At 43.9% G+C, this 286,768-nt stretch overlaps 1 protein-coding gene, 1 long non-coding RNA gene and 1 pseudogene across 11 annotated transcripts; 1 reads left to right on the top strand and 2 right to left on the bottom strand.

Moving 5' to 3' along the window:
- Positions 1-43,553: 43,553 nt before the first annotated feature.
- Positions 43,554-173,158, bottom strand: LOC135310824 (adenomatous polyposis coli protein-like). 10 transcript variants are annotated; one of them, XM_064439853.1, is made up of 16 exons: positions 173,054-173,158; positions 168,797-168,949; positions 151,374-151,458; positions 150,210-150,441; positions 138,926-139,034; positions 132,059-132,172; positions 109,545-109,628; positions 80,953-81,057; positions 75,256-75,354; positions 68,456-68,834; positions 67,079-67,174; positions 66,058-66,197; positions 63,666-63,743; positions 52,654-52,770; positions 51,453-51,667; positions 43,554-50,996 (listed from the first exon to the last, which is right to left on the bottom strand). In XM_064439853.1, exons 2-16 carry the CDS (start codon positions 168,929-168,931, stop codon positions 44,465-44,467), a joined length of 8,520 nt encoding a protein of 2,839 aa, XP_064295923.1. In that variant the 5' UTR covers positions 168,932-168,949; positions 173,054-173,158; the 3' UTR covers positions 43,554-44,464. The 10 variants fall into 10 exon arrangements, with proteins under 10 accessions (XP_064295923.1, XP_064295918.1, XP_064295924.1 ...); XM_064439848.1 differs by lacking the exon at positions 173,054-173,158 and adding an exon at positions 172,781-172,864; XM_064439854.1 differs by lacking the exon at positions 173,054-173,158 and adding an exon at positions 172,781-172,864 and having other exon boundaries at positions 150,210-150,411.
- Positions 173,159-235,718: 62,560 nt separating this feature from the next.
- LOC135310822 (uncharacterized) lies at positions 235,719-241,336 on the top strand. The gene is made up of 3 exons (XR_010370816.1): positions 235,719-236,093; positions 238,340-238,474; positions 241,202-241,336. It is a non-coding gene; the product is annotated as an uncharacterized LOC135310822 (long non-coding RNA).
- Positions 241,337-265,721: 24,385 nt separating this feature from the next.
- Positions 265,722-266,636, bottom strand: LOC135310823 (protein NYNRIN-like; annotated as a pseudogene).
- Positions 266,637-286,768: the final 20,132 nt, after the last annotated feature.

Raw genomic sequence — 286,768 nt, 5'->3', positions numbered from 1 at the left:
TTGCAGAGGTAAAGGCCATCCAGCTGTCCTTAGACATTGCTGAACGGGAAAACTGGCCAGTGCTCTACCTCTATACTGATTCCTGGATGGTGGCAAATGCCCTGTGGGGCTGGCTGCAGCAGTGGAATCAAAGCAACTGGCAGCGCAGAGGCAAACCCATCTGGGCTGCCACATTGTGGCAAGATATTGCTGCCCGGGTAGAGAAACTGGTTATAAAGGTACGTCGTGTGGATGCTCACGTTCCCAAGAGTCAGGCCACTGAAGAACATCGAAACAACCAGCAGGTAGATCAGGCTGCCAAGATTGAAGTGGCTGAGGTGGATCTGGACTGGCAACATAAGGGTGAACTATTTCTAGCTCGGTGGGCCCATGACACCTCAGGCCATCAAGGGAGAGATGCAACATACAGGTGGGCTCATGATCAAGGGGTGGACTTGACCATGGACGCTATTGCGCAGGCTATCCACGAATGTGAAACGTGCGCTGCAATCAAGCAAGCGAAGCGGGTGAAGCCTCTGTGTTATGGGGGACGATGGCTGAAATATAAATATGGGGAGGCCTGGCAAATTGACTCTATCACACTCCCACAGACCCACCAAGGCAAGCGCCATGTTCTCACCATGGTAGAAGCAACCACTGGCTGGCTGGAAACATATCCTGTCCCCCGCGCCACTGCCCGGAACACTATCCTGGGTCTCGAAAAACAAGTCCTGTGGTGACATGGCACCCCAGAGAGAATTGAGTCAGACAATGGGACTAATTTCTGAAATAACCTCATAGACACCTGGGCCAAAGAGCACGGCATTGAGTGGGTGTATCACATCCCCTATCACGCACCAGCCTCTGGGAAAATCGAAAGATACAATGGACTATTAAAGATGACACTGAGAGCAATGGGGGGTGGAACATTTAAACACTGGGATACACATTTAGCAAAGGCCACCTGGTTAGTCAACACGAGGGGATCTGCCAGGCGAGCTGGCCCTGCCCAGTCAGAACCCTTACGTACTGTGGAAGGGGATAGAGTCCCCGTAGTGCACATAAAAAATATGTTGGGTAAGACAGTCTGGGTTATTCCTGATTCAGGCAAAGGCAAACCCACTCGTGGGATTGCGTTTGCTCGAGGACCTGGGTGCACTTGGTGGGTGATGCGGGAGGATGGAGGAGTCCGGTGTGTACCTCAGGGGGATTTAATTTTGGGTGAAAACTGTCAGTGAACTGAATAATATGCTGTTAATTGCTATATGATGTTGTATGTCATCACTACTATGGTTGCATCAATGGAATGTTATCATGGTGGGAATCTCCCAATTAATAATAATAGCAAATGAACTTTCAATGGAACCGAGCAAAGTGCAGCGATGATGGAACAAGGACTGACATGAAACAATCTGACCCCACGCACACCACCTCTCTGAAAGACTCTTACAATAGATGGAACCCAAAGTCATGGACTAAATGAACTCAATGGACATTTCACAGGCATTCTACAGGGGTGTTCCATAAACTAGTGGAATGATAAATGAAAATCTGTATATATATATATATATATATTGTTAAAGGATGAGAAGATGGATAGGGATTATTGAATTTGTACTGAATAGTATGGGACCTGAGCATGATGTCAATGATATGGAATAAGGGGTGGATACTGTCATGGTTTCAGCTGGGATAGAGTTAATTTTCTTCACTCTAGCTGGTATAGTGCTGTGCTTTGAAATTAGCATGGAAAAAAAAACCTGTTGAGATAACACACAGATGTTTAGGCTGTTGCTGGGCAGCGCTGATACTAGTCAAGGACATGTCTAGCCTCCCATGCTCTGCTGGGTGCACAAGAAGCCGGGAGGGGAGGGGGCACAGCTAAGAGAGTGGGTTCAAACTGACCAAAGGGATATTCCATATCATGTAACGTCATGCCTAGTAGGGGCTGGGCGGGGGAGGGAGGGAGGGAGCAATCGCGGCTCGGGGACGGGCAGCGTCGGTCGGCGGGTGGTGAGCGGTTGTATCGTTCGTGTTTCTGCGTTTTTGTTCCCTGTTTTCCCTTTCCTTCCTTTTCCCTTTTATTATATTAACATTACTGTCATTATTATCATAATCATTTATCATCATCATTCTATTGTAGTTATTAAACTGTGCTTATCTCAACCCACAAGTTCTTTTGCTCATCCGTTTCTCTTCCCCATTCCACAGGGGTGGGGGGGGCGGTGAGCGAGCGGCTGCGTGGTGTTCAGTTGCCAGCTGAGGCTGAACCACGACAATAGGTTAGACGATCGCCCTCCTATGGGAGGAAGAATGAGGACCCCCTTTAGGCCTGGGGAGAGTAAACCTTTGAATAAGGATCAGTGCTTTTTTTTTTATTATTTTGTGGGGAAAAAAGGGGCAGTGGGAGAGGTACTGCCCTCAGAAGCGTTTTCAGATAAACTTTCCAAGAAAAAAGGAAAACCCCAAGGTAGAAGAGCTGCTTACTTTGGGTCAAGATTCAGATTGATGGGGACCAGGGCATGAATCAAAAGTCTCCCCAGCAGAACCCCTGGTTACCCTGAAGTTGGGGAATGATAAGATAGATTTATTTTTTTTTTAAATAGGTACAGGAGCGGCATGTTTAGTGTTAAATACCTGTACAGGTAAACCGAGTAAACAAAACATATCTATTATTGGGGCCACAGGGAAAAAGGAGGTAAGGCCTTTCTTCCAACCAATTAAGTGTGGAACTGGAAGTTGAGTTTTTACTGACAAATTTTTATATGTTCCTGAATGCCTAGTGCCCTTCAGGGGAAGAGATTCATTGAGCAAATTAGAAGCACAGGTAGCACTTAAGAATGGAGAAGTGCAATTATTAATACCTGAACCAAGAGCTGTGGAAGCAAGAATTTTTATGTTACAGAATGCACAGAGACCAGAGGAAGAAATTCCTGCAGAAGTAGAGGATGAAGTAACACCCTTGGTATGGGCTGATGGAATCCCAGGTCGGTCTAAATTGGTGGAACCAGTAAAAGTTGTCTTAAAATCTGGAACTAAGCCAGTAAGGCAAAACCAGTGCCCTATCAAGTGGGAGGCTAGGAAGGGGTTGGAAGGATTAGTAATGAAATTTTTGGATTATGGATTATTGATAGAGTATGAATCAGAATATAACACTCCGATATTGCCAATAAAAAACCAAAAATGGCAAGGAATATAGATTAGTTCAAGATTTAAGAGCCATGAATCAGATTGTTCAAGATATTTACCCAGTAGTGGCTTATCCGTATACCTTGCTGACAACCTTGAAGGAAAAGCATAAGTGGTTTACTGTGCTTGATCTCAAGGATGTCTTCTTCTGCATACCTCTAGACAAAGATAGCCAGGCGATATTCGCCTTTGAGTGGGAAAGCCCCACCACTGGGCACAAAGCTCAACTTACCTGGACGGTGCTACCTCAAGGGTTTATGAATAGTCCTACAGTATTTGTCAACCATCTGGCAAAGGAGCTGGAATTATGGAAGAAGGAAAACCCAGAGGGAACAATACTGCAATATGTAGATGACATTTTGTTGGCTGCAGACACTTGGAGAGAATGTCTGCAAATGACTATAAGCCCGTTGAATTTCTTAGGACAAGGAGGCTATCATGCATCAAAGAGCAAAGCTCAGGTGGGAAAAGAGACTGTGATTTCTTTAGGTTTTGAGATTTCACAAAGACAACAGAGACTGGGAGCCGACAGAAAAGAAGCGAAGTGCCAAACTCCAGAACCAAGAACTGTACGAGAGCTGAGGGCGTTTCTGGGTATGGCCGGATGGTGCAGACTGTGGATCCTCAATTATGGTCTATTGGTAAAACCCCTTTATGAAACCTTGAAGGGGTCAACAGAGAACCACCTACTATGGACCCCTGAATGCCAAGTAGCTTTTAAGGACTTAAAAAAGGCTTTGATGTCAGCACCTGCATTGGGACTGCCTGAGTTTTCTAAACCTTTTGAGTTATTTGTACATGAAAGACAACATCTTGCTTTGGGTGTGCTGACTCAAATACTGGGAACTTGGAGAAGAGCTGTGGGGCATTTCTCTAAACAATTGGATAATGGGAGTAAAGGATGGCCAGGATGTTTGCGTGCTGTAGCCACAACTGTTCTTCTAATCCAAGACGCTAGAAAATTAACACTAGGACAAAGAATCACAGTGTACGTTCCGCATATGGTGGTTTGTGTCTTAGAGAAAAAGGGGGGACATTGGTTGTCTCCAAGCCATATGCTCAAATATCAAGTTATCTTGTTGGAACAGGATGATGTGGAACTTAAAATCACCACAGCAATCAACCCAGCAATGTTTTTGAATTCAGAAATAAGGGACTCCAAACCCTTCCGCCATGATTGCCTCCAAACCATCAAACACGTATATTCCAGCAGGCAGGATTTGAGAGATGAACCATTAACTAATCCTGATTTGGAGCTGTTTACAGATGGTACCAGATTCCTGGGAGATGGGAAATGGATGGTCGGATATGCAGTGGTGTCATGGTTTCGCCCCAGTCAGCAACCAAGCACCACGCAGCTGCTCACTCACTTCCCCCTGGTGGGACGGGGGAGAGAATCGGAAGAGTATAAGTGAGGAAACTCATGGGTTGAGATAAAGACAGTTTAATAAGTACAGCAAAAGCCGCGTGCGGAAGCAAAGCAAAACAAGGAATTCATTCACTACTTCCCACCGGCAGGCAGGCGGTCAGCCATCTCCAGGAAAGCAGGGCTCCATCATGCATAACGGTTACTTTGGAAGAGAAACGCCATTACTCCAAATGTGTCCCCCCCCTTCTTCTTCCCCCAGCTTTATATACTGAGCATGACGTCATATGGTATGGGATATCCCACTGGTCAGCTTGGGTCAGCTGTCCTGGCTGGGTCCCCTCCCAGCTTCTTGTGCACCCGGCAGAGCATGGGGAGCTGAAAAAGTCCTTGACCAGTGTAAGTGCTACTTAGCAACAGCCAAAACGTCTCCACATTATCACCACTGTTTCCAGCACAAATCCAAAACATAGCCCCATACTAGCTACTACGAGGAAATTTAACTCTATCCCAGCTGAAACCAGGACAGTATCCACCCCTTATTCCATACTATTTGCATCATGCTCAGGTTCCACACTATCCAATACAACCTCATTAACCTCCACCCCCACCCTTCCCATCCTTTGATAAAATACACGGATAGCATCTAGTCCACGGCTTTGGTCTCCATCTGTTCTTGTGGTCACTCAGGACAGGAGAGGTGGGGTGTTGCGTGGAGTTACTGGGCACCAAAGCCAGCTCAGGTCGGGTCGCTGCTGCACTTGCACTGCTCCTTGAAAAGCTTGTCCTCCATTGGTTCGGGTGGTTCCTGCTGTAGTAATTCCTATAACATGCAACTCAAATCACAGGTTACGACTGTTTAAAGGTATTTCCATTACAATCTCCACCCCTGGCCCCTTTGGGCCAGGTTATAGGTTTTAACATTGCAATGAACTCCTCCCCTTGCTTCCAGCCTGGCTAGCAACAAGGGGTTTCTGCTATAGTAATCTCCATAATATGTAACTCAAATCCCGGGTTAGAACAATTTAAAGGTATTTCCATTACAATCTCTGCCCCTGGTCCGTTTGGACCAGACCATCAGGTTTAACATTGTAATGAACTCCTCCCCTTGCCCCTGCTCTGGCTTGGACTTATCCACAGACTGTAGTCCTTTAGGGTTGTACCTGCTCCAAGTGGAGCCTTACCCAGGAGCCACAGTCTCTCCAGGGGCACACCTGCTGTAGCATAGACTTATCCAGAGCCACAGTCGCTTTGAGATGCGCCTGTTGCAGCGTGGCCATATGCATGGGCCACAATGCTTTCAGAGATATACCTGCTCCAGTGTGGCCTTACCCACAGCTGCAGTCCCTCCGGAAGTAAACCTGCTCCAACATGGCCTTGCCCATGGCTGCAGTCCCTCCAGAAGTCAACCTGCTCCATTGTGGGCTTTTCCATGGCCGCGCACTTTGAGGTGCTCCGGCATGACCTCATGCACAGCCACTGATGCTTCAAGGTGTACCTGCTGCAGCACGGACTTATCTACAGCCACAGACACTTTGAGGTGTACCTTCGCCAAGATGGATATATCCTTGGGCCACAGTTGCCTCAGAGGTATACCTGCTGTGGCACGGACATAACCAAGGCCATAGATGCTTCGAGATATACCTGCTCTGGCATGGGCTTAAACACAGCCACCGACACTTTGGGGTATCCTGCTCCCACATGGACTCATCCACAGGTCACAGTCCCTTTGACTTGAGTTCACACTGGAGTTCCAGCCTGTCCAGTGCAGCAGCACAGAAACAGCAGCAGGGCCGTGGCCATCTGCCAGCCCAGGAACCTGTTCATTGTGTTATCAGAATGTTCCCAGGCCTGGCAGGGTAAGGTGATAAGCAGTACAGCAAGCAACAAAAGCAAAAAGCAGCCACTAATGAGCACTAGACTTTAAGGCATGCAGTATATATATACAGTAAGTCAGGCAAGCCCCATAGCAAGTACAGAAGCCTGCCGATTAATAGCTAAACTGCAATAAAAGCTATAAACTCAGTCTAGCGCATTCCAATCAAATCTGTCGTTATCTCAAACCTGTCGTGCCCCACGTTGGGTGCCAAAAAGGACTGTCGTGGTTCAGCCCCAGTTAGCAACCAAGCACCACGCAGCCGCTCGCTCACTCCCCCCTGGTGGGACAGGGGAGAGAATTGGAATGGTATAAGTGAGGAAACTCATGGGTTGAGATAAAGACAGTTTACTAAGTACAGCAAAAGCTACGTGTGGAAGCAAAGCAAAACAAGGAATTCAATCACTCCTTCCCATGGGCAAGCAGGCGTTCAGCCATCTCCAGGAAAGCAGGGGTCCATCACGCGTAACGGTTACTTGGGAAGACGAGCGCCATTACTACAAACATCCCCCCCTTCCTCCTTCTTCCCCCAGCTTTATATACTGAGCATGATGTCGTATGGTATGGAATATCCCATTGGTCAGCTTGGGTCAGCTGTCCTGGCTGTGTCCCCTCCCAGCTTCTTGTGCACCCGGCAGAGCATGGGGAGCTGAAAAAGTCCTTGACCAGTGTAAGTGCTACTTAGCAACAACTAAAACATCTCCACATTATCACCACTGTTTCCAGCACAAATCCAAAACATAGCCCCATACTAGCTACTACGAGGAAATTTAACTCTATCCCAGCTGAAACCAGGACAGGTGGTTACAACTACACAGATAATAGAGGCTGGGGCCCTACCTATCAATACATTGGCCCGGAAGGCAGAACTAGTGGCATTACGACAAGCCTTGAAAGTACCTGAAAGGGAAAAAGGTAAATATATGGACTGATTCAAAATATGCATTTGGGATAGTCCATGCACATGGGGCTATCTGGAAAGAAAGAGGATTGTTGTCAGCTCAAGGGTCACCTATTAAATACAAAGAAGAAATTCTCCAACTTCTACAGGATATTAAAAAACCTAAGGAAGTGGCGATAATGCATTGCAAAGCACATCAGTTCGGATAAACTACAAAGACCATGGGTAATCGATTGGCTGATAAAACTGCTAAAGAGGTGGCTGAACAAGGCATCCTTGCATTGGTACCAGTAAAACAGGTGAAGCTCCCAAGTTTGAAACCTAACTATAGTGAGACAGATCAACAATTAGCATCATTGTTGAAAGCAACTACAAACAGAGAGGGTTGGTTGATAACTCCCACAGGACAAGTTGTTGTTACACTGCAGGAAATGACTGAAATTGTAAAGAAGGGACATGAGGAAACAAGATGGGGTAGTGAGGCTATGATTTCTAGCCTTCAAAATTTGATTATTTGTGTGGGGATGACTGGGATAGTAAAGTCTGTAGTAGCAAAATGCCCCATTTGTTTAAAAAAAAAAAAAAATCTTATGAACAGGAAAAGACCCCCCCAAGGGACCACTAGGCAAGGAAATACCCCCGAAGATTATTGGCAAATTGATTTTTCTGAGTTACCAAAACAAAATGGTTATAGATATCTCCTGGTATTGATTGACACTTTCTCAGGATGGCCGGAAGCTTTTCCCTGTGGCACTAACAAAGCTAGGGAAATAACTAAGTTATTATTTAACTTCTTATTATAATAATCTTGGTAACTTGTATATTATTACAATGTATTCCTATGATTAGAAACCCGCGTGAATCAAAATACATAAGGTATTGAGATCTCTCTAATGAGACAGCGAAATCTCAAAATTGTTGTAAGGGGCCTCAGGCAAGAATGCACTCAAGGAAATAATCTTCGCAAGCCTGATGGGGAACATACTGGAGGAATGCAAACAACCTAGCAGCAGACTGCCAGTTGAGACCAAGATAAAGGGAACTAAGGATGTCTCCACCTAGATAAAAGTCAGAACACCAGTCGAAACAGACACCTCTTGCAGCACACTGTGAACATATAACAGAATAGTTATATGTATAACAGAATAGTTATATGTATAACTATTCTGGGAAATCTAATGCATATATATATAGCTGAGCAATATAAGCTTTGTCTGTTGCAACTTGCGGCATACACGCTAGGAGGAATTATCCCCCATGCATCCAGTGCCATAATAAAGAATGCCTACTTTTTAATACTACATTGGCGTTAAGGAGTTTTAGTCCCAATTTCTGTGACATGTTCCAGCATAGGGTCCTCCAGAAGCTGCAGTGTGGATATCTGCTCCACCCTAGTCCTCTCCATGGGCTGCAAGGGAATACTATGGTGATTTCCCCCCACACTTTCTTCTCCTCACTACCTGCACAGGGTTTTGCCCTGCCTTAAATATGTTTTCACAGACCTGCCACCCACTTTGCTCATTGGCTCAGCTTTGTCTTGCTGTGGGTCTGTAGCTGAGCCAGTGAGAGCCAGCTGTGTGCAGCACAGAGCAGGCACTTGCCTTTTCTCACAGAAACCATCCCTGCAGCCCCCCCAAACATTGCCATGTAAACCCAATACATAAATAAAACATAATTTTGAAATTTTTTTCCATTTATCATAAATAAGAGTTCAAAGATTTGCAAAATTTTATAACTGAACCTTTTGTAGCTGTATTTCATTACCGATACAGGCTTTGGTTCTCTGCTGGGACAAATGGGTTTAACTTCACTGGTGTCCTTGGAATCAATCACATCAGTTCCCCAGGTGGTGTAATCTAATCATTAATATCTTAGGTCCCAGAGTACATGAGGGTCTTGAAATGATGAATTTTCATATGATTGCTCTTGTGAACCTACCTAATGCAACAGTTCAGTTCAGCAATCTGCCTTACTGCATAAGATGAAACAAAATTTCCAAAATCTTTATTGAAAAAGAGCAAAATGGTAAGCATTTGACAAAACCTCTAAGAATTCAAGTTTAATTTGTCCTGGAAACTGGAATTCTAATCCCCATTCTCAAATTAAATAGTGAATTTCAGCAGGGGTTTCTCACCTGACAGGTAAGTTTCCTAATCACTGTAATAATACATAACATTTTGACTTGGGTATTCCATATTCCCTCCTGTGAGATGGTTTTAATTTGTATAAAACTCTAAAACAGTCCTTGAGACAGCAAAAGATAATAATGCTCCAAGCTAGTGCTGAGGCTCACTGACTCACTGAGTTTAATTTATTTATTAGACAAGATAAAACACATCAAAAGGAGAAGCCTTGAAATACTTACTTTATGGTAGCTAAGGTACTAGCTTTGGTTTAATGATTTAAATTCACATCTCCTGAAAAAAAAACAATTAGAACTTCCTCTTCTAGTATAGATTGATATCCCAAAGAAAACAGAAATTTTTTGTAAGTAATGACAATGAACCATGTTGTCACCAAAATCAGGAATAAGACTCCTTAATGATTCTATGATTATAATACTAAAAAACAGGCCCCTAGTCCAGAAAGCAACCCCCCTCAAATAAGCCCCTTAAGCTCTGAGCATGCATGGCAAATTTAAAGGGATCTGTACCTTTAAGATGAAGTGAGAAAGAAATTAACCAATTATTAGCTGGAGGGTGTGAATGTTGGCTGTGACTGGCACATTTAACTGTATAAATGCAGTGTGCTAGCTTTGTGGAATTATCACCTAGCACCCATCTTTGCTCAAAAATGAATTGAATAAAATACTTCCACTCTGTGTGTAGTTTAGCATTTTGCACACCGGGCGAATGTTGTGGTTTAGCCGGCAACTCAGCCCCACACAGCTGCTTGCTCGCCCCCCCACCGGCAGGATGGGGGAAGAGAATCAGAAGAGTAAAGCTCATGGGTTGACATAAGAACAGTTTAATAATTAAAATAAAACAATAATAACAACAGCAACAATAACTCAATGAAAAGGAAAACAATGAGAGGCGCAAAACCCGGGGTGGGGGGAAGGGGGAATGAACAACCAAAACCAACAGCATGTGATGCAGCTGCTCACTACCCAACACAAAAAATCCCCAACAAACAACCGTCTCTCCTGCATACCAACTCCCCCGTTAATGTACTGGTCATGGCGTCACATGGTATGGAAAGAACAGCCCATTGGCCAGTTTGGGTCAGCTGTCTTGGCTGTGGCCCTGCCCCTCCCGGCCTCTTGTCCACATGGCAGAGCATGGGAAGCTAGAAAGGTCCCCAACTACTATAGGCACTACTTAGTGACACTTAGCCGCTACTTAACAGCAACTAAAGCATCAATGTGCCATCGGCACTATACCAGCTACAGTGAAGAGAATTAACTCTATCCCAGCCAAAACCCAGCACAGTGAATGAACCTACTTTTCGGGATAACAGTTTTGGCAACCCAGATGGGACCGCGCTGACAGCCTTGCTCAGATCATCTTCCTGTACCCGACGAGGAGAAGTGGACCGATCTGTTGATCGGGGACTCCATCGGCTCCTCTCTCCTGCAGTCGGGCAGTGAGCAACACAATGGTGCAACGCTATTTAAAAGAGGTATTTTAAAGGGAAAAGAGGGGAAGAACAAGATCTTAAGGAAGCAGCTGGAATTGTTTTGGTATTTGCTCTGGTAAGATGCATTGCAGTGTTCTTTTGTTTCTACATGTTGTATTTGCATTTGGAATTCGTAATGCAGGGAGAAAACCCCTCGTTTTGTATGTCTAACTCCTAACGTAGGGAGAAGATCCCTCATTTTGCATGGGGAATTTTGGAATTTGTTGTGTATGAAACACTGGTTTGGTTTTCGGTACTCAAATGGGTTCCACTGCTTCCAGGAACACTCATCCTTGTTTTTCCATAGGACGCATCCTAACGAACTGGAGTAAATTTGGAGGGGACCCCCTGACTAAGGATAAATTAAAACAGTATTGCAATCAATTGTGGCCACAATATTAATTAGAAGAGACTGATAAATGGCCTGAAAATGGGTCTTTGAAATATAATACGATACTGCAATTAATGTTGTTTTGTCAGAAAAATGAGAAATAGGATGAAACACTATACAGTGTTGATTCACATGGGTTCCTAATCATAGGAATACATTGTATTAATATACAAGTTACCAAGTTTATTATAATAAGAAGTTGTGTTTCTGTTTTTTTTTTTCCTTTTCCATTTTATTATACTATCATTATTGTTCCTGTTGTTATTATCATAATCATTATAATAATAATTATTATTTTATAGTAATTATTAAACTGTTCTTATCTCAACCCACAAGATATTTTTGTTTTTCTTATGCTCTTCCTATGCTCTCCCCCATCCCACAGGGGTGGGGGGAGTGAGCGAGCGGCTGCATGGTGTTTAGCTGCTGACTGAGGCTGAACCACGACAGTCCATTTTGGCGCCCAACGTGGGGCACGAAGGGTTTGAGATAATAACACTTGCTGGTCACAGCATTGATTCATCTGCTTTTGAAATACACATTAAAAATGACTGTTGGTTTTTGTAGTTTGCTGTGCTCTGCAGTGATTAGAGATGATTTGCCTAGGAGATTTGTTATTAAAACACTGGCTTTGCCCGTTATCGGTTATTTGGGTCTTGCATGGAAGCTGTTACTGTACTTCAGCTACCACCTCATGGAGACAATTAGCAATTATACCTCCTCCTGAGAGAGGTTTTTTATGGAGGAAATACAGAATGGCACCTTAGCTACCATCTTCTATAATGTCTCCTCCTTCATTACAACAACTTTTCAGTATCTTGAACATCCTTGTGTAGTTAAGATACATCTGTTGATATTGCTTTGGCAGACCATTTCAGCTCTGTCTAAGGTTAATAAGCAATTTAAGAATATCATCCAGAGATCTGCCCCAAGGCTCAATAGCTATGCGTGGCAGGGTATGTGGGATAATATGGGCAAATGCCTAAGACGGTGGGCACCCCCTGTGGTGTGGGACTTCACCCCTGAACAAGTGCAGAATCCTGAAAAATGAGTAGAATATTTGGAGGAAGTATGTTGTCACCCTGGCAATTCCAGAGAGATACAAATCGCTGCAATGTGCTGAGGCCTGGCCCATGCCTATCGAGCCCTGTTTAACACTATTCAGTACCCCCAAGGGGAAGAGAAGGCCTCTGGATCTAAAAAGACAAAGACTAGGAAAGTGACAAGCGCTGTGGCCACTCAAACCCCCATGACAGGTACTGCAGCTACTCCAACCACAGTGACAAGCACTGGGGCCACTCAAACCCCGACAGACACTGCTGCTACTCCAACCCTGGTGACAAGCGTTGCAGCTGAATCAGAGGACCTTCCCGTGCCAGTATCAGTCACTCCGATACTCAAGAAGAAATCCTGGAAGAGAAAGTCAACTCGTTTAGAAAGAGATGATGAAGAAGAAGGGCCATCAAGAGAAGAGGAAGAGGAAGAGGAAGAACTCATACAAGAAACGGAAACTACCTGATCCCTATCCTTGAGTGAGTTGCAGGATATGCGAAAAGATTTCGGCCGTCGTTCAGGTGAGCACATTATCACCTGGCTGCTCCAATGCTGGGATAACGGGGCCAGCGGTCTGGAATTAGAGGGGAAGGAAGCCAAGCAACTGGGATCCCTTTGTAGGGAAGGGGCCACTGACAAAGCAATTGGAAAAGGGACACAAGCCCTCAGCCTCTGGAGGCGACTCCTGTCCGGTGTGAGAGAAAGGTACCCCTTGAAGGTAGGAAGGAAGATATTGTATTTTGCCTAGGAAAATGGATGACCATGGAGAAAGGTATCCAGTACTTGAGGGAACTAGCCGTGCTTGAGGTGATTTATGGTGACCTAGACGATCAACAGTCATCCAAAGATCCGGATGAAGCCCAGTGCACACGACCCATGTGGTGGACATTTGTACAGAGTGCACCATCGATGCATGGGAACTCATTGGCAGTAATGTCCTGGAATGATGACGAGGCACCAACGGTGGCAGAGGTGATTGATAAACTCCGGGAGTACGAAGCAAATCTCTCTTCCTCCCTCGTCTCAGCTGTTGAGAAACTGTCCTGGGAGTTCCAGCAACTGAAAGAAGATAGGTCCTACTCCCCACCAGTACCAGACCAGCGTCTCAGCCATTAGGACTAAGCGTCCCTTTGCTCAAGAGAGAGGATACACACGACGGGGCACCCTATGGTTTTACCTGTGGGACCACGGAGAGGACATGAAGAAGTGGGATGGAAAAACCTACCTCCACCCTAGAGGCACGAGTATGTGAGCTACAAGGAAAAACAGTCAGTCGGGGGGGTTTCTCCAGGAAAGCTGCTGCTCCAGTTTCCAGTAAGCAACTCCCCAGACAGAGGAGCAGAAGCGCTGATTTTCTTTCTGATATTAATAGAGACACTTGTGATTCGTATTTACAGGAAATGAGTGACGAATACTATGATCAGGAATGACGGGGCCCTGCCTCCAGCCAGGTGGAGGAAAGGGATAACTGGGTTTACTGGACTGTGCGGATCCGATAGCCTGGCACATCACACCCACAGGAGTATAAGGCTCTAGTGGACACTGGTGCACAGCGCGCCCTATAAACTAACTATATAGGGGCAGAACTGATCAGTATTGCTGGAATGACCGGGGAATCCCAAGAGCTGACTGTGTTGGAGGCCAAAGTGAGCCTAACCCGGAATGAGTGGCAAAAGCACCCCATTGTGACTGGCCCAGAGGCTCCATGCATCCTTGGCATAGACTACCTCAGGAGAGGGTATTTCAAGGACCCAAAAGGCTACAAGTGGGCTTTTGGTGTAGCTGCCTTGGAGATGGAGGAAACTAAACAGCTGTCTACCTTGCCTGGCCTCTTGAAGGACCCTTCTGTGGTGGGGTTGCTGAAGGTCAAAGAACAACAGGTGCTGATGGCCACCACAACAGTGCACCGGCGGCAATATCCCACCAACCAAGACTCCCTGATTCCCATCCATGAGCTCATTTGTCGACTGGAGAGCCAAGGAGTCATCAGTAAGACCCACTCACCCTTTAACAGTCCCATATGGTCAGTGCGGAAGTCTAATGGAGAGTGGAGACTAACAGTAGACTATCGTGGCCTGAACTAAGTCACTCTGCCACTGAGTGCTGCCATGCCGGACATCCTAGAACTTCAATTTGAAGTGGAGTCCAAGGCAGCCAAGTGGTATGCCTCAACTGATATTGCTAATGCATTCTTCTCAATCCCTCTGGCAGCAGAGTGCAGGTCACAGTGTGCTTTCACTTGGAGGGGCGTCCAGTACACCTGGAATCGACCGCCCCAGAAAGGGAAGAAAATAGTCCAAATCCTTCTGAAAGCTGGTTTTGCCATAAACCAAATTAAGTTCAAGGGACCCACACATGAGATCCAGTTCTTAGGAATAAAATGGCAAGATGGACGTTGTCAGATTACAATGGATGTGATCAACAAAACAGTAGCCATGTCTCCACCAACTAGCAAAAAGGAATCATAAGCTTTTGTAAAGCGTTACAGGTGTTTGGAGAATGCATATTCCAAGTTAAAGTATGATCATAATCCCTCTCTATCAAGTGACCCGGTAGAAGAATGATTTCAGATGGGCCCCTAGACCAACAACAGGCCTTTGAACAGATTAAACAGGAAATAGGTCATGCAGTAGCTCTTGGGCCAGTCCGGGCAGGACAAGAGGTAAAAAATGTGCTCTACACTGCAGCTGGGGAGATTGGCCCTACCTGGAGACTCTGGCAGAAAGCACATGGGGAGACTCGAGGTTGTCCCCTAGGGTTTTGGAGTCATGGATACAGAGGGTCTGAAGCCTGCTATACTCCAACTGAAAAAGAGATACTGGCAGCATATGAAGGGGTTCCAGCTGCTTCAGAAGTGGTTGGTACTGAAGCACAGTTGCTCCTGGCACCCTGACTGCCGGTGCTGAGCTGGATGTTCAAAGGGAAGGTCCCCTCTACACATCATGCAACTGATGCTATGTGGAGTAAATGGGTTGCACTGATCACCCAGTGGGCTCGAATAGGAAGAAAGCCCACTCACCCAGGAATTTTGGAAGTGATCATGGATGGGCCAGAAGGCAAAGATTTAGGAATATCTCCAGAGGAGGTGACACATGCTGAAGAAGCCCCACTCTATAACAAACTGCCAGAAGATGAAAAGCAGTATGCCCTGTTCACCGATGGGTCCTGTCGCCTTGTGGGAAAGCATCGGAGATGGAAGGCTGCTGTATGGAGTCCTATATGACGAGTCGCAGAAACTGCTGAAGGAGAAGGTGAATCGAGCCAGTTTGCAGAAGTAAAGGCCATCCAGCTGGCCTTAGACATTGCTGAACGGGAAAAGTGGCCAGTGCTCTATCACTATACTGACTCCTGGACAGTAGCAAATGCCCTGTGGGGGTGGATACAGCAGTGGAAGCAAAGCAACTTGCAGTGCAGAGGTAAACCCATCTGGGCTGCCGCATTGTGGCAAGATATTGCTGCCCGGGTAGAGGACCTGACTGTGAAAGTACCCCAAGAATTGGGCCACTGAAGAACAGCGGAACAGCCAGCAGGCAGATCAGTCTGCCAAGATTGAAGTGGCTGAGGTGGATCTGGACTGGCAACATAAGGATTAATAATTTCTAGCTCGGTGGGCCCATGACACTTCAGGCCATCAAGGAAGAGATGCAACATACAGATGGGTCATGATCAAGGTGTGGACTTGACCATGGACGCTATTGCACAGGTTATCCATGAATGTCAAACGTGCGCTGCAATCAAGTAAGCCAAGTGGGTAAAGCCTCTGTGGTGTGGGGGACGATGGCTGAAATACAAATACGGGCAGGCTTGTCAGACTGATCATAGCACGCTTCCACAAACTAGCCAAGGCAAGCGCCATGTGCTTACAATGACAGAAGCAACCACTGGATGGCTGGAAACATATCCCGTGCCCCATGCCACCACCCGGAACACTATCCTGGGCCTGGAAAATCAAGTCTTATGGCAACATGGCACCCCAGAGAGAATTGAGTCAGACAAGGGGAGTAATTTCTGAAATAACCTCATAGACACCTGGGCCAGAGAGCTCAGCATTGAGTGGGTGTATCACATCCCCTATCACGCACCAGCCTCTGGGAAAGTCGACCAACACAATGGACTGTTAAAGACTATGCTAAGAGCAATGGGGGGTGGTATATTTAAACACTGGAATACACATTTAGAAAAAGCCACCTGGTTAGTCAACACGAGGGGATCTGCCAATCGAGCTGGCCCTGCCCAGTCAGAACTATTACATACTGTAGTCCATGTTAAAAATATGCTGGGGAAAACACTCTGGGTTATTCCTATCTCAGGCAAAGGGAAACCCATTTGTGGATTTGATTTTGCTCAAGGGCCTGGGTGCACTTGGTGGGTGATGCAGAAGGATGGAGGAGTCCAGTGTGTACCTCAGGGGGATTTGCTTTTGGGTGAAAACAGCCCATGAACTGAATGGTATGATGTTAATTGCTATATAATATTGTATGTTATTTTTATGTTGGCTATATACCATATCAGTGGTATCATAGTAGGAATCTCCCAAATTAATGAAGGATGAAATTTGATTGAACGAAGCAAAATGCAACGGTGATGGAATAAGGGCTGACTTCAGCATGCAACAATCTGACACCAAACACACCATTTTCCCTGACTTGAAAGACTGTTACGATAGATGGAGCTCAAAGTCATGAACTAAATGAACTTCATGGACATTTTTGTGGTCATTTGTGGATATTTTAAAGACATTTTACAGGGGTGGACTATAGTCCAGGAAAATGATAAACGATATCTGTATATTCTACAAAAGGATGAGAAGGTGGGTAGTGGTTATTGAAGTTGTATTGGATATTATGGGACCTGAGGATGATGTAGTGTCGTGGCTTAGCCCCAGTCAGCAACCAAGCACCACGCAGCCACTTGCTCACTCCCCCCTGGTGGTATGGGGGAGAGAATCAGAAGAGTAGAAGTGACGCAACTCATGGTTTGAGATAAAGACAGTTTAATAGGTAAAGCAAAAGCTGCACGCGGAAGCAAAGCAAAACAAGGAATTCATTCACTACTTCCCATGGGCAGGCAGGTGTTCAGCCGTCTCCAGGAAAGCAGGGCTCCATCATGCATAACGGTTACTTTGGAAGACAAATGCCATTACTCCAAACGTACCCCCTTCCTCTTTCTTTCCCCAGCTTTATATACTGAGCATGACGTCATACAGTATGGAATATCCCATTGGTCAGTTTGGGTCAGCTGTCCCAGATGTGTCCCCTCCCAGCTTCTTGTGCACCTGGCAGAGCACGGGGAGCTGAAAAAGTCCTTGACCAGTGTAAGTGCTACTTAGCAACAGCCAAAAAAACTGCACATTATCACCACTGTTTCCAGCACAAATCCAAAACATAGCCCCATACTAGCTCCTATGAAGAAATTTAACTCTATCCCAGCTGAAACCAGGACAGTATCCACCCCTTATTCCATACCATTTGCATCATGCTCAGGTTCCACACTATCCAATACAACCTCATTAACCTCCACCCCCACCCTTCCCACCCTTTGATAAAATACACGGATATCATTTAGTCCACGGCTTTGGTCTCCATCTGTTCTTGTGGTCACTCAGGACAGGAGAGGTGGGGTGTTGCGTGGAGTTACTGGGCACCAAAGCCAGCTCAGGTCAGGTCGCTGCTGCACTTGCACTGCTCCTTGAAAGGCTTGTCCTCCATTGGTTCGGGTGGTTCCTGCTCTGGTAATCCCTATAACATGCAACTCAAATCACAGGTTAGAACAATTTAAAGGTATTTCCATTACAATCTCCACCCGTGGTCCGTTTGGATCAGACCATCAGGTTTAACACTCCTCCCCTTGCCCTGCTCTGGCTTGGACTTATCCACAGACTGTAGTCCTTTAGGGTTGTACCTGCTCCAAGTGGAGCCTTACCCAGGAGCTACAGTCTCTCCAGGGGTACACCTGCTGCAGCATAGACTTATCCAGAGCCACGGTCGCTTTGACATGCGCCTGTTCCAGCATGGCCCTCAATGCTTTCAGAGCTATACCTGCTCCAACACGGCCTTGCCCATGGCTGCAGTCCCTCCAGAAGTAAACCTGCTCCAACATGGCTTTGCCCCATGGCTGCTGTCCTTCCAGAAGTAAGCCTGCTCCGTTGTGGGCTTTTCCATGGCCACGCACTTTGAGGTGCTCTGGCATGACCTCATGCACAGCCACTGATGCTTCAAGGTGTACCTGCTGCAGCACGGACTTATCTACAGCCACAGACACTTTGAGGTGTACCTTCGCCAAGATGGATATATCCTTGGGCCACAGTTGCCTCAGAGGTATACCTGCTGTGGCACGGACATAACCAAGGCCATAGATGCTTCGAGATATACCTGCTCTGGCATGGGCTTAAACACAGCCACCGACACTTTGGGGTATCCTGCTCCCACATGGACTCATCCACAGGTCACAGTCCCTTTGACTTGAGTTCACACTGGAGTTCCAGCCTGTCCAGTACAGCAGCACAGAAACAGCAGCGAGGCCGTGGCCATCTGCCAGCCCAGGCACCTGGCCATGGCTTTTATCAGAATGTTCCCAGGCAATGCAGGGTAAGGTGATAAGCAGTACAGCAAGCAGCAAAAGCAAAAAGCACCACTAATGAGCACTAGATTTTAAGGCATACAGTAAGTCAGGCAAGCCCCATAGAAAGCACAGAAGCCTGCCAATTAATAGCTAAACAGCAATAACCGCTATAAATTCCATCTAGCACATTCCAATAAAATCTGTCATTATCTCAAACCTTTCATGCCCCACGTTATAATTACTTTTTTATTTCATTTTATTTATATTTATTTTAATTAAACTGTTCTTATCTCAACCCATGAGTTTTGCTTTCGCTCTTCTGATTCTCTCCCCTATCCCACAGGAGTGTGAGCGATAGGCTGCGTGGTGTTTAGTTGCCGACTGGGGCTAAACCACGACAGGCAGCCCTTCTTAGATTAGACTGGGACAGTCAATTCCAGGTATACTGAATGCCCCTCCAAGTGAAAGCACACTGTGACCTGCACTCTGCTGCCAAAGGGATAAAAAAACCCAAACCACTATCAATTGTGGCATGCCACTTGGCTGCCTTTGATTCCAGTTCGTATTGAAGTTCTAGCATGTCTGGCACAGCAGCACTCAGTGGCGGCGTGACTTCATTCAGGCCACAATAGTCTACTGTTAGTCTCCACTCTCCATTAGACTTCCGGACTGGCCATATGGGACTGTTAAAGGGTGAGTGGGTCTGACTGATGACTCCTTGGCTCTCCAGTCTATGAATGAGCTCATGGATGGGAATCAGGGAGTCTTGGTTGGTGCGATATTGCCGCTGGTGCACTGTTGTGGTGGCGATTGGCACCTGTTGTTCTTTGACCCTCGGCAACCCCACAACAGAAGGGTCCTTTAAGAGACTGGGCAAGGTAGACAGCTGTTTCACTCCCTCCGTCTCCAAGGTAAGGACCACTTTTAGGTCCTTGAAATACCCTCTCCTGAGGTAGTCTATGCCAAGGATGCACGGAGCCTCTGGGCCAGTCACAATGGGGTGCTTTTGCCACTCATTCCCGGTTAGGCTCACTTCAGCCTCCAACACAGTTAGCTCTTGGGATCCCCCTGTCACTCCAGCAATACTGATGGGCCCTTCCCCTATATAGCTTGATGGCATTAGGGTGCACTGTGCACCCATGTCCAATAAACCCTTATACTCCTGTGGGTCTGATGTGCCAGGCCATTGGATCCACACAGTCCACTAAACCTGGTTATCCCTTTCCTCCACCCGGCTGGATGCAGGGCCCCTCTAGTCCTGATCATGGCATTTGCTACTCACTTCCTGTGAATGCAAATCAAAAGTCCTTCTATTAAGAGCAGGTGTAAGATCTGCCCTTCTACTCTGTCTGGGGAACTGCTTACTGGAACCTGGAGCAGCCACTTTCTTGGAAGAACCCCTCTGAGTGACTGTTTTCACTTCCCACTCATGTATCCATGCCTCTACAGCTGAGGTAGGTTTTCCATCCCACTTCATGTTCTCTCCATAGTCACGCAGATAAAATCATAGGGTGGCCTGTGGTGTCTACCCACTATATACTCTCTCTTGAGAAGAGGAACACTTACTCCTAATGGCTGAGATACTGTTCTGTACAGGCAGGGAGTAAACCATACCCTCTTTGAATTGCTGAAACTCCTAGGAAAGTTTCTCCACAGCTGAGACGCATACCCATAGGGAGGAAAAGAGACTTTCTTCATATTGCCAGGGTTGGACAGCCAATTCATCCACTGTTGGTTCCTCTATGGCTTTCTAGGTCATTACTGCCAATGAGTTTACATGCAATGATGGTGCGCTCTGTATGAACTTCTGCCACATAGGTCATGTGCAATGGGCTTCATATGGATCTTTGGATAACTGCTTGTTGTCCAGGTCATCATAAAGCACCTCAAGCATGGCTAATTCTCTCAGGTACTGGATACCTCTCCATGGTGGTCCATTTGCCTGGACGATACATAACATCTTCCTTTAAGGGATACCTACCTTTCACACCAGACAGGAGTTGCCTCCAGAGGCTGAGGGCTTGTGCCCCTTTTACAATCGCATTGTTAATGCCCCCTTCCCTAGAAAGGGATGCCAGCTGATTTACTTCCTTCCTCTCTAATTCCAGGCTACTGGCCCTGTTACCCCAGCATCAGAGCAGCCAGGTGGCAATGTGCTTACCTAGACGATGGCCGAAATCTTTTTGCATATCTCACAACTCACTCAAGGACAGGGACCAGGTGGTTATTACCTCATTTATGAGTTCTGCATCTTCCTCCTCTTTTCATGATGGCCCTACTTCAGAGTAGCCTGCCTCATCCACTTGTTCCTCCTTCCCTTTCTTAATAGGAGTTTTTTCCCTTACTAAACGAGCTGACTTTCACTTCCAGGATTTTTTCTTGTGTATAGAGGTGACTGATACCAGCATGGATTGGTTCTCTGGTTCAGCTACAGTGCCTGTTGCCAGAGCTGCAGTAGCCACAGGGCCTGTCATTTTGTGGACAGATCCAGAGGCCTTCTTTTCCCCTTGGGGGTGAATACTGTTGAACAGGGCTCAGTAGGCATGGGCCATGATCTGCGTCTCTCTGGAGTTGCTGGGGTGACAACATACCAACATTCTACTAGTTTTTCAGGATTCTGCACTTGTTCAGGGGTGAAGTTCCAAAACAGTGGATGTGCCCACCATCCTAGGCATTTGCCCATAATATCCCACATACCCTGCTACTGAAATATCCAGCCTCAGGGCTGATCTCTGGATGGTATCCTTAAATATTTGTTTAACCCTAAACAAGACCTGAAACACATTCAGGAGACATAGTAATAGGAACATGCTGGTTTGAACATCCCAAGGATATTCACAATTCTGAAGAGCTGTTTTAACTAGCCTGAATGAGAAAGGGAAGGTGAAGGAGCAGGGAACAGTGTTGTCCCCTGTCTCCCCCATAAATTGGTTCTCTGAGGAGAAAAGGTAAAGTGTAATTATTAATAGTTCTGAGAGACGGTTCCCAAAGTATGGGGATGACTGCAACACTGAGTAGAAATACCAGATTAGTCTCATGACCAGTATTTTTGTCATATCATAAGCCACTGTTACCCAGTACAGCAAAGTGATAACCTTAATCCAGCCCTCAGCAGTGATAAACAGCATAACAGTGAACATATACTGCAAGTAAGGTGTCGCATAACACAACTCAGAGCAAATAAATCAACATTGCGACCAGCAACGTTAACTTAAAAATGAATGCTTATAACAAATTTGTTTTAACTTGCTATGGTCAGATCTGTTGTTATCTCAACCCTTCAAGACCCACATTGGGCACCAAAAGGGACTGTCATGGTTTAACCCAGCAGGCAGCTAAACACCACTGTCATGGTTTAGCTGGCAACTCAGCCCCACACAGTCGCTCGCTCACTCCCCCACCAGTAGATGGGGGAGAGAATCAGAAGGGTAACGCTCGTGGGTTGAGATAAGAACAGTTTAATAATTAAAATAATAATAATTAAAAAAACAACAAAAATGCAATGGAAAGGAAAAATGAGAGGTGCAAAACCCTGTGTGGAGGGGGGTGAACCACCGAAACAAACCACACGCAATGCAGCCACTCACCACCTGCCAACCCGACACCATGCCTCCCTGAGCCGCAACTGCCCCCCTTAATATACTGGTCATGGTGTCACATGGTATGGAATGAACCTGCCATTGGCCAGTCGGGGTCAGCCGCCCCCACCATGGCCCTGCCCCTCCCAGCCCCCCCCCCCGCCACGAGGCAGAGCGCGGGAAGCTGGAAAGGTCCCTGGCCACCACAAGCACCACAGTGAAGAGAATTAACCCTTTCTCAGCCAAAACCAGCACAAACACACAGCCGTTTGCTCACTCCCCCCCAGTGGGATGGGGGAGACAATTGGAAAAAAATGTAAAACTCATGGGTTGAGATAAAGACAATTTAACAGGACAGAAAAGGAAGGGAAAATAATAGTGATAAAAGTAAGTAATAGTAATAAAAGTAATAGTTCTGATACGCTCTATCATTGCCTAAGTACCTTAACAGCAACTTCCTTTTTAATTAAATTGTATTTTAATACAGCAAAACAACACATAACTTTTAGTAGTAGCCAAGAAAAGAATGACAAGGTGCAATCAAGGGGGAATTTTATATAACACTGTGTAGGGGAATAGACAGGGATCGGTGACCGGAAGATTACGGGATGTGACGGAAAGATAGACTCCTCCCCATAGGAGTGGCAGGAACAGGAAGCGCAAGAGCTATATAAGCGTGTGACGCAGCTAAATAAACGGACATTTTGTATCCATCATATTGATGTCTGTGCATCACTGTCCCCAGGGTGGGTAGAGCCCTGTGTCCCGGAGGTATGCGGCCCAAGATAAGCTCTCCCATAGAAGCGTACAGCTACACACTGCAAGTAATAAGTTATGCATAGCAAGACTAAATTCAGAATTAGTATACTGTGAAACAAAATACATTATAATAGTTGAAAGAAGAATTATTTACTGTAGGGGAATAGACAGGGATCGGCGACCGGAAGATTACGGGATGTGACGGAAAGATAGACTCCTCCCCATAGGAGTGGCAGGAACAGGTAGCGCAAGAGCTATATAAGCGTGTGACGCAGCTAAATAAACGGACATTTTGTATCCATCATGTTGATGTCTGTGCATCACTGTCCCCAGGGCGGGTAGAGCCCTGTGTCCCGGAGATATGCGGCCCAAGATAAGTTCTCCCACAGAAGCGTACAGCTACAAGTGGTGACCCCGACGTGATTAGCGGGGAGGCTTGGCAGGTTCGCCGGGGGGAAAGAGAGCTTGGGGCACGCAGGGGCGGGACGGGGAGCCGCAGGTCAGCGGGCGCGCCATGGATTCAGTCGTAAAGGTACTGAAGGGATTGGGGAAGGAATATGGTACTTCGATATCGAAGACGCCTACCTCAAAGGCCATCCAATGGATGATTACGCAGGGGCTCATACGAGGTCCCGCAGACATATTTGATACAGATAAGTGGGTGAGGATTAAAGAGGAGTGTAAAATGTGTTCGTCTGATTCGTGTCAATATGGAACAATGCTAGAGTCACACGGTGAAGTGTGACCCTCTAGCATTTGACCGTTCTGTTTGTGCTTGTGTAACGGAGAGGCCGTTCAGTGTTCAATTGAATTGTTAACTGTCTTAATGGTTGGGATGTTGATTGACAATTTGTGTAGTTAATTGTTAAGAAAGAATTTTAGTTAGGAGTAGAAACTAACATCTGAGAATTTTAACAAGATAATAAATAATGCTTAGGCCAGACAAGACAGCATTAGCAATGAATGCTTCACTGTCAAGAGGCCTCCTAAAAGGATACAACTCAGTAACTTCAAGGACTAACAGTGGAAACATCTTGCTACAAAGGAGAGAAAGAAGATAAGGGAAGGCCACAAATCAGCCAGCAGTGATAACAGGGAACTTCTTGGCTCAGGAGGCGCTGAAGCATGAAAACTGGGGGAAAGGTAATTCCGGCAGGGGGAGATTGCGACCACCGACCCAATTCAGGACCAAAAAGACTTGCCCCCCCACACCTGTAAAGAGCATGCGTGCTCATCTACATGGCAAGCGTGGCTAATTTAAATACGGCTGACCAACGGCAAGTGGAATGCTTATCACTGACCAAAGAGTGTAAACTTAGGCGTGTTTTTACTAATTGTTATTAATTAAGTAACTGAATATAAACCCTGTAGTATCGTATGACGGTATGCACGTTAGGCGGAAGGATCCCCCGTGCATCCAGCGCTGCTTGCTTGTCTCTATTCAATAAATTGTATACTTTGATTAAAATTCCTTTGAAGGCTAAATTAATCATAACAATTGGGGGCTCGTCCGGGATGGTCTTGGTTCCTGAATTCTGACTTGATCTAGGAGGGGCGCCCCACCATTTGGTGGCTCCTGGTCAGGTTGGGTCAGGGCTAACGCCATCCTGAACCCGAACAGGGACAAGCAAGGAATTTAATTTTTATAAGCTCCCTTGCCGGCTGCAGCAGTTTGTTTTGCCCGTAATTCTGCGCGCGAAGATCCAAACGAAGACGACGGAGTCGTAAGGATTTAGGTTGTATACCGTTTGGTTGGGTGGGATTCGGTTGCCTGTGTGTGTAAGAGTGTGACTGAGACAGAACCTAGTTCTGAAGTGATTGTGGAGGTCTTCTAACCGCGGTTCCAATCTCCCGCGAGGGACTTGGCCGGTGAAGGACCGAAGCGATTCCTATAGGATTCGTGGGTGGGTGATAGGTCCTAAACCCCCTGCAAGACACTCTTACCGGTAACCAAGGGCTGTAGGAATTGCCACAGTAAAATTCCTAGATGGGTCAGACAAATTCGAGGACCCAGGACCAGAAGAAAGGGAGCAAATTACCAGACATACCATCAGAAAGTCCATTGGGAATAATGATTAGAAATTGGAATGAAAGGGGCCCCAGAAAAGGAAAAAGTAAATTAAAATTGGTTCAATATTGTATGGTTGAATGGCCGAAGAAACCTTTAAGACCACTTGTCTTTTGGCCTGTTTTTGGATCTTTTGAAGACTGGATTTGCCAGGCCTTGAATATATATGTTAATTCAAAGGAACCTTTTAGTCAGGAGGAAAGTGAATATGCAGAATTATGGATCAGGACTTCACGTCCTTTTCCAGCCTCAATACTTACATTAAAGAAAAGAGATGAAAACTTTGAGGAAGAAGAAGGAGATAAAAATGAAAAAGGAAGGGAAAAAGATGATAAATGGGAACCACTGGATAACCTGCCGCCCCCATATCCTAATAATTCACCTCTGGCAGCGGCTTCCCCTCCAGTGGCCGTAGTATCTCCACCAGTCCCACCGTTATCCCTGCCTCCCCCACCAACAGCACCGGAATTAGATAAACCACCGGCTGCATGTACGAGAAGTAGGACTGCCGTATCTGAGGGGGCTTGTCTATATCCCTTACGAGAGGTACCCCTCGGAGGCAATCAGGGAGGCATCGGGTTTGTGGCAGTCCCATTAAATACCACAGATGTAAGAAACTTTAAGAAAGAAATGGGGACCCTATTAGATGATCCCCTCGGAGTATCTGAAAAACTAGATCAATTCCTAGGCCCCAATACTTACACCTGGGAAGAAATACAGTCCATTTTAGGAATCCTATTTACTGCTGAAGAAAGGGGAATGATTAGACAAGTTGGAATAAGGATTTGGGAAAGACAGAATCAGGCAGGGCTCCCGGGAGATCAGAAATGGCCAAATGTGGATCCCCACTGGGATCATCAACAACCTCAAGGAAGACAGAATATGAGGGATTTGAGAACGTTAATCATACAGGGAATAAGGGAAGCGGTTCCCCGAGGGCAAAACATTAATAAAGCATTTAATGAACAACAAGGAAAAGAAGAATTTCCAACAGAATGGTTGGAGAGGTTGAGGAAAAGCTTACAAATGTATTCTGGAATTGATCCGAATACAGTGGCTGGGACCGCAATCCTTAGAACACAATTCGTAGCTAAATCTTGGGGGGATATAAGAAGGAAATTAGAAAAGCTGGAAGACTGGCAAGAAAGAGGATTAGAGGAGTTACTTAGAGAAGCCCAAAAAGTTTATGTTAGAAGGGATGAAGAAAAACAGAAAGCAAAAGCAAAAATTTTTGTAGCAGCAGTAAGAGAAAGTCAGAAAAATAAGACTCCGTCTGGAGAGAAAAGGGAAAAAAAAATAGAGCAGACACCCCCGCGACAACCTTACCGAGAGAGATTTACAACTCCCGTCTGTTACTACTGTAACAAGAGAGGACACGTTCAGAAGAACTGCCGAAAACGGGAACAAGATGAGAGAATGTTTAAAGAAGAATAGGGGTGTCAGGGGCTATATCTTCTGGGGACTCCAACATCAACAGAGCCCTTGATAAAATTATTAATTGGTCCCCATAAAGAGGAAGTTTTATTTTTAGTAGATACAGGAGCTGAGAAATCAACCATTCAAAAACTTCCAAAAGGAATAGAAAAAGGGAAGAGCTATATGTCTGTAGTTGGGGCAAAAGGAGAACCTTTTAAAGTACCAATTTTGAAAGATGTAGAAATAGAGACAGAAAAGAAAATTTGCCTTAATGATTTACTTTTGCTCCCTGAAGCGGAGTACAATTTATTAGGAAGGGATTTGATTTTGAAGTTAAATTTGGGCATTCAGAGTAAAGGAGATAAATTGCAGATTAAATTATACACTTTAACACAAAAAGACGAAGAAGCTGTTAACCCCTCAGTGTGGTATAAAGAAGGGGAAATTGGAAAGATAGAAATGGACCCCATAAGTGTTCAAATTATAGATCCATATCGCCCAATTAGAATCAAGCAATATCCTATACCCAGGGAGGGCCGAAAAGGATTAAAACCTGTAGTTGACAGACTTCTGGAAAAAGGAACTTTGGAACCATGTATGTCACCCCATAATACACCCATCCTCCCTGTAAAGAAACCGGATGGCTCATACAGAATGGTACAGGATTTAAGAGCTGTAAATCAGCGAACGATCACTAAGTTCCCTGTGGTGGCAAATCCTTACACTTTACTGAGTCATATTTCTCCTAGATATACTTGGTATAGTGTAATAGATTTAAAGGATGCTTTTTGGGCCTGTCCTCTGGATGAGGAATCCAGAAATTATTTTGCCTTTGAGTGGGAGGACCCCGAAACAGGACGAAAACAACAATTAAGATGGACTGTGCTACCACAGGGGTTTACAGAGTCACCAAATCTATTTGGACAAACTTTAGAGAAAATCTTACAAGATTTTACATTACCCAAGGAGGTAAAATTATTACAATATGTGGATGATTTATTAGTAGCAGGAGAAACTGAAGAGGGGACCCGAGAGGCCACCATTAAATTGTTAAATTTTCTGGGGGAGAAAGGATTGAAGGTGTCCCGATCAAAGCTACAGTTTGTGGAACAGGAAGTAAAATACTTAGGACATTGGCTGAGTAAAGGAAGGAAGAAGCTAGATCCTGATAGGATATCTGGGATTCTATCCTTGAGACCCCCACAAACTAAAAAGGAAATTCGACAAATATTGGGATTATTAGGATACTGTAGACCGTGGCTTGAAAATTATAGTGAAAAGGTAAAATTCCTATATGAGAAATTAACTAATAACCAACTCAAGTGGTACATAGAAGATGACCAGAGATTCGAGGAAATAAAAAAGACATTAATACAAGCACCTGTATTGAGCCTCCCAGATTTAGAAAAACCTTTCTATCTTTTTGTAAATACATCAAACCAGACAGCATATGGAGTTCTTACTCAGGACTGGGCAGGAATCAAAAAACCTGTGGGGTATTGCTCTAAGTTGCTTGATCCAGTAAGCAGAGGATGGCCTGCTTGCCTCCAAGCTCTGGTTGCCACAGCCTTATTAATAGAGGAAGTTCGAAAAATTACTTTTAGTGCTCCTTTAAAGGTGTATACCCCACACAATGTCAGAAATATTTTACAGCAGAAGGCAGAAAAATGGTTAACAGACAGCCGGATCCTAAAGTATGAAGCAATACTAGTAGACTCCCCTGATTTAGAATTGAGGGTGACTTCTGCCCAGAATCCAGCACAATTTTTGTTTGGAGAGTCATCAGAGAAGGAATTACAACATAATTGTTTAGAGGTAATTGAGACCCAGACTAAGGTGAGGCCAGATTTAAGGGATACTGAGTTGGAAGATGGGGAGGTGCTATTTATAGATGGTTCCTCCCGAGTGGTGGAAGGGAAAAGAAAATCAGGATATGCAATAATTAATAAGGACCTAGAACTTGTGGAGTCAGGACCCCTGAGTCCATCATGGTCAGCTCAAGCTTGTGAGCTGTATGCCCTCTGTAAGGCCCTGGAATTATTAAAAGGCAAAAGCGGGACTATATTTACAGATTCTAAATACGCATATGGGGTAGTCCATACTTTTGGGAAAATTTGGGAAGAAAGAGGTTTAATTAATACTCACGGGAGAAATCTAATACATCAAGAATTAATAGTAAAAATTTTAAAAGCATTAAGAGAACCAAAGGAAATAGCAGTGGTACATGTGAGAGGACACCAAAAAGGATTAGATTACCGAACTCGAGGGAATAATTTAGCGGATAAAGAGGCCCAGGAAGCAGCCCTGAGAACTAGGGCCGCTAAAATTAATGTAGTACAAACACAGGAGGACATCAGCAAAAAAACACAGGAGGAGAAAGAGAAGAAGTTTACCCCTGAAGAAAAGATAAAAATGGAAAAAATAGGGGCTAAGTTAGAACAAGGAAAATGGATATTGCCTGACCGGAGAGAAATTCTGCCGAAAGCCTATGCCAGACAAATATTGGAACGTTTGCATGCGCAAACACATTGGGGTACAAAGGCGTTAAGTGATCATTTCCTTAAACAATTTGGCTGTATTGGGATTTTTGAAATAGCAAAGCAGATTACACAAGGATGCTTAACTTGTCAAAAGGTAAATAAGAAAGTGTTTCGACAAGTAGCAATAGGAGGGAGAAAAACAGCTTACAGACCTTTCGAGAAAGTACAAATAGATTTTACTGAACTACCTAAAGTAGGGAGAATAAAATATTTATTGGTAATAGTAGATCATTTGACACAATGGGTAGAGGCTTACCCTGTAGCACGGGCTACAGCACAGATGGTGGTAAAAATTTTATTGGAACATTTGATACCTAGATATGGGATAATCCAGTACATTGATTCTGACCAGGGCACACACTTTACTTCCAGAGTAATAAAACTATTATGTCAATCTTTAGGCATTCAGTGGGAATACCACACTCCATGGCACCCACAAAGTTCGGGGAAAGTAGAAAGAATGAATCAAACAATAAAACAACAATTGGCTAAATTAATGATTGAGACACAATTGCCTTGGACGAAATGCTTACCATTGGCACTGTTAAATATAAGAACTAAACCATACAGTGAGACTGGATTATCACCATATGAGATGTTATATGGCATGCCCTACTTTCAAGGGATGCCTTTGGGGAATAATATAATTGAAGACCATAGTATCCAAAAATATATAATTACCATTGGAAAAAGATTAAAAGAGTTAAGGGAGATTGGGATGGTGGCCCAGACACCACCTTTAGGATTTGCAATTCATCAGTTAGAACCAGGAGATAAGGTTCTAATAAAAACATGGAAAGAAAGAAACTTATCTCCCCTTTGGGAAGGACCTTTCCTTGTTTTATTAACTACAGAAACGGCTGTGAGAACTGCTGAAAAAGGGTGGACACATGTGTCGCGAGTGAAAGGTCCAGTGAAGGAGTGGACAGTCACATCTGAACCCGGAGAAACTAAGCTAACCATCAGAAGAACCTGATGAGGACATCGTCAAGGAACATAAGCTAAGTTGCTGTGGGAATTTTATTGTGACTACTCCTGTAGAATTGGTAAACGGAGAAGCTCCTAAATGAATACCCATCAGGGGAGACAATATGTCAATAACAAGGATCAGTTAAATATTGGTTCCTGGGAATAGCAATAGGCTATCCATGGTATACCCTGGATTTCTTTCAGACATAGCATACGAATCCTTAAATACATTGAGGTAACTCAGGAAAGGACACCCCTTAAGATTATGGAAGAGGGCAAGACCGGATAGGGAACTGGTGCTGTGGTTTGAAAAGGTCTGCCAAGGGCTGCAACCCCTTTGGGCCGTGACCGCCAATCACTATGGCCCTTACCGGACCTCTTCTAGTCCTGCTTGGGGTGAGTTCCTTAACCCTGGCTGTGACAAACAACTGCAGTCAATATGTGATAACCACTAGAAGGGGACGGATAAGTTCCCAAGCTTTGGTATATCATACTGTCTACGACTGTAAAGGCCAGGAAATAGGAAGCTGCATTCATAATCCGACCCAGTATGCTTTATGCAGAGAAGGTAACAGGACCGTATGCTATGATCCAAAAGAACTCCCTTACCAATATTGGGTAGAAATGAAAACAAATTCGGAAGTAGGAAGACTAATTGGAACAAGTAAGGTTATAGCATTTTATCATGAAATAGAAACAGGGGTAAAAATATGAAATTCCCACAGTTGCTAAAAATCTATTTGTAAATCTTGCTGAAAACATTGCGAAGTCACTGAATGTAACCAATTGTTATGTTTGTGGTGGGACAAACCAGGGTGAACGATGGCCATGGGAGGCTATGGAGAGCAATATAAGTAACCCCCAAGTCTGGAAAACAATGGGAAAGGGTAATAGGAAACAACAATGGGTGCTTCAGACGAGTATAATTGGAAGGAGTTGCTGGCAGAATCTAAAAGACAATGGAAGACCAGTAGGTAATCTAGAGTGTGAGGGAGGTTACCTATGGAATGAAACTCAGAACAATTGGGATAAGTGGGGAAACCCACTGGAGATGAATGATCAATCTAAGAATTGGACCAATGGAACAAATATACCAAAAGGTTGGCCAACTCCTGAAGGACAGTATTGGATTTGCGGCAAACTGGCTTATGCATATTTGCCAAAGAATTGGACAGGATCTTGTGTATTGGGAACTATAAGACCCAGTTTTTTCCTGTTACCCATAAGTCGGGGAGAGCGACTGGGAGTCCAAGTGTATGTTGAGGCTGATGAGTTAAGAAAAAAAGGTCATAAGCGGAGCTTACAAATTGGAAATTGGAAAGATAATGAATGGCCTCCGGAGAGGATTATTGCTTATTATGATCCAGCTACATGGGCAGAAGATGGATCTTGGGGCTACAGGACCCCAATATATATATGTTAAATAGAATAATTAGATTACAGGCTGTGGTAGAAATAGTTGTAAATAAGACTGGAGATGCACTTGGATTAATTGCAAAACAGAACACCAAAATGAGAACTGCTTTGTATCAAAACCGCTTAGCTTTGGATTATTTGCTAGCACAAGAAGGAGGAGTGTGCGGAGAATTTAACCTTAGTAACTGTTGTCTAGAAATAGATGATGAAGGAAAAGCTATAAATGAACTTGTAAAAGAAATTAAGAAAATCGCACACGTCCCAGTTCAAACTTGGAATGGAATCAATCTAGGAGAATTAGGGTGGAACTTTATGGATGGTAATTGGCTTACTAAAATTGGAATAGCTGTACTGGGGATATGTGGAGGACTGTTAGTAATTCCATGTTTAATACCCTGTTTTACTAGACTAATACACTCGGTTATACAAGGAATGCAGATAACTGCAATACCTGTTGATCCAGAAACAAGGAAAAAGAAAACTCATTCCTTGATGATAATAAAGACAAAAGAAGACCCAAAATTGATACCAATTCAGCAAGTATTGACTAGATTGGAAACAAAAACACGAATCAATGCCATAAAAAGAAAAGATGAGGGATTGTAAAATGTGTTCGTCTGATTCGTGTCAATATGGAACAATGCTAGAGTCACACGGTGAAGTGTGACCCTCTAGCATTTGACCGTTCTGTTTGTGCTTGTGTAACGGAGAGGCCGTTCAGTGTTCAATTGAATTGTTAACTGTCTTAATGGTTGGGATGTTGATTGACAATTTGTGTAGTTAATTGTTAAGAAAGAATTTTAGTTAGGAGTAGAAACTAACATCTGAGAATTTTAACAAGATAATAAATAATGCTTAGGCCAGACAAGACAGCATTAGCAATGAATGCTTCACTGTCAAGAGGCCTCCTAAAAGGATACAACTCAGTAACTTCAAGGACTAACAGTGGAAACATCTTGCTACAAAGGAGAGAAAGAAGATAAGGGAAGGCCACAAATCAGCCAGCAGTGATAACAGGGAACTTCTTGGCTCAGGAGGCGCTGAAGCATGAAAACTGGGGGAAAGGTAATTCCGGCAGGGGGAGATTGCGACCACCGACCCAATTCAGGACCAAAAAGACTTGCCCCCCCACACCTGTAAAGAGCATGCGTGCTCATCTACATGGCAAGCGTGGCTAATTTAAATACGGCTGACCAACGGCAAGTGGAATGCTTATCACTGACCAAAGAGTGTAAACTTAGGCGTGTTTTTACTAATTGTTATTAATTAAGTAACTGAATATAAACCCTGTAGTATCGTATGACGGTATGCACGTTAGGCGGAAGGATCCCCCGTGCATCCAGCGCTGCTTGCTTGTCTCTATTCAATAAATTGTATACTTTGATTAAAATTCCTTTGAAGGCTAAATTAATCATAACAATGAGTTAGCCGAAAGGGCTATGATGGGGAAACCCCACTACATACAGGTCTGGGGAAAAATACACAGATTACTATTGAAAGCTCGGGATGATCAGGAGACGTGGCGGCAGGCGCGGCGGTGCCTGCACGGTGTTACGGGCGACAGTAGCCCGGAAAGAGACCCAGGAGGGGCAGTGGGGACGCAGACAGGGGCAAGCATCGCGGGGGATGGGGAAGAAGGGGAGAGTTCGGACGGAGTAGCCTGGCCAGCGACTCAGTCTGAGGCTCCCAAAGAGGTGGATCGGGAAGCGGCGGTGTTCCCTGTTGGGCCAACAGGGCCTTTAGAGTCCCCCCCCGCATACCCCTGGGATGATTTGGTATGCGCGCGGGAGGCCGCGCGCGGGGAGGGTGACGTGGCAGTAGACGCAGCGGGAGTGACGGAGCGGAAGGAGGAAGATGACCGGCGCCGGAAGCAGCGCCGGCAGCGGCGCAGCCCTCTGCCCGACCCTCGAGACTGGCTCCCGGGGCAACCCTTGAGATGGGAGTCGGACGAGGAGGGGGATTGGGATGCCTGGAGGGGAGGGCAGGGGGAGTATAGAACAACTTCGAGTAGCAGCGAATCAGAAATTGGGGGAGAAACCGATGCCCATATGTGGGAAGAGAGAGCAGCTTGCCTGCGGCGCGCAAAAAAGACGCATAAAACAGCAGGGACTCGGAGGACCAATCAGAAGGAGGGAGGAGAGGGACCGTCAACAGGGGAGGTCCGGGACGCTGCAGCTCCGGAGGGGTCTCCGGAGGAAGTGCTGCGGCAGCTGCGGCAGGTTATGCGCGCACTAGGGGAAGTAGCTCGGCTGCAGCCAGGATTTTTAACGAGGGGTGCACCCCAGCGACAATCAGTTGAGTTACCTAACTGGCGGCTGATAGCTAGAGATTGTAGCCTCGATGGAGTAAGGATAGAGATGCCCGGGATCTTCCCTGTCCGATTAGCTCCAGGAGGAGGAGTGGAGTGGACGCCGATAGATGCCAAACTAGTGCGAACTTTATGGCAAGAAATTAAAGAAAAGGGGCTGAAAGATGAAGGAGTAAGATTGCTGCTGGACGCTGCGCATGCAGCGCCATTGACCCCCTCTGATGCTAAGCAGTTGGCAAAAGCAATATTAGCTCCCACAATGTACATACTTTGGAAGGAGGCAATGCACAGTGCTTGCCATGCCCTTGTACAGCAAGCGGTGGCAATTCCGAGCCACCCGCTGCGGGGGACCACCCTTGACCGGCTCACTGGCAGAAGTCGTGGGCTGGAAACCTCGCAGTTGCAAGCAGCAGAATTAAGGGGCAGGGAGCTACAAGCGGTAACGGAGAGTTCCCGCAAAGCGTATAGTGAAGTGGGCAGGTATGAGAAAAAGGCAGAACCTTGGCAAAAGATACAGCAAGGTCTAGCAGAGCCATTTACAACGTTTTGTGATAGGTTGCAAAAAGCTATTATGGAATCAGACTTGCCATCAGCAGCCAGGGAGGCAGTCCTTATGGATTGCCTCCGAAGTCAGGCAAATCCGCAAACACAAGATATCCTCCGCACCCTGGCGGTAGGGGCGCCATTGGGTGCAACCATCAGGCATGTCTTGCGCCAGGAAGCATTGAACCAGCATGGCGGTGCGAGAGCGCACATCTGCCAGAACCCTGACTGTGGAAGCGAAGAAAGGGCGATGGTGCAAGCAGCCGGGGTGGGGCCGATATGTCACTTGTGTGGACGGCAAGGGCACTTTAGAGCTGGGTGCCCGTTAGCGGAAAGGGGAGGACGTAATGGAGGAGGAGTACGCCCAGTAGGGAGGTGCTGGGTGTGTGGGAAGCCAGGACACCTGGCAAGAGATTGTCCAACTACGAGGCCGGGAAACGGCCAAGGGAGGGCGAAGCGAGGGGGATTCGCGCCTCCTATGAGTCAAATGACCCCCATCACGGTGCCAACGCCAGGAGCTTGGCCCACCGTAGCGAGCCAAGAGGGAGTGAACCGTCACGCAGGGGGGCAAGATTTGCAGGTTACAGCCCCCGCGTGGCCTTGGTCATAGGCTGTGACGAGAGACCCATGGCAGCAGTGATGATTACCCCGCAAGAACCGAGTTACCCGGCACGAATATGCCTGGGAATGTTAGTGGATACCGGGGCAGATGTCACCATAATGTCACTCAAACGGTGGCCATCAACTTGGCCCCTCGCCATGGGAAAACGTATAATAGGGGTAGGAGGAGAACAACAGACGAGAACAAGTACTTGCCCTGTGAAACTCGAAGTCATGGACGAGGACGCAGGGAAGCTCCTCACGGCCGTAGTGACCATACTAGTAGCAGATGGGGTAGCAAGCCCCTTGTTAGGGCGAGACGCCCTTGCCCAGATGGGGATCGGGTTGAAAAATTTATCATAAGGGCCACTGCCTCAGAGAGGCTTCATCAGCACAAGTTAGTGTGGAAAACCGAACAGCCCGTCTGGGTGGAGCAGTGGCCCCTGACAACAGAGAAAACAGAGGCTGTAAGAGCTATAGTAAAACGAGAGCACGAAGCAGGGCACTTAGAGCCCTCGATGAGCCCGTGGAACACCCCTATATTTGCTATAAGAAAGAAAGATAAACACCAATGGAGGATGCTGCATGATCTTAGAGCAGTAAATCAGCAAATGGAGGACATGGGGCCTCTCCAACCTGGCCTACCAGATCTGAGTGCTGTCCCAAGAGGATGGCAAGTCATTATTTTAGATATCAAAGACTGCTTCTTCAGCATTCCGCTACATCCAGATGATAGAAAGAGATTTGCCTTTACTCTGCCTGCGGTGAACCGCACAGAACCAGGTAGTAGATGGCAGTGGACAGTACTTCCGCAGGGGATGAAAAATTCTCCAGCGATCTGCCAGAGGTATGTGGCTTCTGCATTGCAGCAAGTAAGGCAGCAGTATCAGGAGCAAATCTACATGATCCACTACATGGATGACGTCCTCATAGCTGCGCCCACCGAGGCGCTGTGTGAACAAGTCTTTTCAGACACCCAAAGGGGCCTTGCGGAACAGGGCCTCAAGATAGCTGAGGCAAAAGTACAGCGAGGACCAGTGTGTGGATTTCTGGGTGCTAGAATAGAAGGGGATTCCATACGAGCTCAGCCTATTAAGCTTACACCTAAGGTTAAAAATTTACACGATGTCCAGAAGCTGGTAGGAGCACTGCAGTGGTTGCGGACATTCGTGTGCGTCACCGGTGAGGAGATGCAACCTTTCTATGCGTTGCTGAAAGGGACCAACCCATGGGAGCCCAGGAGTTTAGACGCTGAGGCAGTCCAGCAGTTGCAGGTGATAGAACGTCGAATGCAAAAGGAAGGAGTATGGCGGTGGGACCCCCAGGAGGAATTACTTGCGGGTTGGGTTCTGACCGCCTGTGGAGGGTTAGGATTGCTATATCAAATACGAGCAGGGGAAGAAAAACCACTGCGATGGGTATATCAGAAGGTTCCCAAGGATGCATTCTCCACAAAAGTTAAGGTAGCCGGGGGAATGATTTGGCGGCTGCGACGGGAAAGCAAGGTAATTTTTGGGAAAGAGCCAGATAAGCTGACAGTGCCGTGGAATGGGGAGAAATGGCAGAAGGTGGTAGAGAGTGAAGAAGATATCCAATTGGCAGTATACTCATACCCAGGGAAAATAGTCACAGGCACGGTACAGAGGTGGGCCGAAACAGCCAAAGTGGTGGATTTGAGTGTGGATAGTAGGGTTTTGGATACCCCTCACCCAGGACCAACATATTTCACAGATGCTTCCTCGAAGACAAACAGAGCGGCGGTAGTGTGGAAAGAAGAGAATAGTTGGATGCGACAGACGTATGAGGAGCAAGGTAAAAGTGTGCAGTGGCTGGAGGCGAAAGCGCTAGAGATGGCCCTGCGAAAGGATATAGATCGGCATATAAATGTGTGCACAGACTCCTTATATGTGTATAAGTTAGTCATGTCCGTGAAACGAGAGGGTGTACCACACACGGAAATTGCCTTGATGCTAGAGGTTGCTTTATCGCAGCGAGGAGCAACTGTGACAGTAATTCACATTCGCAGTCATCACACGGGGCCTGGACCACTGATTGAGGGGAATCGCATGGCTGATGAGGCAGCCGCGGGAGTCTGGACCTTGGCGGAGGCTAAGAAACTGCATGAACAACTGCACCTGGGTGCTAAAGCCTTGGCAAAGGAGTGTGGCATCTCAATAAGAGCAGCAAGAGAAGTAGTAGCCACCTGTCCTTACTGTCAGCACTCGCCATTGTGGGAGGCAGGAGTCAACCCTCGAGGACTGGAAGCAAATGCCATCTGGCAGACTGACTTTACTGAATGCCCACTGTTGGCCCCCGGAAAGCACCTGGCAGTTACAATTGATACTTATAGTGGAGTCATCATGGCTACTCAACATCGGAAGCAGACCGCAACGCAGTTGGCTGCGCATTGGACCACGGTGATGGCGTGACTTGGAAAGCCCACCGAAATAAAAACAGACAATGGACCATGCTTTCGGGCTCGAAGTACCGAGGAATGGTGCAAAGCTTGGAATATTGTATTAAAACACGGCATTGCTTACAATAGCACGGGGCAGGCAATAGTAGAACGCGCTCATCGCACCTTGAAAGCAAAGATAATACAGCTTGGGGAGGGGGAGGGGTATAAGGGAGCTATACCCGTAGCAGCTCAGCAAACTATTTTAATGCGTGCATTATATTCGCTTAATCATTTTATACGCGGGCAGGAGCAAGTTACAGCAGTGGAGAAGCACTTTGGCAAAGCTCAAGCAGGCGAGCGCTATCCACAGGTACGAGTAAGGTTCCCAGGCAGTGAGCAATGGGAGAGAGGATGGAAACTGAGATGCCTGGGGAGGGGCTACGCCGCGGTTGAGAATGAAGGGCGCATAGAATGGGTGCCTGCAAAGTGTGTGAAAGCAGAACTGTGCAAGGATGTACAATGAATAATCCCTCTCTGAGTTGTCTCTTTGCAGGGTCTGCTGACATGGATCCTCATGCTAGCCGTGCCATTGGGAAAAGAAATGAGCTCCTTGACAAGATCGCAAGCAATATTGCAACGAGAGCGACACTGGGAAAGGGCAGCAAAAGAGAGATATAAACTGGAACTGGATAGTAATAACTGGGGGGATCTTGTTGTGTGTAGTAACCATGGTTACTTGTGGGCTACCATTGTTATGCTGTGTTATAAGACAAATCAAAGAGCGCCTGCGAGAGTTACATGAATATAGACCTGACCGCAATATGTATCCGCTTACGCAAGTAGCTTTGTAGAATTTTAGTAGCATGGGGAGGGGGAGATGTAGGGGAATAGACAGGGATCGGCGACCGGAAGACTACGGGATGTGACGGAAAGATAGACTCCTCCCCATAGGAGTGGCAGGAACAGGTAGCGCAAGAGCTATATAAGCGTGTGACGCAGCTAAATAAACGGACATTTTGTATCCATCATGTTGATGTCTGTGCATCACTGTCCCCAGGGCGGGTAGAGCCCTGTGTCCCGGAGATATGCGGCCCAAGATAAGTTCTCCCGTAGAAGTGTACAGCTACAATTTACAGAGTTAGAATATAAACAGTAATGCATCTCAGGCAGAAGCAAACAACAAAACCAAAGGAAAGAATTGTGGGCCAAGTTGTTAAAGAGAAACAACATTTACAGATGGGAAAATGCATCCAAATTCAGAGGATGCTAATTTAAGTCTTTGCAGAGAACTAGCACAAGCTTTATGCATCTTAAATCCCATCAAAAAGTAGGGCATAAGAGAGATTCGGTTTGGACATAGGTCTTGTACTCTGGACAGAAGTGCATTTCACTGAGTGACCAAGATCCCTCTAAATCTTCATAATATCCTAATTGCAATTCCACAGCCACTCAGGTAAAGAATGCTTGCACAAACAGCAAAATTAGAAGAGTTTCTTAATATCTTGATGTGATAGAAATTAATAAATTATAAACCCAGAACTGTTTGGAAATTTCATGAGAAGTAATTCACTTGCAAAACTTTGCTAGGGGAGCATTACCCAGTCTTCCAATAAGTAAACAGCACATCTGGTAGACTGAAAGTTGACAACAGAAAACCTAGGTATTAAGAACACATCTTATATTCATCTGAACATTACCAATTCATTCAGACACCTACAGTACTGTTGTAAACTCTTAAGCTCTTCAACCCCATACCAAATTCCCTTGCACTTCCAATATGTAACCAAACACAACACATAACCAACCAACTTACCACTTTGACCAAAAACTCAACTACATTAACATTCTCTATAAACACATTTACAGATACAATCTATTATTCTGCATACAGGAAACTATGAAGCAGGAATTAAGTTTCTAATGTGATATGAAATGAAAAAAAAAAAGCATAAGCATTTTTTCTGGTTATACTTAAAAGTGCAAAGGAGATGGCTGTGGAAGCAAAAAGTGAACACATTTGGGTGATTTGGTATCAAGAAAGTCCTCAAAGTTGTAAGCATGTGGAGGAAGTCAGGCTGCTTATTGACTGACAATTCACTTCTAATTCACAGCTTTATCTAGATCACACATCTCATCAAGAACAAAGCTGTCAGGTGGATGAGACTGCAAGACATTACAGTAGGTATATGTTTAGGTGGAAGTCCTCATGGGATTTTAGAGATGCTCTTAGGGCTGTTCATATTATTTAATGAGAGCTAGGTGAGAAAAAAGTTTGGGAGGTATCTAGTAAAAAGAGAATACAAGAGCTTACCTAAACATTTTCCAAATCATGTTTTTCCCCCTTCAAGCCTTTTTGAGAAAACAACTAGTTGCAGTAAATCTTTTTATTTAATGCAATATTCCAAATTTAAAATTTGTCATCCAGAAGTTTATATATAGTAGAAAAATTGGCTCTTTGGAAAGTTTTGATGAAGAAAAATTATTTTCTATGAACACAAACTATAGACTAACATAATACTTCTGCAGAAACTTGTCAGAGTTTCCAGGATAAAGACTTTTCTGGAACATAATATGTTTAAATGCAAAGTGCTTGGGGATATTAGGCAGTTCAGAGTGAACAACAGAGAGAGTCCAAAACTTGAATTTGTTTTTGCTGTCTCAAAAAGGGTGAAGAACAGTTCTGAAACTTGGCATACCAGTTTAAAATTTCATGTAATGGTTTGATCCAATATAACACTTACCACCCATAAAGGAAGCTATCCCACCCTGGAGACTGAGGGGAGACCTCATCATGGTCTACAGCTTCCTCACAAGGGGAGGAGGAGGGGCAGGCGCTGATCTCTTCTCTCTGGTGACCAATGATAGGACCCAAGGGAATGGCAGGAAGATGTGCCAGGGCAGGTTTAGGTTGAATATTAGGAAAAGGTTCTTCACCCAGAGGGTGGTGGAGCACTGGACCAGGCTTCCCAGGGAGGTATTCACGGCACCAAGCCCGACACTATTCAAGAAGCACTTGGACGATCCCCTCAGAGATATGGTGTAAATTTGGGGTTGTCCTGTGCAGGGACAGGAGTTGGACTTGATGATCCTTGTGGGTGCCTTCCAACTCAGGGCATTCTATGATTCTACCCTCTCCTCCCACTGGTCCTAGCTGTTTGCAATTCTCTCTGCTGGCTCACACGGCACTTGCCTGACTCTGCACTGATCTGATTCAACACACTAAAGCAGCACTAATCTTATTCCCCTGCCAATCCTGCCAGGTAAGAGTTGAATTTGCCCACTGAAGGGTCAGATGAGCAGCCAGAAGCATGGGAAGGGAGAAGGAAACTTCTCCTTTCAACAGTGCAAGCTGTTACTTCAGTTCAGACTTAACATGCAGCCTTTACCCTTAAAAAAGAATGAAGACATCTATTAATAAACTGTTCACTATCTTCTGGGTAATCCCCATTTCTCTTGTCTCTGATGGGGTGGGGCAGATGGACAAGTAAGAAATATTCTGAAATGAAGATCAAAGAATTCAGCTGTCTGATTAACATAAGTTTTTCAGTTTCATGGCCTACTAGTATACTTTCAAAATAAAATCTCATTAATTTGCAGACAAATATTCTCCTTCCTATGCAGTTTACTGGGGAAGATATGAATGTATATCCCTGGGGAAGTATGGCTGACAGTCTCTGAAATTATCAGTTTCATTTTCTCCCCTTTGCCCAAGGCACAACAATTAACTTCCCCAAAGCCGTCAGAGATAGTCCACATTGAAGAATACAGTATAAACTATATTTGTATTCTGAAGCCAAGTCTTGCTTGAAACAATATACCAGTCATGTCAGGAAATCCTGGCATCTAAGATGGCATCTCTGACAAAGAGCTTTGAGAACTATATTTAAGCTTTCATAGGGGGAAATATTCTGATAGAGAACTGCACATGAAAAATATAAGTACAAGTTTGATATGTACTGGAAATGGTAAGGACAACTAAAGGTCTACATACAAATCACAAAAGTTCTACCAAAATCTAGAGAAATAAAGGCAGTGCATCTCAGAAGAACAGCAAAACAAGTCTTGGTTTCCTTAGTTCCTTGCTTTTCCTTCTTTTGCCTTGACATAAATAATGTCCTGTTACCTGCTGTGGTGACTTCAGAGAAATAAAACTGAGGAAGAAGAGTAAATCTTTAGCAGTATAAATGAAATATGGCTATCATTAATCTTAGGCATCATTAACAAAATCCAAGAACCAAATATATTTATTATAGCCATTTTCCATTTTTCTGATTTTGTATTTCCAGCATCCATTTTTATAGTTATGCTTAGAATATAACTTCGTATCCTAATCACTAACATAAATCAAATGTCATGGATGTCCTTAAATATTCAAAAAGGCTTTTAATAGGTACTAAGCATTTTAGATATAGAATCAGAGAAATGTAGGTCTGGAAGAGATTTCAAAAGGTCACCTAAGCCCATCTCTCTGCATACAGGCAATATGAAATATACTAAAGTCCATCCCTGAGAGATGTTTGCTAAACCTCTTCTTAAAATTTCTATAATGAAACTTTAACAACTCCCATGGGAAGCATATTTTAGTGTTTCACTACCCTTATAGTTGGAAAATTCATCTTACCTATCTTTGCTACAAATATAGGCTAGTTATGAGGATATTAAGAGAAACTTCCCAATTATAATGATCATGAAGTACCTCCAAGACTACCTAGAGAAGCCATTATAATTTTCAAAGACATTCTGGTGTCTGATACACATACAATTATTTAGTTATAAAACTGAAATCAGAATTTCTTTATATGGATTCAATTTGACTTTAAACTCTTAAATTAACAGGATGTAGATGTAAAGCTGATGTCAACCGAAAATCCTGGATTATGTGGTATACTTTCAAATTAATAGTTAAAAATCCAGTACAAAAAAAATCACATCATTTATAAGAAAGACTTTCTTGCATTTTAAACACAGGGATGGTGCTCTGTATTCTACTCCAATGCAAAGCTTTGACTTTGAACAAATCACATAATCTCTCTCTGTCTCTGTTTCATCTTTAAAAGGATGATAACATTCATATCAAAGGTTTTGTGAGGACTACTATATAGAAAATATTTTAAATGCTAACATGACGGGTGCTGTTTGTTTACAGATTCACCAGATGATACAGAAGTATGGCATGTCTACAAGCAAATTTGACAGGAGACAAAGCACAAAAGAGCAAATAAGATACCCCTTCTTCCAAAAAGATATTTTGGTATTAGCTTTTAAACCAATTTAAATTGATTTCTGTTTGTTGATAGCATCTCATTTCTGTTCATAAACAGTACATGACATGCTGAATTTAAGATAAAAATAGATTCATTTCAATATCAGGTGAAGTACAAAAGCCACAGATGTGGTACAGTCTGCAACTGTGTTAAAGATACCATAAAGTTAAATTGCTCTATTTCAGTGCTTCCTGAAATCACGGCATTTTGACTCCTGATTACCAATTATTTAGAATGCTAACTTTAGAATAGTCAAGTTCAGATACAACAAAACTGAGATACCATTTCATGGTTCATTTAATCATGCATGAAAAGGCAAATGTTATGTTCTCTCCTAAGTGTTTATACCTTCAACCAAATCTCATCTAAATTCAGGCTATATTTTTAAAGGTTTTAGCAGAAACCATATTCACATACTAAAGGCTTGAGGCAGCAAATGTCCTGGTTTCCATATAAAACTTTTTCTACTATGATAACACATTTTTTGTCATAGGATTTTTGCAATAATTTTCCCTGATCGTATTTTAAAAATAAATAAATGATGCAGTAAGATTTCAAATAGAATTAACCTGAGATGTGTGAAACTGTCTCAATTACAAATATAGTACAGAAGACCTAGGGCCTGATCCTGCAATGGTTATAAGCATCCTACAACAGCCATTTGTCAGTGATAAAGAAGAGTGAATACTGGTGGTGCAAGATTCTGCTGGATCAGGCCTTAAGTGTAAGTGCATTATACAGCACATTATAAGGTGACATCTCAAAATAAAATACTGTGTTTTTATGTAATGCAGAATTAACACATACAATTTACATAAAGAAATAATTTATTCTGAAATGCTCATTTTAGTCTCTGTTGAGACATCACCCATGTCTCATTAATAGAAGAGCAGCCACCTCACCTCAAGTACCAGAATATATAACAAGTTACAGCACAGCAAAAAAATTTCTACTTTAAGATAAAATCTAGTTCAGGTAAAATAATTTTGTTCAAGGTTTTACAGTTACACAGTTGTCTGTTTTTTGTGGAGCACAAAGAAAGTGTAAATTGTTACACCATAACTATCTATGCACATTATGTGACCACAGAAATGTTAATCATTACTTCAGAAAATGAACCATCAGTTCTATTCATGCAGAAAAGCAGGCTGGGAAAGCTTGTTCAGCAGAAACCATAGTACTGTGAATTTCACAGCCACATGATTAATTATTGTGTTAGAAGGACTAACAAATACTAAAACTGAATTACTTTTTTGCATAAATAATACCAATTCTTCCCTGATGTAGTTTAGTCAGTCTGTAATCCATAAACAATTCATAAAGCAATATGACTGTATCATCTCTATCTGTAATGCTCATGATTTCAAGACAAGCAATGTTTAAAGGGATGCTAATTAAATATGATAAACATACTGTACAAACATAATTGCAGTAGCAATTTTGTTCCAAGCTGTCAGTTAGGCATTCCTCCAAAATATTACTGGTGAAGACAAAGTATACTATCAAATATGGCTTCCAGAACAAGGACCTTCTAGCAAGAATCAAACCTATTTACAAAAGATAAAAACAACAAATAAAATCAACACCCAGTCTTTTAAAGTTTCATTTGAAACAAAATTTCTAAATAGCTGCTGTATATAATACATCAATTGCATTTATTTTTTAATGTACTTAAACAGAAGTCACCAGGTAAGAGCCAGAATGACGTTTAGGACTCTCAGTTCTGCTGGAGTCTGTATTTTCAGTCTTCGAGTCATGTTTCTTTGTGCTGTTATTTATTGGCGTTGGTATTTGTGATGGCCGAGAAGAACTGTTGTCTGCACTACTCTTCCTGGGACTTGGACTGTAGTTGAAAGGAGTCACTCTTGCTGCAACAGTACTGCTGGGGGAGTTATGTTTGCTTGAGCTACTGGAACTGAATGGTGTACGCTCGCTAACAGTACTTTCATTATTTTCTGGTGCAGGAACAGGATTATTCTTTACAGATTTTGTTTCCGTTCCTTTCTTGGCTGGACTGTCTATCTGAAAGAAAGAGTTTGGACAATTTTCTAAACCAATGGTATGAACAGGAACACTTCCATTCCCTGGATTTTGTTTATCATTAATCTCTTTAGAATCTTTATCATTCATACTCCCTTTCTCTGAAACACTGTCAATAACAGGGGGAATATTTCCAGTTGGGGATCTTCCAGATCGAGGATTATTAATAGGGCAGTCCTCTATCCTCACCCACACGTCCTCTGTCTTAGAGACAGCCGGTGCCATCTGATAAATTAGAGTTTTGGAATCAGAGTCATTTGTTGCACCTGAGGAAGAATACTGAGGATCATTCATTATTTGAGGAATTTCATTTTCTTTTATTTTTCTCCAAGTACCTTTTGCTGGTGCTTGACTTTCTTTACTTTGTTTGTGTCTAGAAACAGAACTTCCATGTTGCTTTTCATCTTTACTTTTTTCCTTTTCACTGGATTCTGAAGAAGCTGACAGAATTGAGGAAGAACTTCCAGTTCTTCGCCAAGTGCTTACATGAGGAAGTGATGAGGAATGCTTGCTATGTTCACACTTCCATGTTCCTGATCTACTGATTGGCAATCTAGATGGACTCTCAGAATGAGAACGAGCTATGTCATGACGTTTTGCTGGTCTCCCATCAAATTCTACAGAAGGACTCAGATTAGGGGGTAAATTTTGCCAACCACTAGTCTGGCCAGTTAAATGCGTGGATAAAGACATATCAGGAAGAGATGGACTTAAAACTGGAGTCTGTATTTGGGACCTAGTGGGAGATCCTGACCTGTAAGGAGACAGAGATTCAAATGAAGCAAACTCTTCTAATTTCTGTCTTAGAGTTGGACTCGAAGCTTCTTTAATAAAAGTTGACTGACGAACCAGAACAGGTCTTTCAGTTCTGTCAGATTCACTTCCGCTAGATTTTGTGGATGACATTCTGGATAGTTCAGCCTTTTTTTTTGATCCACCACTATTGAGAATTTGGTTTAATCCTTTTGATGCTTCAAACTCACTTCTGGGAATGCCACTGGTACTCTTAGGTAAGGCAGTTTGCTTTGTAAGGTTTTGCTGGCTTATCTGCCTGCCTGGTGCTGTATACAACATTCTTCCTGAACTTGAAGATTTAGTTGAAGCTGTACTAGGAGATGATGTCCTCGGCAACTGAGACAGTTTGTTGGGAGGACTTATACCATTTCTTCCTAGGGAAACTGAGTTTTGGCAGGGAGATTGCAGAGGCCTGCTTAATGGCTGCTGTTGAGGTCTAGGAGTGGAGTCTCTAGATCCTGATCTAGAAGGTCCTTTACTTGATCCACTCTGTTGAGATGGTTGCCTAGTTACAGGAGCTGACTCGGGTTTCACTGATGACTTGACTCCTCTTGGAGAAATAATGGAACTTCGGCCTTCACTGAGACTCTTGGAGTTTGTGTTTTTTAGTGGGGGACCTTTTTTGGAAACAGGACTAGTATTTGAGGAACTATTTCGAACTCCCGGAATATGAATCATTGTCCTACCACGTGAAACTGAAGTCATACTTGTTTGTTGTGGTTGCTTTAACTGGCTTGAAACTTCTGAATTGGAGCAAGCTTTTCCTGTAATTATACTTTTATATACTTTTTTCCCTCCTTTGATTCCCTTACTTTCAGATTCTACTTTTTTAGACTCCAATGTACTCTTCTCCCCTAGCTTAAGAATTCTTGGACCTTTATTACTAGTAAAAGGCTTTTCTTCTTGGTCTGGGGTAAGATGAAATGGTGACCCTAGAGAAATACCAGATTTTAATGAAAGAATAGAGTCAGAGTCTGATGAAGCTTGTCTAGCCAGTGATGCAGCAGCCGCAGCTTGATGCAAGCTACTAACTATAGAATTTGCACCTTCTTGTATAGCTTTCCAATCAAAGTTCTCTGAATCAGGTGAGAAACCATGTTCTGAATCCGGCCTCTGTATCTTTCTCAAATCCAGTGTCAAATCTTCTGCCAATATATCACCCATATTTCTGGAATTTTTTTCATTTTCACTCATTACTTTTGAGGGTTTTTTCTTTTTAGGCATAGCAGAACTAATGCACTCCTGCAACAGATCATCTTCTGAGTCAATACTAAGAGAACTCAGAGAACTATTTCTAGAGAAACATACAGGAGTATCTTCAACATGAAATGATTTAGGTGCATAACCAGAAGTCTGTGGTCTATTTGATTCTACCTGTGAATCAGGAGCCTCAGTTTGTTTTGCAGGTTCACTTTCTTTGTTTTTGTTTTCTTGATCAATATCACTGAGAGAACTAAGAGATGAATTGCGAGAAAAACATACAGGTGTGTTCTCAATAGCAAAATTCTGCATTTTCTCATCTGTAGCTGCTCCTCTTTCTGGAATATCTTTAGTTGACTGAGAGAAAGTTTTAGGTTGGCTTCTGCCTGTTGGGTATTTTTTACAAACTTGTGTCCTATTACTTGGTTGCTGATTTGAAGACTGTTCTGTATTAGTGCAGTCTTCAGTTTCTGTTTCCTTTGCTTTTCCTTTTTGCAATTCTGCCTTCTCCCTTGAAAGGTCAATGTCATCATCATCAAAATCTAAAGAACTTAGGGAATCATTCCGTGAAAAACAATAAGGAGTTCCCTCAATAGGTGTGTAATGATGAGGGGAATCAAATGAAAAGCTTCCTTTTACACGCTCTTCATTATTTGGAAGTTTGTCATTAAAATATCTTGAATTATTTTGAAGAGTCTGTTTCTTTGTGTCTCTGTTCTCTGAATAGCTTCTTTCATTATTAATATTGCTTTTAGGCTCTGTGTTTTTTCTTACACGTGCTCTATATTCATTATTTTGAGGAATGGGCTTTACTGGTGATGTTGGCTTCTTTTTATCACATTCTGACTGATTTTTGTTACTTACAGATAAAGATGATTGTTGAATTTGATCCATTAACTTCTTCACTCTAAAAGGTTTGTGACTTTTTCCTTTTGGCATAGCTGAGTTAATACATTCGGCCAGAATATCACCCTCTTCTGTTTTGTCATAATCCAGTCCTGGGACAGTCCTAGTTGAGCTTTTTGCTCTCCGAGCGTCATCTGTACTTATACCTTCTGTGCCTCTCTTTTCAAAGTCCCCTGACTCTGCCCTTGTACCCACATTCTCTACATTGGCGAACTCATTCGGTAGCAATTCTATTGTGAGGTCACTCAAAGATGTAGCTGTTGAGAAATTTATTGGTGTATCCTCAACAAAATATACCCATGGCATATCATCTCCAGGTGTAAAACTCACATGCTTTGGGGATTGCAATCCAGTTTGTGAAGGCAAAAGTTTGTAAACTGGCAGTTTTGGCTTCCTGGTTACAGGAGGAGGTATTTTTGAAGCAGATGCTTGAGAAGGCTTTTTGGCTTTACATGAAGATTTTGTTGGCATTGCAGAAATAATACATTCTTCCAATATTTCAATATCATCATCATCATCGGAATGATCCATAATGTCTTTTTCTGCTTCAGTAGGCTTCTCTGCTTTCTTCTCTCGGTTATCCTTTATATCATCTGGCTGTTCAGGTTCTGCTTCATTTCCATGTTCATTTTCATGTACAGGAGGCATTCTTAACTCTACATCTTTCTGTATAAATGGTTCATCAAGACTCAGACCACTTAGGCTAGAAGAGCAAGAAAATCCATCTGGTGTACTTTCTGTGGCAAAATGTAATAATGTATCAGCATCTGGCAGTACCTGAACTCTTTGAACAGCTTCATTTATAGCTACCTGTCTAGGACCAGATGCTCTCTTTTCTGTATTAGGTACTTTGCCTTTAGTAACTTCCCTCTTTACTTGAGCTCCTTGAGCAGGGGGTGGAGTTTTACTTCTGCTTGGAGGCATTGTTTGTCCAGGGCTATCTGGAAGATCACTGGGACTTATAATACCACTTACCATTCCACTGCAAGGCTCACTTTGAACTGAACTAGCAATTGAATGGCTTTCAAAACTATCCAGGGAACTTACAGAAGTACATCTGCTAAACATGAGTGGAGTCTCCTGCACATAATGTTCTGGTGGACTTTTAGGAGTGTGTGCACCGTTCTTTGAGGGAGATTTGGCACCTGAAGAAAAATCAACAGCTTTATGTCTAGAAGAGTCAGGAGATAAACTAGGAGTCTGAAGTCTACTAGATTTTGTTCTGATGTGCTGAGATGCTGATGCAACTTCACTTACTGCACCTTCTGTAGACAGAACCTCATTGTTTTCCTTTAATTCTGCTATCTGTAATGTGTTGTTAGCATCTGTCACATGTGTGGATTGATCACATCCTATTTCATCTTCAGCCGATGACAAAGATGACAAAGAGCTACACCTTGAAAAACATATTGGTGTATCTTCCACACAGTAAGTTTGTATAGTTTCCTGATTAATAGAGGGAGTCTTACAGGAGGCAGTCTTTTGAGCATGACTGCTTCTACTCTGTGCAGAACTTGGGTAAAGCTGATTCTGTCTCTCTGAATTACCTGAAGGGGTTGATATGTTCCCACAGCTTGAGGAAATATGGTCAGTTTTAGTGCTTTGCACTGATGAACTGTTTGAAAAAGTAAAAGATGGGTTCTGAGAAGAGGGAGGAACTTCTGTTGAATATTTTAGACTATAATCAATAGGCTGTTCAACATGATGTTCCTCTTCATTGTACTTTATGCTGTAATTGGTTGGTCTGTCTTCTTCCTCTTTGTGCTGTTCCTCCTCAGAGTAGTGGTCACTATAGTTGGTTAGCTTATCATTGTCATAATCATCAACCTGGCGCAAGGACTGGTTTACTTTCTGATTCATTCCAAGAGCTGAGCCTACTCTGCCCTGCTCTGAACCATTGGATCCTCTTGATCTAAAAGAAACACACTCTTGCTGTCCAAAAGGTGACTGATATTTCATGTGCTTATCATCTCCACTTTCAGTGTACATGGAATAAGTTGCATTTTGGCTCCTTAACTGCCTTTGCTCATTTTGTTTTATTTCATCATCTATTATATGCTTAGGCCTTGCCCATCTTTCATTTTGAGAGGGACTTTGGCTTCCAGAATTTAACTGTTCATCCGAATATTTAAGACTATAATTAATAGGAGTGTCTAGCTCTTCGTCATTGTCTTCCATATGATTTGCACTATGTATCTTGTGTGCCAAGTCAGCTGGGTATTGACCATAACTACGAAATTTACTTTCATCATCTTCCGAGTAAGATTCAATGGAAGGTTTCATTTGGCCTCTTCTACCATAGCCATCACTACTGCCGACACTATTTAAACTATCATTTGAAGCTCTCTTGTATTCCATTTTTGTATAAAGCATAGGACATGTCCTGTTTGAATTCTCAGATTTAGGAAAGTATGTATTTGAGTGAGTATGGGCAGCAGCTGTTCTTGGGACATTTCTGTCTTCCGTCAAACAGTGCATTTCAGAAGTGGAACAAGAATTTCTGTCGGCTTGTGGAATATGCATGCTTGTTACTTCTTCTATAACTTTGGCAATCTGAGCTGCAGCAGTAATCTGCATTCCTATTCTCTTAGAGGAGTTTCCAGTATTCTCTGTAGCTGGATGATAGCTATTTAAACCTACTGCTCCATCCCTATCGAGACTTCTGTCTTTCTCAGATCGAGAGTTTTCTATGTTTCCTCTACTAGAGGAAGAGGAGCCAGGCAATACTGTAGCATTTAAATATGGTGAAAGTACAGTCATATGACCAGCATTAAAACTCTCTGATCTGGAAATCTCATCATCATGCTGACTGGAATCCAAAACATACTCATTGTATATATTTTGCTTATGTCTCTGCTTATTATGGTGAGATGCTTTTGGGCTTAAATTATCTATGTTGTCAAAAGTCTCTGATAAATGCTGAGTATCTAATTCTGCTTCCAGTGCCTTTTGTTTTCTAACATGAAGAGATGGTAAGCTTGATCCCAGAGACATGATGTTGGCATCCTTATATTTTGCTGGCCTATTTGCCATCAGGTTTCTTAGAGCTGCAGCACTGCCCATTGCTATCATTTTGTGTTTTGAGTGAATGAGATTTCTGAGCATGCTCACTGCTCCCATGTCCCACAGCGCCTCCTGATCTTTTGCATTTCGTGCAGAAAGATTCCACAGGGTCCCACATGCATTACTGACTATTGTCAAACTGTGTGACTTCAAATGCTGTAACAAGGTCTGTAAGCAGCTGTTCTCTCGTAAGATTTGCCTGGTATTGAGTGATTGAAAACAAAAATGAGTAAGTGGCATTTCAAAAGGATAAGAGACAAAGCAAAACAAAAACCTGTTATGCTATAGGTAAGTTAAATCCATAGTAATGATAATTATGAATTCTTCAGTGCAAATTTATATTATTTTTTCTTCTGAATGTTAATCAAATCCTATACAAATACGAACAGTTTGCTCCCACACTATCCTTTCCATATAAACCGTTCCAGGTGGTTTCCTATGGCTGATAATAACTGCTTTAACAAGCAGCATATATTAATCCTTCTGCATATACCTGTTATCTAAATTAAATACTTGCCTTATCAAATCCATTAAAAAATGAATGCTTAATTACTATACTTAAAACATGCATTCATATTAAGACTTAGTCATACGAACTATTAAACATACTTTTGGTACCACTACTGATTCCCAGAAAAATAGAAAATATATTCACCTGTGGTCCTCATTAGTAGCAATTAAGCTAGAAACATTTCTTAATATTCCTCCTCCACTTTCTATGATGGCTAAAGTGTTTGTTTGGCTCCGGTATGTCAGTGTACCAACTAGAAATGCAAGAGCACCATCAACAGCACATATATCACCTTTGTTCTCAGTACAGTGTGCTGACAAATTCCATAAGGCACTCAAAATGCTTTTTAGGGTGGATTCCTAGAACAATAAAATGACAGAATTAGGGAGTTTTCAGATATTGATCATAAACCCTCAGAAGTATGTAAGTTAGCTTCAAGGAGGCAGTGTAAAACTTGTTTTTCTAGCTCTCATGGATGCAAAGATAGCTTTGAAAATGTGAACCAAGAATAACCTGAAGAAATAATTCCTGCTGAACCTGCACACAGTCTAAAAATAGAGCTCAGAGGCGCAAACTGCCTCACTTATTCTAATCCAGATTTGCAAATAACAGAATTCATCGACCGTGGAATTTAGCTTTTGTCCAGTTCACTGCAGAATTTGATTTCTGATTGGCATGAAATCTCTATTGTGTTGTATGTTGATGACCAATGTTTTGCTTTCTGTTTTACTGCATATGCCACTATTTCTCTAGCTTTTCTTCACAAATGAGAATTAAGTGTGTTTCGGGCTCTGCTTTCTGTGCTGATAAACCAGAGGCAAGCAGCAGTGCATACATAACTACTTTTGTTTGCTTCTCTCTCCTTCCCTCAGCTATGGATTTGCTATTGCTTGCCAGAAAGTTTCAGAAGTATGCACCACAATACTTGTCAGCTGCCATAACAGTAAAAAGTATGTAGATTAGCTGGCAGGGGACACTGGGATGGACTATAATCCTGTTGGGATATCAAGTAGACATCTCTAGAATAACAAATTCACAAAATCAGAAGATGGTTTTATTAAAACTCCAAAATTATATTGGAACAGCACAGCTCATAAAACTGAAGAGTGAAAGCTATCAACCCTTGTAAATAAAATTACAGAAACACTAGTAGTTCTCAGATGTCATTGCTGTGTTGTGATCTGCTGCCCAGTTAACTCAAAGCAATTCTCTTCCTCAAAGGAAAGTACCTGAAACACCGCAAATATTTGACTAACTGCTTATATCAAAAAAGGATAACAATATTGGTATTTTGAGTAACATTAATGCAATATCTCAAAAATTTCTCATAATCATTTATATATACCTTCTTAACTTCTAAAGCACATGCCATCAATGCTTTCACACTTCCAACTTCACGGAGAGTCTTTTTACTGTTTACATCTGCTCGCCAGGACAAATTCCTTAAAACACTTGCAATGACCTGCAAAGCATGAAAGAAAAATAACGTAACTCAAAACAGCTATTCCTTTAGTGGTGTGCTTGTTTTGGCTGAGAAGGGGTTAATTCTCACAACGGTGGGGTACCTTTCCACCTTCCTGCGCTCTGCCTCATCAGCAGGAGGCTCGGAGGGGCAGGGCCATGGCTGGGGCGGCTGACCCCGACTGGCCAATGGCATGTTCATTCCATACCATGTGACACCATGACCAGTATATTAAGGGGGGCAGTTTGCGGCTCGGGGAGGTGTGGCGTCAGGTCGGTGGGCAGTGAGTGGCTGTGTCGGGTGCGGTTTATTTTGGTGGGTCATCCCACTCCCTCCCTGCCACCCCCGGGTTTCGCGATTCTCGTTGTTTTCCTTTCCATTGCATTTTTGTTGTTGTTCCTTTTCTTATTTTAATTATTAAACTGTTCTTATCTCAACCCATGAGCATTACCCTTCTGATTCTCTCCGCCATCTACCGGTGGGGGAGTGAGCGAGCGGCTGTGTGGGGCTGAGCTGCCGCTAAACCACGACAGTCTTTTTGGCGCCCAATGTGGGGCTCAGAGGGCTGGAGATAATAACAGCTGCTGGTCACAGCACCATGTTCTTGTTTTTCCAGTTTGTGTTAAAGACTGGTGTTGGTTTGTTTAGTCTGCTGTGTTCTGCTGTGATTAGTAACGTTTTGCCTACAAGATTTGTTATATAAACACTGGTTTTCAGCTTTATCTGGTATTTGGGGTTTTTGCTGAAACCGTTACTGTACTTTGCATACCACCTTGTTGAGGCGATTAGCAATTATACCTCCTCCTCTGAGAGATTTTATATGGAGGAAATACAGAATAGTACCTTTGCAACTTTGTTCTATGATGTCTCTGCCTCTATTACAACCACCTTTTTGTATCTTGAACATCCTTGGGTGGTTAAGGTGCACTTATTGTTAGTTTTTGGGCATGTTGTTTTGGTTTTGACTAAGCAACTTAAGAATATCACCCAGAAATCTGCCTCGAGGCTTGATAGCTATGAGTGGCAGAGCATGTGGGATAGCATGGGCAACTACCTAGGGCAGTGGGCACCCCCAGTGTTTTGGAGTTTCACCCCCGAACAAGTGCAGAATCCTAAAAAACTAGTAGAATATTTGGAGAAAGTATGTTGTTGTGCTGGGAACTCCAGAGAGGCACAGACAACTGCAACATGCTGTGGCCTGGCCCACGCATACCGAGCTCTGCTCAAGAGTATTCAGTGCTCCCAAGGGGAAGAGAATGTCTCTGGGTTGAAAGGCAAAGTGACAGGCACTGCGGCCACTCCAACCGCCAGGACAAGCACTGTGGCTACTCAAACCCCCACGACAAGTAATGGAGCTGACTCAGAGAATCAACCCGTGCCAGTATGAGCTGTCCCCATACACAACAAAAAATATTGCAAGCGGACATCAACTCGTTTAGAACAGGATGATGAAAAAGCAGGGCCGTCACGAAGAGAGGAGGAAGAAGTCATAAATGAAGCAGAAACTACCCGATCCCTGTCCTTGAGCGAGTTGCGAGATATGCGAAAAGATTATAGCTGTCGTTCAGGTGAGCACATTGTCACCTGGCTGCTCCGATGCTGGGGTAACAGGGCCAGTAGCCTGGAACTAGAGGGAAAAGAAGCCAAAAAACTGGGATCCCTTTCTGGGGAAGGGGGCGCTGACAAAGCAAATGGGAAAAGGGACACAAGTCCTCAGCCTCTGGAGGCGACTCCTGTCCGGAGTGAGAGAAAGGTATCCCTTCAAAGAAGATGTTACCTATCGCCTAGGACAATGGACAACTATGGAGAAAGGTATCCAGTATCTAAGGGAATTAGCTGTGCTTGAGATGACTTATGGTGACCTGGATGATCAACGGTCATCCAAAGATCCGTATGAAGCCAAGTGCACACGACCCATGTGGCGGAATTTTGTACAGAGTGCACCATCCTCGTATGCAAACTCATTGACAGTAATGTCCTGGAGAGAGGATGAGGCACCAACAGTGGCGGTGGTGATTGATAGACTCCAGGATTACGAAACAAATATATCTTCCTCGCTCGTCTCTGCTGTGGAGAAACTATCCCGAGGTCCAGCAACTCAAAGAAGATAGGTCCTGCTCCCCACCTGTATGTAGTAGTGTCTCAGCTGTTGGGAATAGGTGTCCTTTTGCTCAAAGGAGAGGACACACACCACGGGCCACCCTATGTTTCTACCTGCGTGACCACAGAGAGGACATGATGAGGTGGGATGGGCAGCCTGCCTCGACCCTAGAGGCACGGGTATGTGAACTCCAAGGAAGAACAATCACTCAGGGAGGTTCTTCCAGGAAAGCTGCTGCCCAAGTTTCCAGTGAGCAGGTCCCCAGACAGAGGAGTAGAAGCACTGATTTTATTTCTGAGCTTAATAGAGAGACTCTTCAGTCACATTTACAGGAAGTGAGTTGTGACTGCCATGATCAGGACTAGAGGGGCCCTGCCTCCAGCCAGGTGGAGGAAAGCGATAACCGGGTTTACTGGACTGTGTGGATCCGATGGCCTGGCACATCCGACCCACAGGAGTATAAGGCTCTAATGGACACTGGCGCACAGTGCACCCTACTGCCATCAAAATATATAGGGGCAGAACCCATCAGCATTGCTGGAGTGACAGGGGGATCCCAAGAGCTAACTGTATTGGAGGCCGAAGTGAGCCTCACCGGGAATGAGTGGCAAAAGCACCACATTGTGACTGGCCCAGAGGCTCCGTGCATCCTTGGCATAGACTACCTCAGGAGAGGGTATTTCAAGGATCCAAAAGGGTACAAGTGGGCTTTTGGTGTAGCTGCCTTGGAGACGGAGGAAACTGAACAGCTGTCTACCTTGCCCGGTCTCTCGAAGAGCCCTTCTGTTGTGGGGTTGCTGAGTGTCAAAGAACAACAGGTGCCAATCGCCACCACAACAGTGCATTGGCAGCAATATCGTACCAATTGAGACTCCGTGATTCCCATCCATGAGCTCATTCACCAACGGAAGAGCCAAGGAGTCATCAGTAGGACCCACTCACCCTTTAACAGTCCCATATGGCCAGTGAGGAAATTTAATGGAGAATGGAGGCTAACAGTAGACTATCGTGGCCTGAATGAAGTCACTCCACCGTTGAGTGCTGCTGTGCCAGACATGCTAGACCTTCAATATGAACTGGAGTCAAAGGCAGCCAAGTGGTATGCCTCAATTGATATTGCTAATGCATTCTTCTCAGTCCCTCTGGCAGCAGAGTGCAGGCCACAGTTTGCTTCTTTCACTTGGAGGGGGGTCCAGTACACCTGGAATCGACTGTCCCAGGGGTGGAAACACAGTCCTACCATTTGTCATGCAGTGATCCAGACTGCACTGGAACAGGATGGTGCTCCAAAACACCTTCAATACATTGATGACATCATCGTGTGGGGCAACGGAGCAGAAAAAGTATTTGAGAAAGGAGAGAAAATAGTCCAAATCCTTCTGAAGGCCAGTTTTGCCATAAAAGAAAGTAAGGTGAAGGGACCTGCACGAGAAATCCAGTTCTTAGGAATAAAATGGCAAGATGGTCGTTGTCAGTTTCCAATGAACGTGATCAACAAAATAGCAGACATGTCTTCACCAACTAGCAAAAAGGAAACACAAGCTTTCTTGGGCGTTGTGGGTTTTTGGAGAATGCGTATTCCAAATTACAGCCTGATCGTAAGCCCTCTCTATCAAATGACCCGGAAGAAGAATGATTTCAAATAGGGCCCTGAGCAACAACAGGCCTTTGAACAGATTACATGGGAAATAGTTCATGCAGTAGCTCTTGGGCCAGTCCGGGCAGGACAAGAGGTAAAAAATGTGTCTACACTGCAGCTGGGGAGATTGGCCCTACCTGGAGCCTCTGGCAGAAAGCACCAGGGGAGACTTGAGGTTGACCCCTAGGGTTTTGGAGTCATGGATACAGAGGGTCCGAAGCCTGCTATACTCCAACTGAAAAAGAGATATTGGCAGCATATGAAGGGGTTCCAGCTGCTTCAGAAGCGGTTGGTACTGAACGAAGCACAGCTGCTCCTGGCACCCTGATTGCCAGTACTGGGCTTGATGTTCAAAGGAAACGTCCTCTCTACACACCATGCAACTGATGTTATGTGGAGTAAATGGGTTGCACTGATCACCCAGCGGGCTCGAGTAGGAAACCCCAGTCGCCCAGGAATCTTGGAAGTGATTATGGACTGGCCAGAAGGCAAAGACTTTGGATTATCAGCAGAGGAGGAGGCGACATGTGCTAAAGAAGCCCCACTGTATAACACACTGCCAGAAAAGGAGAAGCACTACACCCTGTTCACTGATGGGTCCTGTTGTCTTGTGGGAAAGCATCAGAGATGGAAGGCTGCTGTATGGAGTCCTACACGACAAGTAGCAGAAACTGCTGAAGGAGAAGGTGAATCAAGCCAGTTTGCAGAAGTAAAGGCCATCCAGCTGGCCTTAGACATTGCTGAATGGGAAAAGTGGCCAGTGCTCTATCTCTATACTGATTCCTGGATGGTGGCAAATGCCCTGTGGGGCTGGCTGCAGCAGTGGAATCAAAGCAACTGGCAGCGCAGAGGCAAACCCATCTGGGCTGCCACACTGCGGCAAGATATTGCTGCCTGAGTAGAGAACCTGGTTGTAAAGGTATGGCATGTGGATGCTCATGTCCCCAAGAGTCGGGCCACTGAAGGACATCGGAACAACCAGCAGGTAGATCAGGCTGCCAAGATTGAAGTGGCTGAGGTGGATCTGGACTGGCAACATAAGGGTGAACTATTTCTAGCTCGGTGGGCCCATGACACCTCAGGCCATCAAGGGAGAGATGCAACATACAGGTGGGCTCGTGATCGAGGGTGTGGACTTGGCCATGGATGTTATTGCACAGGCCATCCACGAATGTGAAACATGCGCTGCAATCAAGCAAGAGAAGCAGGTAAAGCCTCTGTGGTATGGGGGACGATGGCTGAAATATAAATATGGGGAGGCCTGGCAAATTGACTCTATCGCACTCCCACAGATATGTCAAGGCAAGTGCCATGTACTTACAATGGTAGAAACAACGACTGGCTGGCTGGAAACATATCCTGTCCCCCACAGCGCTGCCCGGAACACTATCCTGGGTCTTGAAAAACAAGTCCCGTGGCGACACGGCACCCCAGAGGTAATTGAGTCAGACAACGGGACTCATTTCCGAAATAACCTCATAGACACCTGGGCCAAAGAGCATGGCATTGAGTGGGTGTATCACATCCCCTATCATGCACCAGCCTCTGGGAAAACTGAACGGTACAATGGACTGTTAAAAACTATGATAAGAGCAATGTGGGGGTGGAATAGTCAAGCACCGGGATCCACACTTAGCAAAAGCCACGTGGTTAGTCAACACGAGGGGATCTGCCAGTCAAGCTGGCCCTGCCCAGTGAGAAGTATTACATACTGTGGAAGGGGATAGAGTCCCTGTAGTGCACACAAAAAGTATGCTGGACAAAACAGTCTGGGTTCTTCCTGCCTCAGGCAAAGGCAAACCCATTCGTGGGATTGCTTTTGCTCGAGGACCTGGGTGCACTTGGTGGGTGATGCGGGAGGATGGAGGAGTCCAGTGTGTACCTGAAGGGGATTTGATTTTGGGTGAAAACAGCCAAGGAACTGAATGGCATAATGTGAACTGCTATATAATATTGTGTGTCATCTCTGTGTTGTATCAATGATATCATAGTACAAGCCTCCAAATCCATGGAAGATAAACTGTGAAATAGAAGTGCAGCAGTGATGGAACAATGACTGACTTGGTATGCAGCAACCCAACACCAGACACACCATCTCTCCCACCCTGAAAGACTGATACGACAGATGGAGCCCAGAGTCATGGACTGGGTGAACTCAATGGACATTTTAATGGACATTTTACAGGGAAGGTCCATAGACTAAGGGAATGATGTCTGTGTATTATGTTAAAGGATGGGAAGGGGAGGGGTGGTGGTTGGTACGGTTGTATTGCATCGTATGGGACCTGGGCATGGTGTAAATGGTATGGAATAAGGGGTGGAGAATGTGCTGGTTTTGGCTGAGAAGGGGTTAATTCTCCTCACTGTGGGGGTCAGCTACCTTTCCAGCTTCCCGCGCTCTGCCGCTGTTAGTGTGAGGCTGGGAGGGGCCATGGTGGGGGCAGCTGACCTCGACTCGCCAATGGCATGTTCATTCCATACCATGTGACACCATGACCAGTATATTAAGGGGGGTAGTGTCCGGCTTGGGTTGGTGTGGTGTTGGTTCGGCGGGCGGTGAGCGGCTGCATTGTGTGCCATTTGTTTTTGTGGTTCATCCCCCTCCCCTTTCCCTTCCCCCCCCCGGGTTTCGCGCCTCCCGTTGTTTTCCTTTCCATTGCATTTTTGTTGTTTGGTTTTTTTTTAATTATTAACTATTCTTATCTCAACCCACAAGCATTACCCTTCTGATTCTCTCCCCCATCCCAACGGTGGGGGAGTGAGCGAGTGACTGCGTGGGGCTGAGTTGCCGGCTAAACCACGTCAGTAAGTTATCTGCATTTCCTCTTGGTTTTCTGGAACAATATAGAGTTCATTAACAGTGTCACTGTTCAGCCTCTGAACTAGCTTTTTTCCTGAAATTCACTTTTTGTTCTATTGCCAGCTAGATTGTCCTAAGATTTCAGTATGAAGTACTGGCCTTTGTGTATAAAATAAATGAAGATTTGAAAGCAGGTTCTTTGCTTTCCACACTGTCTGAAAAATTGGACCAAAACCTCAGATTTGTGCTCTACTCTGATGTCTGCTGTAGACATATTATGCAATCTCAGGAGAAAGATTTATATAATCTTTTTCCTCAGCTTTTCCACTTGTAAAATGGGACAATCATACTAACCTGCCCCTCAGAGGTATGGTATGATTATCTTTATTAATGTTAATCAAGCTTTTTTGAATACACTGTATCTTTTATAATCAGAATAGTTATCCGTCAAAGATGGGTAGGCATTCAGCCTAGGTTCTTGTCCTTGGCAGCAGCTAGACTGAGGTGCTTCAAAGTAAAGTGCAACTGTCAAGACAGCGGACAGTCATTAAATATTTAACTCCATCAATTTATGGGCAGCTGTAAGCATGTATATCCCTCATAAAAATATATTTGATAGAATACTGTTATCTATGGATGTTCTCATTGTCACAAAAGTGTATAACCTCATTAGGTTATGAGATAAAAGCTCATCTGCACACCCACAAAGGAGCTCAGAGAGGCAATGGCAGGTGGTGGACCCAAATAATACCCTGCCCCAGCTCCTCACAGGAGCCAGCAGCCCATCACAGGCCCATCTGCAGAAGCCCAGGGGAGCACAGGGATGTACAATGGCAGGCAGGAACCCAAATTAAGGACTCAGAGGAAGGGACCCCTGTCCAGGACACTCCCAAGGCTGTCCCAGGAGAGCCATCAGCCCCGTTATCCAGGTGTGAAACCCATCAAGGTGAGCACTCTCTGAAGCACCTTTCAGACTGAGAGGAGTGACTGCCCTGGGGTAAAGGACACATTATGGGATGCAAGGGAAGAGAGTTTCAGGATTGCACAGGACTTATGGGATGTTTAGAGGAGGAACCAAAGGAGAGGAAAAGGAGAGATCTAGGTGATTTGGGGAGAAACAAGTGTAGGATAATAGAGAAATAATGGGATAAGAGGGGCTGGTTGCATATAGTTTGTTGGTTTGTATGCTTGTCTGGCTACACCCTGCACTTGATCTATCTTATGCAGCATCTTCTTCTTCCTGCATCTGTCCTATCTTCTTATTAAATTCCTTTCTAACTCTAACTTTCTAACTCCCTGGGTGAGGGCAATAGAGGCCCATGTGTCTGTGATGACAGTAACAGGAGCGAGTACAGGCATGCAAGTCAGCATGTGAACACTAGCAAATATCAAGCTGGACTAACTGGTGAATAGGTGAAGTGGCTTGGGAGCAAGGGGGGAGTGAGTCTCTAAGGGCCAGCTCTGTGTGTGAGTGCCTGTGTGTCTCTAAGGGCAAGAGCACAGGGGCTTCAGCTATTGGGACCAGGTGAGTCCCGGCCAGCTCTGGGTGTGTGTGCGCGTGCGAGAGAGAGGGTCTGTACCAGCAACTGGAGTAGGGCTATGGTCTCAGGGGCTCCTATGCCAGCATTTGGGGAGACTGGGATCCAGGAGCCAGCTACTGGGCAGACTGAGTGTCTGAGCCCAGCTGCTGGAGGGTTTCACCTTGCACATATGCATAGATATATTCTCACTACTGCATCTCCATCCTGCTCAGCCAGAGAGGGGAGCAGGATAAGGCTGTTGCTGTGCTTGTGGGAGTGCTCTGCATGTCTGTCTGTGATCTTTGTGGCCAGCTGTGTACTTACGTATAGATGTGGTGTATACATATCCTCTGTGTGTGTGCGCCTACTGGGAATACATTTTCAGCCTCACTACTGGTTGGATCTGGGGGCAATGGAGCTGCAACAGCCTTGCCTCTGTTGGGATATCAAATTCAGACCTCCCTAACAAAGTTTTAAAAAATATTACTGAACTATTGGTCTTGACATTTAATGGTTAATTTAAATTTGTTATTTTTCATTTCAATTATAAAAATTAGTAATTGGCACAATTTACCTGTGTTACATCATTCCTTATGTTGTTTTACCTCTCTCATGTCCTCATTTGTTTATGACAAAAAGTCTGTCTTTCAATATTTATAATATAAAATTATATTTATATATAATTATATATTATATTATGCATAAATCTTTGCTTTTTAAACACTTGCTGCATATTGAGCAGATGTTTTTGTTGATTTGCCACTACAGTGATTTCAAGCTCTTGTTTTAAATGAACTGCAACCATTCAGAAAAGTAGCAATGCATTTACTTCTTCCAATATACAGTACTTTCCATTTAAATAATGAATTGCCTGTGCTGCTTATTTTAAAAAGTTTTATACACTTCTGGACTTCCTCACAGTCCTCTTTAATCTTGATAAAACTAAATAATTATACAACACTAGCACCCCGCATTTGACTTCCTTTTCAAGAGTACTAAATATATTTAATATCTGTCCTGATAACAAATCAGAGACTGTACCCAGTATCCTTTATTGTAATTTTAACTATTTTCTCAACCATAATTACTTATCTTCCCAACTAGTGGGAAAATGCTTTTTGTCAACAGTGTCTTAAGACAGAAAGTCAATTTTACTTAAAATTGTTCTTTTATCTATTTTCTGATGATTCACTCAAACTGCAAAGAAAACAGGGTTTTCCTTCCCAAAAGCTGTTTTGATTTCTTTACATCATCTATTTATTAAAGTAGAATATAATTTCATATTTAATAATTTTAATTTCCATACCACTGAAGAACAGTTCTGTGCTGTCAACTCCCAACATTACCCTAAGCACTTTATAAGATTTAAGAAAAGACTGTTTATTTACAGGATATTTTTCTTTACACAGCATGAGAAACTGGAAGAGACACGCTGGTTTAACACTGAACACTTTGCTGACACCTGAACAAAGTTCCTCTAGGAGGTACTGGTGTAAAAAGCAGGTATATATGTACTAAGAGAACAAACTTGTCATACAGATTCTCCTTTGAAGTAGAGCTTTCTCTGCTGTTATTAGTCCATTATTTATTTTCTGCTAGTGTAGGAGGAGCCTCAGATGCCACAATACTGCATTAACCCTCAGGGTAATCCTAGTCCATTAGCACTATCACTAGTAAACTAAATCAGCGAATCACAGATTGCTCAAACTTAACTTGAAAAATGGACATCCACTAACAGATCAGGGTCATAAAAGTGAGTTTTATAGCTGATATATATATACTTCGGTGAGAAAAAAGAATTTGTCCCAGAGTTAAGCATTTTTATAACCACAAAGTTGTACTTCATAATTTATAGAACAACTACAGATACAAACTTTGCATCAAAGTTAATGCTGACGACAACATAAGTGAGTATGAAAAAAAGAGAATCAGACTGGGAAGGATGGAACATTTCACAGAGAGAGCCTAATTAAAAAAAAGAGAAAGTGGTCTATGAACAGAGCACTACAAATCATAGAATCATAAAATTATTTAGGTTGGAAAAGACCCTTAAGATCAAGTCCAACCATAAACCAAACACTGCCAAGTCCACCATTAAACCATGGCCCTAAATGCCACATCTACACTTCTTTTAAACACCTCCAGGAATGGTGACTCAACCACCTCTTTGGGGAGCCTGTTCCAATGCCTGACCACTCTTTCAGTAAATAATTTTTTCCTAATATCCAATCTAAACCTCCCCTGGTGCAGCTTGAGGCCATTTCCTCTCGTCCTATCACTAGTGACTTGGGAGAAGAGACCAACACCCACCTCACTACAACCTCCTTTCAGGTAGTTGTAGAGAGCGATAAGGTCTCCCATCAGCCTCCTTTTCCCCAGACTAAACAACCCCAGCTCCCTCAGCCACTCCTCATAAGACTTGTTCTCTAGACCCTCCACCAACTTCGCTGCCCTTCTCTGGACACGCTCCAGCAGCTCAATGTCTTTCTTGTACTGAGGGCCCCAAAACTGAACACAGTATTCGAGGTGTGGCCTCACCAGTGCTGAGTACAGGGGCACGATCACTTCCCTACTCCTGCTGGCCACACTGTTCCTGATACAAGCCAGGATGCTGTTGGCCTTCTTGGCCACCTGGGGACACTGCTGGCTCATATTCAGCTGGTGTCATGAAAGAAGATACGAATTTAAGCATAAAATAACTCATGGAGAGGCCGAATGAGCAGAAAGAAAGGGGAGCAGAAATACAACATTTTAATACAACTCAATGAAATTGAAGGGATGCAAGATGATGGAAATGTGCAAGCCAAGGAAATATTTCATCTCAAAAGGAAGTACCTGCTGCAAGTCTTCACTTTCAGACTTCAGTTGGGCTACAAGTGCTCTCATGCAGTCCTTCATAGAACATAACGTAGCCTGTTAGGAATCAGGAGAAAAAAGAAAATAAAGAATATTAAATGACACATTAGGTGGCTTGTTTGTGCATAATTCTTTGGTATTTTAAGCTATTAATCTCTGAAGTTCAAAAAAGCTTAGTAAAATACTTCCAATAACAGACATTTGATCTACAATTATTAAAATGTTAAGCATAAATATCAGTTTCTATTCTGGGAAATACATAAGTGGTGAAATTGTGCTAAATTTTATACTTTTGACAAGTCTAGGACCAAATCTGGAACACTAATAGTTTAGAAGCCTTCTTCACTATGTCCCAGATATGAAACTGGACACTCACCTGTAAGCTGGCAATGTGTTGTTACCTGATGTCTACTGAGTCTCAAATCATACTTTTTCTTTCAAATTTACATAATATGAAAAGTAATGTGACAATTTAAAACTGACACAAAGACAACAACATTCCTGACTTCTGAAGACCAAATTACTTTTTAAGAATACACTAGCAATTGAAAAACTGTAAGGCTTACATTAGAAAATGTTTGTGACAAAGCACAATTAAAATTTCTGAAAAAAAACAAATGTATGTTAGAAATGCATTATTCATTAGCTGGATAACACGTACATTTACATCACAGAGTATTTTAGCTTGTGCTATAAACCCAATAACTGCAGCCTCACAGCAATTACTAATCAGATGGTTTTAAGAGTCAGTATTTTGTGAAGCACTTCATTTGTAGGAGGGATTTGTTACACTCTGTTTAAAACTGGGAGCAAAAAGTGAGTAGTATGAAATCTGGTTTTATTTTTGCAGAATCACAGAATGGTTGAGGTTGGAAGGGACCTCCAGAGGTCGTCTGGTCCAACCCCCCTGCTCAAGCAGGGCCACATAGAGCCAGTTGCCCAAGACCATGCCCAGATGGCTTCTGAATACCTCCAAGGAGAGAGACTCCACAACCTCTCTGGGCAACCCGTTCTAGTGCTCAGTCATCCTCACAGTGAAAAAGTTTTTCCTGATGTTCAGAGAGAACCTCCTGTGTTTCTGTTTGTGCCCATTGCCTCTTGTCCTGTCCCTGGGCACCACTGAAAAGAGCCTGGCTCTGTCTTCTTTGCACCCTCCCTTCAGGTATTTATATAAATTGATGAGATCCCCCCCGAGCCGTCTCTTCTCCAGGCTAAACAGTCCCAGTCCCCCGCCTGGTGTAGAACAGGAGTACATCACTAGTTACTGGCCTGCAACTAGACTTTGTGCCACTGATTAGCACCCTCTGGGCCTGGCTGTTCAGCCAGTTCTCAGTCCACCTCACTGCTCATCCAGCCCATACTTCATCATCTGTGTCACCAGGTCCCTGTCTCCTTCAGCAGCAGGCCCACATTTTCCCTAGTCTTTTTGTCACCTATGTACTTATAGAAGCCCTTCTTGTTGCCTTTGCTATCCCTCACCAGATTCAACTCCAGGTTTCCTAACCATGTCTCTACAAGCTCAGACAGTGTCTCTATATTCCTCTCAGGTTTACTGTCTCTGCTTCCACCATCTGTATATTTCCTTTTTATATCTGAGTTTTGTCAGGAGCTCTTTTGTTCATCCATGCAGGCCTCCTGGCATTTTTGCTTGACTTCCTGCTTGTTGGGATGGAATTTTCATTCACTCTTATAGTGTCTTCTATTAGAGCAGAAAGATAAAAATCTTGTCAGAATGCAGTTATTTGAAGATCTATGTCTTGGAAAACTCTGGGGCAAGAAATTCTTAAATATTAAAACTTTTTATCTTTTGAAAGCTAAGTCCTTGGTAGAAATTAGGGAATCTATTTTCTCCAGTCATATGAAATAGCACCCATTATGAGCCAGACATGCTCCAAACATTTAAGAAAGAGGATCCAGGCTGAAGAGATTTGCAAAAATTTATCATACAGTAATAATATTAGTAAATAAATGATAACTTTACAAAATTTTACTAAATTAACAGGCTTAGTTCAAAATCCTCAGAATAAATCTATTATCCATAATCATTGGTACATTATGGAAAGATCTAGTGTATTGTTTACACAAGAATAAAGCCAATAGATAAAATCTTTACTTTCAGTGACAAAACAGAAATAACTTTAATACAAAAGCTGATACTATACTTTTATGATATAACATTCAGTTTGTGCTCTGTGTTAGCAACAGGATGGAATGGCAAAGTTTTGGAGGAATTTCTGTGTCGAGTCAAAATGCAATATCTATCCCAGAAATGGAATATCCTTTCCCAGAGATTTTCATCACCTTTCTGAGACCTACAAGTCAAACACAACTATGAACTGAAATGATTGTATGTTTGAAATTCTATTTTTACCTTGTTTGCCACATCTCCAAAAGTCAAGTTTGTCAGAGCCATTCCAGCATACCTCCTTAATGTAACACTATAGTGGTCATTTGTAAGCCCAGACATTTCACAATCCACTTGCAAGAGTTCTGCAATGGCCTGCAAACCTCCTTTAAAAATAAATAAATAATAAAATGAATAATAATAATAAACAATACTACTAATAAATTTCAATTGTAATATCAAGAATACAGTATAAACACATCAAGGAGTAAATTGCATTCATATGCACAGAATAGCTCTCAAACATCTGAAAAACAAAAGGCTCAGAAAGGTAAATAATAATTTCTTAAATACACTGTTAAATATTGACTCTGGATCTTGAACTGTGTGCTTAGTACAAACTGAAAGGTATGGTAGCATGATGTTGAGATTTTGGGGGAAGATGAGAACAGAAGCATTTATGAAGAGGTAAGAAGCACACCCATCTTTTAATTCCACCCAGTCAAAATAACATTTCACTGATAAACTCACACCAATTACATAAAAGGTTATTCAGTAAATCTGATAATTGTTAATTTAATAATTATTATTGAATCTTATTATCTCAGAAAAAATACATATAATTTTTTCATTGATAATGAAAAGTGGCAAATTAAGGAAACTTGCACGCACAGAATTCACTGAAGATGGACTAAAGTATTCAGGCTGTTTGTTATACAGGAATCAATATGTTTAACTCATGATGCAAAAAACCCTCAGAAAGTAGTCTCCATTACAAGTCCAATACTTCTAAAATTGCAAATATTTCCAGGCTACAAATGCCCTTCCAAAAATCACAGCTAATGCCAGATATAAGAGTAACTTGCATAACAATCTGTCCACTAGGAAATAGTCTAGCTATAAGTTCATTCAAACTGCATCAATCAGAGTTTAACCTAGTGGTTAACAACAAACAAAAGCCACATATTCAGTGAGGTATACAAGAAAGGAATGTCCACATTTTCAGGAAGCATCTCAAAGGAAGTTAGAGAAGCACATTTAGTCTTACCAAGCTCATTCATGGCATGCCTGTGTTCTTCATCAAATGAAAGTTTCATCAAAACACATGCTGCAGGACAGATGTGATGATCAACTGGAGCTGGCACTGATCAAGAAATAGGTAACTATTAGTATTTCTTAGGTTCATAATTTTGTCTGGTTCATAAGCTTTCCAAAAAGAATCTAATCTTAAAATAAATAAAGTACAGGTTTTTTTCAGGGTTTGTATCTTTCCAGTAACTCAAGAACAGACAGTTAATTAAGAACCTTACTAATAAATGTGAGTACACAGAGGCACATACAACCACGATTACATATATGTACTAGAAATATACTTGAAGCTGAAAAGACTCTATCTTTTAGGATAATTCTGAATGTATGTATTAAGTAAAAAATATGACTTCAAGTACAAAAAAAATCTAATTAATTTGGAAAAATAATAATCTTAGTGAAACAAATCAGTAAGTTTAAATTTTCTGGCAGCATTAAATAATACAACACCTAAGGTGAAGCAGTTTCTTTGGGTGTTACGTCTTTATGAATGGTTAATTAAGCCCTTTGTTTCATAACAGAACTTTTAAAGTTCATAATTTTGTGAGCTAGACTTTCCCTAAAGCACAAATTGTATTGGTACATCTTATTCAGAGACCCACTTATACAAAGTGATTCTTGCAGTAAAATCCAACATCCAAAACAGAGCCCACTGACTTCAGTAGTACTTCTGATATAGATGTCTACAGCGTGTATTTACAAAATGGCAATTTTAATCCTCCCTTACTTCAGAAAAGCAGTTATTGAGTAATCCAGAAGGTTACATCTTTTTTTAAAAAAAAACCAACTGCTATGTGAGAAAACTCCAATTCACTTAAATTGTCACTTCTCTGTTATTTTAACACTGAACTATTTCTTAGACATCACATTCTAAATAATAGTTCACATTATACTGAATAGACTGGGATTATTTAATTTGTGCCCTCTATCCCTTTCCTAGATGAAATTGTTATCTTCTGAACACATCTGAATGAAAAGCAATTTGGGATTATTTATTTAGATATATTTCATTATCCATTCAAATGTAAAATAGCAATGAGTAGAAAGTTATGTTTAATTTGTAGATTATAAATATAAACCACTAGGATTATATCTGGAAAGCATACCAAAGCATATGATTTAAAGAACAAGTTTATAAATGAGATATCATATCTATAATAGATACTATTTCCTGATACTACCTTAACTTGAATATCCATAAATAAATGAATAAATATAAAAATAAAAGAAACTTTACATGCATTCAACAAGAAGTCAGATTAAAGCTGATTTTTTTTGTAAATTCACTGCTTTCAACAGATCTTTTAAACATCTTTATACAGTTTACAGAACCTACTTGGGGGTTTTTCTTGGTCCATGACTTCTTCATGTGCCTCCTGCCATTTCCAACACATTTCACAGTAAGCACGGATTTGCTCCAAGAGGTGAAGCACACGGCTTTCCTGTCTGCCCCGCTTATCGTCAGGCTGGGAGTGAATGATGTTATGCAGTGCTGCACTGGCTCTGGCACGGGCCTCTTTACTACCACGGGAATTTCCTAACAACACAGAGTCTTTATCATTGCCATGTAAAAGCTGGATGAGGAGAGGAAGACATCCAGACTGACGCATAGCTATGCAGCTGTCTTGGGAGCTAGACATCGCTAGCAATGTTCGTGACATGTCATCTTTATCATGGGTACCAAGCATCGACAGTAATGAATACACCATTTCCACCTGCAGGTCAAATGATTTTAAAAATACAATTACATTTAGAAATACATATCAAATTAAAACAAAGTTCTCAATAGCATGCATGAGCAAAAAAGAAAATTTATTTATAGAATGGTGCAAAAATTTCATAGAATCATAGAACCATAGAATGGTTTGGGTTGGAAGACACCATCTAGTTCCAACCCCCCTACCATGGGCAGGGACATCTTTCACTAGATCAGTCCTGTCCAACCTGACCTTGAACACTGCCAGGGAGGGGGCATTCACAACTTCTCCGGGCAACCTGTTCCAGTGTCTCACCCTCATTGTAAAAAAATTCTTCTTTATCCAATCTAAATCTACCCTCTTTCAGTTTAAAACCTTTGCCCCTTGTTCTGTCACTACAGGCCCTGGTAAAAAGCCTCTCTTTGTCTTTCTCATAAGCCCCCTTTATTTATTGAAAGTCTGCAATAAAGTCTCCCTGGAGCCTTCTCTTCTCCAGGCTGAACAACCCCAACTCTCTCAGCCATTACTCATAGGAGATGTGTTCCAGCCCTTTGATAATTTCTGTGGTCCTCCTCTGGACCCACTCCAACAGGTCCATGTCTTTTTTGTGCTGGGGGCCCCAGAACTGCATGCCATATGCCGGGTGGGGTCTCACGAGAGTAGAGTGGAGGGGGAGAATCACCTCCTTCAACCTGCTGGTCACACTTCTTCTGAGGCAGCACAGGATATGGCTGGCTTTCTGGGCTGCAAGTGCACATAGCTGGCTCTTATCCAATTTTTCATCTACCTCATATCCCCAAGTCCTTCTCTGCAGGGCTGCTAGCAACCCATCCATCACCCAGTTTTGTACTGCTTCAAAATACTTAAATAAGCACTATTAATTCTTCACCATTTATAATCTGAATAAATCTCACTTGGTGGTTAAATGGCTAGAATAACTGGGTGGTAATTATATCTAACTGTATTAATCTGCAAGACTAATGGCAAAGATTCCTAACTTTCCATTGCACACAAGGATTAAAGAAACATACTAATGAAAGTTCTTTAGCTTGGGAATGCAAGAATATATTTAAAATTAATTTTATCTAAGAAGAGTATGTTCTCTATGAATCATACTTTCATTAAAAGATGCTCTTCAGTGAAAAATTATTTGGTGTATGGCATTAAATACAGTTACTCCAGACAAGATAAGACTGATTACATTAATTTTTAACATACATTGTGCTAAAAAATCTTATATATATTTTAATGTTTTCCATTGAAACTATTTCAAATTAACCAATGAATTTTTGTTATAATGAATGATTTGCATATAGGCCAGACTATTTACAGCTAATGAAAAACTGAAGTGTTATTTTAACACCTGCAAGTTTACAGGGATAAAACCAATGGAGCAAACAAATGCTCATTTAATATATACGGTATAAATACTAAGCATTTGTCCAACTAAATCAAGCCATGAAACCCCAGCATTACACATTTAACTCAGAACAACCAAATTTCAAATTTAAAAATAGCATTTTTGAGGGGTTCCTTTGGTTACCATATAATATAGAGATCAATGCACTATTTGGTTTCTCTTTTGCATTCTGTTTTCTTCAGTAATAGCTTTAGATTGAGAAATGTGTTTGGTTCTTTTAGTGAACTTTTAGTAGAATATGATGTACAAGGTAATATTAGATACTATCTAGAAAACTCAAACTCCTAAAGTCAAGAATACAGCAAATTTCAAAATCATACCACAACATAAAGAAACTATCAAAGGGACTTTATGATAATGGGACATTCCTCAGCAACCATAGCTTGCTAGGGAGGGATGGAATACATCTGTCTAGAAGGGACAAGGGAATTTTTGGCAGCAGGCTGGCCAACTTGGTGAGGCGGGCTTTAAACTGAAGGACTCGGGTGGTGGTGGGGCCAAAGTAGCAATGCTAACGCCATCACACCCAACCAGGGAATAAGCCAGGCCAACCAGAGAAGCAACAAAGGTGCCTTAGCTGCTTCACGAGATGACAATCAGATCAACCACCTCAAGGGTCTGCATGGCTATAGTGGGTCATCATGCACCCCTCCAGGGAAACCTGCGTGCTCAATTACATCTCTGAAATACCTGTACATCAACGCATGCAGCACGGGGAATAAACAGGAGGAAATAGAGATCTGTGTGTGGTCACACGGTGAGGTGTGCACAATACAGGAGATTCCTGCAGAGCACTGAGGATAACTTTTGGATGCAGGTGGTGGAGGAGCCAATGAGGCGAGATATGCTGCTGGACCTTATCCTAACAAACAAGGAAGGGCTGCTTGAAGATGTAAGGGTTGGGGGTAGTCTTGGCTGCAGTGACCATGAGATGGTGGAGTTCAGGATCCTACATGGTAGAAGCAGGACAACAAGTAGGATTACAACCCTGGACTTCAAGAGAGCCAACTTTGGCCTCTTCAAAGACCTGCTAGGAGGAATTGCATGGCTCAGGGCTCTAGAAGGTAGGGGGGTCCAAGAGAGCTGAACAGTATTCAAGGACCACTTCCTCCGAACTCAAGATTGGTGCATCCTTAGGAGGAAGAAGTCAGGCAAAGGAGCCAGGAGATCTGCATGGGTGAGCAAAGAGCATCTAGAGAAACTCAAATGGAAGAAGGAGGTTCACAGTATGTGGAAAAAGGGACTGGCTACTTGGGAGGAATATAGGAATGTTGTCAGGGTATGCAGAGATGCAATGAGGAAGGCCAAGGCCCGTTTGGAAATAAATCTGGCAAGGAATGTCAAGGATAACAAGAAGGGCTTCTTCAAATACATCAGCAGTAAAAGGAAGACTGGGGATACAGTGGGCCTGCTGCTGAATGAGGTGGGGCCCTGGTGACACAGGATGCAGAGAAGGCAGAGTTACTGAATGCTGCCTTTGCTTCAGTCTTCACTGCTAAGGCTGGCCCTCAGGCATATCAGCCCCCAGAGGAGAGAGAACAAAAATCTGGAGAAAGGAGGACTTCCCCTTGGATGAGGAGGATTGGGTTAGAGATCACCTATGCAAACTGGATCCTCGCAAATCCATGGGCCCTGACGGAACTCACCCATGAGTGCTGAGGGAGCTGGTGGATGCTCTTGCCAAGCCACTCTCCATCATCTTTGAAAGGACATGGAGGACAGGAGAGGTGCCCGAGGACAGGAGGAAAGCCAATGTCACTCCAATCTTCAAAAAGGGCAAGAAGGAGGACCTGGGAAACTATAGGCCAGTCAGCCTCACCTCCATCCCTGGAAAGGTGATGGAACAGTTCATCCTGGAGGTCATCTCCAGGCATGTAGAGGACAAGAAGGTTATCAGAAGTAGTCAACATGGATTCACCAAGGGAAGATCATGCTTGACCAACCTGATAGCCTTCTACGATGGTGTGACTGGCTGGGTTGACGAAGGGAGAGCAGTGGATATTGTCCATCTCGACCTCAGTAAGGCATTCAACACTGTCTCCCATAACATCCTCACAGGCAAGCTAAGGAAGTGTGGGTTGGATGAGTGGACAGTGAGGTTGATTGAGAACTGGCTCAATAACAGAACTCAGAGGGTCATGCTCAATGGAGCAGAGTCTGGATGGAGGCCTGTCACTAGCGGTGGTCCCCAGGGGTCTGTGCTGGATCCAGTCCTGTTCAATATATTCATCAGTGACCTGGACGATGGGATAGAGTGTACCCTCAGCAAGTTCGCTGATGAGACCAAGCTGGGAGGAGTGGCTGATACACCAGAAGGCTGTGCTGCCATCCAGCGAGACCTGGACAGGCTGGAGAGCTGGGCCGAGGGGAACCCGATGAAATTCAATAAGAGCAAGTGCAAGGTCCTGCACCTGGGGAGGAACAACCCCATGCACCAGTACAGGTTGGGGGTTGACCTGCTGGAAAGCAGCTCTGCTGAGAAGGACCTGGGAGTGCTGGCGGACAGCAAGCTGACCATGAGCCAGAAATATGCCCTTGGGGCCAAGAAGGCCAATGGTATCCTGGGATGCATTAAAAGGAGTGTGGCCAGCAGATCGAGAGAGGTTATCCTCCCCCTCTACTCTGCCCTAGTGAGACCACATTTGGAGTACTGTATTCAGTTCTGGGCCCCCCAGTTCAAGGACAGGGAACTGCTTGAGCAAGTCCAGCAGAGAGCTATGAAGATGATCAGGGAGTGGAGCATCTCCCTTATGAGGAAAGGCTGAGAGACCTGGGTTTGTTCAGCCTGGAGAAGAGAAGACTGAGGGGGGATCTTATCAGTGCTTATAAAGATCTAAAGGGTGGGTGTCAGGATGATGGGGCTGGACTCTTTTCAGTGGTGCCCAATGACAGGACAAGGGGCAATGGGCACAAGTTGGAACACAGGAAGTTCCACCTCAATATGAGAAAAGAACTTCTTTACTGTGAGGGTGACAGAGCAGTGGGACAGGCTGCCCAGGGAGGTTGTGGAGTCTCTTTCCCTGGAGACATTCAAAACCCGCCTGGATGCGTCCCTGTGTCCCTGCTCAAGCAGGGGGGTTGGACAAGATGATCTCCAGAGGTCCCTTCCAACCCCTACCATTCTGTGATTCTATGAATTGCAAAGTATCCATGGGCGTGTTTCTTTAAAATATACCAACTAAGGAAGAAACAGGATTTGCAGACTGTTATACAAAGTTTTCTAATAATAACTACATTTTTGCACTGGTTACCAGACTAATGAATTATTTTATTTGGTTTCTTCAGAGACTGTTCTAATGTCTCTGAAGATGAGTACAAATACCAAGTTATAAAAAAATGAATAGCAGTGGGTAGACTAAGCAATGTCTGTTACCATGAATCTTTCTAAATACTAGAATTGCTGAAGCAATAGAAATCTTAAAATTTATAAAATTGTATGATCACATGCAAAATCCACTGAAATACTCTTGGAGCTAATTTTATGACAGCCTAGTATCCCAGTTTGTAGATCCTTACTTTCTGGTCGGGGGAAAAAAATCAAATACAGTTTAAGACAATCCACTCGGATTCTTAAATGAGAGTGAATTCAGTCTGTTTTATGCATGCCTCTTGACAGACATTTTAAGAGCAGCTTTAGTCCACAGTTATTTAGATTTGGTCCACAGTTATTTAGATTTAGATTTGGAAGTTTTTTGTTAGAGAATAAAGCTATAGAAGCCATCAAAATCTGGCCTCCAGATTTGTGGCACATATAGTATAGGATAAACTCTAAAATATATACATATATTCTTTATATGTACACCACACATGGAGGCATCTCTTTTTGCATCTGTAAATGCTTAAAATCTCTACTGCTTTCCCTTCTTCTCATGCATTAATGTCAAGCTTTTTTTACCCCACAGCACGCTAAGATGGACCTATATATTTGTCTTTTTCCTTCTACATTCAGTCCCTTCCTCTGCATTCAGGGCTCTCCCCTTGTCTGCACCTTTTGTGACTTTACACTTTATAATGGGAAGTAGCAAAGAGACACTCTAACTAATGTCACCTCCATTTGGTGTACACGTACAACGAAGGGCAGAAATTACAACATAACACTGATTTAAGACCCAGCATAATACTATATCAAGGTCCTGCTTCCCAGAAGACTGGGATCAGCACCACATTGATAATATCTATATTGCTGCTTATGTCAGAGATAGTATAAACTTCAGTGGTTCAGGGACACAATTGTGTGTTACAGAGTTGCCCTTTTTTCCTCTCTTCATGCTGCCATATATCTTGAGTACACTCTCTACTGTATATCAAGCTTCACCTCTATTTTTTCAGTAACTTTTTAGAATACACTGCAGATATATAAAAGGCTACTTCAAAAGATGGAAAGAGTACCTCCTATTTCCATTGAGGAAAAGGAAATTGCATCTAAGAAGATTTAGTTTAGATATTAAAAATTTTAATAGTAAAAACTGAAAAACTGATAGAGGTTGCTTCTCATTAAAGCTTTTACCAATAGGTTAGACAGCTTTCACGTGCTGTCAAGAATGCTCTTGATAAATTAATGCATTACTGGGAGATGTATTAGATGATCTCCTCAAAGTCCCTTCACATTTCCTATTTTCAATGATCATTCAATTAAAATATTTTAGTCACAATGAGCATTTTCCATTCTCCATTATTCTATGTCATATTATCTGAATTACTATAGAGACAATGAACAGACATTTATTACCATCAAGGGCTTACATAACTTTTTTAAAACTTTATTTAAATATCTTAGCAATGCCATCTGCCAGCTCAGACTCCAGTAAAGTATTCCAAGAACTGCTTTTAAAAGGGTTAGTTTTCATAATGGATTATGCATCAACATCACGAGTTTTTTAGGTACTCAAATAATTTCTTGCAATCAAATTTTCCTTATTGATCATTCAGCTAATATTGGCACTACTGGCAGAAACAATGAGGTTATTGTATTAGTAAAAATGTAGCATTAGCGACCTGTGGTTTGTAATCTTCAGTTACCTTGGTACCCAGATGATTTGTCAGTCTGCGAGGGACAGAATAGTTATTACTAGAGTTCATAACAGTGGCTGTCTCATGGTCCACTTGAGCAGCAGAACCCTAAAAATTTAAACAACAATTCAGTATAACACAAAGTCTAACTGCAATACCAACTATTGACTAAATCAGTTTCAGCCTTGGATGATGAAATCATATTTATAATAATGAACTGTCAGCATGTTTTTTGCTTAAGTTAGGTCTCCCCACCCCAACATAACTTAGATGTCACTGTTAAACTGGGTTTTATTATCCATTTTTCCCTAAATTCAACCTCAAAGAAATTACATTTTCAATGGAAGTCTGTGCTGGTTTTGGCTGAGAAGGGGTTAATTCTCCTCACCGTGGGGGGTCGGCTACCTTTCCAGCTTCCACGCTCTGCCTCGTGGCGGGGGGTTGGGAGGGGCAGGGCCATGGTGGGGGCGGCTGACCCTGACTGGCCAATGGCATGTTCATTCCATACCATGTGACACCATGACCAATATACTGGTCATATACCAATATACTGGTCATATACTGGGGGGGGGGGGGGGGGAAGGCGGCGGCAGGTTGTGTGTCGGGCACGGTGCGGCGTCGGGTCGGCGGGCGGTTCCGTCACGTGCGGTTTGTTTCGGCGGTTCATTCCCCTCCCTCCCCCGGGGTTTTGCGCCTCTTGTTGTTCTCCTTTACATTGCATTTCTGTTGTTGTTTCTTTTAATTTGAATTATTAAACTGTTCTTATCCCAACCCACGAGCGTTACCCTTGTGATTCTCTCCCCCATCTACCGGTGGGGGAGTGAGTGAGCGACTGTGTGGGGCTGAGCTGCCGGCTAAACCACGACAAAGTCTTTTATAATTATTTTCATCGAGAAAAAGGAGAACTGGACTTGGCAACTGGATTATGATTTTTACAGCAGGAGAAAAAAGTAGCCTCTACTTCTAGGTCAGATTATATAGTGAGTAGGAATAAGCCTATACTACCTTCAGAACACCGTCAGTTATGCAGGAATTGACAAGGAGAGATTCATCTTGACAAGGTGTAACCTACTTGAACTTGCCTTTATCAAAAGCAAATCACAGGTGGATGAATCTTCTATTTTTTAATGAAGAGCTATAAAAAATGCTGACATTATTTGCTGCAATTTCTCTAGAAACTACAGTAGATAGCATGTTTCTACCTATTGTAACAATACCCATTTATTAACACTTTTGCCCTTTATTAATCTATTTTGTGTACTTACATCCCCCCCTTTTATCTTCTCACACTCTTCTTTGGAGTGGTGTTTTTGTGTGGGGGTGTGTTTAGTTCTTTCTTTTTCTCTGCTTCCTGCCTGTGAAGCTTCCTTTACTATGTTCCTCTCTCACAAGAAGATTCCATTCAGTTTGGGGCACTTAAAAATACATTTGAATAGTATACACTTTAAGGGAAAATTGTTCTGTTTGTTTCATTGCTGACTGGGTGAGCTTTATTTTGTCTAGAAATTGAGCTGAGTGCCTTATTATATTGAAGTTTGCCCAACATTCTATTGTCCTGAGCCTATATCACTGTATTAAGTAACTTTTTCCTGTATCAGCTCTAATAGAAAAAAGACAATTTCATAAGAGTTCTTAATCCTTTTATATATACCTAGGTGAATATGTTACCCACTGTGATCAAAATAGGTGGTAATAAGATAAATATTTATCTGGAATAATATGTTTGTCCTCTTAACAGAACAGCCCAAATAAAAAATAAACTCTGGAAGTTGAAAAATTACTTCATATTCTAACTGTTAAACACTAACTGTGAAGGAATCACAGAAGCAAACTCCTACAAAAATCATAAATATTACTGGACCATATCAGTGACATTTAAAAGGTCATGTACAAAATAATGTATACTATTTTAGACACAGGTCTTTTAATCCACTGACTTTTAATTTCTAGTAGAAATTTTTAAAAAATAACAAAAGAATTTTAGTTATACTGGAATATTTAAACAGACCCATTTCATTCTCCATTTGAATCCAGAACATTTAATGCATATTCCAGAATAAGTATTAGCACAGGATACTAAATAAGTACAACTAGAATGATTTAAATTCACACATTATTTTATTCCAATATATATTTCCTATGTAAACAAGAACTTTTTGCTGTTATGGATGGGAAAATTTGGAAAACCTAAACTCCAGAATGAAAACTATATTAAAATTCCTAAATTATTTCACTTTAATAATCTTCAGTGCTATGAATACGGGAAAGAACCCTGAGATTTTCACACTGACTGATCCATTAATATCATCTTGACCTCAGACTACATTCAGAGGATTACAGGTTTTGTATATGTACATGCCAAAATTCTCCACTCTTAAATTCAATGTACTGATTTTATCCAAGAAGGAAAAAAAGATGCAAGTTTGAAGCACTACCTATTGAAGTCCAGCATAGTGTAGACACAAATAGCATACTTTTCCTATAGATCCTAAAAAACAGTATCGACTTTGATCCAAATGACTATTTCCTTCAAAGCCATCATTTTTGGCCTTACTATTTTGATGATGCCAGAAGAAGCAAATTAAATGCAATTACCTTTCTTACTGGCTCCTTGTCGTGGTTCAGCCTCAGTTGGCAACTAAACACCACGCAGCCGCTCGCTCACTCCCCCCACCCCTGTGGGATGGGGAAGAGAATCAGAAGGGCAAAAGAACTTGTGGGTTGAGATAAGCACAGTTTAATAATTACAATAAAATAATTATAATAATGATTATGATAATAATGATAATATAATAAAATTGAAAAGAAAAAAAGAAAAAACACAAACACAAGTGATACAGCCGCTCACCACCCACCGACTGACGTTGCCTGTCTCTGAGCCGCGATTGCTGCCTCCCTCCCCCAGCCAGCCCCTCCCAGGTAACATACTGGGCATGATGTTACATGATATGGAATATCCCTTTGTTCAGTTTGAATCCGCTCTCTTAGCTGTGCCACCTCCCCTCCCGGCTTCTTGTGCACCCGGCAGAGCATGGGAAGCTAGAAAAGTCCTTGACTAGTACAAGCGCTGCCCAGCAGCAGCCCAAACATCTGTGTGTTAGCTCAACATTGTTTTCATGCTAATTTCAAAGCACAGCACTATGCCAGCTAGAGTGAAGAATAACTCTATCCCAGCTAAAGCCATGACACTCCTAAAGACTGATCTGAAAAAAGTAGTATAAGAAGTGTGTAGCCATTCATCTGAGAAACTGGAAAATGACAGAGATATGTACATGGACCCTTCTTGTGTAGAACCTTCTCTTTCCAAATCTTTTCCTATCCTTCTATTTCATCTTGTTTTCTCTTTTTCTACTTTCCTGTCTTTCATTTCTTGTTTGTTGGACTATATTTGCTATTTACTCTGTCAATCAGGTTGTGTTCACTGTTTTGTGGCATATTTTATTAATAAAGTAGAATACCTTATTGAATTCCTCTACAACATTTCCAAAATAAGTGTTTGAATAAATCTCATTACAGTGGCAGAATAGTGAGCATTATGGAACAGAAGAGAAGATAGCTTTAAGATGGTACAGAAAAGGACATGGCTGAATCCTGAAAAATCATTTCGTCAGTTGGCAAATTCTCAGTTAGCATTGCTCATATGACTACAAAACCAATTAGCCCCAAATTATTAAGTTAAAACTTTTTGCACTCCACTTAATAGTGATTGTTTAAAGAAACAAGGTATATTGAGCTGGTTTATCAGAAGTAAATGCTATGCCCAATCTATTAAGCCTTCTGTCTCTGGACTTGCCCTAAAAGTAAATAATCCCCAGATGTCTCTTAGAACACAGATTCAGAGCCCTGGATCTATCAACCTACAGGAGGAAAGAATACAAATGTTTTAAATATTTTAATGAGGCAAAGTTCAAAATTGTTCAAATTCTAAACATAAAACCTCAAATGAAGCATGAATGCATTGTCTACTCGCATAATGTGTGCCAAGGCATATGAGAACCCCTTCTTCTTTCCTTGTAAAATATCTGTTGTCCAAAATAACTCCTGATTGATACAATCAAGAAAGAAAATACAGCCACAATGCATCAATTATTTAAATATATAAGCTTTCAGCCCCAAAGCAGTGTTGAATTTTTTTCCCAAGTGTCCTGGTTTTGGTTGGGATAGAGTTAATTTTCTTCCTAGTAGCTGGTATAGTGCTGTGTTTTGGATTTAGGATGAGAATAATGTTGATATCACACCAATGCTTTAGTTATTGCTGAGCAGTGCTTACATGGAGTCGAGGCCTTTTCCTGCTTCTCACACTGCCCCACCAGCGGGTAGGCTGGGGGTGCACAAGAAGCTGGGGGGACACACGGCTGGAACAGCTGACCCAAACTGGCCAAAGGGATATTCCATACCATATGACATCACGCTCAGTATATAAACTAGGGGAAAAGGTGGTCGGGGGTCTGCTGCTCGGGAACTGGCTGGACATTGGTCAGTGAGTGGTGAGCAAATGCATTGTGCATCACTTGTTTTGTATATTCTTTTAGTATTATTATTTTCCCTTCCTTTTCTGTCCTATTAAATTGTCTTTATCTCAACCCACGAGTTTTATCTTTTTTCTGATTCTCTCCCCCATTCCACTGGGGAGGGAGTAAGCGAACAGCTATGTGGTGTTTAGCTGCCTGCCAGGTTAAACCACAACACCAAGCAATAAAGCTGTCATAAGAATTAGAGTGCGAATCTCAAGCAACTGTTCGGATATAGCAGAGATAACTTAATTCAAAATGGTGATCAAATATGGGCCATGCTTAATGTTAAATCAAATTAAACATTCAAGCCAAACAATTTATATACTTTCTGATAAGTCTTCTTGTACAGGATACTTTCAGGAGGATTTAAATAATTCTATTTCACTGAAATAGCACAAATTTTACACATGAATTAAACGATAAAATTTTATAGTGTGGTTTTAAGAGTCCAAATTACTAATGTGAATGTCTCAGCTACAGTTGGAGATTACAAAGTGAATGAACATCAATTAGTGCATGATAAGTAATTAAAGTATTTTTAGCCAAAGAAAGAGGTCCCAAACTTGCAAAAATATTAATATAGAAAGATAAGCAAAGAAGAATTTAACATAGCCCTCTAAATACAGTGCTAATGTGTTTCACTAGTAAAAGGAATGACAGTGAAAGATTATTTAAAAGCATTTATATAATGCTTCAGCACACTTCCAGGAGATTATCTCATTGATAACACTGTTTCAAAGTTTTATCTAAAATAGTATTAACAAAATATTAATTATAAACTTGCCATTTCACTATTTTCATTTTTTAAATCATTGATATTTCAGTGACAATTTCTCAAGTGAAATTTAGAGCAATTTCCTGTAATTAAACCATACTTCTAATATTACAGTTCACCTAGAACAAAATAAATTTTCTATAGTCATTCTTTTTGTTTGTTTCTTAGGATTAGGCTCATTAATAATTTAAATAAAAGAAAATGTCTCCTTGCATTATGGAATGTTTACACTTAATCCTATTAAAACATTTCTTTCTAATAAATACAAGAAATTTTCTCACTTCCAGATGGAATGAAGAAAAGTGTAAATCTTTTAAAAATGAACAGGCATACAAACACAATAAGATATATACCAAAATATAAACATTGTACATTTCAAGTATTTAATTATACTATCAACATAGAAAATCAATTTACCTGACCGGTACCAGCAGTTGCTATGCTGATTTCTGCTGTTCCTTGACTTTCCTTGTGCCTCTCTGTATCATGGGAACCCACATCATGCTTGCTTTGAGGTGTCCTCTGTTAATACAAGTGTGTATGAAATTATATACAGAAATGAAGTACATTTTAACATTCAAAGCTCTCTAAACTATAAATGCATCAATGCTGAATCTTCACAAAGCCATTGAGTAGTGCTTTGTATTTCATAACTCTTAGCCTCAATAATTTCAATAATTAACAGCTGAGACAGTGTGTCTTAGAAAAACTGCAAGATTAAAGCAAAGCATGTCCTCTCAGGATTATAGTTCTGCAAGACAAAGGATTTACTGTGAGACACAGAAACATTATTCTCTATCAGCTGTGCTCACATCACTATCAGAAACATAACAGACGGAGCAAAAAACTGTCTTATTTGCAATGTCACATTATCTGTGCATTTACTTGGAGGCAAAGATAGCACAGTTAACGTTCTCATTCAAACACAAACACTTTCTGGGTGAACAGAAGGGTACATGTATAGTACGAATCTTTCTACATTTTAATGACAAACAGTGCAGGAGTAACCACTTTGATGCAAATAAAATTTAAATAATCTGCTATTGATCAACCTAATCATATTTTATCAAAATGAAAGCAAATGATACAGCAACCTAGTACAGACACATGTTCCAGTTTCACAAGGTGATCGAATTTTTGATACAACTACATGAAAATGAAACTGTTGTCATATCCACTCAGAGAGATCATGAGATCAACACCAAAAATAGGGCTTTATATATTTCCTTAATAAAGCAAATTGAATAACTGATTAGAATACTGTGTAAAGTGCCCAATATCATCCACTAATTTGTTTAAAATGTTCCAGTTTTTCAGAATGACACAAACTGCTTTGTCCTTGGAACTGGATTGAAGTCTGAAATTCAAAAGGTATTACCTTATCTCCAAAGCAGGATTATTCTTATAATATCAGTTTTGATACTAAGCCTCATTTTTTCTGTCTCAGAGGCTGCTACCATAACAGACAATACTCTCTTGTATCCCTCTCATTTCATTTGCATAACTATATCTGGTTTATCAAATTCCATTTCTATGGGGCTTTACAACTTTTATGAGCAGTCCAGCCTATGACAGCATAGTCTGCTTCATCTTGCTTTATGCAAATTTCTCTATAACATCTAGCAGAAACATACTTCTCTTCACTGTACATACACTAAAACTTCTTTCATTACTTGAAGAAATGGTGAATGATGCCCGATACCAGCTTCAGAAGAACATACAGCCCCCTCTACTTGGAGCAACATGATCTTCCTCACCATGTCCGCTGGTTGAACTCAGTCTCTGGGCATGCTCAGTTTGTTTTTGGCTTGGTTACACAATTCTTAATGATATTGAACTAGCTTATTCTAGCACATCTCCCTTATTTATTCTACTCAAGGATACAGTGCCTCCAGACTCCCTTCTATCTGATCACATATAGCAAGTTCCAAGACTATCTTATTCGTAAAGTATTCCAAGTATTTCAAATTTAGCTGTGTTGCTCCAATTAGAGGGGGGCATATCAGTTATCAATCCCTCCTTTTCTTTTGAGGGTTTTTAGCCAACAAGCTACAATCCTCACCATATTAGCTCTCTATTTTTACAGCAAGGGTTGGAGTGATAGTTATAACACAGTACTATTACAAAGGAAATTATACATACAGCTAAAATGAAAACAACAGAAATGATTCCTTTAACCAGGACTAATCAGGTAAACATGAGACTAATTAGCACCAAATTTCTTCAAACCCTAAAGACGTGTCATCCTTCTGCATTTGTTTAACTATGTTGACTTGCTGTTTTATAACCTCTAAGACCGCATTTATTCGCCCTGTTTCATTAATATATACACAACAACTAAAGTTGACAACTGCACATACTCCAAGTATGGAAGATGAATAGCCACAAGGCAAAACTCTCAAAATATTTTAGGAGATACAGTGTTGTTATTCTTTTAAACCTGATCTGTAGTTTTAAAACTTAACACCTCTATCAGTGCGTATGAAATTATATTGTTATTGCTGCTATTACAATGACTAAAGAACCCAGTCAAGATAACCCCTGTTGTACTACATGCTGAATAACATATAAGGACTATCACGGTCTCACAAGTAGAGTAGAGCAGAGCAAAGTGATGAGTTTGCAATAAAATCTAGATCTAAGCCACCGGTATAACACAGGACATAACATTCCAAACAGTTGTTAGATAACAAAAAGTTTTAATCCCACGAAGAAAGTAGCATTCAAAGTACTTAGAGGCAAAAAGCTGAACTGTTCATTAGCAAGGCTCTGAATTACTGTGTCACCCAGTTGATGTTATTTATATGTTATTCTTCCAAGAACAGTTCCGGGTTTGGGGCCTGAGGAGTGGGGGGGAGTAATTTATTAAATGGTTTTGATGCATCTACAGAACAAACAGGGATTCATTTAATGCCCTGACAACATATGCAGAACTCCCTCCTATATTCTCTGTCCCTCCCTTCCCAGTCACATAAGTTTTTTGTTTAATACATGCTATTTACGAAAGAGGTGGCTTCCCATTTCCAGAAAAAGCTCTCAAAAGTACGCCATGACAAAAAGTAGTCAACATAACACCCAAAGTAATTTATAATTATAAAGAAATTATTTACATTTACTAGCAGGGTTCACCTAAGCTTAAATGCATGTTTGCAGTCACAACATGCATAAACAAGCACGTACTTTACTGTCACTTGAGTCATCAGCAGGGCTTGAATGTGAAACCTTCAAGCTCACAGAAAACACTTTTTACAGCTTTCATTGCTGAAGTAATTTGAAGTGATAAGCTGTTCACTTTGTGCATACCAACCCAAAGGAGCTAAGAATGACACACAGCCAGCAGAAAATTGATATTTATTGAAAACTGATTCTTGTACTTCCGGTATTTGTCTTGGAAGCCTTCCAATTTCCAAGAAGGGTATAAGGGAAGACCCAGGAAAACTACAGACCTGTTAGCCTAACCTCAGTACCTGGAAAAACTATGGAGAAGATCATACTGGGTGCTATTGAAAAGCATTTAAAGGACAGTGCAATCATCAGGCACAGTCAACATGGGCTCACAAAGGGAGAGTCCCGCCTAACTAATTTGATATCCTTCTACAATAAGGTCACCCACCTAGTGGATGAAGGGAAGGCGGTGGTTGTAGTTTTTCTGGATTTTAGTAAGGCTTTTGCTACTTACTGTCCCTCACAGCATCCTTCTGGACAAGTTGTCCAACTGTGGGATGAGCAGGCACACGGTGCACTGGGTGAAGAACTGGCTGAAGGGCAGGGCTGAAAGGGTTGTAGAGAATGGGGCTACATCTGGCTGGTGACCGGTCACCAGCGGTGCTCCTCAGGGCTCAATTCTAGGGCCAGTTCTGTTCAATATTTTTATCAACGATCTGGAGGCAGGAGTTGAATGCACCATTAGCAAGTCTGCTGATGATACCAAACTGGGAGGTGCTGTTGACTCCCTCAAGGGGCAAGAGGCCTTGCAGAGGGATCTAGATAGATTGGAGCATTGGGCTGTGATTAATGGGATGAAATTTAACAAGATTCTGCACCTGGGACAGAGTAACACTGGACACAAGTATAGATTGGGAGAGGAGTGGCTGGAGAGCAGCCCTGCAGAAAGGGATCTGGGGATGGTGGTCAACAGTAGGCTCAACATGAGTCAGCAGTGTGCCCTGGCAGCTAGGAGGGCAAACTGCATTCTGGGGTGCATCAAACACAGCATAAGCAGCCGGTCCAAAGAGGTGATTATCCCACTGTATTCAGCATTGGTGCAGCCTCGCCTTGAGTATTGTGTGCCGTTCTGGGCCCCACAATTTAAGAAGGACGTGAAGGTCCTTGAATGTGTCCAGAGGAGGGCAACAAAGCTGGTGAAAGGGCTGGAAGGCATGTCCTATGAGGAGCGGCTAAGGACGATGGGTTTGTCTAGCTTGGAGAAAAGGAGGTTGAGGGGCGACCTCATTGCTCTCTACAGCTTCCTGAGGAGGGGAAGTGGAGAGGGAGGTGCCGATCTCTTCTCCCTGGTATCCAGTGACAAGACATGTGGGAATGGGTCAAACCTGCGCCAGACGAGGCTTAGACTGGACATTAGGAGGAAGCATTTCTTTACCGAGAGGGTGGTCAAACACTGGAACAGGCTTCCCAGAGAGGTGGTCGATGCCCCGTGCCTGTCAGTGTTTACGAGGCATTTGGACAGCGCCCTTAATAACATGCTTTAACTTTTGGTCAGCCCTGAAGTGATTGGGCAGTTGGACTAGATGATTGTTGTAGGTCCCTTCCAACTGAAATAGTCTTATCTAGTCTATTCTGTTCTGTTCTAAATTTGCATCCCAGTGTTTGAATGTCCCAGCACCCATTGCTCTCAGTATAGTCTTCAAGAGTCTGTCGTATCATTCAGTCTTTCCAGAGGCTTGTGGGAGAATAGGGGATGTGAATGCGATACGCCCAAGTCAATGCCATGTTTCTTGGCCCAGGTGTCTACGAAGTTGTTTTGGAAATGAGTCGCGTTGTCTGACTGAATTCTTTCTGGGGTGCTGTGGTGCCATAGAACTTGTTTTTCAAGACCCAGGATGGTGCTTCTGGCAGTGGTATGGGTCGCAGTGGTATGGGTCACAGGGTATGTTTCCAGCCACCCAGTAGTCACTTCCACCATGGTAAGCACATGGCACCTGTCCTGGTGATATAATCGATCTGCCAGGCCTCCCCATACTGGTATCTCAGCCACCATCCTCTGTGGCAGAGAGGCTTTACCTGCTTGACTTAATTATGGTGCATGTTTCACATTCATGGATAACCTGTGCGATAGTGGTGGTAGTCAGGTCCACCCCTCAGTCATGAGCCCATCTGTATGTTGCATCTCTCCTTAGATGTCCTAATGTTTCATGGGCCCACTGAGCTGTGAATAGCTCACCCTTACATTCCTATTCCAGATCTACCTCAGGCACTCCAATTCTGGCAGTCTGGTCTACCTGCTCATTCTTTTGATGTTCTTGGGTGGCGCAGCTCTTGGGCATGTGAGTATCTTCATGACGTACCTTTATAGCGATGTTTTCTTCCCACGCAGTGATGTCTTGCCACAATGCAGCAGCCCAGATGGGTTTATCTCTGTGCTGCCTGTTGGTCATCTTCCACTGCTGTAGCCACCCCCATAGGGCATTTGCCACCATCCATGAGTCAGTACAGAGATAGAGTGCTGGCCACTTTTCCCATTCGGGAAATATCTAGGGCCAGCTGGATGGCTTTCACTTCTGCAAACTGACTTGACTTGCCTTCTCCTTCGACAATTTCTGTGGCTCGTCGCGTGGAACTCCACACAGCAGCATTCCACCTCCGATAGTTTCCCGCAATACGACAGGACTTGTTGGTAAACAGAACATATTGCCTTTCATTTTCTGGTAATGCGTTACACGGTGGGGCCTCTTGGGCACAAGTCACCTCCTCAGGCGATGCCTCTGAAATCTCTGCCTTCTGGCCAGTTCATGAGCTCTTCCAGGATTCCTGGGCGGTTGGGATTACCCATTCGAGCCCATTGCATGATCAACGGCACCCACTTATTCCACGTCATTTCGGTCGTGTGATGTGTAGAGGGGACTCTTCCTTTGAACATCCAGCATAGCACAGGCAGTCACGGTGCCAAGAGGATCCGTACTTCTGTACTGACTACTAATTAAGTGGCCCGAACCAGTTCATATGCTGCTAGTATCCCCTTTTCAGTCCCAGTGTAGTGGGCCTCGGATTCTCGATACCCCCAGCTCCGACATCCTAGAGGTCTGACATCGAGTCTTTCTGGGTGCTTTCTGCCAGAGGTTCCAGGTGAGGCCATGCTCCCTGGCTGCAGTGTAGAGTGCGTTTCTCACATCTGGTCCTGTCCAGACTGTCCCAAGGGCTACTGCACAAGCCATCTCCTGTTTGATCTGTTTGAAGGCCTGTTGCTGCTTGGGGCCCCAGCTGAAACAGTTACTCAGAGAATCATAGAATGTCCTGAGTTGGAAGGGACCCACAAGGACCATTGAGTCCAACTCCTGTCCCTGCATAGGACAACCCTGAAATTCATACCACGTGTCTGAGGGTCCACTCTGAACCTCGTGACTCAACAGGAGGGTGTTCCTTACCCTTTGTGTCTCCGGTCTCTGTGTGAATCATTCTAACGCAATTTTCCTTTGTATGTTTCTTCCATGCAGTAATTAATAAGGTGAACCTTGCCATCAGACTTATTGAACCTTGGTAAACCACTATTAAACTTTGTTAAATTCCATCAAATTTATTGAACCCTGTCAAATTATTATTTTACCTCAGAAAAAAAAACATATTGCTGCTTCTCTCTTTTGAGTGAGGTGCATTCCACTCATCCACGACGGGAGGGGAAATTTTTTTTTTTTGGATACCTGATAGACCATAAGACCAGTAATTATCCCAGATATATCAATAGTCCATTTGTAAGGGGAACCAATCCTCCAATTGCTGCCATAAATAGCTCAGCTTAATATCATTAAAAGAACAGGACTGTGGCCATGCTTGGTACACATCACCAAAAGTGGTCACTTCTGGCCAAAGTTCCTGACACAGGGCTCGGGCTTTTGATGACCCAGCTATCCCATCAATAAATTTCCAGTGTTGCAACAATTAATCTAACAGTGACCTCTTCACTATACTTTGTCCGCCTCCCATTATTACAAAAAAAACCCCAAACAAAACAAAACCAACCCCCAAAAAACAAAAAACAAGCAAACAAAAATCACCTCTTTACCACCAAATAAGATCCACAGTTCACTGCCCCCATGCCTGAGTATCTCAAGGTGAAATCACCCACAAGCCAACAATGCAGATCGTCAGGGCTTGGGCAGTAGTGACATGTTGGATCAGGTGAGTCAGCTATGTCTCATCTGGGTCGCTAAAACCATCATGAAAATTTTGCAACTGGCCCATGACGAGTAAGGAGAGAGGCCAGGATGCAAAGTATAGAATTACAAGAGTAATTCTTTTATTCATACGCCTGAGGTGTCCCATTCAAATCGGAACACAACAAATGCAGTTTTACACAGGGTTCTTACACCTTTCAAGTGTTCAGATGCAACATGATTTGACCAATCACTACTTAACACACACACGCTCACGTACTACTGTTTTGCAAAGCAACTATAATTCTATGGTGTCATCATCCACCTGCTTCTTTATTGTTCTACATGTCCCTGGAGTCGGTCTTGCTGCAGTTACTTATCTATGATGCCAGATAATGGGAGGGTTTCACAGAGGTGTTAGAGGGGCTAGGATGCTGGCATTATCTCAGTACTTCAGGGGTAATCCTTTATTCTTCAGGGTGCAAGGAAGAGGACAACAGCCCCTAATGAGCTGGGGTCCTTTAGTCATGCTGACTTAACCACGACTATGCAGTAAACAATCTACCCTAAGAAACTTCATACAATTTCATACTGTAAAGACTAATTGATACAATAGTTAGGGAATTAGATTTTCCTGTCAACAGCTTCCCTTTTTTCCCCCTCCATGTGTGTCCATGCACTGGATCTGTCCAGATTATGGAATTAAATTTGCAAAAGTATAATTAATTCAATCCTTATAAAAAGTATTTTTATTTGTAAATGTTTTTACTAATGGTATGAGTCAGATTATTCTCATCTGTTGCTGATCATTGCTGGTCATGATTTTGAGGTTAGGAGAGAGTTTAAGGTGGAAGACTTGTTACTGATCAAAGAAAAATTTCAATGGAAATTATTCCATCTTTTTACACCCCAAGATTTTTTATATCACTACTTTCACACTATCAGAATATTCTGTATAATGCAGCAAAGCAAGTGAAGTTGTTTCTTTTTTAACATTATAATGCTTTTATGAGGAAAGAACGTTTTCAATTTGAACTGCTTTTCTACAGGATGAGGATTTCAAAAGACTTGTCTAATGTGGGGGGGTGGTGTTGTGGTTTAACCGGCAACTCAGCCCCACACAGCTGCTCACTCACTCCCCCACCGGTGGGATAGGGGAAAGAATCAGAAGGCTAAAGCTCGTGGGTTGACATAAGAACAGTTTAATAATTAAAATGAAAACAGCAGCAGCAGCAACAATAATGCAATGGAGAGGAAAACAATGAAAGAGGCGCGAAACCCGGGGGCAGGGGGAAGGGGGAATGAACCACCAAAACAAACCGCACGTGACACAGCCGCTCACGGCCCGCCAACCCGACACTGCCAGTCCCCGAGCTGCAACTGCCCCCCCTGCACAAGAGATCCAGTTCTTAGGAATAAGATTGCAAGATGGCCGTCGTCAGATCCCAATGGATGTGATCAACAAAATAGCAGCCATGTCTCCAACAACTAGCAAAAAGGAAACAAAAGCATTTTTGGGCGTTGTGAGTTTTTGGAGAATGCATATTCCAGATTACAGTCTGATCGTAAGGCCTCTCTATCCAGTGACCTGGAAGAAGAATGATTTCAAATGGGGTCCTGAGCAACGACAAGCCTTTGAACAATTTAAAGAGGAAATAGTTCATGCAGTAGCTCTTGGGCCAGTCTGGGCAGGACAAGATGTAAAAAACGTGCTCTACACCGCAGCTGGGGAGAATGGTCCTACCTGGAGCCTCTGGCAGAAAACACCAGGGGAGACCCGAGGTCGACCCCTAGGGTTTTGGAGTCGGGGATACAGAGGGTCCGAAGCCCGCTATACTCCAGCTGAAAAAGAGATATTGGCAGCATATGAAGGGGTCCGAGCTGCTTCAGAAGTGGTTGGTACTGAACGAAGCACAGCTGCTCCTGGCACCCCGACTGCCGGTGCTGGTCTGGATGTTCAAAGGAAAGGTCCCCTCTACACATCTTGCAACGTGGAGTAAATGGGTTGCACTGATCACCCAGCGGGCTCGAGTAGAAAACTCCAGTTGCCCAGGAATCTTGGAAGTGATCATGGACTGGCCAGAAAGCAAGGATTGTGGAATAGCACCAGAGGAGGAGGTGACACGTGCTGAAGAATCCCCACAAGCTGCCAGAAGATGAGAAGAAATATGCCCTGTTCACTGATGGGTCCTGTCGCCTTGTGGGAAAGCACCGGAGATGGAAGGCTGCTGTATGGAGTCCTACACGACAAGTCGCAGAAACTGCTGAAGGAGAAGGTGAATCGAGCCAGTTTGCAGAGGTAAAGGCTATCCAGCTGGCCTTCGACATCTCTGAACGGGAAAAGTGGCCAGTGCTCTATCTCTATACTGACTCCTGGATGGTGGCAAATGCCCTGTGGGGGTGGTTACCAGCAGTGGAAGCAGAACCGGAAGCGCAGAGGCAAACCCATCTGGGCTGCCACATTGTGGCAAGATATTGCTGCCTGGGTAGAGAACCTGGTTGTAAAGGTACGTCATGTGGATGCTCACGTCCCCAAGAGTCAGGCCACTGAAGAACATCCAAACAACCAGCAGGTGGATCAGGCTGCCAAGACTGAAGTGGGGAGAAATATGGGGAGGCTTGGCAGATTGATTACATCACACTCCCACAAACCTACCAAGGCAAGCGCCACGTACTTACAATGGTGGAAACAAGGACCGACTGGTTAGAAACATATCCCGTGCCCCATGCCACTGCCCGGAACACTATCCTGGGCCTGGAAAAACAAGTCCTGTGGCGACATGGCACCCCAGAGAGAATTGAGTCAGACAACAGGACTCACTTCTGAAATAGCTTCATAGACACCTGGGCCAACAACCACAGCGCTGAGTGGGTGTATCACATCCTCCATCATGCACCAGCCTCTGGAAAACTTGAACGGTACAATGGACTGTTAAAGACTACACTGAGAGCAATGGGGGGTGGAACATTTAAACACTGGGATACACATTTAGCAAAAGCCACCTGGTTAATCAACACTAGGGGAGCTGCCAATCGAGATGGCCGTGCCCAGTCAGAACCCTTATGTACTGTGGAAGGGGATAGACTCCCTGTAGTGCATGTGAAAAATATGTTGGGGAACAGTCTGGGTTCTTCCTGCGTCGGGCAAAGGCAAACCCATTCGTGGGACTGCTTTTGCGCGAGGACCTGGGTGCATTTGGTGGGTGATGCAGGAGGATGGAGGAGTCCGATGTGTACCCTAAGGGGATTTGATTTTGGGCGAAAACAGCCAATGAACTGACCAGCATAATGCAAACTGCCATGTAATATTGTATGTCATCTCTATGTTGTGTCAATGGTATCATAGTACAAACCTCCCAATCCATGGAAGATGAACTTTGATGAAACAGAAGTGCAGCAGTGATGGAACAAAGACTGACTTGGTATTAAGTGACCCAACACCACACATACCATTTCTCCTGCCCTGAAAGACTGATAGGACAGATGGAGCCCAGAGTCATGCACTGGGTGGACTCAATGGACATTTTTATGGACATTTTACAGGGGAGGTCCATAGGCTAAGGGGATGATGTCTGTGTATTATGTCAAAGGATGGGAAGGGGAGAGGTGCACCAACTGCCCCGGTTAATATACTGATCATGGTGTCACATGGTATGGAATGAACATCCCATTGGCCAGTTGGCGTCAGCTGTCTTGGCTGTGGCCCCGCACCTCCCGGTCTCTTGCCCACGTTGCAGAGCATGGGAAGCTGGAAAGGTTCCTTACTTCTACAGGTGCTACAGTGAAGAGAATTAACCCTTTCTCAGCCAAAACCAGCACATTCTCCACCCCTTATTCTATACCAGCTACACCATGCCCAGGTCCCACACCATCCAATACAACCTTACCAACCACCACCCCTCCCCTTCACATCCTTTGACATAATAAAATGTTTCTCTGCTCATTTATCTCCCAAAGCTATTTTTTATGCTACGGTATTACATTTTGTCATATACTACAATATATATTGCACTTAGATCTCACAATTAGTGGACAACTGAATCAGTAGACAAGCTATGATATTTATTATTAAAGAGCATATTCAAGTTGGGTATCACTATATCAGGCACAGTATAAAAATATCATAAAGGCTTCATGTTTATATTTTTCAGTTATATGGACACTGCAATTTCACTGCTACTACCTTTCTTCTCGCCACCAGGCAATTTCAGAACTAGAACCAGTTGCTACCCACAGGAGATGGCCATCCTTTGGCAAAATGATTACAAACACGCTATGTAGTATTAATAGGTGTGTAGTTACTCCCTCCTTAACCACCAGTATCCTGTTAAATCTGTCCTAAAACGTGTAAATGTACAACCAACCCTTCCAGAAGCTTTATTGAGGGGATACACCACATGAAAATTTTTATATATTAAAGAATATATATGACCTTAAAGAATATATGCCCTTATCGCTCTCTACAACTACCTGAAAGGAGGTTGTAGCGAGGTGTTTGTCTCTTCTCCCAAGTTACTAGTGATAGGACAAGAGGAAATGGTCTCAGGCTGCATTGGGGAGGTTTAGATGGGATATTAGGAAAAAATTCTTTACTGAAAGAGTGGTCAGGCATTGGAACAGGCTGCCCAGAGAGGTGGTGGAGTCACCATCCCTGGAGGTATTCAAAAAACATGTAGACGTGGCCCTTCAGGGCATGGTTTAGGAGGCGTGTTGTTGGGTTGATGGTTGGACTTGATGATACTAGAGGTCTTTTCCAACCTTAATGATTCTATGATTCTATAAATTTCCATGTATTCAAAGACCAAATAAGAGAAAGGACTGGAGTGAAGAACTGAGACAAAAACTGCTCTTTGAGTCCTTGAGGTGAGTCCAAAATACTGTGATATTTTTTCCAGAATGAGAGAGAAAAATTCTGTAATGAGAGAAAGCAATGGTAACACAGCAGTCAATTATTTAAGGCTATTCAGACTAAGTTCATACCACTTGTACTACAATGTCACACATATTTAACTAATTCTGAACATTAGTAAAATACTTCTCTTAAAATAGAGTACCATGTCTTATAGTACTTCTCTGCCAGTAAATTACCTTCTCCCTAAGGCTGTGTACCTCCTCAGTTTGCTGACCAACTCATTCTTCTCCTTTCAGCACTACCCTACAACCTCTTAAGTGCCTGTACACAGGTCCCCACCAAATTGCTCTTCAAAATGTATCCCCATCCCTTTTCTGAAACTCGTCATCAGACTAGCTTTATGTGGTATAATATTTACTCTTCTCTACCAAATTTTATTATTTCCAGAACTGTGTCCACACTACTGGACTGAAATCTGAGGTGTCAAGGGAGCAGATATGAATGAGGTATTTGTTGCACACTCAAATGCAGCTACAGGGAGGTTGTAAGGCAGTATGTGGTAAAGACATAGAGAAAGGGCTTTCAACTATTGAATTGCTTTGTTTCCCTACTAAGGAAGCTGACAGCTGTTTGATAATATGATAGTGAACTGCTTTCATGGTGGTGTGCACACACAGATGCCTCATTTTACAATTTTACCTCCAAAAGGTATCTGTGTCATTTTAGTCAACTGTGACCTCCTTATACATTGATTGAAACAGTTTGTTAGGTGGTAAAAAGGCAATTTTATCACCTGACGGTGACAACATAGTCATCACCATAGGTGATAGTTGATTTCCTTATCCCTAACTATGATCCCATCAGAATTAATTACAGATTTCAAGTCCAACTTCTCTCTAAACTTAGAGTAAATAAATAAACACAAATCAGACCACTAATAATAAATTGGACATTTTTGTTCAGAAGCATTTTGAAAGGTTTCATAACACATTTTTAAAAATATCCTCAAATTGCTTTGAAAGCTATACTAATTATATCTGCCCAATAACAAACCAGACATTCTGTGCAGAGAAAACCTGTACATTGGATTGGTCATTTCTGTGCTTCCCTCTCATCTTATTGAAAAGATGCATCAACTTTAATATTGAATGGCGGAACAAAAAAATGTAAATGAAATGTATTTTCATTCTGAAATAAAGATGGGCACCTCTGTCTAAATGTAACATGACAAGAGTACCACTGATTTTAGAGAAAATTAAAAAACATTACGCAAAGTCTTGTATAGTTGTCTGAAAATAAAAAATTATACTGTAATAATATTGCTCACTAAAAGTCCATGGCAGAACATGGACAAGACCCTGACCTTCCTGGACTATAGTCCAAGGCTTTAAAGACAGAAGAGTATCCTCTCTTTTCTTATCACTGTCCCATTTGCCTTCTATTCAGTGCCCTGAATTTAGCCAAGTCCTACATACTGTGTAGTAAAGACTAAGTGTATTTAACAAGTATATCATATTTACACTAAAGGAGGCTATGTTGTTTTACACTGCTAAATTTTCAGTACTAAGCGATTTTATTATTTTTAACATATTTTTGCTTTATGTAAAAATAAGTATGTCTTACACTGTCTGGGAAAACAGAAATACCATCATAGGTAACCTTATTAATCCCCACTGGTCACTGGCCAGGTCAGCAACAAATACCTTTAAAATCCAAAGCACTAATCAGCATGATTTGCCTTAAAATAATGTCTGCTAATAGGAAGAGGTTATTATCCAAGATATGGAGAAAACAGCTCAATAAAAAAGATGTGAAACCTTTTTGTAAACCATTGACAAATGACTGCTGGAGAATAAGAATCCTAGTTTCCTTTTCTGGTTGAAGAATAAAGGTGTCTGCAGACTACATACTTGACATTTAAATATATTAATTCAAAAAAGGTTTATAGCTAATAGAGGAGCTAATTACTTTAGAAACAAGCTTTAATAGATGCGATTTACTGTATCTGCTCAATTAAGGTTACTTGAGAAAGGGAGGAAAGATATGCAATTTTGCTAAAAATTACTTATGAAATGTACAGTTTAATTTCATAACAAAACTAGAGATTAAATCTTATAATTGCCTATTTCTGAGTTCTACCGGATTGCATCTTCACTGTGGTTGTTGTATACCTCTGCAACAATTTCTATCCATACAACATAAAAGTTTTATTAGGAAACTGGAAGCCTGATACGCTGCCTCCTGACACCCTGCCCCCTGACTGACATCAGCAGCAGAGGCGGGATGCTACCCACATTATTCACATAAGGTATGATTCTCTCAAATCACACTGCCATTGGTGGAGACAAAAGGCATTATGAATTTTCCCACAGTCAAAAGGCATTTCCATGATTGGCTGTTGCTGCCAGGTGACCCAGACGCCAAGTGTCCCTGGCAGTTCACTGGAGCCAGGGCATTGCTTATGATCCTGTGCTTGCTGTCAGTGATTGGGTGAGTCACCGTATGGGTGTGGTGTTGTTCATCTTTCCTACTGCCTCAATAAAGCTTTCCTTTATAATGTCTTGCCTGACTCCATTACTATTCAGACCACGCTATTCGGCATCATGAACAGGATGGAGTCTTCCCAACAACTGCTGGAGGCTTTAGGAAAGGAGCAAGTTTGGAGCTCCCCTCAATGGGAGGATTGGGTCTGAGATAATTGGACAGATCTCCAGACTATTGAGGATGAATTTGAACAGTGGCGTAAGGCCAGGCATTGCAAATGGGGAAAGGGCAAAGGTGACTTAATGGGGCTCCTGAGTTGTGCCCTCAACACTGCCTGGGCTGAAATTACTGAGCTGTGTGGCACCCTCAAATGGGAGGGAGAAGCTAAGAAAGGGGCCAAGAGGGACAAGCATAAGCTAGTCCCCTTGGCCCAGGAGGCTCGTGAGGCCCAGAGCGATCATCCCAGCACAACAGCCCAAGTTAGGGCTGCTGTCCACCAGGACGATGATAAGGATGATAATTGGGACGGGGACATTTTCGGTCCCGGACCAACCCTGACCCTGACCCTCTTCCTGACCCTACAGGGGAAGTCACCCCTGCTCCTCCCCTATCCACCTTGAGCACTCACTGTGTGCAAGCCTATACCTGGGATATACATGGGAATAATTCTGCTCCCTGAGCGACCAGCTTCATAAAAAAACAGGAGAAGGCTGGGTGGAGTGGTTCAGGAGGCTCTGGTACACTGAGGCAGCTCTAACATCAGTGAGAGGGACCATAGGGACAGGACACAGAGGATCTGCACACCCTGGCTGCAGAGGTAGGTGCCATGGCAATGGATTCTGTGCCTTGTGGGGTTTACTCCCCCAACAAATTGATAAATTGCTAAACAGCATTTTCTTACAGCTTTTGAACAAGCATTGGCAGGTCCCCATGTCCTGTCCCAGCCAGTCCTGTCTGTGTCCCATCCCCCTGCTTTCTGTGAGCCTTGCAGCACCTCCCGGCACTCTGGTGTTAAACCCTTCAGTCCCTCCTTCCTCTCTGAGGTGCTGCTGGAGAACTGGTGGGTGGGTTTCTGCCACTGGATAGAGATCCACCTCCTAGCTCTGTTTCCCAGCAGACCCTTTTGCTTACCCCATGTCCTATCCCCAATTAGAAGTTGTTGTGAATAGCCGGGCACCCATTCACCTTTGCTGTGGACACTGGGGCCCAAATCTCAATGTTAACAGTTTTGTATTTTAGCAAGTGATAATGTCCATGATGAGCCTTGAGCAGCCAACTCACCCTGACTACTGTACCACCCTGGATGGATGGACTGATGTGTGAAATGGTTTTGGCTGGGATAAAGTTAATTTTCTTCATGGTGGCTCCTACAGTGATATGTTTTGGGTTTGTGATAAAAGCAGTGTTGATAACATAGGGATGTTTTCGTTATTACTGATCAGTGCTTACACAGCCTCAAGGCCTATTCTGCTTCTCACACTGCCCTGCCAGTGACTAGGCTTGGGGGGGGGGGGAGCAGGGGAGAAGCTAGGGAAGCGGAGGGAAAGAGGGGGAGGGAGCATTTTGAGTTGTAGCATCTGTCTTCCCAAGCAACCGTTACGTGTGATGAAGCTCTGCTTTCCTGGAAATAGCTAAACACCTACCTGCTGATGGAAAGAAGTGAATGAATTCCTTATTTTGCCTTGCTGTCTGTGCAGCTTTTCCTTTCCCTATTAAACTGCCTTTATTACAACCAAAACAATTTGGAAAAAATCCTCCTGCTATACTGCTGTTTACTGTAGTCATTTTACTTGTACTACTGTTGGTTATTCTGTGCAAGCCCCAATTTTGAAAATGTTGTGGATATTATTCTGTCCTGGTTTCAGCTGCGATAGAGTTAAATTTCTTCATAGTAGCTAGTATGGGGCTATGTTTTGGATTTTTGATGGAAACAGCGGTGATAATGTGGAGATGTTTTAGTTGTTGCTAAGTAGCGCTTACACTGGTCAAGGACTTTTTCAGCTCCCCATGCTCTGCCGGGTGCACAAGAAGCTGGGAGGGGACACATCTGGGACAGCTGACCCAAACTGACCAGTGGGATATTCCATACCGTATGACGCCATGCTCAGTATATAAAGCTGGGGAAGAAGAAGGAAGGGGGGACATTTGGAGTAATGGCATTTGTCTTCCCAAGTAACCGTTACGCGTGATGGAGCCCTGCTTTCCTGGGGATGGCTGACCGCCTGCCTGCCGGTGGGAAGTAGTGAATGAATTCCTTGTTTTGCTTTGCTTCCGCGCGTAGCTTTTGCTTTACCTATTAAACTGTCTTTATCTCAAACCATGACTTACCTCACTTATACTCGTCCGATTATCTCCCCTGTCCCACCAGGGGGGAGTGAGCGAGCGGCTACGTGGTGCTTGGTTGCTAACTGGGGATAAACCACAACAGTCCATTTTGGCACCCAACGTGGGGCATGAAAGGTTTGAGATAACAACAGATTTGATTGGAATGTGCTAGATGGAATTTATAGAGGTTATTGCTGTTTAGCTATTAATTGGCAGGCTTCTGTGCTTGCTATGGGGCTTGCCTGACTTACTGTATGCCTTAAAATCTAGTACTCATTAGTGGTACTTTTTGCTTTTGCTGCTTGCTGTACTGCTTATCACCTTACCCTGCCAGGCCTGGGAACATTCTGATAACAGCCATGGCGATGCACCTGGGCTGGCAGATGGCCAGGGCCCAGCTGCTGTTTCTGTGCTGCTGTACTGGACAGGCTGGAACTCCAGTGTGAACTTGAGTCAAAGCGACTGTGGCTCTGGATAAGTCTGTGCTGAAGCAGGTGTACCCCTGGGAGAGACTGTGGCTCCTGGGTAAGGCTCCACTTGGAGCAGGTACAACCCTAAAGGACTACAGTCTGTGGATAAGTCCAAGCCAGAGCAGGGCAAGGGGAGGAGTGTTAAACCTGATGGTCTGATCCAAACGGACCACGGGTGGAGATTGTAATGGAAATACCTTTAAATTGTTGTAACCTGTGATTTGAGTTGCATGTTATAGGAATTACTACAGCAGGAACCACCCGAACCAATGGAGGACAAGCCTTTCAAGGAGCAGTGCAAGTGCAGCAGCGACCCGACCTGAGCTGGCTTTGGTGCCCAGTAACTCCACGCAACACCCCACCTCTCCTGTCCTGAGTGACCACAAGAACAGATGGAGCCCAAAGCCGTGGACTAAATGATATCCGTGTATTTTATCAAAGGATGGGAAGGGGGGGGTGGAAGTTAATGAGGTTGTATTGGATAGTGTGGAACCTGAGCATGATGCAAATGGTATGGAATAAGGGGTGGATACTGTCCTGGTTTCAGCTGCGATAGAGTTAAATTTCTTCATAGTAGCTAGTATGGGACTATGTTTTGGATTTTTGCTGGAAACAGTGGTGATAATGTGGAGACGTTTTGGCTGTTGCTAAGTAGCACTTACACTGGTCAAGGACTTTTTCAGCTCCCTGTGCTCTGCCGGGTGCACAAGAAGCTGGGAGGGGACCCAGCCAGGACAGCTGACCCAAGCTGACCAGTGGGATATCCCATACCATATGACGTCATGCTCAGTATATAAAGCTGGGGAAGAAGAAGGAAGGGGGGACATTTGGAGTAATGGCATTTGTCTTCCCAAGTAACCGTTACACGTGATGGAGCCCTGCTTTCCTGGGGATGGCTGACCGCCTGCCTGCCGGTGGGAAGTAGTGAATGAATTCCTTGTTTTGCTTTGCTTCCGCGTGCAGCTTTTGCCTTACCTATTAAACTGTCTGTATCTCAAACCATGAGTTGCGTCACTTTTACTCTTCTGATTCTTTCCCCCATTCCACCAGGGGGGAGTGAGCGAGCGGCTGCATGGTGCTTGGTTGATAACTGGGGCTAAACCACGACATATTCTTAGGGACAGTCCGCCAGGGCCTTGCTGGTTAGGATTCTAATTTGTTAATTCACACATCTCAGGCACTGGAAAATATTAGAAAGGGAACTAATTGTTGGATTTGTATACAAGATCCTTCATCTGGGCACCAAGGGGTTCCTGTGGTGGGAATTCTGGTATTGGTGGAATTGTGGGGCCATGCACCAAAAACTTTTGTGAGATATTACTCCATTCAGGCTAATCTCTCAACCATCAACTATCCACTGCCACCTTGGTAAAGAACGTATCAGAATTCTATGTCCTCCAGAACTTTATGGGTTATGATCCGTCCTGTCATCAACTACAAACCATGCGGCAGAGACCATCCTACACCATGCAAACCTACCGTGCCAATATCAACAATTCCCTGAAAGACACCACTCACTGCTGTGACCTTAGCACAATGGGTGCCCCCAGCCTATACTGGCTGTGTGGCAACAGTGCTATGAGAACCTTCCCACAGCGATGAGAGGGGACCTGCACACCCAGATGTATACTGCCTGGGATGCATGTTGAAGAACGACTCTTCACAATCCATGTCTGTAATTACCCTAACGTCCTGTTACATCGGTGTGGTATTAACCCTTTGGTAAAATGAGGATCTGGATTTCACCAGTTTGCATGGATTCTCCTTCCTTGGCTAAGGGTCTCTGAGCTGGGAAAAGCAACCGTCAATCTCTCTGCTACCCTGGATAATATAGAAAATGTAACAACCAATGCCATCCAAGCACTGCAGCAAGAAGTCACTCAAGTATCACAGACTACTGCTCAGAATTGTCTAGCCTTAGACTACTTACTGGCCACACAAGGTGGGATTTGCACGTTAGTAAATACTACCTGCTGTGTCTATGTGAAGCAAGATCAACACATTGAGACCAACCTTAAGAAAATCCAGGAACAACTAAAGCCTTGCATCAGGTGACAAGTGAAAATACCAAGTGGGGAACTGGCAAATTGTGGTCAGGGCTCACCTCTTGGTTCCGAGATCTCAGGGTTGCTTTCAAAAGATTTTAGCTGTATCTTTTGTAATTATCTTGCTTATTGTAATTGTTTATGTTTTGTTTTGTATCAGCGGATGGGGTTGTAGACTGTGCTGTAAAGCATTTTCCCAGTCGTTGTCAAGCCACTCCCCGACCCAGGTTGAGGGGCCACTAGATATAATTGGATGCTAACCCTGAAGTGTACTCTCTTTGCAGGCTCTCTCGTAGCAAGTAGGAAGATGATGTAGTAATCACCTCCCGGATGCCCACACAACTGATACTAGATAGAGGTGATTCTATAGAACCCATCTTGTGATGTAACAGCTTTCAACCTCTGACTATGTAACTTATACCCTGCAGGTGTCGGAACACCAAACTCACTGTTGTGGTTTAGTCCCAGTCAGCAACTAAGTACCACACAGCCACTCACTCACTGCCCCCACCCCAGTGGGATGGGGGAGAGAATCGGAAGAGTAAAAGTAAGAAAACTTGTGGGTTGAGATAAGAACAGTTTAATAATTCAAATAAAATAGTAATAGTAATAAATAATAAATATCATGTAATGAAAAGGAAAATAATGAGAGAGAGAGAGAGGCAAAATCCAGGGGAAAAAAAAAAGCAAGTGATAGAACCGCTCACCACCTGGCAACCAAAGCCACCACTCCCCGAGCTGCGATTGCTGCTTCCCCAGGCCAACTCCCACCAGTTAATATACTGAGCATGACGTCATATGATATGGAATATCCCTTTGGCCAGTTTGGATCACCTGTCTTGGCTGTGCCCCCTCTCCTCCCGGCTTCTTGTGCCCTTGGCAGAGCATGGGAAGCTGGAACAGTCCCCGACTAGTATAAGCACTACTTGGAACCAACTAAAACATCTCCACATTATCAGCACTGTTTTTAGCACAAATCCAAAACATAGCCCCCATACTAGCTACGATGAAGAAAACTAACTATCCCAGCCAAAACCATGACAGTATCCACCACTTATTCCATACTATTTACGTCATGCTCAGATCTCATGCTATCCAATACAACCTCATTAACCACCCACCTTCCCATCCTTAGATATAATACACAGATATCACTCCTTAGTCTATGAACCACCCCTGTAAAATGTCTGTAAAATATCCATAAAATGTCCATTGAGTTAATTTAGTCCATGACTTTAGGCTCCATCTATAACAACAGTCTTTCAGGGCAGGAGAGATGGTGTGTCTGTGGTGTTGCATTGTTGCAGAGTGAAGCCAGTCCTTGTTCCACCACTGCTGCACTTGGCTCGCTTTAATCATAGTTCATTCTCTATTAATATGGAAGATTCCTACAGTATTTATCATTGATATGGCATATAACAACCACAGAAGAGATGACATACAATATTATATAGCAAATAACATCATACCATTCAGTTAACTGGCTTTTTTCACCCAAAATCAAATCCCCTTAAGGTACACACCGGACTCCTCCATCCTCCCGCATCACCCAACAAGTGCACCCAGGTCCTCGAGCAAAAGCAATTCCACGAGTGGGTTTGCCTTTGTCCGAGACAGGAATAAATCAGGCTATTTTCCCTAACATATTTTTACATGCACTACAGGGACTTTATCCCTTTCCACAGTATGTAAGATTTCTGATTGGGCAGGGCCAGCTTGACAGGCAGATCCCCTAGTGTTAAATAGCCAGGTGGCTTTTGCTAAATGTGTATCCCAGTGTATAAATGTCCCACCACCCCTTGCTCTCAGTGTAGTCTTTAACAGTCCATTCTATTGTTTGATTTTCCCAGAGGCTGGTGCGTGAGAGGGGATGTGATACACCCATTCAATACCATGCTCTTTGGCCCAGGTGTCTATGAGGTTGTTTCAGAAACTAGTTCCATTGTCTGACTCAATTCTCTCTGGGGTGCCACGTTAACACAGGACTTGTTTTTCCAGGCCCAGGATAGTGTTCCGGGAGGTGGCATGGGGCATGGGATATGTTTCCAGCCATCTGGTGGTTGCTTCCACCATTGTAAGCACATGGCGTTTGCCTTGGTGGGTTTGTGGGAGTGTGATGTAATCAATCGGACGGGCCTCTCCATATTTATATTTCAGCAATCGTCCCCCATACCACAGAGGTATACCTGCTCGGCTTGCTTGATTGCAGCGCATGTTTCACATTCATGGATAAACTGTGCAATAGCGTCCATGGCCAAGTCCACCCCTCGAACACGAGCCCATCTGTATGTTGTATCTCTCCCTTGATGGCCTGAGGTGTCATGGTGGGCCCTTATCTTACCAGTCCAGCTCCACCTGAGCCACTTCAGTCTTGGCAGCCTGATCCACCAGCTGGTTGTTTCGATGTTCTTCAGTGGCCCAACTCTTGGGGACATGAGAATCCACATGACATACTTTCACAACCAGGTTCTCTACCTGGGCAGCAATATCTATGGGTTTGCCTCTGCACTGCCAGTTGCTCTGACTCCACTACTGTAACCACCCCCACAGGGCATTTGCCACCATACATGATTCGGTATAGACAGAGCATTGGCCACTTTTCCCATTCAGCAATGTCCACAGAAAGCTGAATGGCCTTTACCTCTGCAAACTGGCTTGATTCACCTTCTCCTTCAGCAGTTTCTGCGACTTGTCGTGTAGGACTCCATACAGCAGCCTTCCATCTCCAGTGCTTTCCCACAAGGCGACAGGACCCATCAGTGAACAGGGCATATTTCTTCTCATTTTCTGGCAGTTGGTTATACAGTGGGTCCTCTTCAGCACGTCACCTCCTCCTCTGGTGATAATCCAAAATCCTTCCCTTCTGGACAGTCCATGATCACTTCTAAGATTCCTGGGCAACTGGGGTTTTCTACTCGAGCCTGCTGGGTGATCAGTGCAACCCATTTACTCCACATTGCAAGATGTGTAGAGGGGACCTTTCCTTTGAACATCCAGACCAGCACCGGCAGTCGGGGTGCCAGGAGCAGCTGTGCTTCAGTACCAACCACTTCTGAAGCAGCTCAAACCCCTTCATATGCTGCCAATATCTCTTTTTCAGTTGGAGTATAGCATACTTCAGACCCTCTGTATCCCCGACTCCAAAACCCTAGGGGTCGACCTCTGGTCTCCCCTGGTGCTTTCTTCCAGAGGCTCCAGGTAAGGCCATTCTCCCCAGCTGCGGTGTAGAGCACATTTTTTACATCTTATTCTGCCCAGACTGGCCCAAGTGCTACTGCATGGACTATTTCCTCTTTAAATTGTTCAAAGGCATGTCATTGCTCAGGGCCCCATTTGAAATCAATCTTCTCCTGGGTCACTTGATAGAGAGGTCTTACGATCAGACTATAATCTGGAATATGCATTCTCCAAAAACCCACAACACATAATAAAGCTTGTGTTTCCTTTTTGCTAGTTGTTGGAGACATGGCTGCTATTTTGTTGATCACGTTCATTGGGATCTGACAACATCCATCTCGCCATTTTATTCCTAAGAACTGTATCTTCTGCGCAAGTCCCTTGAACTTACTTTGTTTTATGGCTAAACCAGCTTTCAGTAGGATTTGGACTATTTTCTTCCCTTTCTCAAAATCTTCTTCTGCTGTGTTGCCCCACACAATGATGTCATCAATGTATTGAAGTTTTTTCTGGAGCTCCACCCTCTTCCAGTGCATTCTAGATCAGTCCATGACAAATGGCAGGACTGTGTTTCCACCCCTGGGGCAGTCGTTTCCAGCAATCTGTGGCCTGCACTCTGCTGCCAGAGGGATTGAGAAGAATGCATTAGTGATATCAATTGTGGCGTACCACTTGGCTGCCTTTGACTCCAATTTGTATTAAAGCTCTAGCATATCTGGCACGGCAGCACTCAGTTGGATCTCCGGTCAATGAATGAGCTTATGGATGGGAATCAGGGAGTGTCAGTTGGTTGTGGCAGCAATCAGCACCTGTTGTTCTTTGTCCCTCAGCAACCCCACAACAGAAGGGTCCTTCGAGAGACCGGGCAAGGTAGACAGCTGTTTAATTTCCTCCATCTCCAAGGCAGCTACACCAAAACCCCACCTGTACCCTTTTGGGGTCCTTGAAATACCCTCTCCTGAGGTAGTCTATGCCAAGGATGCACGGAGCCTCTGGGCCAGTCACAATGGGGTGCTTTTGCCACTCATTCCCGGTGAGGCTCACTTCGGCCTCCAATACAGTTAGCTCTTGGGATCCCCCTGTCACTCCAGCAATGCTGATGGGTTCTGCCCCTATATAGTTTGATGGCATTAGGGTGCACTGTGCACCAGTGTCCACTAGAGCCTTATACTCCTGTGGGTCGGATGTGCCAGGCCATCGGATCCACACAGTCCAGTAAACCCGGTTATCCCTTTCCTCCACCTGGCTGGAGGCAGGGCCCCTCTAGTCCTGATCATGGCAGTCACAACTCACTTCCTGTAAATGTGAATCCAAGTTCCCTCTATTAAGCTCAGAAATAAAATCAGTGCTTCTACTCCTCTGTCTGGGGAACTGCTCACTGGAAACTGGAGCAGCATCCTTCCTTGAAGAACCCCCCCTGAGTGACTGTTTTCCCTTGCGGCTCGTGTACCCATGCCTGTGGGGTCGAGGTAGGTTTTCCATCCCACTTCCTCATGTCCTCTCCGTGGTCCCACAGGTAAAACCATAGGGTGGCCCTGTGGTGTGTATCCACTCTTGAACAGAGTGATGCTTATCCCTAAAAGCTGAGACTCTACTCCGTAGAGGTGGGGAGTAGGACATATCTTTTTCTAGTTGCTGAACCTTCTGAGACTATTTCCCCACAGCAGAGATGAGGGAGGAAAACATATTTGCTTTATAATCCTGGATTCTGTTCAAGCACATCCCCCACTGTTGGTGCCTCTTCATCTTTCCAGGTCAGTATTGCCAATGAGTTTGCATGCAACAATGGTGTGCTCCGTGCAGACATCTGCCACATAGGTCATGCGCACTGGGCTTTGTCTGGATGTTTGAGTGACTGTTCATTTTCCAGGTCACCATAAATCATCTCAAGCACAGCTAATACCCTCGGGTACTGGATACCTTTCTCCATGGTGGTCCATTTCCCTGGGCAATATATAACATCTTCCTTGAAGGGATACCTTTCTTTCACACCAGACAGGAACCATCTCCAGAGGCTGAGGGCTTGTGCCCCTTTTCCAATCGCTTTGTCAATGCCCCCTTCACTAGAAAGGGATCCCAGTTGTTTGGCTTCCTTACCCTCTAATTCCATGCTACTGGCCCCCTTATCCCAGCATCGGAGCAGCCAGGTGGCAATGTGCTCACCTAGACGAGGGATGAAATCTTTTTGCATATCTTGCAGCTAACTCAGAGATAGGGATTGGGTGGTTTCCATCTCATTTATGAGTTCTGCCTCTTCCTCCTCCTGTTCTTGTGATAGCCCTATTCTTTCATCATCTCTTTATAACTGAGTTGACTTTCTCTTCCAAGATTACTTCCTGTGTATAGGGGTGACTGATACCGGCACGGATTGGTTTGACTGGTTCAGCTGCAGTGCCTGTCACTGGGGTTTGAGCAGCTGCAATACCTGTCACCAGGGTTAGAGTGGCCGCACTGCCTGTCGCTTTTATTTTTCCTTTGTCTTTTTAGATCCAGAGACCATCTCTTCCCCTTGGGAGGACTGAATAGTGTTAAACAGGGCTCAATAGGCATGGGCCAGGCCCCAGTACATTGCAGTGATCTGTGTCTCTCTGGAGTTCCCAGCGTAACAACATCCTTTCTCCAAATATTCTACTAGGTTTTCAGGATTCTGCACTTGTTCAGGGGTGAAGTCCCAAATCACTGGGGGTGCCCACCGTCCTAGGTATTTGCCCATACTATCCCACATACCCTGCCACTCATAATTATCAAGCCTTGGGGCAGATCTCTGGATGATATTCTTAAATTGCTTATTAACCTTAGACAAAACTGAAACAATATTCCCAAGAAATACCAGTCGATGTATCTTAACTACCCAAGGATGTTCAAGATACTGAAAAGTTATTGTAATGAAGGAGGAGACATTATAGAAGATGGTAGCTAAGGTGCCATTCTGTATTTCCTCCATAAAAAACCTCTCACAGGAGGAGGTATAATTGCTAATTGTCTCCATGAGGTGGTAGCTGAAGTACAGTAATGGCTTCCATGCAAGACCCAAATAACCGATAACGGGCAAGGCCAGTGTTTTAATAACAAAACTCCTAGGCAAAACATCACTAATCACTGCAGAGCACAGCAAACTACAAAAACCAACACTAATCTTTAACACATACAGCAAAAAGAAGAGCATGGTGCAGATCTGAAAAACCAATATTGAGGACAGATGTGTCAATGTTGTGACCAGCAACTGTTATTATCTCAACCCTACATGCCCCACATTGGGCACCAAAAAGGACTGTTGTGTTTTAGCCCCAGTCAGCAACTAAACACCACGCAGCTGCTCGCTCACTCCCCCCACCCCTGTGGGATGGAGGGGAGGATCGGAAAAGCAAAAGTAAGAAAACTCGTGAGTTAAGAACAGTTTAATAATTAAAATAAAACAGTAATAGTAATAATGATGATGATGATGACAGTGATGACGATGATGACGATGATGATGATGATGAAGAAGAGGTAAAAAACAAGAGAGAGAGAGGTGAAACACAGGGGAAAAATAACCCAAGTGATGCAACTGCTCACCACCTGCCGACTGATGCCGCCAGCCCCTGAGACACGATCACTCCTTCCATGGCCAACTCCCCCCAGTTAATATACTGGGCACGACATCATATGATATGGAAAATTCCTTTGGTCAGTTTGGATCAGCTGTCCCAGCTGTGTCCCCTCCCCTCCCAGCTTCTTGTGCACCTGGCAGAGCATGGGAAGCTGGAAAAGTCCTTGACTACTGTAAGCACTACTTAGCAACAACTAATATATCTCCACATTATCAACACTGTTTTTAGCACAAATCCAAAACAGCCCCATACAAGCTACTATAAAGAAAATTAACTCTATCCCAGCTGAAACCATGACACTCACCTATCTTTTTATATATCTATCGACCCGCAAAAATAACACCCTAGCCTATAACTCCATGTCAAGTGATGATTTGAGAGAGTCAAGGGGTGGAAGTGACACACTGCCCTTGACCAGAATTGGCAGCATAGAGAGACTGCCAACATTGGCAGCAGAGGCAGGATGCCACCCACATCATTCACGTAAGGTACAATTCTCTCAAATCACACTGCCATTGGTGGAGACAAAAGGCATTATGAATTTTCCCACAGTCAAAAGGCATTTCCATGATTGGCTGTTGCTGCCAGGTGACCCAGACGCCAAGTGTCCCTGGCAGTTCACTGGAGCCAGGGCATTGCTTATGATCCTGTGCTTGCTGTCAGTGATTGGGTGAGTCACCGTATGGGTGTGGTGTTGTTCATCTTTCCTACTGCCTCAATAAAGCTTTCCTTTATAACGTCCAGACTCCATTACTTTTTGGACCACAAACCCAATGCTATTGTAATTTAATTCAGTTCCTTAATGCAACTGTGCAAGTCTGCTACTCCAATTTTAGGAGACTTATACAAACCAAACTAGGAAACATTTTACTATGAATGCAAAAGTCACTTCCTTCAAAAAATCAAATCCATATTTTAGCAAATATAAGTATGCTGACAGAATTAAATGAAAAGGTTAGGAAAAGAAACTGATAATTTAATTCTCCAAAATGTTTAGAGATTTTTAAAAGCAGCAATCAAGGGCATAAATCAAACAGAATTGCAGCTGGACTGGCTAACATGTCAAAAGACTGAACAACTTTAATTATACACACTACTGTCAGATTCACTTATAATACCAGATTTCCCCCCCAAAGAATGGAACTGTGAAATAATTTATTTTCTACAGTGAGAAAATCTCAATCTCCTGATAATACAGAAGCTGCCCTGAACTTTCACAGTAGTTATTTTGGGCAAAGAAAAACAGTAAAAGCAACCTGGACAGGCTGGAGAATTGGGCCGAGGGGAACCCGATGAAATTCAACAAAAGCAAGTGCAAGGTCCTGCACCTGGGGAGGAACAACCCCATGCACCAGTACAGGCTGGGGGCTGAACTACTGGAAAGCAGCTCTGCTGAGAAGGACCTGGGAGTGCTGGTGGACAGCAAGCTGACCATGAGCCAGAAATGTGCCCTTGTGGCCAAGAAGGCCAACAGTATCCTGGGATGCATTAAAAGGAGTGTGGCCAGCAGATCGAGAGAGGTTATCCTCCCCCTCTACTCTGCCCTAGTGAGACCACATTTGGAGTACTGTGTCCAGTTTTGGGTGTCCCCCCCCCAGTTTAAAAAGGACAGGGAACTACTTGAGCAAGTCCAGCTGATCCAGATGATCAGGGGACTGGAGCATCTCCCTTACGAGGAAAGGCTGAGAGATTTGGGTTTGTTCAGCCTGGACAAGGGAAGACTGAGGTGGGATTTCATCAATACCTATAAATATCTAAAGGGTGGGTGTCAGGATGACGGGACTAGGCTCTTTTCAATAGTGCCTGATGACAGGACAAGGGGCAATGGGCACAAGTTGGAACACAGGAAGTTCCACCTCAATATGAGAAAAGAACTTCTTTACTGTGAGGGTGACAGAGCAGTGGGACAGGCTGCCCAGGGAGGCTGTGGAGTCTCTTTCCCTGGAGACATTCAAAACCCGCCTGTATGTGTTCCTGTGCCCCTTGCTCTAGGTGTCACTGCTCGAGCAGGGGGGTTGGACAAAATGATCTCCAGAGGTCCCTTCCAATCCTTACCATTGTGTGATTCTGTGATTCAGGTCCAACATACAATTTATAGTTAATTTACAAGTATGAGAAAGATTTGAGCTTGTAAATGAATTTCCACTGTGAGTGCAGGTTTTGTTAATGACAACTATTATTATGGACTTTGCCATTTACAGGAAACATTATCCTGTACTTCTTAATATAGAACCCAATACTTAAACACTAAAAACATACAAGTCTTCTCTAATGAAGTCTGACAGAAACTGTATTCTCTATTTTTTTCTTATCTCAAAAGATAAGCAAACCATGAAGCTGCTTATCAGAGATTCATGTCTAGAAATACATGCAAAACTGTTATAATTATTTGCTAAACCCAACGCTCAGCCTTTATAATACATTGCACCTTGACCTTTTCATTGAAATTGCTAGTTAAACTTTTAACTGATATATAATTATTGATTAAAATTCAACAGTAGCATAAAGAGTATTCCAAGTTTTCCACCCTCAGTTCATTGCTAACAGAGCAAGTAACACGCTACCAAGTTTTATTCCCGGGGCAGCTACAGCTTATGAATATTGACTGATTTATGAACCATGACATCACTTGCTGATACAAATAATGCTGCCCACCAATATACTCATTTAAGTAGATTCTTTTTTTTTAAAAAAGATACATATTCTGATCAAAAGAAGGCAAGAAATTGCTCACTAACCTCTGCTTCAGCTGCTTGTGGTTGCAGGAACTGTCGTATACAAAGAATGTCCTTCTCTATTTGTTGAATCCTCATCACCCTTACCTGAAATGAATGTATTTTCATGTTTGATTTTTTTTTTTAAAATTCCTTATACTTATTGTACAGAATGACAGTGAGAAGAGTTCATTCCAAATATAGCTGAATGCAAAATAGAGCTACTTCGTTCATGTGGTAATTCCACAAATGTTCTTGACAATAAAAACCAGGCATGATTGCAAACACTGAAAATATAATGGGTAGTTGGGTTTTTAATAAAACTGACACTAATTTGGATATAATATTAGACTGTCACACAGTACAAGCCCAGGTATAGAAAAACATTTCAGTAAACTTGCACAATTTCCCTATTTCTGAAACTGACATTCTATGCAGGTTTGTAGCAAATTATTTCATCTTAAATGTTAGACTTCTACTTGCCTTACAGAGATTTGAAAGATTTATATTTGCAGAGTGTTTTGAAGGTATAAAATCCTGAATGTTTTCAATTATTTTCAGTTACTATGATGATTTGGGAAATTTGCCTATGCACAGCCTCTGAATATTTTCTGTTCCTACAGATTTCAAAGAATTTACAGGGTTAGTAAAAAGAAAATTACATACTGCTTCTTTGGTTTCTCTAGGATTTTCTAGACATTTCTGATGCAAGTCTTTTATAGCTATATCGACAGTTCCCACTGCAATCATTCTGTGGTTAGTAAATGGAAAGTTAAAAACCCAAACTTTACAGGATACATATATTCCATGTAAGTTGTACTGTGGAGCACAGGATGCATTATGAATCTGTGACACAAGTGAATTTGATAAGTGATATATCTAGCCCTCTACCAGCTTGCTAATAAATTGACATTATTTGACTTTAAAAGTGGGCAGAAAATAATTAACCCAATAATATCAAGACAGAAACAAAACACTGAACTGATTAAATAGGATTTATTTTTGTATGATGGATAGCTTAAAAAATTAATGCATGGTTTAAAAAAACAATTTTGATCATTTTACCTGAATAGTATTTACAGTGCTATACTAAAAGTGGAAAGGCTTTGTGAATCTAGTGGACACTGCAAGGATCAGCGTTACAACCAGCCTTATTTAACATTTTTATAATCTGAAAATGGAAATAACATAAACTTTTTAAAAAGCTGCAAATGCCAAAGAATACATTTGTAAATTGTAATAGAAACACAATAAAATCTAGACATTTTAGAAACAAAGAACAGAATGAATTTTTAAAACATGCAGGATAATAAGCTGTGGGAAAACCATCCTAAACACCAACACTTAGTGGAGTTACAAATAGTAAGATATAAATTAGATATTTATTTGTAAAGCAAATGTCCTGGTTTCAGCTGGGATAGAGTTAATTTTCTTCATAGTAGCTTGTATGGGGCTGTGTTTTGGATTTGTGCTAAAAACAGTGGTGATAATGCAGAGATGTTTTAGTTGTTGCTACGTAGCGTTTACTCTAGTCAAGCACTTTTTCAGCTTCCCATGCTCTGCTGGGTGCACAAGAAGCTGGGAGGGGACACAGCTGGGACAGCTGACTCCAACTGACCAAAGGGATATTCCATACCATATGACATCATGCTCAGCATATAAAGCTGGGGAAGAAGAAGGAAGGGGGGACATTTGGAGTAATGGCGTTTGTCTTCCCAAGTAACCATTACGCTTGATGGAGCCCTGCTTTCCTGGAGACGGCTGAACGCCTGCCTGCCAATGGGAAGTAGTGATTGAATTCCTTGTTTTGCTTTGCTTGCACACGCGGCTTTTGCTTTGCCTATTAAACTGTCTTTATCTCAACCCAGGAGTTTCCTCACTTTTACTCTTCCAGTTCTCTCCAGCATCACTGAATGAAGACAAATTATACTTTTTGCTATGTGAACACAAAGTAACAAAGCACAGCAGTAGGAGTAATGCTGAGCTTTACTTAGCTGAAGATGATAAGGGGAAGGCAAAAACATCAAGAAAATCTCCATATGACTGAGTATCTTACAAGATTTGCATGGCCAGGAGGTCGAGGAAGGTGATTCTGCCCCTCTACTCTGCTCTAGTGAGACCCCACCTGGATTATGGCATCCAGCTCTGGGGTCCTCAGTACAGGAAAGACCTGTTGGAGCAGGTCCATTTGAAGGCCACAAAAATGATCAACACCTCTCCTATTAGGAAAGGCTGAGGGAGTTGGGGTTGTTCAGCCTGGAGAAGAGAAGGCTACAGGGAGACCATATTGCGGCCTTTCAATACTTAAAGGGGGCTTATGAGAAAGATGGAGAGAGGCTTTTTACCAGGGCCTGTAGCAATAGGACAAGGGGTAATAGTTTTAAACTAAAAGAGGGTAGATTCAGACTAGATACAAGGAAGAAATTTTTTATGATGAGGGTGGTGAAACACTGGAACAGGTTGTCCAGAGAGGTTGGAGATGCCTGATCCCTGGAAACATTCAAGGTCAGGTTGAATGGGGCTCTGAGAAACCTGGTCTAGTTGAAGATGCTCGTTGCAGGGGGGGTTTGGACTAGATGACTTTTAAAGGTCCCTTTCAACCCAAGCTATTCTATGATTCTATGATTAAAAAGTGAAACAGTTTCATATTACAGAAGACAAATGGCTCTAAACTACATAGTAAGAAAAATATTAAATAAACAAGAATTGAATAATAATTTTAATTATAATATCTACAAATATTTTATTTAATAATTTATTATTAAATAAAATAAGAAAACATTACCTGTGCTCTGCATTATGTGAACACTGTCTATTTTTACATTAGTTAACAATGTCATTTGATTACTTGTGCTTTTGCATGACTAGGAATTAACTTTCAAGTATCTGAATGCATTTAGGAATGGTTTTAACTTTTTAAATCTATAAAAGAAACATTACTTTTTATTCCTATTTATTCATAGTACACTTATATTCATTTCATTAAATTAATCATCACCATAGATCTATGGATAAAGTATCTTAACATTTACAATTAGAAATTATTTGGATTTCACTGCCATAGTAAAAATTCTAACAAAAAAAATCCTCTCTTCACAGCGACAGAAAAATAATAACTTATTTTAAAATAAAAACAAGGAATAGAATTTTGCTTTAAAATACTTTGTTTTATAAACATGGATAATATTTTCTTCAAATAAAAACATAACATAAAAAGTGAGGAAATCATAAATGGGTTGGTCTGTATTACATTTACAGTCAAGACAAATGCAGAAATCTAACAGTGCTGAAATCTTGATCTGTGCAAGAGTCCGGGAGTACTGGATATGGCTGGGCTGGAGTTCATTTTGTTCATAGCAGCCCCTACGGTGCTGTGATTTAGATCTGTGACCAAAACAGTGTAGATAACACACCAATGTTTTAGCTATAGTGCTGACCAGTGCTTACACAGCATCAAGGGCTTTTCTGTTTCTCACTCTGCCCCCACAAAGCGAGTAGGCTAGAGATGGGCAAGAAGTTGGGAGGGGACACAGCTGGGACAGCTGATCCCAATGACCAAAGGGATATTCTATGCCATATAATGTCATGCTCAGCAATAAAATTGGGGGTGGGGGGGAGTCTTTCCAAAGTCACCGTTGCTCAGAGACTGACAACTGACTTTGCATCACTTGCTTCCCCCTCTTGACTTACTCTACTGCCTTTATTTCAACTTCTGAGCTTTTCTCACTTCTGCTCTTCTGATTTTCTCCCCCATCCTGCTGTGGTGGGAGGCTGATCCAGTTAGTAAGGGAGGAAGAGGCTCCTCCTGAGACGGAACATGAGGAAGAATCAGAAGAGGCAGCCTGTTCTGCAGCAGAGCAGTCACAAGAACAGGAGGGGGAAGAGATTGAAATCATAAAAGAGGTGGAAACCACCTGGTCCTTATCCCTGAGTGAGCTGCAAGATATGCAAAAAGATTACAACCACCAGCCAGGCGAGTGAATTATCAGCTGGTTGTTCCAATGCTGGGATACTGGGGCCCACAGTCAGGAATTAAGAGGGTAAGGAAGCACAGCACCTGGGATCCCTAACTAGGGACTGGGTAATCAGAAAAGGGATCATAAGAGGGGCAATAATCTGCAGCTTCTGAAAGTGGCTCCTGTCAAGCATGAAGGCAAGGTAACCCCTCAAAGGAAGATGTTGTAAACTACCAAGACGAGTAGACCACCACTGAGCAAGGTGCCCAGTATCTGAGGGAATTAGTGGTGGCAGAGATGATCTACAGAAACGTGGACAACAATCAGGCCTCCAAAAATCTGGATGAAATTTAGTGCACATGGGCCATGTGGTGGAAGTTTGTACCGGAACACACTGACATTGTACACCAGCACCCTGGTGATAATGGACTGGACAGACATTGAGGCACCAACTGTGGATAAACTGGCCTGCTAGCTCTGGCAATTCAAAGAGGAACTCTCATCCTCCCTGACACTATGGGCCTGCGTCACAGCTATGGAAAAACTGTCCCAACAGGTCCAACAATTCAAAGTGAATGTCTTCCTCCTTGTCCCTACAGGGTGGTGTCTCAGCTTTCAAGAATGCTGTATGGAATCAGCCTTTTTCTGCTCAAGGGAAAGGGAACTGTGGGTCACTCTGTGGTTCTATCTGCATGACCACAGGGAAGACATGAGGAATTGGGACGGTGCACCTACCTCAATCCTAGAAGCTTGTGCACATGAATTACAAGAGAAACGAAACAAAACAAAACAAAAACCCAGCATCCAAAAGGAGTCCATCCAGGAAGATGACTGCTCCGTTTGATGGTGAGCAATTTCCCAGACAGAGTAGAAGGGCTGATCCTGCTTCTGCTCCTAATGAATGGACTTCTGGTTTGCAATTACAGGAGTGAGGTAAGGAATGCTCTGACTGGGAATAGAGAGGCCCTGACTCTGGCCAGGAAGAGGAAAGGGAGAACTGTGTTTACTCCACTATGTGGATTCAATAGCCTAGAACATCAGACCCAAAGGAGTACAAGGTTATGGTGGACACTGGTGTACAGTGTACCTTTAAGACATCAGGGTATAAGGGCACGGAAGCCATCTGGATTTCTGGAGTTCCAGGGGGATCCCTACAGTTGTCTTGTATGGGGTTTGCTTGAGAAGGTTTTGGTAGTGGGTGGGGGGGCTACAGGGGTGGCTTCTGTGAGAAGATAAGCTGCCCCCATGTCGGACGGAACCAGTTCCAGCCAGCTCCAAGACGGACCTACCACTGGCCAAAGCTGAACCAGTCAGAGGAGCTGGTGGTGCCTCTGCGATAACATATTTAAGAAAGGGTAAAAATTGCTGCACAACAGTGGTCGGGCGAGAAGAGTGAGAATATGTGAGAGAGAAACAACTATGCAGACACAAAGGTCAGTGAAGAAGGAGGTGCTCCAGGCACCGGAGCAGAGATTCCCCTGCAACCCATGTAGAAGACCATGGTGAGGCAGGCATTCCCCCACTGCAGCACATGGAGGACCCCATGCCAGAGCAGGCGGATGTGCCCTGAGGGAAGCTATGACCCTGTGGAGAGCCTGTGCTGGAGCAGGCTCCTGGCAAGAACTGCAGCCCCCATGGAGAGGAGCCCAGAGTGGAGCAGGTTTCCTGGCAGGAACTGTGGCCTTGTCGGGGACCAATGCTGGAGCACTCAGTTCCTGAATGACTACACCCGTGGAAAGGGCCCATGATGGAGCAGTTCATGAAGGACTGTCTCCCATGGGTGGGACCCTCAGACTGGAGCAGGGGAAGAGTGTGAGGAGGAAGGAGCAACAGAGAGACGGTGTGATCAACTGACCGCAACTCCCGTTCCCCATCCCACTGTGCCTCTCGGGGGAAGGAGGTAGAGAAGTCAGGTGTAAAGTTGAGCATGGGAAGAAGGGAGGTGTGGAGGGAAGATGGTTTTAGATTTGGTTTTATTTCTCATTATCCAACTCTGATTTTGATTGGCAAGAATTTAAATTAATTACCCCAAGAGAAGCCTGTTTTGTCCATGAAAGGGGAGGTCCATAGACTAAGGGGATGATGTCTGTGTATTATGTCAAAGGATGTGAAGGGGAGGGGTGGTGGTTGGTAAGGTTGTATTGGATGGTGTGGGACCTGGGCATGGTGTAGCTGGTATAGAATAAGGGGTGGAGAATGTGCTGGTTTTGGCTGAGAAAGGGTTAATTCTCTTCACTGTAGCACCTGTAGAAGTAAGGAACCTTTCCAGCTTCCCATGCTCTGCAACGTGGGCAAGAGACCGGGAGGTGCGGGGCCACAGCCAAGACAGCTGACGCCAACTGGCCAATGGGATGTTCATTCCATACCATGTGACACCATGATCAGTATATTAACCGGGGCAGTTGGTGCACCTCTCCCCTTCCCATCCTTTGACATAATACACAGACATCATCCCCTTAGCCTATGGACCTCCCCTGTAAAATGTCCATAAAAATGTCCATTGAGTCCACCCAGTGCATGACTCTGGGCTCCATCTGTCCTATCAGTCTTTCAGGGCAGGAGAAATGGTATGTGTGGTGTTGGGTCACTTAATACCAAGTCAGTCTTTGTTCCATCACTGCTGCACTTCTGTTTCATCAAAGTTCATCTTCCATGGATTGGGAGGTTTGTACTATGATACCATTGACACAACATAGAGATGACATACAATATTACATGGCAGTTTGCATTATGCTGGTCAGTTCATTGGCTGTTTTCGCCCAAAATCAAATCCCCTTAGGGTACACATCGGACTCCTCCATCCTCCTGCATCACCCACCAAATGCACCCAGGTCCTCGCGCAAAAGCAGTCCCACGAATGGGTTTGCCTTTGCCCGACGCAGGAAGAACCCAGACTGTTCCCCAACATATTTTTCACATGCACTACAGGGAGTCTATCCCCTTCCACAGTACATAAGGGTTCTGACTGGGCACGGCCATCTCGATTGGCAGCTCCCCTAGTGTTGATTAACCAGGTGGCTTTTGCTAAATGTGTATCCCAGTGTTTAAATGTTCCACCCCCCATTGCTCTCAGTGTAGTCTTTAACAGTCCATTGTACCGTTCAAGTTTTCCAGAGGCTGGTGCATGATGGAGGATGTGATACACCCACTCAGCGCTGTGGTTGTTGGCCCAGGTGTCTATGAAGCTATTTCAGAAGTGAGTCCTGTTGTCTGACTCAATTCTCTCTGGGGTGCCATGTCGCCACAGGACTTGTTTTTCCAGGCCCAGGATAGTGTTCCGGGCAGTGGCATGGGGCACGGGATATGTTTCTAACCAGTCGGTCCTTGTTTCCACCATTGTAAGTACGTGGCGCTTGCCTTGGTAGGTTTGTGGGAGTGTGATGTAATCAATCTGCCAAGCCTCCCCATATTTCTCCCCACTTCAGTCTTGGCAGCCTGATCCACCTGCTGGTTGTTTGGATGTTCTTCAGTGGCCTGACTCTTGGGGACGTGAGCATCCACATGACGTACCTTTACAACCAGGTTCTCTACCCAGGCAGCAATATCTTGCCACAATGCGGCAGCCCAGATGGGTTTGCCTCTGCGCTTCCGGTTCTGCTTCCACTGCTGGTAACCACCCCCACAGGGCATTTGCCACCATCCAGGAGTCAGTATAGAGATAGAGCACTGGCCACTTTTCCCGTTCAGAGATGTCGAAGGCCAGCTGGATAGCCTTTACCTCTGCAAACTGGCTCGATTCACCTTCTCCTTCAGCAGTTTCTGCGACTTGTCGTGTAGGACTCCATACAGCAGCCTTCCATCTCCGGTGCTTTCCCACAAGGCGACAGGACCCATCAGTGAACAGGGCATATTTCTTCTCATCTTCTGGCAGCTTGTGGGGATTCTTCAGCACGTGTCACCTCCTCCTCTGGTGCTATTCCACAATCCTTGCTTTCTGGCCAGTCCATGATCACTTCCAAGATTCCTGGGCAACTGGAGTTTTCTACTCGAGCCCGCTGGGTGATCAGTGCAACCCATTTACTCCACGTTGCAAGATGTGTAGAGGGGACCTTTCCTTTGAACATCCAGACCAGCACCGGCAGTCGGGGTGCCAGGAGCAGCTGTGCTTCGTTCAGTACCAACCACTTCTGAAGCAGCTCGGACCCCTTCATATGCTGCCAATATCTCTTTTTCAGCTGGAGTATAGCGGGCTTCGGACCCTCTGTATCCCCGACTCCAAAACCCTAGGGGTCGACCTCGGGTCTCCCCTGGTGTTTTCTGCCAGAGGCTCCAGGTAGGACCATTCTCCCCAGCTGCGGTGTAGAGCACGTTTTTTACATCTTGTCCTGCCCAGACTGGCCCAAGAGCTACTGCATGAACTATTTCCTCTTTAAATTGTTCAAAGGCTTGTCGTTGCTCAGGACCCCATTTGAAATCATTCTTCTTCCAGGTCACTGGATAGAGAGGCCTTACGATCAGACTGTAATCTGGAATATGCATTCTCCAAAAACTCACAACGCCCAAAAATGCTTTTGTTTCCTTTTTGCTAGTTGTTGGAGACATGGCTGCTATTTTGTTGATCACATCCATTGGGATCTGACGACGGCCATCTTGCAATCTTATTCCTAAGAACTGGATCTCTTGTGCAGGGGGGGCAGTTGCAGCTCGGGGACTGGCAGTGTCGGGTTGGCGGGCCGTGAGCGGCTGTGTCACGTGCGGTTTGTTTTGGTGGTTCATTCCCCCTTCCCCCTGCCCCCGGGTTTCGCGCCTCTTTCATTGTTTTCCTCTCCATTGCATTATTGTTGCTGCTGCTGCTGTTTTCATTTTAATTATTAAACTGTTCTTATGTCAACCCACGAGCTTTAGCCTTCTGATTCTTTCCCCTATCCCACCGGTGGGGGAGTGAGTGAGCAGCTGTGTGGGGCTGAGTTGCCGGTTAAACCACAACACCACCCCCCCACATTAGACAAGTCTTTTGAAATCCTCATCCTGTAGAAAAGCAGTTCAAATTGAAAACGTTCTTTCCTCATAAAAGCATTATAATGTTAAAAAAGAAACAACTTCACTTGCTTTGCTGCATTATACAGAATATTCTGATAGTGTGAAAGTAGTGATATAAAAAATCTTGGGGTGTAAAAAGATGGAATAATTTCCATTGAAATTTTTCTTTGATCAGTAACAAGTCTTCCACCTTAAACTCTCTCCTAACCTCAAAATCATGACCAGCAATGATCAGCAACAGATGAGAATAATCTGACTCATACCATTAGTAAAAACATTTACAAATAAAAATACTTTTTATAAGGATTGAATTAATTATACTTTTGCAAATTTAATTCCATAATCTGGACAGATCCAGTGCATGGACACACATGGAGGGGGAAAAAAGGGAAGCTGTTGACAGGAAAATCTAATTCCCTAACTATTGTATCAATTAGTCTTTACAGTATGAAATTGTATGAAGTTTCTTAGGGTAGATTGTTTACTGCATAGTCGTGGTTAAGTCAGCATGACTAAAGGACCCCAGCTCATTAGGGGCTGTTGTCCTCTTCCTTGCACCCTGAAGAATAAAGGATTACCCCTGAAGTACTGAGATAATGCCAGCATCCTAGCCCCTCTAACACCTCTGTGAAACCCTCCCATTATCTGGCATCATAGATAAGTAACTGCAGCAAGACCGACTCCAGGGACATGTAGAACAATAAAGAAGCAGGTGGATGATGACACCATAGAATTATAGTTGCTTTGCAAAACAGTAGTACGTGAGCGTGTGTGTGTTAAGTAGTGATTGGTCAAATCATGTTGCATCTGAACACTTGAAAGGTGTAAGAACCCTGTGTAAAACTGCATTTGTTGTGTTCCGATTTGAATGGGACACCTCAGGCGTATGAATAAAAGAATTACTCTTGTAATTCTATACTTTGCATCCTGGCCTCTCTCCTTACTCGTCATGGGCCAGTTGCAAAATTTTCATGATGGTTTTAGCGACCCAGATGAGACATAGCTGACTCACCTGATCCAACATGTCACTACTGCCCAAGCCCTGACGATCTGCATTGTTGGCTTGTGGGTGATTTCACCTTGAGATACTCAGGCATGGGGGCAGTGAACTGTGGATCTTATTTGGTGGTAAAGAGGTGATTTTTGTTTGCTTGTTTTTTGTTTTTTGGGGGTTGGTTTTGTTTTGTTTGGGGTTTTTTTTGTAATAATGGGAGGCGGACAAAGTATAGTGAAGAGGTCACTGTTAGATTAATTGTTGCAACACTGGAAATTTATTGATGGGATAGCTGGGTCATCAAAAGCCCGAGCCCTGTGTCAGGAACTTTGGCCAGAAGTGACCACTTTTGGTGATGTGTACCAAGCATGGCCACAGTCCTGTTCTTTTAATGATATTAAGCTGAGCTATTTATGGCAGCAATTGGAGGATTGGTTCCCCTTACAAATGGACTATTGATATATCTGGGATAATTACTGGTCTTATGGTCTATCAGGTATCCAAAAAAAAAAAATTTCCCCTCCCGTCGTGGATGAGTGGAATGCACCTCACTCAAAAGAGAGAAGCAGCAATATGTTTTTTTTTCTGAGGTAAAATAATAATTTGACAGGGTTCAATAAATTTGATGGAATTTAACAAAGTTTAATAGTGGTTTACCAAGGTTCAATAAGTCTGATGGCAAGGTTCACCTTATTAATTACTGCATGGAAGAAACATACAAAGGAAAATTGCGTTAGAATGATTCACACAGAGACCGGAGACACAAAGGGTAAGGAACACCCTCCTGTTGAGTCACGAGGTTCAGAGTGGACCCTCAGACACGTGGTATGAATTTCAGGGTTGTCCTATGCAGGGACAGGAGTTGGACTCAATGGTCCTTGTGGGTCCCTTCCAACTCAGGACATTCTATGATTCTCTGAGTAACTGTTTCAGCTGGGGCCCCAAGCAGCAACAGGCCTTCAAACAGATCAAACAGGAGATGGCTTGTGCAGTAGCCCTTGGGACAGTCTGGACAGGACCAGATGTGAGAAACGCACTCTACACTGCAGCCAGGGAGCATGGCCTCACCTGGAACCTCTGGCAGAAAGCACCCAGAAAGACTCGATGTCAGACCTCTAGGATGTCGGAGCTGGGGGTATCGAGAATCCGAGGCCCACTACACTGGGACTGAAAAGGGGATACTAGCAGCATATGAACTGGTTCGGGCCACTTAATTAGTAGTCAGTACAGAAGTACGGATCCTCTTGGCACCGTGACTGCCTGTGCTATGCTGGATGTTCAAAGGAAGAGTCCCCTCTACACATCACACGACCGAAATGACGTGGAATAAGTGGGTGCCGTTGATCATGCAATGGGCTCGAATGGGTAATCCCAACCGCCCAGGAATCCTGGAAGAGCTCATGAACTGGCCAGAAGGCAGAGATTTCAGAGGCATCGCCTGAGGAGGTGACTTGTGCCCAAGAGGCCCCACCGTGTAACGCATTACCAGAAAATGAAAGGCAATATGTTCTGTTTACCAACAAGTCCTGTCGTATTGCGGGAAACTATCGGAGGTGGAATGCTGCTGTGTGGAGTTCCACGCGACGAGCCACAGAAATTGTCGAAGGAGAAGGCAAGTCAAGTCAGTTTGCAGAAGTGAAAGCCATCCAGCTGGCCCTAGATATTTCCCGAATGGGAAAAGTGGCCAGCACTCTATCTCTGTACTGACTCATGGATGGTGGCAAATGCCCTATGGGGGTGGCTACAGCAGTGGAAGATGACCAACAGGCAGCACAGAGATAAACCCATCTGGGCTGCTGCATTGTGGCAAGACATCACTGCGTGGGAAGAAAACATCGCTATAAAGGTACGTCATGAAGATACTCACATGCCCAAGAGCTGCGCCACCCAAGAACATCAAAAGAATGAGCAGGTAGACCAGACTGCCAGAATTGGAGTGCCTGAGGTAGATCTGGAATAGGAATGTAAGGGTGAGCTATTCACAGCTCAGTGGGCCCATGAAACATTAGGACATCTAAGGAGAGATGCAACATACAGATGGGCTCATGACTGAGGGGTGGACCTGACTACCACCACTATCGCACAGGTTATCCATGAATGTGAAACATGCACCATAATTAAGTCAAGCAGGTAAAGCCTCTCTGCCACAGAGGATGGTGGCTGAGATACCAGTATGGGGAGGCCTGGCAGATCGATTATATCACCAGGACAGGTGCCATGTGCTTACCATGGTGGAAGTGACTACTGGGTGGCTGGAAACATACCCTGTGACCCATACCACTGCGACCCATACCACTGCCAGAAGCACCATCCTGGGTCTTGAAAAACAAGTTCTATGGCACCACAGCACCCCAGAAAGAATTCAGTCAGACAACGCGACTCATTTCCAAAACAACTTCGTAGACACCTGGGCCAAGAAACATGGCATTGACTTGGGCGTATCGCATTCACATCCCCTATTCTCCCACAAGCCTCTGGAAAGACTGAATGATACGACAGACTCTTGAAGACTATACTGAGAGCAATGGGTGCTGGGACATTCAAACACTGGGATGCAAATTTAGAACAGAACAGAATAGACTAGATAAGACTATTTCAGTTGGAAGGGACCTACAACAATCATCTAGTCCAACTGCCCAATCACTTCAGGGCTGACCAAAAGTTAAAGCATGTTATTAAGGGCGCTGTCCAAATGCCTCGTAAACACTGACAGGCACGGGGCATCGACCACCTCTCTGGGAAGCCTGTTCCAGTGTTTGACCACCCTCTCGGTAAAGAAATGCTTCCTCCTAATGTCCAGTCTAAGCCTCGTCTGGCGCAGGTTTGACCCATTCCCACATGTCTTGTCACTGGATACCAGGGAGAAGAGATCGGCACCTCCCTCTCCACTTCCCCTCCTCAGGAAGCTGTAGAGAGCAATGAGGTCGCCCCTCAACCTCCTTTTCTCCAAGCTAGACAAACCCATCGTCCTTAGCCGCTCCTCATAGGACATGCCTTCCAGCCCTTTCACCAGCTTTGTTGCCCTCCTCTGGACACATTCAAGGACCTTCACGTCCTTCTTAAATTGTGGGGCCCAGAACGGCACACAATACTCAAGGCGAGGCTGCACCAATGCTGAATACAGTGGGATAATCACCTCTTTGGACCGGCTGCTTATGCTGTGTTTGATGCACCCCAGAATGCAGTTTGCCCTCCTAGCTGCCAGGGCACACTGCTGACTCATGTTGAGCCTACTGTTGACCACCATCCCCAGATCCCTTTCTGCAGGGCTGCTCTCCAGCCACTCCTCTCCCAATCTATACTTGTGTCCAGTGTTACTCTGTCCCAGGTGCAGAATCTTGTTAAATTTCATCCCATTAATCACAGCCCAATGCTCCAATCTATCTAGATCCCTCTGCAAGGCCTCTTGCCCCTTGAGGGAGTCAACAGCACCTCCCAGTTTGGTATCATCAGCAGACTTGCTAATGGTGCATTCAACTCCTGCCTCCAGATCGTTGATAAAAATATTGAACAGAACTGGCCCTAGAATTGAGCCCTGAGGAGCACCGCTGGTGACCGGTCACCAGCCAGATGTAGCCCCATTCTCTACAACCCTTTCAGCCCTGCCCTTCAGCCAGTTCTTCACCCAGTGCACCGTGTGCCTGCTCATCCCACAGTTGGACAACTTGTCCAGAAGGATGCTGTGAGGGACAGTAAGTAGCAAAAGCCTTACTAAAATCCAGAAAAACTACAACCACCGCCTTCCCTTCATCCACTAGGTGGGTGACCTTATTGTAGAAGGATATCAAATTAGTTAGGCGGGACTCTCCCTTTGTGAGCCCATGTTGACTGTGCCTGATGATTGCACTGTCCTTTAAATGCTTTTCAATAGCACCCAGTATGATCTTCTCCATAGTTTTTCCAGGTACTGAGGTTAGGCTAACAGGTCTGTAGTTTTCCTGGGTCTTCCCTCACGTCCTTCTGGTGGCTTGGAATAACATTGGCTAGCTTCCAGTCAGCAGGGACCTCCCCAGACTCCCAAGACCTTTGGTAGATGATTGAGATGGGTCCTGCTGTAACATCCGCCTGCTCCTTCCGTACTCTGGGATGAATCCCATCAGGCCCCATGGACTTGTGAACATTCAGCTGATACAGCTGCTCCCTTACAATTTCAGTGCATGCAAATGGAAAGTCACTGTTCCCACACTCGTAGTCCTCTGACTCAGGGGACCGGGCAGCCCGAGGTCTCAGTGTTATTAAAGACTGAGGCAATAAAAAAAGCGTTGAATGCCTCCGCTTTTTCTTCATCCCTATTTGTCAGGTGACCATCCTCAAGAAGTACTGGTCCAATGTTTTCCTTAGACCTCCTCTTGCTATTAATGTACTTTAAAAAGCCTTTCTTGTTGCCCGATGCACCACTGGCCAGTTTCAACTCTAGCTGAGCTTTGGCCTTCTGTGTCTTCTCCCTGCATATGCGAACCACAGCTCTGTAATCTTCCTGCAAAGCCTGACCTTGCTTCCAGAGATCGTACAATTTCTTTATCCTCCTGAGTTCCAAGAGGAATTCCCTGTTCAGCCAAGCTGGTCTTCTGCCCCACTTGCTTGACTTTTGACACAATGGGATTGCCTACTCGTGTGCTTTTAAAAGGTGGTTCTTAAAGACTGACCAGCACTCGTGGACTCCTAAGCCCTCAAAAGCAGATTGCCAGAATACTCTGCTAAGTATCTCCCTGAATACCTTCAAGTTTGCTCTCTTGACATCCAGGGTAGCAACTCTGCTGTCCTTCTTTCTCACTACACTGAAAATGTTGAACTCGACCATTTCATGGTCACTGTGGCCAAGACAGCCACCTACCATCACATCTCACAGAATCACAGAATGATAGGGGTTGGAAGAGATCTCTGGAGATCATCTTGTCCAACCCCCTTGCTCGAACAGGGACACCTAGAGCAAGGGGCACAGGGACGCATCCAGGTGGGTTTTGAATGTCTCCAGGGAAGGAGACTCCACAACCTCCCTGGGCAGCCTGTTCCACTGCTCTGTCACCCTCACAGTAAAGAAGTTCTTTTCTCATATTGAGGTGGAACTTCCTGTGTTCCAACTTGTGCCCATTGCCCCTTGTCCTGTCATCAGGCACTATTGAAAAGAGCCTAGTCCCGTCATCCTGACACCCACCCTTTAGATATTTATAGGTATTGATGAAATCCCACCTCAGTCTTCCCTTGTCCAGGCTGAACAAACCCAAATCTCTCAGCCTTTCCTCGTAAGGGAGATGCTCCAGTCCCCTGATCATCTGGATCAGCTGGACTTGCTCAAGTAGTTCCCTGTCCTTTTTAAACTGGGGGGGGGACACCCAAAACTGGACACAGTACTCCAAATGTGGTCTCACTAGGGCAGAGTAGAGGGGGAGGATAACCTCTCTCGATCTGCTGGACACACTCCTTTTAATGCATCCCAGGATACCATTGGCCTTCTTGGCCACAAGGGCACAGTGCTGGCTCATAATCTACCTGCTGTCCACCAGCACTCCCAGGTCCTTCTCAGCAGAGCTGCTTTCCAGCAGGTCAACCCCCAACCTGTACTGGTGCATGGGGTTGTTCCTCCCCAGGTGCAGACCTTACACTTGCTCTTCTTGAATTTCATCGGGTTCCCCTCGGCCCAGCTCTCCAGCCTGTCCAGGTCTCGCTGGATGGCAGCGCAGCCTTCTGGTGTATCAGCTACTCCTCCCAGCTTGGTATCATCAGCAAACTTGCTGAGGGTACACTCTATCCCATCGTCCAGGTCACTGATGAATATGTTGAACAGGGCTGGACCCAGCACAGATCCCTGGAGAACACTGCTAGTGACAGGCCTCCATCCAGACTCTGCTCCATTGATCACGACCCTCTGAGTTCTGTTATTGAGCCAGTTCTCAATCCACCTCACTGTCCACTCATCCAACCCACACTTCCTTAGCTTGCCTGTGAGGATGTTATGGGAGACAGTGTCGAATGCCTTACTGAAGTCGAGAGACAACATCCACTGCTCTCCCTTCATCGACCCAGCCAGTCACGCCATCATAGAAGGCTATCAGGTTGGTCAAGCATGATCTTCCCTTGGTGAATCCATGTTGACTACTTCTGATAACCTTCTTGTCCTCTACGTGCCTGGAGGTGGCCTCCAGGATGAACTGCTCCATCACCTTTCCGGGGATGGAGGTGAAGCTGACTGGCCTATAGTTCCTCATGTCCTCCTTCTTGCCCTTTTTGAAGATTGGAGTGACAAATCTCCCATGAGTCCTCTATTCACAGACAAGAAGTCTAGGACGGCATCTTTACTAGTTGGCTCACTGAGTACTTGTGACAAGAAATTATCTCCTACAAACTCCAAGACTTTCCAAGACCTGCTTGTCACAGCAGCATGGTATTCCCATTTCACATATGGGAAGTTGAAATCTCCCATAAGGATCAAGGTCTACTGATCCAGAGATTTCTCCTAATTGCCTATAGACTAACTCATCAGTGCTATCATCCTGGCTGGGTGATCAGTGGTAGACACCCACTGCAACATGTCCCTTGTTTTCCATCCCCCTCTCAACCCCATCATCCCTTTACTGTAAGGGCTGTGCAGTCAAACCTCTCCTTTACATACAGTGCAACTCCTCCACCTCGCCTGCCCTGCCTACCCCTGCTAAACAACCTGTAGCCCTCCATCCCAGCACTCCAGTTGTGGGACTTATTCCACCAAGTCTCACTAATACCAATGACAGCATAGCTCTGGGAACTGGCCAACACTTCCAGTTCATCCTTATTGTTTCTCATACTGCGTGCATTTCAGATACACTCCTGAGCCCTCCGTGCTCCCAGGAGCAGTGTAAGTGTTCCCGCTAGCATTGCCACCCTCAGACGATGCTATGCCAGCCCTTGGCTTACCTACTGCAATCCTGTTGGTACCCCCTTCCCTCATCAATTCTAGTTTAAAGCTCTCTCGGTCAGTCCCACTAGCTTATGCCCAAAGATGTGATTTCCCCTTCGGGACAGGTGAATCCTGTCAGGCCCCAGCATACCTTGTGCCTCGAAGACTCTTCCATGGTTATAAAACCGAAAGTTTTGGTGGAGGCACCAATCCTGGAGCCAGGTGTTGATATCTTAGGTTCATCTGTTTTTTCCAAGGTCTTTCTCTATTACTGAGAGGATTAAGGAAAACACTGCTTGTGCTCCTGAATTTTTTAGCATTCTTCCCAGGGCCCTGAAATCGCTTTTGATTGACCTTAGCCATTTTGTTGCGACATCATTAGCACCCACATGAAAGAGGAGTGGATAGCAGTCTGAAGGTTGTACTAAGCTTTTCAGTTGTCTGGTGACATCCCTAATTCGGGCCCCAGGGAGGCAGCAAACTTCCCTGAAACAAGGGCCCACTGTGCAAATGGGCACTTCTGTTCCACACAGGAGGGAGTTGCCGATGACCATAACTCGCTATTGTTTCTTCTCGGTGCTGGTCTTAATGCAGGTCTTGTCGCAATGCATTGGTCTATCTGACCTTGGCAAGACTGCTTGCCTAGGCGCCGTCTCAATCTCATTATGCGCTTCATACCTATTCTGTAAGGGTACTTTAGAGGGTAAGGAGGGGTTTCTCTTACAGGTCCATGCAGTAACCTTCTTCCACTCCTCCCTGTCCCTCGTAACTTTGCCTTCCTCCTGGCACCAAACACATCCTGGACCTGCCTCTGTAGTGGACAAGCTGAGTTGGCTTGTGTGTACCAGAGATGGCAGAGCACAGCTACATTGGTCAATTTCCTTTTCAGACTCTCAGATGCTCCTCAGTCTGCCCACCTCCTCCTGCAGCTCGGCCACCAGGCAGAGCAGTTCATCTACCTGGCCACACATCCCACAGACTTTCTTGCTGTCACTCTCCATCTCCAGGAATATCCCTGCACACACCCCACAGCCAGAAACCTGTGTGGTTGCATGCTTTGACTGGAGATCTGTCTGTGTGGCTGCATTGGTTCTACCAGGTGCTAGAAGCTCAGGAGAAGCAGAGGACACAGCTTTTTGTCATGCAGTCACCATACTGCCACATACCTGCCCACTGAGAAATATATATGCTCATCCATTGCAATCAGCTGGGCTGATTGTTTTAGCCTGTTTACATCTCCTGCACTGTGGGGTGCAGGCTCTGCCCCTTGCTGGCTTGTCCAATCAGTGGGTCTGGGCTCAGTTGCTTGGGGAATGCCTCCTGTTCAGTCGTAGTCTCTTCTTGTCCTTGTGTATCCCTTGTGCATCCCTTGCTGTTGCTGGTGCTCCTCACACTGCTCCGGCGTCCCTTGCAATCTGAGAAGTTTCCCCTTCAGGTCAGAAACTGAGTAAAACCTTTGGCTGAACGGGAAAATCAGGGATGTTACACATTTAGCTCTACCTGCCTATCCTACTGCTCTTTTTTTCTGCTTTTACTCTGATTTCTGCTCCAACTATCGCTACTGCTTCTGGTTTGTAAGCACCTTTCTGACAAAAATTATAGAGCCAGAACTGGAACCTAGAGAGTTTTCTGTGACAACAGTCCACATGTCATTTGCATCTGCTGATTTGGTTTTGGGGCAACAGCAAGTGCCCAGACCGTGGGATGATCTGCAGAAGGTGATGCAAAGTATATGTGGCATCTTTTGCATTTGCAACCCTACGTGGGCTGATATGCAGCAACTATTTGAGACACTTTTTACTCCTGATGAAAAAAATTAAAATCTGGGAAACAAATCACAGGTGGGCTGGGGAAGCACAGGGCAGAACCCCATGGCCAGCTAGTGACCCAGGTTGGTCCCCCAAAGTTACCAGCCAATAGAGATATGCTGCAAAGAGCAAGGGGGAATTGTTAAAATCCTCAGAACTGGCAGGAAGGAAGACTGTGAATTGGGCTAAGGTCCAAGAATGCCAGCAAGGAAATGCCAAACATCCTTCTGAATATTATGCCCAATTGGTTAAACAAGTGAGAATGTTTGGAGGGGTCAACCCTGAGAAGGAGGAAAATTGATCTGTAGCAGTACCTTTTTTTCCTAGCAGCCCATATGGTGCTGTGTTTTAGATTTGTGACCAAAACAGTGTTGATAACACACCAGTGTTTTAGCTATTCCCAAATAGTGCTTGCGCAAGGCCTTCTCTTTTTCACTTTACCCCTCTCTGGTGGGTAAGCTGGGGGGGTGGGCAAGAGATTGAGAAGGGACACAGCCAGAACAGCTGACCCCAATGACCAAAGGGATATTCCATGCCATATAACATCATGCTCAGCAATAAAACTCGGGGCCGGGGGGGATGGGGGGTGGGGGGTGGGGGCGTGTAGTCTTTCCAGAGTAGCTGTTGCTGGGAGACTGGCTGGGCATCAGTCTGCTTGTGGGAGGTGGTGAGTGATTGCCTTTGCATCATATGCCTTTTTTCCCTTTTTTCCTCCCCTTCACTTAAACTGACTTTATCTTGACCCACAAGTTTTTCTTGCTTCTGCTCTTCCAATTCTCTTCTCCATCCTGCTGTGCCAGGGGAGTCAGCAAGCGGCTGGTGGATGCTTAGTTACTGGCTGGCATCAAACTGCACCACAGTGCAAGTTTTCTGCAACCTTTAGTGGTCTGCTGGTTTAGCCAATTTTTAAAGCTCTTGGAATAAATTCCTACAAGAACGGTAATTTTTCTGAGACATTTTAAGAAACTCTAAACCTAGTGACATCATTTTTGTTCTGGCATGAAGGAAAAATACATTCTATGTGAACATGATTTCAAGTCTTTGAATTAGAATTTATTTTTTATTTTTTAAGATTTTACTGTATTGGGTCTGGCTGGGATGGCATTAACTTTCTTCATAGCAGCCCCTATGGTGCTGTGCTTTGTATTTGTGGCTAAAGCAGTGTTGATAACACACCAATGTTTTGGCTACTACTGAACAGTGCTTGCACAGCATCAAGACTTCCTCTCTCTTCCCTCCCCTGACAGCAAGTAGGCTGAGGGTAGACAAGAGACTGGAAGGGGACACAGCCAGGACAGCTGACTCCAACTGACCAAAGGGATATTCCATACCATGAGACCTTGTGCTCAGCAATAAAAGTTCAGGGAAAGGAGGAGAAAGGGGGAGACATTCATGCTTATGGAATTTGTCTTCCCAAGCAACCATTACATATGCTAAGGCCCTGCTTTTCAGGAAGTGGCTGGACATCTGCTTACTGATGGGAAGTAGTGAATGAATTCTTCTTTTTGCTTTGCTTGCACATGCAGCTTTTGCTTTCCCTATTAAATGTCATTATTTGGATCTTTTCAACTTCCTTCTACTTTGATCCCATCCTGTGGGAGAGGGGAGTGAATGAGAGGCTGGGTAGGTGTTTGGCTTCTGGCTGAGGTCAACTCATCACATTTACATAAATGAAATTTTACTTCTGCTTATAAGTATTGGACCACAATATATGAATAGTCAGAATAAAATGTGATTAACTACATCTTTTTCTTTTTTCAAACAAGGACTACCATGTGAAGTTTAAATGGATAAGCTAAAATAAATTGCTAACACTACTAATGCATCTTTTTTAATAACTGTTGGGTATGTGGTTGTATACAAACTTCATAAAGGATAATGCATAAATAATAAGTTGCTGTGAGCTAACTAATGTACACAGTGTTTCAGAAGAAGGAGGTTAAAGGAAGCAAGCCCCGATGATGACAGGTGAGAGAGGGAGAAGGCTATTTATTATTTTACTATTATTTTAAGGCCCAAAGGCCCAGGAGAAAGGGCAGCTAGTACATTAATTTCTCGGCCAGCGGCAGGTTATCAGCTCTCTCACAGAACAAGTATTTGAGGACTATTAATACAGAGTGGTCTGAAATGCCAGTCTTCACATAGATCAACTTTTCTTTTCCTCATTTGGCATTGCATTCTGTATCACAATCATGGGGGAACAAAAATACAGAGCAAAATGACAGTTGAAAAACTAGCAAGTTCACTATACCTGCCAAATATGAAAAGTTCAGTTTTCACATTTGAACATTACAGTGGAATAATCTGGAATTCACTTTTATGTATTTATACAACAATTAACTTCTACACAGTTTTGGCACCTGTCCCTAGTATAAAAAAACCAATGCAGATTAGTTATTTCCTATTTTATAATCTTTATATAATCCTAGTAGACATTAATTTCCATGAGTATATAGGTGTTATACATATGTATAGGGAATAAAATAGTTGTGATAAACCCATATGCAAACATTAATTCAGAAAACCATAAAAAAAGTCAACATCCTCTTGGTAGTGTGCCCACAAACCACCACCACCCCCAAAATAAAATAGAATGTGTAGGAAAGTACACATTTAGGGACAACTTAATTACTTTCATAGCGATATAACTACAGTCAAATCTTAGAAATACTTGATTTATTCTCTGAGCGCACTTAAAGTTTAGCCAGTTTGTTAGTAAGAAGATATCTTGCTCAGAAGCTCTAGTGACGATTCAGCATTACTTTCTTTTACAACAGGGCTAACCAGACATGCACAGACAATTCTGAGTCTGTTCTGCCTTCGTTTGGAACTGGTTGCACATAAGTAGCACAGCTGTATTAGTGCAGGGCAGCACCATAGCTGATAAACCTCTATAACATAGCCATACGGCTTCCAGACCAGAGCCAGTTATCCAAGCAGCTTAAAACAAGAGTGAACTTTGATCTGTCTGAGTACGTCAGTATAGATCCCTACACGGCCTTAACGTACATACCTCATAGAGTGAGCTCTACAATTAGAGGATGCATATTTTGCTAAAAACTATAACCATAAGAATTTTCTGAAAAGTGCTAATAAATTACTTGCTTTAGAAAAAGCCATTTTAAATTTTAATTACAAACAGAATTAATTAGAAATATTTCATATGTAGAATTTTGTGTTGAGGTAAAGTTGGTGAGGAAAATGAAGCCTAAAGAGACTATTTTTATTAAAAATTGGATATTAATAACAAAACTGGCTATTTAACATCGATGGAAATAGATGGCAATATATAATTCAAATTTTCACTCTACTACTGTGGGGGAATATTTTTTAAAGCCAGCATGCAATTGATAATTTCACTTACACACAATTACATTCTGAATTATACTTCCAAATGCGTGTAACATGATTTGCATACAGAATTATACGTATACTTTATACATAAAGAATTTACGGGTAAGGATGCAAATTACATTTTGCCGACATATCTCATTTTCAAAGATTATGCCTTGATTCCTTTCTGGTCAAGGAAACTTAACAACAGTAACTGGAATTTACTCTAAACTTAAAAGCACAAACTTCAACAACCACACGACAAACAAAATAAAGCAGTTGCGATTACATGTTTGTTCAAAGCTAAAATTGAAATAAATGACAACCAAATAATCAAAAATTACTTTCTTTTCAAAACATTGTCTACTACTCCCACCTACTCACAAGCATTCTTTTAAACAGGGAGAGAAAGGTCCTTTTTGCTGAGTAGACATTTTCTGTGTTTCGATTCTTATTCTTGTATTTAAAAGGCTAGATATATGTTCTAAGGTATTCACTGGGCTTACACACAGGTTAAAGATATAAACCACCAATAACTTAAAACACAGGAAAACCTTTCCTCATTCCTTCTACCAATGAAAGAAAAACTATACCTGTGCTCGCTTCTCCATATCCTGACAAGTACCTAGTTGTTCTTCCATTGCAGCTCTGATTTGCCTTGCCTCGTACTCTAACTGCCTTCTGATCATATCTGTTTGCAAGGAGAACTGAAATTGAAGTACAAAGAAGGCATTTTAAATAAGGTTGATAAAAAATATGTATTTCTCTGAACAAAAGCAAAAGAATTATATTTCCACACCAAACTTCATTAAAAAAATGTTAAAATAGACCCTTAAAATATTACTACATTGTTAAAAACATGAACACATAATACTAGTAAACCAACAGGCTACCTGCAAGTCTTGTCAAATAACTAAAAGCAATATATAACCATGGAGACAATATAATTCATTAACATTTTTTAACTAACCTGTTGAATTCATAACCTACAATGTTGCTTAAGGAAAGGTACTCCAACCAATATATTTTTCAAGGCATCAGGAAAGCTAGTTTATAATTTTAATGATTATTTTAAAAAGCAGGTCTTTGCAACTAAGGGAAAATACTAAAAATGAGCAAGAAAGTTGATTAAAGTTCAACTCCCTCAAGCTTTATTTTAAAAGACTGTAGAAACATAGAAAAGTCTAGGCTAACAGGGACTTCTGGAGATCACCTGGTCCCACCTTCTGCTGAAAGCAGGGCCTTCGATTACATTATCCAGGCCCAAGTCAAGACAAGTTTTGAATATTTCCAGCAAGGCAGATTCCACCATGCCATCATATGTACACAGGTTAGTTATTCAAGCATATGGAAAATAGTAACAGGTCCAGTAAACATATTTGCTCAAAAAGTGAATTGATACCATCGTTTGATACACATGATTAGCTTTCACTCTAAATGTTCTTGCTAGATGAATATGAATCTATTTAATTTCTTGTCAGGTCAGTGGTTTAAAATACAATAGCTATATGGGAGCGGCAAGTAAAATTAAATTAATGCCATGGAATATTAGGAGATGTATCATTTAAATATGAGCAAGAACTGTCTTTCTGGAAGAGGGCAACATGAGCTCTTTCAAAAAAAGGGGGGTGATAAGCAAATTATGGCAGCTGTACTTAATTTTATGAAGACTTTTCTCTAGTCTACTCTCCAGCAAAAAAGATACTAATAACTAAACGAACCTTCTAAAAACACCTTCCCCCCACCCCTCCCTTCTTCCCAGGCTCAACTTTACACCTGATTTCTCTACCTCCTCCCGCCAAGCAGCACAGGGGGATGGGGAATGGGGGTTGCGGTCAGTTCATAACACTTTCTCTCTCCTCACACTTCCTCCTCACACTCTTCCCCTGCTCCAGCGTGGGGTTCCACACACAGGATACAATCCTTCATGAACTTCTCAAACTTGGGTACTTCCTATGGGCTGCAGTTCTTCAGGAACTGCTCCAGTGTGGGTCCATTCACAGAGTACAGTCCATCAGGAATGGACTGCTCAAGCATGGTGTGCTGCTTTTGGCAAATAAGGGGTTAATTCCCTTCACTGTAGTGCCTGTAGTAGTCAGGCACCTTTCCAGATGCCCATACTCTGCCACGTGGGCAGGAGGCTGGGAGGGGCGGGACCACAGCCAAGGCAGCTAACACCGAATGGCCAATGGGATGTTCATCCCATACCATATGACACCAAGACTAGTATATTAATGGGGCAGTTGGTGCAGGGGTGTGGGGTTCTTGGGCAGTTGTGGGCTGGTGGCTGTGTCATGTACAGTTTGTTTCCATGGTTAATTCCCCCCTGCCCCAGGTTTCATGCCTCTCATTCTTTTCCTTTCCATTGCATTTTTGTTGTTGTTTTATTTTAATTATTAAACTGTTCTTATCTTAATGAACAAGCTTTACCCTTCTGATTCTCTCCCCCATCCCACTGGTGGGGGACTGAGTGAGTGAGCGAGAGGCTGTGTGGGGCTGAGTTGCTGGCTAAACCAAAACAGTCTTTCTTGGTACCAAATGTGGGGCTCAGAGGGTTTGAGATAATAACAGATGCTGGTCACAGCACCATGTTCTCCTTTTTGCAGTACCTGTTAAAGATGGGTGTTGGTTTGTTTAGTCTGCTGTGTTCTGCTGTGATTAGTGATGTTTTGCCTACAAGATTTGTTATACAAGCACTGGTTTTCAGCTTTATCTGGTATTTGGGGTTTTTGCTGGAACCGTTACTGTACTTTGGATACCACCTTGTTGAGGCAATTAGCAATTATACTTCCTCCTCTGAGAGATTTTATATGGAGGAAATACAGAATGGTATCTTTGCAACTTTCTTCTATGAGGTCTCCGCCTTCATTGCAACAACCTTTTTGTATCTTGAACATCCTTGGGTGGTTAAGGTGCACTTATTGTTAGTTTTTGGGCATGTTGTTTTGGTTTTGACTAAGCAACTTAAGAATATCACCCAGAAATCTGCCCCAAGGCTTGATAGTTACGAGTGACAGGGCATGTGGGATAGCATGGGCAAATACCTAGGGCAGTGGGCACCCCCAGTGTTTTGGAGTTTCACCCCTGAACAAGTGCAGAATCCTAAAAAACTAGTAGAATATTTGGTGAAAGAATGTTGTTACGCTGGGAACTCCAGAGAGACACAGATAACTGCAATGTGCTGGGGCCTGGCCCATACGTACCAATCCCTGCTCAACAGTATTCAGTGCCCCCAAGGGGAAGAGAAGGTCTCTGGATTGAAAGGCAAAGTGACAGGCACTGTGGTCACTCCAGCCCTGACAACAGGCAGTGCAGCCACTCACACCCCAGGACAAGCACTGTGGCTACTCAAACCCCCATGACAGATACTGGAGCTGAATCAGAGAATCAGCCCATGCCAGTATCAGTTGCCCCCGTATACAAGAAAAAATCTTGGAGGCAGAAGTCAGCTCGTTTAGAATGGGATGATGAAGAAGCAGGGCCATCACGAGGTGAAGAGGAGGAAGAGTAAGAACTCATACAAGAAACAGAAACTACCCGATCCCTGTCCTTGACTGAGTTGTGGGATATGTGAAAAGATTTCAGCCATCGTTCAGGTGAGCACATTTTCACCTGGCTGCTCCGATGCTGGGATAATGGGGCCAGTAGTCTGGAATTAGAGGGGAAGGAAGCCAAACAACTGGGATCCCTTTCTGGGGAAGGGAGCATTGACAAACCATTGGAACAAGATGTTCCCCATGCCACTGCCCGGAACACTATCCTGGGTCTCGAAAAACAAGTCCTGTGGCAACATGGCACCCCAGAGAGAAATGAGTGAGACAACGGGACTCGTTTCCAAAATAATTTCATAGACAGCTGGGCCAAAGAGCATGGTATTGAGTGGGTGTTTCACATCCCCTATCACACACCAGCCTCTGGAAAAACTTGAACGGTACAATGGACTGTTAAAGACTATGCTAAGAGCAATGCAGGGTGTAACATTTAACCACTGGGATATACATTTAGTAAAAACCACCTGGTTAATCAACACTAGGGGAGCTGCCAATCGAGATGGCCGTGCCCAGTCAGAAACCTTACATACCATGGAAGGGGATAGAGTTCCTCTAGTGCACGTAAAAGGTAAGCTGGGCAAAACAGTCTGGGTTCTTCCTGCCTCAGGCAAAGGCAAATCCATTCGTGGGATTGTTTTTGCTTGAGGACCTGGGTGCACTTGGTGGGTGATGCGGGAGGATGGAGGAGTCCAATGTGAGCCTCAAGGGGATTTGATTTTGGGTGAAAACAGCCAATGAACTGAAAGGTACAATGCGAACTGCTATATAATATTGTGTGTCATCTCTGCGTTGTATCAATGATATCATAGTACAAACCTCCCAATCCATGGAAGATGAACTTTGATGAAACAAGCAACGTGCAGCAGTGTTGGAACGATGACTTGACTTGGTATGCAGCAACCCAACGCCACACACACCATCTCTCCTGCCCTGAAAGACTGATACGACAGATTGAGCCCAGAGTCATAGACTGGGTGATCTCAATTCACAGAATCCCAGGTTGGAAGGGACCTCAGGGATCATCTAGTCCAACCTTTCTGGGAAGAGCACAGTCTAGACAAGATGGCCCAGCACCCTGTCCAGACGACTCTTAAATTGACACTTTTATGGAAATTTTACAGGGAAGGTCTATAATACATAGTCATCATTCCCTTAGTTTGTGTCAGAGGATGGGAAGGGGAGGGAGTGGTGGTTGGTAAGGATGTATTGGATGGTATGGGACCTGGGCATGGCATAAATGGTATGGAATATGGGGTGGAGAATGTGCTGGTTTTGGCTGAGAAGGGGTTAATTCTCTTCACTGTAGTGCTTGTAGTAGTCAGGGACCTTTCCAGCTTCCCGTGCTCTGCCATGTGGGCAGGAGGCTGGGATGGGCAGGGCCATGGGCCAGGGCAGCTGACCCCAACTGGCCAATGGGATGTTCGTTCCATACCATGTGACGCCATGACCAGTGTATTAATGGGTGCAGTTGCGGCTCAGGGACTGGTGACGTCGGGTTGGTGAGTGGTGAGCAGCTGTGTCACATGTGGTTTATTTTGGTGGTTCATTCCCCTTCCCCCCCTCCCCAGGTTTCGTGCCTCTCGTTGTTTTCCTTTCCATTGCATTTTTATTGTTGTTGTTTTATTTTAATTAAGCTGTTCTTATCTCAACCCACGAGCGTTACCCTTCTGATTCTCTCCCCCATCCCACCGGTGGGGGAGTGAGCGAGCAGCTGTGTGGGGCTGAGTTGCTGGCAAAACCACAACACATGGATCCCCCATGGACCACAGTTCCTGCCAGAATACCTGCTCCTGCAGGGGCACAACCTGCCTCACCATGGTCTTCTCCATGGGCTGCAGGGTTATCTCTGTTCCAGCACCTGGAACACCTCCTCCCCCTCCTTCTTCACTGACCTTTTTGTCTGCAGAGTTGTTTCGCTCACATTTTCTCACTCCTCTCTCTCACAGCTGCTGTTGCACAGCATTTTTTACCCTTTAAGTATGTTATCATAGAGGCACCACCAGCTTTGCTGACTGGTTCAGCTTTTGTCAGCAGAAGGTACATCTCTGAGCCGGCTGGAACTGGCTCTTTCTGACATGAGGGTAGCTTCTGGTCTTCTTACAGAAGCCACCCCTTCTGTGCCCACCTTCCAAAAAACCTTGCCATGTAAACCAAATTCACTACTATATTTCACTATCAATCTTAAAACAGTGCTATGTATTACGGGGACATGGCAGACCTTCTGGCGTTACCATAGTACCACATTATTGATGGTCACTGACAGAAGACAGAAATTACCTTTGCTTCTTTGTTTTAGAGGTTCTCCTGCTATGGAAAGAGGAAAAATCAAAGCCAGTATACATTAATCACTCTGTTCCACCAATAATATGCTGAGATCTTATGAAGGCAGAATTCATTACCCTTTTTTGTTCTGGAAAAGGGTCTTAAAAAGGTCAGAAGGAAGCCTTCAGCTACAGACATATGAAAAGAAAAATAAACCTTGAAGCACAACCCTAGTGCCCAACTGTATTCTGGCAGATGCACAGAAATGAGAAGGTTGTGCACTTCAAAGCATGAAACAAAAGCATGAGCTTAACTAAGAGGCAGAAATGTGAAACTTTGAGGAAACTATGAGAGAGTTTTAAAGTTTTATTTATCCTTAGAAAATTCAGTTTTGGCTGATGTATTTTTTCATTATTGCTAGAAGTCAACTCTTCACTGTTTTTTTACAATTATTCAGTTTGCAGATAAACAAGTCACCAACAGCAGGTCTCCCAGAAGACTTCACCAAGGTTGATTCAGAAAGCTAACAAGAGATATAACAGTCTACAAATATGTAAAACACTGCTAAAAAAGAATGGGATCTATCCTTCCACTGTGGATGGAATAAGTAGTGATGAACATAAATTTCCACAAAAGAGATTTAGTATAGATGTTAAGTAAAACATTCTAATAATACGAAGAGGTAAGTTAATTGATTACCTATGAAGTTGAAGAAACTTCACCTTAAAACCTATGACACATTTAGAGTGACACAGATACAGCTGACAATGCCTTTGGGAAATGGATTACATTTCCTCAAGGTCCTTTTTCCTTCTTTCTCCCCTTGTTCCTGGTTTTCTGATTAACTTGGCTGTGACTCAATATTAGATTTGCTCAAGTCCATCTGTTTCACCCCAGTCACTGAAGTGTTTCTATATTCTATTTCTACTTCCAGGAAGCTCACTAGTTCTGACAGTACTGCATAAATACAGCTAAACTGATTCCTGAACAGATATGGCTCTGTAAAGATGGGCAACTAAGTCTTCCCATAACTGTATGTACTAAAGAATGCACAGCAAATATATCCAAGCTGCTGAAGTCTGACAGCAGGAAAACCTGTATTATCTAGGATATCAGAGATCTTAATTATCCCAGAAAACAGTGACTTGACTATAGTTTGGAGATGCCAAGGTAAAATTTTGCAGGGGCATTAATATCTGTGTAGGCTATAGCACCACTTTACTCATTGTTCTGAATTAAGAGCTCCTGCGTAAATAGTTTCTTAGGCTAATATTGCTCTCAAAATTAAAGGAATCCATAAAATAACAGAACTGATAGAAAAAAAAGGCCTTGGGGGGGGGGATACAGTTAAAGAAGAAACCTACTGACATATAACTCATTTGTCATAACTTTTCAATGCTCCTCTCTCTAGCACTGACATTCATACTGATGGGTACAAACTTTAACAGTTAAAATAAGATCTAAAAACCAGGGAATTGCAAAGGAAACAATACATTATATAGTCTGAATTAAATTTGCATAGTGAACAAAAAAATGCTTTAAATGAAAACAATAGTAGAGAACGTCCCTAAATTCATAAAATATACACAGCATCTAAATGGAGATCGTAGCACCAGATACATAAATGAGCATGCTGTAGCTACTTACATTTTCAGTAAGGGGGATACCATCAATCCTTTTAGTAAGCTCCTGAAGCTGAGCATAATACCAGTCCTTTTCTTTCTCTTCCTTCTCAAGCTCCACAAGCAAGAGAGATCTATCAAAAACAAAAGCCAGAAATGTCTCACTAGTAAGTCTTCATTATCAAATACAAGTACAGCAATAGGCATTGATACCTATATAAAAGGTGAAATAAGAAATGAGGTTTGATGAAGACGGAACTAACAAGAAGTCAAGAAGGTGGGTTCTGTCCTCTGGCCCTAGCTAATCAAACTATCCAACTATGCTGTGCTAAGCAAGTCACTTTAACTTCTTGTATATCAAATCCACATCTGTACAAGAAAGAATACCTATAGCTCTTTATAAAACCAGTTTAAAGTCTATAGCTGAGAGGCATTTTGTGAAATCTAAGCAGTTATTAGTCACGTGCTAACTTGCATCCTGCTGCTTTATAAAAATATGCTTTATACAATGCAGTAAACTACAACTGCTATTTAAGAAAAGGCTTGGATATTACAGAAGCGTATACACCTCAGAATCCCATTACTAAATTCAGTTACCTTTTCTGCCTTTGTAGTACCTCCTCACTCTGTCATCCATGACAAAACAATGTTAAAGCACATAAACCCATGATTAAAGAACACTTTCAAAGAGTATTTTTCTATTGTATGTTATATACAGGATACATTTACAGCTGCTTAACACATTCTAAATGGGCATCATAAGCATAGTACAGAGCTGAGTAGTTATAACTACTATTATTCAATAATGCCCATACTCTGTCCTGTGCTGCTAATAGGTAGTCCAAGGTTAATCAATTCTGTATTAGCATTTGAGATAATGATTTAATCTCTTCCTGTAAGGCTACTAATACAGTTACATTAAGAGCTTTTTCTACTTTTGCTGATACATTTACAATAGCTCTTTCTAGTTCAATGATCCCTAACAGGTGGAACTTAGTTCCACATTCTATCAGAGGGTTGTAACACTTTTCCCCATATATATCAGTAGTTATGAGCTACAGAGGCAGAAGAGATACTAGTTCTAACCTGGACGGATGGTATTAATGCACTTAGAATATTCTTTTCAGCTCAGGTTGAGGGTAAACACTCAAATGCCCTTTCTCCACATACCCAATATTGCCCTGGTAGTTGTGTAAATAAGGTAGTATAATCTTCAAATAAATCTGAGTAATGTAAACTATTTCCTGCAAAAGGGTTAGCATGCGCCAGGTTTGGTTGTTTAGGTAAACCAGTAAAGCTTGGACCTGGATTAAAGGATTCAGAGCAATCAGGATCCTATAGGCTTGTAGCAGAGAACAAAATTTTATAATTATCTTTAGTTTGATTATGGCTTCCTACAGAATACCAAGTTAATCTATCTGCAAATATCCACATTGTCTCAGAGTCTGCAGGATCTGATAAACTCCATCCAGGAACAAATCTACAGCGTGATGCCTTATTATGATAGGTTTTATGTAAGGGCTTTTGGAGAATCTCCCTTCCCACTCAGTGGATGTAGTATATAGTAAGGTTTTGGAAGAATCTGTGGAGGAATACTAATTGCCTTCAGGCATAGGAACAGATCTATGGAACACTGCAGGCATAAGAGTCCCCCTTTCATCTATGTGGTCCCAAGATCTGAATTGTCCATTTCCATTAATTCTATTGATTTTAAAGATATATTTCCAATTCCCAGCCCCTACAAAGTGAGTATGCTTGTCAATAGGTTTGCTCTCCAAGCGTACCCAGGGGTCTCCTTTCAAACTAGTGACAAATCCTTCTTGGTGGAAGGGTGGTATCCTTCCTTTCTTTAGTGAAAATTCATAACATATATGCCCATCCTTGTACCACTGAGTGTTCAATGGGACAGAAACCCAGGAGAGTTGATTTCCGGTAGAGGATAGGCTTTGAATGCACATCCAACAGTTGGGCTTATTTGCCGCTGCTGCTATAGTTTGGACTGTTGCTATGGCCGAATTATGGAATGAATGCATATAATCAATATTCCACCACAGGCTTATTATAAAAGGCTATCATATTAAGATCTAGGCTTCCAAATCACTATTAACAGGAAAAACAAACAGACACAAATAGCAAAAATAATTATCCCTTGGTTGCACTCTAATTCTAAGTAAGGGCATGGTTCAGCCCATCTGCAATTCATAAGTATCAGATTACTTTCCACTTTCCTGTTGTCCAATTCTTATGCAAGATCAGTGGTTTCACAGCCAATCCGCTGGCTCTGCATAAATTCCCAGCTGTGGGTGAATCAGTCTCTGCAGTTGTGGATGTTCCCTTAGTGGCAGGAGGGTTTCCTGGTTCCGCTTCCAGACTGGCTGCAGCTTTTAGGTGGAAGTGATGAATTCAAGTCTATTGTTCTTCCACCTTTACTACTGAAAAGGTTAGCAATACCAAAAATGGTCCCTCCCACTGAGGAGATAAGTTATCCTTTCCTTTGTGTACTTTTACCCAAACATAATTCCCTAGATTGAAGGGGCGCAGAGCCCCTTCTAGAGGTACCGGTTGCATTAGCTGTGCATGGGCCTGATTGCATTTAATAATTAATGAACCTGTAAAATATACCGGGTCACATTTTCATAAAGTTACATGAGTGGGTACATCAGTTCCAGGGAGTTGTATCAGTCTTTCAAATAGTATTTCATAGGGAGACAGTTTTGTTGTTTGCTGAGGTCTTTGTTAAATGTTCATTAAGGCTAAAGGTAGTGTGTGCAAGACGGTTACATATTAGGCTGCAGCATAAATTCCTGTCACAAACCAATTCTTCAGCACTGTCTGGGCTAGTGCAGCAGTCCCAAAACACCCTAGATGGTGATGCATCAGGTATTGCTTAGGTAAAATGGGAAGATTTTCCATACCTGCTCTCCATATTCCCTGGGAGTCTTTGGTCACTTCATACCTTTTCCAGGAGTCAATTACTTCAGCAGGAACAGTCAAACATATCTTTTCAGGAGTGGGCAACACCAGGTCAGACCACTGGACTGTTTGTAAGCCCAGTGGTTCGTACAGCAGTCATGCTGTAGCTTCAGCAGCAATATCTGTTAGATGATTTCTTATCTCTTCTTTTGTCCTTCCGCCAGTACGAGCTGCCTGATGAATGACAGCAAGTTTCTCTGGAATTGTATAGCTTTTAACAGTTCCGTAATTTGAGTAGCATTTGATATTTTACTTCCACTAGAAGTCATAAACCCATGCAGCTTCCAGAACTGCCCAGTAGTGTGGCATACTCCAAATGCTTATCAAGAATCAGTATAAATATTTTCAGTCTTTTCTTTGTCCAGCTGACAGGCCTTTGTTAATGCAATTAATTCTGCTGCTTGTGCACTCAGCTTTGGACCGAGTAGTGAAGCCTCCACTACTTCATTCACAGTAGTTACTGAATAACCTGTAATACAGTTGCCATTCTGATAATACAAGGACCCCTCTACAAAGAGTTCCAGATCAGGATTTAGAAACAGCACATCTGTTAAATCTTCGAGTCTTTTTGGCTTCACGGGTTGTTATTACATAATCGCGATGTGGAGTTCCTTCCCCAGTGTCCTGGTTTCAGCTGCGATAGAGTTAAATTTCTTCGTAGTAGCTAGTATGGGGCTATGTTTTGGATTTTTGCTGGAAACAGCGGTGATAATGTGGAGATGTTTTAGTTGTTGCTAAGTAGCAGTTACACTGGTCAAGGACTTTTTCAGCTCCCCATGCTCTGCTGGGTGCACAAGAAGCTGGGAGGGGACACATCTGGGACAGCTGACCCAAACTGACCAATGGGATATTCCATACCGTATGACGTCATGCTCAGTATATAAAGCTGGGGAAGAAGAAGGAAGGGGGGACATTTGGAGTGATGGCGTTTGTCTTCCCTGCTTTCCTGGAGATGGCTGAACACCTGCCTGCTAGTGGGAAGTAGTGAATGAATTCCTTGTTTTGCTTTGCTTCCGCATGTAGCTTTTGCTTTACCTATTAAATTGTCTTTATCTCAAACCATGAGTTACCTCACTTTTACTCTTCCAATTCTCTCCCCCGTCCCACTGCAGGGGGAGTGAGCAAGCGGCTGCGTGGTGCTTGGTTGCTGACTGGGGCTAAACCACGACACCCAGGTAAAGGGAATAGAGAAGCAGGGTTCGGTGTATTACGCTGCTTAATCATTATGTCTTCTGTTAAGAGAACAGGCTCATAGTTAGTCGCTGTGGTGACATTGCCTGCGTAACGTGCTGTGACAGCAGCATTTCAACTTCGTGTGGGACTTGTACCATTGGAGGGTGTCCGAGCACTAGATTTTTACCCTGTTCAACTAAGAGTGCTGCAGCAGCTATCACACAGGTGCAGGCAATGGATCCTTGAGCTACCAGATCTCACCGAGCTTAATAATGTGCAGTTGGACATTGTCATCTCCCAAGGCTTTGAGTTAACATCCCTGAGGCTATTCCTTTCCCTTCATGTACAAACAAAGTAAATGGCTTACCATAGTCTGACAACCCCAGAGCAGGTGCAGCTTGCTTCAAAAGCTCAAATGGCTTTACCTTGCCTGCTGTCCAGTGAATGGGTTCTCCAGCATCTTGAGCAGTAATCTGTATCGGTGGTTTTGCCATTTCCTCGAAAACAGCTATCCAGGGTGGGGAGAATCCTACAGTTCCTAAAAAGGCTCACATTCGTTTTTAGCAACTGGTCAAAGAAGATTTTGAATGGTTTTAATATGGTTCTCAGATAAACGCCACTTCTCTTGCTGGAGAATGCAACCCAGATATCTTATTAAAAAAAAATTGTAACTTATGTGAAGAAATTCAATGTCCCTTCTCAGCTAAAGCAAAAAGTAAGGTATGGGTGTCAGCTATACAAAATTTCTTAGCTACTAATAAATCATCAACATACTGTATCAAACACAGATTAATCTTTTAAACACATCATCCTGCAAATCTTTTACTAACATTTTAGAAAAACAGCGGAGGACCCAGCGAAACCCTGAGGGAACCCTATGTTAGCTGTATCTTTCCCCAAGTAAATGCAAAAAGGTATTGAGAATCCAGATGAATAGGTATACTGATTTAAGGGAGAAAAAGTTGCGCCTGCATCTATTAGATAGGGGTCATTCATTAAAAGGTTTAAGGCCAGATTCTCATAAGAAGGGGAAAATATTTTGTATTCAGAGGCTCCTGTAGTGACTGCACAATAGGTCCCTCCTGTCAGTCCTGGGTGAAACCTAGTGGCCCCAATTGCACAGAACAGGAAAAGATTGCACCATAGGATTGAGAGGTTCTTTTGGGAAGCCCTTTGGTCATACTGGGCGTTCGCATTTCCACTGACCTTGTTATCCACAATAATTACAACAGCCTCCTGTTCCTTCAGCCCCCTCTGCTTCTGCCTTGAAGACCTCCACATCCCCATAGTCTAGAATTACCATTCAATGTTGCTGCCAATAGACTATCTTTCTGTTCATGTTCTTTTCGTTTTCCTTCATCCATCTTTCATTTCTTCCATTACACACGAACATCAAAATGCTGACTATTTAATATAATCCTTTGCCCTGCCATCCAGGTATAAGTTTAGAAAAATATATCTTAATATCTGGGTCTGACTGATATACAAATATATTCCCCAGCCAACCTGTGATTTCTTTCCCAGATTCATTTTCCTCACCAAATTTACAGTTCCTGAACAACTGCAGCCCATGGGAAGGAACGAGCTCATGTATGGGAATCAGGGAGTCTCGGCTGGTGCACTGTTGTGGTGGCCATAGGCACCTGTTGTTCTTTGACCTTCAGCAACCCCACAACAGAAGGGTCCTTCGAGAGACCGGGCAAGGTAGACAGCTGTTCAATTCTCTGCGTCTCCAAGGCAGCTACACCAAAAGCCCACCTGTACCCCTTTTGGGTCCTTGAAATACCCTCTCCTGAGGTAGTCTATGCCAAGGATGCACGGAGCCTCTGGGCCAGTCACAATGGGGTGCTTCTGCCACTCATTGCCAGTTAGGCTCACTTCGGCCTCCAACACAGTCAGCTCTTGGGATCCCCCTGTCACTCCAGCAATGCTGATGGGTTCTGCCCCTATATGGCTTGATGGCATTAAGGTGCACTGTGCACCAGTGTCCACTAAAGCTTTATACTCCTGTGGGTTGGATGTGCCAGGTCATCGGATCCACACAGTCCAGTAAACCCGGTTATCCCTTTCCTCCACCTGGCTGGAGGCAGGGCCCCTCTAGTCCTGATCATGGCAGTCACAACTCACTTCCTGTAAATGGGACTCAAGAGTCTCTCTATTAAGCTCAGAAATAAAATCAGTGCTTCTACTCCTCTGTCTGGGGACCTGCTCACTGGCAATTGGAACAGCAGCTTTCCTGGAAGAACCTCCCTGAGTGACTGTTCTTCCTTGCAGTTCGTGTACCCATGCCTCTAGGTTCAAGGTAGGCTTGCCATCCCACCTCATCATGTCCTCTCCGTGGTCACGCAGGTAGAACCATAGGGTAGCCCACGGTGTGTATCCTCTCCTTTGAGCCAAAGGACGCTTATTCCTAACAGCTGAGACACTACTCTGTAGAGGTGGGGAGCAGGACCTATCTTTGAGTTGCTGGACCTCTCGGGACAGTTTCTCCACAGCAGAGACTAGTGAGGAAGAGATATTTGTTTCATAATCCCGGAGTCTATCAATCACCTCCGCCACTGTTGGTGCCTCGTCCTCTCTCCAGGACATCACTGCCAGTGAGTTTGCATACAAGGATGGTGCGCTCCGTACAAACTTCCGCCACATGGGTCGTGTGCACTCGGCTTCATCTGGATCTTTGGATGACTGTTGATCATCCCGGTCACCAGAAATCACCTCAAGCACAGCTAGTTCCCTTAGATACTGGATGCCTTTCTCCATGGGTGTCCATTTTCCTAGGCAATACGTAACATCTTCTTTGAAAGGATACCTTTCCTTCACTCTGGACAGGAGTCACCTCCAGAGGCTGAGGGCTTGTGTCCCTTTTCCAATGGTTTGTCAATGCTCCCTTCCCCAGAAAGGGATCCCAGTTGTTTGGCTTCCTTCCCCTCTAATTCCAGACTACTGGCCCCATTATCCCAGCATCAGAGCAGCCAGGTGAAAATGTACTCACCTGAACGATGGCTGAAATCTTTTCACATATCCCACAACTCACTCAAGGACAGGGATCGGGTAGTTTCTGTTTCTTGTATGAGTTCTTACTCTTCCTCCTCTTCACCTCATGATGGCCCTGCTTCTTCATCATCCCATTCTAAACGAGCTGACTTCTGCCTCCAAGATTTTTTCTTGTATATGGGGGCAACTGATACTGGCATGGGCTGATTCTCTGATTCAGCTCCAGTATCTGTCATGGGGGTTTGAGTAGCCACAGTGCTTGTCCTGGGGTGTGAGTGGCTGCACTGCCTGTTGTCAGGGCTGGAGTGACCACAGTGCCTGTCACTTTGCCTTTCAATCCAGAGACCTTCTCTTCCCCTTGGGGGCACTGAATACTGTTGAGCAGGGATTGGTACGTATGGGCCAGGCCCCAGCACATTGCAGTTATCTGTGTCTCTCTGGAGTTCCCAGCGTAACAACATTCTTTCACCAAATATTCTACTAGTTTTTTAGGATTCTGCACTTGTTCAGGGGTGAAACTCCAAAACACTGGGGGTGCCCACTGCCCTAGGTATTTGCCCATGCTATCCCACATGCCCTGTCACTCGTAACTATCAAGCCTTGGGGCAGATTTCTGGGTGATATTCTTAAGTTGCTTAGTCAAAACCAAAACAACATGCCCAAAAACTAACAATAAGTGCACCTTAACCACCCAAGGATGTTCAAGATACAAAAAGGTTGTTGCAATGAAGGCGGAGACCTCATAGAAGAAAGTTGCAAAGATACCATTCTGTATTTCCTCCATATAAAATCTCTCAGAGGAGGAAGTATAATTGCTAATTGCCTCAACAAGGTGGTATCCAAAGTACAGTAACGGTTCCAGCAAAAACCCCAAATACCAGATAAAGCTGAAAACCAGTGCTTGTATAACAAATCTTGTAGGCAAAACATCACTAATCACAGCAGAACACAGCAGACTAAACAAACCAACACCCATCTTTAACAGGTACTGCAAAAAGGAGAACATGGTGCTGTGACCAGCATCTGTTATTATCTCAAACCCTCTGAGCCCCACATTTGGTACCAAGAAAGACTGTTTTGGTTTAGCCAGCAACTCAGCCCCACACAGCCTCTCGCTCACTCACTCAGTCCCCCACCAGTGGGATGGGGGAGAGAATCAGAAGGGTAACACTTGTGGGTTGAGGTACAAACAGTTGAATAATTGAAACAATAACAACAACAGCAGCAACAACAATAATGCAATAGGAAGGAAAACAATGAGAGGCACAAAACCCGGGGCGGGGGGAAGGGGGAATGAACCACCAAAACAAACTGCACATAATGCAGCCACCCACTGACCCAATACCACCAGTCCCCAAGCCACAACTGCCCCCCCTTAATATACTGGTCATGGCATCACATGGTATGGAATGAACATCCCATTGGCCAGTCAGGGTCAGCTGTCTTGGATGTGGCCCCACCCCTCCTGGCCTCCTGCCCACATGGCAGAGCATGGAAAGCAGGAATGGTCTCTGACTACTGCCGGTGCTACAGTGAAAAGAATTAATCCTTTCTCAGCCAAAACCAGCTGGTTTGGTGTTTGTGAGGTTTTTTTGGGGCTCACAACAATAAGTAAAGCTGAATGAATGCAGGATCATAGAAAAGTGGTTTCTTCTTTTGGAAATCTTTTTTGGATAAATATGTCAATATTATTCCCAGTAAGAAGGGTAACAAAAATATATGCTACTCTACTTACATTAGGTACGTGCTTCACTAATTCAGTAAAACCAAATACATTTGGAACTAGCTAGAGAGAAAGCAGGCTACATTTAATAGGAATTCTATTCTAAACTGTTAAACGAAACACATACACCCTCTTCCCTCCCTTTAAACACTTTGGAACTAGAGGGGAGATGAGCAAAGGAGAAATATGCAGACAATTTCTTCATTTATTCTGGTAACTTAATCCTTTTTTTTTTTTCTCTCTCTTCAGAAGACCATTTTGGCCAAGCTAAACATCTAGTGAATTTGCCAAATTCACACACAGTCAGTAAATGACTTGGTCCTCGTCCAAACACGTGGACGCAAGTGTTTGCCCACAAGCAGCATGTATTGTGACAATGTATTAGATTCCTCAGTGGATCTGTTCCCGTTTCAGGCCTCTGAAAAATGTTCGTTTTCTTTCCAAATTGTTTTAATATTCAGATTTGCAAATTCCATGAGTTCTCTGAAAGTCTCTTTCAATACAAACAACACAATCTACTAGAAAATAAATATCTGTTAAATATATGTTTAGAAACATGGAAACTTACTAAAATATGCCAAAAAATTTAACCACAGGGCACAGGAAAATAAGCGGTTACTTTTCCTTTCAGGAATCAGTGATTCCAGATGCACTGTCCTGTGTCCCCCACCCTCAAATTCTGATTCTTTTGGCTATTCAGGTTCCATGCTGATGCCCTAAGTGTTCTTACATGTCCCCTCAAACAGCGTAATGAATAGGGCAGTTTTGATTATTAATCATTTCACTAATAATGAAGCCAGATGTTACCTGACCATGTCTCTACAGATCATGTTCTCAGCAGCACAAATCTTCACCCCCTGAACTGTGACAGTAACGCCACTTGTGTAGTGTTTCATAACCAGACCAGTGAACTCATCTCAAATTAAAATATCCCTCTCCCTTTTTTTCCCCAGGTTATTTTAAACAAAGATCAGTTCACTGCTTAAGCTGTCATTATCATTGAGAAAAACATCCAAAAAACTGTCACCTTAGAATCCACAATAGTGGGAAAGGATCACAGGTCATAAAACAGATGTACTAACCACATTGAAAAACTCCAGTTGCTATAAATTAATACTCCTTGTTCTGAGTGACCTGGAGTTCATTTGAAGCTTAACTGAAAGCCCCAAGTACACCTAAAGATTTTACTATCATGTGGTAGAATACAGCACTGGAAAAAATACAAACAAGTACACTGTTTTGTTAAGATGGACAAAGACTACTGCAAGGTTCTTACTCTGAATAAGAACCAAGGTGCCCTGTCCCTATGAAATACCATACATGGAGAACTCTGTTCCATTAGTCTTGCTACTACTCTAGGCACTACGAAGAAAGACCATTTCAGTGGAAAACTGGAAGGGAAGATAGCCATTAGTTCAAAATGGCAGACACATTAGATTCTTAAAGACTGGAATGAACAAGTGGGAAGAGATTCCTAAATTAAGGGAAGATAGTCTCATACAACCCTTCATGAACCTAGATTTTATGAGAGGAAGCAAACATGATTAGTGACCCTGACTAGGAAAATGAAAAAAACTGAATGACTACTGGATGAGGATCAGAACAGACTCATTGGAAAGTGCTTCAATTTCATTGATAGGACTGAAAGAAAGGGGCCTAGACATAGTACCTTAGACGAAAAGTGTACCCCTTTCAGCTCTTGATTGCAAAAGTTTTACTAAACACCAGGAAAGGCCCTTTAGAGCAGGGGTTTCTAAAGTGCTACCCACCAAGTTTTTGTATTATGGTTCCAGCCAGCTCCGAGACAGACCTACCGCTAGCCAAAGCTGAGCCAATCAGCAACACTGGTAGTGCCTCTGTGATAACATATTTAAGAAAGGGTAAAAAAAATGCTGCACAGCAGCTGGGAGAGAGGAGTGAGAAAATGGGAGAGAAACAACCCTGCAGACACCAAGGTCAGTGAAGAAGGAGGGGGAGGAGGTGCTCCAGGTGCAGGAGCAGAGATCCCCCTACAGCCCACAGAGAAGACCATGGTGAGACAGGTTGTCCCCTGCAGCCCATGGAGGACCACATCAGAGCAGGTATCCAGCCTGCAGTCCGTGGAGGACCCCACACCACAGCAGGTAGATATGCCCTGAAGGAAGCTGCAGCCCATGGAGGGGCCACACTGGAGCAGGCTCCTGGCAGGAACTGTGGCCTGTGGAAAGGAACCCAGGCTGGAGCAGGTTTGCTGACAGGACTTGTGACCCCATGGGGGGACCCACACTGGAGCAGTCCATTCCTGAAAGACTGTATCCCTTGGAAAAGGACCCATGCTGGTTTCCTTGCCTGGTAGGATAACTATACCATTGATCAAAATCATATGCTAAATAGTAGGTGTATTAGTAAATTTTCATGTTAAAATTAGAAGTCAACCTGTACTGAATGAATAAATGAAGAAGTTTACCTCTCTCTCTCTAGCTCTTCTAAATAACCAGCGCTTTCTCTGCTTCCATTCATAAATCCTCTTCTTGGAAACGATCCTATGGGAACAGGACTGCACTCTCCTGAAGGGCTTGACACAGACCTTTCCCAGCTCCCATATGAACACACGGACACCTTTGGCCTTAACTTCACTCCAGGGAAGTTACTACTTTCCAAGTTCAGTTCTGGGTAATAAAGAGCAGACATTTTCAGAGCTGAAAACAAAGAGCAGCACAAAACTAAAAGATCATTTCTATCTTAATTTCATATTTCATTAACATATCCATGACTTTTTTGATGGAAACACTTAAAACGTTTTGCTTTGGGATACACAGAACATAATGTGACCAAAACCAGTCTTAATGGTACAGTTAGAGAATACTAATCCTCTAAATGAGGAGATGCCCAAACTACAATCCTGCCAACCAGAACAGTATCATGACACCAGTATGCCTGACTTTCTTAAAAAAATGGGCAGTGTGTGACATAAATATCATATGAATTGCTCTTGTGTCCCACTTCCTAATAGCCTCTTTCTCAGGGATCCCACAGATGCACTGCCATCATGTAAATGATAAGTGCTTCCACCATAGGGGCCTAAATGTAGACATCCTCTACAATATTTCTGGTTCTGTGATAGGGATAACAGATGTATGCAGGGAGTCATTGATCTGGGCTTGCTCTGCACATCCCATATAACAGGATGGGTACACATTCCACCACACGCTCTATGGAAGGGGGGGCATCAATTTTCAGCATGACAGATAGAGTTCTAGTAACGTGACAGGGAAAGGGCAGGGCATGTAAATGAATTCAGAAAATTGGTGGAACTAATCCACCACTAATTTAAACAATTAAAACTAGGGTGGTTTTTTTTCATGATGAAGTGAATAAAGTGTAAGATATATCAAATGCAATTCATATGAAGCCTTGGGGTAACAGTAGCAAAAGCACAAAAGCAACATAAGAACACATTCTTTTTTGAAAATATGTCTCAAAATAATTGACGAAAAATAACAGACACTGAGATTATGCCTAACTTCCAAAGTTAGCACTGGAAAGAAGATGCAGCTGAGTTGGAAAACTTTATCCTAAAGCAACAACTAAGAAACAAATGAACCTACTTAAAGCATAATTCTAAGTTTACCTTTAAGTCGTTCCATTAAGTCAATTTGTTCAGAAGATGCCGTTGTCTCATCTTCAATACTTCCTTGTAGCTGTTTCAGCACCTCCTATAAAAAATTAAGCATAATTAAGAAATCCTTACAGTAATAAACCAAGCTAAATACATCTTATCCTGCCCTCAAGTACACATTTATGCAACAGCTACTGTGACACTGATGTAAACTATTTAATGTGAGCAGTGATCAAGTGTCACAAATTTAATTTCCATCAAATATATTCTACAGTATTTCCCCAAACACTGTCACAATGTAAAGTCGATACTGAATGAATCATCTTCTCTGATAATACAATTTATCAGCTTATTTAAAAATTCCTCTCAAAGTGAGTATCATATCTCTAATTTACAGATGGAGAAATGGAAGCACAAACTACAGTCAAATTTCTTTGATCTGTGTTCTTAAAGTTAGTCTTGTAAATACAAAATTTGGATAAATAACTGAAAGTTACTAAAGAGTCTTGAACAGTGCATTTTTTTTGGACCTCAAAGATATCAGGAGAAACACTCTCCAGGTGTTTATTTTTTGTTGTTGTAGGTTGTTGGGTTGGGTTGTTTATGTGTTGGGTTTTTTTCTTCCTGCGAGGCCTTATCACCACTGTAAGCCAGCAGAGAGTCATATTTTCCTTACTACTACTATCATGCCTATGAGGAACAGATTTAGGGCTCCTTCATGGAGTCATATTATTCTGCTTACTACTACTACCATAATGCCTATGAGGCAAAGATTTAGGACTCCTTCATGCAGCCAAAGCTTCAAAGCTAAGAATATCCCTGCATGCTATCAAAACTACATACGATCAAATTATACAGCTAGAGGAAAATACTTCTAATGCATAAAAATAATCAGAGTAAATAATTAATAGTAGCTTAAAAGGGGCCTGTAAGTCCCCAGGTCCTAATACTCAGTGGCCTAAACTGAGGTGGAAAATAAATTGAGCAAGAATAAATTGAAAAGACTGGCCCCCCAAGGCAAAAAGCCCTTATTATAATTTAAAATATGATTTTTCATATTACAGAAAACAAAATATTTTTAGAAGCAGTAGTCAAGTAAAAACTCTAAGTAATGAGAGATACTCCATACTTGTCATACACAGACTCTACACCTAGAATCGTTCATCATCTGTTCAGACCTTAAATCTAATGAATTTTAGGTAATTACAAAAATCTCCACAACACTGTCTTGTTCTTTTAGGAAACTAGCATGCCTTACTGTCAATGCTATTAATTCTTGCAGCTTGTACAGCAGGTACACTTTAAATGCATTTTGCTCTGTTCGAAGAGAACAAAACCAGCATCTACACAAAGTCAAGATACTCTTCATTTTTAACAGATATAATATTGAGCCTTTCTGTACTCAAACTGTCGTTACTAGTTGTTGTGGTTTAGCCAGCAACTCAGCCCCACACAGCCACTCACTCACTCCCCCACCGGTAGATGGGGGAGAGAATCAGAAGGGTAAAGCTCATGGGTTGAGGTAAGAACAGTTTAATAATTAAACTGAAAACAACAACAACAAAAATGCAATGGAAAGGAAAACAATGAGAGAAGTGCAAAACCTGGGGTTGGGGGAAGGGGGCATGAACAACCAAAACAAGCCGCAGGTGACAGTGAAGAGAAAACCCACAAAAAAAACCACCAAAACCCACCAAACCAAAACAACCAACCCCCAAAAAACCCACCCAACAAAACAACCAAACACAAAACCAACCCAAACATCCAACATTTCCTCCCACTTCCTTCTTAGAAGTCATCTTCTCACCTCTCTGCATGACAGTTCTGCTATTTCAAAGATCATATTCAGGATACTTTACTACATTATGAGTCCTCTTGCTTCAAGGGCCAATATTAACAGCTAAGCAAAAATACTATCACCTTTTCCTGTGTTACCAAACTACATGGCTGAATGATGTCCAGGTAGCTAAGGACTGCTTTCTCTGAATATGAGGTAACAGCAAGTGCTAAACATCAGCATACCAGATCACATTTCTCAATTTTCTCTGCTACAATTCATTAGTTGGGGTTATAACTTTTATTTTTTAAATTTTCCACTTCTTTTTTTCAACTGTGTATGCTTTTTTATTTTTAGTCAACACTTAAAACTCTCCATTATTTCTTTTCCGTAGAAACACTGTTTAGATAACAATGTCATTATTAGGCTATGTGTTCTGGTTTAGAGCTTTACCTTTGTCTGACATGTACAAGTGGTTGTTTTAACCCGAAGGACTTAAATATGTAAAAGTTCTTGCAGGAAAATTACATATGCAGAAATTGGGTAATGCAGACATCTGTGTGGTGGAATAGCAAAAATAAGAAAGTGAATGCTAAACTTTATTCAGTTTAAATTCTGGTTTTTGACAGTATAATATTACCCTTATGTTTAACAGATAACAAAAAAAGAAAAATATATTAAGGAAGCAAGTGAAAACTTGTCAAAGAAGTTCAGGTATGGGGGTACCCAAGAGTTATAAGATTTCTCATCTCTCTCAAGCAATAAATTGAAATAGTGGGGACTATATAGAAAAGAACCAATGGCCAACAAGTCATATTTGCTTGAATTGCTGCGAGGGAGCCTATCACAGAAGAACTTAACGATCCACAAACAAGATGTGACTGGCTGATGAACTGATGAGATTGCTGACAGAAGGGTGACTATGATTTTCATTATCCAAATCTCATTACTCTAGTAAAGGAATTCTCTTAGGCTGTAATCTGCTTTTTCTTAAAGCCAAAAGGGTCATACCTGGATTTTTCCCAATTGCTGAAGAGAAGAGGGTGGAACAGGTTATATGTTACAGTTAAAAGTACAGCAATTTCATACTCTAGTTACTTTAGAACACTTTGATGACTATTACTTCTGACACTTCACGATATCTATTTTATCCCTTTGCTCTAAAATTTCTATTGTTAACACTTAAATTTGAGACAGGGCCACAGACATGTTCCCTCTATAGCACGGAAATATCCCTAAGCTCCAAGTCTGCAATCACTGCAGAGATTTTACTATATTGTTTTGGTCCATCAAGAAACTATAATCCACTGTGCTATATCTGACTTGATTTCTTAGCAGAAGTTATATCTGATATCTCAGATCACCTGGAAATCAGATTTCCAGTGACAGCTTTGAAACAATGTTAATATCCTAGAGTGTAACAGAATGCACACATGAATAACTAGTGTACTAAATTCAAGATTCAAATATAAACATTTCAGTTGCACCGCAGTTGGCTTAGTACCTGCAGCCTATTCAATAATAGCAATTCCAGATCTAATTTAATATAAACGTTTCTCTTGTCTTGAATGCTTTATGTTAAGATGTTGTAATATGAAAATCATTCTTCAAAAAACCCATTATTTCTGTATGCCTTGCTGAAACATTCTACTGTGTGTGATGTCAACTAAAAATCGTTTCTCCAAAGATAAAAGCAAAAAGGCAAGACAAAGCTAAACACACTCTTCATTTGGAAAAAAAAAAGAAAAGTCCTGTTATTTGACACAGTAAGTACCCCCAGCAAACTGTTCAAGTTTCTGGTACCTTAAAGTACAACAGGTCTCCATTAAATGCATACCTCTACCATCTACTTGAGGAATCTCATATATGCATATACACTGTATATGTGTGCATATCTATATATAGCTTATGAATTTTGCCATGTAGCAGGGATCTCTGAAAATCATAGAATCATAGAATCGTTAAGGTTGGAAAAGACCCTTAGGATCATCAAGTCCAACCGCTAACCTATCACTGCCAAGTCCACCACTAAACCATATCCTCAAGCACCACATCTACCCTTCTTATAAATACCTCCAGGGATGGAGACTCCACCACTTCCCTGGGCAGCCTGTTCCAATGTTTGACAATCCTTTCGGTGAAGAAGTTTTTCCTAATATCCAGCCTAAACTTCCCCTGGCGCAGCTTGAGGCCGTTTCCTCTCATCCTATCACTTGTTACTAGGGAGAAGAGACCGACCCGCACCTCGCTACAACCTCCTTTCAGGTAGTTGTAGAGAGCGATGAGGTCTCCACTCAGCCTCCTCTTCTCCAGGCTAAACAACCGCAGCTCCCTCAGCCACTCCTCATAAGACTTGTTCTCCCGACCCTTCACCAACTTCGTTGCCCTTCTTTGGACACACTCCAGCACCTCGATGTCCTTCTTGTAGTGAGGGGCCCAAAACTGAACACAGTACTCGAGGTGCAGCCTCACCAGTGCCAAGTACAGGGGCACTATCACCTCCCTGCTCCTGCTGGCCACACTATTCCTGATACAAGCCAGGATGCCATTGGCCTTGGCCACCTGAGCACACTGCCAGCTCATGTTCAGCCAGCTGTGAACCAACACCCCCAGATCCTTTTCCTCCAGGCAGCTTTCCAGCCACTCTTCCCCAAGCCTGTAGCGTTGCATGGGGTTGTTGTGGCCCAAGTGCAGGACCGGGCACTTGGCCTTGTTGAATCTCATACCGTTGGCTCCAGCCCAATGATCCAGCCTGTCCAGGTCCCTCTGTAGGGCCTTCCTGCCCTCCAGCAGATCAACACTTCCACCCAGCTTGGTGCCATTTGCACACTTACCGAGGGTGCACTCAACCCCTCATCCAGATCATCAATGAAGATATTGAACAGGACCGGCCCCAACACTGAGCCCTGGGGAACACCACTCGTGACCGGCCGCCAACTGGATTTGACTCCATACACCACCACTCTCTGGGCTCGGCCATCCAGCCAATTTTTAACCCAGTGCAGAGTGCACTCGTCAAAGCCGTGAGCAGCCAGCTTCTCCAGGAGAATGCTGTGGGAGACAGTGTCAAAGGCCTTACTAAAGTCCAAGTAGGCAACGTCCACAGCCTTCCCCTCATCCACTAAGCGGGTCACCTTATCATAGAAGGAGACCAGGTTAGTGAGGCAGGACCTCCCTTTCATAAACCCATGCTGGCTGAGCCCGAACCCCTGGTTGTCCCACATGTGATGCGTAACAGCATTCAAGATGATCTGCTCCATGACCTTTCCCAGCACCGAGGTCAGGCTGACAGGCCTGTAGTTCCCCAGATCCTCCTTCCGACCCTTCTTGTAGAGGGACATCACATTCGCTAGTTTCCAGTCATCTGGGACCTCCCCGGTTGACCAGGACTGCTGATAAATGATGGAGGGTGGCTTGGCGAGCTCCTCTGCCGGCTCCCTCAGTATCCTCGGGTGGATCCCATCCGGCCCCATGGACTTGTGAACATCCAGGTGAAGGAGCAGGTCGGAGACTGCCACCTCTTCAACAACTGGGACTTCATTCTGCATACTAGCTCCATTTCCCAGCACAGGGGCCTGACAACCCCGAGGACGACCAGTCTGACTATTAAAGACTGAGGCAAAGAAAGCATTAAGTACCTCAGCCTTTTCCTCATCTTTCCTGGCAAGGTTACCTTCCGCATCCAACAAAGGAGGGAGGTTCTCCCTGGCCCTCCTTTTGTCACTGATGTATTTATAAAAACATTTTTTGTTATCTTTAATGGTGGCGGCCAGTTTAAGTTCCAGCTGGGCCTTTGCCTTCCTAATCTTTTCCCTGCATAACCTCACAACATCCTTGTAGTCCTCCTGAGTCACCTGCCCCTTCTTCCAAAGGCGGTAAGCTCTCCTTTTTTTCTTGAGTTCCAGCCAAAGCTCCCTATTCAGCCAAGCCGGTCTTCTCTCCCACCTGCTCGACTTATGGCACATGGGGACGGCCTGCTCCTGTGCCTTTGAGACTTCCTTCTTTAATAACATCCAGCCTTCCTAGACTCCTTTGCCCTTCAGGACTGCCTCCCAAAGGACTCTGTTAACCAGACTCCTTAACAATCCAAAATCTGCCCTTCTGAATTTCAGGGCAGTGGTTTTGCTGACCCTCTTCCTTACTTCTCCAAGAATCAAAAGTCTGTCATGTCATGGTTGCTGAGCCCAAGACAGCCTCCGACCATCATATCACCCACCAGGCCTTCTCTGTTCGTAAACAGCAGGTCCAGCGGGGCACCTCCCCTGGTAGGCTCGCTTACCAGCTGCGTCAGGAAGTTATCTCCCACACACTCCAGGAACCTCCGAGACTGCTTCCTCTCTGCTGTGTTGTATTTCCAGCAGATATCTGGTAAGTTGAAGTCTCCCACGAGAACGAGGGCTAGAGATTGTGAGACTTCAGCCAACTGCTTGTAGAGTACTTCATCTGTCTCCTCATCCTGTTTGGGTGGTCTATAACAGACTCCCACCAGAATGTCTGCCTTATTGGCCTTCCCCTTGATCCTTACCCACAAGTACTCAACCTTATCATTACCGTCGTTGAGTTCTAGACAGTCAAAACACTCTCTAACATACAAGGCTACCCCTCCACCTCTCCTTCCTTGCCTGTCCCTTCTAAAGAGCTTGTAGCCATCCATTGCAGCGCTCCAGTTGTGCGAGTCATCCCACCATGTTTCCATGATGGCGACCACATCATAGTTTCCCTGGCGCGCAATGGCTTCCAGCTCCTCCTGCTGCGTGCATTGGTGTAAATGCACTTCAGTTGAGCTATGGATCTCATCTCCAACACAGGCATGCCACCCCTAGGCTCATCCCTAGCAAGCCTGGTTTTATCCCCTTCCCCCTTCATATCTAGTTTAATGTTAGGCTTCAAATTCTGATTTGCATGCACGTGGATTATTATATGCTGTATTTTATCATGACATAATGAACTAAGTTTTGTGCCAGATACAAAAATATCTCCTGTCATCTTTCTGTGCATTATAATTAGGACAGCATCACAGAATGGTAGGGGTTGGAAGGGTCCTCTGGAGATCATCTTGTCCAACACCCCTGCCTGAGCAGGCACACCTAGAGCAGGGGGCACAGGAACACATCCAGGCAGGTTTTGAATATCTCCACGGAAGGAGACTCCACAACCTCCCTGGGCAGCCTGTCCCACTGCTCTTTCACCCTCACAGGAAATAAGTTCTTTTCGCATATTGAGGTGGAACTTCCTGTGTTCCAACTTGTGCCCATTGCCCCTTGTCCTGTCATTGGGCACCACTGAAAAGAGCCTAGTCCCATCCTCTTGACACCCGCCCTTCAGATATTTATAGGTATTTATGAAGTCCCCCCTCAGTCTTCTCTTGTCCAGGCTGAACAAACCCAGGTCTCTCAGCCTTTCCTCATAAGGGAGATGCTCCAGTCCCCTGGACTGGACCATTAAACACTGATGAGCAGAGAAACAGACAGCTGATCAGAATAAAGCAGGGTTTTGTTGTTTGTTTGGTTTGGGTTTTTGTTGGTTTTTTTAAACACTGAACAGGCTAAGCAGGAGATTGGCCATAAAATGGGGAAGGTGAGTTAAAAGAAAATCTGATCACCTGCCTACTTAATCAGGGAGATACTGGATAAAAGGAGTCACAAGTTTTGAAAGAGACACTTCTCTGCAGTCATGTTAAAGTAAACTTTAACATTTGGGCAAGAAGAATAAAGGGTAGCAATAGCATCTGAAACCTTATGTACCTATAAGGGTAAAATTCTAAAAAAGGATGCAATTCAGCCACTGGAAAACCTGGTAATAAAGGATCAGCATTCACTGTTCTCTTAAGGCAAATAGACCGTTAAGTCCTACTTTCATACAAGGCTAACAAAGACCTCAAGTCCAGAAAGTATGACAGAGTATCTAAACACTGCAAGTCAGTTCGTTCCTGAAACATTCTGAACATCAATTTTTATTTTTATAAACAAACTTATACTAAAATACTGTCATGGTTTTAGCTGGGATAGAGTTCATTTTCTTCACTGCAGCTGGCATAGTGCTGTGCTTTGGACTTAGTATGAGAATAATATTGATAACACACCAATGTTTTAGTTGTTGCTAGGTAGTGCTTATACTAGTCAAGGACTTTTCTAGCTTCCCATGCTCTGCCTGGTGCACAAGAAGCCGGGACCGGCGGTGGCAGTCAGCGGGTGGCGAGCGGTTGCATCACTCGTTTGGTTCCCCCCCCCTGAGGTTTCGCCTCTCTCACTCTCCCCCCCGTTAATTCTCCTTTTCATTATATTATTACTGTTAGTATTACTATTACTGTTTTATTTTAATTATTAAACTTTTCTTATCTCAACCCACAAGTTTTCTTAATTTGGCCCTTGTGATTCTCTTCCCAGTCCCACTGGGGTGGGGCAGTGAGTGAGAGGCTGTGATACCTGATACCAGCTTCAAAAGAACATGCAGCCCCCTCTAATCAGAGCAAAACAGCTAAGTTTAAAATACTTGGAATACTTTGCGAATAAGACAGCTTTAGAACTTGCTATACATGATCATATAGAAGGGAGTCTGGAGGCACTGTATCCTTGAGTAGAATAAATAAGGGAGATGTGCTAGAATAAGCTAGTTCGGTATCATTAAGAATTGTGTAACCAAGCCAAAAACAAACTGAGCATGCCCAGAGACTGAGTTCAACCAGCGGACACGGTGAGGAAGACTATCGATGACCACCAGAGGACCCTGGAAGATCACCAAGGAACATGAATGCACGTGTGTTAAGGACATTTGCATATATTAATGAGTTCCAAGAATAGCGTGGATATGGTAATTATTTCATAGAAATTTAATTAATATGTATCTTTTGATTGCATATAACCCCTGTAGTAGAGCAACTTGGTGCACACACTAGGTGGAGTGATCCCCTGTTCGCCTGGCAGTGCAATAAAGAATGCCTGCTTTCTAAAACTACAAATTGAGTTTTAGAGGGTTCTTATATTTGCCGACTTACGGTATCAGCTGTGTGGTGCTTAGTTGCTGACTGGGGCTAAACCATTACAACATTCAAAGCTAGAAGTATTACATTTTTTTATTTTTAAGTTTTTCTCTTTTCAGTGAAACAACCAAGCTACTCTGTTCCATTAAGATGCTAAATTGCTAGCCAGTCTGTTATTCCTGTTATGATTTGTATGTTCATCCCCTTAAATAGTCATTAAAAGATATTCTAGAAAGTTATATTTGCACACTCGGTTCTAATAAGAAATAAGGTTTCTTATTCTCACAAACCCAGCGTGACAGAAACAAGATGATGTCATGGTGCCTTTCATCTTTAGCACACTTCTTACCTTTAATACTGCTAATTCAATTACTAATTAAATCAACCACATGTCGTGGTACAGCCCTAGTCGGCCAACTAAACACCACGCAACCGCTCGCTCACTCCCTTCAACCCTGTGGGATGGGGGAGAGAACAGGAAGAGCAAAAGCACAAAAAAAACCCACTTGTGGGTTGAGATAGGAACAGTTTAATAATTAGATTAATAATTATAAAAATTATGATTATTAGAGTAATAACAATAATGATAATATAATAAAAGGACAAGGGAAGAAGGGAAAAAGCCAGAAAACATAAACAATACAACCGCTCACCACCCACCGACCAACGCTGCTGGTTCCCAAGCCGCGATTGCGGCCTTCCTCCCCCAGCCAGCTCCTCCCAGTTAACATACTGGGCATGACGTTACATGATAATGAATATCCCTTTGGCCAGTTTGAATCAGCTCTCTTAGCTGTACCCCCTCCCCTCCCGGCTTCCTGTGCACCCAGCAGAGCATGGGAAGCTAGAAAAGTCCTTGACTAGTACAAGCACTACCCAGCAACAGCCCAAACATCTGTGTGTTATCTCAACATTGTTTTCGTGCTAAGTCCAAAGCACAGCACTATGCCAGCTGCAGTGAAGAAAATGAACTCTATCCCAGCTAAAACCATGACACCACAGGAAGCATATACGACACTGCAATAAATCTAGGAGATTATATTCTACTGGTTTAAAATAATTTCCAACCACATTATCTTATCTTTGCTTAAAATTGCACAAACACATTCACAATCTTCAAGACATCTTCTCATTTGTTTTTGTATTTAGTCAAAATCCATTCCAATCCAGGATAACAATGCATCACAAGGTTACTCTACCATCTAATTAGCAGGGGGGAAAAAAAACCACCAACAACCCAAAAAAAAAACCACCCCACAAAACATTATCCACACCAAAAATAAACCATAAACCATTCTTGGACATCAAAGAAGAAGAAAAAAAAAAAAACCAAAATAAAAACCACCACACAAAACAAAACTTGAAAACCCCACATCCCACAGAAAATTACTAAAACTAAAACCTTTGAGGGCAATGATCTGCTAAAAAAACCTCTAAAAACCAAGTAACTATAAAAATACCACCAAGCAGCTCACGATTTCCCCAAAACAAAAGTTTAAACATTGCTTTCATTTCAGCATGTATTTAGGTAAAAAGCTTTTGCCATTTTTGCATCTTTTTTTTGTTGATCTTCTCCATCTATTCATCCTGTACAAGACAATAACAAATTGCATCTGAAAGAATAAAAAGCTAAATACAGAAGTTACATCACTGCTTACCAAAGTGTTTGGACCAGAAAGAGACAGCTCACATATTTTGACATATTTTATGAACCAACATGAACCTTTAACATTAAAAATTGAAAACACTACTGAAAACATTAAGACCATGACCAGTTAAATAAACACTGAAGTAGGAGATTTTAGAATGTATATTTAAGACTACAGGTGACCAAAATTCTTGCCTTTAAAAAATTTAAATAAGGATTTTTTTTCAATCTCAAGTATTCTAAAGAAGAAATGAACTAGACAATTAGCCAATTCATGTTGAATTTACCTTATCAAATTAAGAAATCACAAAATGCAAATCAGCTTCAAAATGGCACAAAATAAATTTACTTTGAAATAGCTGCCACAAAAAACTCCACACCTGTACGTTATATTAAAACCTATCTTCCTTTCCTCTTTGAGTTTGAAGTTAAAATGCTACTTTGTGATAATGTATTGGGTTTAGATGGCAAGGAGATGGTAGCAGGGGTCTATAGGGGTGGCCTCTGTGAGAGGACACCAGAGGTTGCCCTGGTGCTGGACAGAGCCAGTTACAGATAGCTCTGTAGCAGACCCACCACTGCCCAAAACTGGACCAATCAGTGATACTGATGGCATCTCCATGAAAACATATTTCAGAAAGGGTAAAAAAAAAAGGTGCAGTAGTGTGCAAGAGAAGAGCAAGAGTGGGGGAATAAAGAAAAAAAAACAAAACAAAACAAACCACCGCGACCAAAACACTGCAAGAAACAATCCTGCAGAGACCAAGGGCAGTGAAAAAGGAGGGGGAGGAGGCACTCCAGGTGCAGGAGCAGATTCCCCTGCAGCCTGTGGAGGACCCCAGCCAGAGCAGGTGGATGTGCCCTGAAGGAAGCTGCAGCCTGTGGGAAGGGCCCACGCTGGAGCAGGGGAAAAGTGTGAGGAGGAAGCAGCAGCAGAGAGGAATTCTTATGAACTGACCGTAGCCCAACCCCACTGTTCCCCATGTGCTGCGCAGGCGGGGGATAAAGGAGTTGGGAATAAAGGAATGAAGTTGAGTCTGGAAAAAAGGGGTGGGGGTAAAGCTGTTTTACTTTTTGTCTTTGTTTCTCACCAGCCTACTCTATTTTTAAGTGGCAATAAATTAATTTTCCCCAAGTCAAACCTGTTTTGCCTGTGACAGTATCTCAACCCATGAGCTTTTTTTCCATCTTATTTCCTCCCCCTATCCTATTGAGGAGGGGGAGTGAGAGCACAGCTGGGTGGGGGTCTGGCAGCCAGCCAAGGTCAACCCACCACAGATAAGTATTTGAAATTTTTTTTTTTTTTTTTACTTTGCCAACTACCACAACATATACTAGAGGTCTTCTAGACCACTAAGCACTATATAATTTTAACATTAATATGCTATTATAGTCATGCTTTTTAACTGAATTAACACGAGTAGCTAAGCTGAATCACTGCAGAAATACTATGTATTCTTTCATCTCAACTACTGACTTTTATTCAACGACTGTTGTAATAGTCAAAGTATTTTTTTTTCTTCTTCAAAAAGTGTATTCATCAGTGATGCTGAAAAAACGGACAACCTTTTCCTGGTGAAGTTTGACTTTCCTAAATTTCCAGAAGGAATTTATATAGCTGCATAAAGTATTTTTGCTGTTATCTAACACAATGGAATACCAAAAGTACTTAATCTCAACTGGTTTTATTTAACACTGAACCATGATTCATATTTAAAAATAATGAAAAAATTGAAAATGTTCATTTGTAGCTGTCAGAAAAGGAATACTTTTTTAAAAAATTTTTCTCTCCAGGAGTATTCTCCAAAACATTAGTTTAAAATTGTCCAAACAGCAATAGTGACAAGGCACTTTTAACATGTCCTCATGAAGACTGCACTAAAAAAAAATTAGTGAGGCTTAGGACAGTGTAAGAAATATAATCATAGAAATAAGCCAGTCAATACTTTTCTCAAGACTTATTCAAGCATGCTTCACAGCATAAAAGAGCAAAATATAAGGCTTATCTTTGCTCTTACAGCAGAGAAAGAGGAATGAGCAGAGAGTTAAATGCATAAACCTCTTCTGTAGGGAGCAGAAAATGCAGCTTGTACTTACATGATTTCATTCCCTTTAGGACATACATTAGAATGCTTCTCAAATAATTTAAGAAATCAAAACCAGTTCAAATAACATTCTTCCTATTTTATTATCGATACATGTGGACACAATAGAGAGGCAATTAAATGAATTGGAAAATATTATATAGAATATAAATTTACACATATTATATAATGATGAAAGGGAAAGCCTTTTAATCACAGAACACTGTGTACTATGTTGTTTTCTTACAAGACAACACATTACTCATTTTACTGTAAAACCCAAGCAGAGACAGAGTGAATGTGGAAATCAAGCATGACGTAAGTTATTATTTTGCTTCTTCTTGAATACCTGAGGTTAAATTACATGTACTTAATTCCCACCAAGATCTTACATGTGGAAAAAGCTATTTCATATTAATATATTACATATTACATAAAGAAATATATGCTCTGACAAAAAATTCTTGTCAGTTACACAAACTAAGCAGAAGAGTGTTCATTTGTTATTTTATATATATAAAAATTGAGGTCTTTCTGACAAGAATTCTACATTTACAGGCAGAAAGTAGATATAACTAGCACTGGACCAATTTTTGTCTCTTTGAATTTTACAGGTTTTGAACAAAAATAAAATTGCTATCTCCATCTTTTTTCTAAATTTCTTCATAGTCTGTGTTTTATGTAGTTACTCTCATTACCTACACATCTAGACTTTAACAATTCTCCTATATTTATTATCCCGCATCATTGTTGCACTGACTGTAAAATAGCATATCTGTTTATTTAAAGAGAACATTTTTTCCTTACTATTTCATCCTACAGTAAGCTAATAGCAACAGCTGCATTTCCCAAGTTTGTCATAATATTCTAAGGGATTTCTTTTGTTTGAACAGTCAACCCCTAAGAAAACACAAATTAAAAAACAAAGTGGACATTGTTTTATTAATCATTTTGGCACCCCTGATATCGCATCCATCTTCATTTACCCCAACATTTCTTCTGGTCTGCAAATGGACAGTTTTCACTTTTAAATATGAAACTTAGCTTTAAACATGAAGCATTCAGACATTATTCTTATACAGGTCAGTAGCAGTTTATAATAAAGCATCTACAAGATGAGCTCACGTTAAGCTTTTAATTCTAGGACGATTATCTTACATTTCTGAGAGAGGAATTATTAAAATGAGGCACACTTGCAGAACATTTTTAACACTACTGCTTACAAAATCTCTTTCTTTAGAAATATTCAATATCGTCTTTAAAATGCCCTTCCCATGTATATTATCTAATTAGTTGTGTAAGGAAATAAGGCAGAAAAGGAGATACAAGTAAACATATCAACAGTCCAAAGAATCGCCATGAGATGTTTCTACCCTAGCCCACAGAACAAAACAAATGGTATAAGAATGACAATGTTGCTATAAACACATCATAGAATCGCAGCTCATCTCCCCCAATACCAACTCCCTTTCTCCCATTAATATTTGGAATTGTATTGGGTGGGAGAGGCTGCTAGGGCTCTATTTCATCTCAGAGATAATTATGTGCTATCCCAAAGGATTGGTTTTTCAAAGTATTTGGACTTTTACTTATTTATACAGTAGCTAAAGAACCAGAAGTGAAAGTTGAGAGTCCTTCCGATTACTTTTCTTGTAATTGTTCTTAAACATGGCGCTAGAACTACACAAACCATAAAGCAAGCAGTCTCTTTCAGTGAAACAAAGCCACCACGTGCCTTGTCCTAAAGCTTATAAAGCTAAAATTATCTCTTGACCAAAGAGGATCCTGCAATAATCTCAATTTTTTTTCACCCACAGACTCCAATTCCCAAGATAATTCCTAAACCATCTTTCAAATTCAAGATACAGCAAAGCGAGGTTTGAACACTTTTCAAATGCATCTAAAACAAACAAGGGAAAGAAACAGTGTCTCACTTCAGGTCCAGAAGCAAACACTCATGAGGAATAGAGCTGGTTGAAATTTTTTTATAGAATAGGGATTAAAAAAAAAAACAAAAACAAAAAAAAACCACAAATAAAATAATTTAAAAACCCAAGTTAATCTAAACAATCCCCTCCACCCCAAATGAAGAGAAACATACTGAGTTCAGTGGAGGTTTTTTAGGACACATTCCTCAGGTGCGGGAAAGCATTTCAGAAAAATAAAATATTAAATATCTACTCAAAGTATACTAATAAAGACAGTTCAGTGGAGTGTGACAGAATCACTTTCTGTTTGGTGATCTGCCAGATATGAAGTAAGTACATAAAGCTGTCCCACATCCCAAATTAATGCCCTAGAGACTACCTTATACAGCTGGTCTGTTTCTAAGTCACTGGAGATTTAATTATACACACAAAAGTCAAAAGAAAAAAAAAACTAAGATAACTATATGGGGACAAAGGGGGGGGGGAACGGACAGATGGGATGGGACACAGGACAACGACCCACCAAACATTTCTGTCCCTTTTTCAAACTATGAGGAAGATAATCACATCTCCTACTCTTCACTCCCTTATTTTAGACTGCAATGACAGGGAGAAAGGGAGAATTATTGATATTTGTTATACTGTTTTTCTTAAGATAATACTATAAGTGACAGATCTAGCTCAAATTTTCTGATACATAGTTAAGCAAACAAGCAATATTTTTCAGAGCTGTTAATGCCAAACGTAGCTTCAAGTAGCTGGTGTAAAGGACTATAATCATAAAATCGTTTAGGTTGGAAAAGACCCTTAAGATCAAGTCCAACTATTAACCTATCACTGCCAAGTCCACCACTAAACCACGCCCCAAAGCACCACATCTACACCTCTTATAAATACCTCCAGGAGTGGTGACTGAACCACCTCCCTGGGCAGCCTGTTCCAATGTTTGACAATCCTTTCGGTGAAGAATTGTTTTTCCTAATATCCAGCCTAAACTTCCCCTGGCGCAGCTTGAGGCCGTTTCCTCTCATCCTGTCACTTGTTACTTGGGAGAAGAGACCAACACCCACCTCACTACAACCTCCTTTCAGGTAGCTGTAGAGAGCGATAAGGTCTCCCCACAGCCTCCTCTTCTCCAGACTAAACAACCCCAGCTCCCTCAGCTGCCCCTCATAAGACTTGTGCTCTCCAGACCCTTCACCAGCTTCATTGCCCTTCTCTGGACACACTCCAGCAACTCAATGTCCTTCCTGTAGTGAGGGGCCCAAAACTGAACACAGTATCCGAGGTGCAGCCTCACCAGTGCCGAGTACAGGGGGATGATCACTTCCCTAGTCCTGCGCTGGCCACGCTATTTCTGATACAAGACAGGATGCTATTGGCCACCTGGGCACACTGCCAGCTCAGATTCAGCCAGATGTTGACCCAGGTCCTTTTCTGCCAGGCTGCTTTCTAGCCACTCTTCCCCAAGCCTGTAGCGTTGCATGGGGTTGTTGTGACCCAAGTGCAGGACCGGGCACTTGGCCTTGTTGAATCTCATACCGTTGGCCTTGGGCCCATCAATCCAGCCTGTCCAGGTCCCTCTGTAGAGCCTTCCTACCCTCAAGCAGATCAACACTCCCGCCCAACTTGTGTCATCTGCAAACTTACTGAAGGTGCACTCAATCCCCTCGTCCAGATCATTGATAAAGATATTAAACAGATCTGGCCCAAATACTGAGCCCTGGGGAACAACTTGTGACCGGCCACCAACTGGATTTAGCTCCATTCACCACAACTCTCTGGGCCTGGCCATCCAGCCATTTTTTTTTACCCAGCGAAGAATAATTTCACTACAATTCAGAAAGCAGAGTAATTTTAATCTTGCAGTGCAATGCAAAGATTAAATGTAACTAAAAAAATATGTAGTTATTTCAAGTGTTGTCATAACTAATGACAGTAATCCAGAACACAAGAAAAATTTTCTTCTTATAATGAATATATAGCTCAATCTAGATGCTAGAGAAAAAGAAAGTTCAATTTAATATACATTTAAATTGCTACATTCATCAAATCAGCACGTTTCATATAAAGTAAACAATAAATCTACCACATGAACACAGTAAAGCAAGGAGATGGGCATACAAATGTTGTTTAATGTTTAGAGTATGCCTACGCTATACAGTAGTATATACAGTGATACCAACAATTTCTAAGTCATGTTAGCTTAGGTACCAAACGTAGCCCAGTTTTCCTAGCTGTAGCACCAAGAAACAGGATTTGTCAGCTCAGGAAAAGCACTACATTAATGCAGCTACATTGCTTGTGAAACTCTCCCCCGTTCAGTGCCATGTATCACACAAAATACAACTGCACCTATAGATGGATTTTGATCAGTAGGGAGATAAACGCCATCTGAGCTTAGTGTCTCCTCTTGGATAGGTGGCTCCAAAGGCTTACACCTAGCCAATAAACACTAGACAGACACATTTGGGTGAAATTAGTAAGTATAGATTTAGGCCTTGAGAGAGACTGGAGACTTGTGGTATTATTTTAAAATGAGCTTTTCTTTTTGGGATGTTAAGTAAATATTGTAATAAAACTAAAAATTTTTTAAAACTTACCTTAAAACACTGAATATCTCCAGTCTCTCTACTGTTTTCAAAAGCTGAGCAATGCCCGCTTTGTCATAAACTATGTCAACAGACTGGACTTCCTGCTGGGAAGTACAACAGTGGTAAAATGGTAGGGCTTATCATGAAAGACCAGAAAAGAAGATATGAAAACGGAAAGGCGTATCTAAAAACTGTTTTGAAATGTTGTTTTAGTTTTCAAATTTCAAAAAACAGTTTTCATAATCAAGTAGATTTGATTAATAATTTTCCCTTACACAGCATGGAAAAATATTTCTGTAGGAATCTAAAAAAAAGGCACATAAAATTTCTTGAGCAATACCAGTCCATTAAAACATTCATACATAGTCAAAACCAAAAGGCAATAACAGAAATGGTGATACACACAGACATATGGGCTGCAATACCTTCATATTAGATGCCTCAGTTTCCAGCTTCGTTAGGTGATTTGAGTTGTCCTCTAGCTCTTGTCGAAGGCTTGAGTTCTCCATCTTTAATACCTCAACTTGCTTTAGCAACTGGTCATATGAAGCTGCAGCCATCCTGGGCTATCCTCAGCCCTGGAAAAATAAGAGAACATACTAGATTTAAATGTTTTAGAAAAGAAAACAAAACCCAAACAAACAAAAACAAAAAAACATACACATCTAAACATAAAATCACACCTCAATCTTTCCCATTTATCACTCAACTTACTAAACATTTCATTTAAGGCCATTAAACCAAACTATTAATGCCTAGAACTAACATCAATTCAATAGCTTTTTTTCAGTAGGCTTCCATTTGATACATTATTCAGCAAATGGAAGATGATGATAATTGCTTTAGGTATTAGGGGAAGCCACAATACACAAGGGGAAATCATACCATTATACAAAAGCATCTGTCATGGTTCAGCCCCAGTCAGCCAACTAAACACCACACAGCCGCTTGCTCACTCCCCCCACTACCCTGTGGGATGGGAGAGAGAATCGGAAGAGCAAAAGCAAAAAAAGAAAACTTGTGGGTTGAGATAAGAACAGTTTAATAATTAGAATAATTATAATAATGATTATTATTAGAGTAATAACAATAATGATGATAATATAATAAAAAGGAAAAGGGAAAAAGGGAAAATAACAGAAACACAAGTGATACAACTGCTCACCACCTGCCAACCAACGCTACCCATCCCCAAGCCGCAATTGCTGCCTCCCTCCCCCAGCCAGCTCCTCCCAGTTAACATACTGGGCATGACGTTTCTCATGGTTTCAGCTGGGATAGAGTTAATTTTCTTCACTCTAGCTGGTGTAGTGCTGTGCTTTGAAATTAGCATGGAAAAAAAAAAAAAAAACAACCCTGTTGAGATAACACACAGATGTTTGGGCTGTTGCTGGGCAGCGCTTATACTAGTCAAGGACATGTCTAGCCTCCCATGCTCTGCTGGGTGCACAAGAAGCCGGGAGGGGAGGGGGCACAGCTAAGAGAGTGGGTTCAAACTGACCAAAGGGATATTCCATATCATGTAACATCATGCCCAGTATGCTACCTGGGAGGGGCTGGCCGGGGGAGGAGGGAGCAATCGCGGCTCGGGGACGGGCAGCGTCGGTCGGCGGGTGGTGAGCGGTTGTATCGTTCGTGTTTCTGCGTTTTTGTTCCCTGTTTTCCCTTTCCTTCCTTTTCCCTTTTATTAACATTACTGTCATTATTATCATAATCATTTATCATCATCATTCTATTGTAGTTATTAAACTGTGCTTATCTCAACCCACAAGTTCTTTTGCTCGTCCGATTCTCTTCCCCATCCCACAGGGGTGGGGGGGGGTGAGCGAGCGGCTGCGTGGTGTTCAGTTGCCAGCTGAGGCTGAACCACGACAACGTTACATGATAATGAATATCCCTTTGGCCAGTTTGAATCCGCTCTCTTAGCTGTGCCCCCTCCCCTCCCAGCTTCCTGTGCACCCAGCGGAGCATGGGAAGCTAGAAAAGTCCTTGACTAGTACAAGCACTACCCAGCAACAACTAAAACATCTGTGTGTTATCAACATTGTTTTCATACCAAGTCCAAAACACAGCACTATGCCAGCTGCAGTGAAGAAAATTAACTCTCTCCCAGCTAAAACCATGACAGCGTCCTTACTTTTAAGTACTTTAATTATAACAATACGAAACCAAGGATATAATAGATCATAGAATCGTTTAGGTTGAGAAAGACCATTAAGATAATCAAGTCCAACCGTTAACCTAGCACCACCAAGTCCACCACTAAACCATGTCCCTAAGCACCACATCTACACGTCTTATCCAGTTCAGTTTGGGGCAAGTCTTCCAGGCCTGCTAATTTAAAAATACTTATCATAGTATACTTATCCTTCACAGGTTTTAATACTCTCCTTGTACACTCACTGAAAAATACTCCATCCTCCTCAGGTCATAAAAGCCCATTATCCTGATTCTTTCCAGATAGAGCACAAAGATATTAAAGATATTTGTGCCTTTTCCAGTATCGCCTAAGCCTTACTAAAATAGCTTCTGTTGTAAACCTATTTATCTTCCTATCTCTATATGCACTGAAACCCAAACATGCCTACTCAAGTAGAAGGGAGGTTATTTTGGTTTGGTTTGGTTTCTCCCCCCTCATCTAGATTATGTGGGCACATAGACACAACAAGGACACTAAAAGGGCTCTAAGACTTTGGGTATAGTTAAACAGAATTAAGAAAACAGTGTGGAATAAGAGTGTCCATGAATGGAACAGCAGCGTTGCAAAATGAACGAGAACAGGAACTGAAGGTACGAGACTCATATGAAGCATGCCCAGGTCATCAGTCAGAGAGATGCGGGAAGGAGTAGAAAACAGCCATCACTGAAAACTGTTCTTTGCTTATTCACAAGCTTGTCATTTTAGTAACAAGGACTTCATTGCAAACTCAGTAAGTTAGAGTTGTCTTTGTCAAACCTTTTTTGTGCATCGTTGCATTTAACAGAACTAAGGAGGAGGAAAGTGTTTTATCAGTTTCTTGGAGTCTCCTTAAAAATACAGAAGTCTGGCTCCAGGAAACTACTTTCAGTGCATATATTTATGTATTTTCAAAGAACTGTAATTTTGATAAAATATTCAGAAATTAAGTGCATTAGAAATAACAAAAAGGCAAACTAAATATTAAAAATAAAGTATAAAAATATTAAGATGCACTTTCAACAGAACAAAAAACAGAGAAAGGAAAGGATTTAAGTTTAAATTAATCTATATTGTATTATTCATATATGCACAACAATAAAAATACTTCTATACAAACTAAAGTTGTACATGTCCTGCTACACCTTTAAAAGGCATCTTTCAACATGTGTATCCAAACCAGTCTAAACTGAGTTTTGCTGATCCACTGAAAAAAACTATCAAATGAAAAATACTCCCTACAGTTCACAAAGTCCTACACCTAAGTCAACAGAAGAGATTAAGTTTTGACTCAAATAGTAAATCTGATCCAGTAATTTGGCAGCACGTGTCTTCCAAAAAATCTTGTTTTTGCAAAACCAAGGTGTATTTTGATGGCAATGACCTAACTACTAGAATAAAAGCTGCGTATCTGACAAAGAAAAAGGGCCCACTCATTAACATTTCCCAGAGCATTCAGGTTAAAGCACAGATCTAAGCACATCTTTGTAGTGTTAAATACATTTTTAAGAAGTCAGAGAATTTTAGGGTTCGTTAAACATACAACATTCCTCTTATAAGAATCCTCAGTATTTCTGCTGCTACATAGCTCGCAGTTGGCCACCTATCCAGTGCATTTCTGAGTGCAGCAGTACAGCCCTCATTTTCCAGCGAAGAGAAAAAGCTGCTCCAGTGAAGCGCCGAGGCGGCGCCGCCGCGTGCTGTAACTAACAACGCCGGGCTAGTGCCACACACAAGTGAGCGCCTTACCGTTTCACAACGGGACGTGCGTCATCCCCAGAGGAACATGTTCATGTTCCGACCCCACAGGCAAGGGCTGCGCATCCTGAAATACCTGCCTCCCCTCCCTCTTCTCCCCATCACTGCAGGGCGGCACAGCCGCGGCAGGGCACACCGGTAGACGCTTTGTGACCCTCGCCGGCAGCTGCCGCTGTGGCAGCGCGAGGGGACAGGACGACCTGCTAGCCATATATCCCTTCCATTCTTCGTTATCTGATGCTCCTTTCCTTAGATACAGTTCCTCCCCTCCCCCACCCCTTTTCATGTCAACAAGCCTTTTTCTTCCTCCCCGCCCCCGCCTATTTTAACTACAAAAGCGTTTTTTCTCCCTTTCCGACGCCACTGCCTCCGTCACAGGCGTGGCTGAGCACCGCAGGGAGCCATCCTCGGTTCCCCCCGCAGCAAGGCCACCAGGATCCGGCGGCTCTGTGTCGCCACGCGCGCATACACTCACCCCATCTCTGTAACCGCTTGTGCTTCAATCCTGCTACCAGCAGCCCCACCCACGCCCAGCAACTGCGCTAGTGCCACGACCAATACAGCCCCCCCAGTCACGTGCCGCCCGGCGCCGCCGCACAGCCAAGGGGCGGTGCACCCCGGAGATTGTCGTTCGTTCGTCCTTCCTCCCCCCACCCCACCGCTCCCCGCCGCTGGAAAACAGTTGCGTATTCCGGGATATCGCCCTAGACGGGAGGGCTTAGGCGAGAGCCGCTTCCTGAAAACGTACGTTTTGCTGCATTTAGCACTTGCTGAAACGACGGCGAGCTGATGCTCTCGGCACCGGGAGCAGCCCTGCCAAACGCAGCGCGCGTCACCGACATTAAATGCTTCAGAGGGGTAACGAGCAGCCGCGCGGACTGGACAGCACTGTCACGAGGAGGGCGCTTACCCTGAGTGGCTACTGCATTCCTCTAACGCGGATTCATCCACAGCGTTAAGGGGGGGGGAAGTAAAAAAGTAAACCCACACCACTCGGCCGCAACAGTGAAAAGCAGGATCCAAGGGTATACCTCTGCTTGAAAGTTAATGCAGACGAAGCTAGATAAGTTAAAGCACTATTTGCATCTGAATAACTGTGCAGAGACACTTTCATTCCAGAATAACAAGGCTGTGTTAATCTCAACCAATATTACAATGCTATGGAAAGGACACACCACTAAGTACTTAAGCCATCTAAAATCTGTTGCCAGTCTGAATACACCTACTGTACACACATTGCAGAATACAGAATATGATTTCTATTAAAGCATGTGTGACCAGTACTCCTTGTTTAACCAATGCTATTTTCTAAGACAAACAGCCATAATATTTAAGTGTGCTGATCACATATCACCCCCTTCTCTCTTCTCCTTTTCAACACTGTTGTTGTCACCAGGATGCGATGACCCCTGTTATAGAACAGATAAACCCCCATCAGCATTAGGACAATACTATTTGCCTACCAAGCACTGTTGCCAGGATGTGGTGCCACCTGATATGGAACAGGGAAGCGTAACAGCATGTGAGATATTGACTATAAAATCAAGCAGCTGCAAGTCCTAAGTGGGACTTAGACCAGAACTGCTGTTGGATGGCAAAACCCATGATCCCCCAGTGGTCAGGGATGCCTCCACCATTTTCTTCCTCCTCCAAGGACTGAGAGACTCCATGTTCTTTTAGGTAAAGACTGAATCTAGATTACGATTACTGTATCACACGCTGCTTATTAAGAATTTGACCCAATCTGGTGACTTAAAAGTCCAGGTGACTAAAAACTCTATAGAGTAAGAAAGCTACGCTGATTACTAGAAACTCTGCTTAAATGAAAGCTATGCTAACTGCTAGAAATTTTGTGTAACAATAAGCTAACAATCCCTAGAACCACCTGCCTGTCCCTGTAGCGTTAAGTGACAACATATGCTTGTACTCCAGACTTTTGGGTAGGTTTTGAACCATGGAGAGGGCAGGCAAGATGTTATCATAAATGCAGAAGCATGTCCAATTCTGTATTTCGGCATTGTTGCGGTTTAGCCCCAGCCAGCAACTCAGCCCCACACAGCTGCACGCTCACTCCCCCACCAGCGGGATGGGGGAGAGAATCAGAAGGGTAAAAGTGAGAAAGCTCATGGGTTGAGATAAGAACAGTTTAATTATTAAACTAAAACAATAATAATGAAAACAACAACAATAATATAATGAAAAGGAAAATAACAAGAGAGAGAGGTAAAACCCGGGGGGAGGGGGGGAAAGGGGAATAATCAACCAAAAGATCAATGTGCCATCAGCACTATACCAGCTACAGTGAAGAAAATTAACTCTATCCCAGCCAAAACCAGCACATTCTCCACCCCTTATTCCATACCATTTATGCCATGCCTAGGTCCCATAATATCCAATACAACCTCACCAACCACCACCCCCCTTCCCATTCTTTGACATAACACACAGACATCATTCCCTCAGTCTATGGACCACCCCATAAAATTTCCATAAAATATCCACAAACGTCCACAAAAATGTCCATTGATTTCATTTAGTCCATCACATTGGGCTCCATTTATCCACACAGTCATTCAGGGCAGGAGAAATGGTGTGTGCTGTTGGACTGTTGCGTGATGAAGCTAGTCCTGATTCCATCACCGCTGCACTTTTCTTGGTTTCATCAAAGTTCATTCTCCATTGATCTGGGAGATTTCTACTGTGATCTCATTGATATGGCATATAGCAACCACAGAAGAGATTAAATACAATATTATATAGCAATTAACATCATACCATTCAGTTCATTGCTGTTCTCACCCAAAATCAAATCCCCTTCAGGTACACATTGGACTCCTCCATCCTCCCGCATCACCCACCAAGTGCACCCAGGTCCTCAAGCAAAAGATAACCCACGAATGGCTTTGCCTTTGCCTTTGCCTGAAGCAGGAAGAACCCAGACTGTTTTGCCCAGTATATTTTTAACATGCACTGCAGGGACTCTATCCCCTTCCACAGTATGTAAGGGTTCTGACTGGGCAGGGCCAGATTGATTGGCAGATCCCCTAGTGTTGATTAACCAGGTGGCTTTCGCTAAATGCGTATCCCAGTGTTTAAATGTCCCACCCCCCATTGCTCTCAGTGTAGTTTTTAACAGTCCATTGTACCGTTCAATTTTCCCAGAGGCTGGTGCATGATAGGGGATGTGATACACCCACTCAATGCCATGCTCTTTGGTCCAGGTGTCTATGAGGTTATTTCGGAAATGAATACCCTTGTCTGACTCAATTCTCTCTGGGGTGCCATGTCGCCACAGGACTTGTTTTTCGAGACCCAGGATAGTGTTCTGGGCAGTGGCATGGGGCACGGGATGTGTTTCCTGCAACCCAGTGCTTGCTTCCACCATTGTAATCACATGGCACTTGCCTTGGCGGTACTGTGGGAGTGTGATATAATCAGTTTGCCAGGCCTCCCCATATTTATATTTCAGCCATCGTCCCCCATACCACGGAGGCTTTACCCGCTTCGCTTGCTTGATTGCAGCGCATGTTTCAAGTTCATGGATAACCTCCACAATAGCGTCCATGGTCAAGTCCACCCCTCGATCACGAGCCCACCTGTATGTTGCATCTCTTCCTTGATGGCCTGAGGTGTCATCGGCCCACAGAGGTATAACTAGTTCACCCTTATGTTGCCAGTCCAGATCCACCTCAGCCACTTCAGTCTTAGCAGCCTGATCTACCTGCTGGTTGTTTGGATGTTCTTCAGTGGCTCGACTCTTGGGTATGTGAGCATCCACATAGAATCATTAAGGTTGGAAAAGACCTCTGTGATCATCAAGTCCAATTGTCAGCCCAACACTACCATGTCTCCTAAACCATGCCCTGAAGTACCGTGTCTACAAGTCTTTTAAATACCTCCAGGGATGGTGACTCTACCACCTGTCGGGGCAGCCTGTTCCAATGCCTGACCACTCTTTCAGTAAAGAAATTCTTCCTAATATCCAATCTAAACCTCCCCGATGCAGCTTGAGGCCATTTCCTCTCATTCTATCGCTAGTAACTTGGGACAAGAGAGCGACCCCCACCTCGCTACAACCTCCTTTCAGGTAGTTGTAGAGAGCGATAAGTTCTCCCCGCAACCTCCTCTTCTTCACACAACCCCAGTTCCCACAGCTTCTCCTTGTAAGACCTCTCTAGACCCTTCACCAGCTTTGTTGCCCTTCTCTGGATATGCTTCAGCAGCTCAATGTCCTTCTTGTAGTGACGGGCCCAAAACTGAACACAATATTCGAGGTGTGGCCTCGCCAGTGCCGAGTACAGGGGCACGATCACTTCCCTACTGCTGCTGGCCACACTGTTCCTGATACAAGCCAGGATGCTGTTGGCCTTCTTGGCCACCTAGGCACACTGCTGGCTCATGTTCAGCCAGCTGTCAACCAGCACCTCCAGGTCCTTCTCCGCCACGCAGCTTTCCAGCCACTCTTCCCCAAGCCTGTAGCACTGCATGGGGTTTTTGTGACCCAAGTGCAGGACCCGGCACTTGGCCTTATTAAACCTCATACAATTGGCCTCGGCACATCGATCCAGCCTGCCCAGGTCCCTCTGTAGGGCCTTCCTGCGCTCAAGTTCAACACTCCCACCCAACTTGCTTTCGTCTGCAAACCTACTGAGGGTACAGTCAATCCCCACATCCAGATCATTGATAAAGAAATTAAACAAGACTGGCCCTACCAGTGAGCCCTGGAGAACCCCGGTCGTGACTGGCCGCCAACTGGATTTAGCTCCATTCACCACAACTCTCTGGGCTCAGCCATTCAGCCATGTTTTTACCCAGTGACATCATACAACTGATGCTACATGGAATGAATGGTTCACACTGATCACCCAACGGGCTCGAATAGGAAACCCAGGTCACCCAGGAATCTTGGAAGTGATTATGGACTGGCCAGAAAGCAAAGATTTCAGAATATTGCCAGAGGAGGAGGTGACACATGCTGAAGAAGCCCCACTGTATAACAAACTGCCAGAAAATGAAAAGCAATATGCCCTGTTCATTGATGGGTCCTGTCGCCTTGTGGGAAAGCACTGGAGATGGAAGGCTGCTGTATGGAGTCCTATATAACAAGTCACAGAAACTGCTGAAGGAGAAGGTGAATCGAAACCAGTTTGCAGAGGTAAAGGCCATCCAGCTGGCCTTTGACATTGCTGAACGGGAAAAGTGGCCAGTGCTCTATCTCTATTCTGACTCCTGGATGGTGGCAAATGCCCTGTGAGGGTGGTTACCAGCAGTGGAAGCAGAACAACTGGCAGCGCAGAGGCAACCCAATCTAGGTTGCAGTATTGTGGCAAGATATTGCTGCCTGGGTAGATAACCTGGTTGTAAGGTTACCTCACATTCCCAGGTAGGGAAGATGACCAGCCTGGATGAACAGGGAGATTCTGCTGACACTCAAGAAAAAAAGGAGAGTCTACTGCTTTTGGAAGAAGGGGCAGGTTACACAAGAAGAGTACAGAGAGCTTGTTAAGTCTTGCAGAGAGAAAATTAGGCAAGCAAAAGCCCAGGTAGAACTCAGCCTTGCCACTGTTGTAAGGGATAACAAAAAAATGTGTTTACAAATATATCAACAACAAAAAGAGAACCAAAGAGAATCTCCAACCTCTATTGGATGCAGAGGGGAACGTTGCCACTGAGGATGAGAAAAAGGCTGAGGTACTCAATGCCTTCTTTGCCTCAGTCTTTAACAGTCAGACCAGTTATCCCAAGGGTATTCAGCCCCCTGAGCTGGAAGGCAGGGACAGGGAGCGGAATAAACCCTCGCCATAATCCAGGAGGAAGCAGTTTACGACCTGCTGCTACACCTGGACAGTCACATGTCTATGGGGCTGAATGGGATCCACCCAGGAGTAGTGAGGGAGCTGGCAGAGGAGCTTGCCAAGCCACTCTCCATCATTTATCAGCCGGCCTGGTTAACAGGGGAGGTCCCAGATGACTGGAGGCTTGCCGATTCGATGCCCATCTACAAAAAGGGCTGGAAGGAGGATCTGGGGAAGTACAGGCCTGTCAGCCTGACCTTGGTAATGGGGAAGGTTATGGAGCAGTTCATTTTGAGTGAGCTCACCAGGAATGTGCAAAACAACCAGGGGATCACGCCCAGCCAGCATGGGTACATGAAAGGCAGGTCCTGCCCGACCAACCTGATTTCCTCCTATGACAGGGTGACTCACCTAGTGGATGAGGGAAAGGCTGTGGATGTTGTCTACCTGGACTTCAGTAAAGCTTTGATACTGTCTCCCACAGCATCCTCCTAGAGAAGCTGGCAGCTCATGGCTTGGACAGGTGTACTCCTTGCTGGGTAAAAAACTGGCTGCGGTGTAGAGCACATCTTTTACATCTTCTCCTGCCCAGACTGGCCCAAGGCCTACTGCATGAACTATCTCCTGTATAATCTGTTCAAAGGATTGTCATTGCTCAGGGCCCCATTTGAAACCATTCTTCTCCCGGGTCACTTGATAGAGAGGGCTTACGATCAGACTGCAATTTGGAGTATGCATTCTCCAAAAACCTACAACACCTATAAAAGCTTGTGTTTCCTTTTTGCTGGTTGGTGGAGACATGGCTGCTATTTTGTTGATCACATCCATTGGAATCTGATGACGGCCATCTTGCCATTTATTCCTAAAAAACTGCTTCTCCTGTGTGGGTCCCGTGACCTTACTTTGTTTTATGGCAAAACCAGCTTTCAGAAGGATTTGAACTATCTTCTTCCCTTACTCAAAAACTTCTACTGCTCTATTGCCCCACACAATGATGTCATCAATGTACTGAAGGTGTTCTGGAGCTCCACCTTGTTCCAGTGCTGTCTAGATCAGTCCATGGCAAATGGTAGGGCTGTGTTTCCACCCCTGGGGCAGTCGATTCCAGGTATACTGGATGCCCCTCCAAGTAAAAGCAAATTATGGCCTGCACTCTGCTGCCAGAGGGATTGAGAAGAATGCATTAACGATATCAATTGTGGCATACCACTTGGCCGCCTTTGACTCCAGTTCGTATTGAAGTTCTAGCATGTCTGGCACAGCAGCACTCAACGGTGGAGTGACTTCGTTCAGGCCACGATAGTCTACTGTTAGCCTCCACTCTCCATTAGACTTCCGCACTGGCTATATGGGACTGTTAAAGGGTGAGCCGGTCTTACTGATCACTCCTTGGCTCTCCAGTCGGTGAATGAGCTCATGGATAGGAATCAGGGAGTCTCGGTTGGTGTGATATTGCCGCCGGTGCACTGTTGTGGTGGTTTTCTATAACAGTTCCTCTTTCTATAACAGTTCCTCTTACTTTGTGTCTGAACATGTAAGTGAATGCTTTCACTGGTTCACAGAGTTTCTGTACTTGTTACTTCATGCTTGATTGTTTTTCACAGAATCCGAGAGTGTTGAATTTGCAGAATGCTTGTTTTCATTTTTCTCTTTTTTAAGAGAAGGGTCTTTTGGAAGTCTGACATTTCTGTTTTGTGAGGAATTTTGAGATTGGGCTTCTTTCAAGTCAGAACAACCCCCCAAAGAAGTGCAATTAAAACTTATTTACACATTTGCAACACATGCCTTCCTCTGCAATCTTTCTTAGATGAAGAGGCCCAGCTCAGCTGAATTTGTAAGGTGAAGTTGGAAAAGACAGTTTTCATGAGCAATGCCAGCCACTGATGCATGTTAGAGGAACTTCAGGGCAATTCCAAAGCATGTAATGGCTGAAGCTTGTCTGAACACAAGATTTTTATGGTACTTTAAATTGTGTTGGGAGACCCTGGAAATATGCTTTTTATTTATTTTTTTCAATCTGCTTTTTATAGGCGTTAGAAGGCTGAAAAATTATTACATTATTAAAGTGATCCAGCTGTCACAGATTCTTGCCCTGTCACACACTGTATTCCATCTTGAGTTACAAGTTCTAAGGAGTTCTTCATTGGATTTATTCCTCTTATAGTTTTTTGAGAAGATAGAACATGAGCTGGAGAGATGTTCCTCCTATTCTAAAGTCCAATTTAACTTAGATTTCCATTCAAGAAAAAAAATAGCATTTTTATTTTTATTATGGCTTAATAATTACAAATAACTTCTGTATCATTTGCATTGTTGCCCACTTAGCCAGAGTGGTAGTGGAGGGTGGAGGTGAGCAAGCACAGTGATGTTAATACATTATATAGAACTTATTTTTGCTCTTTTTTTTATAACCACTCTCTGAGTCATCACATACTTGTAAGAATTGTTCAAAGCTTAGTAACTGTCTTCAAGAATCAACATTTCTGAAGGAGAACTAGGGTTAAAAGTTCTGGATAAACTGAAATCCATTGCCATTAAGGTATTCATGTCCACTGGTGTGTTTTTTTTTTGTAAGTTCTTTTTAAATAATTTTTTTTAAATTGCTGATGTAATGCAAGGCTGCGATACTTTAAATCTTGATGTGTTTTACAAATAATATCACAGCATTATTAATTTTAATTATTGACATGTATAACATTCTTAAAGATAATTATCGAACTGTAGATTTTAGGTTACCTTGTATAACCACTAATACATTGTTTGTTACATAAGCTATAATTGGCATGCATTATGTAAATATATAAAGACAGAATATTTCCTATTGGAGGAAACAATTGATAGTATACATGTGTCTGTTTGACCTGACAAAGAATAGTCGGTGGCAACGGTAAGTTCCGCGGTTGGGCGCTAGATTGGGGAGGACAAGGGGGTTCCCGGAGCCAGGGAAGCCCGAGGAAGCACAGAGCGGCCTGGCAGCTCTCGCGAGGGAGGCTGACGCGGACTGGGCGTTGCCGCGAGCAACCGCGGGAGGTTTAAACGGCCCCTAGGGAGCGCGAGTGACAGGGTGTGGCGCAGCATTTTGCGCAGGCAGAGCGAGCAGGGAGGGTGCTGCATCCGTCTTGTAGGCCCACAGCCTGGGAAGTTTTCTAGGTCTCTGCCAGGATGGTGAGAACTCACTGAAGAGCTAATACCAGTGTCCCCATGGCGAAAGGCCCAGAGATGTCTGATGCATCCACCCAGATGGAGCTGGTAAGGAAGGAGGCTTCAGTACAGATGGTAGGTTGCAACATGTGCCCCAACCCCTTGCCTGGTGAGAAGGTAAGTACCTGCACAAGGTGTGCACAGGTTGATGATCTGCCGTGCCAGGTGGCTGAGTTGCAAGAGACAGTTAGAAGGCTGAGTAATATTAGTAGAACTGAGGCAGAGATAGATAGCTGGTCTCAGAACTGCACTCCTGCAGCAGACACCACTGAGAAGGAGGCACCTTGGACCTTGGTGATATGTAAAAGCAGGGCTCTGCTTCAGCCCCCACCTCCTAGTATCACCACCACCAACAGATTTGTAGCTTTAGTGGATGCAAACACTCATGAGCAAGGTCTGCAAGGTGCAACTGTACCAGCAGCACAGAGTGGATACCGTAAAAAGAAGAGACGAGTGACTCTGTTGAAAGGCACTGAGGCACCCATCTGCCGACCTGACAGGGAGTCACAAGAGTATGGACGGCAGAGCTGTCAGCTTTAACAGGGGTGATAGCAAAGGCTCGGTGTCTGCGTCTAAATCTACTAAGTCATTTTCTGGCAGGGACTCCCTACAGGGAGTCTCATCGCCCCCATCCACGCCTCTGGTCACTGTCTGCACAGCAATGGTTTCCACTCTTTTCTCCGCTTGCCGGGACTTTAATGTTTCCAACACAAGCCGCCAGGTGGTCATCACCTCCTTGGCAGTCTCATCCCCTCAGGAGGCGGCCTCCCATACTGTTGTCCCTGCTTCTTCCCATGTTTTAACATCGAACACTGCTGAGACTGTTGATGGAGCCCCATGCTTTTGCAGGAATTTCAGTAATAACTTTACTTTAAAAGTATCATATTTAATGCCTCGTTTGCTCAATAACTGAATCAGTAACTTAACAATCGCCTCTTCTTCAGCAGAGAGATTAGCTCCCATGCTTACTGCCTCAGCCGCTCACCTTTAATATTAAGGTGATGTCCCGGGATTAGAGCTGCAGTCCTGCCGTCAGCTTGATTTGTCCGGCTGGGATCCCTGCAGACGCTGCTCGTCAGCATTGCTCTCCCATGTCGGGGGTCACCATTTGCAGGGATGAATGTCACGGACTCCTGACAGATATTCCTCAGAAGACCTTTATTGCCAGCTTTTCACTGCTTTTATATCTTTTTGACACATTCTCCACGCGATCACGCGCACAAACAGTTTCTGTTATTTGTCAGCTAGCTCTAAGCACGTACCTTATGCTACATTCTAATAGGCTGTTCTATTTGCGTTACCTCATTTGTTTTAGCTTACTTAATTCTTTCTTGGCATTCCCACGCTCCTGTCTCTGTTTTTTACTGCCACGCTGCTTCAGCTCAAGGACGTGTCAAACAGCACTAAGTTACTTGCAAATTCATCTCCCACACTCCTGCTCCTCAGTGAACTAAAGGCAAGTTTACTTTTAATATGACCAGGTAAGGAAAAGAACCATGTCTGTTTACATGTATAGCTTCAATCTTGAATTAGTGCTTTTGGTGCTACTGTAATATAAAAAGAAACAATTATATTAGTGGGTTAGACTTCGGTGTATTACAATGCACCCCGCATTACCTATCTCTCTGCATGGCATAAAATACGTGAAAGTAAATTTTCCAGATTCTGCAAATTAAACATTATTTTGTTGGTCCATGTTGAAGCTTGTTCTAGTACCTCCCTCAGCTTCCTATAGGTTGGAGGGGCACAGAGCACTAGATATAGGATCATAGAATGGTTTAGGTTAGAAGAGACCTTTAGAGGTCATCTAGTCCAACCCCACTGCAGTGAGCAGGGACATCTTCAACTAGATCAGGTTGCTCAGAGCCCCGTCCAACCTGACCTTGAAAGTTTCTAGGGATGAGGCCTCTACTACCTCTCTGGGCAACCCATTCCAGCACTTCACCGCCCTCACTGTAAAAATGTTTTTCCTTATATCCAGTCTAAATCTACCCTCCTTTAGTTTAAAACCATTACCCCTTGTCCTGTCACAACAGGCCTTGGTAAAGAGATTGCCCCTATCTTTCCTATAGTCCCCCTTTAAGTACTGGAAGGCTGCAATAAAGTCTTCCTGCAGCCTTCTCTTCTCCAGGCTGAACAACCCCCAACTCTCTCAGCCTTTCTTCACAGGAGAGGTGCTCCATCCCTCATATCATTTTTGTGGCCTTCCTCTGGACATGCTCCAACAGGTCCATGTCCTTCTTGTGCTGAGGGCTCCAGAGCTGGACACAGTACTCCAGGTGGGGTCTCACCAGAGCGGAGTAGAGGGGCAGAATCACCTCCCTTGACCTGCTGGCCATGCTTCTTTGGATGCAGCCCAGGATACAGTTGGCCTTCACAAGAACCTTATGAAGTTCAACAAGGACAAGTGTAAGGTCTTGCACCTGGGAAAACATAATCCGGGAGTGCAGCACAGACTGAGATCCACCTGGCTGGAGAGCAGCTCTGTACAAAGGGACCTGGGGGTCCTGGTGGACAGAAAGCTCAACATGAGCGAACAGTGTGCTGCTGCAGACAAGGCGGCCAACAGGATGCTGGGTTGCATCAAAAAAGGCATCGCCAGCAGAGATAAAGAAGTCATCATCCCGCTCTACTCAGCACTTGTCAGGCCACACCTGGAGTACTGTGTACAGTTCTCGTCCCCTCTATACAAAAAGGATGTGGACAGGCTGGAAGGGGTCCAGAGAAGGGCCACCAGGATGATCAAAGAACTGGGAAGCCTGCCATATGAGGATAGGCTGGGAGAACTGGGTTTGTTCAGCCTTGAGAAAAGGAGGCTCAGAGGGGATCTCATCACCATGTACCAGTACTTAAAGGGTAGCTACAAAGAAGACGAAGACTCCCTTTTTACATGGAGTCACATGGAGAGGACAAGGGGGAATGGACACAAATTGCTCTTGGGGAGATTCAGATTGGACACGAGAGGGAAATTTTTCACAGTGAGGACAGTCAACCATTGGAATAATCTCCCCAGGGAAGTGGTTGACTTGGCCACGTTGGACACCTTCAAGAGTCAGCTGGACAGGGTGCTGGGACATCTTGTTTAGACTGTGCTCTTCCTAGAAATGTTGGACTAGATGATCCCTGAGGTCCCTTCCAACCCGTGATTCTGGGATTCTGGGCTGCAAGCGCCCATTGTTGGCTCATGTCCAGCTTTTCGTTCACCAGTACCCACAACTCCTCCACAGGGCTGCTCTCAATCTCTTCATCCCCCAGCCTGTATTGATATAGGCGGTTGCCCCAAACCAGATGCAGGACCTTGCACTTGGCCTTGTTGAACCTCATGATGTTCTCACAGGGCAACCTCTCCAGCTTGTCTAGGTCTCTCTGGATAACATTCCGTCCTTCTGGTGTGTCAACTGCAAACTTGCTGAGGGTGCACTCGATCCCACTGTCTATGTCATTGATGAAGATATTAAACAGTAATGGTCCCAATATGGACCCCTGAGGGATACCACTCATCACTAGTCTCCATTTGGACGTTGAGCCATTGACCACTACCCTCTGGATGCAACCATTCAGCCATTGCCTTATCCACCAAACAGTCCACCCATCAAATCCATATATCTCCAGTTTAGAGAGAAGGATGTTTTGGGGGACTGTGTCAAAGGCCTTACAGAAGTCCAGATAGATGGCATCCGTAGCTCTTCCCTTGTCCACTGATGCAGTCACTCCATCATAGAAGGCCACTAGGTTGGTCAGGCAGGACTTGCCCTTGGTGAAGCCATGCTGGCTGCCTTGAATCACTTCCCTGTCCTCCATGTGCCTTAGCATAGCTTCTAGGAGGATCTGTTCCATGATCCTCCCAGGCACAGAGGTGAGGCTGACAGGTCGGTAGTTTCCCTGGTCCTCCTTTCTACCCTTTTTAAATATGGGTACAATGTTTCCCTTCTTCCAGTCCCCAAGGACTTCACCTGACTGCCATGACTTCTCAAATATCATGGAGAGTGGCTTAGTGACTACATCAGCCAGTTCCCTCAGGACTCTGGGATGCATCTCATCAGGTCCCATAGACTTATGTATATCCAGGTTCCTCAGGTGGTCATGAACATGATCTTCCCTTACAGTGGGAGGGGCTTTATCCCTCTGGTCTCCATCCTGCAGTCCATCTGCTTGGGAGGGATGAGGAGAGAGGTTACCAGTGAAGACTGAGGCAAAAAGTTGTTGAGTACCTCAGCCTTCTCCTCATCTGTTGATACTAGGTCACCATTCTTGTTCATCAGGGAGGGTATGCTTTCTTTGACTTTCCTTTTCTGGTTCATGTACCTGTAGAAGCCTTTCTTGTTAGTCTTTGCATCCCTTGCCAAATCCAGCTCCAGCCGCGCCTTGGCCCTCCTGACCCCATTTCTACACAACTGGGCAGTGTCCCTATACTCTTCCCAGGATACCTTTCCTTGCTTCTGCTACCTGTGCAGTTCCCTTTTGCTCTTTAGTTTGACCAGCAGGTCTTGAATTAGCCATGCTGATCTCTTCCCTTCCTTGCCTGATTTCTTACACCTGGGAACTGAGAGCTCTTGTGCTTTATGGAACACATCCTTAAAGATCTGCCAGCTCTCTTCTGTTCCCTTACCCCTGAGGACTGTTTCCCAGGGGGTCCTGCTGACTAACTCCTTGAAGAGCTGGAAGTCTGCTTTCCTAAAATTTAGGGTCCTGACTATACTCCTTGCTTTTCCCATATCTCTCAGGAGTGTGAACTCCACCAATGCGTGATTGCTGCAGCCCAGGCTGCCTCCAATTTTGACGTTACTGATGAGGTCACTTGGATTGGTGACCATCAGGTCTAGTATTTCATCCCCTCAGGTAGGGCTGTCTATTATCTGGCTCAAGAAGTTATCCTCAACACATTCTAGGAATCTCCTGGATTGCCTACAGCTCACCGTGCTGCTTTTCCAGCAGATGTCGGGGTGGTTGAAGTCCCCCAGTAGGACGAGAGCCTGCGAGCACAAAGCCTCCTGGAGTTGGAGGAAGAACACTTCGTGAGTAGGCTCCCCTTGATCAGGCGGCCTGTAGTAGACACCAACCACAAGGTTCCCTTTGTTGCCTCTGTCTCTGATTCTTACCCATAAGCTTTCGACCTGCTCGTGGTTATTCTTCAGGGTCAGCTCTTCACACTGTATTAATTTCTTAATGTAGAGGGCAATGCCTCTGCCCCTCCTTCCTCACCTGTCCCTTCTGAACAGCCTATAGCCACATTCCATTCATGGGATTCATCCCACCAAGTCTCAGGAATGGCAACTAGGTCATAACTTTCTAGCAGCATGGTATGCTGCTAGTCATATGGATATGACTAAACGACAGGATGTATTAAAAAATTCTTCATATTGTGGGCTATACAATTTTCAGCAGAAGATACAAATTTAATCTTCTGGTAGCATCTTGATTTCTTTATTATTTTTAAGTAATTTTACAAAGTATTTACAGCTAACTGTTGTTGTTTAACCCCAGCTGGCAACTAAGCACCACACAGCTGCTCGCTCACTCCCCCCACAATGGGATGGGGGAGAGAATCAGAAGGGTAAGAGTAGGAAAATGTGTGGGCTGAGATAAAGACAGTTTAATAAGTAAAAGCTGTGTGCACAAGCAAAGCAAAACATAGAATTCATTCACTACTTCCCATCCACAGGCAGGTGTTCAGCCATCTCCAGGAAAGCAGGGCTCCATCAAGTGTAACAGTTACTTGGGAAGTCAAAACACCATCACTCCAAACATACCTCCCTTCCTTCTTCCCCCAGCTTTATATGCTGAGCATGACGTATGGAATATCCCTTTGGTCAGTTGGGGTCAGCTGTCCCAGCTGTGTCCCCTCCCAACTTCTTGCGCACCCCCAGCCTACTCGCTGGTGGGGTGGTGTGAGAAGCGGAAAAGGCCTTGACTCTGTGCAAGCACTGCTCAGCAGTAACGAAAACATCTCTGTGTTATCAACACTGTTTTCAGCACAAATCCAAACCATAGCCCCATACTAGCTACTATGAAGAAAATTAACTCTACCCCAGCCAAAACCAGCACGCTAACTCAGTGAACTATTGTGCTGGTTTTGGCTGAGAAGGGGTTAATTCTCCTCACTGTGCGGGTCGGCTACCTTTCCAGCTTCCCGCGCTCTGCCGCGTGGCGGGGGGGGCTGGGAGGGGCAGGGCCGTGGTGGGGGCGGCTGACCCCGACTGGCCAATGGCAGGTTCATTCCATACCATGTGACACCATGACCAGAATATTGGGGGGGGGGGGCAGTTGCAGCGGGAGCACGGAGGCGGCGCGGCGTCGGGTCGGCGGGCGGCGCGCGGCTGCGGCGCGGGCAGTTTGTTCCGGCGGTTCGTTCCCCCTCTCCCCTCCCTTCCCCCCCCGCCCCCTCCCCGGGGCTTTGCGCCTCTCGTTGTTCTCCTTTCCATTGCATTTCTACTGTTGTTTTCTTTTAATTTTAATTATTAAACTGTTCTTATCCCAACCCACGAGCGTTACCCTTCTGATTCTCTCCCCCATCTACCGGTGGGGAGTGAGCGAGCGGCTGTGTGGGGCTGAGCTGCCGCTAAACCACGACAGTCTTTTTGGCGCCCAACGTGGGGCTCAAGGGTTGGAGATAACAACAGCTGCTGGTCACAGCACCATGTTGTCTTTTTTGCAGTTGGTGTTACAGATTGGTGTTGGTTTGTTGAGTCTGCTGTGATTAGTAATGTTTTGCCTACAAGATTTGTTATACAAACGCTCGTTTTCAGCTTTATCTGGTATTTGGGGTTTTTGCTGAAACCGTTACTGTACTTCGGATACCACCTTGTTGAGGCAATTAGCAATTATACCTCCTCCTCTGAGAGATTTTATATGGAGGAAATACAGAATAATACCTTTGCAACTTTGTTCTATGATGTCTGTGCCTTTGTTACAACAACGTCTTTGTATCTTGAACATCCTTGGGTGGTTAAGGTGCACTTATTGTTAGTTTTTGGGCAGGTTGTTTTGGTTTTGACTAAGCAACTTAAGAATATCACCCAGAAATCTGCCCCGAGGCTTGATAGTTACGAGTGGCAGGGCATGTGGGATAGCATGGGCAAATACCTAGGGCAGTGGGCACCCCCAGTGTTTTGGAGTTTCACCCCCGAACAAGTGCAGAATCCTAAAAAACTAGTAGAATATTTGGAGAAAGTATGTTGTTACGCTGGGAACTCCAGAGAGACACAGATAACTGCAACATGCTGGGGTCTGGCCCATGCATACCGAGCCCTGCTCAACAGCATTCAATGCCCCCAGGGGGAAGAGAATGTCTCTGGATTGAAATGCAAAGTGACTGGCACTGTAGACAATCCAGCCCGGACGACAGGCACCGCAGCCACTCAAACCCCCACAACAAGTACCAGAGCTAGCTCAGAAAATAAACCCGTACCAGTATCAGTTGCCCCCATACACAAGACAAAATATTGGAAGCGGACATCAACTCGTTTAGAACGGGATGATGAAGAACCAGGGCCATCGCGGGGAGAGGAGGGAGAAGTAATAAATGAAATAGAGACCACCCGATCCCTGTCCTTAAGCGAGTTGTGAGATATGCGAAAAGATTATAGCCGTCATTCAGGTGAGCACATTGTCACCTGGCTGCTCCGATGCTGGGATAATGGGGCCAGTAGCCTGGAACTAGAGGGAAAAGAAGCCAAACAATTGGGATCCCTTTCTGGGGAAGGGGGCGTTGACAAAGCAATTGGAAAAAAGCCACAAGCCCTCAGCCTCTGGAGGCGACTCCTGTCTGGAGTGAAGGAAAGGTATCCCTTTAAAGAAGATGTTACATATCGCCCAGGAAAATGGACAACTATGGAGAAAGGCATCCAGTATCTAAGGGAATTAGCTGTGTTTGAGGTGATTTATGGTGACCTGGATGATCAACGGTCATCCAAAGATCCAGATGAAGCTGAGTGCACGCGACCCATGTGGCGGAAGTTTGTACGGAGCGCACCATCTTCGCATGCAAACTCATTGGCAGTGATGTCCTGGAAAGATGACGAGACACCAACGGTGGCAGAGGTGATAGATAGACTCCGAGATTACGACATAAATATCTCTTCCTCGCTTGTCTCTGCTGTGGAGAAACTATCCCAAGAGGTCCAGCAACTCAAAGAAGATCTGTCCTACTCCCCACCTCGACAGAGCAGTGTCTCAGCTGTTAGGAATAAGCGTCCTTTGGCTCAAAGAAGGGGATACACACCACGGGCCACCCTATGGTTCTACCTGCGTGACCACGGAGAGGACATGATGAGGTGGGATGGCAAGCCTACCTCGACCCTACAGGCACGAGTGCATGAACTGCAAGGAAGAACAGTCACTCAGGGGGGCTCTTCCAGGAAAGCTGCTGCTCCAATTTCCAGTGAACAAGTCCCCAGACAGAGTAGTAGAAGCGCAGATTTTATTTCTACGTGTAATAGAGGGACTCCTGATTCACATTTGCAGGAAGTGAGTTGTGACTGCCATGATCAGGACTAGAGGGGCCCTGCCTCCAGCCGGGTGGAGGAAAGGGATAACCGGGCTTACTGGACTGTGTGGATCCGATGGCCTGGCACGTCCGACCCACAGGAGTATAAAGCTTTAGTGGACACCGGCGCACAGTGCACCTTAATGCCATCGAACTATATAGGGGCAGAACCCATCAGCATTGCTGGAGTGACAGGGGGATCCCAAGAGCTAACTGTATTGGAGGCCGAAGTGAGCCTAACTGGCAATGAGTGGCAGAAGCACCCCATTGTGACTGGCCCAGAGGCTCCGTGCATCCTTGGCATAGACTACCTCAGGAAAGGGTATTTCAAGGACCCAAAAGGTTACAAGTGGGCTTTTGGTGTAGCTGCCTTGGAGACGGAGGAAACTGAACAGCTGTCTACCTTGCCCGGTCTCTCAAAGGACCCTTCTGTGGTGGGGTTGCTGAAGGTCAAAGAACAACAGGTGCCAATCGCCACCACAACAGTGCACCGGCGGCAATATCGCACCAACAGAGACTCTCTGATCCCCATCCATAAACTCATTCACCAACTGAGGAGCCAAGGAGTCATCAGTAAGACCGGCTCACCCTTTAACAGTCCCATATGGCCAGTGCGGAAGTCTAATGGAGAGTGGAGACTAACAGTAGACTCTCGTGGCCTGAATGAAGTCACTCCACCGTTGAGTGCTGCTGTGCCAGACATGCTAGAACTTCAATACGAACTGGAGTCAAAGGCGGCCAAGTGGTATGCCACAATTGATATTGCTAATGCATTCTTCTCAATCCCTCTGGCAGCAGAGTGCAGGCCACAGTTTGCTTTCACATGGAGGGGCGTCCAGTATACCTGGAATCGACTGCCCCAGGGGTGGAAACACAGTCCTACCATTTGCCATGGACTGATTCAGACTGTACTGGAACAGGGAGAAGCTCTAGAACACCTTCAGTACATTGATGACATCATTGTGTGCCTCAAGGGGATTTGATTTTGGGTGAAAACAGTCAATGAACTGCATGGCACAATGTGAACTGCTATATAATACTGTGGGTCACCTCTGTGTTGTACCAATGATATCAGAGTACGAGCCTCCCAACCCATGGAAGATCAACTATGAAACAAGCCGTGCAGCAGTGATGGAACGATGACTGACTCGGTATGCAGCGACCCAACGCCACACACCATCTCTCCCACCCGGAAAGACTGATACAACAGATGGAGCCCAGAGTCATGGACTGGGTGAACTCAATGGACATTTTTAATGGACATTGTACAGGGAAGGTCCATGAACTAAGGGAATGATGTCTGTGTATTATGTTAAAGGATGGGAAGGGGAGGGGTGGTGTTTGGTATGGTTGTATTGCATCATATGGGACCTGGGCATGGTGTAAATGGTATGGAATAAGGGGTGGAGAATGTGCTGGTTTTGGCTGAGAAGGGGTTAATTCTCCTCACTGTGGGGGTTGGCTACCTTTCCAGCTTCCCACGCTCTGCCGCGTGGCGGGGGGGGCTGGGAGGGGCAGGGCCATGGTGGGGGCGGCTGACCCCGACTGGCCAATGGCAGGTTCATTCCATACCATGTGACACCATGACCAATATATTGAGGTGGGGGCAGTTGCAGCGGGAGCACGGAGGCGGCGCGGCGTCGGGTCGGCGGGCGGCGCGTGGCTGCGGCGCAGGCAGTTTGTTCCGGCGGTTCGTTCCCCCTCTCCCCTCCCTTCCCCCCCCGCCCCCTCCCCGGGGCTTTGCGCCTCTCGTTGTTCTCCTTTCCATTGCATTTCTACTGTTGTTTTCTTTTAATTTTAATTATTAAACTGTTCTTATCCCAACCCACGAGCGTTACCCTTCTGATTCTCTCCCCCATCTACCAGTGGGGAGTGAGCGAGCGACTGTGTGGGGCTGAGCTGCCGCTAAACCACGACAACTATTTACATTACAACTCCCCATTTGAGCTTCTGATTTTCTTATATTCAAAAACCAAGACAGAATGATGTTTCTATTAGGAACACATAGCCTTCAGGTGACGACTTGGATCCAATTCCAACATGCATGTTTTACAGAAGAGGGACTGTCATGGTTTTAGCTGGGATAGAGTTAATTTTCTTCACTGTAGCTGGCATAGTGCTGTGCTTCGGACTTAGTATGAGAATAATATTGATAACACACCGATGTTTTGGTTGTTGCTACGTAGTGCTTGTACTAGTCAAGGACTTTTCCAGCCTCCCATGCTCTGCCTGGTGCACAAGAAGCCGGGAGGAGAGGGGGCACAGCCAAGACAGCTGATCCAAACTGGCCAAAGGGATATTCTATACCATATGACATCATGCCCAATATATTAACTGGGGGGAGTTGGCTGGGGGAAGCAGCGATCATGGCTCGGGGACCATCTGCAGCAGTCAGCAGGTGGTGAGCGGTTGCATCACTTGTTTTTTGGTGTCCCCCCCCTCCGAGGTTTTGCCTCTCTCTCTCTCCTGTTACTTATCCTTTTCATTATATTATTATTGTTAGTATTACTATTACTGTTTTATTTTAATTATTAAACTGTTCTTCTCTCAACCCACAAGTTTTCTTGTTCAGTATATAAAGCTGAGGGGAAGAAGAAGGAAGGTGGGGAACGGTCGGAGTTATGCTATTTGTCTCCCCAAGTAACCATTACACATGACAGAGCCCTGCTTTCCTAGAGATGGCTGAACACCTGCCTGCTGATAGGAAGTAGTGAATGAATTCCTTGTTTTGCTTTGCTTGCGCATGCGGCTTTTGCTTTGTTTGCCCATGCAGCTTTTGCTTTACCTATTAAACTGTCTTTAACTCAGCCCAGGAGTTTCCTCACTTTTACTCTTCTGATTCTCTCCCCCGTCCCATCGTGGGGGGAGTGAGCGAGCAGCTGCGTGGTGCTTGGTTGCTGACTGGGGCTAAACCACGACAGGGATCTCCTGAGGCAATATAAACAACTTGCAGTGCTGCATGATCTAGTAGAGGAAAAGCAGTAAACATGTTCTGGATCTGTAGCAAAACCTTCAAAACGAATATCAAAACAAACCAGAATTGCTGCTGCTACCCCACTATTTTTTTGTTTCCTTTTGCAATGATTCCAAAAACTTTTCAGCATTCACTTACTGTTATTTACACAAGAATAATGTAAAAATTATAACCTGCTCTTCTGACATTTGGACTAATAACTTCTGATTTATCTGCATTGTTTCTCCCCTTTAATTGTCTTTTATACATGTAACACACAGTCTTTCATCTGAAAACCATTAGTCTGTGTGAATTACTTAATCAAGTGCCAGGTGGCTGAGTTGCAGGAGACAGAAGGCTGCATAGTATTAGTAGAGCTGATGTGGGGATAGATAGGTGGTCTCAGAACCATGTTCCTGTAGCAGACACCACTGAGAAGGAGGCACCTTGGACCTTGGTGATATGTAAAAGCAGGGCTCTGCTTCAGCCCCCACCTCCTAGTATCACCACCACCAACAGATTTGTAGCTTTAGTGGCTGCAAACACTCACAAGCAAGGTCTGCAAGGTGCAACTGTACCAGCAGCACAGAGTGGATACCATAAAAAGAAGAGATGAGTGACACTGTTGAAAGGCACTGAGGCACCCATCTGCCGACCTGACAGGGAGTCATGAGAGGTTTGCTCCCTTCTGGGAGCTAAGATCCGAGACATCGCTGAGAGTGTGCCGCAACTTGTCAAGAGCACAGGTTACTATCCTCTGCTACTCTTCCATGTGGGCACAAATGATGCTGCAAGCCAGAGCCTGGGCAGAACTAAGGAAGACTATAAAGCCCTGGGGAAGCAAGTGAAAAATGTTGGTGCCCAAGTTATCTTCTCCTCCATATCACCTGTTGGAGAAAAATGGGCGACTAGAAATAGGTGAATAATGCAAATCAACTCCTGGTTACGTGGCTGGTGTCAACGTGAGGGTTTTAGCTTTTACGACAATGGGATGTTCTTCAACAACCATAGGCTGCTAGGGAGGGATGGACTCCACCTGTCTGGACAGGGTAAGGGAATCTTTGGCAGCAGGCTGGCAAACTTGGTGAGGAGGACTTTAAACTGAGGAACTTGGCGTAGACAATCCAGCCCTGACAACAGGCACTGCAGCCACTCAAACCCCCAGAACAAGTACCAGAGCTAGCTCAGAAAATAAACACGTACCAGTATCAGTTGCCCCCATACACAAGACGAAATATTGGAAGCAGACATCAACTCGTTTAGAATGGGATGATGAAGAACCAGGGCCATCTCAGGGAGAGGAGGGAGAAGTCATAAATAAAATAGAGGCCACCCGATCCCTGTCCTTGAGTGAGTTGCGAGGTATGCGAAAAGATTATAGCCATCGTTCAGGTAAGCACATTGTCACCTGGTTGCTCCGATGCTGGGTTAATGGGGCCAGTAGCCTGGAACTAGAGGGAAAAGAAGCCAAACAACTGGGATCCCTTTCTGGGGAATGGGGTGTTGACAAAGCAATTGGAAAAAAACCACAAGCCCTCAGCCTCTGGAGGCGACTCCTGTCCGGAGTGAAGGAAAGGTATCCCTTTAAAGAAGATGTTACATATCGCCCAGGAAAATGGACAACTATGGAGAAAGGCATCCAGTATCTAAGGGAATTAGCTGTGTTTGAGGTGATTTATGGTGACCTGGACGATCAACGGTCCTCCAAAGATCCAGATGAAGCTGAGTGCACACAACCCATGTGGCGGAAGTTTGTACGGAGCGCACCATCCTCGTATGCAAACTCATTGGCAGTAATGTCCTGGAAAGATGACGAGACACCAACGGTGGCAGAGGTGATTGATAGACTCCTGGATTACGACACAAATATCTCTTCCTCGCTCATCTCTGCTGTGGAGAAACTATCCCAAGAGGTCCAGCAACTCAAAGATCTGTCCTACTCCCCACCTCGACAGAGCAGTGTCTCAGCTGTTAGGAATAAGCGTACTTTGGCTCAAAGGAGGGGATACACACCACGGGCCACCCTATGGTTCTACCTGCGTGACCACAGAGAGGACATGATGAGGTGGGATGGCAAGCCTACTTCGACCCTACAGGCACGAGTACATGAACTGCAAGGAAGAACAGTCACTCAGGGAAGCTCTTCCAGGAAAGCTGCTGCTCCAGTTTCCAGTGAGCAAGTCCCCAGACAGAGGAGTAGAAGCGCAGATTTTATTTCTAAGCGTAATAGAGGAACTCCTGATTCACATTTACAGGAAGTGAGTTGTGACTGCCATGATCAGGACTAGAGGGGCCCTGCCTCCAGCCGGGTGGAGGAAAGGGATAACCGGGCTTACTGGACTGTGTGGATCCAATGGCCTGGCATGTCCGACCCACAGGAGTATAAAGCTTTAGTGGACACCGGCGCACAGTGCACCTTAATGCCATCGAACTATATAGGGGCAGAACCCATCAGCATTGCTGGAGTGACAGGGGGATCCCAAGAGCTAACTGTATTGGAGGCCGAAGTGAGCCTAACTGGCAATGAGTGGCAGAAGCACCCCATTGTGACTGGCCCAGAGGCTCCGTGCATCCTTGGCATAGACTACCTCAGGAGAGGGTATTTCAAGGACCCAAAAGGGTACAAGTGGTCTTTTGGTGTAGCTGCCTTGGAGACAGAGGAAACTGAACAGCTGTCTACCTTGCCCGGTCTCTCGAAGGACCCTTCTGTGGTGGGGTTGCTGAAGGTCGAAGAACAACAGGTGCCAATCGCCACCACAACAGTGCACCGGCGGCAATATCGCACCAACAGAGACTCTCTGATCCCCATCCATAAACTCATTCACCAACTGAGGAGCCAAGGAGTCATCAGTAAGACCGGCTCACCCTTTAACAGTCCCATATGGCCAGTGCGGAAGTCTAATGGAGAGTGGAGACTAACAGTAGACTCTCGTGGCCTGAATGAAGTCACTCCACCGTTGAGTGCTGCTGTGCCAGACATGCTAGACCTTCAATATGAACTGGAGTCCAAGGCAGCCAAGTGGTATGCCACAATTGATATCGCCAATGCATTCTTCTCAATCCCTCTGGCAGCAGAGTGCAGGCCACAGTTTGCTTTTACTTGGAGGGGCGTCCAGTACACCTGGAATCGACTGCCCCAGGGGTGGAAACACAGTCCTACCATTTGCCATGGACTGATCCATAATGCTTTGGAACAAGGTGGAGCTCCCAAACACCTACAATACATTGATGACATCATTGTGTGGGGCAATACAGCAGAAGAAGTTTTTGAGAAAGGAGAGAAAATAGTCCAAATCCTTCTGAAAGCTGGTTTTGCCATAAAACAAAGTAAGGTGAAGGGACCTGCACAAGAGATCCAGTTATTAGGAATCAAATGGCAAGATGGACGTCGTCAGATTCCAATGGATGTGATCAACAAAATAGCAGCCATGTCTCCACCAACTAGCAAAAAGGAAACACAAGCTTTCTTGGGTGCTGTGGGTTTTTGGAGAATGCATATTCCAAATTACAGTCTGATCGTAAGCCCTCTCTATCAAGTGACCCGGAAAAAGAATGATTTCAAATGGGGCCCTGAGCAACGACAAGCCTTTGAACAGATTAAATGAGAAATAGTCCATGCAGTAGCTCTTGGGCCAGTCCGGGCAGGACAAGATGTAAAAAATGTGCTCTACACTGCAGCCGGGGAGAATGGCCCTACCTGGAGCCTCTGGCAGAAAGCACATGGGGAGACCCAGGGTCGACCCCTAGGGTTTTGGAGTCGGGGATACAGAGGGTCCGAAGCCCGCTATACTCCAACTGAAAAAGAGATATTGGCAGCATATGAAGGGGTCCGAGCTGCTTCAGAAGTGGTTGGTACTGAGGCACAGTTGCTCCTGGCACCCCGACTGCCAGTGCTGAGCTGGATTTTCAAAGGAAACATCCCCTCTACACACCATGCAACTGATGTTACGTGGAGTGAATGGGTTCCACTGATCACCCAGCGGGCTCGAGTAGGAAACCCCGGTCGCCCAGGAATCTTGGAAGTGATTATGGACTGGCCAGAAGGCAAAGATTTTGGATTATCACCAGAGGAGGAGGTGACACATGCTGAAGAAGCCCCACTGTATAACAAACTGCCAGAAAATGAGAAGCAATACGCCCTGTTCACTGATGGGTCCTGTCGCCTTGTGGGAAAGCACCGGAGATGGAAGGCTGCTGTATGGAGTCCTACACGACAAGTAGCAGAAACTGCTGAACGAGATGGTGAATCGAGCCAGTTTGCAGAGGTAAAGGCCATCCAGCTGGCCTTAGACATTGCTGAACGGGAAAAGTGGCCAGTGCTCTATCTCTATTCTGACTCCTGGATGGTGGCAAATGCCTTGTGGGGCTGGCTGCAGCAGTGGAAGCAAAGCAACTGGCAGCACAGGGGCAAACCCATCTGGGCTGTCACATTGTGGCAAGATATTGCTGCCCGGGTAGAGAAACTGGTTGTAAAGGTACGTCATGTGGATGCTCACGTCCCCAAGAGTCGGGCCACTGAAGAACATCGAAACAACCAGCAGGTGGATCAGGCTGCCAAGACTGAAGTGGCTGAGGTGGATCTGGACTGGCAACATAAGGGTGAACTATTTCTCGCTTGGTGGGCCCATGACACCTCAGGCCATCAAGGGAGAGATGTAACATACAGGTGGGCTCGTGATCGAGGGGTGGACTTGACCATGGATATTATTGCACAGGTTATCCACGAATGTGACACATGCGCCGCAATCAAGCAAGCGAAGCGGGTAAAGCCTCTGTGTTATGGGGGATGATGGATGAAATATAAACATGGGGAGGCCTGGCAAATTGACTATATCACACTCCCACAGACCCACCAAGGCAAGCGTCATGTGCTTACAATGGTAGAAACAATGACTGGCTGGCTGGAAACATAATCTGTCCCCCATGCCACTGCCCGGAACACTATCCTGGGTCTTGAGAAACAAGTTCTGTGGTGACATGGCACCCCAGAGAGAACTGAGTCAGACAACGGGACTCATTTCCGAAATAGCCTCATAGACACCTGGACCAAAGAGCATGGCATTGAGTGGGTGTATCACATCCCCTATCACGCACCAGCCTCTGGGAAAATTGAACGGTACAATGGACTATTAAAAACTACACTGAGAGCAATGGGGGGTGGGACATTCAAGTACTGGGATACACATTTAGCAAAAGCCACGTGGTTAGTCAACACGGGGGGATCTGCCAGTCAAGCTGGCCCTGCCCAGTCAGAAATCCTACATACTGTGGAAGGGGATAGAGTCCCTGTAGTGCACACAAAAAGTATGCTGAGCAAAACAGTCTGGGTTATTCCTGCCTCTGGCAAAGGCAAACCCATTTGTGGGATTGCTTTTGCTCGAGGACCTGGGTGCACTTGGTGGGTGATGCGGGAGGATGGAGAAATCTGATGTGTGCCTCAAGGGGATTTGATTTTGGGCGAAAACATTCAATGAACTGAATGGCATAATGTGAATTGCTATATAATATTGTGTGTCACCTCTGTGTTGTATCAATGATATCGGAGTATGAGCCTCCCAACTCACGGAAGATCAGCTATGAAGCAAGCCGTGCAGCAGTGATGGAACAATGACTGACTCGGTGTGCAGCAACCCGATGCCACACACCATCTCTCCCACCCTGAAAGACTGATACGAGAGATGGAGCCCAGAGTCATGGACTGGGTGAACTCAATGGACATTTTTAATGGACATTGTACAGGGAAGGTCCATGAACTAAGGGAATGATGTCTGTGTATTATGTTAAAGGATGGGAAGGGGAGGGGTGGTGGTTGGTACGGTTGTATTGCATCATATGGGACCTGGGCATGGTGTAAATGGTATGGAATAAGGGGTGGAGAATGTGCTGGTTTTGGCTGAGAAGGGGTTAATTCTCTTCACTGTGGGGGTCGGCTACCTTTCCAGCTTCCCACGCTCTGCTGCGTGGCGGGGGGGGCTGGGAGGGGCAGGGCCATGGTGGGGGCGGCTGACCCCGACTGGCCAATGGCAGGTTCATTCCATACCATGTGACACCATGACCAGTATATTGAGGGGGGGCAGGTTGCGGCTTGGAAGTGGCGCGGCATCGGGTCGGCGAGCGGCTGCGGCGCGTGCGGTTCGTTTCGGCGGTTCGTTCCCCCTCTCCCCTCCCCTCCCTTCCCCCCTCCCCTCCCCCGGGGCTTTGCGCCTCTCGTTGTTCTCCTTTACATTGCATTTCTATTGTTGTTTCTTTTAATTTTAATTATTAAACTGTTCTTATCCCAACCCACGAGCGTTACCCTTGTGATTCTCGCCCCCATCTACCGGTGGGGGAGTGAGCGACTGTGTGGGGCTGAGCTGCCGGCTAAACCACGACAGCTACAGGCTTGGGGAAGAGTGGCTGGAAAGCTGCCTGGTAGGGAAGGACCTGGGGGTGTTGGTCGACAGCTGGCTGAACATGAGCCAGCAGTGTGCCCAGGTGGCCAAGAAGGCCAACAGCATCTTGACTTGTATCAGGAACAGTGTGGCCAGCAGGAGTTGGGAAGTCATTGTGCCCCTGCACTGGTGCGGCCACACCTTGAATATTTTATTCAGTTTTGGGCCCCTCAGTATAAGAAGGACATTGAGGTGCTGGAGTGCATCCAAAGAAGGGCAAAGCAGCTGGTGAAGGGTCTGGAGAGCAGGTCTTTTAAGGAGAGGTTGAGTGTACTGGGGTTGTTTAGCCTGGAGAAGAGGAGGCTGAGGGGAGACCTCATCACTCTCTACAACTACCCGAAAGGAGGTTGTAGTGAGGTGAGTTTTGGTCTGTTCTCCCAGGTCATTAGTGATGGAACGAGAGGAAATGGCTTCAAGATGCATCAGAAGAAGTTTAGATTGGATATTAGGAAAACCGTCTTTACTGAAAGAGTGGTCAGGCATTGGAACAGACTGCCCAGAGAGGTGGTAGAGTCACCATCCCTGGAGGTATTTACAAGATGTGTAGGTGCGGCCCCTTCAGGGCATGGTTTAGGAGACATGGTAGTGTTGGGTTGATGGTTGGACTTGATCCTAGAGGTCTTTTCCAACCTTAATGATTCTATGATTCTGTTAATTGCTGTATAATATTGTATGTAAGCTCTACTATGGTTGCTATATGCTATGTCAATGGTATCAAAGTAGGAATCTTCCAAATTAATGGAGAATGAACTTTGATTAAACTGAGCCAAGTGCAGCGGTGATGGAACAAGGACTGACTTGCATGCAGCAACCCAACACTACACACACCATCCCTCCTGCTCTGAAACACTGTTATGATAGATGGAGCCCAAAGTCATGGACTAAATGAACTCAGTGGACATTTTGTGGTCATTTGTGGATATTTTCCAGACAGTTTATAGGGGTGGTCCATAGAGTAAGGGAATGATATCTCTGTATTTTATCAAAGGATGGGAAGCAGGGAGGGTGGTTATTGAGGTTGTATTGGATAGTATGGGACCTGAGCATGACAGAAATAGTATGGAATAAGGGGTGGATACTTTCATGGTTTTGCCTGGGATGGAGTTCGTTTTCTTTGCCGTAGCTAGTGGGGTATGTTTTGGATTTAGTGTAGGAATGGTGTTGATCTTGTTGCTAAGTAGGTGCTGAGTGTTGCTAGGTGGTGCTTATACTGGTCAAGGACTTTTCCAGCTTCTAGTGCTCTGTCGGGGGTGCAGGAGGTCGGGTGGGCAGGGGCCACGGCCAGGACAGCTGATCCAGGTGACCTGGGCGATGTTCCATATCATATGATGTCATGCCCGGTATATTAACTGGGATGAGTTGGCATGGGGAAGGAGCGATCGCAGCTCAGGGACTGGTGGCATCGCTCAGCAGTGGTGAGCATTTGCATCACTTGTTGTTTGGTTGGTGCTTTATCCCTCCCCCCAGGTTTCGCCTCTCTCTTTCTCTCATTATTTTCCTTTTCATTATATGTTTATTTTTATTATTATTACTATTACTGTTTTAATTATTAAACTGTTCTTATCTCAACCCACGAGTTTTCTTACTTTTCTGATTCTCTCCCCCATCCTACTGGGGTGGGGGAAGTGAGAGAGCGGCTGTGTGTTGCTTAGTTGCACAGATAAATAATATTATGGTCCTCTGTTGCAAATACAGGTTTGTGGACATGGCTGACTACACCAAATTGTCACAAATACCACCTTGTGTATCCTGCCAACTACACCAAATTTTCAGGAATATGATTTGTTACACAGATTTAGTTATCAATTTAAGATTTATTATTATTTTTGAGATGGATCACAGTTTTATAATTCTTAACAGCATTAGCCAGTTTAAAACAGCAATTTGATGGAATTTTCTACAGTCAACATAGTGTTACTGAAAAACACAGTAAAATCAGAAACAACTCTTTAACACCAATTTAGCATTAAAGAACAGGCATTCTTTATTCACGGCACCGGGTGCACGGGGGATCGCTCCTCCTAACATGCATACCTTACACACTCTTCTCATGTGATTTATAGATTAAAAATATACATATTTATTTTCTCCATACATATTCAATATTATTCTCTTTGGTGATTGGTACAAACTTGCTCGCTTCATATGTAAATTATTGTGCAGACTCAGTCGTCCTTTCTCATTGTTTTCTTTTGAGTAGGTGGTATTACTTGGGTCGGTGGTCCGTGAGTCAGTGGTCACGATCTCCCCCTGCCGGAATTACCTTTTACCTACTGGGCTCTTAATCTTGGCAGTCCTGGCCAGTTTTCTCAGTCCACTACACGAAACCACATTTTGTCATCTTTTTCTGACAGAAGCACATTGTCTATTGTTTCGTTCACATTAATGATTACCTAGGGACTAAAATACAGATCAACAGATACACTGATTCATACACTCCATGTTCCCATAATATAACAACATCCCTGGTTGATTAGTTTCATCACTTTGGTTACAATAGCAACTTAGTTAAAGATTCAAGAATGGCAAGGTTCGCTCTATTACTTACATAGAAGAAGTGCACAAAGGGAAATTGAGGTATACTCAAATTAGAATGATTCAAAGGGACTGTGGATGCCGGGGATAAGGAGGGCCCTCCTGTTGAGTCACGAGGTTCAGACTAGACCCCCTTGCTTTTTAAACTTCTTTCAGAGAGATGTCTAGGTGTGGCTAGGTACAATCTTAGTTTCAGACTTGGTCAACTCTTTAAGTGAATAGGAATTATATATATATATAGTCAAATTGCACACGCACACACCAAGGTTAACCTGTGATTAAAATGTCCCTTTTTGTGAGTTTTGTAAATTACTCACTCTTACGTGCTGGCATTCATCAGTGCACAGCCGGAAAAACTCATGAAATCAGGCCTTTGAGTCCTCGTGAAATCGTCAGCAGACAATCATTCAATCCTTGCGAAATCTACCCTGAGAGGTGTCCCAGCTCAGGGGGAGATACAGGGTCACACAGCCCCCTGCGGTCCCAGAGAGCTCCAAGGGTCTCCCTCTTGGATTGCTATTTATAGGATTGAGATGATTGGCTTTGGTCAATATTTTACATTCTGGACACAATTCTGGTACACAAGTCAGGCAGTAGATAGCCTAGCTGTGGACAGATTGCCAGGCGCCCAAGTCTATGACTAAGATAACAACACAATAGGGCTCATTCCGGGATTGCAGAGTGGTTGGGGGGGGGGCTGCACCACCACAGCGACCAAAGTCAATCTATCTCTCCACAAAGTGGTGATGTGGTCACCTCTTGCCTCTGTGCCTATAAATGGACAATGCTGCATTCCAACTGTAATTGAGGGATTTTTTTTTCATGTTTCATCAACCTCCATAATTATTAAAGCTTCATTAAATGTGGTTAGACAACATTATATATGTGGGGGGGCCTTGCGACAGTATAACTTGTTTAGCCATTCTCCAAACTCTGATGTATAAACCAATATTTAACAACAGACATACTATAGAAAGAGTGAGTAAAATCACAATGGGGTGCAGCATCAGGTTCAGCACTACAGTTGCCATTGGAGACCACCCAAACAGGACTTCCCACCATTGATGTTCTCCATCCTTTTAACTCTTTCCAATACTTGATGTATTTCTTCCCCATCCTGATGGACTGTAAGAAGAGTTTTTTGTTCCATTTTCTGTGCTTGCTGACGTGAAGATGCTGGTGTCTAGTATAATAGTTGTTCTCATGGTGTCATTATAGTAGTTCATCGTTTCCTGTAAAAGAAAGAAAGTCTTGGTGGGGAAGGCCGGACAGATTACTCCTTTTATGATACAGGATAAATCCATCTAGCACTGATTTTATGTTCTGCTCCACTATTGTCAATAGCTTCCCATGCCATTGTTCCTCGTGGTTTAGTTAGAGTCATCGGTACAGTTCCAATAGACAGTCGTTTTACCATGACGGGTTGTCCTGGTTTCATTGAAGACCAGCTATGCCCATTATCTAGGAGTTTATCTAAAGGAACCGTCAGGAAAGCCTGAGTAACTGGGCTTTCATAGGGACGATATCTATTGTTTAGCTAGTGTAGGGTTTTTGAGAGGCGGCATCCCATTGTCCTTCATGTGGCTTAAGATATTTTTTCAGTAGCCCATTGGCCCATTCAACCATACCATTAGATTGTGGATAGTATGGAGTGTGGAACACCCATTTTATTCCTTCTTGTTTTGCCCATTCTTGTACTCCTTTGTTAGCAAAATGTGAGCCATTATCACTCTGAAAAGAGTCAGGAACAGTCAAAATTGAGAACCATGAGGAAAGGCCTTGGATGGTGTTTTGACCATCAGCCTTTCGGCACTTAGTGGCCATTTAAAGTCCAGACTCCACTTCTACGCCTGTCAGAATATATCTATACCCAGCAGATGTTTTTAAAGGACCAATGTAATTGATTCTCCAGGTAGACCGTAATATTTTCCCTTCTTTAATGTGCAGAGGTGGTGCTTTATCAGCCTATCCTCATATGGCAGGCTTCCCAGTCCTTTGATCATCTTGGTGGCCCTTCTCTGGACCCCTTCCAGCCTGTCCACATCCTTTTTGTATAGCGGGGACCAGAACTGCACACAGTACTCCAGGTGTGGCCTGACAAGCACTGAGTAGAGCGGGATGATGAGTTCTTTATCTCTGCTGGTGATGCCTTTTTTGATGCAACCCAGTATCATGTTGGCCTTCTTGTCTGCAGCAGCACACTGTTCACTCATGTTGAGCTTTCTGTCCACCAGGACCCCCAGGTCCCTTTGCACAGAGCTGCTCTCCAGCCAGGTGGATCCCAGTCTGTACTGCACTCCCATATTATGTTTCCCCAGGCGCAAGACCTTATACTTGTCCTTGTTGAACTTCATAAGGTTCTTGCTGGCCCACTCCTCCAGCCTATCCAGATCTCCCTGCAGAGCAGCTCTCCCTTCTGGAGTGTCTACTTCCCCACTCAACTTGGTGTCATCCGCAGACTGCATCAGGCTACACTTGATGCCATTATCCAGATCACTTGTGAAGATGGGCGCAATATCGATCCTTGGGGGACTCCACTAGTGACAGGTTGCCAGTTTGAGAAAGAGCTATTTACCAACACCCTTTGGGTGTGGCCTGTCAGCCAGTTCCCCACCCACTGCACAGACCACTTGTCTAGGCCATAACACATCAATTTCTCCAGGAGGAGGCTACGGGGGACCTTATCAAAGGCCTTGGAGAAGTCCAGGTAAACAATGTCCACCGTCTGCCCCATGTCAACCAGGCAAGTCACTTTGTCATAGAAGGCCACCAGGTTTGTCAAGCACGATTTGCCTTTAGTGAAGCCATGTTGGCTTTTCCCAATCACGTGCTTCATTTGACTTGTGATGGCCCCCAGGAGGATTCCTTCCATAGCTTTCCCAGGGATTGAAGTAAGGCTGATGGGCCTATGGTTACCCGGAGCCTCCCTCAAGCCCTTCTTGTGGATAGGGGTAACATTTGCCTTCCTCCAGTCCTCTGGGACATCCCCTGTTCTCCATGACTTCTCGAAGATTATGGAGAGTGGCCTTGCGATGATGTCAGCAAGCTCTCTCAACACCCTCGGGTGGATGGCGTCAGGGCCCATTGATTTGTGGGAGTCAAGCTCCTGTAGTAATTCATATACTAACTCTTCCTTCACCGATGGTGGGTTGGTGTTTGGTCCAATTGGCAATTTTGTTCCCAAAGCCTGGGACCCTACAGTGCTGGTAAAGACAGAGGTGAAGAAGGTGTTGAGGACCTCTGCCTTTTCTGCATCATTGGTGATTGATTCTCCTTTTCTGTTTAACAGTGGGCCTATGTTTTCCTTCTTTTTCTGCTTATGGTTGACATGTCTGAAGAACCCTTTCTTGTTATTTTTTATGTCTACAGCCAGTTTCAATTCAAACTGGGCTTTTGCTTTTCTGACTGCGTCTCTGCACTCTCTGGCAATGCCCTTGTAGTTCTCGGCAGATAATCCTCCGCTTCTCCATCTCTGGTGTGCTTCCCTTTTGGATTTGAGTAGACCCAGGAGGTCATGGTTGAGCTATGGGGGCCTCTTGCTCTGCTTACTTCCCTTTCCTTTGTAGGGGATAAATTGGCTTTGTGCTTCCCATAGAGAGTTCTTGAAGAATTCCCAGCTCTCACTAGCTCCTTTGTCTTCCATGGAAGCTTCCCATCGAATCTCTCCCAACTGAGCCCTGAGTGCACTGAATTTTGCTCTTCTAAAATCCAGAATCCTTGTCTTAGAGCTGACCTTCAGCACACTCAGCAGGATCCCGAACTCCACAATATTGTGGTCACTGCAGCCAAGGCTATCACTAACCGAGATATTACAAAGAAGGCTTTCTCGGTTTGTGAATAGCAAGTCCAGCAGTGCCTCATTCCTGGTTGGCACATCTAACATTTGTATCAGGAAACAGTCCTCTATACATTCCAGGAACTTGGTGGATGACATGCAAGCTGCCGTATTGTTCTTCCAGCAGATGTCTGGGTAGTTGAAGTCACCCATCAGGACCAGGTTCTGTTGGCCAGAAGCTTGCTTTAGTGCCCCAAATATTGCTTTGTCGGCTTTGTCACCATGGTTAGGAGGTCGATAGCAGATGCCCACTGTGAGGTCCTGCTTGGAGATGACCCCTTTGACTTTAACCCAGAGGCATTCGATAGAGCAGTCGCAATCACCATAGTTGACTTCGATACATTCAAGGTGTTCCTTGACGTAGAGTGCAACTCCTCCACCTCTTCTACCCTGCTTGTCTTTATGAAAGAGCTTGTAACCGTCCATTGCAATCCCCCAGTCATTTGAGTTGTCCCACCATGTTTCAGTTACTCCTATGATGTCATACCCTTCTGAGTGGGCACAGAGCTCCAGTTCCTCCTGTTTGTTACCAAGACTGCGTGCATTCGTGTACATACACTTGAGGTGTTTACTCTTCTGTTTCACCTCTTGGGAGACAGCTAAGGAACCTTTATCACCACACTGCTTGGCCTGACTTACTCCACCATTGGATGTGCTGGTGTGAGCGTTTTCTCCACCAGCACAGATCTTTACAGATCCCACCCCCCAAGTCCTTTAGTTTAAAGCCCACCTCACCAAATTAGCCAGCCTGCTGCTGAAGATTCCCTTACCCCTTTTAGACAGATGGGTTCCATCCCTCCCTAGCATGTTGTCGTCATTGAAGGACACCCCATTGTCGTAAAAGCCAAACCCCCTCACGATGGCACCAACCACGTAGCCAGGAGTTGATATACATTATGTGCCTGTTTCTGGCTGCTCCCTTCCCTTGAACTTGTCAGGCTGCTGCCTCCTCTGCTCACTGGCAGGCTTATGCTGCAACCCCAATGGTTACCCTGACTAGCTGGTGGCTGTGCAAGCCTAACCAGCAGCTTGAGATCTCCAGGGAATTGGAGTGGCTTATTAGGCATTGCTTTGAAATCATTGAAAGCATAGTGGTAGAGACCAGGCAAGGGCTGTGCACTGCAGCAAACAGGAATCAGCTGCCTAACCAGGCTAGCCTGTGATGAGTGGAGGCAGCCACGCAAACAGAGCTTCCTATTAGGGACTCATAGAATCATTAAGGTTGGAAAAGATCACCACGTCCAACTGTCAACCCAACACTACCATGCCTCCGAAACCATGCCCTGAAGTGCCATGTACACATTTTTTGAACACCTCCAGGGATGGTGACTCCACCACCTCTCTGGGCAGCCTGCTGTCTTGACTGTGGCCCCGCCCCTCTCGGCCTCTTGCCCACATGGCAGAGCACAGGAAGCTGGAAAGGTCACTGACTACTACAGGCACTACAGTGAAGAGAATTAACCCTTTTCAGACAAACCCAGCACATTCTCCACCTGTTGTATTCTATACCATTTATGCCATGCCCAGGTCCCATATGATGCAATACAACCGTACCAACCACCACCCCTCCCCTTCCCATCCTCTAACATAATACACAGACATAATTCCCTCAGTTTCTGGACCTTCCCTGTAAAATGTCCATAAAAGTGTCCACTGAGTTCACCCAGTCCATGACTCTGAGCTCCATCTGTTGTATCAGTCTTTCCGGGTGGGAGAGATGGTATGTGTAGTGTTGGGTTGCTGCATACCAAGTCAGTCATCGTTCCATCACTGCTGCACTTTGCTTCGTTCATCAAAGTTCACCTTCCATGGGTTGGAAGGTTTGTACTATGATATCATTGATACAACACAGAGGTGACACACAATATTATATAGCAATTCACATTATGCCATTCAGTTCCTTGGCTGTTTTCGCCCAAAATCAAATCCCCTTGAGGCACACACCGGACTCCTCCATCCTCCCGCATCACCCACCAAGTGCACCCAGGTCCTCGAGCAAAAGCAATCCCACGAATGGGTTTGCCTTTGCCTGAGGCAGGAAGAACCCAGACTGTTTTGCCCAGCATATTTTTTACGTGCACTGCAGGGACTCTATCCCCTTCCACAGTATGTAAGATTTCTGACTGGGCAGGGCCAGCTCGATTGGCAGATCCCCTCATGTTGACTAACCATGTGGCTTTTGCTAAATGTATATCCCAGTGTTTAAATGTTCCACCCCCCACCATTGCTCTCAGCGTAGTCTTTAACAGTCCATATGCTGAAGGTGTTCTTGACCTTCTCCCTGCTCTAGTGCAGTCTGAATCAATCCATGACAAATGGTAGGACTGTGAGTCCACCCCTGGGGGAACCCATTCCAGATGTACTGGATGCCACTCCAAGTGAAAGCAAACTGTGGCCTGCACTCTGCTGCCAGAGAGATTGAGAAGAATGCATTGGCGATATCAATTGTGGCATACCACTTGGCTGCCTTTGACTCCAGTTCATACTGAAGTTCTAGCATGTCTGGCACAGCAGCACTCAACAGTGGAGTGACTTCATTCAGGCCACGATAGTCTACTGTTAGCCTCCACTCTCCATTAGACTTCCGCACTGGACATATGGGAACGTTAAAGGGTGAGGGGGTCTTTCTGATGACTCCTTGGCTCTCTAGTCGGCGAATGAGCTCATGGATGGGAATCAGAGAGTCTCTGTTGGTGCGATATTGCCACCGGTGCACTGTTGTGGTGGCGATTGGCACCTGTTGGTCTTTGACCTTCAGCAATCCCACAACAGAAGGGTCCTTTGAGAGGCCAGGCAAGGTAGACAGCTTTTTAATTTCCTCCATCTCCAAGGCAGCTACACCAAAAGCCCACTTGTAGCCTTTTGGGTCCTTGAAATACCCTCTCCTGAGGTAGTCTATGCCAAGGATGCACAGAGCCTCTGGGCCAGTCACAATGGGGTGCTTCTGCCACTCATTCCCGGTTAGGCTCACTTTGGCCTCCAATACAGTTAGCTCTTGAGATCCCCCTGTCACTCCAGAAGTACTGACTGGTTTGCTTTGTAATCCCAGAGTCTATCAGTCACCTCTGCCACTGTTGGAACCTCATCCTCTCTCCAGGATTGTTGATTGGATGATTGTTGATTGTTAAGGTCACTATAAATCACCTCAAACACAGGTAATTCCCTTAGATACTGGATACCTTTCTCCATGGTTGTCCATTTTCCTAGGCGATATGTAACATCTTTGAAGGGAAACCTTTCCTCTACTCTGGACAGGAGTCGCCTCCAGGGGCTGAGGGCTTGTATCCCTTTTCCAATTGCTTTGTCAACACCCCCTTCCCCAGAAAGGGAACCCAGTTGTTTGGCTTCTTTTCCTTCTAATTCCAGGTTACTGGCCCCATTATCCCAGCATCGGAGCAGCCAGGTGGCAATTTGCTCCCCTAGACGACAGCCGAAATATTTTCGCATATCTCGCAACTCACTCAAGGACGGGTATCTGGTGGTCTCCATTTCATTTATGACTTCTTCCTCCTTGCCTCGTGATGGCCCTGCTTCTTCATCATCCCATTCTAAATGAGCTGACTTCCGCTTCCAATATTTCGTCTTGTGTATGGGGGCGACTGATACTAGCATGGGTTGATTCTCTGATTCAGCTGCAGTGCCTGTCATGGGGGTTTGAGTAGCCACAGTGCTTGTCGTGGGGGTGTGAGTGGCTGCAGTGCCTGTCATCGGGGCTGGAGTGACCACAGTGCCTGTCACTTTGCCTTTCAATCCAGAGACATTCTCTTCCCCTTGGGAGCACTGAATACTGTTGAGCAGGGCTCGGTATGCATGGGCCAGGCCCCAGCACACTGCAGTTATCTGTGTCTCTCTGGAGTTCCCAGCGTAACAACATACTTTCACCAAATATTCTACTAGTTTTTCAGGATTCTGCACTTGTTCGGGGGTGAAACTCCAAAAAACTGAGGGTGCCCACTGCCCTAGGTGTTTGCCCATGCTATCCCACGTGCCCTGCCACTCGTAACTATCAAGCCTCGGGGCAGATTTCTGGGTGATATTCTTAAGTTGCTTAGTCAAAACCAAAACAACATGCCCAAAAACTAACAATAAGTATATCTTAACCACCCAAGGATGTTCAAGATACAAAAAGGTTGTTGCAATGAAGGCGGAGACCTCATAGAAGAAAGTTGCAAAGATAACATTCTGTATTTCCTCCATATAAAATCTCTCAGAGGAGGAGGTATAATTGCTAATCGCCTCAGCAAGTTGGTATCCAAAGTACAGTAACGGTTTCAGCAAAAACCCCAAATACCAGATAAAGCTGAAAACGAGTGTTTGTATAACAAATCTTGTAGGCAAAACATTACTAATCACAGCAGAACACAGCAGACTAAACAAACCAACACCAATCCTTAACACCAACTGCAAAAATGAGAACATGGTGCTGTGACCAGCAGCTGTTGTTATCTCCAACCCTTGTGCCCCACGTTGGGTGCCAAAAAAGACTGTTGTGGTTTAGCCGGCAGCTCAGCCCCACACAGCCGCTCGCTCGCTCCCAATCTGGTGGGACGGGGGAGAGAATCAGAAAGGTAACGCTTGTGGGGTGAGATAAGAACAGTTTAATAATTAAAATAAAACAACAACAACAAAAATGCAATGGAAAGGAAAACAGTGAGAGGCACGAAACACGGGGCGGGGGTGGGGAAAGGGGGAATGAACCACCAAATCAAACCGCACGTGACACAGCCACTCACCACCTGCCGACCGAACGCCGCCAGTCCCCGAGCCACAACCCCCGCAGGCCAACTGTCTCTATTATTGGTCATGGTGTTACATGGTATGGAATGAACATCCCATTGGCCAGTCGAGGTCAGCAGTCTTGGCATTGGCCCTGCCCCTCCCTGCCTCTTGCCCACATTGCAGAGCATGGGAAGGTGGAAAGGTCCCTGACTACTACAGGCACTACAGTGAAGAGAATTAACTCTTTCTCAGCCAAAACCAGCACACTTCTAAAGCATAGGATTAATGCTGCTTGCATGATAATGAGCTTCTGATACAGAACAGCATTTTAAGTACATTGCTTTGCTTTAAGTGTAGGAAAAAAATAAGTGGGTGAGCCATTAAGCTGTCTTCAACAGTCCTATGTAGGAATTACTTTACATTAGAGTGGGTACCAGTGAAAATACAGCTGTGATTTATTTAATGTGTTTTTGATGGTTATGTGCTGAATTGTGTGACTTAGAGAAGTAAAATGAAATGGATATAGATTCTATTTTGCACATCCAAAATGCAGATTACTGAGCTCAGGTGCTGAAGTGATAGTTTTTATAGACTACATCTTACATCAGGGCTACATCATACAGGATGATTTCTCCTGGTGAGAAGTTGTTGTCATCACCTGAGCTAGCTAAGTTACCCCAGTGCTATGGTCTGCTGTGAAGTATAGACCAGTATAGCCACTGTGCCATATTCATAGCAGTCTTCCAGGGCTGCCTTACAAGCCAGCACCCTGGAGTTACATTTTCTTCTGACATCTCTGATACTGTTCCCTGTTTGGCCTTCAAAGCCAGGGTTTGCAAAAGGATCTTTGAAGAGACAGCTATATTGATGAGGAAATCTTTTAGATAGATATGGAGCTTTTATATTCATTGGTTTTTTTTTATTTGCTCCAGATCTTTTATCTGACATTAACTGTCTAGAACAGGAATGAAGAAATTCCCCCATGTAGTCTACTTAGTGATCTCATGTGTGAGTTAAGGTAAATCAGTGGAGCCCTCTGTAAGTCAATATGTCAATTTACTTTGTTGGATATAACCCTTGTGAGTGCAAATAACTATGTGTTTCCTGAGGTGGATTTTCCAATTAATTTCTAGCTTAATTGTCAGAAGGACTTGTTGGGCTCTGTAAAAACAAAGGAATATAGATGTGCAGTGCAAAATTCATCTTGTACCATGAAAATAATTGTTTGTGCACCATACATTAGGAGACTTTTTTTTTGGTGTGATACAAAGTGTTTATCATCTGAGATTTGCATGTCTCATCTATTAGGTAGACAGATGGTCATGCCAATAACAAATTTTCTCTTGGGCCACCACACTACCAAAATGTTTTTAAAAGTCTATTCTTGTATGTGAGACTGTGAAGACTAAAATAGTGTGTAGATACCAACCTAGTTATGTCTTCCTGAATCTTCAGGTTTATTAATACACTTTTTCATATTTTTAATAACAAGAGCAGTGTTGTTTATGCACTTCTTACTGGAACTGAAAGGAAAACATCAGGCTTTTCTATGCTGGAAACAGTAGTGTACTGGGTCTGGCTGGGATGGCGTTAACTTTCTTCATAGCAGCCTGTATGGGCCTGTGTTTTGAATTTGTGACTAAAACAGTGTTGATAACACATTGGTGTTTTGGCTACTGCTGAACAATGCTTGCACAGTGCCAAGGCTTTTTCTGTTTCTCACTCTGCCCCCACAGAGAGTAGGCCAGAGGTGGGCAAGAGGCTGTGAGGGGACATGGCTGAGACAGCTCACTCAAATTGACCAAAGGGATATTCCATACAATATGATGGAATGCTCAGCAATAAATCTGGGATAGAAGAGGGGTGGGGTGGGGGCGTGTTGTCTTCCAAGGTAGCTGTTGCTTGGAGACTGGCTGGGAATCAGTCTGCTGGTAGGAGATGAGTGATTGCTTTTGCATCATTTGTTTATTTTTCTTTTTCTTTCCTTCATTTATTAAACTGTCTTTATCTCGACCCATGAGTTTTTCTCACTTGTGCTCCTCCTATTCTGTACCCCTGTCCCACTGTCAGGGGGAGAGTGAACGAGCAGCTGTGTGGGTGCTTAGCTGCTGTCAGGGGTCAACCCACCACAAGTAGTAAACTCTAAAGGCCATCTTACCATGTTCAGCCTTACAGGTTAGGGGTTCGCAATAAGAGCTTAAATGGGATCGTGCTTTTGCAGCTTATTGTAAACATGACCTACAAAGATTAAAACAAGCACATGCCCTTTTTTTTCTACCTTAAAACATACTTAAACAAACTGTATTGGGTTTATGTGACAAGGTTTTGGTAGCAAAGGGGGCTACTGGGGTGGCTTCTGTGGGAAGACACCAGGGGCTGCCACCATTTCAGACAGAGCCAGTTCCAGCAGGCTCCAAGATGGACCCACTGCTGCCCAAAGCTGAGCCAATCAGCAAACTTTGGTAGTGCTTCTGTGATAACATATTTAGGAAAGGGCAAAAAATGCTGCACAGCAGCTGGGAGAAAGAGGAGTGGAAAAATGTGAGTGAAACAGCCCTGCAGACACCAAGGTCAATGAAGAAGGCAGGGAAGGAGGTGCTTAAGGCTCCTGAGCAGAGATTCCTCTACAGCCTGCAAAGACCATGGTGATGCAGATTGTCCCCCTGGAGTCCATAGAGGACTACAGAGGAGCAGATAACCACACTACAGGCCCGTGGAGGACCCCATGCTACAGCAGGTTGCCCTGAAGGAAGCCTCAGCCTGTGGAGAGCCCATGATGGAGCAGGCTTCAGGAAGAACTGCGGCCCATGGAGAGGAGCCCACACAGGAGCAAGTTTTCTGGCAGGACGTGTATTTTAGTTCCTCTCCCTTCCTTCCTTCCTCCTCATCCTCTTGAATGTTTAAAAGACTTATTGTGTTCCACCCATTAAGTTGTTCTTTTCTGTGTTATTATGGTAAAATGGACTGTAGTAGCCTCATCATAGCACAGCTTCCTGAAGGCTGCCTTACACACTGTTATATCATGCTAGTAGTAGTTTGTGGAAGTTTACTAAAGGCTTGTCTACAACCTGAAAGTCATTTCCAGAGGTTTGAGCTTTGGACTTTGTATCTGCATACAGAAGATTTTGTTTTTAGTTCTCTAGTCTCCCAGTCCACTTTAATTAGCCTTTTTTGAAAATTACTGTACTGACATTTGAGATTAATTGTCCCACAAAAGGTAGGTGTAGATGCATATCTATTCAGATTCAACTTCTTAGTGTCTTCTGTTTTACACAATTTTTTGCATTTTGTTAAACTTTTTTTTTCCTGTGCAATCTTGACTGGATGTCACACTTCCAAATAAAATGCTGGTATGAATTTAGGTGTGCCCTTCCACAACTTTACCTTTTGTCAGATTCTTATATCTAGAGTTCTGTAGTACTGCATCTGACTTGTGACTCTGTGCTGTGCTTCTTGCTCCTCTCCTGGCCACTGGAAAAAAGAGACAGTGCAGTCCATTTCAATATCAGTCTATTGAAGCTTGTGAAGGAGAGGAAGTACTCTCAGGATCTGATTCACTGCTGCAGCACAGGAAAGGAGCTCTGGCAGAGATACAATAATCTCAGGTAATCACAGGAAGTCAGGGAAAGAGCTTGCATATTTTGCACCTGTTATAAGATAGCAGAGAATCTTTTTGAAGGATGTCACCATTACACTCTGACAGTGATAGTCTCGTGGTGGATGTCCACAACATAAAACAGAGAGGATTTAGTTAGGCATCTCAGGTAGAAAATGTCAGTACTCAGAAGGAACATCTTCCTGAAGGCTGTCTGCTATATTACATTACCAATGTACAGGTTTTTTCCAGACACCAGAATTGTGTATTGGAATAGACTTTTCGCACCTCTTCACGATTTGGCTACCCCCTTCTCATTTTAATCAAAAAAGGGCTCCACCAGAATATGAACCCTTGGTGTCAAGTGTTTCTTTGAAATAAAAAACCTCATCCCCTAGATTCCCTCCTGGGCTGTATATGTTCTGTATCTCTTCCCTATCCGACTATGCCTTCCTTCCTGCTCCTTCGGTCAGACCATATAGATAAAACCACACTCAAAATATCAATTATGTTACATGACCAAGAAAAGATGAGAAAAAAGGATGAAAGGTGCTTTGTAATTGTCAGAGTGTTCTTGCACCTGACTTAAGAAATAGCCTTTGTTTCCATTTTTGGTATTTTATTCAGTTCAGTAAAAGCTGATGATTAATATGCAGTGAAAGTATATATACTGGCAGCTAACATGAGCAGCTGCCACTCATCTGACACCTCAGCAGCCATGCTGTCTCTCTGCAAGTACTTTCCCAACAGGGAACACAAGGCAATTTAATGTACAATACCTAAAAGGTGGATCAGATTCATGAAAAGCTAGAGAAAGGTTGTCGTGGTTTAGCGGCAGCTCAGCCCCACACAGTCGCTCGCTCACTCCCCCACCGGTAGATGGGAGAGAGAATCAGAAGGGTAACGCTCGTGGGTTGGGATAAGAACAGTTTAATAATTAAAATTAAAAGAAAACAACAGTAGAAATGCAATGTAAAGGAGAACAACGAGAGGCGCAAAGCCCCGGGGGGCGGGGGGGGGAAGGGAGGGGAGAGGGGGAACGAACCGCCGGAACAAACTGCCCGCGCCGCAGCCACGCGCCGCCCGCCGACCCGACGCCGCACCACCTCCGCGCTGGCGCTGCAACTGCCCCCCCCTCAATATATTGGTCATGGTGTCACATGGTATGGAATGAACCTGCCATTGGCCAGTCGGGGTCAGCCGCCCCCACCATGGCCCTGCCCCTCCCAGCCCCCCCCGCCACGCAGCAGAGCGTGGGAAGCTGGAAAGGTAGCCGACCCCCACAGTGAGGAGAATTAACCCCTTCTCAGCCAAAACCAGCACATTCTCCACCCCTTATTCCATACCATTTACACCATGCCCAGGTCCCATATGATGCAATACAACCGTACCAACCACCACCCCTCCCCTTCCCATCCTTTAACATAATACACAGACATCATTCCCTTAGTTCATGGACCTTCCCTGTACAATGTCCATTAAAAATGTCCATTGAGTTCATCCAGTCCATGACACTGGGCTCCATCTCTCGTATCAGTCTTTCCGGGTGGGAGAGATGGTGTGTGGCGTTGGGTTGCTGCATACCGAGTCAGTCATTGTTCCATCACTGCTGCACGGCTTGTTTCATAGTTGATCTTCCATGGGTTGGGAGGCTCGTACTCTGATATCATTGGTACAACACAGAGGTGACCCACAGTATTATATAGCAGTTCACATTGTGCCATGCAGTTCATTGACTGTTTTCACCCAAAATCAAATCCCCTTGAGGCACACAATGATGTCATCAATGTACTGAAGGTGTTCTAGAGCTTCTCCCTGTTCCAGTACAGTCTGAATCAGTCCATGGCAAATGGTAGGACTGTGTTTCCACCCCTGGGGCAGTCGATTCCAGGTATACTGGACGCCCTTCCATGTGAAAGCAAACTGTGGCCTGCACTCTGCTGCCAGAGGGATTGAGAAGAATGCATTAGCAATATCAATTGTGGCATACCACTAGGCCGCCTTTGACTCCAGTTCGTATTGAAGTTCTAGCATGTCTGGCACAGCAGCACTCAACGGTGGAGTGACTTCATTCAGGCCACGATAGTCTACTGTTAGTCTCCACTCTCCATTAGACTTCCGGACTGGCCATATGGGGCTGTTAAAGGGTGAGTGGGTCTTACTGATGACTCCTTGGCTCCTCAGTTGGTGAATGAGTTTATGGATGGGGATCAGAGAGTCTCTGTTGGTGCGATATTGCCGCCGGTGCACTGTTGTGGTGGCGATTGGCACCTGTTGTTCTTTGACCTTCAGCAACCCCACCACAGAAGGGTCCTTTGAGAGACCAGGCAAGATAGACAGCTGTTCAGTTTCCTCCGTCTCCAAGGCAGCTACACCAAAAGCCCACTTGTAACCTTTTGGGTCCTTGAAATACCCTTTCCTGAGGTAGTCTATGCCAAGGATGCACGGAGCCTCTGGGCCAGTCACAATGGGGTGCTTCTGCCACTCATTGCCAGTTAGGCTCACTTCGGCCTCCAATACAGTTAGCTCTTGGGATCCCCCTGTCACTCCAGCAATGCTGATGGGTTCTGCCCCTATATAGTTCGATGGCATTAAGGTGCACTGTGCGCCGGTGTCCACTAAAGCTTTATACTCCTGTGGGTCGGACGTGCCAGGCCATCGGATCCACACAGTCCAGTAAGCCCGGTTATCCCTTTCCTCCACCCGGCTGGAGGCAGGGCCCCTCTAGTCCTGATCATGGCAGTCACAACTCACTTCCTGCAAATGTGAATCAGGAGTCCTTCTATTACACGTAGAAATAAAATCTGCGCTTCTACTCCTCTGTCTGGGGACTTGTTCACTGGAAATTGGAGCAGCGGCTTTCCTGGAAGAGCCCCCCTGAGTGACTGTTCTTCCTTGCAGTTCATGCACTCGTGCCTGTAGGGTCGAGGTAGGCTTGCCATCCCACCTCATCATGTCCTCTCCGTGGTCACGCAGGTAGAACCATAGGGTGGCCCGTGGTGTGTATCCCCTTCTTTGAGCCAAAGGACGCTTATTCCTAACAGCTGAGACACTGCTCTGTCGAGGTGGGGAGTAGGACAGATCTTCTTTGAGTTGCTGGACCTCTTGGGATAGTTTCTCCACAGCAGAGACAAGCGAGGAAGAGATATTTATGTCGTAATCTCGGAGTCTATCTATCACCTCTGCCACCGTTGGTGTCTCGTCATCTTTCCAGGACATCACTGCCAATGAGTTTGCATGCGAAGATGGTGCGCTCCGTACAAACTTCCGCCACATGGGTCGTGTGCACTCAGCTTCATCTGGATCTTTAGAGGACCGTTGATCGTCCAGGTCACCATAAATCACCTCAAACACAGCTAATTCCCTTAGATACTGGATGCCTTTCTCCATAGTTGTCCATTTTCCTGGGCGATATGTAACATTTTCTTTAAAGGGATACCTTTCCTTCACTCCAGACAGGAGTCGCCTCCACAGGCTGAGGGCTTGTGGTTTTTTTCCAATTGCTTTGTCAACACCCCATTCCCCAGAAAGGGATCCCAGTTGTTTGGCTTCTTTTCCCTCTAATTCCAGGCTACTGGCCCCATTATCCCAGCATCGGAGCAGCCAGGTGACAATGTGCTCACCTGAACGAAGGCTATAATCTTTTCGCATATCTCGCAACTCACTCAAGGACAGGGATCAGGTGGTCTCTATTTCATTTATTACTTCTCCCTCCTCTCCCCGCGATGGCCCTGGTTCTTCATCATCCCGTTCTAAACGAGTTGATGTCCGCTTCCAATATTTCATCTTGTGTATGGGGGCAACTGATACTGGTACGGGTTTATTTTCTGAGCTAGCTCCAGTACTTGTTGTGGGGGTTTGAGTGGCTGCAGTGCCTGTTGTCAGGGCTGGATTGTCTACAGCGCCAGTCACTTTGCATTTCAATCCAGAGACATTCTCTTCCCCCTGGGAGCACTGAATACTGTTGAGCAGGGCTGGGTATGCATGGGCCAGACCCCAGCATGTTGCAGTTATCTGTGTCTCTCTGGAGTTCCCAGCGTAACAACATACTTTCTCCAAATATTCTACTAGTTTTTTAGGATTCTGCACTTGTTCGGGGGTGAAACTCCAAAACACTGGGGGTGCCCACTGCCCTAGGTATTTGCCCATGCTATCCCACATGCCCTGCCACTCGTAACTATCAAGCCTCGGGGCAGATTTCTGGGTGATATTCTTAAGTTGCTTAGTCAAAACCAAAACAACATGCCCAAAAACTAACAAGAAGTGCACCTTAACCACCCAAGGATGTTCAAGATACAAAGACGTTGTTGTAACAAAGGCACAGACATCATAGAACAAAGTTGCAAAGGTATTATTCTGTATTTCCTCCATATAAAATCTCTCAGAGGAGGAGGTATAATTGCTAATTGCCTCAACAAGGTGGTATCCGAAGTACAGTAACGGTTTCAGCAAAAACCCCAAATACCAGATAAAGCTGAAAACGAGTGTTTGTATAACAAATCTTGTAGGCAAAACATTACTAATCACAGCAGAACACAGCAGACTCAACAAACCAACACCGATTTTTAACACCAACTGCAAAAAGGACAACATGGTGCTGTGACCAGCAGCTGTTGTTATCTCCAACCCTTGAGCCCCACGTTGGGCGCCAAAAAGACTGTCGTGGTTTAGCGGCAGCTCAGCCCCACACAGCCGCTCGCTCACTCCCCCACCGGTAGATGGGAGAGAGAATCAGAAGGGTAACGCTCGTGGGTTGGGATAAGAACAGTTTAATAATTAAAATTAAAAGAAAACAACAGTAGAAATGCAATGTAAAGGAGAACAACGAGAGGCGCAAAGCCCCGGGGGAGCGGCGGGGGAAGGGAGGGGAGGGGAGAGGGGGAACGAACTGCCGGAACAAACTGCCCGCGCCGCAGCCGCTCGCCGCCCGCCGACCCGACACCGCACCACCTCCGCGCTGGCGCTGCAACTGCCCCCCCCCCCCCCCCCCCCCCAATATATTGGTCATGGTGTCACATGATATGGAATGAACCTGCCATTGGCCAGTCGGGGTCAGCCGCCCCCACCATGGCCCTGCCCCTCCCAGCCGCCCCCCGCCACGCGGCAGAGCGTGGGAAGCTGGAAAGGTAGCCAACCCCCACAGTGAGGAGAATTAACCCCTTCTCAGCCAAAACCAGCACAAAGGTTTATCTTGAATTTGAGCAAATAGGATGTTTCATCTTGCCATTTTCATGCCACAATGTGCTTTTTCCTGCATTGGTACTTTATGGGATAAATTGCCTATATCAGAACAAGAAAATATTTGAAATGCTAAGAAATGTTAAAGAACAGGGTTGGTTGCTCTGATGGCCTAAAAATGTGAAAGAACAGTATTGCTCTGATGACCTAGTAATTCGGAGAATCAAGATCAGTAGAAAATGATAATATTTTATTAGACAACTGATGAGATTTGGGGGAAAAAAGGTGCGCTTTTGGGCATGTAAGGTCTGCTGCATTTCTAGGGCATTTATTGCTCTCTGAACTATCTGAACATATTTGAGACAGTGTCTTTTGGACACTTTTAATCCTGTTACTTCCTTTGTGATAACATTTTTCTTTAGAAACATACATTTCTTAACAACACTTTCAGCTTCACCCACGAATGTCCATTTTTTTACCTGGGAAAGTGGCTATATTGAGCCTCTCAGGCTTTGAATTATGGGCCTTAAAATTTGGAGGTGGGGGGAGGTTTCTCTTTTGCTTTTCCTCTGGGTAAATTTTAGTTTTTCAAACCTAGTCTCTGCATACGAGCTGGGTTAGGCTGATTTTCCTAGGCTTTATTTGTCCTATTATTCTAAAATATTTCTGCTTGAATGGGTATGATTTGGTTTAATGATTTTCCATTGTCCTTAGTTTGGGAGAGAGGGAAGACCAGCCTCCTTAGTGAGCTTTTGATTCCATAGACTCTGAGGCATTTAATGACACAGAAATTTGATAAAACCAACCATAATTCACAGCTATTATGGGCAGATTCACATGACTCTCAGCTCTGACAGAAGGACATCTATAACCATCTCAAGGCAGGGACTGGGAGAATACAGTCCCTCCCATCATAAGTGAAGATCAGGTTCAAGATCATCTGAGGAACTCTACAAGATGCATCCCAGGGTCCTGAGTGAACCAGCAGATGTAATTTCCAAGCCACTTTCCATCATATTTCAAAAGTCATGGCAGTCAGGCAAAGTCCCCAGTGACTGGAGAAAAGGGAATCATCATGCCCATTTTTAAAAAGGAGGACCCTGGGAACTACAAACCAGTCAGCCTCAGCTCCATCTCCAGTGAGATCGTGGAACAGATCCTCCTGGAAAACATGTCAAGGCATATGAATGACAAGAAGGTGATTAGAGACAGCCAACATGGCTTCACAAAGGACAAATCATACATGACTAATCTGGTGGCCTTCTATGATGGAGTAACTGCATTGATGGATAAGGGAAGAGCAACTGCTGTCATCTACCTTGACTTCTGCAAGGCCTTTGACATGGACCCACATGACATTCTTGCTGCTAAATTGGAGAGATATGGATTTGATGGATGGACTATTCAATGGATAAGGAATTGGCTGGCTGGCCACATCTAAAGAATTGCAGTCAATGGCTTTATGTCCAAATGGCAATCAGTTACAAGTGGTGTCCCTCAGGGGTCCATATTGGGACCAGTAGTATTTAATATCTTTATTAATGACAGTGGAATTGAGTGCATCCTCAGCAAGTTTGCAGATGACACCAAGCTGAGTGGTGTAGTTGATACACTAATAGGAAGGGATGCCACCCAGCGGGACCTTGACAGGTTTGGGAAGGTGGGCAATGTTAACCTCATGAAGTTCAACAAGGTCAAATGCGAGGTCTTGCACCTGGGTTGGGGCATTCCCCAGAATCAGTACAGGCTGGGGGATGAAGAGATTGAGAGCGGCCCTGCCGGAGAAGGACTTGGGGATATTGGTGGATGAAAAGCTGGACATGAGCTGGCAACGTGCACTTGCAGCCCAGAAAGCCAATAGTATCCTGGGCTGCATCAAAAGAAGCATGGACAGCGGGTCAAAGGGGGTGATTCTGCCCCTCTGCTCCACTCCGGTGAGTCCCCACCTGGAGTACTGCATCCAGCTCTGTGGTCCCTGGCACAAGAAAGACATGGACCTGATCAAGTGGGTCCAGAAGAGGGCCATGAAAATGATCAGAGGGATGGAACCTCTCCTATGAGGACAGGCTGAGAGAGTTGGGGTTGTTCAGCCTGGAGGAGAGAAGGGTAGACCTTACTGCAGCCTTCCAATACTTAGAGGGGGCTTATGTGAAAGATGGAGAGAGGCTTTTTACCAGGGCCTGTAGCGATAGGACAAGGGGCAACAGTTTTAAACTGAAAGAGGGTAGATTTAGATGAGATATAAATAAGAAATTTTTTTATGATGAGGGTGGTGAGGCACTGGAACAGAGTTCCCAGAGAAGTTGTGGATGCCCCCTCCCTGGCAGTGTTCAAGGTCAGGTTGGATGCGGCTTTGAGCAGCCTGATCTAGTTGAAGATGTCCCTGCCTGTGGCGGGGGGGAGGTGGGGGTGGGGTGGAACTAGATGACCTTTAAAGGTCCATTCTATGATTCTGTGATTAGTTTCAAAGTGAGAGGATAGAATATGTCCCTGATCAGTTCTGACACTTAGTGGAGGTCGGTGTTTTAGCTGTTCTGTTCCCTAGGAAATCTCTTGTCTTTTTTCTTCCTGTCTGAGCTCTTCTCCCTGAACTGTCAGAACATTTTGAGCAGGTGCTCATCAGTATCTTCCAGCCGTGTCATGAAATTCTTCCACTTAACCATTACCTATGCCTGATGAACTGCCTTTACTCTTCAGCCTATATGAGGGGTAGTTTAACAAATCTGTATTTTTACCCAAGTGACTCATCAAAGAAAAAAAGGAAAAGCCAGGCGGCAAAAGATAATCTGAGTGTCTGTCAGTGGCAAAAGAAGTTATCCCTTTGTCTCTCTTGTTTCATGCCCAGAGAAAATTTGTACTTTCCACTGCAACAAAAACATCAGCAATTCTAATTCCTGATATCTTAAATCCTTCTAAGCCAGCTCACATTAATATTGGTAAACTTTCCCCATTAATCAGCTGGGCCTTCAGTGCTGCAGGGAAATATGTGTTTCTTTTGAGGTATTCTGAGATCACAGTAAAGAATGCTCCAAAACAGTTTTTGATAAGATCATAGTGCTATTTTTAGGGCCTAGCCCAGCAGTATAGTAACAAAGTTCTGGTTTATAGGACCACAGCCCTGACAGATGGTCTGTCTGCTCCAAAATGTTGATCAGCAGCAATCAGGGATTTTAAGGCTTTCAGATGGTAACGGCTAAACACTTTTCTATACTGAGGGGAGCATACTTCTATACTGAGGTAGGCATATCAACATGATTCCAGCACCAGGATAAATTCTCATAATAGTTCTGAAGACAGTGATATTTTCTTCTTGAAGATAGCTGTCAGTGTTGTGGTGGGTTGGCCCTGGCTAGCAGACAAACTCCCACACAGCTACTCCCTTTCCCCTGGCTTCTGCCATAGGGGAGAGTGAGAAAATTCATGAGTCAAAATAAAGACAAGGAAATCACTTACCAAATACTGTCATGGACAAAACAGACTCAACTTGGGGAATTTAACTCAATTTATTGCCAATTTGCATAAATATTTAATTATTGGTTCAGGTATTGGGAAATTAAAAAAAACACACTTAGGGAAAACACCTCCCATCTTGTTATCTCCACAAGTTACACTCCCTTCAGTGAGGCAACAAGTGCTACAGGAAGTCAGGGTCAGTGCATAGCATCTTCTCACTGCCACTCCTTGTTTCTCACTCTTTTCCTAGGCTCCACCATGGGTCCTCCACGGGCTACAGTCCCTTTGAGGGAGTGCCTGCTCCAACATGGAGCACCTCTTACTCTTCTGATTTTGTTGTTCCTTTGTTCCCTCAGCATTTTCTGCCCTGTCTTAAATGTTTTCACAGAGGTGCCACCAACTTTGCTGATTGGCTCAGCTTTGGCCAGCAGTAGGGATGTTTTGGAGCCAGATGGAACCGGCTGTGTCCAGCACAGGGCAGCCCCTGACCTCTTCTCACAGAGGCCACTCCTGCAGCCTCCCACTATCAAAACCTTGCCATGCACAGCCAATACAGGACCAAACACATTTGTCTGCTTTGGCATCAGCTTGTTCCACCAGTCTTTTTCAGTAATAAATAATGAGAGCCATAACTGTCACCTTACCATTTGAAGCTTCACAATCAAAGGTGATATAGAAGTAATTGCTTTATTTATTTTTCCACACATGATGCACCATCTTTGTAGATGTGCCTCGAGTCATCTCAAAGCTGTGCTGATGCACAACTGCCAGTCTGTGTACTTCAGCCTTTCTGTCTTTATAGAGATCACCAAAATCACAATGTTCAGTTATATTTCATCCACCTGACAGTGCACTATCTTTGAGGCAGTTATTCCAAAGCAATTGAGAAAAAGACAATATGATGACGGAAAACCAGCGGGAGACAGGCACCATCCGATGATGATCATCAAGTCTCGTTTATTGGCAATTAGCAAATATCTTTTATACCGTTCGTAAATTAGCTCATACCTATTTGCAAAAGCATAGCTCATCCTTGGCTGGGAGGTAGATGCCAACTCCTCCCATGCTTATCTCTTGTGTTCAGCCTTGCAATTAGCAGTTACTTGTTTCTCACACTCCTTTACCGGTCAACAACAGCTGGGCCCAAGGTCGCTCCGACCCTGAGCCTGTCCTTCTACTTCAATGCCCGCTTTCTGCTAGCCGTTCCCGGGCTAGAGTTTCCCACATCTCCCCCTTTTTCTTTTGTTCCTTGAGAAAGGAACACGGCACTCATACTTCTTTCCATCATTTGTTGCATACATTGCGATATACAAGGGACACACATTAATATAATAATAAACAGTATAAATATTATTAATCCCATCTGCAAAATACTCTTAATCCCATTGCCAATGCCCCATCCATTAAACAAGCTGGTAAACCAATGCCATGGATCATCCTGTCTTACAGAGTCTACATCTAGTAATAAGTCAGATAATGCCTTTGATGTGGCATTTGTTTGCTTAGCTAGCCAACACCCTAGCTTGTTTAATGTCGTGAGGCTTTGAGCAGCACCAACTCCAGGAGCCAAGAAGGAAACAGCTATGATCTTTGTAGGATTCCAAAATTCAGCTGTAGAGTCACAGTTATCCTCAAACTTATGAGTGCTCCTTTCGCTTCTCATCTTTCTATGATGTTGATAAATCATTGAAGTGTTAGGGGTAAGAAACGTTAGGCGACCTATAGAGCAAGGCCCTCCCTTTATATGTGACGGGATGCCAGGCCAAGCCCGATCTCCACAAATTAAAAACAAACCTGTAGGTAGCGCAATAGGCATATTGTTAGAGCGTGATATATTTACAGAGGTATAGTTACACCAAGCAGTAGCATTAAGAGAGCCCACAAGGGCAAGCTCTTGTGGTTCTGGGCCTACGGGGAGTACATCATCCCAGATATCATACTCAACAAACACCGAAGGGGCGTCACGCCACTTAAAGGGATGCTTCCGAGTTATATTATGCTGCTGTCGCAGCTCTGCTACGGACTGGGTAAAGGTCAGAAAGGTTGCATTACTTAAAGGCACCCCAATAAGACATGTGATAAATGGGGAGTCGGGCGTTGCTAGGCTGGCACAAAAGCTAGTCGTATTCAATGATCTAGCTAGCGTGACCCAGATATTTTCTCGTGGGTCAAAAACGTTAGGTACAAAGGCAGTGCTACATACACTTAAAAGGGCTAATACCCATAATTTCTGTTCAGCAGAGTTCATTATCAGTCCGCCTTGTATTCTCGGTCGAAACCAGACCAAACCTCGGGCGCTATGCACCCTCTGGGACCTTTGTTCCTCCTGGACCGTGGTTATTCACTGGTGAGTGCTGCACAGCGCTCCTCTGGGTTCCTTCCGCTGATCCCAACCGTTCAGGTGCCGCTTCGGCTGGTGCCGCGGTGGGCAGCTGTTTTGCGTCGCACTGTGTGGGGGAGGCGGCGGGTCTGGCACATCTAGCTGGAATCCATTGCGGCCCTGTAGGGGTAGAAACACAGAGATACCCCCTCCCCCAATATAAAACCTCCACAGGCCCTGACCATAGACCCGTACGCGGGTCTTTGTATTTGACCCAAACGCGGGGTAACTCCCGCTCGTCCTTTTTCTGTCTGTAGTGAACGATGACAGCAGGCACTCCCTCAGAGCCAAATACACATAAATAATTTAGCACAAACAGTGCTTTTACCAGCCGCTCCTGCGGGTCTTTTATATCTGCATACTTTTGAACATAGGTTTTCAGCAACCCATTAGCTCGTTCCACTATTGCTTGACCCGTTGGGTTGTGAGGGATACCTGCAATGTGTTGTACTGACGCACCCACGCAGGAGGGTTATCGTGTTCTGCAAATAGGCATAAGTGATTTAATACAAACAAAACTTTTGCACAAACAAAACTTTTGCCATTCCAACACCCTTATCTTCCCCCCCTTTTTCTTTTTGCACTGAGTAAGTGCACCCAAAATGTGAGTAGAACCATGGAGTATGGGGAGATCGATGGGGAGATCGGGGTCCAGGCGGTCTACTGCTCTCTGGACGATCTCGGAGCTAAGACGTTGTATCGTAGTGTGTTGTTCAGCAGTCGGTCGGACCGGCGCGGCAGGGTCAGTGCCCTTTAACATTGGGCGAAGAATTGAGAGTCACTGATGCGCCACCCGAGGTATTTCCATACCGGTGAACGTTGAACCTTCTCTGCTGCTATTACTAGGTCGTGTAGCTGGAGCTGTTGCTGTAAATATAATTCTTGCTGTGCTGAGAAAGGTTGTACTTGCGCAAACAAGATGTCATCCATGTAATGGTAAATTATAGTGTCCGGCCATTGCTGCCTCACTTCTTTCAATGCAGCATCTACGAAGAGTTGACACAGAGTAGGGCTATTCTGCATGCCTTGTGGCAATACTGTCCACTCGAAGCGTAAGTCAGGACCCTCTCTGTTGATTGCCGGTAACGTAAATGCAAACCGCTGGGTATCCTGAGGATGCAGCTTTGTAGTAAAAAAGCAGTCCTTTAAGTCAATAATTAGTAAATGCCAGTCAGTTGGTAGCATGGCTGGATTTGGAAGGCTAGGCTGTAAAGCTCCCATCGCTTGCATTTGCTGATTTACTGCCCGTAGATCATGTAACAGCTTGAGATGTCCTTGATCTAATTGTTCTTTTATTAATATATGGGCTTGTTGTAGACTTTCCCGTTTGAGCGGTCACTGCCCGACCCATACTGGCTCTTCTGTGAGCCATGTCAGTGGGATTGGGAAAGTCCATGTGGCAGTGACCCTCTTTGGTTACTGTTGAGAGTTTTTGGCTGGACCCAATGGGGCGAGAGCGGCACAAACTTGTTGCTGAACGTGTACCATTCCCTGCCCAACTTCCCTCAATGCTTCAACTAACATAGCTCGGGGGCCGGGAGGTACCCGACTCATGCGTTCAAGCATCACCTCAATGCCTGCGTCTAGGGGAAGTGTAATTAAAATGCTTTTAGTAGCATGGTTGGAGTTTTCCATAACACATTGACGCAGCAATGGGCCCTTCATAAAAATTTTCCAATCAAGAGGATTATGGTGTGCGAATAAATTTTGATTGTTAGCAGGGTCTGGTTGATAGATGACAGGGAAAGCCTGAGCTAACAAATCGGCGGTCTCTAGGTCCCCGTTCTGTAATGCCTCTAACCTGATTTTTCGCCAGTCAACCTGGCTACGCACAGCAGGCACAGAACGGTGACTAGACGTGCTCGGCTTATTTTCCTTCACCGGAGAGACTACATCACATAAATTTTCAATATCTTCACCTCCCTTTCCCAAGCTTATTCCTCCTCCGCTAGTTTCTACAGATGTAGATTTATCAGGGGCGGGAGGGGGGGGAACAAGGGGTTTTCGAGGTACGACAACTGGGATCCCCGAGAAGGGAGGTGAGAGATTGTCTAAGCCAATTCCAATCTTTCCAGCATTGGGGTCACAGTTGTCTAGCCGATCAGAGGCGGCTGTTGCTAATCTTTTTTCAGTTTTATATTTTTTCATACAGTTAATCACTTCCCGCCAAGGTTTCATTAGCTTTTTCGCTGTCTTATCGTCATCTATCACCAAATCCCACAAACAATCACCATAGGCTCTCCACTCCTCTACTTCAAAAATCGACTCCGGTTCTTTAAAAAACCCTTTCGCTTTACCCACTGCAACTAATCCTGACAAGTCTTTTAACTGACTTACTCCCCGCTTTTCTAAAAAGCGCTTTAATAATTCGAAAGCTACCTCGACCTCCATCGCCGATGTGAGGAAAATCAGCGTCTTTGTACGGCTCTCGCTCCCGGGTTAGCTTCAACTGCGGAAAGCGGATCCCCTCTTGAATCCCGAGGTTGGATCCAGGCCGGAGGGTCGGGACGTATCAGAAATGATGCATAAATCGACTCCTCTTTGCCCCCTGGCCGCCGTCTGCCAGTGCATCTCCGTCTCTCGCTGCTGTATCCGAAATAGTCCTTTTCAGGTGTGGGTTACTAAAGTGTCCCTTCTCGCATCCCCAGCTTATGAGCAATGGTAGTTCTTTGCGTAGATCTATACCCTTAATGCTACGCCTTTCTAAGAGGGATGTAAAGAAATCATATGCTGCTTGCCTCTGCTTTGTGCTCGTCGGCGCCGTTGCAGCTCCCAAGGTCTCGGCAGCACGTATCGGCTGAGCCCACCTATGTGGTCGCCCAGGGCACGCAGACTGAGCCCACCTATGTGGTCGCCCAGGGTACGCAGACCAGCTGCGCTGTCTGTTTTGCCGTCCCTCTGCTTGCAGGACCCGAACCCTACGCTGGACCGTCCGTGGTATCACGTCGGGGTCACCATTTGACGGAAAACCAGCGGGAGACAGGCACCATCCGATGATGATCATCAAGTCTCGTTTATTGGCAATTAGCAAATATCTTTTATACCGTTCGTAAATTAGCTCATACCTATTTGCAAAAGCATAGCTCATCCTTGGCTGGGAGGTAGATGCCAACTCCTCCCATGCTTATCTCTTGTGTTCAGCCTTGCAATTAGCAGTTACTTGTTTCTCACACTCCTTTACCGGTCAACAACAGCTGGGCCCAAGGTCGCTCCGACCCTGAGCCTGTCCTTCTACTTCAATGCCCGCTTTCTGCTAGCCGTTCCCGGGCTAGAGTTTCCCACAATATGACTCTCAGGTATAGAGAAGCCCCCTAGATTCTTTTAATTCTGATTTTCCTAATAATATCTTCTAAGTATTGTTCATTTCCTGTCTAGAACTTTTGGTACTCTATAACAATATCTATTGGGTTTATGTGACAAGGTTTTAGTAGTGGTGAGGGGTGCAGGGATGGTTTCTGTGAGGAGACACTAGAAGCTGCCCCCATATCAGACAGAGCCAGATCCAGCTGGCTCCAAGAAGGACTCTCCACTGTCCAAAGCTGAGCCAGTCAGTGAAGCTGGTGGTGCCTCTGTCATAACATAATTTTAAAAGGGTAAAAAAAATGATGCACAGCATGCACAGTAAGAGAAAGGAGAAACGGGAGAGAAACAAACTATGCAGACATCAAGGTCAGAGAAGAAGGAGGGGGAGGAGGTGCTCCAGGTGCTGGAGCAGATATCCACCCTGCAGCCCATGGAGGACCTCATGCCTCAGCAGATGGATGAGCCCTGAAGGAAGCTGCAGCCCGTAGTGAGCCCATGCTGGAACAGGCTCCTGGCAGGAACTGTGGCCCATGGGGGACCCATGCTGGAGCAGTCTTTTCCTGAAGGATTGTACTCCATGGAGAGAGACCCCACTCTGGAGTGGGGTAAAAGTGTGAGAAGGAAGGGTCGGCAGAGACAAAGTGCTACGAACTGACCAAAATCCCTGATTTCCTATCCCCCCCGGCATCCCTCGGTGGGGCTGGAGGTAGAATAGTCAGGAATGAAGGAGTGAAGTTGATCCTGGGAAGAAGGAGTGGGGGATAGGGGGAAGATGTTTTTAGTTTTGTTTTTATTTCTCGCTATCCTACTCTGTATTTCATTAGCAATCAAATAAATTAATCATCCTCAAGTAGAGTCTGGTTTGTCCATGATGGTAATTGTTAAGTGATCTCCCTGTCCTTATATCAACTCATGAACTTTTCATCTTATTTTCTCCCCATCTTGATGAGGAGGTGTCATGGATCCTGATTTAGGATCCTGCTGACTATGCCTATTTGTCATAAACGGGCGATTTAGACTGCTTAAAGAACCACAGCCAAAGGTATCAGCAAAAGCAGTTTTACTGAAATATGATGTAAAAGTGTGACTTCTTAACAAAGTTTGATGGCAAGGTTCACTCTTACTGCAGAAAGGATATAACAATGATTTAAAGCTACTAATGCAGAATCTAAGTTACCAATACAGAATGTTAGTGCACTATAATACAAGGTTATGCGTGATAGCGGTCACTTACCAAGGATCTGCAGTTGGTAATCCTACTCTGATTTGATTTGTAATAAATTAAATTAATTTCCCCATGTCGAGTCTGTTTTGCCCGTGATGGTAACTGCCAAGTGATCTCCCTGTCCTTATCTTTACCCGAAAACTTTTCATCGTATTTTCTCCCCCCATCTTGCTGAGGAGGGGGTGTGATAGAGCAGCTCAGTGGGGATCTGACAGCTAGCCAAGGTTAACCCACCACAAAGGTATAAAAAGTAACTTGCTACCTACAAAAAATGAGCTTCTCTGCACAAGATCTTCTGGACAGACTGGACCCTTGTCGGGGATGCCTGGCTGACTCCAGACTCTGTGACGCAGATCATTTTTGAAGTGAGACTTTTTCTGTTGTCGATTAGCCCCACTCCTGGGAGTGGTTTGGTGAATGTTGTACCAGTAACACCTACATAATATATTTATAGGCACACACAGAGGTAAAGATTCATAAGTATATACTTGCTTCACTAGTTGGAATTCTGTAATATCTTGTAATATACATATATTTGTTTTACTTTTGTAACATATATACACTTGCTTTCCTAGTGGTAATTTTGTAGTGACTTGTAGTGTGTCTCTGTGTGTGTATATTTTTTCACCTATAGTAGTTTTGTAGTAATTTGTAACAAAGAAGTTCTCTGAAACCCAGACCTCCATGTCCTTGTGTATTGCAGAATCCTGAGAACCCCACAGTCATGAACTTTACACACCTGCAGGTTGGGTAACCCTCATAGGTGTGACCATGACCAGTACAACACCCTGAACACAAGTTTCATAAGCTTCATGTAGCGATAGCTGACCTAAATTAACAAATCTGTATTCTTCTACATACCATCTAGCTCCCAGCCTCTGGATTGGGCATTCCCACTGCCTAACATGTACCATGGAAGCCACCGTGTGGTCTGCAAGTAAAAGAGCGGGTTTCATTTCACTGTCCTCTCTGAGCACAGCCATAACCTATACATCAACATGTAAACATACCCTTCTAGAAACATACAATATTATAGTAAAATTATGTGGGCAAATACAGCCAATATCTTTTTATTGCTTGGTTTAGTCCCTGCATGCTGGCCGAACATAACACCTCAGTAGATATGGGGAAAATAGAGGGGCCGGTCTGCCACATCTGCCAGAGAAAGAAAACAATTTTGAAGCAATAGGAATGTGGACTATGTATATTCTTAGTATCTTTTTGATGTCTAATTTTCATGGTCGGATGACCAACTATTTGCAGATATTTTATTTTCTCAAAATATCCTCAGTAGCCTGTAAATATAATTTTAATTGTATAATTGGTTCTTGATACTTCAGATTATTCAGCAGACTGAATTCTTCAGACTATTATGCAGATTACATGGTGGGTCTGCACGGCCTGCAGTGGCCAAGGGCATCCTTTACAGTTCTTCACAGAACAAGAGGACCATATAAACCATTTAGTAAGGACCCCAAACACTGTGACTCTGGAAGGACTGAAGGCTCATAACTATTGTGGCTGAGAGGATAACTTAGAGGTTGAGTTCTCCCACTCAGTTTCTTTCTGAAAATTTCAAAGTAAAGCCTTCAGTTATTTTATAAGTTCTTTATTTTTCTCTTCTGTGAAAAATTTTGACATTTCTACTAGTTCCAGAAAGTCAGAACTTCTGACTTTCTGAACAGATCTATCATCTTGGCCTTCATTAAAGGAGTCAAATCAGCATCATGGGAAAAGAAGCACCACTGAAAAAGAACACCTTCAAGTGTAAACTATTTTTTCTTATATTCTCTCATGGGTCCATCTGATGCACTTAAAGTAAGAATTTGAACATAGAGGTCAGATTCCACCTTTGAGGTCTTCTTTAATTCCCACCAAAAGGTACAGGATTGGTAAAAGCAGCTGAAAACTGGAGCAGGCTTCTGATACACAAGGGATTTGGGACCCATTCACCTCCCACTGACTGCCAGGAAAGAGTCAGATTTTCCTCAGTCATAGCTCCAGCAGGCAGCACTGGGCATGCCACTGGCCACACGAGAATGGGGGAGGGGCAAGGACCATTCACACAGCTCAGAGCAGAAGGCAACATTTGGCTAGTCAGGCTGCATTACTGATTCCCCCTGTACTGGGTCTGTCTGGGATGGAGCTATTTTTCTTCATAGAAGCCCATATGGTGCTGTGTTTTGGATTTGTGACCAAAAGAGTATTGATAACACAACAATGGTTTAGCTATTGCTGAATAGTGCTTGCACAGCCTTCTGTTTCTCACCCTGCCCCATCCCCAAGCGAGTAGGCTGGTGGTGGGCAAGAGGCTGGGAGAGGACACAGTTGGGACAGCTGACCTCAACTGACCAAAGGAATATTCCATACCATATGATGCTGTGCTCAGCAATAAAAGCTCAGGGAAAGGAGGAGGAAGGGGGAACACTGCGGATTATGGCATTTGTCTTCTCAAGTAACCATTACACATGATGAAAAAGGAAAAAAAATCCAGCTTGCTGCTCACACTTCTTGTTTCAGACATGTATGTGTTCTACTTATGAACCTACCTAGTTTGTTATTTTCAAAGTAAATAAATCTTACAAAATTGCATTGCTGGCATCTAGATAGACCAATTCCAACAGTTCTGTAGGCTTCCTAGCATGAACTTTGAGTACCTTTGATTTTTCCAGCCTGCTGTTTAATCATATAATTAAAAAAACCCCACCAAAACAAAACAAAAAAACCCCCACTCTTCAAGTTAGAATATGATATCCTACTTAATCCTTTCATACCATGATCTGGATTCTCCCTTAACCAGAAATATGGGCACTGTCTGCAGCTGCAAAACTGAGCAGTGCCAAAGCATTAACAGGTGCCCGTATCTTTTACAGTCAAATGTTTTTGTCTAATTATCTAGTAAATCTGCTACTTCATTCAACTCTAATACAACAAATATTGAATAGTGTCATTAAAAAAGTGGCCTGGAGTTTGGTTAGTCATACTGCTACCCAATGTCTGAAAGGTAAAGCCTTCAAAAACATGCAGGAATAGCATAAGGCCACAGATATGACTGTCAATAGCTAAATACCACCCATGGTCCTTTCCTGCAGTAAGAGAAATTTTCATTAACACAAAGGATTAGCACTGCTTACAGTCACTGAGTCCAACTATATTACTACCGGTTTTTTTAAATGTGTCAGTACACTCGTTCTCTTCTGTACATATTTAATATACACTGACTCCAAAAAATTGGCCTTTGAATTGGTAGATTAAAATCTCTAAATACCTCACAGTCCCACAAGACCCATATACTACAAGTCCCTATCCTCACAGTTGTAAATCTAATAGACTTTCACTTTTTCAACTAGTGATGCTGTGAAAAGCTGAAATAAGGACTCAATAGTCTGAACGACTATTAAGCAGGTATTCTTTATTACAGTCACAACAGTTCTAACTCTATTACTATCTTTGTACTATGACACCAGGGGCTACATGACTGTACCTCCTACTGTTACAGATTGCTCCAGTGTATTTGCATTCTGAAAAGAAGTTTCATGATCTTTCATACTAATAATAGATGTCTGAGGCATTAAATTACAATTTCTTTTCTTATCTTGGAAGACGTGTGGTGGGTTGACCCTGGCTGGACACCAGATGCCCACCAAAGCTGCTCTATCACTCTCCCTCCTCAGCTGGACAGGGGAGAGAAAATATAACAGAAAGCTCAAGGGTCGAGATAAGGGTTAGGAAAAGATCACTCACCAGTTACTGTCACAGGCAAAACAGACTCAACTGGGGGAAATTAGCTTCATTATTGTTACCAATCAATTCAGAGTAGGATAATTAGAAATAAAAACTCATCACAGGTGGTCTCTGCTGCTCCTTCCTCCTCCGGGGGGGGGGATGATACTCCTCATGCTCTTCCCCTGCTCCAGCGTGGGTTCCTTCCACAGGGTGCAGTCCTTCAGGAACAGACTACTCCAGCATGGGTCCCCCATGGGGTCACAAGTCCTGCCAGCAAACATGCTCCAGCATGGGCTCCTCTCTCCACAGGGGCACAGGTCTTGCCAGGAGCCTGCTCGCACAGAGTCACAGCCTCCTTTGGGGCACATCCACCTGCTCTAGTGTGGGGTCCTTCACAGGCTGCAGGTGGATATCTGCTTCACCATTAACCTCCATGGGCTGCAGTGGGACTACTTGCCTCACCATGGTCTTCACCACAGGCTGCAGGGGAATCTCTGCTCCAGTGGCTGGAGCACCTCCTCCCCCTCCTTCTTCACTGACCTTGGTGTCCGCAGGGTTTCTCTCACATATTCTCACGCTTCCAGCTGTTGTTGTCACCGAAATTGGGAATAAACCTCATAACACCAATGTAGTGTTAAAAGGCAGGCATTCTTTATTCATGGCGCTGGATTCACAGGGGACCGCTCCTCCTAAAGTGCATACCTTACACACCTTTCCCATGTGATTTATATAGACCAAAAATATACATATTCAATATTATTCTCTTTGGTGATTGGTACAAACTTGCTTGCTTCACATGTAAATTATTGCACAGACTCAGTTGTCTTCTTCCATTGTTCTCTTTTAAGTAGGTGGTATTACTTGGGTCGGTGGTCCATAAGTCAGTGGTCGTGATCTCCCCCTACCGGAATTACCTTTTACCTACTTAGATCTTAATCTTAGCACTCCTGGGCAGTTTTCTCAGTCCACTGCACGAAACTACATTTTGTCATCTTCTTCTGACAGAAACACATTGTCTATTGTTTCATTCACATTAATGATTAACTAATGGCTAAAATACAGATTAAAGAATACACTGATTGGCATACTCCATGTCCCCAGACTTAACGTCCAGTTGGATCGGGCTGTACAAGGAGTATAGCAACATCCCTGGTTGGTTAATTCCATCACTCTGGTTACACTGTTGCACAGCAGGGTTTTTTTCCCCCCTTTCTTAAATATGTTATCACAGAGGCAGACCCCACACTGGAGCAGAGGAAGAGTGCAAGGAGTCCTTCCCCCTGAGGAGGAAGGAGCAGCAGCAAGAATGTGTGATAAACTGATTGCAATCCCCATTCCCATCCCTCTGTGCTGCTCTGGAGTAAATTTGAGCCCAGGAAGAAGGGAGGGGTGGGTGGAAGGTGTTTTAAGATTTGGATTTTATTTCTCATTACCATGCTCTGATTTTTATTGTGATAGAGTTAGAACTGTTATGACTAAAACTTGTTGCTTTGGGGGAGTCAGAAAGGCAAGAAGCGCCTAAACAAAAATTTACAGTGAAAACATTTGACCGTAGAAAAGCAGATATACAGAACCATAAAGATAAGGAACTACAGAGCAAAACACTAAACCAGAACAGACCATCCCTCAAGGACAGTATATACATGATCTCAGAACTGAGTTTGCACAAAAGTAAGGGTTAACTAGGGGACACAGTGAGGAAGAGTATGTCCTTCATCCAGAGCCCCCGATGACCACCCGGAGACACCAACAGGCATATGCAAAGTACATTTGCATATGATAATGAGCTCTTGGAAACTAATGAATATGTATGTAAAGCTTGTATAAGTTATGCAACTAACCCTGTGCTGGCACGCACATTAGAGGAGTGATCCCCTGTGCATTCAGCACTGCAATAAAGAACACCTGCTTAATTCAGACTATTGAATCCTGATTTCGGCTTTTCACGACATCAATTGGTAATAAATTGAATTAATTTTCCAGAGTTGAGTCTGGTTTGCCATAACAGTACTTGGTGAGTGATCTCCCTGTCCTTATCTCAACCCAAGAGCCTTTCATTATATTTTCTCTCCCCTGTCCACCTGAGGAGGGGAGTGATAGATCAGCTTTGGTGGGCACCTGGCATCCAGCCAGGGTCAGCCCACCACAGCAGTACCTGTAGATCCCATTGCTTTTAAGACTATATTCTGCAGGCTTAAAAAGAGGTAAATTAATTATGTTAGTGTAACCAGAGCGATGGAATTAACCAAGCATGGATGTTGCTATACTCCTTGTACAGCCCGATCCAACTGGACATTAAGTCTGGGGACATGGAGTATACCAATCAGTGTATTCTTTGATCTGCATTTTAGTCCCTAGGTAATCATTAATGTGAACGAAACAATAGACAATGTGCTTCTGTCAGAAAAGGATGACAAAATGTGGTTTCGTGTAGTGGACTGAGAAAACTGGCCAGGACTGCCAAGATTAAGATCTAAGTAGGTAAAAGGTAATTCCGGTAGGGGGAGATCGCGGCCACCGACTCACGGACCACCGACCCAAGTAACACCACCTACTCAAAAGAGAACAATGGAAGAGGACAACTGAGCCTATGCGGTAATTTACATAGGGAACGAGCAAGTTTGTACCAATCAGTAGAATGGACGATAATGAATATGTATGAATATGTAAATTTTTGATCTATACATCGTATGAGAAAGGTTTGTAAGGTATGCACGTTAGGATGAGCGATCCCCCGTGCATCCGGTGCTGTGAATAAAGAATGCCTGCTCTTTAATACTAAATTGGTGTTAAAGAGTTGTTTCTGATTTTACCGTGTTTTTCGGTAACAGTTTTGGCGACCCAGATGGGACCCTGCTTTTGAATCTCGACGGATTCGTGGGATTGTGAGACCCCCAGCCGGCACCGAGGGATTCTCGGGGAGAGCTTCTGATTCCCGGACCAGAGAATTCTGAGCAAGATCCCCTGGATTGAGGTAAACAAGGCATTCTTCTAAGAAGAAACTTAAGTAGAATAATACGTGGGGTTAGCTTCCCACATAGGATAGGATAGGATAGTGGGTTAGAGTCCCACAGGCCTGCCCGTAAGGCGTGGCGAAAGCTATGCAGGGTTGGGGCCAAGAGGTACCTTGGTTGGTAAGTCTCTGCTAGGCGAAAGCCTGTGGAGCGGGGCCCAAGGGTAGGGGAGTCTTCAACAGGGGGTTGAAGCCTCCAGGGATATCTAGCAGGGGGCTAGAAATCCCAGTGGGGGATTTCCAGGGAAAGGGAAATTCTGGAGGGAGCTCTAACAGGGGTTGGAGTCCTTCTGACTAGAACTTGTGATAGTGCACAATCACAACTACTAGTCCATTGGGAAATGGGAGCATTTTCGAGTAAGATACCTGTCCCACAAAAGAACACCTTTGGGATGTATTTTGAAGCATTGGAAAGCTATTGAGGGTGGTGATCCATTGACTTGAAAACAATTAATTGAATATTGCAATCATTGGTGGCCAATGTATAAATTGGAGGATGAAGAGAAATGGCCAGAAAATGAGACATTGCACTATAATACCATCTTGCAATTATTGTTGTTTTGTAAAAAGGGAAGGCAAAGGGGAGAAGTGGCATATGTTGATTTGTTCTTTACGCTGCGGAATCATCCAGAGTGGCAGAAACAGTGTGAGATATGTCCACAAGATCCTATGGCAATGATTTTGAAAAGAGGAAAATGTGGTGAGAACTTGCAAAAGTGTTGTTCTACTTGTGATACTGGATACTTTGCTTGATGAAACTGACAGGAAAATGGTATTGAATACAGCCAGAAGGCAGGTGCAGGGAGCACATGCTAATGGGAATTTACAGAGAAAAATGAATAAGAATTTTCCATCTACAAATCCCGAGTGGGACCCTAATCAACCAGGACCCAGGGGAATGTTGACTAGATATCAGAGATGGATTTTATTTGGAATAAGACATGCAATGCCAAAAGCAATAAATTGGTCAAAATTTATGAAGTAAGACAAGAATTAAATGAGTCCCCTTCAGCCTTTATGGAAAGACTGAAGGTGACTGCCAGAAAATATACTAATTTGGACCCAGGAAAACCAGAAAAAGCAATTCAATTGGCCTCTGTATTCATGGGACAATCAGCCCCAGATATTGTAAAAAAACCCAAAAACTTCAGAAACTAGAAGAACCTGAATCTAGAAATTTGAGTAAAATGCTTAAGTAACTTGACATGAAGGACACCAGGGGAATTAACCCTAGCTGAACACCTGGTTACACTGAAGCTAGGGAATGAAGAAATAGAATTTTTAGTACATACAGGAACCACTTATTTGGTATTGAATACACGTAAAGAGAAATTTAATCATAAATCAGTAGATATTGTTAGTACGGCAGAGCAAAGAAAAAATAGCCTTTCTTAAAGCCATTAAAGTTTAAATTGAGAAAACAATGGGTAACTCACCAGTTTCTGTATATATGTATATATATGTCGTGGTTCAGCCTCAGCTGGCAACTGAACACCACGCAGCCGCTCGCTCACTCCCCCTCCACCCCTGTGGGATGTGGAAGAGAATCGGACAAGCAAAAGAACTTGTGGGTTGAGATAAGCACAGTTTAATGATTACAATAAAATGATAATGATAAATTATTATGATAATAATGACAATAATGTTAATATAATAAAAGGGAAAAGGAAGGGAAAGGGAAAACAGGGAAAAAAAACACAGAAACACAAACGATACAACCGCTCACCACCTGCTGACCGATGCTGCCCGTCCCTGAGCCACGATTGCTTCCTCCTCCCCCAGCCAGCCCCTCCCAGGTCACATACTGGGCATGACGTTACATGATATGGAATATCCCTTTGGTCAGTTTGAATCCACTCTCTTAGCTGTGCCCCCTCCCCTCCCAGCTTCTTGTGCACCCAGCAGGGCATGGGAAGCTAGACATGTCCTTGACTAGTACAAGTGCTACCCAGCAACAGCCCAAACATCTGTGTGTTATCTCAACAGGTTTTTTTTCCCATGCTAAGTTCAAAGCACAGCACTATACCAGCTGCAGTGAAGAAAATTAACTCTATCCCAGCTAAAACCATGACAGCCTGAGTGCCCACTACCTCTGTTATGATGAGATCTATTAAGTAAATTAGATGCACAAAACTTTTAAAGATAAAAAGATTAAATTACTAATACCAGAATCAAAAGCCATAGAGGCGAGAGTGTTTCTGTTACAGGATTCCTCCAGGGAGGAACAGATTCCCAAAGAAGTGGAAAATGCAGTAATTCCTTTGGTTTGAGCGAGCGGAGTTCCGGAGCGATCTAAATTGGCAGAGCCGGTAAAAGTAACGTTAAAACCTGGAGCCAAGCCGGTAAGGCAAAAACAATACCCTATTAAGTGAGAGGCTCGAAAAGAATTAGAGAAGTTAATTATAAAATTTTTTAGAATATAAGCTTTTAGTAGAATGTGAATCAGAATATAGTACTCCTATATCGCCAGTAAAGTAATCTAGAGGCAAAGAATATTAACTAGTTCAAGATTTAAGGGCTATAAATCAGATAGTCCAAGATATACATCCAGTAGTAGCTAATCCATACACTTTACTGACCTGTTTAAAAGAGGAGCATAAATGGTTTACTGTACTAGATTTGAAGGATGCCTTCTTTTGCATACCTCTGGACATAAAAAGTCAAAGCATATTTGCTTTTGAATGGGAAAGCCCCACCACAGGATGAAAGATGCAGCTAACATGGACTGTACTTCCACAAAGATTTAAAAATAGTCCTATGATATCTGAGACTCAGCTGGCAATAAAAAAAATGTAAAAAATTTAGAGATATAGAAAAAAACAGAACCAAGAGAGAGGCATATTGTTACAGTATGTGGATGACATTCTGATAGCAGCAGAAAGTAAAGAAAAATGTTTTGAAATTTTTAAATTTTCTGGACCAAGGAAGATACAGACTTTCCAGAAACAAAACCCAAATAAGAAAAGAAACAGACATTTATTTAGGATTTGAAATATCTCAAGGACAAAGACAATTAAAAAAATGAAAAGAAAGGAACTATTTGTCAAATTCCCGAACCTAGCAGCCCGAAGGAACTGAGAGCTTTTCTGAAAATAATTAAATGGTGTCAGCTCTGGATTCTGAACTATAGACTGTATGTAAAACCACTATAAGAGGCATTGAAAGAATCAAAAGATAAATATTTAACCTGGATGCCCAAATGCCAAACAACATTCAAAGAACTTAAAAGAGCCTTAATGATGGCCCCTGCATTAGGCCTACCTGATTTAACTAAACCTTTTGAGTTGTTTGTCCATGAAAGACAACATTTAGCCCTTGGAGTGCTGACACAGTGACTGGGAACCTAGAAGAGACCTGTGGGCTACTTTTCCAAACAACTTGATAATGTGAATAAAGGATGGCCTGGATGTTTACAGGCAGTGGCAGCAACAGTATTACTGATCCAGGAAGCCTGAAAGTTAACAATGGGACAAAAGATTACAGTATATGTCCTGCACATGACATTGACTGTTTTAGAACAAAAGGGGGGTCATTGGCTATCCCTTAGCAGAATGTTGAAATATCAAATTGTTAAAACAAGATGATGTGGAATTGAAGACTACTGCTATAGTGAATCCTGCTATGTTTTTAACAACAGAAAACCTTACGGACAATTTAGAACATGATTGCTTGCTAACTATTGAACAAGTCTATTCCAGCAGACTGGACCTGAGAGATAAAACCTCTGGAAAATCCTGATCTGGGATTGTTTAAAGATGGAAGAAGCTTTGGGTGAGAAGAGAAGCAAATGGCCGGAAATGCTGTCGTTATCACCGCCTAGGGAATGGAGTCAGAGATGCTGCCTGCAAACACCTCAGCACAGAAAGCAGTATTGGTGGCATTGAAGCAAGCTCTGTGAATGGCAGAAGGACAAAGGGTAAATATTTAGACTGATTCCAAATATGCATTTGGTGTAATCCATGATCATGGAGCTATTTGGAAGGAAAAAGGACTGCTATCAGCCCAAGAATCATCAATAAAGCATAAAGAAGAAATTCTCCAACTTCTGGAAGATGTGCAGAAACCAAAAGAAGTGGCGGTAATACATTGCAAAGCTCATCAATTTGATCAGATGGCTGTAAACACAGGTAATCGATTGGCAGATAAAGCTGCAAAGACGACTGCAGAACAAGGTATCCTTGCACTAGTACCAGTAAAACAGATAAAAATTCCAGATTTAAAACCGAGACATAATAAACTGGATGAGCAATTAGCAGAAGAATTGGAAGCCTCACAAAATACAGAAGGATAGTGAATAACACCAAAAAACCCACAACCCAGATAATAATAACCCCAAAAGTTATGACAAAACTTGCAAAAGAAAAGCATGAGCAAACACATTGGGATGTAGATACTATAGTTTTGAGTTTAAAAACATCTATAGTGTATGTAGGCATGACAAGAATATTTAAATCCATAATAGCTATCTAATCTGTCCTAGAAATAATCCCCTGAACCAAAAGAAACCAACTTTAAGAATAGCAAAACAAAAAAAATTATCTCGAAGTTTATTAACAAATTAAGTTTTCTGAGTTACCCAGACAAAATAGATATAAATATTTGTTAGTGCTGATTGACAAATTTTCTAGATGGCCAGAATCTTTCTCTTGCTGCACCAACAAAGCTAGAGAAATAGTTAAAATATTGCTGAAAGTAATAATACCAAGATTTAGAGTGCCAATGGGAATGTCCTCTGATAGAGGACCACATTTTGTGGCACATGTAGTCCAACAGATTAGTAGAATTTTAGGTATAAAATGAGACCTGCATACGCCCTGGAGACCACAATCAAGTGAAAAATGTAAGATGAACCAAACACTAAACTGATATAGTGGAATACTGTAGATCTAAGATGGAAGTATTGAAAAGATGATTATTTCAAAACTTCCAAAGGGGGGAAATGTAACCAGAGCGATAGAATTAACCAAGCATGGATGTTGCTATACTCCTTGTACAGCCCGATCCAACTGGACATTAAGTCTGGGGACATGGAGTATACCAATCAGTGTATTCTTTGATCTGCATTTTAGTCCCTAGGTAATCATTAATGTGAACGAAACAATAGACAATGTGCTTCTGTCAGAAAAGGATGACAAAATGTGGTTTCGTGTAGTGGACTGAGAAAACTGGCCAGGACTGCCAAGATTAAGAGCCAAGTAGGTAAAAGGTAATTCCGGTAGGGGGAGATCGCGGCCACTGACTCACGGACCACCGACCCAAGTAACACCACCTACTCAAAAGAGAACAATGGAAGAGGACAACTGAGCCTATGCGGTAATTTACATAGGGAACGAGCAAGTTTGTACCAATCAGTAGAATGGACGATAATGAATATGTATGAATATGTAAATTTTTGATCTATACATCGTATGAGAAAGGTTTGTAAGGTATGCACGTTAGGATGAGCGATCCCCCGTGCATCCGGTGCTGTGAATAAAGAATGCCTGCTCTTTAATACTAAATTGGTGTTAAAGAGTTGTTTCTGATTTTACCGCGTTTTTCGGTAACATTAGAAACAGTGCTACTTTGGCAAAGCAATTTTTGCTATGTTAAGTCTAGCAAGAATGTTTTCAAATATATTTTATTATATACTTCCTTTTACTGCATAAAATATTCTCTGAGACTAGTTCATTAAAAAGGGTCTTTCTATTTGTGGTAGAACATTATTAATATTTAATATTTGAGAGGTCTGGCTAAGAAGTTTATCCTTTCTTGTAAAAGCTAGGAACCTGTGATTGTTTCCAACCCCCACTTCTGAGCTAAGATAATACTGGATGTGCCACTCCTACAAGCTCCACCAAGAGCCATGTCTCCATAGTGTCAACTGTGGCAGTTAACAAGCTACTCAAGGTGTCCATCCCTACCAAGCATGGGTACTTAGCCTCATTAATATATAATTGACTGTCTGGAGTCCATTCTTCCCTAGAGTGTGCACCTGGCTTTGTTAACATTAGAACTATTTTCCCCACCTCTTTCCTTTCTTTGAAACAGTATATAAGTAGGGTCTCTGCAACCACTTGGCAGAGAACAGGGGAGCAGAAGGGGAGCTGATGCCCAAATGTTCTCACTATGATCATAAAGCTTCTGTCTGTCCTGTCTTAAATTCTACTTGTGTTATTATGGACTTGAAGTCCCAATATTTTCTGACACATTCCGAGTTTGTTCTAAAGTAATAACTCATTTTTTTTAAAATGCAAGAATGTACAGTTTGCTAATCTTTGATCAAATATCACAAATGTACATGTGCTATATGAATACCTGTTTTGATCTGTGACATAAAGTAACTCATTATGCAAGGAAAGCATGGAGGAGATTGTGAAAATACAGATTAATTGTGTGGGGTTTTAAAATGTGATTAGCAAATCAACTGAGTAACAGTCAAATTTTAATACGAAGGTGAATCAAGGGCCTAGTAGAAATTTACTAGCTAAATCCTTTAAACGAGCAGCAACAATGAGCTATGTAACAGTTGTATTGTGAAACCTATATATAAACTGCATAACTCTTTAACCGGAATTTATCTTTGAGAACAGAATGTAAAGGTGTCATGAGATAAAAAGAGACTGTCTGAATACCTCAAGCCTGCAGAACCAGTTTTGCAGCTTTTACAAAGCAAGAAAATGAAGTAAAAGCTAAAAGGACAGGGTGATGCAGAGGAGTGGATAAACGACCACCAGCTGCGTCTGAAGACCACCAAGGGACTATAGTGTGCATGTGGGGTGGGTGATAATCTATGATAAGAAGTTCTCGGAAAATTAATGAATATGTATATCTTTTCTCTGAAAACATGAATATGTATGTAAAACTTGTATATAAGTTATGCAACTAACCCCTTGCGGACACGTGCATTAGGAGGAGTGATCCCCTGTGCGTCCAGTGCTGCAATAAAGAATGCCTCAATAGTCTTAAACACAGATGAATTAACTGGTCTGTATACATCATTGGACTATGGTACTGTTAATCCATACAGCAGTGAAAGGACTAAATCCCTGACAGTCCCTGACTCAGACCTAATTGTAAGCATCCTTATTCTCTTGTGGTTTCTTCCCTTGCAAAGATAGTTTTAGGTATTTGAAGAATGCCACCTGGTGCCTGATAGGATTAAAAAGACCTTGAATAAGCTTGTAAATTCATTGATAACATAGACTCGGGACATCAGTGCCGAGATAAGCATCAGCCTCTTGTGATAGTCCAAGGCCAAAGGACTGATGAGCTAATTCAATGACTATATATAGGCAAAGGAAACCCAAAGTTCAACCATCGGACAGGTGAGGAAGACCATCGGAGACCACTGGAGGACCCCCGAAGACCACTAAAAAGACAACTATGCATGCAGATTGAACTTTTACATATGTTAATGAATCCTCGGGAACCTTATGACTATGTATGACTTTATAGCATATAATCTTTGGAAGTTTACCGAATCACTGGAGCACTCATGGTGGAGCAATCCCCAGTGCTGCCCAGTGCTGTAATAAAGGATGCCTGCTTAATAGTGACTTTGTTGCTATTGAGTTTTATTTCGGGAACTTTCTGGATACTCCGCTTCCTCTTATGGGGAGGTTTGGACTTTGAAGGATAGTATCCGTGAATTTTTGTATCAGCAGCATGTCTAATTATCATTAGAAGGTGTCTGAGGGAAAAATAAAGACCAATAAGGCATCTTCTCACAACCAGTTAACATAAATTGATAAATAGGTAAATTGAATTTGCTCAAGGCATTCACATATGAATAAAAGCAGAAAGGATAGCTTCTTGTTCCAGCTGTTATCCCAAAAAGTGGGTTCATTCACCCCATGTGCAAAATGCCAAACTACACACAGAGCAGAAGTATTTTATTCAAGTCATTTTTATGCAAAGATTGGTGCTAGGTGGTAACCGACAAGGCTAGCACACTGCACCGAGAAACTACAAGGCATTGATACAGTTAAATGTGTCAGTCACAGCTAATAATCACACCCCTCATCTTATAATTGCTTAATTTCTTTCTCGCTTGGATGTAGCAGCACATCTCACTTTAATTTACGATGCCTGCTCAAAGATTAAGAGACTTTCTAGAGGGGGGGCGGTTCCTGGCCTATGGGCCTGATTTTTAGAATTATAATGAGGATATTTGTAACCAGAGAGGTGGAATTAACCAACCATGGATGTTGCTATACTCCTTGTAGAGCCCTATCCAACTAGACATTAAGTCTGGGGGCAACCAGTGTATTCTTTGATCTGTATTTTAGTCTCTGGGTAATCATTAACGTGAATGAAATGATAGACAATGTGTTTCTGTCAGAACCCCTCTTTTAAGGCTCAAAGCCTAATTTTTAGGTCCCAAACCCTCACTTTTTGGGTCCAAACCTCTGTTTTAAGGATTAAAGCCTCATTTTTAGGTAGCAATGATTCAGGGAATAAATAGTTAAACGTTACTAATGCAATCTAGTGTAGCTGACCAAATGTTGGGGCCTGGAGCCAAAACTTAGCCAGGATAATGAGGTAGCCTTAACAGGAACAGCCTGCACAATGACTAAAACTTGTTGCTTTGGGGGAGTCAGAAAGGCTTCAAGATAAGAAGTGCCTGAACAAAGTTACGATGACATTTGGCCTTAAGAAAAGCAGATGTACAGAACCATAAAGATAAGGAACTGCAGAGCAAACACTAAACCAGAAAAGACCATCCCTCAAGGACAGTATATACGTAATCTCAGAACTGAGTTTGCACAAAAGCAAGGGTTAACTAGCAGACACAGTGAGGAAGAGTATATCCTTCATCCAGAGACCCCGGATGACCACCCAGAGACACCAACAGGCATGCACAAATGACATCTCCATATGATGACTACGTATATCTTCTATCACAAAACTAATGTATATAGAACATGTCCTTAACCTGCACAATTAGACATGATGGCGTGCACATTAGGTGGAGTGATCCCAATCCATCCGGAGCCAAAAATAAACACCTGCCTTGTAACACTTCATTGGTGTTACAAGGTTTATTCCCGATTTTGGTGACATACTCACCTCTTATTCCATACCATTTATGTCATGCTCAAATCCCATACTATCCAAAACAACTTCAATAACCCCTACTCACCTTCTCATCCTTTAACAGAATATACAGATTCCATTTATCATTCCCCTAGTCTATGGGCCACCCCTGCAAAATGTCTGTGAAATATCCACTGAGTTCATCTAGTCCATAACTTGGGTTTCCATCTATTGTACAAGTCTTACAGGGCCAGAGAGGTGGTGTGGAATGTTGCATGCAGAAGTCAGTCCTTGTTCCATCACCGCTGCACTTCACTTGGTTCAATTAAAGTTCTTTTTTTTTTAATTAATTTTGGGAGATTCCCATCATGATAGCATTGATATGGCATATAGCAACCATAATAGTAATGACATAAAATATTATACAGCAATTAACAGCATACCATTCAGTTCATTGGCTGTTTTCGCCCAAAATCAAATCCCCTCGAGGCACACATCGGATTTCTCCATCCTCCCGCATCACCCACCAAGTGCACCCAGGTCCTCGAGCAAAAGCAATCCCATGAATGGGTTTGCCTTTGCCGGAGGCAGGAAGAACCCAGACTGTTTTGCCCGCCCAGCATATTTTTAATGTGCACTACAGGAACTCTATCCCCTTCCACAGTACATAAGATTTCTGACTGGGCAGGGCCAGCTCGATTGGCAGATCCCCTGATGTTGACTAACCAGGTGGCTTTGGCCAAATGTGTATCCCAGTGTTTAAATATCCCACCACCCACCACCCACATTGCTCTCAGTGCAGTTTTTAATAGTCCATTGTATCTTTCGATTTTCCCAGAGGCTGGTGCGTGACAGGGGATGTGATACACCCACTCAATGCCGTGCTCTTTGGCCCAGGTGTCTATGAGGCTATTTCGGAAATGAGTCCCATTGTCTGACTCAATTCTCTCTGGGGTGCCATGTCACCACAGGACTTGTTTTTCCCACATCCAGCATAGTGTTCTGAGCGGTGGCGTGAGGCACAGGATATGTTTCCAGCCAGCCGGTGGTTGCTTCCACCATTGTAAGCACATGGCACTTGCCTTGGCGGGTTTGTGGGAGTGTGATATAGTCAATTTGCCAGGCCTCCCCATATTTATACTTCAGCCATCATCCCCCATACCACAGAGGCTTTACCCGCCTCGCTTGCTTGATTGCAGCGCACGTTTCACATTCATGGATAACCTGCGCAGTAGCGTCCATGGTCAAGTCCACCCCTCGATCACGAGCCCACCTGTATGTTACATCTCTCCCTTGATGGCCTGAGGTGTCATGGGCCCACTGAGCTAGAAATACTTCACCCTTATGTTGCCAGTCCAGATCCACCTCAGCCACTTCAGTCTTGGCAGCCTGATCTACCTGCTGGTTGTTTCGATGTTCTTCAGTGGCCCGACTCTTGGGGACGTGAGCATCCACATGACATACCTTTTAAACCAGGTTCTCTACCCGGGCAGCAATATCTTGCCACAATGTGGCAGCCCAGATGGGTTTGCCTCTGCGCTGCCAGTTGCTTTGCTTCCACTGCTGTAGCCAGCCCCACAGGGCATTCGCCACCATCCAGGAGTCAGTATAGATATAGAGCACTGGCCACTTTTCCCGTTCAGCAATGTCTGAAACACGCTTGTGTTTCCTTTTTGCTAGTTGGTGGAGACATGGCTGCTATTTTGTTGATCACATCCATTGGAATCTGATGACGTCCATCTTGCCATTTGATTCCTAAGAACTGGATCTCTTGTGCGGGTCCCTTCACCTTACTTTGTTTTATGGCGAAACCAGATTTCAGAAGGATTTGGACTATTTTCTTCCCTTTCTCAAAAACTTCTTCTGCTGTGTTGCCCCACACAATGATGTCATCAATGTATTGTAGGTGTTTGGGAGCTCCACCTTGTTCCAAAGCATTATGGATCAGTCCATAACAAATGTTAGGGCTGTGTTTCCACCCCTGGGGCAGTCGATTCCAGATGTACTGGACGCCCCTCCAAGTGAAAGAAGCAAACTGTGGCCTGCACTCTGCTGCCAGAGGGATTGAGAAGAATGCATTAGCGATAACAGTTGTGGCATACCACTTGGCCGCCTTTGATTCCAGTTCGTACTGAAGTTCCACCATGTCCGGCACGGCAGCACTCAGTGGCGGTGTGGCTTCATTCAGGCCATGACAGTCTACTGTTAGCCTCCACTCTCCATTAGACTTCTGCACTGGCCATATGGGACTGTTAAAGGGTGAGTGGGTCTTACTGATGACTCCATGGCTCTCCAGTCCACGAATGAGCTCATGGATGGGAATCAGGGAGTCTCAGTTGGTGCGATATTGCCGCCAGTGCACTGTTGTGGTAGCAGTCGGCACCTGTTGGTCTGTGACCTTCAGCAACCCCACAACAGAAGGGTCCTTCAAGAGACCAGGCAAGATAGACAGATGTTTAATTTCCTCCATCTCCAAGGCAGCTATACCAAAAGCCCACTTGTACCCTTTTGGGTCCTTGAAATACCCTCTCCTGAGGTAGTCTATGCCAAGGATGCACAGAGCCTCTGGGCCAGTCACAATGGGGTGCTTCTGCCGCTCATTCCCGGTTCGGCTCACTTCGGCCTCCAATACAGTCAGCTCTTGGGATCACCCTGTCACTCCAGCAATGCTGATGGGTTCTGCCCCTATATAGTTTGATGGTATGAGGGTGCACTGTGCACCAGTGTCCACTAAAGATTTGTAGTCCTGAGGGTCAGATGTGCCAGGCCATCGGATCCACACAGTCCAGTAAACCCAGTTATCCCTTTCCTCCACCTGGCTGGAGGCAGGGCCCTCTAGACCTGATCATGGTATTCGTACTTACAAGAACTGAGTGATGAATCAGGAGTGCCTCTGTTAGGATCAGTAATAAAATCAGCACTTCTACTTCTCTGTCTGGGGAATTGCTTACTGGAAACTGAAGCAGCAGCTCTCCTGGAGAAACCCCACTGAGCTCTTTTTCTTCCTTGCAGTTCACGTACCCATGCCTCTAGGGTTGAGGTAGGTTTTCCATCCCACTTCTTCATGTCCTCTCCATGATCACGCAGGTAAAACCGTAGGGTGCCCTGTCGTGTATCGTCTCTCTTGAGCAAAGGGACACTAACTCCTAATAGCTGAGAAACTGATCCGCACTTGTACGGAGTACGACATATCTTCTTTGAGTTCCTGGACCTCCCGGGACAGTTTCTCCACAGCTGCGACAAGGGAGGAAGATCAGTTTGCTTTCCTCATCTTTGTCTTTTTAGGTCCAGAGGCCTTCTCTTCCCCTTGGGGGTACTGAATAGTGTTAAACAGGGCTCAATAGGCATGGGCCAGGCCCCAGCACATTGCAGTGATTTGTATCTCTCTGGAATTTCCAGGGTGACAACATCCTTCCTCCCAATATTCTACTCATTTTTCAGGATTCTGCACTTGTTCAGGGGTGAAATCCCACAACACTGGGGGTGCCCACCATCTTAGGCATTTGCCCATGCTATCTCACATACCCTGCCATACATAGCTATTGAGCCTTTGGTCAGAGCTCTGGATGATATTCTTAAATTGTTTATTAACCTTAGGCAGAGCCCAAACAGTCTGCCAAAGCAATACCAACAGATGTATCTTAACTACCCAAGGATGTTCAAGATACTGAAAAGTTGTTGTAATGGAATAGGAAGCATTATATAAGATGGTAGCTAAGGTGCCATTCTGTATTTCCTCCATAAAAAACCTCTCTGAGGAGGTAAAATTGCTAATTGTATCCATGAGGTGGTACCCAATGTACAGTAACAGCTTCAATATAAACTTCAAATACCAAATAAACCTCAAGGCCAATGTTTTAAAAACAACTCTCCCAGGCAAAAAACACTAATCCCTGCAGAGCACAGCAGACCACAAAAACCAACACCAGTCTTTGAATATCTTTACAGGCAAATACAAGAGCATAGCACTCTTAATCCCAGGGTCTTGTGTTCGAGCCCCATGTTGGGTGTCAAAAAGGACTGTCGTAGTTCAGCCCCAGTTGGCAACTAAACATCACGCAGCCACTCGCTCACTCCCCCTGCTCCTGTGGGATGATAATGATTATGATCTCTCAGCTGTGCCCCCTCCCCTCCCGGCTTCTTGTGCACCTGGCAGAGCATGGGAAGCTAGAAAAGTCCTTGACTAGTATAAGTACTACCTAGCAACAACTAAAAAATCGGTGTGTTATCAACATTATTTTCATACTAAGTCCAAAGCACAGCGCTATGCCAGCTGCAGTGAAGAAAATTAACTCTATCCCAGCTAAAACCATGATAATACCCTTCTGCTGGGGTTTCTAAGTAACTTGCAGGAGCAGGCAGCCTCGCCTTGAGTACTGTGTGCAGTTTTGGGCGCCACAGTATATTAAGGATATAAAGCTACTAGAGAGCGTCCAGAGGAGGGCCACAAAGTTGGTAAAGGGTTTAGAGGGGATAGCCGTATGAGGAGTGGCTAAAGTCACTTGGTTTGTTCAGCCTGGAGGAGACTGAGGGGATACTTCATCGTGGTCTACAGCTTCCTCACAAGGGGAAGAGGAGGGGCAGGCGCTGATCTCTTCTCTCTGGTGACCAATGATAGGACCCAAGAAATCACAGAATCACAGGTTGGAAGGGACCTCAGGGATGATCTAGTCCAACCTTTCTAGGAAGAGCAGAGTCTAAACAAGATGGCCCAGCACCCTGTCCAGATGAATTGGCAGGAAGATGTGCCAGGGGAGGTTTAGGTTGGCTATTAGGAAAAGGTTCTTCACCCAGAGGGTGGTGGAGCACTGGAACATGCTCCCCAGGGAGGTAGTCACAGTGCCAAGCCTGATGATATTCAAGAAGCACTTGGACAATACCCTCAGAGGCACAGCGTGTGAGTTTTGGGTTTGTCCTGTGCAGGGACAGGAGTTGGACTTGATGATCCTTGTGGTTCCCTTCCAACTCATGACATTCTAAGATTCTATGATTTTATGATTTACAGTCTAATGTAGCTAATTTTGCATTTCATAATATTTTTGTGGTTTTTAATTTTCAGGTATGTTGTTTTCCTGTAACCAGTTCATATTTCTTTGTATTAAACTGAAAAAAAATTGTTATGATTTGTCCCTAAGACATTTTTAGTCCTTCTGCCTTTGATTGAAATAGAAATGTTCATAAAGAGACTGTGGATTTGCAATGGCCTATCAGTGCTCATACAAGATGTTTTAAGTCTTTCATGTTTTTCCAAATAGTTTTTGCTTTTTGTTTTGCCAGTATCTTGCCTGTCAGCAAGCAAAATCTTTATGTTGTGCATTTGAACTAAGATTAAAAAAAAAAAATCAAAACTAAGCCTTTGTGGATGGGAGGTTGTTACATATTATCAACTCAGCTGGAATCCCATGGAGAATGCAAACTGAATAACAGTGTGTAACAACTATCATGCTTAGTTTTTCTTTTTTAAGGTATAATAAAACTTTATTTTATACAGGGTGTCATTATATGCAGGAATTTCATCTCTTCTCTCACAGCGTTTTAATTTTTATTGAGATCTGTGTTCACTTAGAACTGTTCTCTCAGACTCTTGTGAAGATAGATTGCTGTGTATTTCCTATTGCAAAATTGTTTCAGAAATGGTTCAGAAGTGATTTATATTTTCATTTTATGATCCTTTCTGTAGATCCTTGCTTTTAGTGTTTGCATAGATTAAGATATATAGCACTAAGAGGCTCCACCCAAAGCTGAATTTATTGCACGAATATGTATGACATTTCATTATGATTTTTGTAGCTGTACGCTTCTACGGGAGAACTTATCTTGGGCCGCATATCTCCGGGACACAGGGCTCTACCCACCCTGGGGACAGTGATGCACAGACATCAATATGATGGATACAAAATGTCCGTTTACTTAGCTGCGTCACACGCTTATATAGCTCTTGCGCTTCCTGTTCCTGCCACTCCTATGGGGAGGAGTCTGTCTTTCCGTCACGTCCCGTGATCTTCCGGTCGCCGATCCCTGTCTATTCCCCTACAGATTTTCTAACATCCATGCCTTGCGTAATGCTTTCTGACTTCCAACTGTGCATAGTTTGTTTTTTTCCTGGAGCACTTTCTGTTCAAAAACTTGTTCAGGAAACATATTCTGGAGATTATAGTCAAATTGATTGCCGCTACACACTGAACCTGCACATAGTTCTTTTTGTGTTTTGACTTGAAAATTGATGCTTCTAGGTGCTGAATAGTTTCCAACCTACCTTTTTTTCTTATTGATTTTCCAAAATGTAGCTGCCTGCTACTTAAATTCATTTTTTAACTTTTAAATGCTTTTGTCCAAACTATTTTAGAATTACATGACATGATTATTAAACTTATCCTGCCCACATTCCCTTAAAGACTGTGGAGTGGAGCAGTATAAGAAGGTTCCAATTTTTTCATCTTTGAGTGCCTATCTAAACAATGATTATTAGAGGCTATATGCCAGACTTGCATTAAACAGTAATACAGGTACTGAAGAGACAGTGTTTAAAGTAATGATGTGTATGAAGTTTCCTGTTTGTATATTTTTAGCTGCTGTTGGCCCTAATCTACCATACAGATGCTAGCTTGAAATGAAATTGTTACAGAACATGGATCAACACTAGCAATATTTCTTCAATTATTTCTTTATTCCTGCAGGAAATCCAATTTACAAGATGACTGGATCTTTACACACTTAGTAATTTGCATGGCCACATTTTTAGCCAGTCTTGGCTTTGGAGACACACAAATCAAAGCATGAGTTTTCCCTTATTTGTGGAAAAAAGTATTTGGATGTTCAAATTAAATAGCACTGTTGTCCAGTTATGCAAACTGCATATGTAAATACCTATATGAATGCATAAACTGATGTGCCCATGAAATGTACAAGTGCATAAAATTAAAGCTGCTATGCAGTTCAGCTTTTACACTGTTGACATGCTTATACAGTATTGGATGGGGGGGAAAAGGGAAGAGTTGTCTGAAAAAGAAGGTAAGGGCTTTTTTTTAATAACATTTTGTATATTAAAAGAAAGGTATAAGAAAAAAAATAACACACTCCTAAGATGGTTGTGGATTGGTTAGTCATAGCAGGTGTAAGCCTCCTGTACTGTAGGAGATATCTACGGGGTTCCTCTGTAGAATGCTTCCAATACAAATATACAGGCAGCTCAAATACACTGGCAATCCAAAAGGTGCTTTACTCATAGACGATCTGTCAGTTCTGTTCTTTTGCCCCTAACTAGAGTCAGCTGAGATCAGTATAAAACTTCTCATTGATTTGATGAGTTTTGATTGCTTTGACTTCTAAAATAATTTCTTTAGGACATGCAAAGATCAGAGAATTTGGGGAAAGTTGGAAATTTTCCAATATTTAGAATTTGGAAAATAGATTCATTGTTCTGGTGACCAGCTAAATTGAGCAAACACTGCCTAATTTTTTCTCACTTTTCATGTGTGAACTATATGAACTGAATCAGGATCACCATATTTCTTAAAATGAAACACAAAAGAGTGAGACTGACTTCTGTTAATATTTTTGGCTTCCAGCTTTACTGTGAGTACCCAAGTTGTTGCACAGGCACGATAGATGGTTATAGATCTGTTCTGCCAGAATGAATTAAAGGGAATTACTGCTAGGCCCCTTCTTTTTCTTCATGAGAGATGGATAATGCTGGCTCCACAGCATTTGTTCCCCTCTCTGGAATCCTGTTGAATGAGAGTTTTTCCATCTGTTGAAATTATAAACATTTGTGGCTGATATGAGACAGCACCTGGGACCTTGTAGTAAGTGATAGCATTTTTTCCACCATAGACTTGTCAGCAAGTAGACAGGAGAACACTGGAAATACATAGAGACTTAATGCAGTATGACTCCTGCTTCCACAAAGCTAGACACAGGATGGGTTCCCAGCCTCTTTTTCTGAAGAGGTGATGCACAGTTCTCTTTACAAGCCCTACCTATTGTTTTGTGTGCTCCGATGTGAGCAGTTAGGAAGAGCAAATTCAAAATTCTGGTCCTTTATGTTTACTGCTATTAATTTAATATGTTTAGGACCATCACACCAAGTGCTAACTTCAGCAGAATTTTTTTTTACCTTCATGGTTAACACATTCCTGTAAAACAGCTGTACCCAGTTAAAAAAAAAAAAAGGTCCATTTATGCATAGCTGATTATTGCTGATATCATCATAGCTAGCTGCAAGCAGTCACTAGGTAACTTTGGGTATAGTATTTCTACAGTAATTCAGTGATGGCCCCATACCATTCTTGCTGCAATTATTTGCTTAAGTTTATTTCCATCTCTACAGCAGTATAACTAAGACAGCTACGTACTCTGTCTGCTGAGCTGTGACAAACTAATCTACATGTCTCTATTAAAATTTCCATCAGATATAGTCGTCATCTTTTCTGCCTACTAGCTATGAAAAAACTTTGCCAGCACTACATCTGAAAAAAGAAAGCAAGCAGAGATACAAAAGGGAACCATAGAATCATAGCATATCTCGAGTTTGAATCTGCTCTTTTAGCTGTGCCCCCTCCCCTCCCGGCTTCTTGTGCACCTGGCAGAGCATGGGAAACTAGAAAAGTCCTTGACTAGTACAAGCACTACCCAGCAACAACCAAAACATCGGTGTGTTATCAACATTATTTTCATACTAAGTCCAAAGCACAGCACTATGCCAGCTGCAGTGAAGAAAATGAACTCTATCCCAGCTAAAACCGTGACAACATGCAAGAATGCTATAGTTTAAAAGCTATTAAAACACTCAGTTTCTCCTATTTAAAAGCCTGTACCTCAGTACTAGAACTCTGAAATTCTGTAGGGGTGTCTTTACTCAGGGGGAACAAATCAAGAAGATTCATTCAGAAAACATCCATTAAGTTCTGGATTACAATAGCTGTAGGTGCTAAATATGCCACATATCTAGTCCCTTCTGTATCTGGGTAGTTCTTTGATTATTCCATTTAGATGGCTGAAATTCAAGCAAATCATCTTTATTTAACGAAAATTTTAGTTTTTTAATTTTAGTTAGGCCACATATTCAAAATTTTTGCTGTCGTGTGATTTATCTTCTGTTCATTATCAGTCCAGAGATCCCCAAAATGTTTGCAGTGTAACTCAGATAAATACAGTTTACAAGGAAACAAGAAGGGATCTAATCTTTCTGGATATCTATTTCAGTCCTGCCCATTCATGACCCTATCTATACATGTAACTTCTTACTCAATTTAGCACCAATGTTAGCTTAACAGCATTGTAAGTGACCATACCCCGTTACTCTATTTATTAAAGTCATCATTTTAAAAGGGGAATGCCTCATTTGTATAATTCTTCCCTCAGTGTAAATACTATTTGTTATAAGTTATTTCCCAAGCTGAAATTTGTTCTTCCATTTACACAGCAAAAACAGTCTTTGTGAAATAAAATAAATGACGCCACCTATGCTAGAGAACATAAAGAAATGCTAAGAAATAATCAACCCCACGTCCTTTCTCCTTTCACTATATTTTCCCCATCTGTAAAATGAGTAAAAGATACTGAGTTACTTCATGAAATACTTTCAGATCTGCAGATGGGAAGCACTACATGAGAACTAGGTATTATTTTTTATTATTATTAATTTTAGTAATATTGAGCAAAATCTATATTTTTGGAGAATAGCTAATTTTCTTCACCAGGATGACACTAAGCCATAGACAGTGCACATGAAAATGTAGCCTATCAAGTTAGTGAATAAAACAGAAACCAATCCATACCCTTTACTGGAACTGGAAGCTATAAAATCTGTGAAGACTCAACTGTGACTTTGTCACAAGTTTCAAGTAGTTGGCTACTGTGCAGGTATGCTGCCTCAGGATCACACCTGAAACCAAAATATAAATAAAAATACTGTAATTCAATCACTAGGTTGCCTCCATTACATCTCTTTAAAGATATCAAAATCACTACCCTTGCCTCAAGCATTTTTTGTACCATTCTATAAATTTCATTAACATATTTTTGTCTGAATGCGTGTAAACTGTTCTCCCTAAATTATGTGGGGAACTATAAATAATATACACCTCAAGCTAGATTCAGATTTAATTGCAGATTCAGATTGCAATTAAATTTAGATTTAATTCATCAAATGCTTTTGATTAACATAACAGTTCATGCTTGGTCCTTTCTAAAGCTCAGTAAGATTTTTTTCAATCTGAGAAGGCAGTATTTCTAACTAGGTAGCTGAAGAACCTACAGCAGAAAACACAGTAAATGCAATTTGAACATTTTCTACTAAGAATTATCTGTGAATTATTAGATACCAACATCTTTGTCAATTCTGATATTAACTGCTCAGTTACTGAAAAATTTACATATTTCAAACTAATTTTCCACATGCTTCTAATATTTCTAAACAGAAAAGCAAGAAATATTAACTTTTTTCTTATCATAACCATCCTGAAGAAATCTTTATCTGGCTTGCAGAATAAGCAGCACAGGAGTATCACACAAAGCTATTTCTAGAAGTATCATTTCCAACTACCAAGAACATCTGTTTTGTTAGTATATTATTTAGAAGGCCTCAGTCATCAGTCTTGGAAAGAAGATACAATCATAAAATAAAGAAAGAATGCAATTTTACTACTCACTACCACCATGAACATTAGTTAGCAATGGAGTTATAAAATAAGAAGTCACAGAACTGCTTGTGAATACAGTTCGATCCCTCTTTAATTTCCCCAGTATTACTCCAGGATGCCAAAAAGCAGTGCCCAAACAGATGTTTTCATCATGATTTATTTCATGTAGAGGCGCTACTGTTGGAAGAAGAAGATTCCATACAAAACTCTAGAAACACAGAATCATAGAATATCTCAAGTTGGAAGGGACCCATAAGGATCATCAAGTCCAACGCCCTGCTCCTTGCAGGACTACCTAAAACTCAAGCATATGACTAAGAGTGTCATCCAGCTGCTTCTTGAACTCTGACAGGCTTGGTGCTTTGACCACTTCCCTGGGGAGCCTGTTCCAGTGCCTGACCACCCTCTCAGTGAAGAACCTTTTCTTAATGTCCAATCTGAACTTCCCCTGATGCAGCTTCATTCCATTTCCTCGTGTACTCTCACTGGTCACCAGAGAGAGGAGATCAGCACCTTCACCTCCGCTGCCCACCTTGAGGAAGTTGTAGACTGCAATGAGGTCACCCCTCAGCCTTCTCTTCTCCAGGCTGAACAAACCCAGGTTGCTCAGCCTTTCCTCATGAGTGAGATGCTCCAGTCTCCTGATCATCTTTGTAGCTCTCTGCTGGACTTGCTCGAGCAGTTCCCTGTCCTTAAACTGGGGGGCCCAGAACTGAACACAGTACTCTAGATGTGGTCTCACTAGGGCAGAATAGATGGGGAGGATAACCTCCCTCAACCTGCTGGACACACTTCTTTTAATGCAGCCCAGAATACCTACCGTTGGCCTTCTTGGCCCCAAGGGCACATTGCTGGCTCATGGTCAGCTTGCTGTCCACCAGCACTCCCAGGTCCTTCTCAACAGAGCCGCTTTCCAGTAGTTCAGCCCCCAGCCTGTACTGGTGCATGGGGTTGTTCCTCCACACGTGCAGGTCCCTACACATGCTCTTGTTGAATTTCATGAGGTTACCCTCGGCCCAGCTCTCCAGCCTGTCCAGGTCTCGTTGGATGGCAGCACAGCCTTCCGGCATATCAGCCACTCCTCCCAGCTTGGTATCATCAGCAAACTTGCTGAGTTTACACTCTGTCCCTTTGTCCAGGTCATTGATGAATACATTGCACAGGACTGGACCCAGCACAGACCCCTGGGGAACACCACTAATTATGGGCCTCCAACCAGACTCTGCCCCGTTCATCATGACCCTCTGAGTTCTGTTGTTGAGCCAGTTCTCAATCCACCTCACTGTCCACTCATCTAACCCACACTTCCTTAGCTTACCTATGAGGATGTTATGGGAGACAGTGTCAAACACCTTGCTGAAGTCGAGACAGAGAACATCCACTGCTCTCCCTTCATTGACCCAGCCAGTCATGCCATCATAGAAGGCTATCGGGTTCGTCAAGCATGATCTTCCCTTGGTGAATCCATGTTGACTACTTCTGATAACCTTCTTGTCCTCTATGTGCCTGGAGATGACCTCCAGGATGAACTGCTCCATCACCTTTCCGGGGATGGAGGTGAGGCTGACTGGCCTATAGTTTCCCGGGTGCTCCTTCTTGCCCTTTTTGACAATTGGAGTGATATTTGCTTTCCTCCAGTCCTCAGGCACCTCTCCTGCCCTCCATGACCTTTCAAAGATGATGGAGAGTGGCTTGGCAAGAACATCTGCCAGCTCCTTCACCCCCAGATCTCTTTCTGCAGAGCTTCTCTCCAGCCTCTCATCCCCCAATTTGTATGTATAACCATGGTTACCCCATCCCAGGTGCAGAATCCGGCACTTGCTCTTGTAAAATATCACATGGATGGTGATTGCCCAGCTCTCTAGTCTATCCGGATCTCTCTGTAAGGCCTCTCTACCCTCGAGGGAGTCCACAGCTCCTCCTAGTTTAGTATCATTGGCAAATGTGCTTAATGTACATTCTACTCCTGCATCCAGATCATTTATAAAAACATTAAAGAGCACTGGCCCTAAAATTGAGCCCTGGGGAACCCCACTGGTGACTGGCCGTCAGCCTGGTGTAACCCCATTTATTATAAGCCTTTGAGCCCAACACATCAGCCAATTGCTCACCCAACATATTATGGACTTGTCTAGCTGCATGCTGGACAGTTTATCCAGAAGAATACTGTGAGAGACAGTATCAAAAGCTTTGCTAAAATCCAAAACCCCCACATGTACTGGCTTCCCTTGGTCAACTAGATGGGTAACCTTGCCATAAAAGGAAATTTAGTTAAGCAGGACTTTCCCCTTGTGAACCCATGCTGGCTATGACTAATGACTGCATTGTCTCTCAAGTGTTTTTCAGTAGCACCCAGAATCACCTTATCCATAATTTTACCAGGCACAGAAGTGACACTAATAGGCTTGTAATTACCAGGTGCTTCCTTCTTACCCTTCTTGAAAACTGGGACAACATTTGCCAGCTTCCAGTCAACTGGGACCTCCCCAAACCCCCAAGAGCATTGAAAAATAATGGAGAGAGGTCCTGCGATGGCATTGGCCAACTCTTTCAGTACCCTGGGATGAATCCCATTGGGCCCCTGTCCTGGTTTCAGCTGGGATAGAGTTAAATTTCTTCGTAGTAGCTAGTATGGGGCTATGTTTTGGATTTGTGCTGGAAACAGTGGTGATAATGTGCAGATGTTTTAGTTGTTGCTAAGTAGCACTTACACTGGTCAAGGACTTTTTCAGCTCCCCCTGCTCTGATGGGTGCACAAGAAACTGGGAGGGGACACAGCCAGGACAGCTGACCCAAACTGACCAACGGCATATTCCATACCGTATGACGCCACGCTCAGTATATAAAGCTGGAGGAAGAAGGAGGAAGGGGGGGACATTTGGAGTGATGGCGTTTGTCTTCCCAAGTAACCATTACACTTCATGAAGCCCTGCTTTCCTGGAGACGGCTGAACACCTGCCTGCCGGTGGGAAGTAGTGAATGAATTCCTTGTTTTGCTTTGCTTCCACGCACAGCTTTTGCTTTACCTATTAAACTGTCTTTATCTCAAACCATGAGTTTCCTCACTTTTACTCTTCCGATTCTTTCCCCCGTCCCACTGCAGGGGGAGTGAGCAAGCAGCTGCGTGGTGCTTGGTTGCTGACTGGGGCTAAACCATGACAGCCCCATAGATTTATGCACATCCAGCTGCAGCAGCAAGTCTTGAACATGTTCAGTGTTGGCTGGGAGTTTATCATCCCCCCAGTCAGAAGTCTTCCAACACAGGGCTCTGGGGGTCCCAGGGCCCATCATCTGTGTTGAAGACAGAGGCGAAGAAGGCACTAAATGTCTCTGCTTTGTCTATGTCCTTATTTATGAGGTGACCGACCTTGTCAAGTAATGGCCCAATGTTGTCTCTGATTCTCCTTTTGTTATTAACATATTTTTAAAAAGCCTGGTCCTGTGCTCTGAAAAGATGACTCTTGAAAAGTGATCAGCATTCCTGGACCCCAATACCTTCAAAAGCAGCTTCCTAACTAGCTCCTTCAGCAGCCCGAATTCTGCTCTCCCCACATCCAGGGTCGAAGTCTTGCTGGCAGTTTTTCTCTTATCACCAATGATTTGAAACTCAACTACTTCGTGATCACTGTGACCAAGACAGCCACCAATCACCACATCGCCCACAAGTCCCTCTCTGTTTACAAACAACAAATCTAGGAGGGCACCTTTCCTAGTCAGCTCCCTTAGTACCTGCACCAAGAAGTTATCTTCAACATGCTTCAGAAATTTCCTGGACCTGTGTCTGCTGTATGATATTCCCAGTTGATGTCTGGGAAGTTAAAATCACCTATAAGGACAAGGGCAGTTGATCTAGAGATATCCCTTAATTCCTTGTAGAATAATTCATCGGTGTCGTCGTCCTGGCTGGGTGGTCAATAGTAGACTCCCACAGCAGCATCCACTTTATTTGCTTTCCCCTTCATCCTTACCCAGAGGCTCTCAACCATGTCGTCACCAACTGTAAGTGTCATACAATCCAACCCCTCCCTTACATACAGTGCCATCCCACCCCCCCCACCTCGCCTGCCCTGCCTATCCCTCCTGAAGAGCCTATAACTCCATCATGGCACCCCAATCACAGGACTCATCCCACCAGGTTTTGCTTATGCCAATGATGTCGTAGCTCTGGGAAAGGGCCAAAGCTTCTAGCTCATCTTGTTTGTTCCTCAAGCCGCGCGCATTAGCATAAAGACATTTCAAATGTGCTCCAGTGTACTCAGCACTTCGTGGAGCAGACTGAAGGACCTCACTAGCACACTGTCCCTCAAACAGTGGCATGCCGCCCCCAGGCTTATCTCTAGCGAGCCTGGTTTTATCCCTTTCCCCCTTCAAATCTAGTTTGAAGCTCTTTCAGTATGAGAAAGCAGTAAAAGGGAAGAATAAAGAAAGAGCAATAAATGAACTCCACACCATCCCTTTCAATCTTGTAGAGAATTTCTAAAGCTGTAAAAACGGGGGTCCATTGTGAAGCAGACCTATTAGCCAGAACGACTCCTGTGCCTGTTGTGCTCTCTTGAACTCAACCAGAGGTGAGGGGGGCACAGAGCCATGCAATTTCCACCGAGACTTCTGTCTGTCCTTGGATATCTGCCATGTTTGGGGAACAGACACCGTTCCCAGTTTTTTCTACTAGGGAGTATCCCTCCCTTGCAGTCCCAAAAGAAGGATGGTTCACCTGTGCGTATCCTTGCACAGACTCCTTGTGTCACATTCTTTTGTAAAGGGTTCATTTAGACAAAAAGTCTCTCTCATGCAGTCTTATATTTTAGAGTCATTTCTAGTTGTTCTCCCCAGCTCTCTGTGCCTCATTCATAGCTGGCTCCTATCAAACTCTTTAAATGCTTTATGTTCATCACTTTCTTAAACAAAAACATACTACTTGCATATATCCTAGTGGCATTAGTAGGATAACCACCACCACTAAACATAGACACACTCCAACATTCTTGAAGAAAAGCTTGTGTCTTTCCAGCATAATGCCAGGTACTTTCTGCCTTTCAGAAGCTCTCATAAAATAAAAGAACATGTTGTAAGGTAATACTTGACATTTACCCCAGGAAGACAACACACAGATGTTTTGGCTGTTGCTGGGTAGTGCTTGTACCAGTCAAGGACTTTTCTAGCTTCCCATGCTCTGCCAGGTGCACAAGAAGCTGGGAGGGGAGGGGGCACAGCTAAGAGAGCGGATTCAAACTGACCAAAGGGATATTCCATATCATGTGACGTTATGCCCAGTATATTAACTGGGGGAGCTGGCCAATCGTGGCTCGGGGACCAGCTGCATCAGTCAGCAGGTGGTGAGCAGTTGTATCACATGTTGTTTGGATTTTTGTTTTTTCCTCCTCCAAAGGGTTCATATCTCTCTTTCTCTCTCTCTCTCTCTCGTTATTTTCTTTTTCATTATATTACTATTATTGTTATTGTTATTACTGTTTTATTTTAATTATTAAACTGTTCTTATATCAACCCGTGAGTTTTCTTACTTAGGCCCTTCTGATTCTCTCCCCCATCTGGCATGGTTCAGCCTCAGTTGGTAACTAAACACTATGCAGTCGCTCGCTCACTCCCCCCACCCCTGTGGGATGGGGAAGAGAATCGGAAGAGCAAAAGAACTTGTGGGTTGAGATAAACACAGTTTAATAATTACAATAAAATAATTATCGAAATAATGATTATAATAATGACAATAATGATAATATAATAAAATGGAAAAGGAAAAAAACCCGGAAACACAAATGATACAGCTGCTCACCACCCGCCGACCAACGCTGCCTGTCCCCGAGCCACGATTGCTCCCTGCTGGCCAGCTCCTCCCAGGTAACATACTGGGCATAACGTCACATGATATGGAATATCCCTTTGGTCAGTTTGAATCCGCTCTCTTAGCTGTGCCACCTCCCCTCCCGGCTTCTTGTGCACCCAGCAGAGCATGGGAAGCTAGAAAAGTCCTTGACTGGTACAAGCACTACCCAACAACAGCCAAAACATCTGTGTGTTATCTCAACATTGTTTTCATGCTAAGTTCAAAGCACAGCACTATGCCAGCTACAGTGAAGAAAATCGAATCTATCCCAGCTAAAACCATGACAGTATCCACCCCAATTCCATATCATTTACATCATGCTCAGGTCCCATACTATCCAATACAATTTCAGTAATTCCTACCTGCCTTCTCATCCTTTAACAGAGTATAGAGATCTCATTTATCATACCCCTAGTCTATGGACCACCCCTGTAAAATGACTGTGAAATGTCCACTGAGTTCATTTAGTCCACGACTTTGGGTTTCATCTCTTGTAAGAGTCTTTCAGAGAGGTGCTGTGTGTGGTGTTGGATTGTTACATGCCGAAGTCAGTCCTCGTTACATCACCGCTGCACTATTAGTCCTTGTTCTATCACTGCTGCGCTTTGCTTGATTCAATTGAAAGTTCATTTCTTAAATTAATATTATTTTGGGAGATTCCCACCATGATAGCATTGATACGTCATATAGCAAACATAGCAGTGATGACGTACAACACTGTATAGCAATTAACAGCATACCATTCAGTTCAATGACTGTTTTCAACCAAAATCAAGTCCCCTTCAGGTACACACTGGACTCCTCCATCCTCCCGCATCACCCACCAAGTACACCCAGGTCCTCGAGCAAACGCAATCCCATGAATGGGTTTGCCTTTGCCTGAGGCAGGAAGAACCCAGACTGTTTTCCCCAGCATATTTTTCACATGCACTACAATCAGAAGCAGCAATATTATTAGTATGCAAGACCCTGGAGGAATCTTATGGTTACAGCTTTGCCAAACAAAATACAGGAAATAAGAGATTTGGGTCATGGATTGCAAGAGTATTCTTAAGACTGACTTGAGCAGCCTAAGACTTTTATCCAATGGATTATCCTATAATATGTAAAAAAAAAACCCAAACCAAAACAGTAGTGTCTATAAAATTGCACAGTAGTATACCTGTAAAGGTTATAGTTTGTTATTTAGATATTGAATAATACCTGTATATTTTCTTGAGTATGAGGTTTATAGCAAATACATAAGAGCATCCTTTTTTATATATAAAACCATTTGTGTGCTAAATGAGGTATTGTTCAGTGTAGAAAACAGTTTCTCCAACTGTTCCAACTGAACAGGGCATATTGCTTCTCATTTTCTGGCAGCTTGTTATACAGTGGGGCTTCTTCAGTACATGACACCTCCTCCTCTGGTGATATTCCAAAGTCTTTGCCTTCTGGCCAGTCCATGATCACTTCCAAGATTCCTGGGCAACTGGGGTTTCCTACTCGAGCCTGCTGGGTGATCAGTGCAACCCATTTACTCCACGTAGCATCAGTTGCATGGTGTGTAGAGGGGACATTTCCTTTGAACATCCAGCCCAGCACTGGCAGTCGGGGTGCCAGGAGCAACTGTGCCTCAGTACCAACCACTTCTGAAGCAGCTCGAACCCCTTCATATGCTGCCAATATCTCTTTTTCAGTTGGAGTATAGTGGGCTTTGGACCCTCTGTGTCCCCGACTCCAAAACCCTAGGGGTCGACCTCGGGTCTCCCCTGGCACTTTCTGCCAGAGGCTCACAGAATCACAGAATGGCAGGGCTTGGAAGGGTCCTCTGGAGATCATCTTGTCCAACCCCCTTGCTCGAGCAGGGACACCTAGAGCAAGGGGCACAGGAATGCATCCAGATGGGTTTTGAATGCCTTCAGGGAAGGAGACTCCACAACCTCCCTGGGCAGCCTGTTCCACTGCTCTGTCACCCTCACAGTAGAAATGTCTTTTCTCATGTTTCGCTGGAACTTCCTGTGTTCCAACTTATGCCCATTGCCCCTTGTCCTGTCATTGGGCACTACTGAAAAGAGTCCAGTCACATCGTCCTGACACCCACCCTTTAGATATTTATAGGTATTGATGAAATCACACCTCAGTCTCCTCGCCTCCAGGCTAAACAAACCCAAGTCTCTCTGCCTTTCCTCATAAGGGAGATGCTCCAGTCCCCTGATCATCTTGGTAGCTCTCAGCTGGACTTGCTCAAGGAGTTCCCTGTCCTTCTTAAACCGGGGGGCCCAAAACTGGACACAGTACTCCAAATGTGGTCTCACTAGGGCTGAGTATAGGGGGAAGATAACCTCTCTCGATCTGCTGGCCACATTCATTTTAATGCATCCTAGGATACTGTTGGCCTTCTTGGCCACAAGGGCATATTGCTGGCTCATAGTCAACTTGTTGTCCACCAGCACTCCCAGGTCCTTCTCAACAGAGCGACTTTCCAGTAGTTCAGCCCCCAGCCTGTACTGGTGTCACCGAAATCAGGAATGAACCTATCAAAATTCTCTGGACCATATTTTCCATTTGCCAGTGCAAGAGTGACCTTTCTATCTATTGCCCTCTCCTTTGTCAGAACCTTCTTTAAGCAAGAATAAACAAGGAGGATTATCAAAACTACAGTCAGCAAAAGCAACACCGTGCTTATGATAGATCTTACCCACAAGCTGAGATTCCATCCCAGATCATTAAATATTTTACTAATCCAGTCTTCCTGCATATCTAGTTGAACGCTGTGAGCATCTTTCTCTACCTGTCCTAACAGACTTAAATCATGTTTAACATCCTGAGTTACATTTGGGATGTGTATGTAGCAATGATCTATTTTATTCTTCAGGTATCCACAGACTCCATGTTCCTTTAGCAAGAGCATATCCAGGGCCATCCTATTCTGCAGTGTCATTCTTGAAGTGGCCTGCAATTGCAAATTTAATTGTTTGAACCCTTTCCTAGTTACACTAGCCAACCTTTCTACTTGTCCAGTTAGCTTATATAACCAAGCCCTATTCCTGTAGGTTGATAAGGGGGCTAGTAGAGATTCCAAAGTCCATCTAATTTTTACTCCTGTGAAGGGTTCATTCCATTCAGCATCATCATCTTGTGATCTTTTTGTCTGTACTAATTTTAGATATTCAGCACTTCCTCTAAAGGGAGCCTTTTTCCAAATTGGGCATAATGTAGGCATCCCTAGGGTAATTTGTTTCACTTTCCCATCCACCATTAAGTGCTGGACCAGGTCCCATCACTCATTGCCCAAACTAAGTGTCCTAGACTCTGAATTGTAGATTTTCTGCAATCAAATATTGTCCCTCTCTTGGCCTTATATGTACTGGTCAGTTGTAAATAATTTTTAAGTCCCCTACACCAACATCCATATTTCAGGGCAGCTGCCAGAGTTGGAACATCTTGTATTGCTTTACTGACTGTGCTACAATTATATACCTTTTCACAATTCCACCAGGGTACGATAACTTATTTTCCGCGAGAAGTGCTTCCTCCTTCCGTATCTGGGGGAGCCAAAAGAATTATTCCATTCCAAGTAAAACACCAAGAGGTATTGGCCATGTACTGAAATTGGGATAAAATTGCCATAGACCATATTGAATCCCACGCAACTGCCCCCTCTTGCTTAGTTTGATTTTCACATCCCTTAGTTTTGTTGATGATCATCTGGATCATTGTTTCCGGACCACCTGTCCATCCAACAGCAGGGGTTTGTTCACAATGACTATTATCAGTCACACTACTTAACTTTGTTGTCAGGATTCCCCATGGAATTGCTTCACCTACAGCTCTTGGAATTGGGAGAAATGCAGTAATTTGAGTTACATTCTGCAGGTTAGAAAACTCTTTTATCAGTCCTATCATCAAATTATCTTCTGCCATCTTTTGCAGAATCTCAACCCTTTGCTCTGCTGTTGAAGTTTCCACAATCCCAATCATTAACATTATCCATACCCCTCTCCCTGTCATTTTATAAAAATGATCACCTCCTCTCCTAGAGAAAAGTTTCCACCCCAAGACAAACACCCATTTACAGAAAGACTTATACATATTTTAAAGTCAATTTAGCAGTCTCAGAGTCTCGATGATTTTCCATGATGGTGCTTTCTTCACTCGAGTGTAGTGTATCCATGGTTCCACTCCTTCTACTTTGATTGCAGTGTAGGTTAACAGTACCTGTAAAGGTCCTTTCCACTTCTCCTGCAGTGGTTCAGAGTTCCAGGTCTTTATGTACATGAGATCACCCGGCTGATACTGATGTATAGGCGTATCCAAGGCAAGCGATCTAGTGAACACAATATATCGCCGGAGATCTCCAAGAGTTTTTCCTAAAGAAGACAAATACACTTTTAAATCTGTTTCCCCTCCTACCTTCATATCCCCTGGGATGAGAGGAATTTGATAAGGTTTGCCATACAAAATCTCATATGGGCTTACACCGTCTTTAGATCTTGGTTGAATTCTAATTCTCAAGAGAGCCAATGGTAAGGCATGTGGCCATTTTAAAGACACTTCTTGACAGATCTAACTTATTTGCCTCTTTAGTGTTTGGTCCATCCTCTCAATTTTCCCACTTGATTGTGGTCTCCAGGGTGCATGCAGGTCTCATTTTATACCTAAAATTCTACTAATCTGTTGGACTACATGTGCCACAAAATGTGGTCCTCTATCAGAGGACATTCCCATTGGCACTCCAAATCTTGGTATTATTTCCTTCAGCAATATTTTAACTACTTCTCTAGCTTTGTTGGTGCAGCAAGGGAAAGCTTTTGGCCATTCAGAAAATGTATCAGTCATCACTAACAAATACCTATATCCATTTTGTCCGGGTAACTCAGAAAAATCAATTTGCCAGTAATCTCCAGGAGAGTTTCCTTGTTTTGTTATTCCTAAAGGTGGTTTCTTTTGGTTTAAGGGGTTATTTTTAAGACAGACTGGACACTTAGCTACTATGGATTTAACTATTCCTGTCATCCCTACACACACTACTGAGGTTTTTAAACTCGAAACCATAGCATCTACACCCCAATGTGTTTGTTCATGTTTTTCTTTTGCAAGTTCTGTCATAATTTGCGGGGTTGTTATTACCTGTTTTTCTGGTGTTAACCACCATCCTTCTGCATTTTGTGATGATTCTAATTGTTCTGCTAATTGCTCATCCAATTTATTGTACCTCAGTTTTAAGTTTGGAATTTTTATGTTTTACTGGTACTAGTGCAAGGATACCTTGTTCTGCAGTTGTCTTTGCAGCTTTATCTGCCAATCGATTACCTGTGTTTACAGCCATCTGACCAAATTGATGAGCTTTGCAATGTATTACTGCCACTTCTTTTGGTTTCTGCACATCTTCCAGAAGTTGGAGAATTTCTTCTTTATGCTTTATTGATGATCCTTGGGCTGATAGCAGTCCTTTTTCCTTCCAAATAGCTCCATGAGCATGGATCACACCAAATGCATATTTGGAATCGGTGCAAATATTTACCCTTTGTCCTTCTGCCATTCGCAGAGCCTGCTTCAATGCCACCAATTCTGCTTTTTGTGCTGAGGTGTTTGCATGCAGTGTCCCTGACTCCATTACCTTTGTGGGGGTAACGACAGCATATCCAGCCATTTGCTTACTTTCTTGCACAAAGCTGCTTCCATCTGTAAACAATCTCAGATCAGGATTTTCCAGAGGTTCATCTCTCAGGTCTGGTCTGCTGGAATAGACTTGTTCAATAGTTAGCAGGCAATCATGTTCTAAATTTCCTGTCGGATTTTCTGCTGACAAGAACATTGCTGGATTAACAATTGCTGTGGTTTTTAATTCTACATCATCTTGCTCCAATAGGACAACCTGATATTTCAGCATTCTGCTAGGGGATAACCAATGACCCTCCTTTTGCTCTAAGACAGTTATTACCATGTGTGGTACATATACCACCATTTTCTGACCCATGGTCAGTTTTCGAGCTTCTTCGATCAGCAATACTGTTGCTGCCACAGCATGCAAACATCCCGGCCAACCTTTACTCACATTATCAAGTTGTTTGGAAAAGTATCCCACCGGCCGCCTCCAGGATCCCAACCGTTGTGCCAGCACCCCAAGGGCCAGATGTTGCCTTTCATGTACAAACAACTCAAAAGGTTTGGTCAGCTCAGGTAAACCCAGTGCAGGGGCCATCATTAGTGCCTTTTTAAGTTCTTTGAACGATTTCTGACACGTAGGTGTCCAAGTCAGATACCAGTCTTTAGCTTCTCTTAAAGCTTCATATAGTGGCTTCACATACAGTCCATAGTTCAGAATCCAGAGCCGACACCATCCAATCATGCCCAGAAAAGCTCTCAGTCCCTTTGGGCTGCAAGGCTTGGGAATCTGACAAATAGCTTCTTTCCTTTAATTTCCTAATTGTCTTTGTCCTTGAGATATTTCAAATCCCAAATAAATCACTGCTGCTTTTTCCTATTTGGGCTTTGTTTCTGGAAATTCTGTATCCTTTTTGGCCCAAAAAGTTCAATAAGCTGATAGCAATTTCAAAACATTTTTCTTTACTTTCTGCTGCTATCAGAATGTCATCCACATACTGTAACAATATGCCTCTCCCTTGGTTCTGCTTTTTCCATATCTCTAATTATTTTGCCAGCTGCGTCCCAAATATCGTAGGACTATTTTTGAATCCTTGTGGAAGTACAGTCCATGTTAGCTGCGTCTTTCGTCCTGTGGTGGGGCTTTCCCATTCAAAAGCAAATATGCTTTGACGTTTTATGTCCAAAGGTATGCAAAAGAAGGCATCCTTCAAATCTAGTACAGTAAACCATTTACGCTCCACTTTTAAAGAGGTCAGTAAAGATTAGCCACTACTGGGTGTATATCTGTCGTGGTTCAGCCTCAGCTGGCAACTGAACACCACGCAGCCGCTCGCTCACTCCCCCCACCCCTGTGGGATGGGGAAGAGAATCGGACGAGCAAAAGAACTTGTGGGTTGAGATAAGCACAGTTTAATGATTACAATAAAATGATAATGATAAATGATTATGATAATAATGACAATAATGTTAATATAATGAAAGGGAAAAGGAAGGGAAAGGGAAAAAAAGGAAAAAAAACATGGAAACACAAACAATACAACCGCTCACCACCCGCCGACCGACGCTGCCCGTCCCCGAGTCGCGATTGCTCCCTCCTCCCCCGGCCAGCCCCTCCCAGGTAGCATACTGGGCATGACGTTACATGATATGGAATATCCCTTTGGTCAGTTTGAATCCACTCTCTTAGCTGTGCCCCCTCCCCTCCCAGCTTCTTGTGCACCCAGCAGAGCATGGGAGGCTAGACATGTCCTTGACTAGTACAAGTGCTACCCAGCAACAGCCCAAACATCTGTGTGTTATCTCAACAGGTTTTTTTTTCCATGCTAATTTCAAAGCACAGCACTATACCAGCTAGAGTGAAGAAAATTAACTCTATCCCAGCTAAAACCATGACAGTATCCACCCCTTATTCCATATCATTGACATCATGCTCAGGTCCCATACTATTCAGTACAAATTCAATAATCCCTATCCATCTTCTCATCCTTTAACAGTGTATATATATACAGATTTTCCATTTATCATTCCCCTAGTCTATGGACTTCCCCTGTAAAATGCCTGTGAAATGTCCATTGAGTTCATTTAGTCCACGACTTTGGGTTTCATCTCTTGTAAGAGTCCTTCAGAGAGGCGGTGTGTGTGGGGTCATATTGTTGCACTTTGCTTGATCCCATTGAAAGTTCATTTGCAATTATTATTAAATGGGAGATTCCCACGATGATAACATTCCATTGATATGGCATATAACAACCATAGTAGTGATGACATACAACACCATATATCAATTAACAGCATATTATTCAGTTCATTGGCTGTTTTCACCCAAAATTAAATCCCCCTGAGGTACACACCGGACTCCTCCATCCTCCTGCATCATCCACCAAGTGCACCCAGGTCCTCGAGCAAAAGCAATCCCATGAGCGGGTTTGCCTTTGCCTGAAGCAGGAATAACCCAGACTGTCTTGCCCAGCATATTTTTTATGTGCACTACAGGGACTCTATCCCCTTCCACAGTACGTAAGGATTCTGATTAGGGAAGGGCCAGCTTGATTGGCAGATCCCCTCATGTTGACTAACCAGGTGGCTTTTGCTAAACGTATATCCCAGTGTTTAAATGTTCCACCCCCCCATTGCTCTCAGTGTCATCTTTAACAGTCCATTGTATCTTTTGATTTTCCCAGAGGCTGGTGCGTGATAGGGGATGTGATACACCCACTCAATGCCGTGCTCTTTGGCCCAGGTGTCTATGAGGCTATTTCGGAAATGAGTCCCCTTGTCTGACTCAGTTCTCTCTGGGGTGCCATGTCACCACAGGACTTGTTTTTCGAGACCCAGGATAGTGTTCCGGGCAGTGGCGTGGGGTATAGGATATGTTTCCAGCCAGCCGGTGGTTGCTTCTACCATGGTGAGAACATGGCGCTTGCTTGGCGAGTCTGTGGGAGTGTGATATAGTCAATATGCCAGGCCTCCCCATATTTATATTTCAGTCATCGTCCCCCATAGCACAGAGGCTTCACCCGCTTCGCTTGCTTGATTGCAGCACATGTTTCACATTCGTGGATAACCTGCGCAATAATGTCCATGGTCAAGTCCACCCCTCGATCACGAGCCCACCTGTATGTTGCATCTCTCCCTTGGTGGCCTGAGGTGTCATGGGCCCACCGAGCTAGAAATAGTTCACCCTTATGTTGCCAGTCCAGATCCACCTCAGCCACTTCAATCTTGGCAGCCTGATCCACCTGCTGGTTGTTCCGATTTTCTTCAGTGGCCCGACTCTTGGGGACGTGAGCATCCACATGACGTATCTTTACAACCAGGCTCTCTACCCGGGCAGCAATATCTTGCCACAATGTGGCAGCCCAAATGGGTTTGCCTCTGCGCTGCCAGTTGCTCTGCTTCCACTGCTGCAGCCAGCCCCACAGGGCATTCGCCACCATCCAGGAGTCAGTATAGAGATAGAGCACTGGCCACTTTTCCCGTTCAGCAATGTCTAAGGCCAGCTGGATGGCCTTTACCTCTGCAAACTGGCTTGATTCTCCTTCTCCTTCAGCAGTTTCTGTGACTTGTCGTGTAGGACTCCATACAGCAGCCTTCCATCTCCAGTGCTTTCCCACAAGGCGACAGGACCCATTAGTGAACAGGGCATACTGCTTCTCATTTTCTGGCAGTGTGTTATACAGTGGGGTTTCTTCAGCACGTGTCACCTCCTCCTCTGGTGATATTCCAAAGTCTTTGCCTTCTGGCCAGTCCATGATCACTTCCAAGATTCCTGGGCGACTGGGGTTTCCTACTCGAGCCCGCTGGGTGATCAGTGCAACCCATTTACTCCACGTAGCATCAGTTGCATGGTGTGTAGAGGGGACGTTTCCTCTGAACATCCAGCCCGGCACTGGCACTCGGGGTGCCAGGAGCAACTGTGCCTCAGTACCACCCACTTCTGAAGCAGCTCGGACCCCTTCATATGCTGCCAATATCTCTTTTTCAGTTGGAGTATAGCGGGCTTTGGACACTCTGTATCCCTGACTCCAAAACCCTAGGGGTCGACCTCGGGTCTCCCCGGTGCCTTCTGCCAGAGGTTCCAGGTAGGGCCATTCTCCCCGGCTGCAGTGTAGAGCACATTTTTTATATCTTGTCCTGCCCGGACTGTCCCAACAGCTACTGCATGAACTATTTCTCATTTAATCTGTTCAAAGGCTTGTTGTTGCTCAGGGCCCCATTTGAAATCATTCTTTTTCCGGGTCACTTGATAGAGAGGGCTTACGATCAGACTGTAGTGTGGAATATGCATCCTCCAAAAACCCACAACGCCCAAGAAAGCTTGTGTTTCCTTTTTGCTGGTTGGTGGAGACATGGCTGTTATTTTGTTGATCACATCCATGGGGATCTGACGATGACCATCTTGCCATTTGATTCCCAAGAACTGGATTTCTTGTGCGGGTCCCTTCACCTTACTTTGTTTTATGGCGAAACCAGCTTTCAGGAGGATTTGAACTATTTCCTTTCCTTTCTCAAAAACTTCTTCTGCTGTACTGCCCCACACAATGATGTCATCAATGTCTTGTAGGTGTTCGGGAGCTCCACCTTGTTCCAAAGCATTATGGATCAGTCCATGGCAAATGGTAGGACTGTGAGTCCACCCCTGGGGGAACCCATTCCAGGTGTACTGGACCCCCCTCCAAGTAAAAGCAAACTGTGGCCTGCACTCTGCTGCCAGAGGGATTGAGAAGAATGTATGAGCGATATCAGTTGAGGCATACCACTTGGCTGCCATTGACTCTGGTTCATATTGAAGTTCTAGCATGTCTGGCACAGCAGCACTCAACGGTGGAGTGACTTCGTTCAGGCCACGATAGTCTACTGTTAGTCTCCACTCTCCATTAGACTTCCGCACTGGCCATATGGGACTGTTAAAGGGTGAGTAGGTCTTACTGATGACTCCTTGGCTCATCACTTGGTGAATGAGTTTATGGATGGGAATCAGAGAGCCTCTGTTGGTGCGATATTGCTGCCGGTGCACTGTTGTGGTGGCGATCGGCACCTGTTGTTCTTTGACCTTCAGCAACCCCACAACAGAAGGGTCCGTCGAGAGACCGGGCAAGGTAGACAGCTGTTTAATTTCCGCCGTCTCCAAGGCGGCTACACCAAGAGCCCACCTGTACCCTTTTGGGTCCTTGAAATACCCTCTCCTGAGATAGTCTATGCCAAGGATGCGCGGAGCCTCTGGGCCAGTCACAATGGGGTGCTTTTGCCACTCATTCCCGATGAGGCTCACTTCAGCCTCCAATACAGTTAGCTCTTGGGATCCCCCTGTCACTCCAGCAATGCTGATGGGTTCTGCCCCTATATAGTTTGATCGCATTAAGGTACGCTGTGCGCCGGTGTCCACTAAAGCTCTATATTCCTGTGGGTCAGATGTGCCAGGCCATCGGATCCACACAGTCCAGTAAACTCGGTTATCCCTTTCCTCCACCTGGCTGGAGGCAGGGCCCCCCTAGTCCTGATCATAGTATTCATCACTCACTTCCGGTAAATATGAATCACGGGTGTCTCTGTTAAGATCAGTCAGGACATCAGCACTTCTGCTCCTCTGTCTGGAGAATTGCTTACGGGAAACTGGAGCAGCAGCTCTCCTGGAGAAACTCCCCTGAGTAATTGTTCTCCCTTGCAGCTCACGTACCTGTGCCTCTAAGGCTGAGGTAGGTTTTCCATCCCACTTCTTCATGTCCTCTCCGTGATCACGCAGGTAAAACCATAGGGTGCCCCGTCATGTGTATCCCTTCTCTTGAGCCAAGGGATGATTACTCCTAATGGCTGAGATACTGGTCCGTACTGGTGGGGAGTAGGACATATCTTCTTTGAGTTGCTGGAACTCTCGGGACAGTTTCTCAACAGCAGAGACGAGCGAGGAAGAGAGATTCGCTTCATATTCCCGGAGTTTATCAATCAACTCAGCCACCGTTGGTGTCTCGTCATCTTTCCAGGACATCACTCCCAATGAGTTTGCATACGAGGATGGTGCGCTCCGTACGAACTTCCGCCACATGGGTCTTGTGCACTCGGCTTCATCTGGGTCTTTGGAGGACCGTTGATCGTCCAGGTCACCATAAACCACCTCAAGCACAGCTAATTCCCTTAGATGCTGAATGCCTTTCTCCATGGTCATCCATTTTCCCAGGCGAAATACAATATCTTCTTTGAAGGGATACCTCTCTCTCGCCGCGGACAGGAGCCGCCTCCAGAGGCTGAGGGCTTGTGTTCCTTTTCCAATTGCTTTATCAATGCCCCCTTCCCTAGAGAGGGATCCCAGTTGTTTGGCTTCCTTCCCCTCTAATTCCAAACTACTGGCCCCATTATCCTAGCATTGGAGCAGCCAGGTGATAACGTGCTCACCTGAATGATGCCTGATATCTTTCTGTATATCCCACAACTCACTCAAGGATAGAGTTCGGGTAGTTTCCGTTTCTTGTACACATTCTTCCTCTTCCTCCTCCTCTTCTCGTGATGTCCCTGGTTCCTCGTAATCTCTTTCTAAACGAGTTGACCTTCTCTTCCATGCTTTCTTCTTGCATATAGGGGCGACTGATACTGGCACAGGTTGGTCCTCTGGTTTAGCTGCAATGCTTGGCACTGGGGTTTGAGTAGCTGCAGTGCCTGTCGTGGGGGTTTGAGTGGCCGCAGTGTTCGTCACTGGGGTTGGAGTAGCTGCAGTATCTGTCGTGGGGGTTTGAGTGGCCGCAGTGCTCGTCACTAGGGTTGGAGTAGCTGCAGTATCTGTCGCGGCGGGTTGGGTGGCCGCAATGCTTGTCGCTGGGGTTGGAGTAGCTGCAGTATCTGTCGTGGGGGTTTGAGTGGCCGCAGTGCTTGTCACTGGGGTTGGAGTAGCTGCAGTGTCTGTCGTGGGGGTTTGAGTGGCCGCAGTGCTTGTCACGGGGGTTGGAGTAGCTCCCTTCTCTTTCCCTTGGGGGTACTGAATAGTGTTAAATAGGGCTCGATAGGCATAAGCCAGGCCCCAGCACATGGCAGTGATTTGTATCTCTCTGGAATTGCCAGGGTGACAACATACTTCCTCCAAATGTTCTACTAATTTTTCAGGATTCTGCACTTGTTCAGGGGTGAAGTCCCACACCACAGGGGGTGCCCACCATCTTAGGCATTTGCCCATACTATCCCACATACCCTGCCACGCATAGCTATTGAGCCTTGGGGCAGATCTCTGGATGATATTCTTAAATTGCTTATTAACCTTAGACAGAGCTGAAATGGTCTGCCAAAGCAATATCAACAGATGTATCTTAACCACACAAGGATGTTCAAGATACTGAAAAGTTGTTGTAATGAAGGAGGAGACATTACATAAGATGGTAGCTACGGTGCCATTCTGTATTTCCTCCATAAAAAACTTCTCAGAGGAGGAGGTATAATTGCTAATTGCCTCCATGAGGTGGTAGCTGTAGTACAGTAATGGCTTCCATGCAAGACCTAAATAACCGATAACAGTCAAGGCCAGTGTTTCAATAACAAGTCTCCTAGGCAAAATATCTCTAATCACTGCAGAGCACAGCCAACTGCCAAAACCAACAGCAATTTTTAACATGTACTTTACAATCAGCATGGTAAAGGCTGGACAAACTAATACTGAGAGCAGATGAATCAATGCTGTGACCAGCAACTGCTATTATCTCAAACCCTTCGTGCCCCACGTTGGGCGCCAAAAATAGACTGTCGTGGTTCAGCCTCAACTGGCAACTGAACACCACGCAGCCGCTCGCTCACTCCCCCCACCCCTGTGGGATGGGGAAGAGAATCGGACGAGCAAAAGAACTTGTGGGTTGAGATAAGCACAGTTTAATGATTACAATAAAATGATAATGATAAATGATTATGATAATAATGACAATAATGTTAATATAATAAAAGGGAAAAGGAAGGGAAAGGGAAAAAAAGGAAAAAAAACATGGAAACACAAACAATACAACCGCTCACCACCCGCCGACCGACGCTGCCCGTCCCCGAGTCGCGATTGCTCCCTCCTCCCCCGGCCAGCCCCTCCCAGGTAGCATACTGGGCATGACGTTACATGATATGGAATATCCCTTTGGTCAGTTTGAATCCGCTCTCTTAGCTGTGCCCCCTCCCCTCCCAGCTTCTTGTGCACCCAGCAGAGCATGGGAAGCTAGACATGTCCTTGACTAGTATAAGTGCTGCCCAGCAACAGCCAAAACATCTGTGTGTTATCTCAACAGGTTTTTTTTTCCATGCTAATTTCAAAGCACAGCACTATACCAGCTAGAGTGAAGAAAATTAACTCTATCCCAGCTAAAACCATGACAATATCTTGGACTATCTGATTTATGGCCCTTAAATCCTGAGCTAATCTGTATTCCTTGCCTCCAGATTTCCTTACTGGCAATATAGGAGTATTATATTCTGATTCACATTCTACCGAAAGCCCATATTCTAAAAATTTTCTAATTATTCCCTCTAGCCTTTTTGAACCTCCCACTTAATAGGATATTGTTTTTGTCTTACTGGCTTGGCTCTAGGTTTTAGTTACTTTTACCAGCTCTGCCAATTTAGATTGTCCTGGGATTTCGCTCACCCAAACCAAAGGAATTACTGCATTTTCCACTTCTTTGGGAATCTGTTCCTCCCTGTAACAGAAACACTCTTGCCTCTATGGCTTTTGATTCTGGTATTAATAATTTAATCTTTTTATCTTTAGAAGTTATTTGTGCATCTAATTTACTTAATAGATCTCGTCCTACCAGAGGTAGTGGGCATTCAGGTATATACAGAAACTGGTGAGTTACCCATTGTTTCCCCAATTTCAACTTTAATGGCTCTAAGAAAGGCCAATTTTCTTTTTGCCCTGTCGCAGCAACATCTGCTGATTTACGACTAAAATTCCCTTTACATATATTCAATACTGAATAAGTGGCCCCCCGTATCTACTAAAAATTCTATTTCTTCATTCCCTAGCTTCAAGGTAACCAGGGGTTCAGCTAGGGTTGATTCCCCTGGTCCCCTTCATTCCTCATCCAGGGTCATTAATTTGACTGCCCAGAGAGTTGGAGCTAATTTTACCTTTTTGGGGCAGTTTCTTTTCCAGTGCCCATGTTCCTTACAAATCGCACATTGATCTTCTGCCAACTGGAGATTTATGCCTCTCCTTTCCCCAGTATTCATTCCCTGTCCTCTTCCTCTATCTCTTCTATTATTCCCAGCTAAAACTGCCAGTAGTTTTCCATCTCTCTGTGCTTGCCTCACTTCTTTTTCCTTTTCTCTATTGTTATATACAGTCCAAGCTACTTCAAGCATTTTACCCAGATCCCTAGATTCAGGTCCTTCCAATTTCTGAAGAAATATTCTGAAGAATATTTGGGGACGATTGACCCATGAATATAGAGGCCAATTGTACTTCCTCTTCTGGTTTTTCTGGGTCCAAATTAGTATATTTTCTGGAAGTCACCTTCAGTCTTTCCATAAAGGCTGAAGGGGACTCATTTAATTCTTGTCTCACTTCATAAATTTTTGACCAATTTATTGCTTTTGGCATCTCATGCCTTACACCAAATAAAATCCATCTTTTATATCTAGTTAGCATTCGCCCTTGATCCTGGTTGATTGGGGCCCCATTCAGGGTTCGTGGGTGGGAAGTTCTGGTCTACTGTTCCTCGTAAGTCCCCATTTGCATTTGCCCCTTCTACTTGTTTCCTAGCAGTATTTAGTACCATCTTTTTCTCAGTTTCATCCAACAAAGTATCTATTACCTGTAAATCATTCCAATCAGGATCCTGTGCCCTGATTATAGTTTCAATTATGTTTGCCACTCTCTCAGGATCTTCCCGATAAATCCCTGCAGTCTCTTTCCATGATCTCAAATCAGTTATGGAAAAGGGAACTTTCACTATCACTGGACCATCATTCCCAACAGCTTCCCTGAGGGGAGCTTGGAGGGAGATTGATCCCTTCCCTTCCTTTCCCCTTGTTCTCCCTGAGATAGGGCTAAATCCTTCGGCTCCTTCTCTTGCCGGGGGAGCAGAAGGGATTCTAATGTCCTGCTCTAGGTCTTCCTGGCCCCTTCCCCATCTCCTATGGGGTGCCACCATTAATTCAAAATCATCTTATTCAACTTCATTCTTCAAACACCCCCCACCAGAACTGCAAGAAGAGCAGCACTTTCTTGCATTTTCACTACATCTTCCTCCTGTTACAATCATAACCCCGGATCCTGATAAATGGATTCCGCATTTCCCTTGCCACTCTGGATGGTCTCGCAAGGTAAAAAACAAATCAACATAAGCCATTTAATTCCATTTTCCTTCCCTTTTGCAAAATAACATTAATTGCAAAATGGTGTTATATTGCAATGTCCCGTTTTCTGGCCATTTGTCCCCACCTTCCAACCGATATGTTGGCCACCAGTGATTACAATATTCAATTAATTGTTTCCGAGTTAAAGGATCACCCCCCAGATCTTTCCAGTGTCTTAGAATACATCCCAATGGTGTCTTTTGTGGGATGGGTTTCTTGCTTGGAAAAGTTCCCATCTTCCCAAGAGACTAGTGGGTGTGATTGTGCACTATCACAGGCACTAATCAGAGGGACCCCAACCCCTGTTGAAGCTCCCTCTGGGATTCCAGCCCCCTGCCAGAAATCCCAACCTCGTTGCAACCACAGGGACTCAAACCCCTAAACCTTGCAGGGACTCGAACCCCTAAACCTTGCCCAGGACCCTAGCCCAACCCTGCAAGGCTTTTGCCGCATCTTATAGGCAGGTGTTACCTTGGGGACTCAAACCCCGTTGAGGTACCTCTCAGCCCAACTCGGCGTAGCTTTCGCCGCATCTTATGAGCAGGCTGGTGGAACTCAAACCCACGTTACGTTACCTCCTTAAAAAAATGCCTTGTTACCTTTCCAGGGAACTTGCTTGGAATTCTTCGGTCCAGGGATCAGAGGTTATCTCCGAGAATCCCTCGGTGCTGGCTGGAGGTCTCGTGATCCCACGGATCTGTTGAGATTCACAAGTGGAGTCCCATCTGGGTCACCAAAAACTGTCACCGAAATCGGGAATGACCCTCGTAACACCAATGTAGTGTTAAAAGGCAGGCATTTTTTATTTGCAGCACCGGATGCACGGGGGATCGCTCCTAACGTGCATACTGTCAGATCTCATTGTTCCAGTTAAGTACATGCTTCATATACATATTAATTATCTTTCTGATTAAAGATATACATATTAATTATATGCAGATGTCATTTGCACATGCCTATTGGTGTCTCCAGGTGGTTGTCGGGGGGGGTGGTGTCTCTGGATGAAGGACATTCTCTTCCTCCCTGTGTCCGCTAGTTAACTCTTGTGTTCACGCAAACTCAGTTCTGAAATGACGTATGTACTGTCCTTGGTTTAGTGTTTGCTCTGCAGTTCCTTATCTTTATGGCTCTGTACATCTGCTTTTCTTAAGGCCAAATGTCATCGTGACTTTGTTTAGGTACCTCAAATCTTGAGGCCTCTCTGACTCCCCTAAAGCAACAAGGTTTAGTCATCATGTAGGCTATTGTTGTTTTGGCTACCTCCTTATTCTATCGTGCAGGCTGTTCTTGTTTCGGCTACCTCCTTATCTTGCCTAAGTTTTGGCTCCAGGTCCCAGCCTTAGTTGAGCTACACTAGATTGTATTAGTAACTCCCAACCATTTATACCCTGAACCATTACTACCTAAAAGGGAGACTTCAATTTAATCCTTAAAACAGAGGTTTGGACCCTAAGCACTAGGAGTGAGGGTTTGGGGATCTAAAAATTAGGCTTTGAGGATTAACTAATGACTAAAATACAGATTAACTAATAGATTGATTGTCCCCAGACTTAATGTTCAGTTGGATGGTATAGCAGCATCCATGTTTGGTTAACTTCATCACCCTGGTTACACTGGTGCATGGGGTTGTTCTTCCCCAGGTGCAGGACCCTACACATGCTCTTGCTGAATTTCATTAGATTCCCCTCAGCCCAGTTCTCCAGCCTGTCCAGGTCTCATTGGATGGCAGCACAGCCTTCTGGTGTATCAGCCACTCATCCCAGCTTGGTATCATCAGCAAACTTGCTGAGGTTACACTCTATCCCATCATCGATGTCAATGATGAATATATTGAACAGGACTGGACCCAGCACAGACCCCTGGGGAACACCACTAGTGACAGGCCTCCAACCAGACTCTGCCCCATTGATCACGACTGTCGTGGTTTATCCCCAGTCAGCAACCAAGCACCACGCAGCCGCTCGCTCACTCCCCCTGCAGTGGGACGGGGGAGAGAATCGGAAAAGTAAAAGTGAGGTAACTCATGGTTTGAGATAAAGACAGTTTAATAGGTAAAGCAAAAGCTACGGTGCCATTCTGTATTTCCTCCATAAAAAACCTCTCAGAGGAGGAGGTATAAATGCTAATTGCATCCATGAGGTGGTAGCTGTAGTACAGTAACGGCTTCCATGCAAGACCTAAATAACCGATAACAGTCAAGGCCAGTGTTTTAATAACAAATCTCCAAGGCAAATCATCTCTAATCACTGCAGAGCACAGCAAATGACAAAAACCAACAGCAATTTTTAACATGTACTTTACAATCAGCATGTTATAGACTGGACAAACTAATATTAAGAACAGATGAACCAATGCTGTGACCAGCAACTGTTATTACCTCAACCCTTCATACCCCATGTTGGGTGCCAAAATGGAATGTCGTGGTTCAGCCTCGGTTGGCAACTAAACACCCCTGTGGGATGGAGGAGAGAATCAGAAGAGCAAAACAAAAAAAAACACTTGTGGGTTGAGATAAGAACATTTTAATAATTAAAATAAAATAATTATGATAATAATGATTATTATGATAATAATAACAATAATGATAATATAATAAAAAGGTTAAAAAACCCAGAAACACAAACAATACAAATGCTCACCACCTGCCGACCGATGCTGCCCGTCCCTGAGCCGCGATTGCTGCCTCCCTCCCCCAGCCAGCCCCTCCCAGGTAACATACTGGGCATGATGTTACATGATATGGAATATCCCTTTGGTCAGTTTGAATCCACTCTCTTAGCTGTGCCCCCTCCCCTCCCAGCTTCTTGTGCACCCAGCAGAGCATGGGAAGCTAGAAAAGTCCTTGACTAGTACAAGCACTACCCAGCAACAGCCAAAACATCTGTGTGTTATCTCAACATTGTTTTCATGCTAAGTCCAAAGCACAGCACTATGCCAGCTGCAGTGAAGAAAATTAACTCTATCCCAGCTAAAACCATGACAAGGACATATAATACCTACCACTAGTCCATGGAATTCACCTGTGTTTGTAATTCAAAAGAAAAGTGGTAAATGGCGTCTTTTACATGACCTAAGGAAAATTAATGCTGTAATGGAGGATATGGGTGTGCTACAACCAGGCATGCCGTCACCTGCCATGATCCCCTGCAATTGGCATCTTACTATTATTGATTTAAAAGACTGTTTCTTTACAATTCCTTTGCATCCTATTGATGCCCTAAATTTGCATTTTTCAGTCCCTGCCATTAATATTAATGAGCCCCACAAACACTATCATTGGGTAGTGTTGCCACAAGGCATGAAAAATAGCCCTACGATATGTCAATGGTTTGTAGCGAAAGCCCTATCCCCAGTACATGAACAATTTGCTGAAGCACTTATCTATTACTATATGGATGATATACTTATAGCCACAGAATCTGATGAATATATGCAAATGACCTTAGCGTTTGCATCCCATCAAATAAAGCAGGACGGCCTGCAAATTGCACCAGAGAAGATTCAACAGGTGAGACCATGGCACTATTTAGGGTGGAGAATAACAGAACAAAAAATCAGACCACAACATGTAAAAATCCAAACCAATGTCAAGGCACTTCATGATTTACAAAAACTCTTAGGTACTATTAATTGGGTTCAACCTCTGTTAGGTATTACGAATCATTAATTAAGCCCTTATTTTCTCTAATGAAAGGCAACCCTGAGCTTTTATCACCTCGCGTTTTGACCCCTGAAGCGACGGTGGCACTTACAAAAGTTTCTGACGCTATTGCTTCGCGTCAAGCAGATCGCGTCTGTCCTGAACTACCCTTTCAGCTAGTCATCTTGAATCCATCTACCCAGCCATATGCGCTGCTTTATCAGTGGGATGTAACACGCAATGACCCCTTAGTGATAATCGAATGGATATTTCTTGCTAATCAGTTACATAAGACCATCGTGACGCATCCTGAAAGCTTTGCCCTGCTAATTATGAAAGGACGACAATGACTCAGAGTATTAGCAGGACAAGATATTGCCAGAATCATTGTACCAGTGTCGTCACATATGTTACAGTATTTGATGCAAACTTCTCTAGGCTTTCAAACAGCTTTAGTAGACTTTCCTAGTCAGCTAGATAATTATAACCCGAGCCACAAGTTGATCCAACATGACTTTATATTATATGAAACCCCAAACAGAAGCCATATACCTCTATCAGCCCTCACCGTATTTACTGATGGATCAGGTCGAACCGGCCGGGCAGTTATTGTGTGGAAAGATCCATGTACTCAAACTTGGTTGTCAGATATCAGCCATGCTGATGGTTCTCCACAAATTGTGGAACTCACTGCAGTAGTCTGAGCTTTTCAACTTTGGCAAGAACCCCTCAATATTGTAACAGACTCAGCTTATGTAGCCGGGCTAGTATCTCGTTTAGAAAATGCACGTTTGTGGGACGTTTCTCATCCGCTATTATTCCACTATCTATTCCAGCTGTCCCATCTTTTGAATGACAGAAAAGAACCTTATTTTATTACACATATTAGAGCGCATACAACTCTCCCTGGCCCTTTGGTTGAAGGCAACCAGCGAGCAGATGCTCTGACCATGCCTGTTCAAGTACTTCCCAATATGATGGAACAAGCCCGGATTTCCCGTGTGTTTTTTCACCAAAATGTGAAAGCATTACAAAAAAATGTTTTCTTTGACATCTGTACAAGCCCGTGACATTATTAGTGCTTGTCCAGACTGCCAACGCTTCTTTAGCACAACATCATGTGCAGGTGTTAACCCTAGGGGACTGACTGCCTTAGAATTATGGCAAACAGGTGTTACCCATTTTCCAACATTTGGTCGCCTGAAATATATTCACATTTCTGTTGATACCTTCTTGGGAACAATTTTCGCTTCTTGTCGTGCCGGAGAAAGAGCCCGAGACGTAATCAAACACTTTACCTGTGCCTTTGCATCCTTAGGTATCCCGCGTATAATTAAGACCGATAATGGCGCAGCCTATATCTCACATCGTCTACTAACTTTTTTTCAAGATTGGGGGGTGAAACACATGACAGCTATTCCTCACTCCCCCACAGGGCAAGCCATCATTGAATGAGCACATAACACCTTAAAATGCGTGTTGTTACAACAAAGAGGGGGAGCTGGGACCTTAACTCCACAAGAGCGTTTAGCAAAAGCACTGTATAGAATCATAGAATCATAGAATCGTTAAGGTTGGAAAAGACGCTTAAGATCATCGAGTCCAACTGTTAACCTATCACTGCCAAGTCCACCACTAAACCATATCCAGATCTCTCTGCAGGGCCTCTCTGCTCTCGCAAGTGTCAACAGCTCCTCCCAATTTTGTGTCATCGGCAAACTTAATTAGCATTCCTTCCAGTCCTGCATCCAAGTCATATATGAAGACATTAAAGAGTACCGGCCCCAAGATGGATCCCTGTGGAACCCCACTAGTGACTGGCCACCAGCCCGATGTAACCCCATTTACTATGACACTTCGAGCCTGGCCCATCAGCCAGTTGTTCACCCATTGCATTATGTGTTTATCCAGCTGTATGCTGGACATTTTGTCCAGCTGGTTGAGATCCAACCCAGTTCATTGCAACCCTGATGACTATCTAATTCAGGAAAGGTTCATATGTCTACCCCATGGACACAGAATTGAAAAACAGTTGCGTAACTCTCTTATCCAGCCACCACAACGTATTGCCCTTCAGTTTTTCCATTCCTCTGTCTGTAAAAGACTAACTGACACCTGTAAGTATATGGACCCTTAGGTCCATGAACTAAATCAAAGGCAGAAGTTTTCCTCCCACCTCTATTTCATCTAATCCCTATTAGTTATAGTTTCCAGAGGCTTTCCTTCAGTCTTCTCAAGTGATCCCTGCAAGAAGTTGCCCGTGTCATTATCAGAATGTAATGTCTTCAAATGATTATTGGAACTGGTTGCCCAGAGAGGTTGTAGAGACCCCATCCCTGGAAACGTTCAAGGTCAGGTTGGACAGGGCTCTGAACAACCCGATCTTGTTGAAGATGTCCCTGCTCATTGCAGGAGGGTTGGACTAGATGACCTTTAAAGGTCACTTCCAACCCAAAACATTATATGATTCTATGATTATCTAACCACATGCCCACAACCTTATGTAGGTGGACGTTTATCAAATAACAGTGCCAGTCACTACTTCTCATCAAGCTGCCTCCTACATCTTCTGGGCAGAGCCCTCTAAGATGGCTGAATTGTTGTAGTTTACTTTGAATCATTTTAGCAGAATTCCACCCTAAATTACTGACTGTAGTTTAGGGTCAGGAGAGAAATGACCCTAACAAGTCAGAGTCTCATTGGCTTACATGTTCAGAGAATATAGATTCAAACCACCAGAGTATAGAAATGCCTCCAAGAAGCATCTGCCATATGCTCCCTTTGTCATCCTCATCACACAGCTGTTTCTTGCTGTGAAGCTGCCAAGAATATTAACACATTTTGTGGCTCCAAATCCTAGTATATTTGTTAATTTCTGCAGAAGGAATCATGGCATTAACAGTTCAGATAAATGAATATACATAAAATTGCTGAATCATCCAGTAGCTATTTAAAGGCCATTTTAACAGCTAGTCCGCATGCTTCCCTGAACAAGTGATCAAGTCAAGATTAAGTTACTATTTCTCCTTAGGGATCATCTCCATACCACTACCAATGTCTTGGGAGACTCTATCGGAGCAGGAATTGTTGAACACTTATCATGGCATGAGCTGAAGAACAGGGATGCTGAGCTGGGCAATTCTATGATAGAGGAGAATGAAATGAAGAAACCATACCAACTGATCTCAAGAAAATGAGAGTGAGAAACCATTAGATAGTGAAACCAAGATGTAGGGTAAAGAAGGCATGAGTCCAACACTACAAGTGTGGAAAACACACTTTATATCTTGAACTCACCAAGTTCACTTATTCCTTGTTTTCTTCCTTTATGTTAGCACTGGTAGTTTTTTAAATACCAGGCATTTTTTAAATAACAGGGTTTTTTTAAATACCTGTTGCAAAATTCCTAACATCTATAAACACACGATCAATACTTCTAACTTGATAACTGCATCCAGCTAAGTAAATTAACTGTGGTTTTGCTTTTTATCTGATTTTTTTTCTCTAGTGTTATATCCTTATTCAAATACTAGCAGGACAATAAAAAGGAGGTCATTAACTGAAAGGATAAAAGAGGAGAAGATGTATAAATAAAGAAAAAATAGCCACAATGAGCACTTTTATCAGCTGAGTTGAAATATTTCTGAGAAAGTGATTTTATCTGGACACAGTTTTTTGCATCAGCTGATTGTGACAAAAACTTAGCCTAGTCAGCTCCCACTGACTTGCAAACATTTATGTATGTATATATGTACCTCCACTCTGTATTTGCCCCTTTTAATTTCAACATCACAACCTAGTTGAACAATCTATGTGTGTTTTTGTAGGAGCAAGGCCCTAGGCTGGGACAGAAAATGTGTCTTCATGTCTCTTTGAAAAAAAAGATAGCATGTTCTGGGTATGCCAATTATCTACTTAATAAGCAATAATAAGAATAGAAGGCAGTGCCAGCCCTCTGCAGAAAGTGCAGAAGAGTGAGATGCTCAGATCCTAAGTGGACTAGATTCTAAATCTGAATCGCTGAGACCAACAGGAGATTTTCTGATTGGAAACCTCCCAAATGCTTGGTCATTCCACTGATAAATTATAAAGCTATTAGCTGGATTTCATTTTTCCATCTGGAGAAGAAGGTTCCCTATCTCAATGTGAAATTTCAAAATACTTGTGTGTTTATCAGCAGCATCTCAAAAAGAAAAAATAACCCCTTAGAAAGTAAAACTAATGGGTGCTTTTTTACTTTTTATTAGGAAAAATATATAAATTGCAAAATAGTAAATACTGTAATAAATGTTGAAACTTTAATTAAAAAGGCTTTTAAAGTGCAATATTGTAGGCTTCTTTCAGGGAATAGATAAGGAAAGAATGAAAAAAGGGAGATAATGCACTTGTAATCCTGTAGCTTTTTTGTTCATTTCAACGTTATTCCCTGGTGAAGCCCTTTTTTAGAAATATAAATTATGCTTTTTTTCTTTTTTGCCTTGTGTTATTATAGAGGTTAAACTGGAAAGATTTATAATGCAGTTACAGTTGGGTGAATGAAGAAATATTAATCAAAAGGCACAATAGTGTTGAGTGATCTTTTTAATTTAAATGTTCAGTTCTTTTCTTTCTCCCTCCCTCCACCAAAGAATTCTCATAAAAATGAAGGATTCCCTTGCAATGTCCCAGTTGCCACTCAAAAAAATATTCAATATGTTGTTTTTTCACTAAAAGAACACAAATATGGTGTACAAGTAACTGTAGTGAAAAAGTCAGCATGCTGGTTGGAGGCAAACCTTTTCCCACGTTTAGAGCAATGAAACAAGACTGTTTTATTTAGGACTGAAAACTCCTGCCCATCTTCTCCAATTGAGTAACCTAGACAATACAAGCAGGAACTCTCCAGTGAATTGTGAGCAGGATTTAATACAGAGTATTGAGCAGTCAAACCTACAAAGCTCTAAATGACTGACTGTCGTGGTTCAGCCTCAGCTGGCAACTGAACACCACGCAGCCGCCCGCTCACCCCCCCCCCACCCCTGTGGGATGGGGAAGAGAATCAGACGAGCAAAAGAACTTGTGGGTTGAGATAAGCACAGTTTAATGATTACAATAAAATGATAATGATAAATGATTATGATAATAATGACAATAATGTTAATATAATGAAAGGGAAAAGGAAGGGAAAGGGAAAAAAAGGAAAAAAAACATGGAAACACAAACAATACAACCGCTCACCACCCGCCGACTGACGCTGCCCGTCCCCGAGCCGCGATTGTGCCCCCCCTCCCCCGGCCAGCCCCTCCCAGGTAGCATACTGGGCATGACGTTACATGATATGGAATATCCCTTTGGTCAGTTTGAATCCGCTCCCTTAGCTGTGCCCCCTCCCCTCCCAGCTTCTTGTGCACCCAGCAGAGCATGGGAGGCTAGACATGTCCTTGACTAGTATAAGCGCTGCCCAGCAACAGCCTAAACATCTGTGTGTTATCTCAACAGGTTTTTTTCCATGCTAATTTTCAAAGCACAGCGCTATACCAGCTAGAGTGAAGAAAATTAACTCTATCCCAGCTGAAACCATGACAGTATCCACCCCTTATTCCAT

The sequence above is a fragment of the Phalacrocorax carbo genome (assembly GCF_963921805.1).
Source record: "Phalacrocorax carbo chromosome W unlocalized genomic scaffold, bPhaCar2.1 SUPER_W_unloc_11, whole genome shotgun sequence".
In the NCBI taxonomy this organism is placed as follows: domain Eukaryota; kingdom Metazoa; phylum Chordata; class Aves; order Suliformes; family Phalacrocoracidae; genus Phalacrocorax; species Phalacrocorax carbo.
This window is presented reverse-complemented; position numbering and strand designations above follow the sequence as displayed.

Coding starts and splice junctions, on each gene's coding strand:
- LOC135310824 (XM_064439853.1), bottom strand. CDS start 168,931: ATGGCTGCAGCTTCATATGACCAGTTGCTAAAGCAAGTTGAGGTATTA. Junction 75,355..80,952: donor CAACTGCTGGTACCGGTCAG/GTAAATTGATTT, acceptor TTAAATTTTTAG/GGTTCTGCTGCTCAAGTGGA. Junction 52,771..63,665: donor AAAGTGAAGACTTGCAGCAG/GTACTTCCTTTT, acceptor CATGCTTTGCAG/GTCATTGCAAGTGTTTTAAG.